Source organism: Hemiscyllium ocellatum, chromosome 10 (genome assembly GCF_020745735.1).
Source record: "Hemiscyllium ocellatum isolate sHemOce1 chromosome 10, sHemOce1.pat.X.cur, whole genome shotgun sequence".
Taxonomy (NCBI): domain Eukaryota; kingdom Metazoa; phylum Chordata; class Chondrichthyes; order Orectolobiformes; family Hemiscylliidae; genus Hemiscyllium; species Hemiscyllium ocellatum.
In genome coordinates this window covers 47325076-47613433 of record NC_083410.1, presented here as the reverse complement: position 1 = coordinate 47613433, position 288358 = coordinate 47325076, and the positions used below count along the sequence as shown (strand labels likewise).

At 39.7% G+C, this 288358-nt stretch overlaps 1 protein-coding gene across 1 annotated transcript; it reads left to right on the top strand.

Annotated features, from left to right (window-relative positions):
* The first annotated feature begins 151690 nt into the window (after positions 1-151690).
* prox1a (prospero homeobox 1a) lies at positions 151691-286130 on the top strand. The gene is given in 5 exon segments (XM_060830894.1): positions 151691-151812; positions 156802-158597; positions 171532-171647; positions 181181-181375; positions 284882-286130. Coding segments are annotated over 4 exon segments (2226 nt in total). The 5' UTR covers positions 151691-151812; positions 156802-156868; the 3' UTR covers positions 285068-286130.
* Positions 286131-288358: the final 2228 nt, after the last annotated feature.

The following is a 288358-nucleotide window of genomic DNA, read 5'->3' as shown; positions in this document are numbered from 1 at the left end:
TCATGTACTCAATACTCTGACCAATAAAGGGAAGCATACCAAACACCTTCTTTACTATCCTATCCACCTGTGACTCCACTTTCAAGGAGCTATGAACCTGCACTCCAAGGTCTCTTTGTTCAGCAACACTCCCTAGGACCTTATCAACAAGTGTATAAGTCCTGCTAAAATTTGCTTTCCCAAAATGCAGCACCTCGCATTTATCCGAATTAAACTCCATCTGCACTTCTCAGCCCATTGGCCCATCTGGTCCAGATCCTGTTGTAATCTGAGGTAACCCTCCAATTTTGGTGTCATCTGCAAACTTACTAACTGTACCTCTTATGCTCGCATCCAAATCATTTATGTAAATGACAAAACGTAGAGGTCCCAGCACTGATCCTAGTGGCACTCCACTGGTCACAGGCCTCCAGTCTGAAAAACAACCCTCCACCACCACCCTCTGTCATCTACCTTTGAGCCAGTTCTGTATCCCAATTGTTAGTTCTCCCTGTATTTCATGAGATCTAACTTTGCTAATCAGTCTCCCATGGGAACCTTGTCGAACCCCTACTGTAATCCATATAAATCACACCTACTGCTTTGCCCTCATCAATCTTCTTTGTTACTTCTTCAAAAAACTCAATCAAGTTTGTGAGACATGATTTCCCACGTACAAAGCCATGTTGACTATCCCTAATCAATCCTTGCCTTTCCAAATACATGTACATTCTGTCCCTCAGGATTCCCTCCAACGACTTGCCCACCACTGAGGTCAGGCTCACTGGTCTATAATTCCCTGGCTTGTCTTTACCGCCCTTCTTAAACAGTGCCACCATGTTTGACAACCTCCAGTCTTCCGGCACTTCACCTGTCACTATCGATGATACAAATATCTCAGCAAGAGGCCTAGCAATCACTTCTCTAACTTCCCACAGTGTTCTCGGGTACACTTGATCAGGTCCTGGGGATTTATCCACCTTTAACCGTTTCAAAACATCCAGCACTTCCTCCTCTGTAATCTGGACATTTTGCAAGATATCACCATCTATTTCCCTACAGTCTATGTCTTCCATATCCTTTTCCACAGTAAATACTGATGCAAAATATTTATTTAGTATCTCCCCCATTTTCTGTGGCTCCACACAAAGGCTGCCTTGCTGAATTTTGAGGGGCTCTATTTTCTCTCCATAATTACCCTTTTGTCCTTAATATATTTGTAAAAACCCTTTGGATTCTCCTTAATTCTATTTGCCAAAGCTATCTCATGTCCCCTTTTTGCTCTCTGATTTCCCTCTTAAGTATACTCCTACTTCCTTTATACTCTTCTTAGGATTCACATGATCTATCCTGTCTATACCTGACATTTGCTTCTTTCTTTTTCTTAACCAAACCCTCAATTTCTTTAGTCATCCAGCAGTCCCTATACCTACCAGCCTACCCTTTCACCCTGACAGGAATACACTTTCTCTGCATTCTTGTTATCTCATTTCCGAAGGTTTCTCATTTTCCAGCCATCCCTTTACCTGTGAACATCTGCCTCCAATCAGTTTTTGAAAATTCTTGACTAATACCATCAAAATTGTCCTTTCTCCAATTTAGAACTTCAACTTTTAGATCTGGTCTATCCTTTCCCATCACTATTTTAAAACGAATAGAATTATGGTCACTGGCCCCAAAGTGCTCCCCCACTGACACCTCAGTCACCTACCCTGCCTTATTTCCCAAGAGTAAGTCAAGTTTTGCACTTTCTCTCTTAGGTGCATCCACATACTGAATCAGAAAATTGTCTTGTACATACTTAAGAAATTCCTCTCCATCTAAACTTTTTACACTTTGGCAGTCCCAGTCGATGTTTGGAAAGTTAAAATCCCCTACCATAACTACCCCATTATTCTTACAGGTAGTTGAGATCTCCTTACAAGTTTGTTTCTCAATTTCCCTCTGACTATTGGGGGGTCTATAAAACAATCACAATAAGGTGATCATCCCTTTCTTATTTCTCAGTTCCACCCAAATAACTTGCCTGGATGTATTTCTGGGAATATCCTCCCTTAGCACAGGTGTAATGCTATCCCTTATCAAAAAGACCACTCCCCCTCCTCTCTTGCCTCCCTTTCTATCCCTCCTGTAACATTTGTATCCTGGAACATTAAGCTGCCAGTCCTGCCCATCCCTGGGCCATGTTTCTGTAATTGCTATGATATCCCAGTCCCATGTTCCTAACTATGCCCTGAGTTCATCTGCCTTCCCTGTTCCGCCCCTTGCATTGAAATAAATGCAGTTTAATTTATTAGCCCTACCTTGTCCCTGTCTGTCCTGACTGTTTGATTCACTTCTGTTCTGAAGTGTACCAGTCTCAGATTGATCTGTTTCCTCACTATCTCCCTGGGTCCAACCCCCTACACCCCACCTAACTAGTTTAAATCTTCCCAAGCAGTTGTAGCAAATTTCCCTGCCAGTATATTAGGCCCCTTCCAATTTAGGTGCAATCCGCCCTTCTTGTACAGGTCACTTCTACCCCAAAAGAGTTTCCAATGATCCAAAAATGTGAATCCTTCCCCCATACACCATCTCCTCAGCCATGCATTCATCTGCTCTATCTTCCTATTCCTGCCCTCACTAGCTCGTAGCACTGGGAGAAATCCAGATACTACTACCCTTGAGGACCTCCTTTTTAAATTCCTGCCTAACTCTCTGTAATCTCCCTTCAGAATCTCAACCTTTTCCCTTCCTATGACGTTGGTTCCAATGTGGACAATGGCCTCTTGCTGACCTCTCTCCCCCGTGAGAACATTCTGTACCCTCTCTGCAACATCCCTGATCCTGGCACCAGGGAAACAACACACCATTCTGTTTTTTCTCTGCTGGCCACCGAAATGTCTGTTTGTACCTCAGACTACAGAATCCCCTAACACAATTGATCTCTTGGAAGCCGACATACCCCTCGTTGCATTAGAGCCAGTCTCAATGCCAGAAACTTGGCTGTTCGAGCTACGTTCCCCTGAGAATCCATCACCCCCTACATTTTCCAAAACAGCATACCTGTTTGAAATGGGTATATCTACAAAAGATTCCTGCTCTAGGTGCTGACCTCTCTCACCCTTCCTGGAGTTAACCCATCTATGTGACTGTATCTGAGACTTTCATCCCTTCCTATAACTGCCATCCATCACATACTGTTGCTGTTGCAAATTCCTCATTGCATCTATCTGTCTCTCCAACCTATCCTAAGATTCGCACCCAACAGCGGTAAGGATAAATTATACAAGAGGGACGGGTTGCACCTTAATAGGTGGGGGACCAGCATTCTGGCAGGTAGATTTGCCATTGCAACACTGCTGCATTTAAACTAAATAGCGGGGGAGAGGGGATAAATTGGAAATTTAAGAAGGAAGTTAAAAGGAAAGTTAGAATAAGAGAAGTCAAGAAAGACAACAGTATCAATGGAGCAGAAAACTCAAAAAAGGATTATGCCGTAAGGTCAAGTGAAATAGGGATTGATAGGAAGAGTGAGGGCAATAACAAATTAAAAATATGATATATATGAATGCACGAAGCATTAGAAATAAAGTGGATGAGCTTGAGGCTCATTTGGAAATTGGCAGTTACGATGTTGTGGGGATAATGGAGACGTGGCTTCAAGTGGACAGGGCCTGGGAAATGAATATTCAAGGCTATACGTGATATTGTAAGGACAGACTGATGGGCAGAGGGGGTGGGGTGGCCCTGTTGGTAAGGAATGATATTCAGTCCCTTGCACGGGAGGACCTAGAATCAGGGAATGTAGAGACAGTATGGATAAGCTGAGAAATTCTAAGGGTAGAAAGATCCTCTTGGGAATTATCTACAGGCCGCCAAACAGTAGTCTGGATGTAGGGTGTAAGTTGAATAAGGAGCTGAAATTGGCCTGTCACAAAGATATTACAACAGTTGTTATGGGGGATTTCAACATACAGGTAGACTGGGAGAATCAGGATAGTACTGGACCCCATGAAAGGGAGTTTGTGGAGTGCCTCTGAGATGGATTCTTAGAATAGCTGATTCTTAGAATAGCTGACCTCGAAGTGAAGGAGCCATTAGGAGGTAGTGACCACAATACAATAAGCTTTAATCTGCAATTTGAAAGGGAGAACGTACAATCGGAAGTGACAATATTTCAGTTAAATAAAGGGAACTATGGAGCTATGAGGGAGGAGCTGGCCAAAGTTCAATTGTGCAATACCTTAGCATGGATGACAGTGGAACAACAATGGCAGGTATTTCTGGGTATAATTCTGACGATGCAGGATCGGTTCATTCCAAAAAGGAAGAAAGATCCTAAGGGGAGGCAGGGGTGGCCGTGGCTGACGAGGGAAGTTAAGAAACATATAAAGTCAAAAGAAAAAAAGTATAACATAGCAAAGATGAGTGGGAAAACGGAGGACTGGAAAGCTTTTAAAGAACAACAGAGGATAACTAAGAAGGAAATACACAGAGAAAAAATGAGGTAGGAAGGCAAACTGACCAAAAATATAAAGGAGGATAGTAAAAGCTTTTTTAGGTATGTGAAAAGAAAAAAAATGTTTAAGACTAAAATTGGGTCCTTGAAGTCAGAAATGGGTGAATATATTACGGGGAACAAAGAAATGGCAGAAGAGTTGAATTGGTACTTCAGATCTATGTTCACTGGGGAAGACACAAGCAATCTCCCAGAGGTAATAATGGCTGAAGGACCTGAACTGATGGGAATTTATATTTGCCAGGAAATGGTGTTGGAGAGACTGTTAGGTCTGAAGGCTGATAAGTCCCCGGGGCCTGATGGTCTACATCCCAGGGTACTGAAGGAGGTGGCTCTAGAAATCGTGGGTGTGTTGGTGATCATTTTCCAATGTTCCATAGATTCAGGGTCAGTTCCTGTGGGTTGGAGGGTGGCTAATGTTGTCCCACTTTTTAAGAAAGGAGGGAGAAAGAAAGCAGGGAATTATAGACCAGTTAGTTTGAACTCAGTGGTGGGAAAGATGCTGGAGTCAATTGTAAAAAATGAAATTACAACGCATCTGGATAGCAGTAACAGGATAGGTCAGAGTCAGCATGGATTTATGAAGGGGAAATCATGCTCGACTAATCTTCTGGAATTTTTTGAGGATGTAACTCTGAAGATGGATGAGGGAGATCCAGTGGATGTAGTGTACCTGGACTTTCAGAAAGCCTTTGATAAAGTCCCACATAGGAGGTTAGTGAACAAAATTAGGGCACATGGTATTGGGGGCAAAATATTGACATGGATTGAAAATTGGTTGGCTGACAGGAAACAAAGAGTAGTGATAAACGGCTCCCTTTTAGAATGGCAGGCGGTGACCAGTGGGGTCCTGCAGGGTTCAGTGCTGGGAGCGCAGCTTTTTACAATGTATATTAATGATATAGATGGTGGTATTAAAAGTAATATTAGCAAATTTGCTGATGATACAAAACTGGGTGGCAGGGTGAAATACGAGGAGGATGTTAGGAGATTACAGGGTGACCTGCCCACCAGTGTTTTCTTTTATTAGATTACTTACAGTGTGGAAACAGGCCCTTCGGCCCAACAAGTCCACACCGACCCGCCGAAGCGCAACCCACCCGTTCCCCTACATTTACCCCCTACCTAACACTACGGGCAATTTAGCATGGCCAATTCACCTGACCCGCACATCTTTGGACTGTGGGAGGAAACCAGAGCACCCGGAGGAAACCCACGCAGACACGGGGAGAATGTGCAAACTCCACACAGTCAGTCGCCTGAGGCGGGAATTGAACCCAGGTCTCTGGCGCTCCCCTCTTTGCTGTTCCAATTGCTATCTTGAGCTCCCATTGCACTCTTTATACGTCACCAGAGCCTCCGTTGTTTTGTTCTTTTTGTACCTATTGTATGACTCTCTTTACCTTTTTCTCCTGTCCTGACAGTTTGATCTCCTGGGATTTGCATATCATTGGGGGGTTATTCAGGAAAACAATGAGATGGGGGAGAAAAGGCTTTTAGCTGAGATTTTAATTAAATGAAAATTGACGTAAGGTGAGATGTTCAATGGAGGAGAAGTTGCCAGCAGAGAAAGGGGAGAGATGAAGATATGATTTAGAGATAAATCCAACATCTGTACTCTGAAAGTTTCAGCAAGTGATGGAAGGTGGGATAATATGTCACCAATGTCTCCTCTAAACTTGTAGCTGTCAAAATATGCAGGCTGTACACACTCCTGAAGAAGGGCTTATGCCCGAAACGTCGATTCTCCTGCTCCGTGGATGCTGCCTGATCTGCTGTGCTTTTCCAGCAACACATTTTTCAGGCTGTACACAAGTCAGTCTTTTCAAACTTGTGGACAGAACATGCAGAAAAGAAGTTTGTGCACTTACATGGATTAACCACACATAACAGGAAACAGACCTCTCGATTGGCCTTCACCGTATAGACATTTCTCTTTCAATAAAGTCATCCATGATACGAAAAGGCTTTATTAACAAATGAATGTACATTTTGGATGAAAATGTGGAGGGAAACATTGATAACCAGTCAGCAGACAGAGATCAGGGAGATCCAGTGGACATAGTATACCTGGACTTTCAGAAAGCCTTTGATAAAGTCCCACATAGGAGGTTAGTGAGCAAAATTAGGGCACATGGTATTAGGGGCAAAATACTGACATGGATTGAAAATTGGTTGGCTGACAGGCAACAAAGAGTAGTGATAAACGGCTCCCTTTCGGAATGGCAGGCAGTGACAAATGGTGTGCCGCAGGGATCAGTGCTGGGAGCGCAGCCTTTTACAATGTACATTAATGATACAGATGAAGGTATTAAAAGTAATATTAGCAAATTTGCTGATGACACAAAGCTGGGTGGTAGGGTGAAATGTGAGGAGGATGTTAGGAGAATACAGGGTGACCTGGACAGGCTAGGTGAGTGAACAGACGTGTGGCAGATGCAATTTAATGTGAATAAATGTGTGGTTATCCACTTTGGTGGCAAGAACAGGAAGGCAGATTACTACCTAAATGGAGTCAGGTTAGGTAAAGGGGCAGTACAACGAGATCTAGGAGTTCTTGTACATCAGTCAATGAAAGCAAGCGTGCACGTACAGCAGGCAGTGAAGAAAGCTAATAGCATCCTGGCCTTCATAACAAGAGGAATTGAGTATAGAAGCAAAGAGGTCCTTCTGCAGCTGTACAGGGCCCTGGTGAGACCGCACCTGGACTACTATGCACAGTTTTGGTTTCCAAATTTGAGGAAAGACATTCTGGTTATTGAGGGAGTGAAGCGTAGGTTCACGATGTCAATTCCCGGAATGGCGGGACCATCTTACGTTGAAAGATTGGAGCAACTGGGCTTGTATACACTTGAGTTTAGAAGGCTGAGAGGAATTTGATTGAGACATATAAGATTATGAAAGGTTTGGACACTCTGGAGGCAGGAAGCATGTTTCTGCTGATGGGTGAGTCCCGAACCAGAGGACACAGTTTAAAAATAAGAGGTAGGCCATTTAGAACAAAGTTGAGGAGAAACTTCTTCACCCAGAGAGTGGTGGGTGTATGGAATGCTCTGCCCCAGAAGGCTGTGGAAGCCAAGTCTCTGGATACTTTCAAGAACGAGTTGGATAGATCTCTTAAGGATAGTGGAATCAAGGGTTATGGGGATAAGGCAGGAACAGGATACTGATTGAGGATGATCAGCCAGGATCATAATGAATGGTGGTGTTGGCTCGAAAGGCAGAATGGCCTACTCCTGCACCTATTGTCTATTGTCTATTTATGGCAGATATAACCCGTAGTAACCTTTAAACTCTCTTTAAACTCCTACATCTGACAAGAAGTACATATCACTGCAAAGGCCATTTTTGCTCCTTCACATTATACAGACCCAGAAAATAACACCGTTTTATTCCTCTACAAAACACTGCACCAGGTTAAATTAATAGCTATGGCTTATATTTTAAGTTTAATCTCCAAAAACATATAATCAAATTGTTAATAAAACTCATCTGTTCCACTAATGTCCTGAAAGGACACCAGCTGGGCTTACCTAGTTTGGCCTACATGTAACTTCTGGCCACAGTAATGTGGTTACTTCTTAATTGTTTTCTGAAATAGCCTCGTAAGCCAATCAGTTCAAGGGCATTTAGGGATAGACAGCAAATGGCTGACTGATGCTAGCAGTATGGTGGCTGAGTTGTTTGCACTGCTGCCTCACAGCATGAGGTATGTGGGCTTGATTCCAACTTAGGGTGACTACCTGTGTGGAGCTTGCATGCTCTCCCAGTTTCTGCTGGGTACTCTGGTTTCCTCCCACAGTCAAAAGACGTGTAAGTTGGGTGGGTTGTCTGTAGTCTCCAGGGATGTGTAGGCTAGGTGGATTAACCATGATAATGCAGGGATAAGGCTGGGGGTTGGGTTTGGGGAGGATGCTCTTCTAATGGTCAGTGCCGACTCAATATGCCAAATGGCCTCTTTCTGCACAGTTGGGATTTTCTTCAGTAATGTTCACATCTCATGAAAGAATAAAGAAAACATTTCAACATACCAATAATTACAAAACATTACAAAATGTAGTTCTTAACTTACAGAATAATAATGACATATCTACCCTATATTCTGGTTAAAGTCCTGTTGTCGGATTGAGTTGCTGAAATTGTCACTTATTTACATACATTTTTTGAGTTTAAGGGACTGGTTTTCTCATAGTTTATTTATTCTGTATGTCATTTGCAGAGATATCTTTTTTTCTTAATTCTATCATATGTTTGCTTTTGTGTGGTTACACAAGGAGATAAGGGAAATTTATGCTACAATTCAAAAGTTTTCTAGGAAAATCCAGACACTTTTCAGCTAGAAAATGCGAATATAATTGCTTGATTGCATCAAAGTAGCTTTGGTAAGTATTGCCTTGGGTTACTTGCAGTGCGCATTTCTGAACTTTTGTGAGCTTGTTCGCATGCACTTTGTTAAGCCCAGTGTTCCAACTGGCACAGAATAGTCAATAATGCACCTTACATAATTATTAAACACAATGTGATGCTTGAGAAGATGTAGCACGTGAAATTTTCCATTTTCTCTCTTAAGTATTTCACACACTTGATAACCCCACTTGAGATCACTTCGGATGTAAATTCCAAATAGTTTAATGCACATTTGTTGTGCAGTCTCAGCATCTTCTATGTTGATGAGAGGGGTATCAGAATGTTGTGCATGAAACACCGTTCCATAGTATTCCATCTTTGTGAGTTAAGTCACTTGAGATTCACTGTTACCAATTCACTCAATGAAGTGGTTGCCCCTTGCACATGAGATGCATCACCATGCTTACAACACTCCAAGAGGGTCAAGTCATATCCATATTTACAGCAATTTACAATGTGTTGATCCCAGTAGAGGCATTGATTATAGTAGCTAAAAATATAATAGGGAACGATTCTTTTTGATCCTTGTGGGATCCCAGGAAATAGCATTATTCAACTGGATATGCTTGATTCATGTCAAACATATTGATGTCAATTGAGAAAATCCAAGATCCAGTGTACATGTGAGAGACTTAATTAAAGGAGATAGATGATTGCAGTGTGATCTGCATGGTCAAATGCTTTGCTCAAATTAGTCAGCACTATTGTCAATGATGTTTTCTGTTGTCAGCGTTAAGATACAGCTGATTAAGGAGATTCTCAAAACAATGGACTGTGGATAATGCTTTAATATTAACAAACTGCTGATGGCCAAAATGTTTTGTCATATTGCTCAGCGCACACTTCACAATGAAGCTTTCAGCTAATGTTGTAAAATGTTCAGTGAATGAGATTGAATACTAATTCTCAACAGTAGCTGGAGTTGACTTTGGTTCAGGGGTAATGTTTGCTTATTTCCACCAACAGAGGACCTTAAAATTCAGTCTTAAGTAGTGACAATAAGTAGAAATAACGGAAATGGCTTAATCTGTACTTTGTAAGCCATAACGACCTCTGGTGAGTCTCTCAATTACAAGCCCATTTCGTTGATAAAAAGAATTGTAGCAAATTCTCAGACAGCTCAGAGCTTCTCTGATGTGAAAATGTGAAAATATGTCATTATTACTATCCCTGACACCCCAAGTGGTTAACTTTGTGATTATAGGAGCAATGAAAAACCTCCTTTGAAATTAAGAGTTTCCTGGTTGCCAGAAAAAAAAACAATGATGTTCCTTTAAGTTCTGTCAAATCAATCATTTCAAAAAGTCTACAAGCAGAAACTCTGGAAGTCATTATGTCAAATTTGTTCCACTGTCTCTATGAGGTATAGCTAAATTGGTGCAAAATTGATCCTGACTGACCATGGAAATTTGTACTTTCATTCTAACGGTGGCAGGTGCAGGTGCATCTGAATAGCCCTCTCTGCAGGGGTGGCCATATTTAATTGTCTTAGTAAAGCTGTGCCCCTCTGATTCTGACAGGCTGTGAGTTAAACTTTTCAGGAATTGGAAAACCTTTAACCTGAAAGGGAAATGAGAGCGACCAGGTCCCCTTTTCCAGCAACATTTGTCATCTCACTGGAGCAGGAGTTCTTTCCCTGATTCCTCAAACAAAATATTCTGCTCTGAACATCCAGTACCTCAAGACTCTGCCCTCAGCACTCCCTCCATGATTCTCAATCTTGTCATTGGCAGACATCAGCCCTGACGGTGCTCAGCTGATGTCTACAGGCTTTTTCTTTTAGCTTTGGAAGACAAGTAGGCTTTCTCTTTGACTGATTGCTGGGTAGAAAACAAAGTTAAAATATTCTAATGAGATCCTGTGGTTAAGTTCGCAGTATCTCTGTAATCCTGGCACTTCTGGCTCTTCCAATCACTGGCATCCTCCACAATCACCAATTCCCAACATTGCCCCACATCACCCCACCCCCAAAGTATCACGGCAACTGAACTTTTCCTGAGCATCACTGAGCAGATTATTGCTGAGCACATGTTGTTTGATAACACAGTTGATGACATCTCCCATCACTCTACTGATGATTAAGAGTAGACCGATGAGGTGGTAATTAGCTGGATTGGATTTTTCCTGCTTTTTGTGGGCATGATATAGCTGCACAATTTTCCACAGTGGTGGGTTGATGCCAGTGTTGTAGCTGTACTGAAATAGCTTGGTTAGTGGCGTGGCCAGTTCTGGAGCACAAGTCTTCAGAACAAGTGCCAGAATGTTGTCAGGGCCCAAAGCTTTTGCAGTATCCAGTACATCCAACTGATACTTGATATCATGTGGAGCAAATTGAATTGGCTGAAGAATGACATCTGTGATGCTGAGGATTTTGAAGGAGATGGAGTTGCATCACCCACTCAGTACTTCTGACTGAAGATTGTTGTGAATGCTTCAGTCTTACCTTTTGCACTAATGTGCTGGGCTCCTCCAACATTCAGATTGGAACTATTTATGGAGCCTCCAGCTCCAGTGAGTTGTTTAACTGCCCACCAGCACTCACAATGGGATCTGACAGGAATGTAAAGCTTAGATCTGATCTGTTGGTTGTGGGATTGTTTAGCTCTGTCTACCACATGCTGCTGTTTGGCACTCAGGTCCAATTAACTTACACTCATTTATCAAAAAAGAATCAGAAGTTGACACCAACAGTGCTATTAAGTGACACTTACTCATCAGTGTTCTATATGGATTATATTGGGACGATTTGGTTCCAGAGTTCATCATAGTCTGGGTTCAAACTGAGGCCAAAAAGCTAAATTCCAGAAGTGATGTGAGAGTGGTATCAGAGGAGCACTCTTCTGACTCTGGCAACAGGAGGCTCTAATAAAATAGAAGTCATTTGGAATCAAAGCAAAAACACTCCATTGGTTAGAGTCATACCAGTTTTGTAAATGGGAAATCGTGTCCCACTAACTTGACTGAGTTTCTTCAAGAGGTGAAAAAGATTGGTGAATTCCAGAGTTGTAAATGTTGCTCATATGGACTTTGACAAGACATTCGACAAGGTTCAGCATGGTAGATTGGTTAGCTAGGTTAGGTCACATGGTAATCAGGGGAGCCAGCCAATTGGATACAAAAGAGGCTTGAAGATAGGAAACAGAGAGTGGTGATGGAGGGTTGATTTTCAGACCGGAGGCCTGTGAAGAGCAGTGTGCCCTATGGATCATTGCTGGATGCACTGCTTTTCGTCATTTATATAAATGATTTAGATGTGACTATAGGAGATATAGTTAGTAAGTTTGCAGATGACACCAAAATTGATTATGTAGTGGACAGTGAAGAAGATAATCTCAGAGCACAATGGTACCTTGATTAGATGGGCCAATCTGCCAAGGTGTGGCAGATAGAGTTTAAGTGAGGTATGGCAAACCAGGACAGGGCATACAGTTAATGATAGGGCCCCAGGGAGTGTTAGGTAAAAACAATGATTGCAGATGCTGGAAACCAGAGTCTAGATTAGAGTGGTGCTGGAAAAGCACAGCAGTTCAGGCAGCATCCGAGGAGCAGTAAAATCGACGTTTCGGGCAAAGATACCTAGAGGTGCAAGTGTCTATCTCCTTGAAAATGAGTCACAGGTGGACAGGGTGGTGGAGAAGACATTTGGCCTGCTTGCTTTCTTTGGTCAGTGCATTGAGTGTAGGAGTGTAGGAGTTAGGATGTCATGTAGAGGCTGCACAGGACACTGGTGATGCCACTTTTAGGATACTACATTCAGTTGTAGTCTCCCTGCTATAGGATATATGATGTTAAATGTAAAAGGGTTCAGAAAAGATTTACATGGATATTGTGGGGATTGGAGGGTTTGAGCTATAGGGATAGGCTGAATAGGCAAGGACATTTTTCCCTGGAGCTGTGACCTTATAGAGGTTTATAAAATCATGAGGGGCATGATAGGATGAATAACCAAGGTCTTGCTCCCAGGGTAGGGAGAGCAAACCTAAAAGGCATAGGTTTAAAGTGAGAAGGAAAAGATTTAAAAGGGACCTAAAGTGCAATCTTTTCACGCAGAGGGTGGTGCGTGTATGGAATGAAGTGCCAGTGGAGGTGGGCACAATTACAACATTTAAAAGGCATCTGGATGAATATATGAATAGGAATAGTTTAGAGGGATATGGGTCATGTGCTGGCAAATGGGATTAGATCAGTTTAGGATACCTGGTTGGCACAAACGAGTTGGACCGAAGGGGCTTTTCCATGCTGTATAACTCAAGACTCGATGTCACAAATGAAGATGGTTGTGACCATTGGGGGCCAATCAACTCAGCCCCAATCAGAATTTGTCAGGGAATTAGGCCTAACTGTCTTCAGTTGCCTCTTCTCCCTCTTAAGGTTTGCTGGTGATTGCAGTGTTCAGTTCTATTTGTAACTCTTCAGATAATGAAGCAGACCATGTTTGCCTATAAACTAAGATTTGGACAGCAATTATGTCACTTATGTTTTACAGTTTCCAGAAATTCAAAATGATTACCTTTATGCAGGAATTCTCAATGAATCAGTGTTTGATCTGCAGAATGATGCTCTGTCACTTTGTGACATTGGGTGCAGAGCAAGGTGATTCATGTAGCATTGCGAATGCAATTCTATAGAGATGTAAAACAATATAGTTCTAAAATAGATTAGAATGAAATTCTACAAAATCCTTCCTCTAAATAACAATATGCTTGTTTCAAACATTATTTGGACAATATTTAAAACATCAATGGTAAATTATCTGTTTATAATTGGACCAACCCATATTTTTGACTTTGCACGTTATCTCTCTCAATAGTGGAATTTGCCCTGTCCATAAACTGTGTAACCTTGGCAATCACTTACTTTTCTTTCAACTCTTGGAGCTTCCTTTGAAGTCTTTCCTTTATGTCTATTTGATACTTTATGTAGCTGGAGTGGGGAATATTAGTTTCCATTTTGGGCCAATGATAATGCAATTCTCAAAATCTTCAAAACATCCAACCATCTCATTAAAAGACTCTGATATATTTTAAGCACTTCTAATTTCTGATTGAAGGGTGCTTTTCAATGGATTATTACTTTCAACCTTCACTAACAATTCCTTCCGTTCATGGTTTACCAAGATCAGCTGCATTTCTTCATGACTGTTCAACTCCAGGATAGCAGGAGCATCTGTGTTAGTGATTGTAGAGTATTTCATTTATGTGCCTCTCTCATCTGAGTTGCTCCTTGCTCAGGTCCACCTTTTGCCATTAGCATAGCATTGTTTTATTTCAAAGTACACTGCTTTCACTAACCATTCCTTTTCAAATATTTACATAAGATCTTCTGGTATAGAACAAATGCGATGATGTTATTGTGCTCAGGCTTTAGTTTTAGTTTTATAGTTGTAGACATATTCCTCACATTTTTGTTGATTTGATTGACTACGTGAAATCCTTTTCACTAGGAACTGCCACATTCAGCTATTTCAGGTAGTTTTATGGTTCCTGTGTCTATTATGTCCTCAAACTTGTTGAGCTGAGTTTTATGGAGCACCATGTTTCCTGTTCAATTGAATATGACATTGGCCAGAACCCTGCCCATACAAGTCCCACTGTCATATAGCCATTTTGCACTTGGCTTGGGGAATGGCACATCTGAGGAGGAGATCTAACCTTGGACAGCTTCCAAACTCTCCACTATGCTGCTAATTCTGAATTCCCAGCCGCAGTGCATCTGAACATTGACCACTGCTGGGAATAAAACCAGTCCTCGAAGAGGAAGTGGAGGGGTTTAGGCTGATAGTATGTCTGAGGTATCAGCAGAGCCTGGCTGGCAGGCCCCAGCTGCACGGGTGAGGGGACTGGCTTTGAGAGGTTGGACCATGCGGAGTTGGTCGGGTTGGTGCGAAATAGTATTACCTGAGGATACTTCCAAAGAGAACAAGCAACCCTGAAAGGAGATCAGCCCCATTACCCAACACCACTTTGCTCATCAAAAGTTGCTGGGTCACCATCCGGTACTGGATTTCCCCTTGAAATATGTAAAATAATGTTGTGGTGAAAGAGTGAGGCATTTAAAGAGCCATTTAATCTGTCACTTAATGGAGTCACTAAGTGGGGAGTTGATCTGATGCCTCTATCACCCTAACAGAATGGGAAACAGGTCATAGGTAGATATGAAAGTGCAGTGAGCCATGCTTTCAGCTTTACAAGGTGTGCTCTGAAAGCATAAAAAGGCTGCAGGATTGTGAGTTTGTCCTTTCCAATAAGATCTCTCTGTGCATTGGGTGTGCAGAACCCCAAGTCAGCCAATCCAGCAGCACTTTATGTGCTTCCTGGAATTTAAACTGACCATCATTTCTCAATCTCGTGAAGAAACTGCCAATGGGTTCTCCTGGTTCCTGCTTGAAGCTGTGACGTTCATATTGGTGAATACAATTATTTGGCTTGGGCTGGAAATTTCTCAAAATGCTTCACCATTGTCATTCAATCCTGAGCTACTGAAACAGTTCATGTATTTTTTTCCCCAAACCACAAAAAGATGTTGCTGAGCTTCTTTTTGCTGGTGCCTTTTAGAAAGCTATTAAATATCAAGCCACACTATTGATTAAATTCCTTGGCTTAAATCGAGACAGGATCAGCTTCCTAATTCACTGTGGGCTAAAGTTGGGCATTCATTGTTGTGGCAGTGGCACTAATTTAGATAGAATTTTCTCAACATAATTCAGCATATATTTTAGTTATAAGGCTTGGCACTTACACATAAGCATCTAATACCATTGTCTCACATTTGGTTGTCTCCAGAAGTTTGAAATAATCCCATTTTTAGACATAGATTTTGAAGGTTTCATCAAAGATAATTCTCACAAACCTGGATGTGCTGTATAACAATACATGATTGCTTTGGTAAATGGACTGTATGTAATATAAGAGTGTGTGATATGCCATTTTATGTACACGTGTCCGTATGCATGACATCAATTCCTAAATCATATTGGAATAGTATATACAAATAGTAATATTTGTGCCACGCAAGTGCAAGGAAACTGCAACACCATTGACATTTCATAGTTTAGTCTTCTAAACTTGGAAGAATTTAACCTCATTGTATTTTATCCTTCTCATTCTAGGAATCAATCGCCTTTGGGTTTGGAAATTAACTGCAGACAGTGCAATTTTTCAATTGTTTTGCGATCGCATACCAATCCTGAGAAAACAGATGCTTTGTTTTAAGACTGGCGTATTTAATAAAATGGTCTTTTTGACAAGTATTCACATTTCACTTCTTTCTGTGAATGTGCAACTAACCAGCTGTTCAGGTTCTGTTCATTCTGCTTTTTTAAACATTGGCATTCTACAGTGGAAGTATTCATCATTTCTATGAGACCATTAATCCGATTTACAAAAGTTTTATATCTTTTAAAATCTGTACTATTTTTATGCATGCGATTTTAAAAACACTACTTGCACAGAGTGTGAAACAATTGCTTTGACTGTGAACAGACTAGAATAAAAGAAAACAATAATGTTTTTCTGGTATAAATACATTGCTTTAATCATTGTTAGCAAGCATTTCTATAAAATATAATAGTTATATTTCAGGCATTACCTTGCCCAGTTTCCAAAACTTCTAACATGTGACATTCAAGCATCAAACTTATTTCATTTATAGATATTGTAACTTTAAAAGTTGGACATTTAACCTCAAAGAATTAAGCCATATTTAAAATATAGCTAAATATAGCAAAATCTTTCCTTTTTTTAGAGCAGGAACTACTATCTTTCATAACTTTGGCAAAATATTTATCAAAATGTTAAGTTTAATGTTGCTTTAAGGTAAGGTCAAGTCACCATAGTCCCAGCAGACCATAGAGTTGCTCGCTCACTTAAGGAGGTGGTTTAACCTGAAGGTCACTATGCCTCAGGCGAGGAGAGAGGTTGAGCAGGAGTGTCCTTCAGTGTAACCTCAGTTGGTGTGGGAATTGAACCGCTGCTGTTAGTAGCACTGTTTAATGCCATAAAGCAATCATTAAAAAAGTTAGCTTTTTTTTTGAGAGACCAAAAGAGTTGAGTATTATCTCAATGAAATAATCAGTTGTCTGTAAGCTACTGCAAAATCAGATGCAAAGCTCTTTTACAACTCCTGAACAGTATTTTTACAGTGGGTAGGATGCTTTTGCCCTCCAATTACACCAAACAGCTCAGTGTAATATCCATTGCATGTAACAGCTGATTTGGTCAGATGCTTCATTGACTGCACTAATGGAAACATTATCACAAAAATTACTGAAAATAGCAGTTTTGTTTAATTGTGCAAATAATTAGCCATTTAAAATGTGTTGGGGCATTCTTGGTATGTGTTTTAAAACCCGCACTTTTCACCTTTATCTTTTTAAAATCCATGTTGTTGAATGCAAAATAGGAACCTAGCAACAGTACAGACAAGGGAATGACACAAAGTATTCAGAATAATAGCACAGAATGAAGAAATAAGTAAAATGAATACATATGATGGAACTTGAAGAGCATGAAAACAAAGGATCCATTCCTTGAGAAAGGAGAGATGTAATGCAAGTGGGAATGGAACCAATGAAAACATAGCTTTTTGTATAAAGTAACAGACATTTCTAGGGAAACGCAGCAGATCTGGCAGCATCGGTAGAGACAAAGCAGAGTTGATATTTTGGATGTAGTGCCCCTTCTTCAGAACTAGTAGTAGCTAGTATATATGGTGTATATATATATGCTGAAGACAGGTGGGGGAGGGGTGGGGTGGTAATAGTAAAGGAGTACTTGAAAGGTGGAGATGGGGCCAGAGAGAGAGAGAAAAAGAGACAGTTAAGCAGACAAGGGGATGAATAATGGTACCACGAGGAGAAAGAGGAGCTGCTAATGGGGATCATAGTAGTAGAAAATGGTTTGGCTCTGCTAAAAGCAGTCCACATGTCACAAAACTAGTCCCTTTTTTTGCTAAATGCTGTTCCTTGGCTCAAGGAGACTCTGTCCTTGAATTTTTTTCAGAGAGGCAATAAACCGGGCCGGGCTCCTATCAGTCTGGTTTGGTACAGAGACTAAAATGATTTTGGAGAGGCCTTTTGTTTATATGGAAACAGATGAGACTTCGGGCCAAAGTGGTCATGTTTTAGAAGTGACCTATATAATGAAAAGGGAGTGGTCAGCTCTCTAGCTGAGCTGAGCAGTTTTTAGTTCAGTCTTGAATTGGCAAGTTCAGCAGGGAACTGTGTGGAAACTCACTCTCTCTTTCTACCCTTCAATTTCAACCTGTAAGCATGTGTTCCATCTATACTGGTTTTAAAGGGAGTTTGCTTATTGGGACTGTTGTGTATATTTGAAACAGCATAATTAAGTCTAGTTGGATAGGTTGAGTTCTGTAGGGGTTCTTTATTTTGTTTCATTGTGTAATTTTGTAAATAAATTTTTGTCTGTTTTAAAATCTAGTAGTCAAACCTAGCTAACTTAATCTGAGTAATTTTCACTATAAACTTACCAAAACAAATTGCAAAGTTATGGTCTGGGGCTGCCTGCTTAAAAATGTTTTGAGTGATCTGGCTTAGTCCATAGCACATTTGATGAGAGGGTCTCAGGTATGCAGCGGGAAAGGACATGGAAGAAAGTGTTCAGGCCTTAAAATTATTGAACTCGACATTGAGCCCTGAAGGCTACACGATTCGCAAACGGAAAAGGAAATGCTGTTCTTGTAATTTGCGCTGGGTGACACTGCAGCAGGCATTTTTGCCGGGAACATAGTGGTGTGTTGAAGTGGCCGTCAGCCAGAAGCTCACAGTCACTTTTGAGAATAGGAAATTTGTGTTCCACAAGATGTTTTGTCTTCCCAATGTAGAGGGGACCACATTGTGAGCAGCAAATACAGTAGATTAGATTGAGGGAAGTGCAGGTAAATCACTGCTTCACCTGGAAGACATGTCTGGGGCTTTGGATAGTGAGAAGGGAGGAAGTAAACTGGCAGTGTCTGTGAGTGTATGGGAGGGCGCTGGGGGTGTGTAGGCATGTTTGGAAGTGGAGGTGGACTGCACTAAAGTATCCTGGATGTCCTGGTCCCTGCAGAAGGCTGACAAAGGAGTGGCGGGGAACATGCGTCTGATGGTGGAAACTGTGACTTATGATTCATTGAATGTGGATACTGGTGGGATAGTAGGTGAGGACCAGGGAGACCCTATCAATGAGAAGGGGTGAGGGCAGAAGTGCATGAGATGGATCAGAAATGACTGAGGGCCCTGTCAGCCATGGTGGTAGGGAATCCTCGATTGAGGAACAAGGTGCACATTTCTGAGGCCCCTTGTAGAAGGAGTTATTGTCGGAACAGAGACACAGAAGCTAGGACAATGGAATGGAGTCCTTACAGGAGGCAGGGTGTGAAGGTTATAGTCTGGGAGTTTGTGGGTTATATAGGATATCAATGGCCAACCTATCCTCAGAAATAAAAGCAAAGATGTCAAGGAAGGGAAGGGAGAGGTTAGAGATGGGCTAGGTAAAGGTGAGAGTTGGGCAGAAATTGGAAGTGAAATTGATAAATTTTCCCAATTCTGGACAAGAGGGGGAAGTAATCAATATACCACAGCGAGAGTTGTGGGAAGGATCTGAGTAGGACTGGAACAAGGAATGTTTCCACATTTCCCATAAAGCAACAGACATTACTGGGGCCCATGTGGGTGCCTATGGCCACACCTAGATTTGAAGAAAGTGACAGGAGTTAAAGGAGAATTTGTTCAAAGTGAGAATGAGTTTGGTCTGGCAGGGAGGATGGTGTTGGACGGGGACAGTTCAGACCTTTTACCCAGGAAGAAATGAGACCTCCCGGATGGGGGACGGACCTGTGAGATCGCACATCCATGATGAAGAGGTGGTGGCCAGTACCACAAACTGGAAATTCAGTCAGAAGAAGCATCTTATCACAGTGAACCCATTGCTTTAATTTAAGATCAGAGGAATACTTATGTGTGTCAGATCAAGGCAGACATATAAAGTCAACCTTGTGAACTTAATAAAGTTGTCATTATAAATCACTCAGCATAAACTGAAATTAGATTGCTGCCTTTTTCAAATCAATTTTTTGAGTTCAAAATAAAGGACAATTGATATTACTTTTGTTTTGGCAATTCTGTGGGAGTTCAGACTTGGTGGAAAGTGATGTAAAATTAAATGCAAGAGATTTAAGATAGAGAGCAAAAGAAATGATTTACAAAGAGGCAGTGGAATGTTTTTGTTGAAATTCCTAATTGGAAGAAATATCATTAAAAAACTGAGAGCTGATAAAGGATAAGGGATTGATGCAAGTACATAGCATGAGGATTACTGATCATCTGGAGGATCAACACCAACACTAGATGGTTGGGTTGAACAGTCTGTTTCAATGTCATAGAAATTAAAACGATACCTTGACTCTCCAGACAGTTTGTGACAACTGTTGGAGTTTCAAAAGAAGAAATTAACACAAAGAAATCAAGGCATAAGGTCCCTCAAGCTTGCTTTGCCATTGAATAAGCTTGTTGCAAAATTTCCATTTCAGCAGATCCATTCTTGGTTATTTGTAATATGGAAATCTTACTCTATACAATATATATATTATTTTGAAGATGACCAGGACTTCCAAATACATCAAAGTCACAAATCTTAAACTTATCATAACTCTTTAATATAGATTCAACCATTCAAGGAGTAAACCGGTGTAGTTCAATGCAACATAACTCTACAATCTGCATGAAGATAAGGAAATGATTTCCTTTCCCACTGGTCTAGGTCAACAATATGAGAGAATGGGCTTACTTGCATCACGTAACATTATTACTAGCAATCACATGGCTCAAAAGCCACAGCATACAGAAGATATGCCTTCATGGACTACAAGGACTATGATTTTATCAATGTTCACATTATCTAGCATCCTGTACATCTATCCCCAATTGCCAGGCAGTAGTCATTCTGTCTTCATAATCGAGAAATCCTGGTCCAAGCAGAAACTGAACCATCAAACCAATCCTCATCTCTAAGCCTCTTCCTCATAGCCATCTCCCCTTCAGTAACACTATCTATTCTGAGTTATGGGGTGCAGATGATGCTAGCAAGCACCTCTTGAACTGTCCCTTGTTTAATTCACCACTTTCAGTTATCTAAGAGGTTAAAACTGGCCAAGCAGAGAAGGAAAACGAAGAAAAGAATGATGATCAAGTACTATCTTGTATACTTGTAGCCATCAGCTTACTGGCACCAAAATCATCTTAAAGTATAGATTAGTGACACAATCTGCAAACTTTGGAAGAATTAATTGTAACCTTTTGGAGTGAGTTGCAAGGCAGTGGTCTGTAAAGTTAATCATGATTCTGAAGAAGATTTCTATTTGATTTGAAAATTAATGCTGATTCTTTCTCTGCAGATGCTGTCAGATCTACTGGTTTTTTTTTCAGAATGGATCTTGACCAGATGGGCCAATGGGCTGAGAAGTGGCAGATGGAGTTTAATTCAGATAGATGTGAGGTGCTGCATTTTGGGAAAGCAAATCTTAGCAGGACTTATACACTTAATAGTAAGGTTCTAGGGAGTGTTGCTGAACAAAGAGATCTTGGAATGCAGATTCATAGCTCCTTGAAAGTGGAGTTGCAAGTACATAGGATAGTGAAGAAGGCATTTGGTATGCTTTCCTTTATTGGTCAGAGTATTGAGTACATGAGTAAGGAGGTCATGTTGCGGCTATACATGAAATTGGTTAGGCCACCGTTGGAATATTGCATGCAATTCTGGTCTCCGTCCTATTGGAAAGATGTTATTAAACCTGAAAGGGTTCAGAAAAGATTTACAAGGATGTTGCCAGGGTTGGAGGTTTTGAGCTATAGGGAGAGGTTGAATAGGCTAGGACTGTTTTCCCTGGAGCATCAAAGGCTGAGGGGTGACCCTACAGAGGTTTATAAAATCATGAGGGACATGGATAGGATAAATAGACAAAGTCTTTTCCCTGTGGTGGGGGAGTCCAGAACTAGAGGGCATAGGTTTAGGGTGAGAGGGGAAAGATATAAAAGAGACCTACGGGGCAACTGTTTCACGCAGAGGGTGGTACATGTATGGAATGAGCTGCCAGAGGAAGTGGTGGAGGCTGTTCCAATTGCAACATTTAAAAGACTTTTGGGTGGATATATGAATAGGAAGGGTTTAGAGGGATATGGGCCAGGTGCTGACAGGTGGGACTAGATTGGGTTGGGATATCTGATCAGCATGGACAGGTTGGACCGAAGGATCTGTTTCTATGCTGTACATCTCTATGACTGTATGTTCTGCTTTATGTTCGGCAATTGTGCATCGCAAAATCAGTGCAAGATTAAATAATAGAGTGTTGGCTTTAGCACCTGTTCACATAACTATCACAAATCAGAAAATATTAACCAAAAATGCATGACCAAAGAAACACAGAAAAAAAAATCACCTCTCGTATGTATTTGAATAAAAATGAGCACTTCTAATAAAGAAGTGTAGCTTCAACATGATCAGATATATTTGACATTGGTCTGATGTGCTAGTGTAGTTCAGCAAATTTGCAGTACAGAATTATTGAAAATTTGCCAAAAAAAATCAAAACATAGCAGCCTGTAAACAATTATAATATTGGTTACATAAAACAAATGCTCCAATGTTTGACTGAATTAACAGCAACATCAATTAAGTACTCCAGAAACAGATAGACATGAATTGTGAGTAATTTGTCTTTTATAATATATATGCAGAGAATGGCATTTCTTTTTAACATGTAGTAAAATTAAAACCAATATCGCTGCAGTTTCAATCAGGTGCAGCAATCACACTTTGTTTTATATTATGTGAATCGTTTGCAGAAGCTGGCTGTTCACTGGTAAACAAAACATTCACTGCCTTTAACATAATTTAACAAAACAGAACAAGCCGACTTCATACAACTTCTGTTTTGTTTACCAGTGAACAGCCAGCTTCTGCTTTCAAACATACTGAACACAACTGGTTTGAGATGCAGTGAATCTATCTCTAAGTTTTGCTGTTGGTACATTAGTTTTCTTCAATTTTACAGCTTTTAAGAAAGTAACTATGCTGATTACATGTGGTTTAAAAGTACTTGTATTGGTTTAGTTTTGTCTACCTCTTCATATCTTACTCGATGAGTTCTTAATTGTTAAATATGTTCATATTTCATATAGTTCATATTCCTTGTGTAAGAAAGAATAATGCATAGCATTTTAGAGGGACAATGTGGACACCTCTTGACAGCATGAAAGACACAAGGAAAGGTGCTCCAGCAGACGTACATAATCATGCAAAGACCAGTTGCAAATGTAGAATGGAGATAGAAGAGGAGATACAATAATCAGGAGTCAGAGAAATAAGGGATGTGAGTTGGGTTGTGTGGTTGAATGCTGAGATAGAGTGGTGAGATGGTATAGAAGAATTTGCAAACAAGCATCAAGATCTGACAGTTGTCATAGCTGTGATATAGGAGTCAGTGAATTTGGGAGAAGACTGCCGTAGTGATTCTGCATGCCTTTGCATGGGTTTTACACACACATTGTGATGGATAGGTCTGATGTGTGGAGGAGGTTGTGGTGAGGGGGAGGGGAGCAGTGAGAAGAGACTTTATGAAACTGGTTTTTGAATTGATGAGGGTGGAAGGAAAGAAGTCGATAAGGAGAGAGGTAGGGGCGTGAGTGGCCAATGTTGTGGAGGTTAAAACTGGGGGTGGGGAGGCCACATGTATTTTCAGACCTCTTGTAACTGAAGAACAGTTTGGAAATGATAAATGATTGTTAAGTGAACAAGAGTTAGCTGAAGCGTGAAAATATAGGAGTAGATTGACATTATATTGTGACATACTGAGCACTGTGTTGAATACTAAGAACACAAAAGTATTTAATAAGAATGCATATTTGAACAATCAAACCCACTCCTTGTCATTTACAGTTTGAACTTACCAAATTTTTTCTTCAGTTTATTTATATCTCCATTATACTTCATATTTGGAGGCAGTTTACCAATTCTCATGACTCATGCATTTAAGCAAGTCCACCTTCTCTTGTATTGTGAACAAAGCTAGTTTCATATGTGCGCATTGTACTGACAGGAAACACTTACAAGCAGAAAAGAAATCACAAGGTATTACAAGTGCTACAATATTGCAGCAGAGCAATGACAATAAAAGGTAATGAGAAAAAGCCTAAATATCTTTCATCGATATTAGACTCACGATACTCTTACTACAGTAATCATCTGCATAACTGAAGAAACCAGTATTTGCAAACTCTTTGTACAAATATAAACAAAAATAAATATTAAAAATGCATGAACGTACCTATACATGAGCATGCAGCAGAGAAAATGCAGTCAATACTACATTACTAATTACATGTAATAATCAAAAATGAGAGATAATATAAGGAGGAGAAAGAAAGGGAAGAAATACAGACAAAACATTTGAATGTGATATATATACAACAAAAACAGTGTTGTATTCAAAGCTGTATTTTTACATTATGAGAGACAGGGAACCATGCACAGTACTTCAACATATACAAGACTTCCCCAATGACAAGGTTAATTTGTAACAAACACAAATAGTTTGGATGTTAATTATTTTTAGTGGAGAAATATGAACTGTTGTAGAGTGAGCCACCAGAGTTTGTTTAACTTTAAAATATTCTTGTTGAGACTTTGTACAAATTTCAGAGCTAATGACTACACTTCCCAATGAAAATTCTCCTTGACAATTATGATTTAGTATGACTTCCCACAGATACTAAGAGCCATTGTATTATCAACAACTAAACAATATAGATGCCTGGTGAAAGCATTGTGATCTACAATAAAAAAGCAATTTTAGATTAAAACCTGGAAACTTGCTCCATAATAAAAAAAATGCAAAAGATGCAGCTCAAAATGTTTAATAACAGGTCAGGCTTTGGTTTGAAGTGATGCCTTAAAAATGGGCTAACTCACTGAAAATCTGACACACAGAATTTACCCAATGCATTGTGTGTGTATCATGCCTGTAAGTGAAGTCACCATTAAAGACTTAACATGTTGAGTGTATTCAATATTGTAATTCTTTCAGGCAGTTAGCCTGCTGTGGGTTATCAAACTGCATGCACAGAAGCCAGTTAGTTTGCTCTAGTAAAACAGAAAATGCTGGAGAAACTCTGGCAGCATCTGCGGAGAAAGAAACAGTTAATATTTCAAGTTGAACAGATTGAAAAGCATACCATTAAATGCTGTGAAATCCTTGAAGGTATGTTTGCAGCCTCAAACAATAAAAATGTAGAAAGTTAAAGGGGACGTTTACATATAGAAGGTGCCATAGAAGGGAGAGCGAGGAAGTTGTAAGGAGTGATAGCAAAGTGGACTGGATGTCATGGACGGAACAGTCCTTGCAGAAGGATGATTTGGAGGGGAGGGTAAGACATTTTTGGTGGTGGCATCTTGTTAGAGTTTTTGGGAATGGCAGAGGATGATCTTTTGAAAGTGGAGACTGGTGAAATCGAAAGCAAGGACAAAAGGGAGGGGAAGGAGTGAGAACAGAAATGAGGGGAATGGATCAGACATGTCTGAAGGTTTTGTCGAATATATTGGGGTAGGAGGATTGAGGAAAAAGGGGAACATGATCTCTGTGCAGTTCCCCCACTGACTTACCTTGACTCACCAGTCTGGTTGCAGAGGACACCTTGGGCTGACCATGGCCTACTTCCTGGTCTGCAGAAGTTTGGACTTTCTGACCATGACATTTCCAAATGGTTGACTGACAGTCCCCAAGTCTCTAAACTGACATTGGAAGCAGTGCTTGAATTATTGTGGGGCCTCTTGATTGAAATTTCTGAACTGAATGAGTGACCTGGCTGATGACTATTCTCCTTAGTCTATGGGACATGGTCTTTTGGTTTGATGCACGTGCAGTGTGTTTACCATCTAAGCTGCTGACACATGGTGCAGGTATGAAATGAACATAGCACAGTGACACACAGCAATATGTCCAACCTCTTACCTGATGACTGCTGAACAACCAAGACACGCTGTGTAATTTTGTTCCTGAACTAAATAGCAAGGTATGACAGAGAGCATTCAAGATCTGACTGAGGGAGAAAAGCACGAACAGACAAGTCAGGGCAATACAGAAACACTATTAGCATCAGAGTAGCTGAAAAGTGAGTGAGCACTAAGAGAGCAAGCAAGGAACCCTGAGATGTAGCCTCATCCAGTCCATGAGTTGGGTGCTCGTTGTTACAATAACCTTTGACTGTGAGGTGACACTGTGCTCCAAAGTGCAGCATTGAAATGCAGAACCATATTGGTAGTAGTTAAGAGATGTGCCATGATGATGTTGTGAGGCTGGTAGATGTCTGATGCTAATGTCCATGGATATTGAGTCACTGCTTATGGAGCATGCCCTAAGATGGTGGTGACTGGTGTCAAGGTGGAAGATCAGAGGAGCAAGCGGTGAGCTGGAGTCACCAGGTCTGACTTTCATGTTGCAAATTGTTGATGCCTAATTTCTATCTGGCAGGTGGAGGATTAGGAAATTTCATATAAATGTGGTTGGATTAACTAATAATGAGCTGCTATTGCATGCTAATAGGGCATTAATGATCACTACTAATCTCACCCTACTTTTCTGAATTATTTTTGTCAAGATTCACAACATTTGGTAGCCCATAATAATTTCAAGGGCCAAAAATACAAGGTGAATGAAAGGGGTTTTGTGGCGCATTGGTAGTGCCCTTCCCTCCAGGTCAGGAGGCTCCAGTTCAAATCCAACATGCTCCAAAGCTTTGGCAAAATATCTCTGAACAGGTTCATTAAGAAATATTACAAGATGGAAGAACACATTATATGACTCTTGGCTTAGTCATTAAGATCAGCTAAGGAGCTGTCTCAGTAAAGACATCATTTACTCACTTACTGCCCACATCTCCAATATGAGGTCTCATGGTTTCAATGTTTCCTTGTGGTACTGTATTTCAGAGCAGCTAATGATTTGAGTTGTGATAATACAATATTTCCTGCCATCAACAAGGTCACTCTATTGTTTTTTGATGGGTATAACAGACTTATTGCACACAAACTGGCGATGATACCCAATCACGTTCAACAGTAGATAGACTCTCCCAAATGTGGCAGTTCAGAAACAGGGCTAATGGCATCACTGATGAATCATCCACTATTGACATTGTGGACTATTGACCAAAAACTAAAATGACTAGCTGCTTAAATAATGTAGCTACAATGGTGGTTCATAGACTGAGCATTTTGCCATGAGCAACTTTCACCCCATTTTTCCAAAGTCTTTCCAATACCTCAAAGGTAATGATTGGAACTTTGATGAAATACTATCTCCTTTCCTGGATGGGTGCCACTCCACAATTGCTCCAGAAGCCTGATTCCATCTGAGACAAAGTAATCTGTCTCAGTGGCCCTTCATCATCAATGCTAAGAATTCAGTCACCACTGTAATAATTTAACAAGAATATTTAGGCACCATCTTCCAAATTTGCAACATCTATCACCTGGAAGGAAATGGGCAATGGGCATTTGGAACACCATCATTTTCTAGGTCCCACCTGAGTCACGCATCGTTCTAGCTTGGACATTTATCATTCTTTCATAATTGCTGGATCAAAACACAGGAACTCCCTGTCTCACAATACATTGGAGGTTGGTTCACCACCACATTTGGAAAGCATCCAGGACTGGACAATAACTGCTGCAGAGCTTAAAATGTAGCCTTGTCCAGAAAATGAATAACCATAGGAAAAATAGGAAGATAGAATTGTGAATCTGTTCTCAACTCCAAACCCCTAGTCCATATCCACACTACACTATATAATATTTTAAGTAAATTACTTAAAACCTACAGAAATAATTCTCAAGCTCATGTCACTCAGCTATTAACACTACAACCCCAGCCATTGGTTTGTTGCATATACAGTTGGCATATTTGAAATTGAATTACAGCTATCTAATAAGTTCAGTTCTGCAGAAGAGTCACTAGACCTGGAATGTTAATTCTGATTTTTCTCCACAAATACTACCAGGCTGAGAAGGTTTTCCAGCAATTTCTGTTTTTGTTTCTAAGTTACAGCATCCATGGTTCTTATTTTTTTTTTAGCCATATAATGATGTTGCGTACAATAATATAGTGTTAATAAGATGTCATTAGAAATAACTATACTGTATGGCAAACACCAGAAATGTTATATGTCTGAATGGGCATTTAACTGGTTATTTGAACTAGCCCTTCTGATGACGGCCTCATGACTGAAACGTCGATTCTCCTGCTCCGCGGATGTTGCCTGACCTGCTGTGCTTTTCCAACACCACACTCTTGACTCTGATCTCCAGCATCTGCAGTACTCACTTTCTCTTATATGAAGTAGGAGTATTCAGTGGAGTATTCCAGTGGTCAATTTTGGCCCAATTACTGATTCTAATGTTTAGAAATTATCCTGATATGAATGAAGGGTGCAGAATTATGTTTGCTGATACATGAAACTTGACAATAATTTATAGAATGGTACAGTTGCTGATAAACTTCAAGATGGCAGTCACAAAATGTTAAAATGGGTAGAAGCATGGCAGATGGAACTAGATATGGAAAGCCTGAAATGGCCAGAGGACATGAAGAAAAAGCACCAAGAAAATTACATACAGTTCTATATTTCTATGTTTGATCTCTCTCTCTTTTAAAAATGATAACCTTTCTGGACTCATAAAATGGCCAATGCTGATCACACAATGCCATTTCCAGCAGTTTCTATTACACAGACATTATGTAGACAGAACAGCTAATACTGACACAGTGTGGTTGGAGTCAAGCAGTCTGCCTCCAGCCAGCTCGGGACAACAGAAAACATCAGAACCCTTTTTTGCTAAAATGGACATAAACACTTTTATAGTTACTTCATCCCTGCATAATGAAAATTCTGATGGGGCAGTTAAAGCCACATTACGAGCTTAATAACCTCCCAATCTGCCCACTGAGAGAGGCCCTCAGCTCCTGCAATGCTTGTCTTGTTGTATGACTAAAATCTGGGCTTGGTGAACTGTTTAATTACACAATTCCACAATTCTAGAGCAGTTGCTGTTAGAACGTCAGAGGGAAAGCAGGACTCCAGGTTGAGTTAGAATCCTGCTTCTGATTTCCATCTCTGCCTTCAAGTTGCTGATGGAAAGAAATCTGCATTTGCCTTCAAGAAAGAAAACAACTCAGCTTAGCTCACTGAGGAAACTATTATTGGATCCTATTCTCTAGGAAGTTGTAACTTACGTGGACTAATTTTTAATTACTCTAAATATATCAAAAGTTGTAATTTATAATCTATCTCTTCTGCTGTCCTGTTTTCCTTAGTTAGCTGAATGCTTGTGTATTTGGCTAGAGTGGCAAAGCAATTCCCCCATGTCTTGATTGTTTTTTGAATAAACCAAGTTTTTAATTTCATCTCAAACATTTTGCTGTGGGTTTATTTCTCAATTTGGAAATCCATAATTCAGGATTTGCAGAACATATTTCAGCAGTTAGAGACGGGAATAAAAGGTCAATCAAATAATATTTCACTGTCTTGAGCTTAAAAGGGGAAGACATCACAATTTATATTAATCCCCAATCCCCCTTTCTGTGTGAGAATGCATTTTGAAGGATGGTATGATTTTGAAAGACTCAGATGACCAGGGAGACCTTAGTGTCTATGTACACAAATCATGAAAAATATAGTACAAGTTGATAAGGTGGTTAGAAAAACATATGGGCTGTTTGGGTTTATAAATAAAATGTAAAAACAAAGAGATTTTGAAAAAAAAGATCCATCCTCCAGTCGGAAGAACAAGGTTCAACTCATTGCTTATCCGTGTGATCGTAACAGTGGGGGACCTATAGGTTCATAGTTTGAGTTCAAGTGATTCTAAAGAGATTGGTTGTATTTGTTGACGGTATATGATCACAAATGTTTGCTTTATGAAGGGCTGAGTACTGGAATAAATATTTGTTTGTACAAGGATAAATACTTGAAGGGATTTAAAATGCTATCAATAAGTGCTTTATTACAATAAACCCCGTACAGTACAACCTTGATTATCGGAACATCAATTATCCGAATTTCAGATTATCCAAACAAGATCTCAAGGTCTCATGAAAACGGCACTAGGCAACTCAGCATTCACTGATCAGTTAAACGGCACTATGGCATGTATTACCGGACAACTGAGGCATGTTCGGATAACTGGCACTCATGAATTACCATTTGTTTATGATCATATCAGTTATCTCTACAATCAGTTTTCTGAACAAAATACTCCCCACCTGTCTCGTTCAGATAATCAAGGTTGTTCCATAGTGGATACTTGGAAATTTAATTTATTTCACCCTGGATCTAGAGGGCTGTTGATGAATGGTGAGTTGGCATAGAGAGCGTTAGCAAAAATGCTTCTGTGTTGGGGTATAGCTTAGCATGTGTTTGCATTCAGTTGGCATATGAGGTATAATGGACCATGGGGATAAGAAGTGGGGGTTCATGGGTTTGCATGAGTTGGAAAAAAGTTAGCTAAAAAAACCCACGGGTGTGGGGTAGATAGGCATGAAGTTAAGATACATGAGAGGTGATGGAGCCATGGTAATATGATTTTGGCACAGTAGGGGTATGGTGAATGGATAGGGGTGAGGAAATGTGGTGGATGAGTAGCTGGAAAGTGGGGGCTACTGATTTTTGTTTAATTCTTTTTATTGTAACTGGAGCATTGAGCAAATCTTTTAAAATATCTGTCACAACCCCTGTGTTATGGTCCAGACCAAACCCACTCAAAATATATTCTGGATTAGACTGGTGCTGGAAAAGCACAGCAGTTCAGGCAGCATCCGAGGAGCAGGAAAATTGACGTTTTGGGCAAAAGCCATTCATCAGGAATAGAGGCGCTATTCCTGAAGAAGGGCTTTCGCCCGAAACGTCAATTTTCCTGCTCCTCGGATGCTGCCTGAACTGCTGTGCTTTTCCAGCACCAGTCTAATCCAGAATCTGGTTTCCAGCAACTGCAGTCATTGTTTTTACCCACTCAAATTATATTAAAAAAGCATTCCAGACCCTAATTTTTTTCTTATTTTAAAGTGTAAGGTGTTGCATTCCAGATGCAATTCAATTGGTAAAACTATCAAATTTAAGCAAAACATGTTATTTTTACACTACAATTAAAATACAAAATAAACAATAACGAATCAACTGAACTGCAACTCTAATAAAATGCTTAACAGAATAATTTAGAGATTAACTACTAATAATTAACTGTTCCAATATAGTAACAACTCATAAACACACTCTTGGCAAAGGCAAACTCAGTAAAATAAATTGTTGTACATGTGATAGATATATTCACTTAGCTGCACAAAGAAAACCCCAAACTGTTTCTATTGTTCCAACTTTTAAAAAAATCCCAAGGCCTCTCAAGCTGTTTACTTTATTGGCTTTGAGCACTTTGTCTCAATCTTTCTTTGTAAAGAAAAAGACAAAATACACCTCTTAAAGCCATAGAATTGTCACACCTAGCCCCTTAAAAACAAGAACCCTCAATAAACAAAATGGCTTCATTTTTAAAAACATTTAGTCTTACACTTGTACAATACAATACACAAACATCACATTGATTCGAAGTGTGCTACCTTGTCAGTCCATTTTTTTCCTACCACCAAAAGCCACCACCTTCCTTCATCAAAGTTGCGACAATGTGTCGGCAATTATGTTCTCTCGTCCAGTCATGTGTATAATAAACAGGAGGCTTCAACCCACAACCCCCCCCCCCCACACCCCCGTCAGCACTGATCCCTCACTCTGGAAGGAAAATCCAATAGCTCAGGATACTTCCTCCTGAGTAAGGTTTGCTACAGCTAAAATCCTGCCCGTTGTCTCCATTCAAAATGTTATTCAATGTTATATGTGATCCTAGCCAATCATCTGGTAAAGTCATCAGCTCTACTCCCTTAAGTCAAACAGGCACAGACTTGAAAGAATTATGGTGGGGGACAATGGGTTTCACCATTTATTGTTAGATCTTATCTATCATCATTACTGCTCTTCTCAAAAGAACTGATCTTTCATCCCACATATCCTACAATTGCATCTACAACCATTATTTCCTCGCCATGGTCTTTGGATGCGTTCTCATCTCTCAAATCTATTCTCAACTTCCCTGGTACTCCATTTGAATCTTTACAATTTGGGATCTGCCCTGACACAGTGCAGAAAATAATTCTTATCAAAGTCATGAATGACATTCTATGGAACTTTAAGAAAGGCAATCTCTCCTTCCTTATTCTTCTTTACCGGTTTTGACTTTGACATGGTTGACCACAACGTACTCCTCCAGTGCCTCTCCACTCATATCAAGCTGAGGACATCTGTTCTCACCTGACTCCATTCATTTTTAATATTCTTATCTATCTACTGCCAGCCAGAGAATCAATTGCAATAGCTGCTCATTCTCTTCCTGCAACTTTACTTCTAGTGTCCCTGAAGGATTTTTCCTTGGACCCCCTCTATATCTCATGTACACCTGCTCTTTGGCAACATCATCTGAAGACATAGTGTTGGTTTCCAAATGTACATTAATGACATCCAGTTCCAACCAACCATGACTTCTTTCAAATCCTCCACTTTTACTAAATTATCGGACTGCTTGACAGACTTCCAATACTTGATGAGTAGTAATTTCATCCATTTAAATATTGGGAATACTGAAGCAATCCTTTCTGTTCCCAGTCCAAAATTTTCCCCAGCTAATAACTCTATCCCTTTCCATGACAACTGTCTAAAATTAAGTCAACCTTGCTATTATATCTGATTCAAGTTGATTTCTCAAACTCATATGTGCCAGCACTAAGAACACCTATTTCTGAAACTAAAATGCCATGGACATTGCTCTTCTCTCAGCTTATTTGCTACTGAAGCCCTCATTCATGCCTTCATTAGGTGTTGACGACTTGCATTCTTGGCTATTCTCCCACATTCTATCCTCGTTAAACTTAAGTTCACCAAGGCCTCTGCTTGTTTCCTTTTCATACTATATTCACTGATACACAGTGCAAGCAAGGCTTTGATTTTAAAATTGTCATTTGTTTCCAAATTTCTCCATGACCTCACCCCTCCCTTTCTAAAAAAAATCACACAACATCAGGTTATAGTCCAACAGGTTTAATTGGAAGCACTAGCTTTCGGAGCGCCGCTCCTTCATCAGGTGGTTGTGGAGGACAGGATTGTAAGACACAAAATTTATAGCAAAAGTTTACAGTGTGATGTAACTGAAATTATACATTGAAAAATACCTTGATTGTTTGTTAAGTCTCTCATCTGTTAGAATGACCATCAGATATTGAAGCAGTCAATGTTCATATGCAACAAGATCTGGACAAGATCCAGGCTTGGGTAGACAGGTAGTAATTAACATTCACACCACACAAACAGCTATGACTATCACCAATAAGAGATAATCTAACTACTGCCCCTTGACATTCAATTGTGTTACCATCAGTGAACCCCTCCCACCAACATCCTCGGGTTTACCATTAACCAGAAACTCAGCTGGACTTGCCACATAAACACAGTGGCTAGAAGAGCAGGTCTAAGACTAGGAATACTGTGATGAGTAACTCACTTCCTGAATCCCCAAAGTCTGTCAATCATCTACAAGGGACAAGTCAGCAGTGTGATAGGATATTCCCCACTTACCTGGATGGGTGCAGCTCTAGCAACGCTCAAGAAACTTGACACTGTTCAGGACAAAGCAAATCATTTGTTTGGTACTTCATCCAAAAACATCCATTCCCTCCATCACCAATGCTCAGTACACATTAATGCTATTATCTACAAGATGCACTGCAGCGATTCACCAAAGATTCTCAGAGAATCCAACGACTCTCTGAGAATCTTCAAACTCACAATGACTTCCATCCAGAAGGACAAGAGCAGCAGACAGATGGGACCACCTCCATCTGCATGTTCCCCTGTAAGTTACTCAGCATCTTCACTTGGAAATATATCACTGTTCTTTCATGATTGTTGGGTCAAAACTCTGGAATTCCCTTCCTAAGGGCATTGTGGGACAACCTTCAGCATGTGGACTGCAGCAGTTAAAGAAGACAACTCACCACCACCTTCTTAAGGGCAACTAGGGACAAGCAGTAAATGTTGGCCACCATGTCCCATGAATGAACCTTAAAAACCTGATTGTCAGAATTAAGTGAGGCCCTGATGTTAAGATGCTATGGATTTTACAGTTACCTTGTTCTTGCCCACCCAATAATTGCCCTGGGTTAAACGAACTTTCTGCTCTTTGGCCCCTGTTTCTTCTCACTCCAGTTGCCTGCTGTTTTCTAGCTCCTGACTGGAAATAAAGCTGTGCTACAGGTCATAAGTATGTACTATATCACAAATTAATGACGAACAATGCCATGACAGCTCTGCTATTACATTACAAAGTATGTATTAATCATGCCCTTAATGATAATAAAAACCCATTTGCAACATTTTTAAAAGGCAGGCTATGAAGTGAAAGCCAAAGATAGCCAAATGTTCCTTTGACATTCCTATCCCAGTGTCCAGACTGGCAGCTGGAAACAGCTGTTATCATTAGTACATATGCTTATTTCCAAATGGCTTAAATAAAAGCGTTGACAGTGGTTAGGGTTGTAGTTCCAACAATTTGTTGCAAGTGTGTTTCAGTATCATTAACACTCTATGTATATATGAAACATATTCATCAAGTCATGTTGCGGCTGTACAGGACATTGGTTCGGCCATTGTTGGAATATTGCGTGCCGTTCTGGTCTCCTTCCTATCAGAAAGATGTGTGAAACTTGAAAGGGTTCAGAAGAGATTTACAAGGATGTTGCCAGGGTTGGAGGATTAGATTAGATTAGATTAGATTAGATTAGATTACTTACAGTGAGGAAACAGGCCCTTCGGCCCAACAAGTCCACACCGATCCGCCGAAGCGCAACCCACCCATACCCCTACATTTACCCCTTACCTAACACTACGGGCAATTTAGCATGGCCAATTCACCTGACCCGCACATCTTTGGACTGTGGGAGGAAACCGGAGCACCCGGAGGAAACCCACGCAGACACGGGGAGAACGTGCATACTCCACACAGTCAGTCGCCTGAGTCAGGAATTGAACCCAGGTCTCAGGCGCTGTGAGGCAGCAGTGCTAACCACTGTGCCACCGTGCCGCCCACACGGTGATCTGAGCCAAAGGGAGAGACTGAACAGGCTGGGGCTGTTTTCCCTAGAGCATCAGAGGCTAAGGGGTGACCGTTAGAAGTTTACAAAATTGTGAGGGGCATAGATAGGATAAATAGACAAAGTCTTTTTCCTGGGGTTGGGGAAGAACAGAACTAGAGGGCATAGATTTATGGTGAAAGGGGAAAGATACAAAAGAGACTTAAGGGGCAAATTTTTCACACAGGGGATGGTACGTGTATGGAATGAGCTGCCAGAGGAAGTGGTGGAGGCTGGTACAATTGCAACATTTAAAAGGCATTTGGATGGAGATATGAATAGGAAGGGTTTGGAGGGATATGGGCCAGATGCTGGCAGGTGGGACTAGATTGGGTTGGGATATCTAGTCGGCATGGAAGGATTGGACCAAAGGGTCTGTTTCCATGCTGTACATCTCTGTGACTCTATGACTCCAAGTGTGTAGTTGGGAGATAGAAGGAACCATATGGTAATTATTTCAGAGAAGCACATATGTATTTATTTTTCAGCCATTGAAAACTTAAATTCTCTTCTCCCATCACTCTGTAAGTGATATTGCTGCTATTAGACAAACTCCTGTCCTCTTAGTGCTTGCTGATGGAAAAGATCCTTGCTTCAGCCATTTGGTCAAGACCATACAAACATAGGAATATTTCTCCTACATTTTTAATTAAAAAATTCAGACAGGGTGAATGAAACAGAAAGTCCTTCAACTACTTTCATCGACCAATTGGAAGGAAGCATGGAGAAGCAACAGCGAAAAAAAGATGCATTTCAAAAATGGGATACAGGAACATAAAAACCTGGAAGTATATTGCACAAATAGTTAAAGGTAGGAGACTAGGGTGAAAGAGCATTTGAAAAAGCAAATGGTATCATGTGTGTTATAAACAGGGCCTCAAGAGTACAAAAGTGAAGAAGCTAAGATAAACCTACATAAAAGATTGTATTCAGCCTCAACTTGAGTATTGCATCCTCTTCTGGACACCACATATTAGGAAGGATGTGAAGACATTGGTGAGAGTGCAGAAGATATGCATGAGAATAGTTCCAGCACTGAGGAACTTTGGGTAGGTCATTACTTTGGTGAAGCTGGGGCTGTTCACCTTAGCAATTGGATGTTTGAAAGGAGATTGACTTATTTTTCCTAACCAGCCTGTTCAGAGTTGTTATTACCACCTCTAGAGCAGGAGGGCCTTGAAACCAGGCCTCCCAATCCAGGAGTAGTGATGCTACCACTGCAGTACAAGAGCCCTCTGTAAGGAGATTAGGTAGAGGTATTCAAATCATGAGAATTCAAAGACACCAGTTTAAGGTGATTGGCAAAACCAGCAATGGCGATGGACTAAAAATATTTTATTAAGATCTGGAAAACACTGCCTACAGCTTGGAAGATTCAGTCTTATAGAAGATAATTGGATCATTATTTGAAGGAAAAGAATATGCATTGCTATGGAGTAAAGGAATATGAATTGTAGAATAATGAACAGGATGGCCTTTTTCTGTGCTGTAACTATTCTTTGATCCCATGATTAAACACAAAGTATCATTGACCTTTATTAGTTACAAAACAATTGCTGGATTCAATTGTATGATGTTTCTGATTTATTAATAAATTTATCCTTATAAGGTGTCCCTGCCTGAAGCAAATGGACATTGAACACATCTGATCTCTGGGATGGAGTGTGAACCCAATGAGTTGTGTGAGGGCCATATGTATTGTCAACTCATTATAAAATGTGGTATCTTAAATGTGCATTATTTATTTGGAAGTTCTCTTCGACATTCGACAGTCATGTGGGAAAATGGAGGGATTTCTGCTCTTAGGGTGACGGCACCTTTATAACATCAACTGAGTTCCAGGTAGGTAGCTGGCCAATTGGGAACATATGAATCACAGAAGGCCATTTGCAGCCACTTAATCATTCAAGAGTGGTTAGTGAATTGTTAAAGTAGAATGTACAATGTTGTTCTCCAGGGCTTCATGTTTTCTGCAGTACACCCATGGATATGAACGAAGGAACAAATGAAATCGTCTCTTTTGAACAGCAGTGGACAACCCATCAAATTAAATTGACCATTGTAACTAGTGCTGTTCCAAGAATCTTGATGTGCTAAAAAAGAAATTTAACAATCTAACCTTGACAACCAAGATTAAAGTTCCCATCATAATCCTTTTATTCTAGATGGCCTGTATGACTCTTTATTAACTCCAGAACTATAGAACCTTTCTTTCTCTATTTCCCTTAATTGTTTTCCCGTCAGAATGGGAAAAAAAAACTTCACAATGTTTCTTACTTGGTGTTGAAACTACTAAGGGAACATCTTGAGGGATTTATAAAAGTAGACAAGAAAGCGTTGACAATGGACACAATGAATTCATTGATAAAGAGGATTAGAAAATCCTAAGCAGAAGGGGACTATTCAGTTGACATGCCTATATTGGCTGTTTGAAAACGCAGTTTTGCTTTATGGCACCATTCATTTTTTTTTGTCTAATCTGTCAGTTTCTCAACCACAAGTACCTACTCAACTCCCTTTTTAATGTTATTTATAAAAGCAACTTTCACTATTTTTTCAGGTGGAGCATTCCAGATGACAACAGCTCTCTGAGTGAAAAGATTTCTCCTCATCTCCCCTTCAGAGGTTATGCCAATTATTTTATATCTATGACCTCTTGTTATTGACACAATGTTTCATGGAAAGGTTATCCTGCATCCTCTCTTTTAAGATTGAAAACCTTTATTAGGTCACCACTTAACCATGTGCAATTCAAAAAAAAACAACCTATTTTTATAACTCATTTTATGAAATAAATGTCCCAATACATTTCACAGGAGCAATATGAAACAAAGGATGGCACTGAGCCACATCAGTAGATATTAGTTCAGATGACCAAACGTTTGATCAATTGCAAAGGTTTTCGGGCGTATTCTTTAAGTGAGTAGAGGGGAGGGAGAGCTTTTGGAAGAGTTATCTTCTAGTGTTTGGGCTTATGCAACGGTGACAAGGCCACCAATGGCTGAATAATTAAAATTGAAGTGCAGAAGCAGCTAGCTTTAGAGAAGTGCTGATATCTTGGAGGGTTATGGGTGGGAAAAGATTATAAAGAAAGGGTTTGGAGATGCTGGTGTTGGACCTGGGGTGTACAAAGTTAAAAATCACACAACACCAGGTTATAGTCTACAGGTTTAATTTTGCAATCATCAGCGAACATTCTGGCCTTATGATGGAGGGGAGGTCATCGAGGAAGCAGCGAAAGATAGTTGGGTCTAGGTCACTACCCTGTGGAACTCTTGCAGAGATGCCTTGGAGATCAGATGTCAGACTTGCAGCAACCGCAATCATCTTCCTATGTGCCACGTATGACCCCAACCAGCAAAGAGTATGCCTCATTATACTCACTGAAACCAGTTTTTTCTAGGGCTGCTTGATGCCACATCTGCTGCAAATGTGTTGCTGGTCAAAGCACAGCAGGTTAGGCAGCATCTCAGGAATAGAGAATTCGACGTTTCGAGCATAAGCCCTTCATCAGGAATAAGAGAGAGAGAGCCAAGCCGGCTGAGATAAAAGGTAGGGAGGAGGGACTAGGGGGAGGGGCGATGGAGGTGGGATAGGTGGAAGGAGGTCAAGGTGAGGGTGATAGGCCGGAGTGGGGTGGGGGCGGAGAGGTCAGGAAGAGGATTGCAGGTTAGGAGGGCGGTGCTGAGTTGAGGGAACCGACTGAGACAAGGTGGGGGGAGGGGAAATGAGGAAGCTGGAGAAATCTGAATTCATACCTTGTGGTTGGAGGGTTCCCAGGCGGAAGATGAGGCGCTCCTCCTCCAGCCGTCGTGTAGTTGTGTTCTGCCGGTGGAGGAGTCCAAGGACCTGCATGTCCTCGGTGGAGTGGGAGGGGGAGTTAAAGTGTTGAGCCACGGGGTGATTGGGTTGGTTGGTTCGGGCGGCCCAGAGGTGTTCTCTGAAGCGTTCCGCAAGTAAGCGGCCTGTCTCACCAATATAGAGGAGGCCACATCGGGTGCAGCGGATGCAATAGATGATGTGTGTGGAGGTACAGGTGAACTTGTGGCGGATATGGGGGTCTGATATCAAAGGCTGTCACCGTCACCTCACCTCTGGAATTCAGCTGTTTTGTCCATGTTTGAACAAAGGCTGTAATGAGGTCAGGAGCTGAGTGACCCTGGCAGAACCCAAACTGGGTATCATTGAGCAGGTTATTGCTGAGCAGATATTGCTTGATAGCACCATTGATGACACCTTTCATGACTTTCCTGATGATCAAGCATAGATTGATGGGGCAGTAATTGACCAGGTTAGATTTGTCCTGCTTTTTATGTACAGGACATACCTGGGCAATTTTCCACATTGTCTGGTAGATGCCAGTCTTGTAACTGTACTGGAACAGTTTGACGAGGAAAGCGAAAAGTTGTTGAGCACAAACCTTCAGGACTATAGCTGGCTATTGCTGGAATCATATCAGCCCCCATTGCCTTTGCAGTATCCAGTGCCTCCAGCTATTTCTTGAAATCATGTGGAGTTAATTGAATTGGCTGAAGACTGGCATTTGTGATGGGGGACCATGGATGGAGGCTGAAGTGGATTATTCATTTGTCACTTTTGGCTGAAGATTGCTGCGAGCACTTCATTCACATTTTTGTCCTGATGTGTTAGGATCTTCCATCACTGAGGAATTGAGCAGCCTCCATCTCCTATGTGTTGTTTAATTGTTCACCACCATTCACAATTGGTTGCAGCAGGAATGCAAAACTAAGATCTGAACAATTGACTGGGGAATCACTTAGCGCTACCCATCACTTGATGCCTATGCTGTTTGGCATGCTTGTAGTCCTGTTTGGTACCTCACCAGGTTTACATCCTCATTTTTATATATGCCTGTTACTACTCCTAGCATGACCCCCCTGTTGATCCCCTGGCTTGATGGTAATAATTGAGTGTGGGATATGCCAGGCCATGAAGTTCCAGATTGTGCTGGAGAACAATTCTGCAATCAATGATGGTCCACAGCACTTCATGGATGCCCAGTCTTGAGTTGTTAGATCTACTCAAAGCCTGATGCATTTAACACAGTGATAGCACCACAAACACATTGAAGGGTATTCTCAATGGGAAGGCAGAACTTCATCTCCACAAGAATTGTGAGGAGGTCACTCTTTCTGATATTGTCATGGATAAATGAATCCTCTCCTGGCAGACTGGTAAGGATGAGGGCTTGGTAGGGATGCAGTCTTGGCACTCTTACTATTCTCAGTGCTTCCTCCAAATGTTCTTCTGCCTGCAGGAGTACTAATTCATCAGTCGACCAAGGATAGGACATTGTAATTGCCCATGTGTAAACTGAATCTATGAAACTTCATGGGGTCCGGAATCAAAGTCAAGAACTCCCAGGACAAGTCCCTCTTGACGGTACACCACTGTGCTACCACCTCAATTTTAGGTCAGTCCCGCTTGTGGGACTTGATGTGTCTGGAGGATGGGGATGGTGTCTGGAATAATCATACCCATGGAGCCATACCTTAATGAAAATGGCAGGCTGTTGCTTGACTAGTCTGTGAGACAGCTCTCCCAATTTTGGCACTAGCCCCAGACATTAGTAAGTAGCACTTTGCAGGGTCAGCAGGATTGCTTCTGCCATTGTCCTTTCTGGTGCCTAGGTCAATGTCAGGTTGTCCATCCAATTTCATTTTTTTGTTGAGACTTCATAATATTGATACAACTTAATGACTTGTTAAGCCATTTCAGAGGGCAATCAAAAGTCAACCACATGTAAGCCAAACAGGGTGAGGATTGCAGATTTTCTTCCCTAAAAAGATAGTGAGCCAGATGGATTTTTTTTACACTTGACCATGGTTTCATGGTCATTAATAGATTCTTAACACAGCTTTCGGGACGCTTGACCCTAACCACAGAGAACAGTGTCTATTCCCCCTAACTATAATATCCCCAATTAAAACTACATTTCTCTTTTCTTCCCACTCTTGAATGGCTCCCTGTACCACAATGCTATGGTCAATTTGCTCATTCTCGCTACAGTCGTCCTAACAGAAAGCAAGAATTTCAAACCTATTAGAAAAGCTTAAGGGCTTAAGTTCCTTTCGCACTATCTCCTGGATCCCTCTACCTGTCTCACTTGTAGTCACACCTTCCCGTTCCTGACCGCTGGCTGAATTGGAGGCAGTTAATCTGAGGGATATGACTGCCACCTGAAAAACAACGTGCAGGTAACTGTCCCCCTCCCTCATATGTCTCAGTGTCAAAGATGAGACTCCAGCTCATCAACTCTGAGCCAGAGTTCCTTAAGTAACCAACACTTGTTACAAATGTGATCACTGTGAACCACAATAGAGCCCACCAGCTCCAACATTTGATTTGATTTGATTTATTTATCATCTTGTGTATTTTGTTACAAAATACAGTGAAAAGTGTTGTATGGTGCCGCCATTCTCCGGTGCCATCTTAAAACACAGAAAAATAAACCAAAACATGGAATATAAAGGCAGGAAAATGAATCAATAAAGAGAAAGTGTTCAACTTTACATTCCGTCTTGTTAAGTGCTCCGTTGTGGTCACCAGGCACTTCATCACAACACCGCCGCTAAATGAAAGTCACCACTCTTCAGCACCATCTCAGCTCCCCTGAGGCCCTTGCATTATGAGTCCTCAATGGTCCTTACCAATGCAGGTGTCACTAATTCTGCTGGCAGCCCAATCTCAACTCTGCCATGCATGAATCTGGCACAGGCCCAAAACACCAATGCAGCTGCTGCTGATGTCACCAGTTCTTGTACTGGGCCCAAGGTTGCCTCTGCCCTGCCTCCATTAATCTGCACTGGACACACAGGGTGTAGGGAACCCAAACATGCCTCCACTGCAGCAGCCGTGAGTGCTGGGATCAACTCATCAATGCAGAAACAGCCAGGAACCCAAACTCACCTTCAATGTCACCGCCATGAGTCTGGGCTCAACATCATTCAGTTACAACACATTCACTGGCCCAGCATCCCTACTTTAATTGCTCAGTTTCATACTGGTCAAAATTTCACCTATTTGCCTTCAGTTTTAAAGTAATTTAATAGATAGTCAAATTAATAAATCTCACCAACCAATGACCTTACAGTTTTCCTGTGATGTTACTCTGTTGTGCTGGGCCTCGATCCTGGACTTCAATTTATCCTGTTTTTAAAAAAGTCTTACAAACTATGAGCCAAAAAAAGCAAGCAATACACTCTGCACAGACTTCCCATGCTGCATCCAAATTCCCCAAAACTATATACATACTCAGGTTGTGTCTCATTCATATGGGATCACTCCTTCCTGATCTAACATCCTAGTGGCCTTCAAAGTCACAGATGCCTTGAATTTTTATGCAAGTGAGTTGTCTTCACGAGAGACTGGGAACTGTGTGAAATCTCCCAATCCTCAATCCACACATGTATATCATTTTCTCAAGATAACACCAGTTTGTATGCTTCCCATTGCGGACAGGCAAACAATCCAGGCAGTGGAATTCCCCCACCATCACCGGTTTACCCAGGTGCAGGCCACTTGCGACTTCGCTGACAATGTTTTGAGAATGGCTTCTTACCAAAAGACAGACACCATCAAGCAAAAAGGCCTCCACTCTATCAAATGTTCAACTTATTTGTGGCTATCAATGCCAGATTTTGGAGGTCTCTAGCAGATCTCCTTGAAGCTTTCATGACTCTTACATATTAAAGAACTCACAGGTTTCTGTCATCTCTCAAGGTCATCTGGCTAAACAGGGATGGCTGTTCCATCCAAACATGACTGACATCATCATCTACTACACAGAGCAAGTGAAAAAGCACAATCCCTACAGTGTGGAAACGGGCCATTCAGCCCAATGAACCCACACTACTGCTCTGAAGAACATCCCACCTTGACCTAAACCTCTACCCTATCCCTGCATTTTCCGTGGCTGATCCACTTCATCTACCCATCCCTGTACACTATGGGCAATGTGCTCTGACTAATCCACCTAACCTGAAAATGGACCAGTGGAGGAAACCGGAACACCTGGAGAGAACTCACGCAAACGCAGGGAGAATGTGCAAAATCCACACAGATTGTTTCCTGAGGCTGGAATTGAACATGGTCCCTAGTGTTGTGAGACAACAGTGCTAACCACTGACCCACCATGTGGCAATGCTCTAATTAAAAAAGAATCACCTGAAAATGTGCACAAAGTCACAATATTGTACTGAGTGCTCTGAAAGATATTCCAGGGGGTGAACTAGCATTGGCAGCATAAATTCCTTCAGAGAAGCTTTTTGACAACAATTGAAACTATGCAAATTGCGAAATCCAAGATTAACAAACTAAAGATTCAGTCCCTATTTGAATATCTTAATCAGAATTTTGAAGCTAAGATGGTGCTGGCTGTTCTGGACAGAAAGGTTGACACCGCTGCAATCCTTGAATTTATGTGAGAGTGTGAAAAGCAGATTTGCAGAAGAAAAATGAATGCACTGGCATGTATTTGATCAGGCTACAATCGCCAAGATAACTGAATATGAACTTGGATGAATATTCCACTCTGTGGCCACAAGATATATGAACAACATTCTGATTTCAAATTTGTAGTCATGGGAAAATCAAGATGTGTTATAGAGTTATAGAGATGTACAGCACGGAAACAGAAACTTCCGTCCAACCCGTCCATGCCGACCAGCTATCCCAACCCAATCTAGTCCCACCTGCCAGCACCCGGCCCATATCCCTCCAAACCCTTCCTATTCATATACTGATCCAAATGTCTCTTAAATGTTGCAATTTTACCAGCCTCTACCACTTCCTCAGGTAGCTCATTCCATACACATACCACGCTCTGCATGAAAAAGTTGTCCCGTAGGTCTCTTTATATCTTTCCCCTCTCACCCTAAAGCTATGCCCTCTGGTTCTGGACTCCTCCACCCCAGGGAAAAGACTTTGTCTATTTATCCTATCCATGTCCCTCATAATTTTGTAAACCTCTATAAGGTCACCCCTCAGCTTCTGACGCTCCAGGGAAAACAGCCCCAGCCTGTTCAACCTCTCCCTATAGCTCAAATCCTCCAACCCTGGCAACATCCTTGTAAATCTTTTCTGAACCCTTTCAAGTTTCACAACATCTCTCCGATAGGAAGGAGACCAGAACTGCACGCAATATTCCAATAGTGGCTGAGCCAATGTCCTGTACAGCCGCAACATGACCTCCCAACTCCTGTACTCAATACTATGACCAATAAAAGAAAGCATGCCAAATGCCTTGTTCACTATCCCAACTACCTGCAACTCCACTTTCAAGAAGCTATGAACCTGCACTCCAAGGTCTCTTTGTTCAGCAACACTCCCTAGGACCTTACCATTAAGTGTATAAGTCCTACTAAGATTTGCTTTCCCAAAATGCAGCACCTCACATATAATCTCCATCTTCCACTCATTAGCCCATTGACCCATCTGATCAAGATCCCGTTGTAATCTGAGATAACCTTCTTTGTTGTCCAGTACACCTCCAATTTTGGTGTCATCTGCAAACTTACTAAATATTCTCTGATGCTCACATCCAAATCATTTATGTAAATGATAAAAAGTAGAGGACCCAACACCAATACTTGTGGTACTCCACTTGTCCGGGCCTCCGCCCTGAAAAACAACCCTCCACCATCACCCTTTGTCTTCTACCTTTGAGCCAGTTCTGTATCCAAATGGCTAGTTCTCCCTGTATTCTATGAAATCTAGCCTTGCTAACCAATCTCCCATGGGGAACCTTGTCAAATGCCTCACTGAAGTCCATATTGATAAAGTCCACTGTTCTGCCCTCATCAATCCTCTTTGTTACTTCTTCAAAAAACTCAATCAAGTTTGTGAGACATGAATTCCCACGCACAAAGCCATTTGTCTATCCCTCATCAGTCCTTGCCTTTCCAAATACAAGTACATCCTGTCTCTCAGGATTCCCTCCAATAACTTGACCATCACTGACGTCAAGTTCACTGGTCTATAGTTCCCTGGTTTGTCTTACCACCCTTCTTAAACAGGGGTACCATGTTAGCCAACTCCAGTCTTCCGGCACCTCACCTGTGACTACCAATGATACAAATATCTCAGTAAGAAGTCCAGCAATCACTTTCCTAGCTTCCCACAGAGTTCTAGGGTACACCTGATCAGGTCCTGGGGATTTATCCACTTTTATGCATTTCAAGACACCCAGCACTTCTTCCTCTGTAATATGGACATTTCTCAAGATGTCACCATCTATTTCCCCACATATCATATCTTCCACGTCCTTCTCCACAGTAAATACTGATGCAAAATACCTGTTTAGTATCTCCCCAATCTCCTGCCGCTCCACACAAAGGCCACCTTGCTGATCTTTAAGAGGTCCTATTCTCTCCCTAGTTACACTTTTGTCCTTAATGTATTTGTAACAACCCTTTGGATTCTCCTTATCTCTATTTGCCAAAGCTAACTCATGTCCCCTTTTTGCCCTCCTGATTTCCCTCTTAAGTATACTCCTACTGCTTTTATACTCTTCTAATAATTCACTCGATCTATCCTGTCTATACCTGACATATGCTTCCTTCTTTTTCTTAACCAAACCCTCAATTTCTTTAGTCATCCAGCATTCCCTATACCTACCAGCCTTCCCTTTCACCCTAACAGGAATATACTTTCTCTGGACTCTCGTTACCTCATTTCTGAAGGCTTCCTATTTTCCAGCCGTCCCTTTACCTGTGAATATCTGCGCCCAATCAGCTTTTGAAAGTTCTTGCCTAATGCCATTAAAATTGGCCTTTCTCCAATTTAGAACTTCGACTTTTAGATCTGGTCTATTCTTTTCCATCATTATTTAAAAACTAACAGAACTATGGTCGCTGGCCCCAAAGTGCTCCCCCACTGACACCTCAGTCACCTGTCCTGCCTTATTTCCCAAGAGTAAGTCAAGATTGGCACCTTCTCTGGGAGGTACATCCACATACTGAATCAGAAAACGTTCTTGTACACACTTAACACCAGCAATCACTCACCTAGCTTCCCACAGAGTTCTAGTGTGCACCTGATCAAGTCCAGGGATTTATCCACTTTTATGCATTTTAAAACATCCAGCACTTCCTCCTCTGTAAACCCTGAAGACTGTGGCAGTCCCAGTCAATGTTTGGAAAGTTAAAATCCCCGACCATAACCACCCTATTATTCTTGCAGATGACTGAGATCTCCGTACAAATTTGTTTCTCAATTTCCCTCTGACTATTGGGGGGTCCATAATACAATCCCAATAATGTGTCATCCCTCTCTTATTTCTCAGTTCCACCAAATAACTTCCCTGGATGTATTTCCAGGAATATCCTCCCTCAGTACAGCTGTGTGTTCCATTTGAACATTCAGTGATTTAGTGGACCATGCGGCAAAGACAATTGGTTCAATTTGATCTTTGTGTGACATTTCAGGCATCAAGTGTTGACTATGAGTGTGGGATTAGCCTCACTGGCCATGTAATTAAATCTAAATCTGGAAAAAACACTACAGACAGATCACTTCGACAATTAAATGTAAATTATGTTATACAACTCAGCTGGACAAAATATCAACGCAGAAGTATACACTGTCACAGGACAGCAAATGAAGACTGGTGCAAAAACCTAACAATAAAGAAGTGAAGAAATTACCAGCATCAGCTTTTTGTCATGTATTATACTTGGTATTCACACCACTTCGCAATGGGTCCCCAGACTTCCGAGCACAGAGGAAGTGAGGACTGCAGATGTTGAAAAGTCGGTCAAAAAGTGAGGCATTGGACAAACACAGCAGGTCAGGCAGCATCCAAGGAACAGGAGATTGCATTGGAAGAGGGACTTGCTAAGATCCATGTAGAGGGGGGAGGAGATGGTAGTGGGACAGGGACTCGCTAAGATCCTTGTGGAGGGGGGAGGAGATTGCAATGGGAGAGGGACTTGCTAAGATCCTGGTGGAGGGAGGAGGAAATTGCAATGGGAGAGGGACCCGCTACGATCCTTGTGGATGGTGTGAGGAGATTGCATTGAGAGAGGGACTCATTAAGACTCTGGTGGAAGGGGAACGAGTTTGCAATGGGAGAGAGACTCGTTAAGATCCTTGTGGAGGGCGGAGAAGATTGCAATGGGAGAGGGATGTGGTCAGATCCTTGTGGAGGTGGAGAGGAGATTGCAGTGAGGGAGGGACTTGCTAAGATCATTGTGGAGGGAGGGGCAAATTGCAATGGGACAGGGACTCGCTGAGATCCTTATAGAGGGAGAAGGACATTGCAATGGGAGAGGGACTCGCTAAGATCTTTGTGGAGGGGGGAGGAAATTGCAATGGGAGAGGGATGCACTAAGATCGTTGTGAAGGGGGGAAGGAGATTGCAGTGAGAGAGGGACTCGCTAAGATCCTAATGGAGGAAGACGGAGTTTGCAGTGGGAGAGGGACTCGCTGAGATCCTTATGGAGGGAGGTGGAGATTGGAATGGCAGAGGGACTCACTAAAATCCTTGTGGAGGGGGGAGAAGTATACAGTGAAAGAGGGACTTGCTAAGATCCTTGTGGGGGAGGAGGAGATTGCAATGGGAGTGGAACTCACTAAGATCCTTATGGAGGAAGATGGAGTTTGCAGTGGGAGAGGGACTCACTAAGATCCTTGTGGGGGGGGGGGGGGGTGGAGGTCGCAGTGAGAGAGGGACCTGCTCAGATCCTTGTGGCGCGAGGTGGAGATTGCAATGGGAGAGGGACCCGCTAAGATCCTTGTGGAGGTGGGGTGGAGATCACAGTGAGAGAGGGGCTCGCTACGTTACTTGTGGAGGGAGGAGCAATTTGTAATGGGACAGGGGCCCGTTGAGATCCTTGTGGAAGGAGGAGGAGATTGCAATGGGAGAGGAACATGCTAAGATTCTTGTGGAGGGGCAGGAGATTACAATGGGAGAGGGAATCACTAAGATCCTTGTGGAGAGGGGTGGAGATTGCAGTGAGAGAGCAGCTCACTAAGATCCTTGTGGAGGGGGGGTGGAGATCACAGTGAGAGAGGGACTTGCAAAGATTCTTGTGGAGGAGGAGGAGAGTACAATGGGAGAGAGACGTGCTAATATCCTTGTGGGGGGGGGGTGGAGATTGCAATGGGAGAGGGACTCGCTAAGATCCTTGTGGAGGGGGGAGGAGATTGCAGTGAGAGAGGGACTCGCTAAGTTACTTGTGGAGGGAGAAGCAAATTGCAATGCGAGAGTGGCCCGCTAAGATCCTTGTGGAGGGAGGAGGAAATTACAATGGGAGAGGGACTTGTTAAGATCCTTGTGGAGGGTGGGAGGAGATTGCAGTGAGAGAGGGGCTCATTAAGACTCTTGTGGAAGAGGGAGGAGTTTGCAATGGGAGAGAGACACGCTAAGATCCTTGTAGACGGGGGAGGAGATTGCAGTGAGACAGGGACTTGCTAAGATCCTGGTGGAGGGAGGAGGACATTGCAATGGGAGAGGGGCCTGCTGAGATCCTTGTGGAGGGAGGAGGACATTGCAAGGGGAGAGGGACTTGCTAAGATCCTTGTGGAGGGGAAGGAGATTGCAGTGAGAGAGGGACTTGCTAAGATCCTGGTGGAGGGAGGAGGAAATTGCAATGGGAGAGGGACCCGCTCCGACCTTTGTGAAGGGTGGGAGGAGATTGCAGTGAGAGAGGAGCTCATTAAGACTCTTGTGGAAGGGGGAGGGGTTTGCAATGGGAGAGAGACTCGCTAAGATCCTTGTGGAGGGGGGAGGAGATTGCAGTCAGACAGGGACTTGCTAAGATCCTTGTGGAGGGAGGAGGACATTGCAATGGGAGAGGGACTCGCTAAGATCCTTGTGGAGGGAGAAGCAAATTGCAAAGAGAGAGGGGCCCACTGAGATCCTTGTGGCGGGAGGTGGAGATTGCAATGGGAGAGGGACCCGCTAAGATCCTTGTGGAGGGTGGAGGAGATTGCAGTGAAAGAGGGACTCACGAAGTTACTTGTGGAGGGAGGAGCAAATTGCAATGTGAGAGGGGCCCGATGAGATCCTGGTGGCGTGAGGTGGAGATTGCAATGGGAGAGGGACCCACTAAGATCATTGTGGAGGGGGGAGGAGATTGCAGTGAGAGAGGGACTCACGAAGATCCATGTGGAGGGGGGAGGAGTATGCAGTGAGAGAGGGTCTCGCTAAAATCCTTGTGGAGGGGGAGAGGAGATTGCAATGGGAGAGGGACTTGCTGAAGTCCTTGTGGAAGGGGGTAGGAGATTGCAGTTAGAGAAGGACTCGCTAAGATCCTTGTGGATGGGGGAGGAGTTTGCAACGGGAGAGAGACTCGCTAACATCCTTGAGGAAGGGGAGAGGAGATTGCAATGGGAGAGAGACACGCTAAGATGCTTGTGGAGGGGGGAGGTATTTGCAGTGAAAGAGGCACTCGCTAAGATCCTTGTTGGGGGTGAGGAGCTTGCAGTGAGAGAGGGACTGGCTAAGATCCTTGTGGAGGGGGGAGGAGATTGCAGTGAGAGAGGACTCGAAAAGATCCTTGTGGAGGGGGGTGGAGATTGCAGTGAAAGAAGGACTCGCTAAGTTACTTGTGAAGGGAGGGGCAAATTGCAATGGGAGAGGGGCCCGCTGAGATCCTTGTGGACAGAGGAGGAGATTGCAATGGGAGAGGAACTCGCGAGGATTCTTGTGGAGGGGGGAGGAGATTACAATGGGAGAGGGAATTTACAATATCCTTGTGGAGGGGGGAGGAGATTGCAGTGAGAGAGGGGGTCACTAACATTCTTGTGGAGTGGAGGAGGAGATTGCAGTGAGAGAGCCGCTCATTAAGACTCTTGTGGAAAGGGGAGGAGTTTTCAATGGGAGGGAGACTTGCTAAGATCCTTGTGGAGGGGGGAGGAGATTGCAGTGAGACAGGGACTTGCTAAGATCCTTTGGAGGGAGGAGCAAATTGCAATGGGAGAGGGACCTGCTGGGATCCTTGTGGAGGGAGGAGGACATTGCGATGGGAGGGGGACTCGCTAAGATCCTTGTGGAGGGAGGTGGAGATTGCAAAGGAGAGGGACTCGCTAAGATCCTTATGGAAGGGGGAGGAGATTGCAATGGGAGAGGGACTCACTAAGATCCTTGTGGAGGGTGGGGAGAAGATTGCAGTGAGAGAGGGGCCCGCTGAGATCTTTGTGGAGGGAGGAGAAGATTGCAATGGGAGAGCAACTCGCTAGGATGCTTGTGGAGGGGGGAGGAGATTGCAATGGGTGAGGGACGTGCTAAGATCCTTGTGGATGGGGGTGGAGATTGCAATGACAGAGGGACTTGCTAAGATCCTTGAGGAGGGGGGAGGAAATTGCAATGGGAGAGGGACTTGATCAGATCATTGTGGAGGGGTGGGGTAGAGATTGTTGTAAGAGAGGGACACATTAAGATCCTTGTGAAAGGGGGAGGAGATTGCAATGGGAGAGTAACTCGCTAGGATGCTTGTGGAGGGCGGAGGAGATTGCAATGGGAGAGGGACGTGCTAAGATCCTTGTGGATGGCGGTGGAGATTGCAATGACTGAGGGACTTGCTAAGATCCTTGAGGAGGGGGGAGCAAATTGCAATGGGACAGGGACCCGCTAAGATCCTTGTGAAGGGTGGTAGAGATTGCAATTGGAGAGGGACACGCTAAGATCCATGTGGAGGGGGAGGAGATTGCAGTGTGAGAGGGACTCGCTAAAATCCTTGAGGAGGGGGGAGGTGATTGCACTGGGAGAAGGACTCGCTAAGAACCTTGTGGAGGAGGGAGGAGATTGCATTCGCTGAGGGGCTCGCTAAGATTCTTGTGTGGTCGGGAGGAGATTGCAATGGGAGAGGGGCTCACTCAGATCCTTGTGGAGGAGGGAGGAGATTGCAGTGTGAAGGACCTTAACCAGAGATGTTGATTCTCCTAGTCCTGGGATGCTGCTTGCCCTGCTGTTCTTTTCCAGCACCACACTTTTCGATTCTGAGCACAGAGTACAATTTTTTTTTGTTTTCGCAGGTAGAATTGTCATTGTCCGCAATTATTCATTAATGAGTATGATTGCCCACCTAGGGAATAATGTTTCACTGATGTCGGTTCTCTCAGTCCTTGTGTGGCGGCTGGGCCTCATCTGGAGTCACATCTCCAACCATACAATTGGCAAGTGGTTTCAGGAGGAGGAATTGGCCCTTGGCTTTGAAATGACTGGTGTTCCTTTCTCCACTTCCTTTTCCATGTTTTTTCTTGCCAATGGGTGTCCTCAAAGAGTTGTGTCCCTTCACAGAGAAAGTTCCTTCCAGTTGGTGCCTTCTGATTTATGGTCTCCAACACATTGCCACCTAACTTGTATTTTTTGAGGGCAGCTTTCAGGGAATCATTGAACTACGTCCTTTGACCTTCCTCCCATTTCACTGCTTTCCTTCAGCTGGCTGAAGAGGATTTGCTTTGGCAGCCGGAAGTCAGGCATCCTATGCATGCAGTCAGCCCAGCAGAGTTGATTTCTGTTAATCGTGGCCTTGATGCTGGTGCTATTAGTTGTTTCAAGGATGCCAATGTCTGTCCTTTGAATTGGCGCAGTGAATCTACCTCAAACTGCTTTGATGGCACTTCCTTTGAAGAGGCGTTGATACGTAGTCTATGTTTTGGAGCCATATAGAAAAGTCAGAAGAATGACTGCATTATACGCAAGGATCTTGATATCAGCACATACCTCATGGTGGTCGATGACTCTTCTCCTCGAGTATCCAAAGGCAACTTTTGCAGACTGAACAAAGAACAAAGAGAGTAAAGAAAATTACAGCACAGGAACAGGCTCTTCAGCCCTCCAAGACTACACCAATCCAGATCCTCTATCTAAACCTGTCACCTATTTGCTAAGGATCTGTACTCCTCTGCTCCTTGCCCATTCATGCATTTGTCTAGGTATCATCGTGCTCACCTCTACGACCTCTGCTGGCAACATGTTCCAGGCATCCACCACCCTCTTCATAAAGAACTTTTCGTGTATATCTCGCTTAAACTTTTCCCCTCTCACCTTGAACTCGTGATCCTTAGTAATTGAGTCCCCACTCTGGGAAAAAGCTTCTTGCTATCCACCCAATCTACATCTCTCACAATTTTGACCTCAATCAGGATGCAATGTTGAATATCTGCATCAATGTCAGCCTTCGATGACAGGTAGCTTCCAAAGTAATGGAAATGTTCCACATTTTGGAGAATTTTAAGGAGGGATGTATCGGAATTTGACCTGGGACAAGTTGGTTAAGGATTTGAGTCTTCTTGAGTCTGTGGCTGAGACCAGTTTCTAGGTATGCAGGTAAAATATTTGTAACTGTCATATAATTTAGATGTACACTTTTAATAATTAGTAAATGCATTGCAACGAAATTGTCAGATTGCCAAATGTTGCAATTGAAATGTTGTCCGTAATGGATGCTTTGTTTTAAATATAACGCTCAGACCACTGAGAGTTCCTCAAAAATTGAACATTGGTCCAAGGTATATATGGATCCAATTACTTTTGCAGTCCTAGAACCTTTCTTTTGCTGAATAAATGTTCCTATCCATGTTATTGTATGTGTGCTTTCTTCAGTTATCTCACTTTCAAGAATCTATTTTACAGGTCCTTCTGACTGTTAACGTGAAAGCAGTAGACAGTGAGACAGGGCATTAACGTGGCATGGTGTTAACATTAGGTGGTTCTTAAGGCTTCAGTCAGCATGTTATATATGGGTGTTGTGCAATGAAGTCTCTCTTGACAGCCACTAGGTTGAGAGGAATCCTGATAAATCTCCTTTTCACCCTTCCATCATTAGTAGCCCTGCAATGCTTCAGAATTGGTGTAGGCTGCTCAACTGCCCTGAAGTCCTTGAGCATCCCTGTGGGACAGTGTTTAACCTGAGAGAGACAACACTTTGTGCAGCTGCACTCAGCAGGCAATATGAGGATCTGAACTACTTGCTGCACACCTCCAAGTCTTGAATGGCAGCACACTCCAAAGTTGATAAATTGAATGAAACTTTGCCTCCAGAATGTGTGGAATTGTCACTGAGTCCATGCTTTCATTCAGAGTAAGGGTGTCATGTTTTTAGATAGATTAGATTAGATTACTTGCAGTGTGGAAACAGGCCCTTCGGCCCAACAAGTCCACACCGACCCGCCGAAGCGCAACACACCCATACCCCTACATTTATCCCATACCTAACACTACGGGCAATTTAGCATGGCCAATTCACCTGACCCACACATCTTTGGACTGTGGGAGGAAACCGGAGCACCCGGAGGAAACCCACGCAGACACGGGGAGAACGTGCAAACTCCACACAGTCAGTCACCTGTGTCGGGAATTGAACCCGGGCCTCAGGCGCTGTGAGGCAGCAGTGCTAACCACTGTGCCACCGTGCCACCCATGTGGATAATTTGTGCAGGGCTGGATGTACCAGTGAGCTTGACATTGCTTGCAGCCTCAGTATTGTCCACATTAAGTGCAATGCCTTGCTTGTAGTTATCAATATCATAATTCATGGGTCTCTGATGTCCAACACAAGCTGCAGTCAAGGGTTGGTGCTTCAGATAGATAAGTAATGCTGGGCCATTACAACTTACTTAGTCCTTGGGATATTAAAAGTGGTTGTTTATCTCCCACACAGGTGCAACTTCACCAAATCCACCAGAGGAAAAGACACTAGAGCAAACGTGTTAAGACTGTATGTGAGCATATATTAACAAAAATGCAACAAACTTTATAATGACGTGTCACCCATACCACCTGTGTGCCCTCAATAAGTTTTTCTCTTCCTTTCCTTCCCAGTTAGTCTAAGTGCAGTCCTGACTTCCACAGCTGGGATGGAGGAATCCGTTCTATAATTTGCAATGTTGACCTGGAAGACTTGGGCAGTCATGCACAGGGATATTTGGGTCTAGAGGACCCAGGCCTACTGAGTATGTCTTGCCCAAATATGGGCTCATTCTCTTCAGACTGAACTTCTGCAGGTTTTGACATGACAGACAGAGGGCATGTGAAAGGACTGGGCATATCTGGTGTCCTGAGAGGAAGCTTCTGAAGGGGAGCTTTGGTGGTTCCTCCTCCATATGGGCATCTGCTGGCACCACCCTGTCTCCCTAAGGAGAAGAGGCACCTGGACGGCACTCAAAGTCCCTTGTCCCCTCAAATTTGTGTCTTATCATTGATGACCTGGCACTTAAGGTTGGAGTGATGGAGTGCAGGTCCGATAGGCACTGAGTCTGCTGAACCTGGACTTCCATGGCAGTATTCAAGTTGTCTACGGAGACAGCTGAATGCAAATATGCCAGAGCTAACATGGTGCTAATAACATTTTGGACTCTCTATCTTCAATTGAGTTTATCGAATGCGTCTCATGGATGTGCCTGATATTTCTTTGTCTGTCTAAGCATTTTGGTGGAGTCATTAATGGATAAGACCATGAGATTGTCTTCTGCCTGGGGCTGAGAAGGTGCCTTCTGTCTGATAGTCCACTAACTGCTCGAGTCTTAACTGTTTTTCCTTCCATCAGCTGCATGGACTTGTCAGTGACATTATCATTAGTCTAAGTCTAATCCAGATCGAGAACTTGACAAGGTGAAAATCTCTAAGTTGGTGGAATGTGCAGGCAGAATTGGTACTGGTATCCCCTGCATCCTCTGAGTGCTAAGGACATTTACTTCAGAGGTGGAGATGGAGCCAAGGGTCTTCAATGCTAGTTTCTTCCTGGCAGAAGTTTGCTGGCTACTGTTAGAGTCTGAAGGGAGAACTAATAAGAACTAATCATGTAACAGGGATAAAAGCTTCTCCTGATTGAAAGCCTTCCGAACATCTAAATATACCATATCCACTAGTTCTGCTTTATGTATTATAAGATCCACTTCGTCAGAAAACTCTCCAACAAGTTTCTCAAACCTGATTTGCTTTTCATAAATCCATGTTGTCTCTGCCAAATCCGATCATAACTTTCTAAGTATTTAGTTATCATATTCTTTATAACGGATTCTAGCATATTCCTGCTATGATATCAGACTAACGGATCTGAAATAGTAAGGTTCCATTTAGTACCCTCAAATCTGCAACAACAGTTACAGAATCTACAGATCTTTAAAGTTGACCTCTAATGCATTCACCATCTCTACTGACCTGTCTCTGAACAATTGGGGATGTAGATGATCATGTGCAGAGGATTTATCAACATTCTGTCCCATTATTTTTTCCACTACTAATGATTGAGCAAACTTAACTTTTTTTAGCTTCTCATTCTCATTGGTACTTTGGTACTCTAATTTTTCAGGGAGTAATTTGTGTCTTCCTCCATGAAGACAGACATAAAGGCTGGTATTCTCCCAGCCCTTGAATGTCATGGGCAATGAGGAGTCAGCTGGAGAAAGAACAAAGACGAAAATAGGAAGAATTGAAAAATTAGATTCTTGACATTGAAAAACATTATCTACCAAGATTTCAATACCAAGACAAGGACCTTGTTACTGAGCACAAGACTCCTGGTTTATTGAATTCTAATATGCTCCCAATCTTCAGGCTCACAATGTTGTTGGCAACTTTATAATCTTCTTCTTTGGAGCTATAACAATCTTTGATATCTTCAAGTTGACAATAGTTTGATCACCTTTCCTGTTGTGTTTTTGTGCATTTACATTCTATGTCTACTATCATTGCAATTTCAAATCTCTTTTTAAAAGTTATCAGTCTCTATGTCGACTGCAACAATGATAATGATATTTGGTTTTAAATATTTAAAAGATAAATTAAAATGTCTTAACCCAAAGCCTATCCACCATCTACAAAGCACAGACATTTGACAGAATGAGTGCAGCTTCAACAATACTCAAGGAGGTTGACACCATCCCGGACAAAACAACCCACTTGATTGGCACCACGTCCACCAACTTCAACATTCACTCCTTTCTCACTAACCCACAGTGAAAGCAGTGTGTACCATCCACAAGAAGCACTGCAGTAAATTACCAAACTCAACATCACCTTGCAAACCCATGATCTCTCCACCTAGAGTGAAAAAGGCAGCAGATACGTGCAAACATCACCACCTGAAAGTTCTCCTCCAAGTGATGAACCATCCTAACCTGTGACTAAATCATGATTCTTCACTGTCACTGTGTCAAAATTCTGTAAATCCATTCCTAACATTATTTGGAGTGTCAGTACAACCCACTGGATTACACCAATTCAAGATGATGGCTCATCACCAGTTTCTTCAGGGCAATTAGGGATGGGCATTAAATGCTGGCCTAGCCAAAAAACTAAATACCTTGTTAGCCTTTTAATTTTACATTCCATAAGTTTTGGTGAAATATTGTGATGGAAGGTGGTTAGATGGGTAAGGTTGACAAGTGGATAGAGTGGGTAAATTGGATGGAATACGTGGGAAAGATGAGTGGGTGGTAAGGTGGGTAAATATGTAGATGAGTAGAAGGATAGATGGGTGAATGGTTAGATTGGCTGGTCTGTAATCAGGTGGTCAAGGAGGTAGTCAAACCAGGTTGGGAGAGGTAGATAGGTCATTACAGTAGTCAGCAGATTCAGGCGCCAGACAGGACTGCTGGCAAAGCTAGTGGGGTCTTGTCGGTGTAGTTGATTTGGGGTGTAATCAGATGCTTGCCAGAGGGTCATGGTGTCATGAAGGTAGATGGGTGGTCTGAAGGGTAAATGGACATATGAATGGGGGTCAATTCTGGAATTACCAGGAGTTGGAATAGGTTTTAATCTGTTTGACTACTTTTGATAACAATCCAGCTAAGTACATCAGGACTGTCCTAAGTTTCTGACTCTAGTTCAGAATCAGAGACGTTTGTGGAAGATCCTGGGGTATTCCTCATTGGAAGTTGAAATTAGGAAGGTTAAAACATAGGGCAGCACATAAGGACTTCTAGTGTGTCCTGAAGTTCAATCATTTGTTCAATTTTTAATGAGCAATAGATTGAAAGATATTGTATTATCTTACAATGTTCCACAACAGTAGAAATCAAAAATGGCATTAAATTCTCCCCATACAAAACAGTTACAGATCTTTATTGAAAATAATGCAAGGTTTTAAAACATCAGTAGACGTATTGAGTGAAAGACATATGGTTATTGCATTTTGCCAATATTGTAATCAGCAAAACTCTGTCAGTATCCTACAGCTGTCCATCTGGACAGGGATTATGACCAAGAGAGCTTCTACGACTTTGAAACTGCAGCGTGCTGCAAATACACTTTAACTCATCTGCTAGAAGAACCCATCTTGAAGGGCTCCAACATCATTAGTCATTCTTACATGATACAAAAGAAAAAAAAATTGCCCATATCCTGACCTAGTTCATGCAGTCAGTGTATTAATCATACTTCAGTTTGATGATATATTGACAATAGTCAAGATATCCAGTTTGGTACACAATTCTGCCTGGTTTGTCAAAGATTATCCGTATAAAAACAAAATGTGGAAAAACTATGAAAGCAAATAAAGACAGTGATGAGGATAGGAAAGATGCAGGGAGATTAATACTGAATTGGTACAAACAAATGGTGCTTTACCAATCCTTTGGCTGCAGTGAAACATAAATAATGGGAATGACACATCATTTATTCAAAATAATGAGTTGATCCAAAGTAGTGGCTGAGGACAAGAGATTAAAGATTAAACATCCATCTCCTGATGAATATCAATAGCAAACTTTAACCTTTACTTTCCTTCTAAAAAGTGCTCTTCTTAGACTAATTGTATCAGCAAATAAACATGAGCCAAAATGACCTAAATGGAATGTCTTCCAATTATTCTTGGGAAATCATGCTGAATAAAAAAGCATGGATCTGTTGGGCTATTGATTAATACCATGGACAAAGAGACCCTTAAGTAAACTTCACAAAGACAATAATAAATCAATGCTAATGTTTCATTATTCATTTTCCAATAAAATTCAGCAAAATGTTTCCATTAAAATTGATGGAAAAAGTTATAAAACCTGTCATCTGAGGACAAAACATTAGCCATTTAATCTTTAGACTTTTAAAATAATGGAATTTAAAATGAACTTTAGTTTGCAGAAGGAAATCATAATGCCTGCTACATTTAATCAATTTGCCCTTTTGGTAATTTCCTAAAAAAAATACAAAGATGTTTCATGTACTTTGTAAGTCTTCTAAACATGTTGCAGTTCAGACTATTTTAAAGATGAATCATACTGTTAATCTGTTTGCATTTCTGAAATTGGTGGACATTTATCTTTTAAATATAATTTTAATGATTCTTATAGTCCTTGTAACAAAAATTGGGACTCATTATAACAACCTTCTTCTGATTCCATTTCTTTACCACAATGTTGATGAAATATCCAGTATATGGTTGCCTTTATTTCTTAAGAGCTCAGTGGAATAGGCACCGATTCAGTGTGACTCATGATAAACTGTGAACAGCAGACTATCTATCAAGCTATTAAGCTGTACAAGGGACTCCAGGACATCAGGGTCTTGGCATAAGCAATCGTTCCTCCCTTTTGCCTTTGACTTGTGTCAGCATGTCACATCAGGAGAAATCTTTTAGCTGTCAATAATTTTATTGACACTGTACCTCAAGTAAATTGTCTGTAATGGAATCTGCTTAACCTCTGACAAGTTTATAATATCAAAACTGCTTTGCAAACCAATCTTATAAATGGCTTTAAGATTCAAAAACAAGTAAATGGTTGCATCTCAAATAAACCACAATGCCAATGTGCAACTATTGAGCAGTTAGAAGCCAGGTAACCATCGTTTCACCCGTTGGTTGAAAGGGCAGTGTGAGCCCTTGTCATGTCCCCTTGAGGAGAAGCCAATGTACTTATTGCTCCTCAGTCAGTTCTACGGCCAGTGAAGGGCTTTTCCTGAAATCAAGGACCCTAGAGGTGGAAATCCCATGCCTGACAGCCGCTGAACAATTAAAGCGTGGTAGTTGTCAATTACAGATGACATTGGCAGTTATGCATGGTTCAGGGGTGGATCTCAGTAGGACAACACACTGCCTTGACAATGATTGGTTCCTAGATCAGGCACTAAACTCACCAGCAAGAACAGTAGCCCAGAAGGAAAGCCAGTAGAACTTGGGTTCCTGCCATGAGCAGATTATTAGGAGCTGAGGAAGTGCTGACTGATAAAGCTGATTGATTCTCAGTTGGCTGAGTGGGTTGGAACTGGAAATGAGTTACACAGAGAAGGGTGTGTGGCTGCTCTCCTCCGCAGAAGTTGCCTGTTCTCTGCAGCAAACAATAACTCAGATAAATTTAAAGAAAATTAGTTACCTTCCTCTACAGCAATTGTTGTGAGCTGTCACTTTTGAACTGAGAAGTGAGAGGTAATTTCCAAGTGAGTTAGTCACTTTGTACTTCTTAGAAACTAGTAGAAGCTCCAGAGAAAGATAACTGAATACCATGCATCTGGATAGCAATGGGCAATCATCTCTATATCAGAATTGGGAAGCAAAGACAATTGACCTGACTTTCCAGTTTTTTCTAGCTCTGCCAATAATCTGTTTTCCCTATTTGCATGTTTGTGCCTATAAAGGGGGAATTTATACATGGATGAGAGTTTTTGTTATAGTGTCATATTTCAATGGTTTATATCTGTTTACGTATAGCTATTGTCTGATTATCAATTTTCCTCTGAATGATTGTGGTACTGCACATTGCTTAAAGAAACTAACATTTCATAGAATCGTACGGCTCAGAAAAGTCTCTTCAGCCCATCAAGTCTGCACTGTCAAAAACTACTCTAAATCTACACCAGTTCCACTCTCCAGCACCTGGCCCATAGCCTTGAATATTATGACATTTCAAGTGTTCTTCCAAGTACTTTTTAAAGGTTGTGAGGATTCCCACTTCAACTATCCTCCAAGGCAGTGTAATTCAGATTCCCACTATCCTCGGGATGAAGAGATTTTTCCTCAAATCCCCTCTAAATCTCATGCCATTCAACTTGAAAGTATGCCCCCTTGTTACTGACTCTTTATCTGTAGGGAACAGCTGATTTCTATCCACCCTGTCCACGCCCCTCATAATCTTATAACCCCAATCAGGTCCCCTCTTAGCCTTTTCTGCTCTAATAAAAGCAACTCGAGCTTATCCGACCTCTTCATAGATAAATTGCTCCATCCCAAGCCGTATCTTGGTGAGTCTCCATTTCCAATGCAACCATATCCTTCTCCTAATGCACTGACCAGAACCATACTGTGTTCCAGCTATAGCCTAACCAATATTTGATACATTTATTATGACCAGCAGTTTTTGATTTATGGTGTATTACCCCAGAGGGCTGTAACAGCATCCAAATTAAACAACTGAAAGAATGCATGTTAGGTATTTAATTTTGATGCAGACAGAATTTCCAGGGTTCATGCCCATTTTTGTGGTCAATTTCCAACACCTCTCTAAAGCATTTCTACGGTAGTTCCTGTCCTGGCTCCTATAAGTGATGCTCCTGAAAACTGTCTTTAGAACGTCTCATGGAGTAATTAGGCTCACTGGGGTCTGAGTGGCATTCAAGCATTTCAAGGAGCAGAGTTAGAATTCAGGACTGGTGTTAGTAAGGAGCGAACTGGGAACCCTCTTTCAAGGGGAAGTGGAAACATAATCTGCCTGAATGAGCACAAACTACTGGGAAGAAGAAGTAGCTGAATAAATTAGGAGAGAAAAATGACAAGAAATCCAGTGAGAACTTGGGATTAAGTTGCTGAAGGAGGCATTTGCTATCGTGAGCAGGAAGCAGGGAGAGGGAGCACTAATTTGAACTAAGTACTACAGGGGAAGGCAAAGTACAAGCTTGAACCTGGACCAAGGGATGATGAGAAGAGTACTAATATGAACTGAGATTGAAGTCAAACAACATCGTTTAAACTAGTGAAATTAGGGATACCTGACATAAATGGGGAACAAAGAATGCCTGATTGAATTGGGGTAAACAATTTGAGAATATCAACAATAGTTCATGTGGCTGGAAGGGAAGAAGTGCTAGTTTCAACTGGAAGGAGAAGTAAGCAATTGTTGTTCTTAACTATAGGAGAGTAGGAAAAGAAAGAAGATTAAATAGGTGAGGAAGACATTAGGCCAGTTGAATTGAGGGGCATAGGAAACACAGTACCAATAAAATCAGGAAAATTGGTGTAGCGTTGTGATCCTATATTAATTGCAATTGGAGAACTTATAGTTCTCCAATAAGTAGAGATATTGTCTCTACTTTCTGCGCAGGCTGAGGAAAGCCCACCTCCCAACCCATTCCCCCAACCTCACCACATTCTACAGGAGGTTCATTGAGAGTACCCTGAGCAGCTGCATTACTGCCTGCTTCAGGAATTGCACCGTCTCAGAACGTAGGATCCTAGAACAGATAGTGAGGACAGCTGAGAAGATCATCGGGGTCTCTCTTCCCTCCATTACAGACATTTACACCACACGCTGCATCCGAAAGGCTAAGAGCAGTGTGGAAGACCCCGTACACGCCTCACTCAAACTCTTCTCACTCCAGCCATTTGGCAGAAGATATCAGAGCATTCAGTCTCTTATTGCCAGACTGTGCAACAGTTTCTTCCTCCAAGCCATTAGGCTCCTTAACACAGTATGATCAGACTCTTTCCTATCTGAAATTCTTTGCATGACTTTGAATTGCTGTTAGAAAAAGTCTATTGTTTCTCATTCTTCTATTACACTGTAACTTGCATGTTTAGCACTTCATGCACTTTATGCTGTGTATGATTGTGTAGTTTGTGCTGTCTATGTAGCACCCTCGGTACGTGAAGAACGCTGTCTCGTTTTTACTCTATCAGTGCTATATGGCAGAAATGACAAATAAAAGCTGCTCCACTCTCTACTCTACTCTAAGTTTCCCTGTGAATAGCATTTGAAGGAGATAAGTTACTTCCTTAAAGATGTGTTGCTGGTCAAAGCACAGCAGGCCAGGCAGCATCTCAGGAATAGAGAATTCGACGTTTCGAGCATAAGCCCTTCATTCCTGTTGAAGGGCTTATGCTCGAAACGTCAAATTCTCTATTCCTGAGATGCTGCCTGGCCTGCTGTGCTTTGACCAGCAACACATTTTCAGCTGTGATCTCCAGCATCTGCAGACCTCATTTTTTACTTCCTTAAAGAGTTAAGTTACTGATGGTTTAGCTTTTGGGAATGTGATGAAACTCAGTGTGTGCTGGTTATCTAGTAGGTTAAGGTGAAAATACAAGGGACTGGAATTTGTGGTATTTGTATTTGCCCCAACTGAATATTGGAGATACTCTGCAATATCTGGACACAAAAAAACTAAAGAACTGTGGGTGCTGGAAATCAGAAACAGAAACAGAAATTGCTGAGAAAACTCAGCAGGTCTAGAAGCATTTGTGGGGAGAGAAAGCAGAGTTTACTTTAGAATAGTTCTAAAGCAGCTACATCTACAGGTATGACCAGATCTGCTCAGTTTTCCCAGCAATTTCTGTTGTTTCTGCAACATTTTGAACTGTGCATGAACTTTAACAGATTAATTTGAAAATTGTGGTGGGCAACCAGGCATAATGGACCTTCTCAGAATTCTCAGACTTAGAATTTAAAATGGATTGATTCTTTAACAAGAAACATTTCAGGTAATTCTCTGGCTATTATTGGAGTGTGGTGCTGGAAAAGCATAGCAGGTCAGGTAGCATCCCAGGAACAGGAAATTCGACATTTTGGACAAAAGCCCTTCATCAGGGATGAGGCTGGGAGCCTTGGGGGATGGTGGAGAGATAAATGGGAGGGGTGTGGGGCTGGGTGGAATGTAGCTGAGAATGCGATAGATGATGGAGGTTGGGGTGAAGGTGATACGTTGGAGGGGTGCGTGAAGCCAATAGGTGGAAAGGAAGATGGGCAGGTAGATAGGTCATGAGGGCAGTGCTGAGCTGGAAGGTTGGAACTGAGATAAGGTGGGGAGGGGAGGAGGCTGGAAGGTTGGAACTGGGAAATCGTCCATCATCCTTCCCACCTATCCACTCCGCCCTCCCCTCCAACCTATCACCATTACCCCTAAATCCATCCACCTATCGCAATCTCAGCTACCTCCCCCACCCCCCAACCCCACACTCCTCCCATTTATCTCTCCACCTCTGAAGCGCCCAGTCCTATTCCTGATGATGGTCTTTTGCCCAAAACGTCAATGTTCTTGCTGCTTGGATGCTGCCTGACCTGCTGTGCTTTTCCAGCACCACACTTTCAACTCTGATCTCCAGCATCTGCAGTCCTCACTTTCATTAGTTGATTCTCTGGCTATGTCTCAATAGATATGAATGAAACCAGGCAAGGTCAATCCTATTCAACTTGACAACATAAGAAAGGTATTGGAGGATGAAAAGGCTGAGCACAAATTGAGAAGTATAAGGAGGCCTCATTCACAATAGTGACAATCATGTTATTTGTGACTTTTATATGGTCCACTTCATGTTGTGGTTTGAGTGGAAGCCTGATTGGAGGTGCTCAGACTTGCATCACAGGAGGTGGACATTGATTTGTGGGAAGCAACACATTGATGAGGAAAGGAGGACTGGAGATGAGGTGGAAATTTACAAGAACAGGGAAGTCAAAAGCAGGAATTCAATGAAGGTGTGATGACCAGAGACTTGAAAGCAAACTTGAAACTATACCTGAGGAGAGGGAATCATTAAAAATTAACTAACATGCGAGTGAGAAAGAGCTATTAGGTGGTTATTTGTTTGGTGGAAATAGGATCTAGAAGTAGCAGCTCAGCCTCATGAACAAGATGAGGCCAGGCAGGAAGAAAACTGGAGAATGTGGCAAGATCAGCATTCAACTGACGCAAAAAAATAAGCAATTAGAGAGTGAAAAACACAAATTTAATCAATGATGAAGAAGAAAGTTGTCGAGCTCAAAGGTTGAATGTGAACAATTGACATTGTTATTAAGATGCAGCAAACATTTTGAAAACTCTAAGCATTGCTTTCAATTCACAAATTGGAGATTCCTCAGCGCTAGGTTAATCTAATGATTGAGATTAAGTGCAGCCAATCACCCTGTGGACATCATAGGAAGCATAAGCAACCAGTACCATAGTTTTTCAGGTTGCCTACTCTGGTCTGTCTCCTAGACCCATATTTAGTTGTGGCTTTAGTTGCTTGCAGAGGACTCAATTGATGGTGTCTTTCTATGGGTGACATCATGGTGGGACCTAGCAAGGAAGAAACCTAACAAATGAGTCTCCGTTACAGGCAAAAACATATATTTACATGAATTTTCCTGCATTCACCTTCTCAGTTCTTCCATCCTCTTCTACTTCCTGAAGCCCAGTGAAGTTTGGTACTCTGGACATCAATCAATTTCTATTACTTACAATGTCTCAGTTGTAGCTCAGTTGGTAGTACTCTTATCTCTGATCACAGGATTCTGGATTCAAATTTCACCTAGGGCTTGAGTCCAAAAATCAAAACTGACACACCACTGCAGCACTGAGATGTTATCTTTTGGATTGGATATTATATTGAGGCATCTGCTTGTTCAGGTGGAATAAAATATCATAAGACACTATTTCAAAACCAAGCCTATAGTCCTAGTATGTAACAAAAAACAGAAATTACTGGAAAAACTCAGCAGTTCTGACAGCATCAATGGAGAGAAAGCAGAGTTTGTTTTACATCTACTGACCCTTCTTCAGAAGGGTCTTCCTCAATTCTGAAGAACAGTCACTAGACCCACTGGACCCACTGGACGCAACATGGTGGCTCAGTGGTTAGCAATGTTGCCTCACAGTGCCAGGGATCCAGGTTCAATTCTTGCTTTGGGCAACTGACTGTAGGGCATTTGCACATTCTCCCTGTGCTTGTGTAGGTTTGCTCTAGTTTCCTCCCACAATCCAAAGATATGCAGGTCAGGTTGATTGGCCATGCTAAATTGCCAAAACTGTTAGGTGCATTAGTCATGTAGGGTACGTGTCTGGGTGGGTTATTCTTCAGAGGGTTGGTGTGGGCTTGTTGATCCAAAGGGCCTTTGTCCATACTGTAGAGAATCTACTCTTAAAAACAAACTTTGCTTCCTCTCTACAGATGCTACCAGATCAGCTGTGTTTTTCCAGCAAATTCTGCTTTTGTTTCTGATTTCCAACATCTGCAGCTTTTGTGTTTTTCTTTGTTTAGCGGTCCTAGTCAATAGTTATTCTTCATCACAATAAAACAGATTAGTTAATAACTTTACATAGCTGTTTGTGGGAGCTTGGTATCTTCAAATTGACTGCCACATTTCCTACTTTACTACAATGACGGCCCTTCAGAAGTTCTAATTAACTGTAAAACACTTTAAGATGCTCTGTAATCATGAAAGGTGTGATAAATACATTCTTTTTCTACATCATCCAAGGAATCAATCTTCATGAATGAATCTAAACAATAAATGATTATCAGCTATTCTGACTTCAACTGATGTTCATAATGAAATCTTCCATCAGAGCTTACTGAGCGACCAACAAAAATGGGAAACTGAGTCAGCTTTCCCCTTCCTCAACCAGGGCATATAAAGTATCCCTATGAATTCCCAGCTGATATCAACTAATATCACTGGGTGCAAACATGGAATTGTTTTAACTAGCTGAATGAATTGACAAGAGCTCAATAGTTCAATAAATTTGATTCTTTATCCCTGTATCAAGTGGGGAGAGAGTACTTAGAGCAAAATTGCCAGTTGTAATAACAACCTTTTTTTAGATTTAATTAAGCATGCTAATTACAGAACAGAATGTTTGTGAAGTTCACTCTAAAATGCTTGTATAGGTCTTAAATGCAACCATTCAGTATTGAGTAGCTTAGCAGTGGGGATTCATGCTGGGTAGAAAACATGGGTACGTTGACTCCATTAAACAAGATTTAGCGCATTTAAACTAAATTAATTGCTTGTAATTACAAAATTAATTAAAAGGAGAATATTGTCTGTAAGTTACACAGCATGCATTCTGATACTTCACAAGCACTGGTATCATCACTGCACACTATGGATGCCTCTAGGGGCCTGTGATAGATCTGAAAATTAGGGCATTTGGGTATGGAAGCAGGTGAGGCTATATAAAATAAATGGATAATTTATAATGGCTTGTAATTTTATGAATCATAAAATAGAAACAGTTGTTTTTGATTTACGAGTGAATGTCTATTGTATTTAAGCTTTGAGATGAACATCCATTTGTGGTGTGATTTTTCTAATAATTAAATACAGTGATATGAACAAATATGGGAAGGCTAATTCTGTTTCGTGTCTCTAATGAAACACTCAAAAAGAATGCTCTTCAGATTTTGCTACAGTTAGAGACCAGAGAAAATGCGAGTCCATTTCTTTCTGATGCTGTTACCGATAGCAATCAATGAAAATCAAAATTAATATTAATGATCACAAAAACAAGTATAATTCTAGATTTCAGTATCAATGTTTTCTGCCATGATATAAAACGTTTGTTAAGGAATAAGAAATAAAATACTGAAGGAGACAATAGCTTAAATGGACTAATCAGAAATGCCAAATTTTCAGTCAGGAAGTCCAGCAGACTGGAAACTGGGCAAAGATCTAATACACTGGATCTCTGCCCATTTGCCTCTATTTCAATTCTCTGATCTGGATTTAAATTGGTGCAGAAAGTATCCATCAGCTTGTGGACAGATGGATGCAAGCTAGTGCATAAAAATACGACGTCATTTCTGTCTATTGCACTCTGTTTCCGTTACTTAGCCTCATAACAGGGGAAATCCAGGTTATTAGACATAGTGCTTCATGCAAACATCATTTTAAAATAGATCAGAAGTGAGATTATAACATTACCAACTATTACTCAATTGCTTCTCCTTATCCTCTATCCTTTTTCTTGCAAAGTGTTGAAAAGACTATGTGCTATGGTATGGAGCATTTTTTCTAATGGATCAAAATTCTGCAACAGAAAAATAGCACTTTAAAGTGCTGACTGTGTTGAAGTACAATGAGAGATGCAAGGTAGGTCAGGCTGCAATTAACATGACTATCTCCAAGCATCATACAAGAATACACAAATAACAACTCAATTTCTCTGAGAAATAATGCTATAAAGACCTTGACTCTAACTGAATGAGGAAATGAGAAGAGTGGAGATGAGCCTGATAGTGAACAAAGAGTCCACTAACGCTGTAAATGTGGATGTGTGAAACAAGTTTGAAAAGCATTACTTGCTTGAGCATCAGCATTTGCCTTTGATTCCTATGGCAGGAAAAAACAGTACAATATTACAGAGTGGCAGAAGGTCATTAATTATCCCAAAATGATCTCATGCACCCTAATTCTGTTCTACAAGCCAAATGGATGGCAAAGAATTTCAATTTCTTAACTTCCAACGTGTTTATGGCTATTAGCTAGAATATAAGGAAACATTCATTTTCCTTGCCACTGTCCTTCATTTTAAGCTACCAATATTTGACATTTAGTAGCAAGCCCTACAGTAAGGTCTGGGTTTTAAGGGCCAACTTCTGCAGCCATGGTTTATGGCACTACTGAACTTTCTCAAAGATGAGCTAATTACAGATATTATGAATTACACACCTGAGTTATTATACACACCATTTGTATCTTTTAGTAGTACTTCAGGTACCTAGATTAATCTGGGAGCATCCTGGAAGACACCATATTGATAGTGTCTAAGGTATTTGCTTTTTACTGCACATTGGAGAACATTACTATTCAATCAGACATATGCTGATGCCATCAAGATCCCAGATTTCCCAGAAGGAACCAGAGCAACATGATGAGCTGGCCAGTAACAAGGAAATAGCTTACAGCTCTCTGCTTCTATCTTTCAAATGTTCCTCATGGATCAGCAATCATGGCTTCAATTCTCCTCATTTCCTTTACACACATATCTTCAGCTACAAATACCTTCATATGATATGTAATTCTGTGAATACCTGTTCCCAAATCTAATCAATAATATTCAGCTCAAACACCAACTGTGGCACAATCATATTTTTAATTCCCATAGATTACACTTGCAAATATTGTTTCCTACTGCTAAGTTTCCACTTGGTGTCAACATCTGAAATATGCCCTCCTGACCCAAATCCAGTGCCTAATCTAGATTGTGCCCCAGTGCAAGAGGGAATGCTGTCACAATGCTGCTGTATATAAATAGGAGTCTCATAGGATTGAGGTGGCTCTCACTTCATGCAGACAAATCCTGATAGTGAAATACTGCAGGCTGCAGCATTTGCACTGCTGAAAGTGAGCCCTCTTTGTCTTTCATCATTTGTATTGCACAGGATGATGTTGGCAGGGACGTCTACTCTAATGGATGACAAAATCATTTGTTGTCATTCCAGCCAGGCCCCCTGCTGCTGGAAACTGCCTTACCAATGCTACTGACCAGAACGTCTAATGTTCCAATGAGACAGTAAAACTATACTCCAACATTCTGTCCACCATGGCTATTGAAACCAGAAGAGAAAGCCTGGTCCACACTTACTATCTAATTGTCTTTAAGGCTGCTGGCATATAGGGGCATCTCATTTGATGGACTAAATTAATGTGACATCTACATTCATGAGTGAATTGCAACATGGTTTACTCAACATTACTATTTACAAGGGATCCAGACTCCAGTTCCATGTGACGCAAGATCGCTATGACATGCTTCCTTATACATGCCTTTACTCCATATCTCCCCTCAAATTTTTCCATGGTCGTCCATTTTATGATTTAACTCTTTTGTCCGCTTCTCCTTCACCACCATAAGTCTCTTTTATTTGAAGCATTATTTGCCAACAGTGTTTACTGTTCTCTCGGAAGACATGGATGGATATATAGATTAGATTAGATTAGATTAGATTACTTACAGTGTGGAAACAGGCCCTTCAGCCCAAGCGCAACCCACCCATACCGTACATTTACCCCTTACCTAACACTACGAGCAATTTAGATATATGTTCTCTTACCATTCCCCTTATCATTTTCTCTTACATTGAATGTAAGCTTCCGATAATGACAGTTTCTTGGGCTATGATACTTGCAAGGCCTTGAAAATAGCAGCAATGAAGACCAGCCAAAACTGATTCAAAGGAGAACACACTCGGACTTGAATGATCAAAGCCTCTTGAAAAGAAAGATGATAAACTAAAATTCTCACTCTTATTTTCTTCTGCTTTGCTCTCAGATCAGAATTTAGTAGATGAAAAGAAGAATAGAAGGCATTCTGAAGACAACTCTAGAAGCTAAAAAAATGAAAACCTTCACTATTTCCAAGGAAGAATTTTTCCTCTCTACAGGTAGTTAGATCATGAAGCTGCTGAAGTGCAGTCCAAGACATCTAGTGAGAAAGCAGGACCATCACTATCACCTGAGTAAATATCCACACCAGGATCAATAGCAAATTCCTGAAAGGTCAACCTCATTCTTTAGATGACCTCATTTGTTAATAAGATTTCAACTAATTTTGTTCAATCTTTCCAGCTTTTCTTTTTGGAAGACAAAGTCTTCACTCATTATGGATGTTGCTTCAGCTAGTCATTCACTATGATCTTGGAGTTATGAACTTGGCTTCAAGAGAGAGACTCATTCCATCAATATATCTTCCTGTTGTGTCAATAGCACTGGAATAGTGGGCCTCCTGAACCTCCTCTATATCCTGCAGAAACCTTCTGCTGCACCTTCCACATGTGAAGGTTCTTCAACAGCTTTTCGAGATTGTTGCTGGTTCTTGGCATGCTGAAAGCTTTAAACCCACTCAATTTCTCTACGCCTTCATAGTACAGTGATGATAACACCCCTTGTAGCTGGATCCATTGCTAATGGTTCCAATGATCCTCTGTGGGGACCATCAACGACAAAACAGCTCCTTAGTAATGTGAGCAGTGAGCAGTCACAGTACATACGAATAAGAGTTTACAATAAGAGTCCTTGATACAAGAGGTCTTGCAGTCCTCTGACAAAGAGAGCTCTGAGATGCTTCCACATGGATATAGACCATAAGACCATGAAGCATAGGAGCAGAAATTAGGCCATTCAGCCCATCGAGTCTGCTCCACCATACAATCATGGCTGATAAGTTTCTCAGAGGAGAAAGTGAGGACTGCAGATGCTGGAGATCAGAGCTGAAAATGTGTTGCTGGAAAAGCGCAGCAGGTCAGGCAGCATCCAAGGAGCAGGAGAATCGACGTTTCAGGCATAGCCCTTCTTCAGGAATGAGGAAAGTGTGTCCAGCAGGCTAAGATGAAAGGTAGGGAGGAGGGACTTGGGGGAGGGGCATTGGAGATACGATAGGTGGAAGGAGGTCAAGGTGAGGGTGATAGGCTGGAGTGGGGTGGGGGCGGAGAGGTCAGGAAGAGGATTGCAGGTTAGGAAGGCGGTGCTGAGTTCGAGGGATTTGACTGAAACAAGGTGGAGGGAGGTTAGGTATGCGTCGCTACCTACATTCCCCGCAATTAGACCTACCCCAGCTCAGGACAACACTCTCACAGACTTGCAAAGAACCTCTACTGTTCTTCATCCACAGAAGAATCCATACACTAAACAAACAGTTCTTCCCAGCCATATCGGAAATTAAAGACAGTACCCTCCAACCACAAGGGATGAACTCAGATTTTTCCAGTTTCCTCATTTCCCCTTCCCCTGACCTGCTGTGCTTTTCCAGCAACACATTTTCAGCTCTGATAAGTTTCTCAACCCCAATCTCCAACTTTCTCCCCGAAAACCTTGATCACCATGACATACAAGAACCTATTTATCTCCATCTTAAATATATTCAATGACCTGGCCTTCTGCGGCAGTGAAGTCCATAGATTTATCATTCTCTGGCTGAAGAAGTTTTTCCTTATCTCCATTCTAAAAGGTCTTTCTCTTTATTCTAAGGCTATGCCCTCTGGTCCTTGTCTCTTCTAACAATGAAAACAACTTCACAACATCTACTCTGTCCAGGCCATTCAGTATTCTGTAAGTTTCAATTAGATCACCCCTCATCCTTCTAAACTCCATCGTGTATAGTCCCAGGGTCCTCAAAGGTTCCTCATATGTTAAACTTTTCATTCCTGGGACCATTCTCGTGAACTTCCTCTGAACTTGTTCCAGGAGGAATACATCCTTCCTGAGATGTGGTGGTCGAAGAGTGTGGTGCTGGAAAAGCACAGTGGCTCAGGTAGATTCTGAGGAGCAGGAGAGTTGATGATTCAGGCATAAGCCTTTCTATGCACAATACTCTAAATGTGGTCTGACCAGAGCTTTATAAAGCCTCAGAAGTACATCCCTGCTTTTATATTCAAGTCCTCGCAAAATAAATGCGAACATTGCATTTGCTTTCCTAACTATTGACTCAACCTGTAAGATTACCTTGAGAGAATCCTCGACTAGAACTCCCAAGTCTCTTTGCACTTCAGACTTCTGAATGTTCTCCCCCTTTAGAAAATAGTCCATGCTTCTATTCTTATTAAAGTGCATAACCTCACACTTTCCCACATTGTACTCCACCAGCCACTTCTTTGCACACTCTCCTCACCTCGAAATCCTTCTGCAGTCTCCCCACCTCCTGGCAAATCAGACCTTATTCAGATATATGCAGCATAAGCCAGGTTGTGCAAATACAGTAGGAAATTATAGATGCAACAGGATAACTGTCATCTTGTCCTCCCACCCTCACCCTCCATGTCACCCAAGAAAGGCAGCATTGATTATAAAAGCACATTCCTACATACTACAGTTCAATGTGAGAGGAAAGCAGATCCTCATCATTGACAGGCCTACGAGACCTTGGCAATATATTTTGGAAACTGTTGACCATAGCTGACATTTTAAAAGTTACTTCTGATCATTTCTGCTTCGTCGAGATTAAGATTAATTTGTAATGATCAATGAAATGGTTATGATTACTTGTGACTAGAATTTATAGTCTACATAGTTGATCAGTTAAGGTATACATGCAGAATTTTGTGATTGTAAATGCCTTTATTCTCAAATGTATAAGTGCCTGATGATTACAATTGCCCGTCATATGGCCTCTTACAGCACATTAATACAGCCCTCTCTCACAGATAAAACAAAACAAGTTTACTCCATCAGCCCTGAGTGTACTGGCAGCCATTTTTCATGTTCAGTGTGCAGTTGAGAATTGGATGAAGCTGGCAGGTTTGTACATCACACTGAAGAGAGGGAATTTTAGGTTTTAACTGTCAGCCTAGGTAATCCCACACAACCTCATGTTCCTTTCTGCATTGCAATCTCTGTTCATCACATCAGATTAGAGCCTCCCCATGTTCCTGCCCAACAATTTTTATAACTGTTCATCACCAAGCTCATCCCCCGAGCCTCAGGCCTATTGTATAGCAATGTCCAATCTTGTAATACACTTCCCCCTTTTCAAGGCAGGGTGTTGTTAACTATCGCTGATTCCCTCCTGAAGCACCCCTTCCACATTATTTCATCACTCATCTGCCTCTTCACAGAGACTGCCCCTTCTACATCTAAGTGTGCTGGTTCCAATCACTACACTTGACTTTCCTAATGTCCCCAACACAGCATTGCTCCTTTGATGTGTAGTGCATAAACCCAGGATTGACTGTGGCTCAGTTCCTGGATCAATTTTGGAGGACAGCTCCGAGTGTTGACAGATCGGACTAATTTCTGTGCAGCTCCCTCACTGACTTAGCAGTAACCCCTGGATGACTTGTGCTCGATATACAGGATTGACTGTGGTCTAATATATCAGGTCTGTAAGGATTTAGGTCCTGCTTCCTTGTCGCAACAAGCAGCCAATTAACCATGACCCCCATCCCCAACCGTGAGAGCGAATGATGTCCTCACCATACATGAAAGTACCCCCTGAATGCACACAATCTCCCTTAACTGGACTCGGGACTACGCTGCTTAAATTTTCAGACATGGCCATTTAGTTGAAGCACATGAAGACATAAGTAGCTGTCACATGCTTAAATGTGACATTGGCATAGCACAGTGCCATATAGCAACATACAGTCATAGAGGTCTACAGTGTGGAAACAGGTTCCTCAGCCCAACTTCCACATGCTGCCAAATTTTCATAATTTAAACTAGACCCATTTGCCTCCCTTTGCTTCATATCCCTCCATACCTATCCCATCCATGTAAGTGTCTAAATATTTCTTAAATGACAAAACTGTATTCGCTTCTACCACTACTTCTGGCAGCCCATTCCAGACACTCGCCACTCTCTGTGGGAAAACACATATCCAATCCCTTAAATCTTCACTGCTAGCAAACATGGCGAGCTTTCTGGCTTCCTATCTGTGCTTAAAGGCAAGGCAAGATAGAACAACTGTAAGCCTGTAAGCTCTGAAGAAACAGTGATATGCTAAACTATGAAGCAATGCAAAGAGGTCATGAGCATCCAAGTATATGCAAGGTGAATGAGCATTAAGGAAACATGCTGAGAGCCCTGTTCTGATGCATGCATGAGCTGGGTGTGTGGCCCTGCACACAAAGCAGCTTGGCAGCAGCTGTGCAATATCACATGTCAATGAGCTCCAAAGTACTTTAGTGAAGTGTTGAACTTTGGTATGTACGCAGTAGGTACTCGTGACTCGGTCAACATTGTCTATCTCATATGCTGCAGGCAAGGTTGCCCTGAGGATTGGTACATTAGCGAGACCAAGCAGAAGCTACCACAATAGATGAATGGACACTGCACAACAATCACCAAACAGGGATGTTCCCTCCCGGTCAGGGAACACTTCAGCAGTCAGGGACATTTAGTCTCAGATTTTCGGGTGACCATCCTCCAAGGTGGACTTTAGGACAGGTAACAACGTAAACTGGCCGAGTAGAGGCTGATAGCCAAGTTCAGCAACTATAAGGATGGCCTCAACTGGGACCTTGGGTTCATGTCACACTACACTATACACTCTTGCGCATACACACACAAACCCATATACACACACACTCTTACATACTCACATTCACATAGACCCTCTCTCATACACAAGCTCTCTCTCATACATACACACAAACATACACTCCCCACAATCAAACCCACACATCACCCTCTCACAGGCTTAGACTCCAGCACATTAACACATACTTTACCAAACTTGCACTCATGCAAACACACACTCTCATGTGAACTCACACTCACATGCACACACTCACACGCATACTCTCTCTCTCTCTCTCTCTCTCCCTCTCCCCTGCACAAGCACATGCACATTAGTCTATGGGGTGAATTTGTATGTGCAGAATTATATTTGCAGATACATTCTTTAAAAATGTACAACCTGTAGGCAGTCAATGCAGACAGTCAATCCATACAATATTTTGCAAATTTTGGAAATAGAACCAGTCTGACTTAAGATTGGGATACAGACTCTGACTCACATTTTTAATGCATTGTCTGAGCTGAGATGTCACTTTTTTTTATAAGTTATCTTGAGAATGTAAAAGAAGTCCTGGAATTAATATATTAATGAACCGAAACCTATAACTCATTCTAAAAGATGAAAGACATAACAACAACCTTTGTTGTTAATGATATATTTAACAAACAGCAAGGTTTGTTAAATATATCATTTTGTTTCCATGACACTGTAATCTTTTGCAAAACATTCTGTGTCCTATGGTCCTGCTTCACCACCACTTGAAGAAGGAGTGCTTCAAAAGGTAGTGCTTCCAAATAAACCTGTTGGACTGTAATCTGGTGTTGTATGATTTTTAACTTTGCTGAAAATGTTTTGCTGGAAAAGCGCAGCAGGTCAGGCAGCATCCAAGGAACAGGAAATTCGACGTTTCGGGCATAAGCCCTTCATCAGGAATGCTTGAAACGTCGAATTTCCTGTTCCGTGGATGCTGCCTGACCTGCTGCGCTTTTCCAGCAAAACATTTTCAGCTCTGATCTCCAGCATCTGCAGACCTCACTTTCTCCTCGATGATTTTTAACTTTGTCCATCCAAGTCCAACACCAACTCCTCCACATCACAACTCTGTGATGTTAGTCCAGACTGTACCATACTGATGTGGTGAGGTTGGTACTTCTGCTGAAGCATGCTGCCCATAGAATGTGCCCTGAGGTGCTGGGGAATGCCAACCAATGTGGAGGCCTGGAGAAGATGCAGTGAACTGCAGCCGCCAAGTAACCACACTGATCTACAAATCAAGAATTGGTTCCATTTAATTTCTCACAGGTACCTGGATGCATAGAGAAGAAGTAAGATTACATAGTAAGACGTTACTGCATGGAAATGGCACCCTTGCCACTTACTACTGAGATTCTCACCTTGCTGTTGAAAACTTAAGGGGAGAATCAGACTTTTATTTCTGGGCATCAAGAAAGTTATTTTTCATTCTTACTTGATTTTCCCACTTTCTCGCCATTGTTGACATCATTCAAAATCTGGAAACATTCTGCTCACCTTCTCTGGAGCCCTACAGATCCAAGCTACATTTCTAGTTCCATCGCTATTGCAAATGCTCAGTTGATACCCTAAGATGGAGGGTATATTGCCCTTTAATCTACAGGGCTGGGGAGCATTGAAAACCTATTAATTTGTCAGTGATGAACATCCAGGTAATGAATTCCTCTTACTGAGCTACCTCTCTACACAACATAGTATAGTTGCTAATGTCTGCACCAAGTTTATTTGCTGCTCAGAAAAAAACATTTTAAAAGCAGACACTGAGATCTCCAGTGCCAACCTATACTCCTCTTCCCTGCAAAAGGAAATGTCTTGAATCCACTTCCATATGATGGTCAACCAAGACAAGGCAGAAGATAGCCTTCAGGACAGCAAATCCTCTAGATCAACCATCACTAGTTGCTTCTGCTGACTAAGTCCACACCCTTGATATGGCTTTTGGAACTATTTGCCATTTAACTTTGAAAGTCTATAAACCTCCAACACACAATGTATTAGGCTGCTTATGTTTGCCTTGAGAAACAGAACAAAAACTGAGGAACAATTGTTGTTATCAATGAAATACATTAATATTCAACATGTGACACATGTTGGATATATTGATAATTACATACCTATAGCAAGATTCCATGGGAGGTTTCCAGTAAACTAAATACACGTCGGAAAGTAAGTGGAATAACACTTCCAAATGAAATTTGTTTCATGGGAATTCATGTTAAGCCTTCAAAGTACAGTAGAGAATGTGAGAGCTGATAGTTGTAGTGGATGAGTTTTACACACAATATTATTGGAAGAGTCATTTTATCTTAGCTTGTGTGAGCTGGTAAGTTTTTTAAAAATCTATTCATGGGATTAGTGTTCATTTTAAATGCCCTTGAGAAGCTGGTGGCGAGCTACCTCTTGATCATTGAACCACTTTCTAAACTGTCTCTCAATTCTATTCCTCACCATTGGAAGCCAGGCCTTCATCCAGATAGACCCTGAGGGCTGAAACTCCCTCTCTCAATCTGCTTGTCTCTCCACCTCTTTTCTCCTCTCAGACACTTTTGAAAATGCTTCCCTATGATAAAGCTTCCGGTCACCCATCCTAATGCTTCCTTTACATAATTCAGTGTCAAATATGTTCCACAAAACTCCTGTGAAGGATCTTGAATAAGTTATTAAGCTAAAAATGTTGTGTGAAAGCAAGGTGTGTTGGATAGCAGTCTGCATTACTTTGGTTAATTGCACAAAAGTTCATGTATGATCTATTTATTATTGCTATACTTTTCCTATGGTTAACAAAACTAAATTGTAGAACTAGCCTTTTTCACTCGAATGAATAATGGAAGTTAGAAATAGCAATGGCATGAGTCCATGTTTTTATGCATTTTCAATAAAATTACTTTGCTTATGTCAATTCTACCTGATAACACATTATTCTGTACAGAATCGCTGCCAAAATAGTCAAAACAAAATTATGAGCAAGTACAGTTATATGACGCTGGAACGAGGTTGAATGGTTCAAGCAGATGAATGGCATATCCAGCCCATTCATCTGCTAATTTCCTATTCCTCTGCCCTTTCCACATTAGCAGGGAGTAGTCAGAATGGAAAACGTTATCCTTAAAGACCTCATTTATCAAAAGTCTGAAGTTGCTACTTGTTACAAACAAAAACTTGGAAGCAAGGCACACTTGTAATTTGGCCACCATTTGGAACTACTTATTCATCTTACCAACATTACTATGAACAGGATGTTATGATTTATTTAACAGTCAAAGCGGGTGGGAAGACAAGGTGGATGGTGCCCTAATGGTGGTCCTCCCCTGATTTATTACGGCAATGCTTTAATTTTTCCCTAGGGATATGTGTTGAAATTCCTGCAATACTAATGTATAGTATAAAAAAAACTAGGAAGTAGACAGCAACATTATTTAAACTCCAAAGATATTTCTAAAATATTCCTGTCTCATTGAAAAGTTAAATTTGTTCTGTTGTGATAAACTAATGCAACAAAATAAATCTATTTTGTTCTTTGTTCATATTCTTTAATCACAGTCTTATGGCTGAATTCATATTTAATCTATTGTTGATGAAGCATTTTGTTTTCATCAATGAACTAGAGGCCTAAGAGTTTTTTTTTCATTTGCCTGATGTTGAGGAAAATCAGGATCTATGAGGTACTACTTCCCACTAAACAGTGTAAACAGCAAGTGACAGACATACCAAGTGATTCCACAACTCATGGATCAGATCTAAGTTCTGCAATCATATCATATCCAACTGTGAATGCTGATGAATAATTAAACAATTCATTAGAGGAGAAGGCTCCACAAATATCCCCATTCTCAATAATGAGGAAGCCCAGCACATCAGTGAAAAAAAGACTGAAGCACTTGCAACAATCTTCAGCCAGAAGTGCCAAGTTAAAGATACTTGATGACACAAGCTTATGCAGTTCACCATACATCCAAAAACAAAAGGTGCCAAGCTGTCAGAGTAGTAGCTATTGCCATGTTTACTCAGGTCCAAGAAACTATCAAATGCACATCTATGGAGCTCATAACTCCCTGACATTATCCAGTCAGATTCCTAAACCGGAAAGGATTCTTCTTATTCAATGTTCACTTTGTGACAATGCTGTAGGTGCTCTTCCACGATGGAGAGAGCTGTAATGAGTTTATATTCTGAACAACTTCCTAATGCTGAAAATGTTTGCCCCGAGCTGCCAATCTCCACTCAATAACATCATTTCTAGCATTGGTTCCTGAGTGACAAGGATAGCCCCGAAAGGCATAGGTAATGACCCTTGTGTATATCCCTGGATTTGTGTGAAATAACATTACAATGCTGCCCATGCATCCACCTGGGCAATAATAGAACTGACAATTTGTTGACTGAAGATGAGCTTCACTGTCTGAACTGCTCAGGAGGAACACTGCAATACTTACTGTATCATATCGCTTGGATAATGATTGTTTGTTGCACTCTGCAGAACTTAATTCAACAATGGGATGATAACTTTGCAGAGGGGGAGATGGAACAGCCACATGTCTCACCTGATGAGGAAGAAAAGAGTCTGATAGAAATTCTGTGGGAGACGAAGCTGGTGATGATGCCGCTGAACAAATTGGGGCTGCTATGAGATGTGGCAGACAGGCCCAAGAAATTCAAATAGCAGCAAGATTTGTGATTGATTATCTTTTCACTAGCATTGTGAACATTCAGAGCTAGGAGTCAACTGTTGTTGAGCAATATTTCTGACTTGAAGGGAATGTTCCATTTGTAGCATTTAAATATTATGCTTCTTTGTTTGGCATTTCATAAAAGTTACTTAGTTATCTTTATTCCAATGATCTCCTACTACGTTACCTCCACAGATAGCTACTGATAGAGATGTCAATCCCCAGGAGTTGTAACTGTCCATGTGATTTACTGTAAGAAGAATTTGATATGAGGGAAATTAGGAATGAAAAGGTTTTGATTATAATGTGGTTTAATGCCTTCAAGTTGCTAGAGTTGATGAAAATCAACAAAGCATTATATGTTGTATGTGACTGAGGCGGCCAGACCAAAGTCACCTTTACTAGCTTGTCCCATGCAAGACTTGAGTGAAAACCGACCAGATGTGCACTTTCTCCAAGTTGAGATGAAAGGTCAGGGACCTGATAGTGTCTGAGCTGACTGATTGTTGTCACTCTTTTAATGTTTTAACTCTAACCCCTGTCACATGACAGCCTGTGCCACAGTGGTGCACGCAGTGCAACATTATGGCTCTAATTACTTGAAACACATTTAGTGCATACTTGTGCATGGGATGGAGATGCCTGGTACACCAGATTGTTTGTGACAGTCCTTTACAGTGGCAAACTTACAACATGCCTCTATGCATTTGAGTTAACATGAGTAAACAGTGGCACATACCCTGCCGGAGCACATCAGGTTATTTAACATTTAGTGACACCGGAGCCAGGTTCTCTTCAACCACTCATGAGCACTGACCTCGATAGCAACCTCAGTCCAGGCTGCCTTTGTCAGTTGGGATGGTTTTCTGTTGCCATCCCTCACAAACAGTGCCCACATTCTCTCCCAAACAGTGTGCATGACAACCTAGAAAAAACAAGATTTGACCCACATTACTGACTTCTGTTCAACATTAAACCTACTTCCTAAATTACTGAATTTACCCTATCTGTGGGTGGAGTCCTGTTTATCTGAGCTTACAGCTGAGAGTATCTTCACTCAGTGCAGGGCAGGTTTTTTGGTGTGATTAAGTTTGTCCTAGCTCATTACATCTTCATGTGCAGGTAAATTACTAAGTTTTATTGGTGGTTGAGAAGGTCTGCCCCTGCTCTCTATCAGGACCTTCCAGGTTCCAATATCCCACTGCAATAAAAGGCACTCAGATGGCATTTCTTTCTTTGCAAACAAGGGGCATCACTCATCCTCATTCATTGCCCCTACCCAGCCCTAGAGAAGTCAGAGACCTAGTAAAAAGCATCAACATGGTTTAGCGACTCCTGAAAAGTGGCTCTCCTACAGGCTGTCCAGGGGAATGTGGACATGCTTTTCCCCACGGATGGCAACAGAAGTCCCTCCCATTTGTTATATGCAGTCTCGGCCAAAGTAGAGATAAAGGTCAGTGGTCTTGGATAGCTCAAGCGAACTTGGCTTCAGTGGCACAAAAGAACACATGATCTTCTGCACTCCAGCGTGGGATTTATCACTCTTAACTCAATGCTTCATGCACAAAAGAGTGTTTTAGCATTGTAAATTCACACTGCATAGGACGGTCACATCCAAGACTGGATATCAAGCAACTCTATCAGATGCCTTTAGCGATCAATGTTTGTCATTAAATATAGCACCAGACTGCTACTGCCCCTCACTCATCTACCAGGCCCAACTTAAAACAGAAAAGGAATTATAACAACTCACACACCACCAGGTCGCTAAGCTTTCTTCACAACTAGTATAACATATACAGCTGATAGTTTTTCTCCAAGGCTTGCATGGGTCAAGGACAAAACCACAAACATTGTTTTGGAATTAACATTTACAGGTATCTCAAGCAATAATATCATACAATACTTTAGTAGTTTGCATCAAATCTAGCTCTTTGAAAATACTGATCCACCTTACAATCCTTTAACTCCTAACATCCCCTATACCACAATATTCTTATTGGTAATGCACATGGACAATCACAGTTCTGTGGATTGACATATCCATTTGTATCTATTAATGCAGGAAAGGCATTTGTATCCATAATAATGTCTTCTAGGAAGAAGAAAATTCACTATAAACGCAAACATAACCAGATAGAGGTGGTAGTTGGTGGGGATAGGGTTGAGATGCCCAGCCTAGAAGTCCTCACCACCTTTCAGGAGCAGACTACTGTGCTAACAGGAAAGTTAGGGATTGTGGCTATACTAAAGGAGAGGTTGGTTATCTACAGCCATCTTGTGAGAAAACTTCCAAGCAACTAGTTCCGTATGCACAAGAAGCAGCAATGTTTTAACAGAATATTGGGTAAATTTTGCAACTTGTAGCTTGTAACACTATGACTTTTTTTTGTGCAGACTTCAGAATCCATTCCCCCAAGTCAGGACCCAAAGAGAAAAACCACAGACCCTATGCCCATCTCTACCAGCACCTTACAGCATGCCCCTGAGGAAGACCAGTCATGTGCCTCAAAAGATGCATGAACAACGACTTCCTCCTCACCCTCCGCCAGCACAGAGACATTCACTCAGTGCACAATATATCTTGAGGACACTCAGAGTCACAGTCAGGTGAACACTGATGCAGATCTGAGGCGAGAAAATGAAGAAAAGCTCAAGGATCTTTCAGTGCCCCCCACAACAACTTTCAAGTTCCATTTTCATGCATGCCTTTCCATCCAGCTCACCATTTTATGCATATTTCTGTTGAGTCCCCTTTTCATTGATAAGCCCTTCTTCAAGGGCTTATGCCCGAAACGTCGAATCTCCTGTTCCTTGGATGCTGCCTGACCTGCTGCGCTTTTCCAGCAACACATTTTCAGCTCTGATCTCCAGGATCTGCAGACCTCACTTTCTCCCCTTTTCATTGAGCCAATATTATGTTTGAGATTTGTTTTCATTTCAGACCCTATTTCAGTCCCAATCAGGTTTGCTGGCTTCAGTTAGTGTAGTTGCCTTTCTTTGGCAGAATATGTCCAGTCAAATTTCACCCCTTGCACTGTAGAGTTTAAAAAATATAAACTAGACCATTTATGACTGAAACAAAAACAGAAATTGCTGGCAAAACTCAGCAGGTCTGGCAGCATCTGTGGGAAGAAAGCAGAGTTAACATTTCATGTCTGGTGACATTTCAGCAGAACCAGATGCTGCCAGACCTCCTGAGTTTCGCCAGCAATATCTATTCTTGTTTCAGATCTCCAGCATCTGCAGTTCTTTATTTTGTTCACATTCAACTGGGACTCCTCATGCATTGGTTGACCTTGTAAGGATTTATCCCATACACTTTAAGCAATTAAAAACAACAAGTAAGAATGTGTATGACTGAAGTTTCTCATAGGCATAGAGAGATTTCACCTTTCACATTGTAAGCGTTTGCAAAATAAAATACTTGTACAGGTATATGAAAGGGCCAAGAAATGGAAAAAATTTGTATTCACCAAAGCTTGAAGGAAGAAGGCTGTTCGGTCAGGTTTATGCCTCACATATATAACTGGGTTCTCAAAAACACACTTCACATATTTGCTAAAAAAAATTGTACCTATGAATATACCTCCAATAGGTTGGAGTGTTAATGAGTATTCAAGTATTCAAGGCATGCTAATGAATCCAAAAGAAGTCCCCAAGATTGAGAAAGCTGAAACGTTTTGAGAATTTAAACCCTTAACCTACCATCAGGATGCCTCCCACACAATTATGTTCTTGTGCCAACTCTTCTAAAAAGACCAGGCCTGCCCTGTAGTTCTCACTGGCTTTTCCTCTTCAATCTTAAAACTTTGTTTTTCTGTTTGTGGTGATCCTTTCTATTTGTTTTATTAATGTGGCTTCCCTTAGGTATGTGTGCCATACCATTGGAGGTGCTCTGGATAATCACGAAAGGAATAAAATAACTATTTTGAAGTTCAACATCAGACCCAACCTAGTAAGACCAGAGTGGTGCTTCAAACGTTAAGAAAAATATTTCATTCAAGTTAAAAATGTTACTTAAGACACAACAAAATAGTAAGATAACATTTCATTTGACGTAACTTCAGAAGAAGAAATGGGAAATGATTGCCAAAAACATTAGCAATGAATTTTTATGTTTAAATATTAAAATTTATTTCATATTAAGTTCAAAAGTAAATAAGGTTGATCTTTCCAGTGCTAAATTACTTCTGAATAGCAAGTTTAAAATTCTGTTGTGTTAAATTATCAACCCAGAGAAATAAAGGGGCAGAGGTTTTTTCCGAACAATTGTATATGAATAAGCCACCACTCTTCTCAATGCAAGCACCACTCTAACTGGATTTGCCTCCTTGCCGTATAATGAATCTTAAGTGCATTTCTGTGGTGCAAGTATACAACATGTTCATCACTTTACTATTTTGTTAACAATGTCAAAAAAAAGAATTGTACAGATTTAGATTCTGCTATTGCTGATGTCTAATTTGAAGTAAACCTATGTAAAAAACACACTGTTCTCACACATTCCATGAGAGCCAGGTTTCACAAGATGCAACTTATTTAGCTTTCCACCAAAACCCATTTTGAGTGCAGACTGAACCTAAAATCTGCCAGGATAAAAGAAAGGCCCATAGCCTTTGACCTAATTCTGTAGCGTTACAGAGGGAATTATGTGCCAAATGCTGTTGCAGCCACAAACCTTCTGTTCATGGCAGAATTTGTACAAGCCCAAAACATTTATGATCCAGGAGTACACCACTGAGGACAATCTGAACTGATAGCTATAGATGTGTTAAATTTCCAAATAATGCTGTACGACAAATACTGGGAATTTTAAATTTAACAAACGTTACTCTATTTAAAAATACTAATGCAAAACATGTACATTTGTTGACTTAACAATGTATTGTCACTAATAACTATCTAAATTAACTGTCTCATTTTTATCGTTGCAATTGAGAAATGCTCTTCTTTTAACATGTACCAAATACACTAAAGCCCATGATAACATGTATTGTGTAAAGAATACCTAAATATAGCTGTGGATCATCGTGGGTGTGAATGGAAAAGAAAAGGAGTTATGAGCTGAGCTCCTGCTGCTGCGTCATTTTATTACCCATAATTATGTTATTATGTGTACTGCCCACTTAAGCTATATCTGGAAATCCCTCAAAAAGACAGTAGATGATTAATGGCATGTCATTTTTAATTTGCACAAAAATATAAAAACAAGCAGCTTTCTTGTAAGCACCATCAGAATGTAAACAGTGTAAATCTTCTACAAAAAAATGTAAGAAATCATTAAGAAATAGAGGACATAAGAAACTACTGAATTCAGAGATCATAATACTTAGCCACATAGAATAAATTGTAAAACTGAACTTGTCCCGTTTCAGTGTAGTGAAAAATGAAGGTCTAAATATTTCCATGAACTGAAATCTCAGAAGTCCAGATGTCATGTTGTCACGCGGGATTAACAGTTAACTTTCATAATGACATGAGAAACTTTCTGAGCTCTTTCCATTTCTGGAATATACTAAAGATAATCCGATCTTCTACAGTAGTCAGATAGAAAATTCAACAAAACTAAAAATATGTAGTAAATTATTTATGATAGTAGGCTAGAGACCTTTACTTGAAAGACAATATCAATTGACGGGATGAAAGTGTCTTCTTTATGCCATCAGGGATCATAAATGAAGTGAGTCCAAGTGAATTTAATTGAGTTTGACAGTAGTGCAATTAAGCATAATCAAGTTCTACTGTCTTGTTCACACCACAGAAAAGAGTCTACATGGGCCGACAAAAAAGTGCAGGCAGAGAGCATGTGCATTCAAATATTTATTTTATTTTTGATGTTACCTAAGAGTAACTTCCAACACCTCTTTACTAAAGACGTTTACACTCAGCGTCTCTAATGAATCGCAGAATAGTGACATCAATACACCAGCTCCTGTGTTTACATTGTGAAAGCTGGTTCCCTATTTTAGTGGCAGAACTGAAGATCAGCAGTTTCATCAGTCTACAGTTACGCAGTCAGTTTAAGGGGACCAGATTTATGAATGTGGATTTAAGCAGCTGTCTCATAGATATTGTTCTTCTTAAAGTAAACCAGCATAAACATGAAAAAACTTACTAAGATAAAATTCTGATTGACATGCTTTAAGAATGGGCCCCTAACACTTCTAACTTTGACAAAGCAGCTTGCATTCAGACAGTCATGCAAACTGGTCAAAGTCAAAGATGATACTCCATTCACTGGTAGTCAAATCTAAAGAACCTCCAAAGATCTTCAAAATGTAGTAGACAGAATATGTAAATGAGCAAATAAAAATGTAAAATGCACCAGAATAAAGCTTTAAATGTGCAAAGAAGCAAATAGGGTTAGTTTTTTAATCTTTTAGCAGCCAATTACCTACCCATTTCATGAGCAACTATAGAATGGAGTCAATCTGAAGCCCAGGCCTAATGTAACAAGAACTGAAGAGCTGCTCATTTCAACTCCAATATGGTATCACAACTTACTGGAAAAGGGATGATGAATTTTAGGCTTAACATCCTGCAACAAGGAAAGGTCTGAGGGGCAAGATGGAGAGGATTGTAATATTTTAAGGGTGAAAGCCCTGGGTATCAACTGATATATTTTGCTGCATCCGGATGGAGTATGGAGATCAGTTTAGTGTCATATGTTTAACATACCAATATCGATATGTTGAATTAGTCAGCAAAAGATCTTCAGAGAGTTACAAGAGCTTTATGGGAAATTGATAGTTTAGCACAAACACCGGTTTCTATCATTCCTTTCTGGACCCTTTGCCTGTCCAAAAACCTATATTACGCTGAGAAAGAACTCAGGTTTTTTACGTATATAAATCTACCACCAAATTAACAAATCATCCAATGAAACAGTTACAAACTGATTATTTTATAAGTAAACCCACAATCAAATTAACTCAATCTAATTGATCAGTTACATATGATACAAACAAACTTTGAAATCAAAGTGGTGTTGGTGGGGAGCTAATGAACCCTAGCCCTCATGGTGCTCACCTATCTCCAAATGTTTCAAGGCAAGAACCCATAATTCCTTATAAAATAAACCTACCACCTACTTTACAAATTATCCAGTTAGCAAACACTGTCAATCAAGGGCAGAAGAACCAGCTTTTTTCCTGAAATCCACCTGTTCAGATGCAATATGAAATACTTCTGGATCTGGTGGGACTTTACCCAGGCCTTTGACTCAGATTTAGGAACATTACCACTGTAATACAAGAACCGTGTCTCGTTATTTCCAATCAACTACTGCAGACATGTCATGACACACATAGACTCATAGAGTCATTGAGATGTACAGCACAGAAACAAGCCCTTTGGTCCAATCCATTCTTGCAGACCAGAAAGCCTAAACTAATCTAGTCCCATTTGCCAACACTTGACCCGTATCCCTCTAAGCCCCTGCTATTCATATACCCATCCAGATGCCTTTTAAATGTTGCAATTGCACCAACCTCCACCAGTTCGTCTGGCAGCTCATTACATTTACATTTACATTACATTTACCCATCACTCTCTGCAGGAAAAGGTTGTCCCTTAGGTCCCTTTTAAATGTTTTGCCTCTCACCCTAAACCTATGCCCTCTAGTTTTGGACTCCCGTAACCTGGGGAAAAGACCTTGTCTATTTACCCTATCCATGCCACCTCATGATTTTATAAACCTCTATAAGGTGACCCCTCAGGTGACCCCTCAGCCTCCGACACTCCAGGGTAAATAGCCCCATCCTCTCCCTATATCACAAACCCTCCAACACTGACAACATCCTTGTAAATCTTTCTGAATGCTTTCAAGTTTCACAGCATCCTTCTGATAGGAAGGAGACCAGAATTGCACATAGTATTCTAAAAGTAACCTCACCAAAGTCCTGTAAAGCTGAAACATGACCTCCCAGCTCCAATACTCAATGCTTTGACCATAAAGGAAAGCGCCTCAACTGCCTTCTTCACTCTCTACCTGTGATTCCACTGTCAAGAAGCTATGAATCTGCACTCCAATGTCTCTTTGTTCAGCAACACTCCCCAGAACCTTACCATTCGGTGTATAAAATCTGCCCTGATTTGCCTTTCCAAAATGCAGTATCTCACATTCATTTAAATTAAAATCTACCTGCTTTCCTTGGCCCATTGGCCCATCTCATCATGATCCCATTATATTCTGAGGTCCATTCTTCGCTGTCCATTACACCTCCAATTTTGGTGTTATCCACAAACTTACTAACCATACTTCCTATTTCACATTCAAATCATTTATATAAATGGCAAAAAGCATCCAAAGCAGGTTGCACTTGAATACTCCTTTTCTGGAGGTGGGGACACTACCACGGTGCCTCAAGAGCCCCTTCAGAGCCCATTTGTATTTTCCTCAATATTTTCAAATCAAACTGGTCAGATATGTTAATACACACCTTTGGCATAGGTGGGACATGAAATTAGGCTTCCTTGATCAGAGATAGGGCAGTACCATTGCACCACAAGAGCTGTTTAAGAGCTAAGCAAGGTGAGACATCATTACCACAACAGAGACTTTCAGTCAACCTGTTCAGATATGTTATGACACATCTCTAGAAGAGGTGGCACTTGAACCTGGGACCCCAGGCTCAGAGGTAGGACACTACCTCTTCATTTTCTCTATCCAGAGATGTCATTATACCCTTCAAACATTTTTTACCACAAACAAATCCACCATATCTCTAATTAAATAACCAGTTTACAAGCACAATCCATTGGGTCAGTGCAACAAAAGGTAAGGAGAGAGGAAGGGCAAAATTCTAATAGAGTACCCACCTCTCTTTAAAGGCATCAAAAGTGTTGGTGGACACATCGAGGTCCCTCTCGCAGTATAATGGCACAAACATAGTCACAGAAGAGGGGCAGGCAGTTGGGAATCATGAACTATGAACTATGAACCTCTGCATGGCCAGCTGCCTGGACTAAATAGAAAGCTCTCAATCAACTCTGAGGCTGTTTTGTTTGACCTTTTGGATTCTTTTGGTACAATGATAGTATCCCTACATCTGAACCTCGGAGTTGGGTTTCAAGACGCACCTGTTCCAGAGTTGTTTCATAATATCTCTGAACCAGTTGATTAATAAATAGAGGAATCTTGATTATCTGAAGGACACAGGCGGGAAGTATTTTGTTTGGTTAATCAGATGTCGGATAATCAAACGCTGGATAATATAGTTTAGCCAAGCATTGGCACCTTGTATCTCGCCGGATAATCTGAAATTTGGACAGTCGATTGCCGGATAATCGAGGTTCCTGATGAAGGGCTTATGCTCGAAACGTCGAATTCTCTATTCCTGAGATGCTGCCTGGCCTACTGTGCTTTGACCAGCAACACATTTGCAGCAGGATAATCGAGGTTGCTCTGTAAATATAAGTTCTCCATAAATGTGCATTGTTGTTGTTATAGATATCATATAGTGATAAGTGAAAAAGGAGGAAAATATCTGAAAAGGGGTTATATTGGACTTGAAATGGTAACTCTATTTCTGATTGCCCCTTGAAGTAACCTGGAGAAAGTGAGGATTGCAGATGCTGGATATCTGAGTCTCAAAGTGTGGCACTAGAAAAACACAGTAGGTCAGGCAGCATTCGAGGAGAAGGAGAATCAACATTTTGGGTATAGTCCTTCATCAGGAATGTTGTCTGAATGTAGTCTAGAGTCCATGTGGGATAAGTTGGTTGCATATGCAGGTGCTGAGGAAGGGGACATGGCTGTAGTAGCAGGTCTGCTTCAGGATGTGGTTGAAGAGGTTCAGGGCAGAGGAGATGACCTGGAAAGGGAGTGGTGCAGTGAGAGAAAGACTCACTGAGATCCTTGTAGAGAGAGGAGGAGAGCTTCTTCAAAGTGGGCTTTGCAGTAAGGTTACAGAAACTAGTAAAAGGTGAGGACTGCAGATGCTGGAGATCAGATTTGAAAAGTGTGGCACGGGAAAAGCACAGCAGGCCCGGCAGCATCCGAGAAGCAGGATAGCTGACATCTTGGGCATAAACCCTTCATCAGGAATGACACACTGCTCGACTCTGATGTCCAGCATCTGCAGTCCTCACTTTCTCCTAGTTGCTGTAACTTTACTGCAAAGCCTCTTCCATGGACAGCCACCCTGAAGTTCTCCTCCTTCCTCCACAAGGATCTCAGTGAGTCTCTCTCTCACTGCACCGCTCCCCTGTCCCCACTCCCCCAGGTCATCTCCTCTGCCCTGAAACTCTTCAACCATGTTCAGAAGCAGACCTGCTACTACAACCACATCTCCTTCTCAGACCTGCCCAAACAATCAACTTATCACACATGGACCACTTGAAATAACCTGAATTTCTAACACTGATATCAGACAAGGTCAAATCTCACTTTGATGTCAAAACCAATTGCTCTTACCTCATTCTTAAGGTTCAACTCTGACTCGTTCATAGTTGAACCAAGGCAGTGATCAGGATTGGAACTAGGTATTCTTGTTAAAACTCAAGCTTCACTACAGTTCATAGGTTAATATTACCTTTTTTCCTAAGAAACAAATTAAGGTGGCTGGGGAGAAATTATGATTACTTATGGAAACAAGACTTTCTTCAACAGGTTTACTGGGTCCATTGGCAGATGAATGTTGTCCATTGATCTTTTAGGATGTGCCCAGGTATGGCCTTCTTTCGACTGCTGTTGAGTAACCTTTTGACCCAGGTTCTTTGTCAGGGTGTCCTTTTTCAGAGTCCAGAGGGTCTTGTGCTGGATTTGAGAGTTTTGACTACTGAACCTAGGTGCAGGCATTAGACAGAGGTCTTTCAATTTTGTGTATAATGTGGAGGTGCTGATGTTGGACTAGGGTGGACAAAGTCAGAAGTCACATGACACCAGGTTTTAGTCCACCAGATTTACTTGAAATCACAAACTTTCAGATCTACCAACCAGGTCTTAACCTCTATTTGTTTTGCCTATGCTTACCTCACCATTCTGCTCGTCTCCCCACCCAAAACTCTCCACACCCCCCCCCCTCCCCTCCTTTATCTGGACTCCCCTTATACCCATCCCCAGTTCTGAATAAGGGTTACACCTGAAATATTGACTTCTCAACCTCCTGATGCTGCCTGGCTTGCTGTATTCTTCCAGCCTCCTGCTTGTCGATGTTGAGTAACGAATTCCTTATTCAAAAACATTTTCTAGCTTTAGTCATTGCTGCCTTTATCCTTTGACTATTCCATAATAAGGCTTCCTTTCATTGCAAATCTGATCACAGATTAATTGTGCATTGAATAAGCAATGTCGTTATCTAATCATGAATAATATCAGGCATTTGAGGAATATAGACATGCAACATAATTTTGAGACTCTTTCTATTGCTTATTATTGGAAATAGATGAATTGACTTGCCTGTCAAATAAGCCATTTGTACTTTTATGATAAACTCAGCTTTGCAGGTTGGGAAATTTGGCAGAACACCCGTTGCTGTTTCATACTGGGACAGGGTGGTGTAAAGGGTAGTTACTTCCATGATTACCGACAGAGTTATTTCAGTTTTGAAAATAGTCTCCAGGTCTGATTTCTAGTGTGTGCATTTTCTGTGATGGCCTCCCACTGATATTATAATGTCTATTATGTAGGTTTCTCAAGTCATATTCAGGTACGCTTGTCTGGTTCCTAAAATGCACTTTTGATTTCTTCCTCCTGATGAATCCCAAACAAAGGGATCATCAGTGACATACTCATAATTTCCAAATAAACAACACAATTTAATTTTGTTGGATTATTAAAAACAAGAAAAATACTTCAAACTTATGTCACATAAAATTATTCCAACTTCAGATAAATATGAGCAATATTAATCCATAAGAACTAGAAACTTCATTGACCATTTTGATTCAGAATATCTGTTGCTTTATATGTAAATGTACTTTACACGGAATTATGTCTTTTGCATGGAAATATATTGTAAATGCTATTTTTAAAATACATTTACAATGTCACTGCACATAATAACCAGAGTAATTCTTTTCCCAGAGTGTCAGGTTTGGTGGAATCTTCATAGATGCATCTCATTTATTACTGCAATTTTACACAAAAGGTCATAACTGTGACAATTGTACTGAGAGGTCGAGAAATACATCAGATTTATGGTAATAATCAGCAAAGTGAAAGTATTTCCAATCACATAATCACACTGCAATAAAAACTAGATATCACATGGTCACATTTATCTGCTTTATCTCAAAAATTAGATTTTAGATGAGTACATTTAGTCCATTTAATCTGGGTTATTTAATTATATGAAGTAAAATGCAATCACATCTCTTCATTCTTATTTCAAACACTGTTTCTGCTTTAAAAGCCAATGACTCAGTGGAGTCAGTCCTGACTGTTCGACACATTATATCGGGAAATGTGTGTATGAATACATTAAAAATAATTTAAGCATATCTCTTGTTTTCAAAAATGTAGTTAATTGTAATTCAATTTAATTAAGCTGATTTAAGTACATTATCTAAACAAATTAGATCTGTTTTGTACTTCCATTAAACAGCGATTGCACAGTTGATAATGTGGGATAACAGAGGAATGCACTTCACCGATATTAGTCAAACTCACTCATTTTTATTCTTTTAATGCATAATCTAGAGTGATGTTTGGAAATCAATAAGAAGTAGCAAAATTTGGTCATGCCTATATTTCAGTGTTACAAGTACTGTTCAAGGTTGAAAATGGTGTATGCACTAAGGAGTGTTCTGATGAAAGTCACTACAACCCCGTGGTTTTCAATGCAGAAGGGAGTGTATGCCAGTAATATGTAGAGGACTTATGTTACAATGATAGTCAGCACAGATTTACCTGTAGCAGTCAAGTTTATTGTGGCCATGAGCAATTTTGAATCTGGGCTGCTTTCAAGTTGAAGCAAACAAATCTCCAGCACTTCCCAATTCACTGTCCACTGTTGTATAATGAAGGTCACTGACACTATCAATGCTCCAAATAAATGGGGAGGGCCAGTGGATCTGGCACGCTTCCAAAGTCTCAATCACCTGTGAAATTTGGACTTAGGGGCAATCAGTCAGACAAAGGTACCCTCATAAATAGATTGGATGGAAATGTTGAGAAGCTATTTTTCCCAATCACAGGCTGGTTATCTCCTACACTTGCTGCTAATGGTCTCACAAGTGAGGGGGTGGGGTTAGGGCATTGCGATTTGGTGCTAGGGCCAGGAGCAAAAATCTGAGAAACAAGGGCTGGGGTCATGGACTGGGTGGGGGCGAGGTCCAGAAGTAGGCTGGCCAAGAGCCAGGTGTTGGAGTAAGCTGGCAAGAGATCCAAGATCTTTTGTCAGGGTGCCTTTTTTCAGAGTCCAGAGATCTTCTGCTGGATTTGGGAGTTCTGACTGTTGGACCCTAGGAGCAGGTATCAGACAGAGGTCTTTCAATTTTGTGTATAATGTGGAGGTGCTGGTTTTGGACTAGGATGGACAAAGTCAGAAATCACATGACACCAGGTTTTAGTCCAACAGGTTTATTTGAAATCACAAGCTTTCGGGGTGCTGTTCCTTCGTCAGGTGAAGTGGCTTAAAATCTGGTGTTGTGTAACTTACCAATTTTGTGTATGTACAATGAAAACTCATTAACTATGACTTCATGAATCTGTGGAAGTGCATTTGGGATGATGGATTTTTGTATGGAGAAGTATGTCCCCATTACTTTAAAAAATCTTTTGTTAATTTATGCCTACTATTTTATATTTTATAATATGGTGGTTATAGAATTAATGATGAGTTGATTCCTGAAGAAGGGCTTATGCCCGAAATGTCGATTCTCCTGCTCCTTGGATGCTGCCTGACCTGCTGCGCTTTTCCAGCAACACATTTTTCAGTTATAGAATTAATGTTTGCCTTATGCAAAGTTGCTTTAGGTTTGATGGAGAGCTGCTTATTATTGAGGTTTTGATTAATTATTTGAATTCTACTTGTGTGTATGTCCATATATACTACATCTTAAGAGAAATAGAGGTGTTGTTGCTGTGACAACACCATTTAATAAGTGGTGATCACAATGGAAAGGCATGTGGCTGGTTCCTGTTGATCATGTCCTGAACTGCAGTTTGATCAAATGTAACATGGTGGACATTCAGAAAAAGGGGTGAGCTAAATCTGTCTTGTACCCACTCTGGTTTTCATACTGAATTTACTTGATAGCTAACTTGTTTAGCAAGTTCAATGATACAGACAGTTGACTATTAATCAGGCAAATTGAGCCATCAACAGGTTTTCAACAAGCAATAACCTCTCTTAATTAGCATATGGCCACTGTCTAGCAAGAATTTCAATGGTTCCTAACAAGAAACTTTCCACACCACTTGTGAAAGGTGTAAAAAACAAAACAAGATGCTCTCAAGGTCTAGAACAGCCTCGCTGGATTTCTTGTTCAATTTTGCCACACATCTTGTGATAACCCATGTTGCTCAGGCCCCTTTAAGATTCTACCCTATATTTATTTCCAACCCTGGACTCTACTGTCAGCCCTGTTGTGTCACTTTTCCCTGCGCAAATTGACTTTTACAATGGCTTCCATTAAGCTCAAGTAGCTCTTGTCAGCATGCAAATAAGAGCTGGAGACTATCTTTAAGTAATGCACACTAGTCTGAACTTATGTTAGCCTTTCAAGACTTTTGTCTCCTTTGCTAAGATGTGTCTCCACTCAGCAGTCCACTTAGTCCTGGTTCCATGCCACAGTTACGCAAGTTCATGCAAACTCACATCATGTTAGAGCCGAAATAAACAGTAGGGAGTGCAGGAGGAAGAAAGTGGACCATTGAGTGAATTATGAGTGAAAAGAACAGGAATAGGGTAGGGCAAAATGCTTCCAACAAGTGACAGCATATACCTCTGAAAAGAAGAGCAAGAAAGAACTCCTTTCTGAATGTAGAAAAGAGATAAATATTTCCACGGAGGAAAACATTCATATAGATGTGATTAGCACTATTTTGAAGTCTTAATAAGAAAGGAATTTGAGTAGGAGATCCAAATGAATTAAGTTTAACAAAGTATACAGGCAAGTAAAGTAAAGTGTTATAGCATATTCATAGAGCTTTGAAAAAATTAGAAAGGAAAAGCTAATAAGAGCAACAACATTAGTTATACTAACAGTTAAAAAGATTGTGGTGGATAAGTTTTCTTTTGCCCTGTTCAACAATGTAAAAGATGCCAATAAATCCTCTCACATAGGGAAACAGTGTTTAAGTCTTGGTTGAACTTGGACAATATAGGAAGTTAAGAATCACTTAGAAGAAGTGTTTGGCACAAAATTAGGAAACCCTACTGATTAGAGGCAGTGCCTGTTTTAGAGGTGTTAAGAGTTTCATTTATGACTTGAAAAATGATGACAACAGAACATTAATATTTAAAAATGACTAAAATTGATAAATCATATGTTGTATTGCTTTTATTAAAAGAAATTGTTCAACCTGGCTACTTAATACATAAACTTCTCAATATTATGGCAAACAACACATGCATTTTGTATAATTCATTCACAACTATTAGTGTCACAAGGAAAACCAGGAGATATTACTCATTCCAGATTACCCTTCAGATATTGGTGGTGCGCCCTTTCTTGTGAATCACTCCAGTGCATATGGAACCCATCAAACATAGCCCAAACCTAAACAGGGAACTGCCACTCTATCTAGGAAACATAGCTTTCAGGTATTGTTCATGAACATTGCCAATTACAACACGTATTTACGATGATGGAGGTGACATCATAGTTTAAGATTTTACCACAACCAGTCATAGATATTCTAAAAATTATTCATCCAATGGTCTCTTTCAGGTATTGTATGCACTGTGGATTAGTATGCAATAAAGGCATCATGACTGCTATGAGAATTGGTGAGTCAGGAGTGTATTTCTCATAACAGAATTTCTAGTTACTGAACTGCTTTTCTAACTACAGAATTTCTATTTCTGATCCACTTCAATTCTGGCCAAAAGTAATCCCCAGTTTATTGATAATAGGATATTTTGTGATGGCGATACTGTAAAGAGGATATGGTTAGATTCTCCTTTGATGTCTGATGTTTACATGGCATGAATGTTACTTGTCACTTATCATTCCAAGCTGGAAAATGATCCAGGTCTTGCTACACATGGATACAGCTATTTCAGTTTCTGAAGAGTCATGATTGGTGCTGAACATTGAGTACCATCTCAAGGTGGTTAGGCTAATGGCACCATCCTGAGGAGCTTGTACGGTGATGTCCTGGAAGACAGATGAATGACCAATGATCACAACCTTTTATTTTATATTTTGCATGACTCTGAACAATGGAGATTATTCCCAGATTCCTAATTATTTCAGTTTTGCTACAGCACCTTGCTGCCATGTCATCAAATGATGTTTTGACCTCAAGGGCCGCCACTTCTACCTGACCTCTGGAACTCAGCTCTTTTGTATATATTTGAACCAAGTCTGTAATTAAGACAGGAGCTGAGTGGCCCTGGTGAAACTCAAACTGAGTGCTAGTCAGCAGATTATTGCTCAGCAATTGCCATGTGATAACACCACCAATTTCCTCTGCTACCACTTGGCTGATTACTGAGAGTAGACTGATGGATAAGTAATTAACCATTTGGATTTGTCATGTTTTCCATGGACAGGAGAAAACTGGCCAGTCTTTCACATTGTCAGGTGGATGCCAGTGTTGTAACTGTACTGGAACAGCTAGGTGAGGAGAACAACATCTAGAGTAGATAGAATGTAAACCGGTTCTTTGGCTCAGAGATGGGAACACTACCACTGCACCACAACAGCCCAATTGTGTTCTGTGGGAAATTACTGAGGGTTACAAGGGCAACAAATGCACTTTGTCTAAGGGACAACATTCATCAACAAGAGAGTGACTCAATAGCACAACTATTTCTGAGCCAAAAACCCGGTTTACATTCTGGAGCACCAGTCCTCAGGAAGATTGTTGAAATGTTGCATCCAGTGCCTTTAGCAGTTCCTTGTTATTACATAGAGTGAATTGAATTGACTGATCTGTGCTGCTGAGGATATAAGAAGGAGGGCAAGATGGATCATCTCCTTAGCAATTTTGGCTAATGAAGATTGAAAATACTTCACTCATGACTTTAGTGGTGTTGCACTTGGCTCACCACCATTTAAGATGAGATTTTCTGAAGCCTTCTGCTTCAATCGTAGTTTAATGGTCCACCACCATTCATGATTGAAAGTGCCAGAACTACAGGCCTTATGTTTGATCTATTGGTTGTGGAAATGCTGCTTCCACTATTTGATATGCAAGTGTTATATTTTTACCAGGTTGACACCTAATTTTCATGCGTGTCCTGAGCTGTTCAAAGTGTGGTCTCCTGCACTTTTTATCCAATCAAGGTTGATCGCTTCGCTTGAAGGCATAGGTAGACTGGGAGATATGCCCCAAGGTTGAAACTATGGTTGAATGAAATTCTATTACAGATGGCCCACAGTGCCTCGAGGATGTTCAGTTTTCAGTTGTTGGATGCGTTCAGAAGCTAGCGTCCTGTGCGTGTGTGGTATTGCTGGACAACATGTTGTGAAATGTCCTCAATGTGAAGCTAGAGCTTTGTCACCATAGGATCAGTGTGGTGGTTAATCCTATCAAAACTATTATGGACAGGTTTATCTCTGTCAGGTAGGTTGGTGATGATGAGGTCATGTGGCCTCTTCTCTCTTTAGCTTCCTCACTACCTGATTCAGATCCAATTTGGTAGCCATGTGCTTTAGTAGCTTGGTCTATAGTTGTGCTATTGAGTCACCCTCTTGCTGATGAATGTTGTCCCCTATACAAAGTGCATTTGTTGCCCTTGTCACCCCCAGTAATTTCCCACATAACACAATCGGACTGTTGTGGTGCAGTGGCAGTGTTCCTATTTCTGAGCCAAAGAATAGTTAAACCTAAATGTCCTGGACTCAATTTTTAAATTTGCAGATGACTCAAAATCAGAAATGCTTGAACTCTGAGGATACTGATAGAATTCAAGAGGACAAAGGCAGGTTAGTGCAATTATTAAATATAGAACAGGTGAAATTTAATGCAGCAAAGAATGAAGTTTCCCTTTGGTGGGAAAAAACAAAGAAAGGCAACATAAAATAATGGATACAATTCTAAAACAAGTGGAAGGACTGAGGGACCTGGGGTTGTGAGTACATATTGAGTGTGACAGAGTAGGTTGAGAAAATGGCTCATGAGGCATTTGAGATCCAAATAATTCATAAATAGATGTGTGGAATACAAATGTAAGGAGGGAGGGGTCATATAATGCAGTGGTGATACCCCTACTTGTAGGCTAGGAGTGCTGATTTCAAGACCCACCTGCTCTGACAGTATATCATAACATGTCCAAGCAGGTTGTTTTAAAAACTACAAAAGCTACGAGGATATGGTGGGTTGTTTCAAAAACTGTTAAGCCTTGCCTGGAGTATTATGCCTACTCGGGGCACTACATTTTTAGATGGACGCAGAAACAATTTATGAGAATGGGTCTGTGGATTTGAGACAGTAGTTACATGGTAGGACTGGCAAAGCTGGTGCAGTTCTCATTAGGAAAGAGAGGTTGAGAGGACATTTATTAGAAGTTTCCAAAATTACAAGGGAGTTTAGATACAGAAGTTAGAGACAAACTGCTCCCATTGACGGAAGGGTCATGAACTGGATGAGTCTAATTTAAGGTGATTGGTGAAAGAACCAGAATGATATGAAGAAAAACTTTTTATTCACTGAATATTTAGGATCTGAAAGGCAATGTCTGAGCTTGTGCAAGTGGCAAATTCAATTGTGGCTTTCAAAAGGGTATTGAACAATTATCTGAAAAGAAAACATTTTCCAGAATAGGGAAAAGAAGGGAAGTGGGACTAGCTGAGTTGCTCTTCCCAAGACCTAGCATGGAGACAATGTGCTAAATGACTTCTTTATGAGCTGTAACCATTTTATGATACTATAATTTTATGAAACATTATTTTGTACTACATCAATCATGACCAGTGATATTTCTTTATACAGAACCAATTACTTTTACACTGTAAGAGACTTAAAGAAGCCTATGCCTTACAAAGAAAATTGTATTTGTATTTGCATATCACCTTTTATAGCTACTACGTACTTAAAAGAACTTAACAGCTAATGAAGTACTTTAGAATTGTAGTTATCATTGCAAGGTAAGTAAAAATTGCAGCAGCCAATTTGGCATAGCCACCTCTTGCAGGGAACAATCTGATAATGAAATCAGATTAACTGTTATGTGATATTGCTTGACAGATAAATGTTGGCCAGGCCACTGGGGCAACTCCCCAGTTGTTCTTCAAAATACAGTCATGCAGATATTTTCTGAGATAAGCCAAAAGTCAGTTTACTATCTCATCTGATAGGCTGAACCTCCAACATTCCCTTAGTGTCAGCCTAAAGTTTTGAATTTATGTTCTAGAGGGTAGGACTGAACCACAATTTTGTTACTTAGAGACAAGAGTATACCCAACTGAGCCACAGCTGATACAGGTCTATGTATAATTATAAAGAAAGGCTGGATAGCTGGGACTTCTTTCACTGCAGCATAGGAGGTTGAAGGGTGACCTTATAAAAACATATAAAATCAGAAGGGGTATAGATAGAGTTGATGATAGGTGTCTTTTCCCTAGGAAGGTGGATTTCAAGACTAGAGGGCACATTTTTAAGGTGGGAGAAGAGAGATTAAAAAATAGAAATAAGGGGCATATTTTTTACAGAGGGTAGTTCATATGTGGAATGAACTTCCTGAAGAAGTGGTGGATGTGGGCACAATTACAACATTTAAACAATATTTGGAAACATACTTGAATAGGAAAGATATGGGCCAGCAGCAGGCAGGTGGGACTAGTTTAGTTCAAGATTATGATTAGCACAGACTATTTGGACTGAAGGGTCTGTTTTCATGCTATATGACTCTATAGGCATGTCACCAAAGGACAGGGGGTCTTGTGGTGCAGTGATAGTGTCCTTACCTCCGAGGACCAAGAGACCCAGGTACAAATCTAACCTCCTCCAGAGATATGTAATAACAACCTTGAACAGGTTGATTAGAAAATATCTGCACAAAAGGTACAAAGACTCTTATCATATACGGCAATGCCCCTATTGCCAGATCAGGAGGTGCAGATTCAAGTCTGACCTACTCCAGAGGTGTGTCATCATATGTTCAAATAGGTTAATTTGAAAATATCTGTGCCAGTGACATTATCTGCTTCATTTAGTTTGTAAGTGAAACTATGTTCCCTGGTGTTTTGTTTTGATTTGGTTTAGTTACCTTCTCCATTAAAATGTGGAAATACTGGAATCACTACAATAAAATACTTGGCTATTTCCAATACTGCAATCAAATGTGGTTTGATCTTAATTTATTTCCACACCCATATAGGAACTCACTCACATGATTACAAATTTTGTGATTATATCCTGCACAGGTCAAAGATCCTTTGTTATCAGCAAAAGGAAGTCTGCACAAACACATTAACAAAAAATCCATTTTTTCTTTGCTTCTCTCCAAGACTGAAGTCATTGAAATTGTTTTGTTCATGCTTAGAGCCATATGCTGTAATAATCACTTCCTATAGTAATCAGGACAATTGACGCCACCATGCAGAGAGCCAATTTACTATGTACATAGAAAAGATTTAAAATTATTGCTAATTCCCTTTCCTCTGCATGTATCTCCTTTCATAATATATGATGTAAATGTTTTGTATTGTGCAGATTCAAATTCATCTTTTGCAAATACATGTTTTTGATACTTCATTTTGAAAATTACAATAAAGTGCAAATAAAACACAGTGCCATATAAATATGAACAGAATCTTATTAAATGGTAGTAGGTTTGTTACTGTTAAATCACTGAATTATTACATCTGCAGAAACGTATGTCATAGCTTTGAAAGAGTAAAAAGTGAGGTCTGCAGATGCTGGAGATCAGAGCTGAAAATGTGTTGCTGGTTAAAGCACAGCAGGTTAGGCAGCATCCAAGGAACAGGAAATTCGACGTTTCGGGCCAGAGCCCTTCATCAGAAAACGTCGAATTTCCTGTTCCTTGGATGCTGCCTAACCTGCTGTGCTTTAACCAGCAACACATTTATAGCTTTGAAAGAGTCATAGATATACTGATCAACAGATGTATCTACAATTATCACAAAGCAGTCATATTACACATTAAAAACACTGGAATCTTATATATATATGTTATGAATGCAGAAGTATTTACATAATATTGATTGTATTGTAGATTTTATTGTTGTTTGAGGATTTGAGACATCATAAATAGATCAGTTCACTGATCTGAATATGTTATCTGCACACCCGTCAAAATTATATTAACAAAAAACCAACAAACAAAATTCTTTGTTTGATATGGCCATAATTTATTCTTCAAACAAATCATTTATAATTTATCTCACAAATACAAAATTAAAATCCGATCAATTGATTTTAAATACTAGGTGACTTTAAAGTCGTTGAACTGTGATTTGACATTACATATAAATGAATTCTCAAAAAATGAATATATCGCTTACTGCATAAAAAGAATCATAATGATTAATAGTTAAGGTTTGGGTTTGCTTTACATTTCAGACACACTAGGGAGAATTTAGTTGTCCCAGCACAGATCTCAATGACAGACTCGGAGGTGGGGGGTCACTTTTGTTCATAGTGAAGAAGGCCACTTGATTATGATTACACAGTGACTGACCAATGAATGTGGTGGAGAAGTGGGCTCCAGGTCAATTATGCGTTGGGGTGAGAAGTCCACTTACCAGCAGACAGTTGAGGAGGTTGGAAGTGTGGGCACAGTTTTTAAAGTGGTGTCTTTTTTAAAATTTACTCATGAGAAGTGAGTATTGCTGACTGGCCAGCACTTTTTGCCTGTCCATCGTTGCCTTTGAGAAGGTGGTAGCGAGCTATCTTCTTGAACTGTGGCAGTCCACATGCTATAGGTTGACCACCATGCCCTTACCGAGGGAATTCCAGCATTCTGTCACAGTGAAAGTGAAGGAATGGCGATATATTTTCAAGACAGAAAGGTGAGTTGCTTGGAGGGGAACTTATAGGTGGTGATGTTTCCACGTTTCTGCTTGTCCTTTTAGATAAAAATGGTCATGGGTTTGGGAGGTGTATTTATTTATTTACTGTTAGTGATGAAGGGAGTGAATGTTAGTGCATGCGGTGTCAATCAAACTAGCTGTGGGTCCAGGATCGTGTCAAGCTTCTTGAGTGTTCTTGGAGCTCTACCCATCCAAACAAGTAGATATATTCCATCTCACTCCTGACTTATGATTTGTAAATGATGGACAGGCTTTGGGGAGTCAGGAGGTGAATCATTCATCACAGTATTCCTAGCCTCTGACCTGCTCCTGTAGCTACTATGGTGATTCCAATTGATTTTCAACCCAAGGATATTTACAGTGTGGGATTCAGTGATGGCAACGCCATTTGTGGGCAGCACGGTGGCACAGTGGTTAGCACTGCTGTCTCACAGCGCCTGAGACCCGGGTTCAATTCCCGACTCAGGTGACTGACTGTGTGGAGTTTGCACATTCTCCCCGTGTCTGCGTGGGTTTCCTCCGGGTGCTCCGGTTTCCTCCCACAATCCAAAGATGTGCGGGTCAGGTGAATTGGCCATGCTAAATTGCCCATAGTGTTAGGTAAGGGGTAATTGTAGGGGTATGGGTGGGTTGCGCTTCGGCAGGTCGGTGTGGACTTGTTGGGCCGAAGGGCCTGTTTCCACACTGTAAGTAATCTAATCTAATTGTATGTCAAGGAATGATGGTTTAATTGCTTCTTATTGGAGATGGTCATTGCCTGGTATTGACATGGCGCGAATGTTACTTACCACTTGTCAGCCCAAGCCTGGATGTCGTCCAGATTTTGTTCCATTTTAGCACTGACAGCTTCAGTATTTGAATCATAAATGATACTGAACATTGTTTGCCAATGATTGCACATCGCTAGGTCTGACTTTATGGTGGAGGAAAGGTCATTGATGAAGCAGCTGAAGATAGTTGAAACCACCCTGAAGAACTCCTGCAGAGATGTCCCAGAGCTGAGATGACTGAACTCCAACAACCACATCTGTTTTCCTATGTGCCAGGTGTGACTCCATCCAGTGATGAATTTGTCCCCGATACCCATTGATTCCAGTTTTGCAAGAGTTCCTCAATGCCACACTCCGTTGAGTGCACGAGTTGTCACTCTCACCCCACCTCTGGAATTCAGCTCCTTTGTCTACGTTTGAACGAAGCCTTTAGTAAGTTCAGAAGCTGAGTGACCCTAGTGGAACTCAAACCGGAAATCACTGAGCATGTTATTGCTGAGCAGGTGCTACTTGATAGCACTGTTGATGGCACCTTCCATCACTTTAGTGATGATCAAGAATAGATTAATGGATGGTAATAGGTAGGTTGGATTTGGCCTGCTTTTTGTACCCAGGACATACTTGGCCAAATTTCCACATTGTAGGATAGATGTCAGTGTTGCAAGTCTACTGGAACAGTTTGGCTAGGGGAATGACAAGTTCTAGAGCACAAGTACTATTTCCAGACACTGTCAGGGCTTAGAGGAGACAAAGGGTGATGTCGATGAATCAGCAATACTTCTCTGCAGTTCTACTTCAAGTTGCCCAAGAACAATGGAAGAGACTTTTTTCAACCAATCGCATCAAGAGATCCACCTGCCTGATCAAAGACGCCTGGATGGAAATTGCAGTAAAGGTTAACAGTCATGGATCTTGGAACACACCTGGTGCAACGTAAAATAGACAGTCAGTAATGACCTCCATATTATCAAGTTAGCTTTGTTTGAACAATGTGCCTCCCATGAGGGCAACAAACGGTATGTCCCAGTGAAAGGATGGAAGGAATTCAGACCTGAAGGATGAAGAGATTTGATTTGGCAATGTACAGTATTTTTTTATGAGATAAATCACTCAGAAGAGTAACTTTATAAAAAAAAGGTTACATTTTAAATAAAATAAGACCCAAAGAGCAAGTACAGACATAGATCGAGTGAATCCTTAGAAGAGTATAAAGGCAGTAGGAGTATACTTAAGAGAGAAATCAGGAGGACAAAAGGGGAGATGAGATAGCTTTGGCAAGTAGAGTTAAGGAGAATTAAAGGGTTTCTACAAACACATTAAGGACAAAAGGGTAACTAGGGAGAGAATAGGGCCCCTCAAAGATTAGCAAGGCAGCCTTTGTGTGGAGCTGCAGAAGATGGTGGAGATACTAAACAAATATTTTGTATCAGTGTTTAATGTGGAAAAGGACATGGAAGATATAGACTGTAGGGAAATAGATGGTGACATCTTGAAAAATGTCTATATTACAGAGGAGGAAGTACTGAATACATTGAAACGCATAAAATTGGATAAATCCCCAGGACCTGATCAGATGTACCCAAGAACTCTGTGGGAAGCTAGGGATGTGATTGCTGGGCCCTTTGCTGAGATATTAATATTATTGACAGTCACAGGTGAGGTGCCGGAAGGCTGGAGGTTAGCTAATGTGGTGCCAGTGTTGAAGAAAGATGGTAAGGACAAGCCAGGGAACTATAGACCAGTGAACCTGATGTCGGTGGTGGGCAACTTGTTGGAGGGAATCCTGAGGGACCGGATGGACATGTATTTGGAAAGGCAAGGATTGATTCGGGATAGTTAACATGGCTTTGTGCATGGGAAATCATGTCTCACAAACTTGATTAAGTGTTTTGAAGAAGTAACAAAGAGGATTGATGAGAGCAGAATGGTAGGTGAGATCTATATGGACTTAAGTAAGGCATTCAACAAGGACCCTCATGGGAGACTGGTTAGCAATGTTAGATCTCATGGAATACAGGGAGAACTTGGCATTTGGATACAGAACTGGCTGAAAGGTAGAAGACAGAGAATGGTGGTGGTGGGTTGTTTTCAGACTGGACGCCTATGGCCAGTGGAGTGCCACAAGGATCGGTGGTGGGTTCTCTACTTTTTATCAGTTATATAAATGATTTGGATGTGAGCATAAGAGGTATAGTTAGTAAGTTTGCAGATAACACCAAAATTGGAGGTGTAGTGGACAGCAAAGAAGTTTACTTCAGATCACAATGGGATTTTGATCAGATGGGCCAATGGGCGGAGAAGTAGCAGATGGAGTTTAATTCAGATAAATGTGAGGTGCTGCATTTTGGGAAAGCGTATCTTAACAGAACTTATACACTTAATGCTAAGGTCCTCGGGAGTGTTGCTGAATAAAGAGACCTTGGAGTGCAGGTTCATAGCTCCTTGAAAGTAGAGTCACAGGTAGCTAGGATAGTGAAGAAGGCGTTTGGTATGCTTGCCTTTATTGGACAGAGTATTGGGAGGTCATGTTGCAGTGGTACAGGACATTGGTTAGGCCACTGTTGGAATATTGAGTACAATCCTGGTCTCCTTCTTATTGGAAAGATGTTGTGAACTTGAAAGGTTTCAGAAAAGATTTACAAGGATGTCTCCAGGATGGAGGATTTGAGCTATAGGGAGAGGTTGAATAGGCTGGGGTGTTTTTCCTAGAGCTTCAGAGACTGGGTAACCTTATGGAGATTTACAAAATCATGAGGGGCATGGATAGGATAGATGGACCATGTCTTTTCCCTGGGTTGGGGGGGGCACAGGTTTAGGGTGAAAGGGGAAAGATATAAAAGAGACCTAAGGGACAAGGTTTTCACGTGGAAGGTGGCACATGTATGGAATGAGCTGCCAGAGGAAGTGGTGGAATCTAGTACAATTGCAACATTTAAGAGACATCTGGATGGGTATATGAATAGGAAGGATTTGGAGGGATATGGGCCGGGTGCTGGCAGGTGGAACTAGATTGGTCAGCATGATTGAGTTGGACCGAAGGGTCTGTTTCTGTGCTGTACATCTCTATGACTCTATGACTCTTTGACCCAATAAAGACTTTTTGGGTGAAAATCTAATTCAATTTAACTACAAATCCATACCATGCACTATCATTGAATGGACCAACATAACTGGTGCTGGCAACATCTTTAAAAGGCCACTGTGCACCAGGACAAGCAGCATTAGTCTGGATATACCACGCCTGATTCCTAATATTTGCCCTGGACATGGCGAAGAAGGGATAATTGATGCCACATTGTGGCAAGCACCTGAAAGTCCTGCTGAATGAGGTGGTCCAGCAACAGGATGTCCTCTTCATCCAGAACTGGCAGTCGAGTTCCTAACATCAGACCAAGTTTCCATGTTAGATTAGATTAGATTCCCCACAGTGTAGAAACAGGCCCTTCAGCCCAACAAGTCCACATCGACCCTCCAAAGAGCAGTCCACCCACACCCACCCTCCCCTGATTAATGCACCTAACACTAAGGGCAATTTAGCATTGCCAATTCACCAGATCTGCACATCTTTGGGCTGTGGGAGGAAACTACACCATCCGGAGGAAACCCACACAGATGCAAGGAGAATGTACAGACTTCACACAGTCAGCTGCCTGAGGCTGGAATCACCTGGGTTCCTGGTGCTATGAGGCAACAATGTGAACCACTGAGCCACCGCGCTGCCCCAGTGCACTCTTTCCCAGCTAAGAATGCACAGCACTATAGAAAGAAAGACTTCACTCCACCAATTCTCTCCAATACCTCACATTCTACCTCAGTTGCTACTTCTGTCTTCATCTCCCACCAAAGCAAATTTTCTCCATTTTGCTACAACATCTTCCCCATCTGTTTTCATCAGCCTTATACATAACACCACTAAGTCAGTTCTCTTTCTGACTTAACCATTTTCATATCCTTTAATACTTGTCTCACTCTCATACTCAGAAAAAAGCAGCCCACAATAGGAAAGAGAGAGTTAAGATGGAAGATGGGCTACCTGGCATTCAGCTCCTTACCCCTTATGTGTAGGAGATCCTGACTCTGACATCTCAAGAGCTGACTGAACATACACAAGCCCTTGGTCTGTTATCAAAGGCTACCCTTGACTTACCGTTCCAAAAAAACCCCAACTGAAGGCTGTGTACCCTGAATTAGCTGAGGATTGCTGAAAACCATGACAAGCTTCCTGGCTGTCTGTGGTAAGCGGTGATACAACAGTGGTTAGCACTGCTGCCTCACAGCGCCAGGGACCTGGGTTCAATTCCCGCCTCAGGCGACTGACTGTGTGGAGTTTGCACATTCTCCCCGTGTCTGCGTGGGTTTCCTCCGGGTGCTCCGGTTTCCTCCCACAGTCCAAAGATGTGCGGGTCAGGTGAATTGGCCATGCTAAATTGCCCATAGTGTTAGGTAAGGGGTATACGTGGGGGAATGGATGGGTTGCGCTTCGGCGGGTCGGTGTGGACTTGTTGGGCCGAAGGGCCTGTTTCCACACTGTAAGTAATCTAAGTAATCTAAAAAAAAAAGTACTTTGATTCTGTTATCTCTGGCTGAGTGGCAAGGCTCAGAAAGACAAGACAATGCAAGACAAGGATGCTGTGAGCATCCAAATATGTTCAAAGTACATGACACCAAGAAAACTGCAGTCTGGTCTTGTCCATGAGCTAGTTGCACATCCCTGTGTAAAAAGTGCCCTTGCTGCAGCACGACAATGAGTGCTGCTGCTGCACTCCAAAATGCAGCATTGAAGTCCAGAAGCATCCTGTAACTGGATCAGTCATATGTCATGAGGGTTCTTTTAGGCTGGCACATGTCAGCTGCTAATATCTGTGGAAGTGGGGTCAATATGGCTGGTGCTCATGGTTGGAGGCTCTTTGTGGCAAGCTGAAGTTGCCAGGTAGTCACTCTGATTTACATGTCAAGAATTATCACCATCCAGCTTGTTCATGGTGGGTGATACAATAGAAAGCTGCATATTAATGAATTCATAAGGTTGTTAGCAAGCTACAGTTAATAAGGTTATTAGCAAGCTAAAGTTAATAAGGCTTTTAGCAAGCAATACTCCCCCTTATTAGGTGACTTGCTACTGCCCAATGGGAATCTCACCTTGACGCCCAGAAAATAGTTATACGATTTGCTGAATCATTCCTGACATTGAGATAAGCCTTGCTGAACTTCTCAAGAAACTCTGCCACAGTTCTTGTTATAGCCCATGTCATTCGGGCCCCTATAAGACTCTGCCCCTGAAAACGGACACCTTCTGATGTAGCAGAATTTCATTATAAAGCTGAAGTTAAAAAAAAATTCTTGAAATAATTGTAACATGAACCTTCACATTAGTAACTTTTTTTTCCATTTCATAATCTTCTGAAATACATATTTAGAGTTAATATAAATCATTAAGACAAAGCATGTGCCCAAGTGAATTATTCAAATTTATTTGCAAACAAAAGTTGTTAGCTACTCCTTTCTTAGTTCAGCAAAGTTCCTGATCTGATGAAAAACCCCTTCATAAATCTCTGGAAATATTTCATTATTCAGTTGATTGCTCTTATTCAGAATTACAAACAAATCTCTCACTGACATATATAGAATCATACAGTCATACAGCATGGTCCTACACTTTGGTCCTACCAATCCATGCTGACCATGATCCCAAACTAAACCAATCCCTTTTAAACATTCTAATTGTATCCACATCCAACCACATGTAAGTATGGAATTACCCCTTCCATGTGCTAAACTATTGCAATACCTGAAATTATTGCACAACTCTTTTTTTCCTGTGTTCTTAGCAGTTCCCATTTCTGATTATCAATTCATTTTATTTAATGCTGTTTGTGGGACATTACTGTGTACAAATTAGCTATTCTGTTTGTTGTATAAGACAGTTTGCTTGAAAAGGTTATCTCAGAAACTTTAGAATAAGTCTGCCCACTGATATATGAAAGACTGTTTCTGGAAGGAGTTAGTCAGTTCAAATTTGCTGTTAGTTTTTTGTCAACCACAGCCATATAGCATGGATCTAATTACTTTCGCTTAGCAGATAACAATGTCTCTAACCTTGTGTTAGGGCAGTTAAGTGATCTTAAACTAATTTAATCTGTTAACTTACTACCTTGCAATAAACTCAAGTAGGTGGAGCAGGCTCAAAGGGCTGAATGGCCTATTCCTGCTCCTATTTTTTAATTTTCTGCAGAAGACTTTGAAGTGGTTAATCCTTCACCATTTCATACTAGCAAGCCCCACAGAACAGTATTGCAAGAAGGGCTGGTGGCTATGAATCTATCCAAAGAAGATTCAGACTGAACCAGGTGCCAGCTGATGGCATCTTTCACAGCATGGTGCACAGCCATGCAGATTCCTGTCTTCAAGTGTAAATAAAGCATCATAAGTACAAGAATCCACAGTCATCCAAAAAGAAGAAAGAAGAAACACCTCACAATCAAAGAAGTAAGTTACCTCTTTAAGAGTGTCAGTTTTAAAATACATATTGCAAACCAATCTGCTCCTATAGCAACTCAAACAGCATTCAAGGCTGAAAGAGCTGTAACAGCACAGCAACCTTTCTATTAAGACATTTCTGGAGAAACCCAGCGGGTCTGGCAGTATCCATGGAAAGAAAGTGGAGTTAACATTCCAAGTTTACTGACCCTTCATCAGAACTTTCAGAGATGCTGCCAAACTTGTTTTATTTTAACCCTTCTTTTATACCTTCAATCAGAACAGGGAAATAAATTCAGATTAGCTCGTGGGAAATAGAATAAGTCTGACTTGAGCACTCAAGGAGAAATTTGATTTATAATCCAGTATTGAAGCATTGGACTCCAAATGTAAGTAAGGTCCTTCAGGGAAAAGGATGAACTAACTTATCTTACATCACAGTTCTGGGCTTTGAAGCTGGAATAAAGTAAAAATAATTTGTCTTCTCGTTTTCCTTACAATAATGAGCATCTCTTTCATCATGGAAATCATTATTATAAGCCGAGAAAAATTCTTCAAAAATAGGGTCATTCTTTAAAAAATTCTCCAGACAACATAATTTCAGAAATTAGAACCTAAAGTTAAAGGCAGAAGATTTTATTGAAATTATTCATTTGGAAGCTATAATAAATTTTGATTGTGCCAATGAAATTATTTAAAGGTGCAAACAGTGCAGGACACCATTTGCTTTGGTTATAAAAGACACAAAGTAGTTGAGAAAAAAATGAAGAAATGGTACAAATTCTCCAGCATGCCAATAAATGTGTGAAACCAGTCAAAAAATGACAAGATAGCACATCACCAAATTTTAACCAAAATCTTAACATTTTATATAGCAAACATAAAGTTTCATTTAGTAGAAGATTTACAACACCTCCAACACTTTGAAATTTATCTAAATCTTTATTGAAGAAATATTTTATGATACAGTGATTAAAAAAGATTTTAAAATTTAAAGTACAGAAAAATCATTTTGAATAAAATTTGAAGAAGCTTTTAAACAGTATAAAATAACAAACAAGTAGAGTTTAAAACTTTATTTTTAGATCTTAACTTGGTTCATCAGCATTTAAAATATAATTGTAATCTTTTAAAGTTTCTTAACACTGGAACCTTTCACAGCAATTAAGTTGAAACCACAATTCAAACTTAAACATGAAAAGCAAAGAGTATGGCAGAATTTAAATTATGTTTATAAGCTACCAGGATGTAACACGAGCAATTTAATATCATTAAAGAAATGAAGAAATTTCCTATATATCCATGTAGATTCAAAGTTACTGATATTTTAGGAAGAGAATTAAATTGGTTGGCACAGAACTGTTTCAGATTTACACACCAAATCACAAGCAAAATAAGTTATCACATTGCTTTATTTATGGGACCATTTGTGGATCATGATATTAACAGACAAAAGTTAAATACTGATACCTTGAATGCTGTCTTCAAAGAATTTGACAACTATTATACTTTAAGACCAAGTTTATTAGAAAAACCACAATTCTATAAAAGCATAGTTTCCAGGATAATCTGTAAACAGCTTTATCAATCCTCTTTTTAAAATGCCTGAATCTTGAGAATATGGAGCATTACAACCAGAACTAGTAAGAAACATAATTGTCATTGAAAGTTTGGATTCGTCTTTTCCACATCATTTAATATTGAACAAAGGAGGGTGACTGTTAATCCAGAGACCCAGCTAATGTTCTGGAAACCCAGGTTCAAATCCTGCCATGGCAAATAGTGGAATTTGAATTCAATAATTATCTGGCATTAAGAGTCTAATAATGACAATGAATCCATTGTCAATTGTCAAGAAAAATCCATCGAGATCACTAATGTCCTTTAGGGAAGGAAACTGCCATTCTTAACTGGGCTGGCCAACATGTGACCCCTAATATAGTTGACTCTTAACTGCCTCTGGGCAATAAGGAATGGGCAGTAAATGCTAGCCAAGCCAACAAAACCTTCATTCTACGAATGAATTTTTAAAAAACACTGGAAAAAGCTTCCTAGGTTGTAATAGAAGCCATGATTCATAAAGATTGTAGAAAAATCTAGGGAATAGAAGGACAAATTTACTCCAGAAAATTATCAAAACTTATCAATTTCATACTCCAAACATTCAGATGACAAATCAATGCAAAGAATTTTCACTGAAAGAACGGCTGTTACTGTAATTCAGAAATGAAAACAGAAATTGCTGAAAAAGTTCAGCAGGTCTGGCTGCATCTGTGAAAAGGAATAAGAGTTAACATTTCAGGCTTAGTGAAAGATCTGAAGAAGGGTCACTTGGCCTGAAACATCAACTCTGATTTTTCTCCATAGATGCTGCCAGACATGCTGAGTTTTTCCAGCAATTTCTGTTTTTCTTTGTGACAAAGAAGCTTCAAATTCTAAGATGCAAGGAGTTATTGTCCAAGATGTGCAGTAAAAAAGCAACACACAAATGAAACCAATGTCCAATTCTGTCATAAGAATGTTACTTTTGCAAGAAAATAGGATGTTTTCAAAAATCTTGCATCCACAAAGAAGATTATATTTTATATCAAACAACATTCGAAAAGATACCTCAATCCCAAGACAGACATACTTTGATTTGAACATCTCCTTTAATGATGACATATTAAAAAAAGTATCACAGCCATACCAGGTAAAATAGGTGACCAAATGATTCAGACATAACAGAGCTCATCCCTGTCAATAGACATCTAATTCAATTCAAGACTGATACAGGAGAAAGTGTCACTGTATTGTGAGGAAAACCTCCTTGTTTGAAAAACAGAAAATTGTAATCCATTGATTTGATGTCAAATGGAACAGGTAGAATGATCTTTTGATTAAAAGAATGATAAAACTTCAAGGCATAAAGGTAATCAGTTAGCAGAATATACTTCTGCTATCTACAACCAGAAGACTTGACATTTGAGCAGGAAGATATGTTTTGTCGTGAGAATCTTGAAGTTTTAGAAAGGATACCAACCATTCAAGACATTCACTATCACCCAATTTGACTTATATCAGCAAAACAAATATTTTACAGGTCTCAAACAGGCTGAACCCAGAAAAAAACCCACCAATTTGTTGCATTGGTATTTGGGTCCAGCAGCAGAATTTTACACAACATAATTTGAAACCTTATGTATAGCCATAACCCACCAAGCTATAATTGCCAACAAACCAGGATCAACCCTGCTTCCAAAAAAATTGCAGGAAATCCCAACCTAGGACCCTATACATGCATACTTCAAAAAAGATAAAACTACAACACCAGACACACAGGACAACTGTGAACCGATCATGAGCAGCAAGTGAAAGTCAGGGCTAAACGGTTCCACAAAGAATCAGATCAAGATATGTAGTCCTGCCAAAACCTATTATGAATGGTGGGGTGGATGAATAACCAAGTCATTAGAACAGAAAGCTGCAAAAATATTCCCCTTCTCAGTGATGAAGTATCCAACACATCAGTATAAAACATAAGACTGAAGCATCCGCAATAATCTTCAAGCAAAATTGCTGAGTGCATGATCCAGCTGGGGCTCCTCTTGCATCACAGATGCCAGTCTTCAGCCAATTTGGTTTACTCCACATGGTATCAAGAAATGGCCAAATGCACTGGACACAACAAAGATTATGGGCACTGGCAATATTACGTCAGTTTTTTCAGCTCCAGGATATCACTGCAGGGCTTCCTCAGTATAATGTTTTAGACCTAACCATCATCAGCTCCTTTATCAATAACCTTCCTTTCATCATAAAGTCAGAAGTGGGCACGTTCATTGGTGATTTTACAATGTTCAGCATCATTCACTACTGTTCAGTTACGGAAGTAGTCCATGCCCAAATGCAAATATAATCCCTCTGTTCAAGAAGGGAGGGAGGCTGAAAGCAGGAAATATAGGCAACGTAGCTAGATGTCTGTCATGACAAAGTTGTTAGATTTGATTATTGAATAGTTTATAGCTGTGCACTTAGAAAAGCTCAAGGTAATTGGGAAAAAAGTCAGCATGGTTTCATCAAAAGGACATCATATATAACCAATTTATTAGAGCTTTCTGAAGGACTAACATGATCTTTGGATAAAGGGGAGCCTGTAGGCTTGGACTTTCAGAAGACATTTGATAAGGTACTACATCAAAGGCTATTGAAGAAAATAAAAGCTCGCGGTGTAGCAGGTAACATATTAGCTTGGATAGAAGCTTGGCTAACTGGCAAAAAACTAAAGTGTGCAAAAATGTATCTTTGTCTTGTTGGCAGGATGTGACAAGTGGAGTCCCATGGGGATCTGTGCCGAGGCCTCAATGTTTTACAATTTACATCAATGACTTAGATTAGCAGAGCAAAAGCATTGTAAATGGGCAACAATCTGGTAGATGGAATATAATGTGAGAAAATGTGCAGTTGTCACTTTGGCAGGAAGAATAAAAAGAGTATCACTGCAGGGTTACAAGTGTAGGGTGGAGGAGTTGGGTCTGGGTGGGATGTTGTTCAGAGGGTCAGTGTGGACTTGATGGGTTGAATGGATTGCTTGCACACTGGGGATTCTATGATTTTATGATCACTTAAACACAGAATGACTGAGACATTCCAAGATAAAGAAGGATTTAAGTGTTCGTGTTGGTATGCAAGTGCACCACATCATTCAGAAGGCTAATGGGATGATAATCTTTATTACTGGAGGAACTGAACATTAAAGTCAGGATGCTATGCTTCGGTTATACAGGGCATTGATGAGACCCTATCTCAAATACTGTGTGCAGTTTTGGTCCCTTATTTAAAGAAGGGTTAAAATGCATTAAAGATAGTACAGCAGAGGCTTATTAGATTGTTACCTGGAATGAATGTTTGTCATATGAGGATAGGCTAGCCTTATTTCCACTGCGTTTTGAAGGGATGAATTGACTGAACTGTGCAAAATCCTGAATGGATTTTACAAGTGGACATGGAAAGGATGTTTCCTGCTGTGGCCAGTCCAGAGCTAGACGCCACTGATTTAAAATTAGAGTTGCCGTTTCAAGACAGAGATGAGGAGACTTTTTTTCCTCACAGGTTTGTAAAGCTTTGGAAATGTGTGCCTTAGAAAACAATGAAGGAGGAGATTAGTAGATTCTTGTTAGCCAGAGGAAATTATGTGTTTTTAGAGATAGATAAGAATGTGGAATTTGAAATAGAAAACAGATTAGCCATGACCTTATTGAATAGTGGAGCAAGCTCAAGGTGGTCAAAGGGTCTACATCTGCTCCTATTGCTCCTAATTCACAAGCTCATGTGTAAGTTGAAATCTTTCAGCGAGTAATTACTTCCTGGCTCCTCAAAACCTGTCCACTATCTACATGCCATAAGTCAGGAGTGTGATGAAATACTCCCCACTTGCCTGAATAGGTGCAGCTACAACAATACTCAAGAAGCATTACGTCATCCTGGACAAAACAGTCTGATTGACTGTCACCACATCCACAAACATTCATTCCCTCCACCACTAACACACAATAGCTGAGGAGCGGCAGAGATGGAATTTAATTCAGATAAATGCTGCATTTTGGGAAAGCAAATCTTAGTAGAACTTATACACTTAATAGTAAGCTCCGAGGGAGTGTTGCTGAACAAAGAGACCTTGGAGTGCAGGTTCATACTTCTTGAAAGTGGAGTTGCAAGTAGATATGATAATGAAGATGGCATTTGGTATGCTTTCCTTCATTGGTGAGAATATTGAGTATAGGAGTTGGGAGGTCATGTTGCAACTGTACAGGACATTGGTTAGGCCACTGTTAGAATGTTGTGTGCAATTCTGGTCTGCTTCCTATTTGAAAGGGTTCAGAAAAGATTTACAAGGATGTTGCCAAGTTTGGAGAATTTGTGCTACAGGGAGAGGCTGAACAAGCTGGGACTGTTTTCCTTGAAGCATCGGAGGCTGAGGGGTGACCTTATAGAGGTTTACAAAATCATGAGGGGTGTGGAAAAGACCAAATCTTTTCCCTGGGGTGGGGGCATCCAGAACTATAGGGCATAGTTTTTAGTGAGACGGGAAAGATATAAAAGAGACCTAAAGGGCAACTTTTTCACACAGAGCGTGTATGGAATGAGCTGCCAGAGGAAATGGTGGAGGTTAGTACAATTGCAACATTTAACAAGCATCTGGATGGTTATATGAATTGGGAGGGTTTGGAGGGATATAGGCTGGGTGCTGGCAGGTGGGACTAGATGGGGTTGGGATATCTGGTTGGCATGGGCAGGTTGGACCAAAGGGTCTGTTTGCATGCTGTATATCTCTATGACTCTATGACTCTAATAGCAGCAGTGTATACTATCTGCAAGATGCACTGCAGAAATTTCTTTGGATAGCCCCTTCCAAATTCATGATCATTATCATCAAGAAGGAAAAGGGCAGTCAATACAAAGGAATACCAGCATCTGAAAGATCCCAGGAGAAAGTGAGGACTGGAGGTGCTGGAGATCAGAGCTTAAAAATGTGTTGCTGGAAAAGCACAGCAGGTCAGGCAGCATCAAAGGAACAGGAGAATTTTTTGGGGGCATAAGCCCTTCTTCAGCAATGAGGAGGGTGTGCCAAGTAGGCTAAGATAAAAGGTAGGGAGGAGGGACTGATCCCATCCAAGCCACTCACCAGTCTTACTTGGAAATATATTCATTTATTTATTGTTTCTGAGTCAATATCTTGGAATTTCCTCCCCATCAGCATTGTAAATGCACCAACGCCAAGTGGACTGCAGTGGTTCAAGAAGACAGCTCACTACCACTTTCTCAAGGACAACCAGGGCTGGCCAATAAATTCTCACCCGCCATCAAAGCTGATATCCTATCAATGAATAGGAAAAAAAAAGTTCACATTACAAACACAGTAAAAACGACCAATTTCAAGGGCTGAAAGAATTGTTTATATTTTCTTAGGCTATGAAAAAATCTTCAGAACTTAACTTACAGCAAATTTTAGCAGAAACATCATCTGAAACTATCAGTGAACTCTTAATACAATTGGTCCAAAGAACACTCCACTTTAGAAATAATGTTGCGAATACTTGGCCCGCATCATTGACAATGATGAAACCAAATAAAATAAAAGCATTAGTTAAGAAAGTGTAAGTGAAATATCTTCACCTGTGTCCACCTCATGACAAAGTTATAAGAAGAAGATCCCTTCTTTCAACAACTCAATTGCATTCCAACACTTTAGACTTTCAGATGTGACCATTTGGTTGAAACTCATGCAATATGCTTTCCACAGAAGTGGCTGGCACATGCTGAAGTATGATATTGACATAACATGTTTTTGTATAGCAATGTGAATACCCCCTTGACTGTTCAGTCTTGGCAACCAACATAAGCTAGGCGAAAGTGAATACTGCAGATGGTGGAGATTAGAGTCAAGATTCCTGATGAAGGGAGTTTGCCTGAAACATCGATTTTCCTGCTCCTCAGATGCTGCCTGACCTGCTGTGCTTTTCCAGCACCATACTATTAACCAACACAAGTTGCCTGATTTTCTATCTACACCAAGGCAAGAAGACTTGCTATGAGGCTGTATGTTCTGAATGAAGTGGCATTGCACTAAAATGCAAGACAAGATATAGATGATTGTCAAATAAGTCCAAGATGAGTGAGTATTAAGAAAGCAAGCTGACAGGCCTAGATTCATCCTCTGCAAATGTATGAGAAGATGCATGCATGTCCTTGTGTGCGCAATGAGCAGTGCTCAAGTGTCTTCTGAATTAGTCCAATATCAGCCATAATAATGTGGTGAAGTTGCTGTTTTGCCAATACCAATTTCAGTGAACAAAGGATGGAGGTGGTTGCTGCTCCTGGGGCATCCTGTGAGATATTGGTAAATGAGGGTGAATTTGAAGGCCTGGAGAAGCAACAGGTGAGCTTCATTCACCAGGTAACATCTCTGACCTTCAAGTTGGGAATTGGCACTGTCTATTTCTCGCCAGTGATTGGGAGATTCACGAATTGCATGAAAATGAGGTGACATTAGTTAATAAAGAGATGCAAATGCATATAAATAAGGAGATCACCACCTACTACTGAGATTCATATCTACCCATTGAAACATTAAGGGGAGCATTGGACTTTAGTTTCTCACCATTAAGAATCTAATTTTTTCATGCCCACCATATTTTCCCAAATCCTTTCCCATTGTCCATGCTGCTCAAAAGATGGAAAAATTCCACCACATATCTTCCTATGAAATAATTTTCAGATAGATTCAAGCAGGGATCAAATGAGAAGTGGAGGCATTTTCTGGTCAGTAAGTTGGAGAGGGCTGGCTGCGACGAAGGCAAATGAGGAAATAGACATATGTTAGGTCTGAGGTTGGATTTATAACGCATTCTTTGAGACCAGACGCATATGAAGCAGACTGCTGAAGGAGGTCTCCCTGCCATTTAATGCAACTGATAGGCAGAATATTGTATTTATTTTGTCTTGCAATTAACCTAAACATGTTACACTGATGTGCAAGACAGACATGATTCAAAATTGCTGAAGGATGAAAAATAAAGTTAATGAGAAAAATAAAATGAATTTTAAAACAAAATGTACAGTGACAAAAAGCTCAAATCTTTGAAAATGATTTGGCAAACCATATTGCAGAACAATTGACACAAAATTAGTTTTTCTTAAAACTATTGTCAGAACTCCACCTTTCGTTTTCTTTCTTCCCCTTGACTCGACTGGAATCTTACACCTTACACAAACAAACTAGCACATAACATCCTTACAAGTTCTACACCTTTGATGTTCTGAAAATAGTCTTTAGATGATGATTTCTGACTTTGTCTCTTTTTCTCCCACAGTTAGTATAATGAGAAAAATTGAAGGTTCAGTTGATTACTGTATGAGATTCCTACATTATATGAGTTATCAGTCTTCTCAAGGATGTCCTTATATTTAACCAAAGCCACTGAATTATTGTTTTGAATAGCAATGTTACATCTCAGAAATCTTTATTTACTTCAAAACCCAGCAAATGATGTCTGCAACAATTTGCATGGAACTGACTCCCACATTATGTTGACACCTGGAATTCTGCTTATGAACATAAATTCAAATATAAATTTATGCCCAATTAAATGGAACAGAGTAGCATATATTGGACAATGGAAATCTTTTGCCTCATTGATATCCTAATATGCCAATCTTTGTCTCCAGTTCCACTCCATTATTTTATCTCACACACATGCATCTTCTGTAGCAGCAAAATAAAAATGAGGAATTCAGTGTGTGAGGCACATAAAGGCTTGAACATTTCATGGATCAGTACAGAGATTTTACCAAATTTCACCACCACACTGCAAAAGGTTTGGTATTTTGTTTCAATCTTAGGTCCAAGATTATAGTAAAATGAACACTAACTGCTGTTTTTGGTCTATGAAGCTACCTTATGGAATTTCGTTACAGAAATGGCCTTGGGAGTGCTTTAATGCCCTTGTTGTTTGGTTTTCAGAAATATAATGCATTGTAGCACCTCTTGTTCAAATGTTTACCACAGTGGGCTTCAAGTAATCAATGCTTGATCACTGAGGAGGCAAATTCAAAATTCATACTGATGCCTTCAAATCACAGCTTTAATAGGGCTGAATGATAGATTCAATTTATGAAGAAAAACTACAGTTAGTATTTATTACTTCTGAATAATGTAGATGAAACAGCATTAGTGTTTAAAACAGATTAGTCTAGATAACAAAAAATCCAGTATTGTTTGGAGTAGACAGCACAATTTCAATAGATGAGCTACCCCATTACTCCAGCCAAGTATTTATCTATTGCACTTTCAAGGTGCCAAAAAAAATCAACCCACTGCTTTAGATTATCAGGAATTGTCATGATATGCTGTAAGAAATTGGCCCTTTCCTCCAAACGATTACCAATGATGCTTTAAAAAGCACATTTTTTAATAATAGGATAAGCTTTTCACTATCTACTCTATGCCTACGTAGAGACATTAACAGGATTCATGGAGACGTAAAGAATTGTCTTATATTTTGTAGCATTTTTACAACTTCCAAACATCTCAAAGTGGAACACAATCAATTATTTATTTTGGCAGCAGCCAATTTGTGCACAAAGTCCTACAAATATAAATGTGATAACTGATCTGTTAATCTGCACTGATGGTAATAGTTGAATCGACATGTCATAGAGTTATGGAGTCACTGAGTCATACGCCACAGAAACAGCACCTTTGTCCAACCGTCCATGCTGAACATAATCCCAAACTAAACTAGTCCCACCTGCATGTTCCTGGCCCATATCCCTCCAAACATTTCCTGTTCATGTACTTATCCACATGTCTTTTAATCATTGTGATTGCACCTGCATCCATCATTTTCTCATATGTGGTTCATTCCACATATGAACCACCCTCTGTGTAAAAAAAAACTGCCTCTTATGTCTTTTTTAAATCTCACTCCACTCAGCTTAAAAATGTGTCCCCTACTCTTGAAATCCCCCATCCTAGGGAAAAGATGACCACCATTTACTCTATCTATACCTCTCATTATTTTATAAACTTCTATCAGTTCGTTTCTCAATCTCCTACCTCTAGTGAAAAAAGTTCCAGTCTGTCCTGCCTTTCTTTATAACTCAAACCTTCCACACCCGCAACATCCTGGTAATCTCTTCTGAATCTTCTCCAGCTTGATTATATCCTTCCTATAACTAGGTGACCAGAACTGGTCATAGCATTGCAAAAGAGGCCTCACAAATGTCCTGTACAACCTCAACAAGACTTCCCAACTTCTACACTCAAAGAACTGAACAATGAAGACAAGCATACCAAATGCCTTTTTAACCACTATATGTGATGAAAACTCCAAAGAATTATGTACCTGCATCCCGGGTCCCTCTGTTCTAAAACACTGCCTAATGCCCTACCATTAAATGTATAAGCCCTGCCCCTGTTTGTTGTACCAAAATGCAATACCTCACATTTATCCAGATTGAACTCAATTTGCCATTTCTCAGCCCATTGACTCATTTGATCAAGATCCCTTTGTAATCTTAGAAAACTTTCTTCTCTGTCTACACTGCCACCAAACTTACTATTCATGCCTACTATATTCTCATCCAAATCATTTATATAAATGAAAAACAATTTCTTGTTCCTTTTTAAAGATATCATTGGTCCTTTTATGCTCACTAGAATCTAGCTGATTTCAGCCTGGTTTAACATTAGATCGAAAAATGGGATGCTCTGTGGAGGGTCAGTATGGACCCATACTGTAAGGATTCTGTGATTCTATGAGTACTTCAGTGAAGCAATCTTGAAACAACATTCTCAGCTATTTCATGAAAAACTATCATGAGGTCTAGAATGGAGCTGCTCATCCATAATTCCATAATTATCATTCACAATTTTTCCAGCAAAGGAGCAGCTCATGGCAATTTACAAAAGAATCTGTATAAATCTTAGGTATGGATTGATAGATGACAAAAACAGTCATGCTAATTTGTGTCAAATACTCATCAAGAGGAAAGTATGGCATTTTCCAATGCGAATAAGTCCCCCAAAAGCACCATTCTAGAAATCAATACCGAACCAACCAGAAGTTTAACTTCACCTGCAGCAATTATAAAGAGGGAATATTCTTCCACACTCCTGAAGCCTATTGAGTTACTTTGATGGGTGCAATTGTAGCAAACCTCAAAAATCAGTCCAAAGCACTCTATTTGATTAGCCCAATTGCCATTGAATAAAAAGTGAGGTCTGCAGATGCTGGAGATCAGAGCTGAAAATGTGTTGCTGGTTAAAGCACAGCAGGTTAGGCAGCATCCAAGGAACAGGAAATTCGACGTTTCGGGCCAGAGCCCTTCATCCTGACGAAGGGCTCTGGCCCGAAACGTCGAATTTCCTGTTCCTTAGATGCTGCCTAACCTGCTGTGCTTTAACCAGCAACACATTTTCAGCAATTGCCATTGAACTCAATATTTACCTTTTAAACCCAAGCATATTGTGGCTGCAGCATGTACAATCAGCAGGATGCATGCAGAAACTCGCCAAGATTATTTCAAAAGCAGGCTAATGCAACTTCTACCACAGGGAAGGTAAAGAACAATAGATACATCATATACTGTACACCATCCTGACTTGTGTATACATGGTTTCTTCATCACTTGGTAAATATACTAGAAATTCCTCTTTAAAATTGTCATGGAGGTATCAGCTCATCCTAATATTCTCAGGACAACTATGCAGGAAGTAAATGTGGCTACACCACAAATAATAATCTCCTACATTCTTTTGATTCATTGGAAATAATACTCACTTTGTAAAACTGAAACTTCATCGTAAATTGATATAAAATAATTAATATATGCTTCCAAAACTGCCTGTGCCAGCCAGGAGAAAAATGTAATAATCAGATCTGGAGATAACAAAAGCATGGATGATAATTTCCAACAGCAGATGGACTGAGGCAGGAGCAGTGATGGATGATATTATGAAGCTGAAAGTAGGTACTCTTTGTGATGGAAACAATATGAGGCTACATAAGTTCAAACTCGCCTTCATCTCACTTTTTGTGTTATCTATTCCATTTCAATTTTAGGGGTTTTTTTCTTGGAAACATAAAATACCATGAAAGACATGCATCGAGTGGTGCATAGTTGTAAAATTCAGGTTGCTTTTTATTTTCCCTAGTTTCTTGTCCCAGTCACTTTTTAAAATTTCTTGAAAAGCTTTATCTGCCTGCTAAACAATTAGCAAAAGCTGGACAATTCATTTTAAACCTTTGTAAATCAAAGTTCACCCACTGCCCACCTTCATAATAACATCCTCCTTCACACATGTCTGAGCCCATCTGATGCTGTGAATGTTGTTATACATTTCTTCTTGCCTTCATTTAATAACGGTGATCACTCTTACGTAGGTGAGGATGCTGCAGCCTAGAATTCTTCCTCTTAACCAACTGCACCCACCCTCAACCTGCATCTCCCCCAATCCCTTTTCATCTGCCTTAATCAATTTTAAGTCCATCCTTAAAACCAACCTTCGAATAAGCATTTGGTCACATATCCTATACAGTACCGCCTCAACATACGAACGACCCCATTCACGAACAAATCGGTTTATGAACAGGATTGTACGTAAAAGTTTGCTTCAATGTATGTACGAAATTCAAGGTACCAACGAAGGTACGAACGCAAAAAGCCCATGTGCGACCACGTGGTTTCATTGTTCTGCTTTGCTGCGCGCTTGTTGAACGCTAAAGCTCTCGGGCCCCGTGTGATCTCATTCAGTTCGTCTTTGGCGCGTGCACTGTGAACAGTGTTCATTGCTTCGTCCAAGCTTTCTTACGCTATCCGAACAATGGGAAAAATTAATTCAGTTCGCGAACTTTTCTGTTCGCGAACCGGGTCCCAGAACAGATTAAGTTCATAAGTCGAGGCGCTACTGTATTTTCCTTTAGGTCTAATTTTTATCTTGTTCATCTTTAAGGTGTTTTGAGGCCTTTTTTCTTCATTAAAGGCAGTACCATTTAAATGTAAGTTGTTGTTCTGATTTAGTCATCCACCTGAACCCAAGAATTCTTCAAAGCGGGTCTTCAGAGGGCAACATGTAGCTTTGAAGAAGTTTGAGCAGAATTTGACTGGTCCTTGTACAGCAGTATCAGAGGAGGGGTCCAATAAAGTAATAGAGAACAACATCAGAACAAGTCCGCAATAAAGTCCTGTTACTGGATACATTTCCCATTGGTGGACTGCAAGTTCAAACAGCTGCTGCTCCAATGAAGAGGACAGTAAATTTACATAATTAAAGGTCAAATTAAGGGCCAATTTAAGTGTCTGTCAGCATTTTGCTGATGGCAGTGCAGGCTCGTCATCACAAGAGGTTGCCAGTCACTTTCCAGGCATAGTCTGTCTGAGATACTGGAGTCTGAAGTTTCATGCCCCAGAAAGGGAGCTCTGGGAAGGGAAAGGCAGTTCCTGAAGCCTCATCCCCTGGAGGGGTGTGCCCTCTGGTCTGTGACGTCTATCATCCTTGGCTCTGAATTATTTTTTCTATTCTCCTGCCTGAAGGCATTTGCATTTTGCAGCATCCTGAGGTCTCTAAGTTGTCTCAGCAGTGCCTGTACTTCCCAATGGTGTGAATGACATTGAGCCAGGATTATCAGGAGCCCACATGAATAGCAGGACGAGAGATAGCTATTTTGAGGGCTACCTGAAATTAAATTGCCAAGCAGGTTTCACTGTCTGCGGGTTGGAGATCCACTTTTCAGCCTCAGTACTCAGAGTCCTGAAGCTCATGGTGTATGCCGTGATTTGTGATGAGGTCAGCCAGGTGGACCTCAGAGAATTCGAGTTTCTTGATTGGGGCTGCTAACCTAGTCCAATCAGACAGCCCAGAGTGACAGATATAAACAAGAGTGTCAGAGGTTCTACTCACCCTGAGAAAACTGGATCAGTGTCAAAGCCTCTCCATGTGTAAATAAATGGTGACTTTGTGACAGGACACTGGCCTCTGTGAAGTTATTTCATTGGCAACAAGAGAAGTGCTCGTTCCTGAAGAACAGTCATTTTTAAGTTGGAGCAAACATTTCTGGCACCATGCCATGATTTAGAAAGCTCGACCTGTTTAAACCTGCTGTTGAAGACTGGGCCAAGTATGTGGAAATAATGCACTATTTTTTTCAGGGCAAATTACATTGGGGCAGATGGAAAGCAATGAGTAATTCTCCTGAAAGTTTGTGGACCCACAGCTTTTTCAGTTATTAGGAGCTTAATTTTCCGAGGCACCAGATACCAAACAGTCCCACTTCCTATTTGATTATAGAACCACCCCTTACACAACTTCAGGGGTATCTCCAACAGAGTTGCTAATGGGGAGAAGACTCCACACCAGGTTAAATCTAAACTTCCCAGACCTAGGGTGGAGATTGAAATGGCATCATGAATGCCACTTCTGAACACAATGCTCCGCTAAGTGACAAAGACAGTTAGTTAAGGGGTTGAAGTTTGGTGTAGAAATCAAGAGAATGGCCTTGCATGGATAAGAGGCACGGTGGATGCAAGATCAGGTACAGTGATGTATAAACTTCAGGTAGATGCGACTGCTCTGTACAAGCACGAAGACCATATGAAGGCTGCAAACCGCAAATGGTGTGGGAGCAAAACATGTCCAGCTCCTTGACTGCCTTTCCGATTATACTGAAACCATGTGTTCTCCCTCTCCATCAAGCATTGAAGATGCCTCGGAATCTAGAGATGGACATGGTGGACGTATCTGCCTCAATGCCTCTACCGCCTGAAGAGGAGAATGAATTTCTTCCGAGATGCTCCAGGTAAAAAATGCAAGCTACTGTGCATTACATGTTGCCTGTAACAGAGGCAGAGGTGGAGGAACCTGACCCGGAGCTAAAATGCTACAGAAAAAGGAACCGGCCTATGTCCTCAGACTCAGCGGGGAAGGGATGTAGTGATTGTAATGAGGTCAGCCAGGTGGACCTTGTAGAGTGAGTTCCCTGATTGGGGCTGTTAATCTGGTCCAATCAGGGAGCCATTGCTGACAGATATAAATAGGAGTGTCAGAGAGCTGATTCTGAGAGAACTAGACCAATGTCAAGGACTTTCCATGTGTAAATAAAGGGTGATTTGGAGACAGGACACTTTGTGGAGTTATTTCAATAAACATCAGCTTTTCAACTTTCCAGTTCACATTGACATTTAACGCCATTGTTAGAACCTTTCACCATCTGAGTTGGAATAGTTAGATACATAATTCCTATAATTATTGTAAAGCTACAATACCTCATTAGTATTGTTCACTATTTTTGGTCAATAATTTGGTTTGATGGCTAATGGCTGAGCCAAATTTTATTCCATCACTTTTTTTTAAGGCCAGGAAAAGCATTTTAGGATACAGGGTGCTGCAGTCAAACCAAAACGATGGTCTGCTTACTACAAAAATTAGTAATGTAGAAAATGAATTTCAGTCTTGATATGATGCCAGACATGTACGCTGTATAAACACACAACAGGTAGATCATATCAAGCAGCCTGTTCTTTTAATTTTTGTTACAGGCTGGATACTAATCATACTCAACCAGCCCATGCTTGCAAGATCCAGACATTGGGGCCAACACTGGGTATGATTCCATATTTCAGTAGCACTTACTGAACAGTCCCACTTGTGCCAAAAAATTGCACTAGCAGCCAATTTAAGATCATCAGTCAGGCTTGCAGTTTGGCTCACTTACAGTTCTCGGGAGTTTTATCTATTCATCCACAGGGTCCAACCTTATACCAGTGAAAATATATTGTATAGGCATTGCACCTGTTCACTTAAACAAAAATCTAAAGATATTGATTCCCTTGTATATTTCCCATGGCATGTTTCAACTAATGAGGGTTGACTTGCCTTTCTTGCGTTGCAACTAAGACTTCTTCCTAACTATTTCTTGTTGCTTTCTCCATGACAATGCCCCAACCAATCAGAATCCACTTGTCAACCCCAAACAATACACTATTTCTCATGCTATATAAATTGGTGAGGTGCTGAATGACTGGAAAGTGGCGAATGTTGTGCCTTTGTTTAAGAAGAATGTAAGGAGAAGCCTGTGACTCTGACATCGGTGGTGGGTAAGTTGTTGGAACTAATTGTGAAAGATAGGATTTCTTAGCATTTGGAGAGGCAAGGAATAATTAGGTGATCAGCATGGTTTTGTGCAAGGGAAATCATGTCTCACAAACTTGACTCAATTTTTTGAGGAAGTAAATATAAAGAATGTGCAAAACGGTAGACAGTATTTACTTGGACCTTAGTGAAGCCTTTGACAAGATTCCACGGAGTAGACTAATTAGTAAAGTGAGACCATGTAGGATTCAGGGTGAACTTGCCAATTGGATACAAAATTGACTTTATGATAGGAGACGGAAGGTGATGGTGGAGGGTTGTTTTTTGGATTGGAGGCCTGTGACTAGTGGTGTTTCAAAGAGATATGTGCTGAGTCCACTTTTGATTGTCGTTTAAGTAAATGATTAAGATGTGAATATAAAAAGTATGGTTTGTAATTTTGCAGATGACAATACGATTAGCGATATAGTGGATTGTGCAGAAGGTTACCTAAGATTACAAAGACATCTTGATCAATTGGGTCAATGGGCTGAAGAGTGGTTGATAGAGTTTAAACTGGATAAATGCAAGGTATTGCATTTAGTAAAACAAACAAAGGCAAGATTTATACAATTATAAGTAGAACCTTGAGTAGTATTGTATAACAGAGTGAACTGGGGTTCAGGCATATAATTCTTTGAAGTCTGCATCACATATAGATAAGATGGTCAAGAAGGCATTTAGCATGCTTGCCTTCGTTGCTCAGGTTTTTGAGTATAGGAGTTGAGGTTGTACAGGGCATTGGTGAGACGTCTTCTGGAGTATTGTGTCCAGTTCTGCTCGCTCTGTTCTAGGAAGGATATTATTCAGCTGCAGAGGGTTAGAGGAAATTTACCAGGTTGTGGCAGGGAAAGCAGGATTTGAGTAATGAGGATAGGCTGGGAAGTCTTTCACTGGAGCATAGGAGGTTAAGAGGTGACCTTATAGAGCTTTATAAAATTATGAAGGGTATCAATGAAGTAAATGACAAGCATCTTTTCCCTGGGGTGAGGGATTTCAATAGTAGAGTGCATATTTTTAAGGTGAGTGGAGAAAGCTTTAAAAAAGACATGAGGAACAAACTTATTACACTGCAAGTGGTTTGTGTGAAAAATGAACTTCCCAAGGAAGTGGTGGATGTGGGTACAGTTACAATGTTTAAAAGGCATTTGGATAAGAACATGAATAAGAAATGTTTGGAGGGATATGGGCTAAGCATAGGCTGATGGAACTAGTTTAGTTTGGGATTATGGTCGGCATGGATTGGTTGGACCAAAGGGTCTGTTTCAATGCTGTGTGACTCTATGACCTTATTTGAAATCTGGAATTCCTGTGTATGTCCTGATGAGTGCAAAACAAAAAGCTTCAACAACATATCTTTTTACAGCAATACTAAAATTGTGAGTTCAAGCCCCACTCTGAAACATGAACACAAAAATTAAGATTTGACAGTACAGTACTGGGGTAGGTCTACATATTTGAAGATGCATATTTCAAATGAGATGGAGAAGTACTGTTGGTGCCGGCAAGGAATATAAAATATTCCCACTTTTAAGAGCAGAGATGTTATTGAGGCCAATATTTGTCTTACATCAGCATTTAAAAAACAAATTTATCTTGTGATCATTATTACATTCCTGAAGGCTGTATATAAACTAGCTGCCCTGCCATATACGTCAAAAAGTACTTATTGGTTTCCATGAAAAGTAGCATCTCAATGCAAGTCTTTTCTTCAGGACTGCAATAGAGATTGGACTGAAGTAACATCAAGGAACAGTAGCGCTTCAAAATAACATTAGTTCTGATGAAAGGTTATTATCGACTTGAAACATTAGCCTTCCACAGATGCTGCCTAATCTGCTGATTATTTCCAACATTTTCTGCTTTTATTTCAGATTTCTAGCATCAGCAGTATTTTGCTTTTGCAGGGTAATTAACACTTAAAAAGGTGAGTTGTAAAGGTTGTTAATGGTCAAGTACTGAATAAGTACTGCATCAACCCCTTCCATTAAGGATATTTTATAGATTGCAATAAAATATAATTCGATTAAATGCTAAATTAATTAATAATACATGCCAATTAACGTCGTCATATTGGGCAAGACGTTTAAAGTACATTTTTAAAAATCTTTTACAAAGCCTTCAAACATTTCAGAAAAAAAATTATGAACTCTGGAATATCAATGTGGGGGAAATAAAACCTGCAGCTGCATTCAAGTAGGGCACAGAATTCATGAATAAATAATTAGTGGCTTTCACATATGCTGAAATCGCAAACTGCGGAAGAAAGATTAATTGACCGTTTAAGAAAAAAATACGTACACATTTTATCCCGATTCGCGCTTCGGCTCAAAAGGTCGCCTGATCTTGAAGCTGCAGAACGTCAGAATCCTGAATGTTTTGATAACGAACTCCTGCCAAAAGCAGCACGTGTTTCCCTACTCCCTATGGAGTTTCAAATAAAGTAGCGTTCCCTGTCAGATTACAGTGCGGGCAAACAACAAACGTAATCTGTAACCTCAGAATGGTGTTGTTAGTAATCTGAAATCCACATGAACGGGTGGCACTGCACAATATTGTTACAAAAATATGAATTATTGTACGGGCGATCCATCTGGAACGTCCTGTGTGCAGTCGGTGATAAGGGGTGTCCAATGTTAATAAACAGGTTTCCTCTACACCTCATCAGAGCTTTCCTTTTCTAAGCAATTGTTCCTTTAATGTTTTGGTGTGTTTTTCCATTTACTCAGAATTGCGCCTCTGGGGTTGATGCAAGACTACTCGCCGCGTTTCAAAAATAAGTGCCAAGAATGGAGACACCTGTTTTGGAAAGAGTCTAGCGCTAAAAATGAATAGAAAATAATCACTACAGTCCGGAGTGACCACAGGGAGAATTGTTATTTACTTCCATCTTGGAAACTGTTGCAATCGCCTTCTAATCAACATTGTATTTATTTTGGCAATTAATAACCGAATAGGAAAATTCATGTCGGAAAGTTAGAAACAAGAAAACATGGCCAGAACGGAGCAATCAGAAAGACCTTGCAAATTAAAGGGTTTTTTTTTTAATTTTAAAGTAGTTATAAATAGGACAATAAGAGTTTGAAGAATGAAGCTGGATTAAATGGAAATGAATCTGGCAAAGGAGAAAATGAATAACCCCTTACTCTAATAATCGAATTAGTGAGACAAATGAAAGTTTAACTTATCTTTTCTATTTCTATTTGTGCGTGCTGATACCGAACCAGTATGTGGTAACTGGATTCGATTCCCGCATTTGTCTGCTCCACAACACTTGGTACTCTGCCACAATAACCAAAATTTAACATCGAAACCCTCAAAGTTAGTCTTTCGCAATCTACCAACTCAAAATATACTACTTGACTTGGATGAAAAGAAGAATCCACTTGAGCATTTTATTTCTATTACCCTCTCGATCACATTCAATTTCGAAAGGTCACATTCTCCTCTGTCGATAAAAAAAATTGATGGTGATGTACAACATTAAGAACTGAGCTTGCACCTTCCAAGCAAGAGTTTGGAATTGCTTAAGTTTACATAATTAAGATATTGAACAGCCTTGCCCATTATTTCAAGGTGGATTAATAAAGCAACTGTGCTAATGCCAACCATATTTCATTAGGTATTCCAACCAACTGCAATAATGGCTAAAAGAAAATCAAGTGATTGCATCCTTCAAGTCAAATTAATTTCATTACTTGTGTGATTCAACACTTATTTACATTTACATTGAATTGATTGAAAGCAATTCTTTTTAAAATCTAATTATTGAGGCACAGGTCTGGGTTAGTGGCTCATGCCAGAGTATAAGTACAAAAATCAAGATTTGGAAGTGCCGGTGTTGGACTGCGGTAGATAAACTTAGAAATCACACAACACCGGGATATAGTCCAACAGGTTTATTTGGAAGCACTAGCTTTCGCAGCACTGCTCCTTCATCGGGTGGTTGTGGAGTATAAGAACGTAAGACACAGAATTATAGCAAAAGTTTACAGTGTGATGTAACTGAAATTTTGTATTGAAAAAGGCCTAGATTGTTTGTTACATTCTTAAATGTTAAAGTTCACTTGAGAATGTAACTTTAAGAAAATTCTGGGATTTACATATGAAAGAACTGAAACCAACATGCCCATTCTAAAAGATGAGAAACTTCACAAACAATCCAGGTCTTTTTCAATGTATAATTTCAATTATGTCATACTGTAAACTTTTGCTATAATTCTGTGTCTTACGTTCTTATACTCCACAACCACCCAATGAAGGAGCAGCGCTCCATAAGCTAGTGATTCCAAATAAACCTATTGGACTATAACCTGGTGTTGTGTGATTTTTAACTTTGTACACAAAATTCAAGGCTGATTCTTATATGAAGAACTGAGGATGTGTTGTGCTGTCTTTCAGATGAAGTGTTTAACCAAGATCCTATGTTGGAAAAAAAATTGCTTGGCCCTCTTTTGAAGAAGATTCATCAAGTTTTCTGTCAATTTCAAACCAATGTTAATTGCTCAATCAAAATCACAGATAAACAGATTATCTGGCCATTATCACATTGCTGTTTGTAGAAGTTTTCAGTGTACAAATTGGTTTCCATATTTTCTACATTATAGTAATGACTACACTTCAAATGTATTTGATTGCTGTAAAGTATTTCAAGATGTCTGATCATCATGAAAAATGCTACATAAACCCATTTTTAAATAAAGTTTTTCAGAAATGTGGTGGTGTTCAAAAAGTTTAATTAGAATTCCACTCAGTGAATACATTCCTTAAAAACAATTCTATTAAAACTCATGAGGAATTGTTGGGCCGAAGGGCCTGTTTCCACACTGTAAGTAATCTAATCTAATCATGTGTGTTTGTAATCAGCAAATTAGTAACAACAAAATGATAAAGTATTATCTAACAGGACTTTAATCCTACATTGAAGCCAGTTAAAATATGAACATTTTCACAAATTATGTATTTGCTTTATGGATCCTTCATATAGACGCAAAATTTATTTTGTCATCAAGGCATTTAAGATGATTGAGGAATTTGATTGAAAAGGAAAAAAAAGTCAAAAAATTGTTTTATGTTCCATTTTTCACAATGAACATATACACTGCAAAGTCCCATGAAAAGCAATATGATAATGACCAGATAATTTTGTGATATTGATTGAGGAATTAACAATGGCCAAGACACTATGGAAAACTTGACTGATCTTCTTCAAAAGAGGACCAAGAGATCTTTTACATCGTATCTTGGTTTAACACTTCATCTGAAAGACAGCACAGCAACTTAACATCAGCCTTGATTTTTGAGTTTAGATAATGAAGTGAGCCTCAAACCCAGAATCTAGAAATGAGAGTACCACCACTTGAGCTACAGGTGTAGAAGAAGCTCTAAGAAGATGATATAATCAGATCTAGACCACTGGAGGTTATATTGGGAAGTTCTTTTTCATGCAAAAGCTATTGAAAATCTGGAACTCTCTCAATCAAAGTGCTGTCAAGTTAGGTCAATTAAAAATTTCAAAACTGAGGAAACAGTTACCAGATACACTAGGACTGCAGAACCAAGCCAGAAAAATGGAATTAAGAAAGTGACCGGCCATAATTTAATTGATGAGTGAAGCAGGCTCAAAGGGGGGAATATACTGTTCTTGTTCCTGTTGCCTGTGATCACAGTCACATTTGCCAGATCTTAAACATGCAAAGTCAAGGTTTGACCTAACCACAGAGAGATGTGCTGTGAGAATCTCTGGAGGGAAGATCTCAGGCGTTACATTGGTTTGAGGCCATATGGCATGTAAATCAGTGCCTTACAAATCTGCTTTACAACATAATCAGATGGTCTATTGTATGATATGAATACATTTTAGACCAACTAGTTTATTTAAAAAGAAGAAGGATTGTCTGTAACAAACACAGAAAATGTTGGAGAAATTCAGGAGGTCTGACAGCATCCGTTGACAGAGAAATAAAGTTGATGTTTCAAGTCAGGTATGACCCTTCACCAGAACTGAAGAATCATAACAAAAATAATTAACTATTCTTCATTTATCTGTTTCTTTCTCTTCAGATGTTGTCTGATCTTGTGAATTTTCCCAGCAGTTTTTCAGAATCCAAAATATTTTGCTGTTATTTGAAGGATTATCTGTAATCTTTAAACACTTAAATATTGATCTCTAGATGAAGAGCTACACCCATGCTGGCTAGATACTGTGAAGAGCTAGAAGGCATGGAGTTCCTGTGAGGCAGCACAAAGCAAATAGGACTTAGAGTAAGCTTGATCACAGAACAGCACAATAAAGAAGGAAGATATTCAGTCCTTTGGGTTTGAAATAACTCTTTGAAAGAGCAATTTAACTCATATTAGGCCACAGTTCTTATCTTGCATTGAAATTGTCCTTCAAATAATTGTCCAATTCTCAAAATCTAATTTTGAATCTATATCCACCAACCTATCAGACTTAGTATTCCAAATCCTAACCTAACATTTGTCACACAAGAAGGTTTTTCTTCATGCCATCTCTAGTCCTTTTTTGCTCACCAACTTAGACCTATGTCCTCTCACTATCAGCCCTTCAGCCATTGGGAAAAAATTATGTTTATTTACTCTGCCTAAATCCCTGGTGATTTTAAATATCTCCTTCACATCTTCCCTAACCTTGATGAGTTAGAAATCCCTAAGACAACACGAGCACAACTAAAATGGGAATGCAGCAAGTGCAAAAAAGAAGAACATAGGAACAGGAGTAAATTAGATGATTAGATAATGGCTGATCTATTACAACTCTATTATTCCTACTTGGGCTCCCAATCCTTTGATCCCAGACAAAGACTTCTTAATCTTAATCCTAAAAGGGGCAGTTATCACAATATTTGCAACCTTTAGTGCAGAGTATCAAGAGACATACCATCCATTGTGTGAAAGGGTGCTTTCTGATCTCACTGTTGAATAGCATAACCCTAATTTTAGTTGAATACCCCTTTGTTCTTGATATCCCATTAAAGGAAATATTATATTTATTCAATGGCTTTATCATTTTAAACACCTTGAACAGAACTTCCCTCAGCCTCCTATACTCAAGGTAATACAAAAACATTATGAATTTAAGTAGTATTTTTCACAACAAGCACTTGGATGTCCCAAGCACTTCACAGACAGGAAACATGTTCTCTAGTAAAAGACCAAAATTTGTGTAAATCAAGATCTCACAACAGAACAAGAACACACGTACTAGGAACAGGAATGGGGAATTCAGCCCCCAGAATTTCTTCCGTCATTTCGCAATTTGATGGTTGACTTGACTGTGGCCTCAATTGTATTTTCTTGCCTGCGCCCCATTACCCTTGACTTGATTGTTGATCAAAAACTCAGTATTGAATAGAATCAATCATCCAGCTTTCACTGATATCTGATTAAGAGTATTTCACAAACTAACAAACCTCTGAGGGTGAAAATTTCTTCTTACCTCCATCTAGTCTAAGTCTATGGGTTATGTCATTTAGGACTGAAATGAAGAGGAACTTCTTTACCCAAGAGTGGTGAGCCTGTGGAATTCGCTGTCACAGAAAGTGGTTTGGGCAGCATGGTGGCACAATGGTTGGCATTGCTGCCTCAAAGCGCCAGAAGTCTGGGTTCAATTCCCGCCTCAGGCTGTGTGGAGTTTGCACATTCTCCCCGTGTCTGCGTGGGTTTCCTCCAGGTGCTCTGGTTTCATCCCACAGTCCAAAAATATGTGCAGGTTAGATGAATTGACCATGCTAAATTGCCCGTATGTTAGGCGAAGGGGTAAATGTAGGGGAATGGGTCTGAGTGTGTTGCGCTTCGGAGGGTCGGTGTGGACTTGTTGGGCTGAAGGGCCTGTTTCCACATTGTAAGTAATCTAATCTAAAACATTATATGTTTTCATAAAGGAATTAGATATAGTTCTTAGGGCTAAAGAGATCTAAGTGCATGGCGAGGAAGTAGGAATAGGATATTGATTTGAATGATCAGTCATGATCATATTAAATGGTGGAGCAGGCTCAAAGGGCTAAATTGCCTGTTCCTGCTGTTATTTTCTATATTTCTATATTCTTTCTAAAATGGGAAACCCCTAATTTTTGAATTGTGTTACATGATCTAGAATCCCCCACAAGGAGAAATAACCTCCCACCACAAATTTTATCAAGCCCCCACAGCACGTTATTGATGAGTACAGGCTTAAAAATTCTACCACTCCCCAGAAGATAACCCTGTCATTCCAGGAGTCATTTGAATGAATATTCCCTGAACAGTTTCTCATGCAATTTGTGCAATCCTTTCTTATTGAGGTCAAAAAGGTACACAGTATCCATATATAGTCCACCAAAAAACCTGTACACCTGTCTCTACAATTCTTTACTTTTATACTTGATATCCTTTGTAGTATACACCAGTACATTGTTTGTCTCCCTAGCTGATCACTTGCTGTACCTGCGTACTAATTTCATGCAATCCAAAGACTCAGATCCCTCTGCACTGCAGAGTTCTACAGTCTATCTCTATTTAAATAATTTATTGCATTTCTATTCTTCCTGCCAAAGTGCAGAAGTTCACACTTTCCCACATTCTACTCCATCAGCCACTCATATTCCATATTTGTAAGTCTTCATGGATTTTTTATGTCCTCTTAACAACTTACTTTTCTATTTATCTTTATGTCATCAGCAAGTTTAGCTAACATAGATTGGAAACCTTTCATCCAAGTCATTTATATACATTATAAGTAGTTGATTCCCCGGCACCCACACACACCATGAGCTATTATCTTGTGTTATTTTTGAAATACTACTTTTTCAAATGTCTTTTGTAGGTACATGCACACAATATCTACAGCTTCACCTTTATCAATATTGCTTGTTACTCACTCAAAAAAATTCTAATACATTTGTCAAACATGATTTCTCTTTAAAATAATCATGTTGACCTTGTGTGACATAATGACCAAATCATCCCTTGCAGTGGTATTGGTTGAGAAATAAACATTGCCCAGGGCACCAAGCAAAGTTATCTGGCACTTCTTTAAAATGATGTCATAATACAAGAAAGGCTTGCATTAATATCAGCCGGTTATGTGTGAAATTCAGAAGTGACAGCAAAGAAGGTAAAAGAAGCAGCAAGAGAGAAGGAGTCCCAGAAGCACAAAGACTGGCAGCAGAACTGCTTCACAAAATTAGTCTGGATGACAATATGTGCAGGAGTTGATTCCAGCCAAAGCAGTTCAAACTTAGGGTCTTTGAGCATGAGCAACTCGAGGCACTATCGTGCATTCATGCGGCTAAACGTTTTGTGCACAGTAAATTTCAGGATGTGGCCAGCCCACAGCTTAAGGAAGTGTGGGCAGAGATGGATTGGGTGACTGCCAGACAGAATAAGAGGACCAGACAGTGCATATTACTCACAAGCCATTTCTTAGCCTTGGAAAACAATAAGAGTCAAGGCTCCTCTATGAGTTTGGGCAGAGCCAAGACTATTGTGAGTAGTCAAGTTGATAAGAGGGAGATTGATGAAGTACAGAAGGGCAATAGTGGAAATCATTACTGAGGGAAGTGGACAGATACTTCTGTGGCTGAAGATGTCACTCCAGGATGATATTTTGCCTCTGGATGTCACAAAATGTTACATTTTGTGGATAAGCACACCAAGTTCCCTCTGATCCTCAGTACTTTCCAAAGTTTTCCCACTGATAGTGTAATCCCTTGTCTTGTGCACTCTTGAAATGTATTACCTCATATTTTTCTTGACTAAATTCCATTTGCCACTGCTCTACCCACAGAAAGAGGTGTATAAGATTACGTGGAACATAGATTGGATAGGAAGGCTTTTGTTTTCATTTGTAGAGAGGTAATTAGTCAGGGAGCATAGATTTAAGATAAGAGATAGAAGACTAACAGGAGAGTTAAAGAGAAACCTGTCCCGAAAGGGAAGAGACAACAGCCAAAGGTTGTGGTCTATGTTAGGACTAATGACATAGGAAGAAAGAGAAATGGTGTTCTATGAGCAGAATTTAGAGAGTTAGGTCGGAAATTGAAACACAGGATTTGAAAGTACTAACCTCTAGTACCATGCAATAGTGAGTATAGGAAATCAAGTGTATAGCATGCATGCATTCAAGATGATGGTGCAGGACAGAGAGCTTGAGAGTTCTGAGGAACTGAATCCATTTCTGGAGAAGAGACCTGTACAATTTAGACTGATTACACCTGAACAATAATTGGAAACAATATCCTTGTGAGAGGTTTGCTAATGCTGTAGGTGTGAATTTAAGTTAACATCCTGACAAACAGTTCAAAAGGGAGAGAAGTTGAGATGAAAGATATCTTGGATGGATCATCAAATAAGGCCACATAGATTGAAGTAAAAAACACAAAAGGGGCAAATGCATTGTTGAGTGCACTATCAGCCCCCAAGGAGCCAGGAAGAGGCAAGGGATCAAACGTATAATCAACTATTCAGAAATGTCAGCATAGTAAGGCACTAGTAGTTGAGGATTTTAACTAACCAAATATTAGCTGGGATAGTTTTAGTGTGCAATGTAGGGAGTGAGGAAAATTCTTAAATTGATCCAGGAGAACTTTTTTAACCAGTACGTAGAAAGCCAATAAGGCAGCTTTGGACCTAATAAACTCATGTAGGTAAAGATGTATCAATAGGAAGATATTTTGGAAATATTGACCATAACGCAGCTAGATTTGGGATAGTTATCAAATGGATACGATTGTGCCAAGAATAAAAGTTCTACACTGGGGAAGGACTAAACCTACTAAGATAAGTGGATCAGAAGCACGTACTTGCAGATACATCTGTGTCAGAGTAGTGGGAGGTATTCAAGGAGGAAATAGCCAGATGTCAGGACAAATATGTTCCTGTAAACACATCAGGTGGGACCAAGACTGGAGGACTCTGGATGTCAAGCGACACAAAGATTAGGATTAAGGGGGAAAATGGCAGATACAGAAGGTTCAATATTGTACAGTGCTCAAAGAAGTGTAAAAAAGTATGAGGAGACCTTAAAAAATAAATTAGGAAAGCAAAGCAAGAATTATACAATAAAGGAAACACATTTTTTTTTCCAAATATACGAAGAGCAGGAGAATAACTAAAGAGGAATCTAGGCCCATCACAGACAATAAAAATAATGAGCAAATAAAGGAAGAAAATAAACTTTGATGATATACTTAGAAGTAATAGAGCTTCTTTAAATAGATAAAAAGCAAGAGAGAAACTAAAGTAAGCATAGGCTTGTTGAAGAATGAGGCTGAGGAAGTAATTATGGGTAACCAGGAAATGCCAGAGGAGTTGAATAAATGCTTTGCATCAATCTTTACTGTAGAAGACACTAATAGCATCCCAAAATTACTAAATATTCAATGGGCAAAAGGAGAAGAGAAAATATACAACAAACTATCACTGGAGAAAAGTTTAGGATATCTGGTCGGCATGGATGATTTCGACTGAAGGGTTTGTTCCTGTGTTGTATGTCTCTTTGACTCTAAAACCACAAGTGAAACTTATGGGGCTAAAGGCCAGTATATCCACTGGATCTGATTGGATGCACCCAAGGATAGTAAAAGAAGTAGACAGTGGGTACACTAGTAGTAATCTTCCAGGGTCCTTTAGATTCTGGAAAAGCCCCAGAGGATTAGAAAACTGTCAATGTAACACCTTTATTTAAATAGTAAAGGAAATAGAAACCAGGTAACTATAGACATTTAGCTTAATATCTGTTATTGGGATAATGTTAGAGTCTATCATAAAGGATGCAGTAACAAAGCATTTAGAAATGCATAATATGATCAAGCAGAGTCAGCATAACTTTATGAAGGCAAAACCATGTCTTGCAAATTTACTAGAAGTCTTTAAGGAGGAACAAGAAGGTTAGATAAAGGGATGTAATATATTTCGATTTTCAGAAGGCATTTGATAAGGTACCACACATTAGGCTACTTAATAATGTAATAGCTTAGGATGATGGACACAGTGTGGATAGAGGAATATCTGGATGGATATGGATAGAGGAATGGCTAACTAACAGTTGGGATAAGAGGGGCATGATGATGGCAACGTATAACTAGGAGTATGCTACAGGGATCAGTGCTGGGACTGCAATTAAAACAATATATATTAATGACTTGGATGTTCAACATGAATGCACTACAGCCAGGTTTATGGATGACACAAAAAATAGTGAGAAAGCAAACAGTGAGGATGACACAAAGGGTCTACAGAGGAGTGTGGACAGATTAAGTGAGTAGGCAAAGAATTGGCAGACGAAATATATTGTGAGGTTATGCAGTTTGGCCAAAAGAATAGAGGTACTGAATATTATTTAAATAGTGAAAGCCTGCAGAAAGCTACAGAATACGGATTTGGGGATCCTCATCCATGAATCTCAAAAAGCTAACATCCAAGTTCAGCAGTTAATAGGGAAAGCAAATACGATGTTGCAATTTACTTCAAAGGGAATGGAATATAAAAGTAGGGATTTTTGCTAAACTGTACAAGGTACTAGTCAGATCTTTGTTGGAATATTGTGAACAGTTTCATATTCCTTATCTAAGGTAAAATATACTGCATGGGAGGCAGCCCAGAGAAAGTTCATTTAACTGATATCAGATATGGATGGACTGTCTTATGAGGAGAGATTGATTAAGTTGGACCTGTACTCATTGGGTTATGGAAGAAGGAGAGGTGACCTTATTGAAACATGCAAGATTCTTAGAGGATATAACAGAATAAATGTGCAGAGACTGCCTCCCCTTTTGGGAGAGTCATTGAGTCATAGAGGTATACAACATGGAAACCGATTCTTTGGTCCAACTCGTCCTTGCCGACCAGATATCCCAACCTAATCTAGTCCCATTTGACAACACTTGGCCAATATCCATCCAAACCCTTCCTATTCATATACACATCCAGATGCCTTTTAAATGCTATACTTGTACCAACCTCCACCACTTCCTCTGACAGCTCATTCCATATACGCACAATCCTCTGCATGAAAAGGTTGCCCCTTAGGTCTCTTTTAAACCTTTCCCCTCTCACTCTAAACCTATGCCCTCTAATTCTGGACTCCCTCACCACAGGGAAAAGACTTTGTCTATTTATCCTATCCATGCCCCTCATGATTTTATAAACCTCTACAAGGTCACCCCTCAGTCTTCAGTGCTCCAGAGAAAACAGTCCCAGCCTAGACAGCCTCTCCCTCTAGCTCAAATCCTCCAACCCTGGCAACATCCTTGTAAATATTTTCTGAACCCTTTCAAGTTTCACAACATCCTTCCGATAGGAAGAAGACCAGAATTGCACGTAATATTCCAAAAATGACCTAACCAATGTCCAGTACTACTACAACATGACCTCCCAACTCCTATACTCAATGCTCTGACCAATAAATGAAATTAAATGCCTTCTTCATTATCCTATCTACTTATGACTCTACTTTCAAGGAGCTATGAACCTGCACTCCAAGGTCTCTTTGTTCAGCAACACACCCTAAGACCTTACCATTAAGCATATAAGTCCTGCTAAGATTTGCTTTCCCAAAATGCAGCACCTCGCATTTATCTGAATTAAACGCCAGAGCTACTCATCTGATCAAGATCCTGTTGTAATCTGAAGTAACCTTCTTTACTATGCACTATGCTTCCAGTTTTGATGTCATCTGCAAACTTACTAAATATATCTCCAATGTTCATATCCAAATCATTTATATAAATGACGAAAATTAGTGGACCCCACCACCGATCCTTGTGGCACTCCACTGGTCACAGGACTCCAGCCTGAAAAACAATTGTCCACCACCACCCTCTGTCTTCTGCCTTTCAGCCAGTTCTCCTTGTATTCCATGAGATCTAACCTTGCTATCCAGTCTTCCATGGGGAACCTTGTCGAACACTTTACTGATGTCCATCTAGATCATGTCCATCGTTCTGCCTTCATCAATCCTCTTTGTTACTTCTTCAAAAAAACTCAATCAAGTTTGTGAGACATAATTTCCTGTACACAAAGCCATGCTGACTATCCCTAATCAGTCCTTGCCTTTTCAAATACGTGTAAATCCTGTCCCTCAGGATTCCCTCCAACAACTTTCCTACCCCCAACGTCAGGCTCACGGGTCAATCGTTCCCTGGCTTGTCTTTACCATCTTTCTTAAATAATGTTAGCTAACTTCCAGTCTTCTGGCACCTCACCTGTGACTATTGACGACATAAGTATCTCAGATAGGGGCCCAGCAATCATTTCCCTAGCTTCCCACAGAGTTCTAGGGTAGACCTAATCAGGTCCTGGGGATTTATCTTACTTTATGCATTTCAAGACATCCAGCACTTTTTTCTCTGTAATATGGACATTTTTCAAGATGTCACCATCTATTTCCCCACATTCCAAATCATCAAATTTCTTCTCCACAGTAAACACTGATGCAAAATACTTGTTTAGTATCATCTCCATCTCCTGTGGCTCCACACAAAGACTGTCTTGCTGATCATTGAGGGGCCCTATTCACTCCCTAGTTACCCTCTTTTATCCTTAATGTATTTGTAAAAACCACTTGGATTCTCCTTAACCCTATTTGCCAAAGCTATCTCATGTCCCCTTTTTGCCCACCTGATTTCCGTTTTAAGTATAGTCCTACTGCCTTTGTACTCTCCAGACATACTTCCTTCTTTTTCTTAACTAAACCCTCAATTTTTCTAGTCATGCAGCATTCCCTACACCTACCAGCCTTTCCTTTCACCCTAACAAGAATATATGGTCTCTGGGCTCTCGTTTTCTCATTTCTGAATGCTTCCCATTTTCCAGCTGTCCCTTAACCTGCAAACATCTAGCCCCAATCAATTTCTGAAAGTTCTTGTCTAATACCATCAAAATTAGCCTTCCTCCAATTTAGAACTTCAACTGTTAGGTCTGGTCTATCCTTTTCCATCACTATTTTAAAACTAATAGAATTATGGTCGCTGGCCCCACTGACACATCAGTCACCAGCCCTGCCTTATTTCCGAAAAGTAGGTCAAGTTTTGTACCTTCTTTAGTCAGTACATCCACATACTGACTCAGAAAATTTTCTTGTACACTCTTAACAAATTCCTCTCCATCTAAACCCTTAACGCTACAGCAGTCCAGTCTATGTTTGGAAAGTTAAATTCCCTACCATAACCACCCTATTATTCTAACAGATAATGAGATATCCGTACACATTTGTTTCTCACAAAGTACAGCTGTAATGCTATCCCTTATCAAAAACATCACTCCCCCTCTTCTCTTGCCTCCCTTTCTATCTTTCCAAGAGCATTTGTATCCTGGAACATTAAGCTGCCCATCCTGTTCATCTCTAAGCCATGGTTCTGTAATTGCTATGATATCACAGTTCCATGTTCCTAACCATGCCCTGAGTTCAGCTGCCTTCTCTGTTAGGCCTCTTGCATTGAAATAAATGCAGTTTAATTTAATCAGTCCCACCTTGATCTTTACTTTGTCCCTGCCTGCCCTGACAGTTTGATTCATTTATTTTCTCAACTGTACCAGTCTCAGATTGATCTCTTTCCTCACTATCTCCCTGGATCCCACTCCAACCTCCCTTACTAGTTTAAATCCCCCCAAGCAGCTCTAGTAAATCTCCCTGCCAGTAGATTAGATTCCCTACAGTATGGAAACAGGCCATTTGGCCCAACGAGTCCACACCGATCCTCTGAATAGTAACCAACCAGATCCATTCCCCATCCCTATATTTACCCCTGAGTAATGCACCTAACAGCATGGCCAATTCACCTGAGCTGCGCATCTTTGGACTGTGGGAGGAAACCGGAGCACCCGGAGAAAACCAACACAGACACAGGGAGAATGTGCAAACTCCACACAGATAGTTGCCCAGGGTTGTAAACCCAGGTCCCTGGCGCTGTGCTAACCACTGAGCCACCAGGCTGCCCCTTCCAATTCAGGTGTAATCCATGTTTCTTGGACATATCACTTCTACCCTAGAAGAGATTCCAATGATCCAAAAATGTGAATCCTTCTCCCATACACCAGTTCCTCAGCCACACATTAATTTGCTCTATCCTCTTATTCTTACCCTGATTAGCTCGTAGCACCGAAACTAATCCAGATATTACTACTCTCGAGGACCTCCTTTTTAAATCCCTGCCTAACTTTCTATATTCTCCATCAGAATCTCAACCTTTCCCTTCCTATGTCATTGGTACCCATGTATACAATGACCTCCTGCTGGTCCCTCTTCCCTTTGAGAATATTCTGCACCCTCTCTGAGATATCCTTGATCCTGGCACTAGGGAGGCAACACACCATTCTGATTTTTCCCTGCTGACCGCAGAAACGTCTGTCTGTGCCTCTGACTAGAGAGTCCACTATCACAAACAATCGCTTGGAACCTGGCGTACCCCTCATTACATTACAGCCTGTCTTGATACCAGAAACTTGGCTGTTTGTGCTACATTCCCCTGAAAGTCCATCACCCCATACATTTTCCAAAACTGCATACTTGTTTGAAATGGGAGTGTAGGACCAGAAGGTATAGTTCGAAATAAGAGATTGTGCACTTAAGCCAGAAGTGAGGAGGATTTCCTTGTATCACGTTGTCATTAATTTGTGGAATTCTTTACCAGAGTGTTGTTGAGGATGGGTAATTGGGTATATTCAAGACTGAGATAGACAGATTTTTAATCAGTAAGAGAATCAAGGAGTATGGGAAAAGGCAGGAAAGTGGATATGACGATTATCAGATCAGCCATAATCTAATGAAATGGCAGAGCAGACTTGATGGGCTGAATGGCTTTCTCCTATTCTTCTGTCTTATGACCTTAATGTGTGTGTGGACTGGGATGATGTCGGTAAATGTGAACAAAACTGCAGACACAGATTAAATTTACCCCAACCTGTTGGGGATGGCAAGGAAGGACATATCAAGGACCCTCGCAGTAATTTTCAAATTATCCACTGGTAAGGCTCCTAAACAGTGCTGATGTTGTTTTACTACTTTAAAAAGGGAACAAATGATAGATTAAGAAATTACTGGCCAGTAAGTCTAACCTTGATATTAGAGAAGATATTAGAAAGAATTCTGAGGGACAGAATACATTTGCACTTGGAGATTTGTGGGTGAATCAGGTGTAGTCAGCATGGGTTTGTTAAGGAAAGGTCAAGATTGCTTGAGTTTTTTGAGGAGTTTAGCCAGGAGTATTAATGCATCTTAATATGTTTGATCTGGTTTCCACAGATTTTAGCATGGCCTTTGTTAAAGTTGTTTATGCCAGACTGATCAAGGAAGTAAAAAAAGTCCATGGGATCTAAGTCAAAGTGATCCAAAATTGGCTGAGAGTCAGGAGGTAGACTGTAATAGTAGAGAAATGTTTCTGTGTCTGGAAGCCCATTTCCAATGGGGCTCCACAGGGCTTGGTGTTGGGACCCATTGCTGCTTATGGTGTCCATCAATGCTTTGGACTTAAATGTAGGGGTCATGATAAAGAGGTTTGTAGAGTACCTTGGTTAAGTAGGAGGAGAGCTGTAAACATCTGGATAATACCAACTGGCCAGATAGACAAAGCGCGACAAATGGAATTTAGCACAGAAACTTTGATGTAATACACTTGGAGAGGACACAAGACAAGGGATTACACTACAAATGGTAGGACCTTGGAAAGTACTGAAGATCAGAGGGATCTTGGTGTCCACAGATTTCTGTGGGTAACAGGGCAGTTACATAAAGTCATCTGAAACATCTGTGGGATACTTGCCTCTATTAGCTGAAGCATAGAATACAAGAGCAGGAAGGTTTTCATGAAACCGTATAAAATGCTAGTTTTGCCACAACTGCAGTACTGTTTGCAGTTCTGGTCACCACATTATCAAAATGATGTGATTGCACTCCAGAAGGTGCAAAGTAAATTTACCAGGATGCTGCCTGGGCTAGTGCTTTGGTGATATGAGAAAAGGTTATATATTTTCCTTAGAGCAGCAATGATTAAGAGGAATCTTGATAGAGTTGGATAAAATTGGTGGGCATAGATAGGCTAGATAAGAAGACATGTTTTTCCATTAGTACAGTGATCAATAGATGTAAGGCAACAGGTGGAAGGCTAAAAGTAAAGTTGAAGAGAAGTATATTCCCCCAGGTGAAAAAAGCAATGTGAAACCAGTGAGACAGTGTAACTAATTGTACAAGTTTCAATCCATTAACATGCAATATAATCTTTGATGCATTCTTAAAGTGGGTGAACCAGAATGTAGTTCAGAACTCACTGCTGGAAAGCAGTTGGCTGGGTTTGAAACTCTTGTAACATTTAAGCAGTATTGCACTATTCACTTGAGTTGGGCAAATGTATTCGGGTAGTCAGACCTTTTAGATCAGCATGGACATGGGCTGAATGGCCTCCTCTGTGCTGGATATGTCTGTAAGTCTTTATAAGGTCTAAAATGGATAATAGATACCTCAAAGCGCTTTTCAGACAATAAAGTACTTTTGAAGTATAGGCACAGATATAATTTTGGAAATATGAAAGGCAATTTGGGTATAGCAAGTTCCCACAAACAGTATTATGTTCGTGATCAGATAATCCATATTTATTGCATTGATTGGGGAGAAATATTTGGAACGTACAGAAATAGGGCTTTTTTGTGTCCATTGTAGAGTGCCTTGATTTAATACCTGGTCAGGAAAACACCATCTCCAATTTTACAGAATTCTGCAATACTGTGTAGGAGTGTCTCACTTTATCTTCTGCTCATATTTCAAATTAATGCGACATGTTCTTCATAATTTAGATTGTGAAATCCTGGTAATATTTGGTGAGTTGGTGCTTCACTCTGTCAAGAATCAATGTATTATTTCTGAGATGTTCTGCCCAAAATTGAATACAGAAAAAAATTGTGGATAATTTAATGACTTTTAGACATTTAATAAATAAGTGAAATAGAAATATAGTTATAGCTGGAAAAAACACAATTACTGTGTAACTACAAAAGTGAAATTGGCAGCTGTTGTCAAGCATTGGTAGTGCCCCTACCTCTGAGCCAGAAGTTAAAAATCACACAATACCAGGTTATAGTCTAACAGGTTTAATTGGAAGCTCTAGGTTTCAGAGCATTGCTCCTTCATCAGGTGGTTATGGAGACTTGATGAAGGAGCAGTGCTCTGAGAGCTCGTGCTTCCACAACCATCTGATGAAGGAGCAGCGCTCTGAAAGCTAGTGCTTCCAATTAAACCTGTTGGACTATAACCTGGTGTTGTGTGATTTTTAACTTTGTCCATCCCAATCCAACACCGGCATCTCCAAATCTGAGCCAGAAGGTTTAGGTTCAAGTTCTAGCTGCTCCAAAACAGTGCAATTATACACCTGAACATTTTGATCATAAATATTTTCAAATGAAGTTAGTGATAAGCTCTAAGTGCAGATGTGAAAAATACATTTTCAATATTATGAAAAAGATTGGAAATTTTCTATGTTATATTTTTACCAACATAAAAACAATAAGCTGCACAGTAAAACATCTAGTGAAAAGATTTTCACAATGACACAAGAAAATAAATAAAAATCACACAACACTCGGTTATAGTCCAACAGGTTTATTTGGAAACATTAGCTTTCGAAGCGGTGCTTCTTCATTAAGTGGTTCTGAAGAAGGATAATAACACAGAATTTATAGCAAAAGATTACAGTGATACAGTGATGCATTGAACAAACCTAGATTGTAAAGTCTTTCATCTTTTAGAATGGGTTTGATGGTTTTGGTTCTTTAATATCTAAATCCCAGAACTTTTTTTAGTCACATTCTCAAGATAACTTAAGGTTTTATAACAAAAGGTGACATCTCAGCTCAGATAATGCCTTAAAGGTGTGACGTTAGAGTCTGGATTCATGTATGCGGCACATACTCGTGATTCATCCTACATTTTCTAACTCATATGCTGCAAGCAAGGACTCTCCGAGGCGTAGTACATTGATGAGGCCAAGCAGATGCTACGACAATGGATGAATGGATGCCACACAATAAAATCTAGGCAGGGATGTTCCTTCCCAGTCAGGGAACACTTCAGCGGTCAGGGAAGTGTTGGACGTCGGACCTTCAAGTGACCATCCTCCAAGGTAGACTTCGGGACAGGTAACAATGCAAAGTGGCCGAGCAGAGGCTGTTAGCCAAGTTTGGTATGCATGGGGATGGCCTCAACTGGGACCTTGGGTTCATGTAACACTACAGGTGACCCCACTGCACTATGCACTCTCTCTGTCTCTCTCAGTCACATACACACACATTCTTACATATTTGCACACTCACGCAGACCCTCTCTCAGACACAACTTCTCTCTCGTATGCACACACATACATCACCCACATTCACACCAATGCACGCACCCTCTCACAGGCTTATATCCCATCACATCTACACACACACTTTACCAAGCTTACACACACTCTCTCATATGCACTTACATACGCACTCACTCTGTCTCTCCTGCACACACACAAACATAAGTTTATGGGGTGAATTTGTATGTGCAGAATTATAGAATCATAGAGTCATAGAGATATACAGAACGGAAACAGACCCTTCAGTCCAACTCGTCCATGCCAACCAGATATCCCAACCCAGTCTAGTCCCACCTGCCAGCACCCAGCCCATATCCCTCCAAACCCTTCCTATCCATATACCCATCAGATGTCTTTTAAATGTTGCAATTGTACTAGCCTCCACCCTTCCTCTGGCAGCTCATACCATACACGTACCACCCTCTGCATGAAAATGTTGCTCCTTAGGTCTTTTTTATATCTTTCCTCTTTCACCCTAAATCTATGCCCTCTAGTTATGGACTCCAACACTCCAGGGAAAATATTTTGTCTATTTATCCTATCCCTGCCCCTCATGATTTTATAAACTTCTATAAGGTCACCCCTTAGCCTCTGACATTCCAGGGAAAACAGCCCTAGCCTATTCAACCTCTCCCTATAGCTCAAATCCTCCAACCAGGGCAACATCCTTGTAAATCTTTCCTGAACTCTTTCAAGTATATTTGCAGGTACATTCTATTTTGCTCAAAAAATGCAGAATCTGCAATCAGTCAATGTAGGCAGTCAATCCATGCAATGTTTTGTAAATTCCACTTTGGAATTAGAACCAGTCCCTCTCAAGATGGGGATACAGACAGAATCTAAACTCACATCTTTAAGGCATTGTCAGAGCTGAGATGTCACCTCTTGTTATAAAACCTTAAGTTATCTTGAGAATGTGACTAAAAGAAGATCTGGGATTTAGATATTAAAGAACCGAAACCACCAAACCCATTCCAAAAGACGAAAGACTTAACAGTCTAGGTTTGTTCAATGAGTCATTGTATCACTGTAATCTTTTGCTATAAATTCTGTGTCTTATGGTCCTGCTTCACAACCACCTGATGAAGAAGCACCGCTTTGAAAGCTAGTGCCTCCAAATAAACCTATTGGACGATAAATGGATGTTGTGTGATTTTTAACTTTGTCCATCCCAGTCCAACACTGGCTTCTCCAAAACAAGAAAATAAAGATGTTGAGGCTGAACTTAAAGAGAAAAAAAAAATATATTTGGGCATACTGTTCAGAAATCATATTGAACATTCTGCCTTAAGATCAGAGATATGCAGTAAACATCATTCTTTGACAGTCAATACCTTAAATTCAAGCAAGCATCATCAAAGTAACCACCCACTACTGTATATTGCAGCATGTTTGTAGCAGTATCCCAGAATGGAGGATGTGTAATAAAAATTCAGAATTGATAGTAGACTCTATATATCCATATACTGCCACAGGGATGCTGGTAAGAAACTCAATGCATAGAACAAATGAGAACCAAGACCTTTTTTTATTTAAACAGCGTTGAAAATGTCCCTTCAGCCCATCATGTCCACACAGGTTATCCAGCATCCATGGATTCTAATCCAACTTTTCAACACTTGGCATTGTAGCCTGAATGCGATGCATTTCAAGTGCTCATCTAAGTTCTTTTTATATGTCTTGAGGGTTCCTGCCTCTGTAACCCTTTTATGCAACAACTGCTTTGTGAAAAAGGTTCTTCTTTAAATCCTATCTAAATCTCCTGTTCCTTTCTTTAAAACTGTGTCTGAGTTGATAGGTGTGGTGCTAGAAAATCATAGCAGGTCAGGCAGAATCCGTGCAGCAGGAGAATTGACAGTTCGGGCATAGGCCCTTCATCAGAATGCCTGTGCCCACTGATTTGTGGCCCTTTAACTGTAGGGAAAACTTTCTCCCTATTTACCTTATCTTCTCCTAACTTTGTACACCTTAGTCAGGTCTCCCCTCAGCCTTCTCTGCTTTAAGCAAAACAACCCCAAACTATCTCTTCATAGCTGAAACACTCCATCACAGACAATATCCTGGCAAATCTCAAATTCACCCTCTTTGGTGCAAGCACATATTTCCTGTAGTGTCTCAATCATAATTACACAAATATTATACACAATTCCATCATAAAACTCATTTATCACGAATGGAGTCCTACATAAATAAAAGCTGCCTAGATATTGAGTCTATTTTCTGCCAAAAAATTTGATTTGGTATTTTATAAAGAATTATATTCTTGTTCACCCACTTTAAAAATGCATCAAAGATTTTATTGCATGTTAATGGATTGAAACTTGTAAAATTAGCTTCACTGTCTCACTGGTTTCACTTTTTTTTTCACTTTTCCAAACTCTTTTGTGTTTTCATTCTTGCCCATTCTCTGTATGGATAGAAATATGAGAGCTGTGTGTTCAAATAAGAATGAACAGTTTTAATGTGAAAGTGAGGGGTTTTTTTGCATATTAATTTTAAAATATAATTACCAAGGAACGTGAAGTGCTTCTACTTTATCCAATTGTTGTCAAAAGGAAGTTTGGTAGTATAGGTTAATGATTTGGGGAATTTTACCAATTTCAGAAGATAACTTTCTGCTTAATGATGACGCTTAGTGTATCAGTCATTTATCGCAATAAGAATTACATTCAAAAAGTGCACGTGTTGCTCTTGAATAAGAGGTGTATCTGTAGGTGAGATACAAGGGGAAAATATTTACAAATTAAAATGTTAATATATTTTATGTAGATCCATAAGGTCACGCCATCTCAAACTTGCAGCAATCTAGAATCCAAACATTCCATACATTGGACCTCAAAATCGAAATGGGTACCTTTCGGATTTATAAAGTTGTTGCTTCGGAGAACTCCATTGGAAGTCGTGTGATAGTCAGATAATCCTCATCTGAAAACAGTTCGAATTCGATCTGGGACCGGAAAAGACAATTTGTGGTCATTGCACTGGGCCATGATGCAGGATCAGAAGGCCTACAAAGCAAGACCATGAAAACTATGATTCTAATTGTTTCCCAATTCACGTTCCGTACACCCGTCTGCTAGATGCTTTTTACAAGTTTTCTGTGAAAGTGAAAAATATTTTGTCAGTATGCAATGTAACCTTCAACGTGATGGGCGAAAATTCATTAAATACAGACCATAAGGTATTTTCAAGGGCCAGAGTTCAAATAGCCATTTCATAACCGATCACCCACTGAAGTATATTACAGCAATACAAGGAAAGTCGCTCTGCGGAGGTGTTTTGCTTTTATTTTAAATCAGACACCAGGAAGAAATACAACGTATGTGAAGAAAATGAAATCCATGGCTATTAGTGGCATTGTGCGACTTTAAAAGCACCTGTAGAGTATTATAAAGCCCAACTGAATAAGTAAGCCGGAGTCTCTAACATCGATTTTCATAGGTAAAGTCAATGAATATTGCTCTGATTTTAAACGCATGAACACTGAATTCCTATAACGCCAGCCTAGCAGTGGCTGACTATGCATGGGGAAGAGACGTAACTTTAATTACGAGAAGTCTTTACGCTCGTTAAATGATTTCGCAATTAACCATCCGCAATACTTTTTTTCTCCAAAATCTTGTAGCCAAACATTTCGGAATAAATAGCTGAGTATATTGTTATAACGTCCAGCTCAACGTTGAACAGTCTCGTGATAGTAGGTTAGCAATCTACACATAATGTTTTAGCGATACTTCTATCGCAATAAACCCAGGTACAAACTATAGTACGACCGCTCCCCTAGTAAGGCTGCTGACTTCCATATCTTCCGCTTGGAAATAACTAAGGACAACATGGAGTTCATGCTTACGAATTTAAAATTTCAATGTTATTTTTGATTTATGTAATAATTATCATCAGCACATCTAGACACACTTCTCCTTTTGTTTTACCCAGTTACATTTGTGTCACTATAACCAGAATTGTAAAACTACAATTAAAGTTAAAAGCTACTCCATTAAAATTTTGAACAATAACCAGTGTCAAATTAATCCTGAGATACATTAATTGTCAATATTGTTACCGGTTAGACATAGTTGATGAGGGATGATATATATAGGCATCTGACATTACAAAAGACGAAATGTTTAACCGAATGTGATGAGATGTTCCACGTACTAAAGAAAAGTCCTTTTAACAAGTCGACGATTTAAACAATTAGAATTACAATATTCTTAATGTATCTAAAAATGTATTGACAATGGCAATAATTTAATGTAAATAAACGTTATTTAATTAGATGATATTTATTTCACATTATTGCTTTCTTGATTACTTCAAATTGGTAAATCATTATTCGATCAGTTGAATGAGAAGACATGACACAATAGACGGAGCCAACGGGATTTGAGGATCCATCATTTTTGCGGTATGCAAAGATCGGAGTTGACATCAGTAATTGTCACTTTGCTTTCTTAGGTTGAAGTCCAGTTATAGTGCTCCCGAAGGTGCAAGATAACCGGAGGACAGCTACAATCATCAGAGGCATCAGGTAAAATGACTTTTCATCACTTTCTATGTTGGTAGTCATCAAAAAGAATGTTAAACTTTATTAAATTTGAATTCATTGGTCCGTATGCCAGCATTTCGTAGACAAAAGAAAATCAACTTTTCCTGGACGGAAAAATCTACCACAAACGATTGCCAGGCATGGCTTCATCATTAAAAGAAGAATTCCGATTTACACTTCCACCAGTTTGCATCAATAGAACCGGCACGCATCGAAAACCTGTTTAAAAACATGGAGGTGTTTTCCTTTTAATAGCGCCATATGTTAAAATAGAATACATAAATCTCGCACCTAGTGATCGATACTTAACAGGTCTAGAATAAGGAGTGGCATAATTATCGTATCCCACTTGTGCTTATAAAGTCTGTGATTGAAAATATTTCTCAGTCTAAGGCCCGGGTTCAAGTCCCTCCTGCCCCAGAACTATATCATAACGCATCTGAACAGTTTGATTAAAAATCAGAAGCGTGGCACTCAGCAATATCAGAAAACAATCCGGATTGCTTTTAAAATTAGTGAGGCTTTAAGTACAGGAAAACTGTTGTGATAAGATTTTTAGTCATTTTGGCAAAGTATTATTGCTATTAAACACTTAATACGCAAATGGTTACTCCAACTTCGAATAACATGACATTTCTTCCCGAGTACTCAACTTGGCATTTGCGATATATATTTTTTCCATGTTGCCACTACGCTATTGTATCCATGGGCCAAATACGTACCCATCTGGTAGAAATTCTGGAAAGTCTTTTATTTGTTGTCAGAAGATACGTCGCAGATTAGAGTCACGACAGTGAATGCTATCAAATTACACTGCAAATAACACATTCGTGGGTTTGATCGTGGCAATGACTAATATACAAGCGAGGCACAAAGTAAGATGTGGTTAACTGTAGTCGTCAGCCAGCACCATAAAAGGACCAATATTGCAGGCTCACGACCGGATAAGTGCATCGCTCGCTGCCAAGTAACTAATATATGAACATTTTTGTGTGTTTGGTGAGATCTTGACTTTTAATTCGGAAAATGAACAACCGGGACTAAGACAATGATTTAACAGGATTGTATCACTTTCAATCAGAACTATAGTGGTTTATATCTGTACAGATTTCAGAACGCAAAAAGTTACTCAACCTTTCTGTTATTTTCACTGGTCAAACTGCATACCTCCAAGTTTCGGTGTTACCGTCCCACAAAACCCATTAAGCGCCAAATTTAAGAGTTCAGTTTGGAAACAGTGACACATCCTGTATTGGGTGTTAACCCCTTGCAGCACTTTGCTTATCTTCACTTCCCACTTTCCCTGTCACAGATTAGAGTTCCCGAAGTCCGGAAGCTGCCCGAGTATTGATTGCGCATCCTTTTCCAACGCCACTTTGGCTTTTCCGTCAATAGTCCCCTCTAACGTCTATTGTCGACACACCATTTGGTTTTGTTCTGCTGTCAATTTCTCTTTTCCAAGCCTACAGTACATTTTGGCGGGGGTGGTATTGGTGGGGAAGGGAGTTTATAGGTGAATGTAGTTTTCTTATGTTTTTCAACTGAAGTTGACAATGATGCGAATCGAACGCGGGGAAACATATGTGACAGTCGAAAAGCCTTTTTTTTGTGGTTGCGATAAATGGGAAAGAGATCAGTTTATGTTGCAATGAGCGATTCAGCATCTCCAACTCAAAGTTGCTGAAGGAGAGGAGCGCGCGCGCGCGGTGTTGGAGGGGGCGCGCGTGGCGATGGGGGGTGGGAGGGAGCAGAGAGGACACGCGCGCTATTGAGGAGGGAGCGAGCGCCGAGCGGTAAGTGGCTGCGGGGAGGTTGTGGTTGCGCGAGGGGAGGGGGTAGGGAAGAGCAGTGAAGGACCGAGAGCCCAATTCCCTGGAGCACGTGACTCCCCCCTTCCAGACCCCGCGCCGATTGGCTGCCAGGGAATATTTTTGAAGGCGACCGCCAAGTCCCTTCTCATTGGACGGAAGCGATGGCGGCGGCGATTGGTTCGGCGGGGTGACGTCACAAAGACGGTGACGCGCGTTCTTCCTGTTTCCTTCCTCGCGTCTTGAAGTGTATCTTCAGCGGCTCGCGCAGAATTAACAATCAGAGAGAAGAGAGCGGCGCGAAGCCCTGCCTCCTGGAGGTCTCCAGTATCCTCACCAACCCTCCACTCTCTCTCCCTACCTACTGCAAGCAGAAAGCTTTCTTCCTCGCTGACCAATACTACAACACAGTAAGTAACCTTGTCCCTTACTTACCTTTCTCCACGTCCTTCATAAACTTTAAACGGCTTGCCGGCAGCTAGTTGCTGCACCTTTCGGACGGGATTTCTTTTTGTGCTGTGTGTTAAAACCATATGGATTTTTGGCTGGAGAACAGGAGGAGCGGAGAAATAAGTGTTTCTAACCCCCTTTTACCCCCCCCCCCCCCGTTTTGTACACAATGAGCTGCTTGTTTTCCAAATATTGCATTGTACTCTTTTGTCCCATCATCTGCTGCCTCTTTGTCTTTTGTCAAGTGTTGTATCCTAGGTATTTCGTGTCTCGTCGCGCAACTGATTTGCTTTTGATTTGCATGGATACTTCGTTTTTTTTTCCCCCGGACCTGGTGCAGATGTGTTAGTTTCGGTTTGCTTTCTTTTGGGATACAATTTATTTTGCAAATGAGCTATTGTGTCGTTGGATTCGCCGTGCATGGTGTTTACGCCTGGGTTTTATTAAAACTTTGGGGCTGTGATTAAATTAAGGCGTTTTAAAGTGCGCAGTGGGTCACACATTTTCCGATCTTTGCCTCCCCCCGCCCCCGGCTGCATTGATGGTCAGATGTGGACAAAGAAGTTGTCGTCACAAGGTGTCCTTTGTCAACATCCCCCACCCCCTCTCATACCCATTTTCAATTCTGCTGTTAATATTCACCGAATCTCAATATGGTAGTTTCGTTCGGTGTGCGATCACAATAACGAAGAAACTCCGACACTGCTCTCAATGTGTTAAGTGTGGAGGTGTGCTGTCAGATCGTTTTGCTTTGACAAGGAGCGATTAACAGAAAGCAACATTGTAATTGCTGCGTTAGAACTGTTGGAGCACTAGTACTTGTAGGGAAGACTCATTTTGATTTAGTACAAGGCTGTTGTATGTACTTCGAGACGCGTTAGGGGAAAGAAGTGCCTCTGCCGAGAAAGTGTAACCAACTTTAAGAAGGTGGATTGTGCAGCATCACGAATCTTGGCGATGCAATTTTGTGGCTTGATTAAATGAAGCCTCCCTCTAAACAGTTCTTGTTAATTCTGTATGTAAATGTAGGCCAAAAGAAACTCTTGATACTTCTCACTACTTCATATTTGCGTATTGCCGTTTTTTGGGGGCAGTTGGAAAGAGACTTGGGGCTTTTATCCCACTCGGCTCTGACCTCTGTAGAATTGTCTTTTAATCGTTTACAGTCAGGTCAAAGTGGCTGGCATCCCTGCTAGTCCTGTATATTGTCCCCGATATTGATGTTTATCCAGCCAGCTGCTGGATGCCCCGTAACCCAGACAAACCAACGGAAGGATTGCCTTGGTATTGTTTACCGAAAGGCTGCCCGCCCCAGCTCCGGCTGAAAGTGAGCTGGTAAGCACTTAAAGACAGATTGTTTATTTGTTTTTTAAGAGGCAAGCAAGGTGTTGAATGGTGTTGGTGTTAGGCAGAAACTGCGCATGGGCACTGTCAGACAGGTGCGCGGTGTCAAAACGGCAGGTGCAATTTCGAGTTAGGAGGGAGCAGCAACACTGAGTCTGTGCTTTTTCACAAGCAAATATTTCAGTCTGCAACCAAATCTGAATTAAAATCACTAGAGATCAAGTTAAGATCCACGCTACTCCGAGTAAATTTAAGGCATTATCGTCCTTTGGTTAAACGTCTGTTTTCATTTTTTAAAAAAAAGCTGCAAGATGAAACACTATGCAGGCTTCTTCCTATATTTGGCGAAGTACCGTTTGAATGTATTAATATGACAATTGTGCTGTACACACAGGATAAAGAAACCACAAGTCTGCAGAATCAGATTTTACTGCTTTTCAGCTGTTCAACAAAAAAGACCCACAAAGAACTTCAGGAAAAATTGTTAGATGGAAATATTTAAAGTACACTGGTTCTCTTGAAATGATTCAAAGTAGCAGCTGTGTCAAACAATAGAGTTCGAGGTAGCAGAATCATTTTCATATCTATCAACCTCTATAAAGCGTAACTTTAATTTGCTTAAATATTCCGTTGTATCAATTAGACTTTTGAAAATGCTTCCAAGTGAGTGGCATTTATTTGATCCTTCTCATATTTATAGCACCGATATATTATCAGGAAAAGTAGAACTGGCTTTTTTATTGGCTTTAGATGAAGAATCTACATTTATAGTGGCTGTAAAGTTTTAAAAGATAATGCTGTAAAACATCTGTGATTATTTAAGTTATTTTTCTCAAGTGCGGCATTCTATGCACAGAATTGTGTACCCTTGATTACATACCTTGCTACTAATGTCACATGGCAGGTGTGTAGAATATTGTGTACTTAGTTCAACTTTCCAGAGAGACTAAAAGGCCAACACTCCCTTGTCCCAAAATTTGTTTCAGTAAATTTTTGATTTAGGATATTTGTGTCAAACGCTGCTGCTAATTAGTCAAAACTTAAAATGTGCCAGTAATTACAATTTTCATAGTATAAATTATTAGATAGGACTCAAAAATTAAGAATGTTTTCACGCATTCCTAACACTTCTTTTTTTAAAAGTTCCAATGACCTTTTATGTATGTTGAGACCTTACTTATAAAAATATACTTCTTTAATAATACTGTCATTCTTATTTTTTCTAAGCACAAACAGTTCAAAGCCTGAATCTACTTGAAGTTGTTTGTTCATTCTTCCCCTCCTAGAAATTAAAAAAAACTGCTATGCCTTTTACAACAGAAGCTTAATAAACACTTTGCTGATTTAGTACTGAATGATACCCTTCATTTTCCATTCAGAAAATCGAGGTATATGCTGAAATTTTGTGCTTACTTCACCTAACCACTTTATTCCCAAGGAGTAGAATTATTACAGATGTTCCTTCTTCCAGGTTTTAACGAGCTAAAGACTACGCATTGATTTTTTAAAAAAAATATATGTCTACCGAGAGAGTAATTAAAAGCCAATCATGTTTAAATGCATACAACACATCAGCTCGGAGTCTCCTGCCAGACCTCCCTGCCTTATCCTGCTCTCCACATGTAGCACTGACATTTTTTTTTTAAAAATAGGGTTGCTTGTATAGTGTAGTACTTTGGCGAACAAGTTAAATGCCATGGATATTGGCCCCCCTGCAATATTTGAGGTTCTAGGTGTATTCTGCATCTTTGACGACTCAAATTGTTTCTCTAAGACGGTAATGGCATCAGAAAACCCTGTCTTCTATGGATTTTCCCATTGAGGTCTTCAAAATTTAAATTTTAAAGTCCGCTAGAAGGCAGTGCATATAAACTGTGAAGAATGCTACTATTTGTATTATTATAATTCTGGAAATATGCTTAGCTGGTTGAATGTTTACACTTTCAGTGGTCAGCAACTTTTACCAAATGCAAATTAACCAGCAGTGGTAAGTTTTTTTTTGATGGCTATTTTCTATTAATTATAAATAATGCATTAAGGATGCCGAAATCTAATTTTTTTTTTTCTCTCCGCCACCCCCATCCCCACCCCCATCCCCATCCCCCAGCCACACACACTCCGAGGTAGTGGTCTGATTTAAAACCTATCATGAGATAAGCCTATTACAAATGTATTTCATACTGAAAGCAAACAGTTGCTTAGGTAGATTGTGTTTCTCTAAGGATTATCACAGTTATGGTCTTGAGGAACATTTGATATTTTTACAGGTAAATTGAAAGGGATGGGAGCTGTTCCAAAAAATGTCTGCATGCTGTCTTTGGCAACTGTTCAGCTGATATAAAAGTTTCACATAGGATAAATCTAGCATGAAAAATGTATTTTGATTTGTTGTTTCATATAGGTTATAAACCTAAACCCTATGTTCAATTGAATCAGCACTTGAAACCTGGATGGGTTTAGTTCTATGCTTGTTAACCAGGAATCTAGATTTGCCTTTATATGAGAAATACTGCAAACATTTAGCAGTGTTTCTGTTCTTGGGAAATCAAGATCTGACCTAAAAGAAATGCATTCCCTTCCTTTCCCACGCTTTTGTCTGATGTTTTCTTGCTCTGTCACTGAACATTTTTATATTTTTTTTCTGAAGAGACAGAGGATGTGCAGGAATTCTTACATACTTGGCATCCAAACATCATTTTTTTTTAATTAAATGAGAAGCAAACAAATCTATAACCAGTTCTTTATAATGTTTCTTTTATAAAGCTAATCTTTTGATAAATATTACTGTACAATTTGATGTACATGTTTAGTCATGCCATTGTCACTTTTTTTGTTTGTAGGGTATGAAACAGGAAGCTATATCCTAGTACCAGAGCAAAAGATAACCTTTTACTGGCAGTTACCTATATATAGGTTTTAAAAAAGAATGAATGGTTGCTGTCAACCTATATTTAGGTTTGTTCTGTGATCTTTCATTTTGTGCAATCAGTAATGTCATATCATCTTGGCATTCTCGGAATGATGTGTGGAACAAATAGATGTACTTTAGCAGATTCGTTAGTTAGGGGTCCATATGAATTAAATTTACAAAAGTAATATTTGAACAGAACAAACTTTTTAATTTTATATAGTTCATTTTTTCCATGACTCTGTATTTTCCAGTGAAAGATCAAAAAGAAAAGGCTGTTAATGGAACATTTGAAAGCACAGAGATTTATCAAGTTTTTAAATAATTTAGTTATCAGTTTGATTTGAATTTTTTCAGACTTTAAAGTCTGTTTCACCAAAATATACACATCTACCGATTTATTCTGTTCCATTAAGATAAACCGTAATAGTTTAGGCTTTCATACAGGTGATTTAAAGTGCTTAAGCAGATTTTTTTTTTGTTTTGTTTTTTAAAAAATCTGAATCCATTTTGAGATATTGGAGTAGAAATTTTTTAAAATGTTTGATTTGAAATAGAATTTGTGGTGAATTGTAATAAATGTATCATGTCATATATACCGCTACCGGCACATTTCTGCTCTGTACAGAATTGAGGTCAGGAAATTTGGACAAAATTAAAGAAAATGATTCATCAGTCCTTTTGTTCTATTGGCCAGGGTCCCAGGATTCTTGAGCTGTGCCCAGCTGACAAGCTTTTGAAGATGGCACAATAACAGTCCAGTGATGCCTGACCATGACAGCATAGCCCTCTTAACTAGACATACGAAAAGACGCCGGGTCGACATTGGAGTGAAGAGAACTGTAGGGACATCTACAGTGTTTACTAAAGCGAAAGTGAAGCTATTCAGTGCCATGAATCCCCACGGTTCAGATCAGGACATTGACTGCTCAGTGGTTCAACATACAGATGGGGACAAATCAAATGTGCTCCGCAAGCTGTTGAAGAGGGCAAACTCGTATGAAGATGCTATGATGCCTTTTCCTGGAGCTACCATAATTTCCCAGCTGTTGAAAAATAATGCAACTAAGAATGGAAGCTCAGAGCACAATTTGCAAGCCAGTGGTCTGTCCAGCACTGGCTCAGAAGCAAATCAGGAGGATGCCTGTAGTAATTCTTCAAGGGAAAGTGCCCAAGAATGTGTTTCACCGTTTAGCAGACCTAGCATGAGCCAGTTTGACGTGGATCGTCTTTGTGATGAACATCTGCGAGCTAAACGTGCCCGGGTTGAGAATATAATTCGAGGCATGAGTCATTCACCAAATGTGGCATTGAGGGGTGGAGAGAATGAGCGAGATGGGGTGCAGCAGCCTGTGAGTCCCCGAGAAAGCTATAGGGAAAACAAACGCAAGCAGAAGCTTCCCCAGCAGCAGCAACAGAGCTTTCAACAATTGGTTACAGCCCGGAAAGAGCAAAAGAGAGAAGAACGTCGACAATTAAAACAACAGCTGGAAGATATGCAGAAGCAACTGCGACAGCTCCAGGAAAAATTCTACCAAATATATGACAGTACAGATTCTGAGAATGATGAGGATGGCAACATGTCTGAAGACAGCATGCAATCTGAGACTGCTGATACTAGGGCACACGACAGGTCTGACAATGAGATGTCAGACCTAGATCCAGGACATTTTCTTGATCGTGCTCGTGCTCTTATTAGAGAACAGGAAATGGCAGCAGAAAATGAAAAGTTGAAGAGAGATGGCCACTCCAGAAAAGGTCAAGGCTCAACCAACTTGCATGCTGAAGGGAAACAGCTAGCTGAGACTCTTAAACAGGAGCTTAATTCAACTATGTCACAAGTAGTAGACTCTGTTGTTAAAATGTTCTCTAAATCCTCCCACCAGCTTCCTCAGGTCTTCCCACCAATCCAGATTCCACAGGCAAGATTTGCTGTGAATGGAGAGAACCACAACTTCCATACTACTAATCAACGGCTCCAGTGCTTTGGTGATGTCATCATTTCCAATCCATTGAACACCTTTGCCAACATGCATGTGTCTAATTCTTCAGACCAGACAGAAGCACTGCCTCTTGTCGTACGCAAAAACTCATCTGAGCAATCTGCCTCCACTCCTTCTATGGGTGGCCATCACAGCTCTCTTCATCAGTCTCCACTTTCAGCTGCAGCGGGATTTTCATCTCCTGCCTTCCGCCATCCATTGCCTCTTCCTCTTATGGCATATTCCTTTCAGAGCTCTATGGGTAATGCATCCAGCACAGTTTCTGGGAAAGACAGGTCATCTCCTGAGTCCTTGGACTTGACCAGGGAAACTGCCTGTCTGCGGACCAAAGTGTCATCACATCACATGAACCATCGTCCGTGCTCACCAATGCATCCATCCAGCACAGCTGAAGGTCTCTCTTTGTCTCTCATTAAATCTGAGTGTGGTGACTTGCAGGATATGGCAGATATTTCACCATATTCTGGAAATACAATATCCTTTTTCTGATGTCTTAGTGTATCATCTAGGTGTATGCAGTTAGAGTACAAATGTCATTCAATTAGTGTATGTGGTATCCTGATAGAACAATAAGTTGAACTTTTGGAAAAAAAAACTCCACATTTCTGGGGCATGCATTTTATGTACCATCATTACCTGTTTTTGCATAACCCAAATACGTTGAAGATGCAACAAGTGCATCACCCCCACCCTCCAATGTTCTACAAGTTCAGTGCAGCTGCCTGATATGCATGATTAACCTCTGTTCAGCTGTACACAGAAATCTTTTGTTCTTGTATATACAAAGCAAATGATTTTAAAAGCTTGTGAGCACAATCAGTGGGATCAGCTAAACTGAACTTCTTTCACAAGATTTACTTGTTTTTTTCCCTCTATTTTAGGTAAATGAGTATGCTATATCTTTTCAGCAGCATTTTGTTTCTGATGTTAAAATTGTGCTGGATTATCTGGTGCAAATCTCCTTCTGTCAAAGTGCCAGTCCTCTGTATAGGTTTTCATTTTTCCTTTATCATATCACTTAGTCAAAGTAATAGAGCTTCTATTTTTGTTCTTACAAAGGTTTGTTGACAGATGTCAGTTACGTGCCACACCATTTTGCTTTTGCTTAGCGACACCCTGATAATTTGATTTAGTAGCCAATTCCATATTTCACAGGTAACAGTATAGAGTATTCAAGATAAACTACATATTATGAATTTTCAGTGCGATTTATTGTATTTTTTTTAAATTGCCCTTTCTCATCAGTATATTAAACTTAACAACACTTGTAGGAGTTTGAAGGTGATTGGTCTATTTAGGTAATTTGGAGGATGCACAGCCACATTTCTCTCCATGATAATTATACTTGCCCCTTGTGTAACAAGCAAATATTGGCAGAATCTGAGAAAAGTTACATACTGCTGGTGCTGGAAATATATACAAAAAAAAATATACTCACATCAGGCAGCACCTGTGGAGATGTATAACAGTTGCTGTTTCAGGTGAATGACCTTTTCAGTTATTGACCTGAAATCTTAACTCACTTTTTTTCTCAAGATTCTGCCTGACCTGAGTATTTCTAGCATTTTTAATAATCACAACTCCTTTGCTAAGAATACAGCTGAACTTTTTGAGGAAAGGATGTGAACCCAGAACACAAATGTACTTCATAAGTTACATCAAAAACTTTATCCCAGTCTAAATTGTAGTTTTATTTTGAATTTATTCAAAGGGTTGTGAATACAACTATTTATGAGACACCAGATGTATTCCAGTGATAAAGAAAACAGTTGACCTGTTCTCAAAATTCCAGACATGATCTTATGTCTTAGACTCTCTTTGCATCTTAAGAAAATAGCCTTGCAGAATTTAAAATTTGCATACATTGGAATAGAGCAACATTATGCAAGGCTAAGATAGATGAACCCTTGATCTTTGTGGTTCTACTATAAAGTAAAATGTCATTTAGAGATAGAAACTTAAGCTATGGCAAATAATGAAAGAGGAAGGGCATAAAAAATAAATTTGAAATCTGCTTCTACAATTGTTTAATAATTGCTGCCAATTAATTTAATTGAGAACAGTGTACTAACAAAGATTAAATTGCATGTAACCTTAAATGACAAAAAGTGGCAATTAAAATAGAATTGGATCTAGAAATTATATCTCCAATGTTGTAATTATATTTTTGATCATAAATTTGGTTATGCTAATTCTTAGGTAGCCAGAATTGTAATAAAATTTTAGTAACATTTGTAAAGTGTTTACAGGTTTTAATTACAACAAACTTTATTACCCAAGTAAAGTGTGATTTCAAAGTTTCTTTAATTTTCTATGCTGAATTGAAAATTATACTTGGAATTCTAGTTGCACTGCTGCAGTCTTAGATACAGAACTGCACAGTTAGATCAATGTTTTGTGCCACTAACATAACAACTCATCTGCCTCTCAGGTAATACTACATATTTGCCTTGTAAAACTCTGTATGCAGACTACACATAAAGTCATGTGGTGTTTGAACACTACTTTAGGTTCAGCTGCACCACAGTATTTCTCTGATCTTTTATTTTCCTGAGCAGATGTCTTTCATTAATTTATGGATTTATCATCTTTTCTTTTTTTTACACCTGGCAGCTGGCTCAAGTTTCAGCAGTTATTGTCTATTTTGCATGACATGTAGAATTGAATGTCATCTGTCTTAACAAAGCTGAAGCTAAAAGAATGAGGTGAGCCACATGAGCTGCTGGGACAGAGCTGTACGTTTTCTTACCTCCTTAATATTTATTTGTGCTCACTACTTCTGGCCTTGAATGGACTGTGCTTGCATTTTGTGCAGCTGTATGTTTACCAAATCTATTCCAACATGAGTCATTGTGCGTGTGTAAGTATCCTAGAAACAGCTAGTGCTTTCTTGGGAGAACAGTTGCTTTCAACGTAAGCGTAAAAGGAAAATTAGCCAATTGGTCAGTTTTGCTGCACAATATTTTGAGAAGCAGTGGCATCTAATTGCTGTTCATTGAATTTAGGATGCTTTTTACAGTCCCTGTTATCAGTTGCATGAAGATATGTTACCTAACATCTTTTTGAATGATGTTCTTGTTTCTCACTGTGTGTTAATGATAGGGGTTTTAGTAGCTTCTAGAAAAGGTGCTATGACAGAAATTTCTTTAGAAATACAGTTAGCTACATATGATTTGGACTGCTGTTAGCTTAATATTATGACAAATTTCCAAAATAACTGAAAGCCACAGTCTATATAAACCAAATCATTTTATTTTGGATCTTGTAAGCATATTTACATTGCTCTAAAAATGAGTTAGGATAATGCATAGAAGCAACATTTCTCATGTTCACTGTCAGTACTTAAACTATTTTTCTTGATTTCAACTTTCATTCCAAAATGTAATGATTACAGCTGAAGTACAGTTCTGTGGACACTTGATCACCATTCAGTATATTACTTAGCCAGTAACCTATGGCAGATTGTATGACAATCAAGAAAAAAATTTAATTGCACAGAATGAGAGTAGGCCAATCACCCTGTTAAACCTGCCCAATTATTCAATAGGACCATGACTCCTACCTTAACAATCCTTTTGTGGATTGGTTAGCTGAACTGGCTGGATGGTTAGTTTGCAATCCAGGGATGCTGATAGCAAGGGTTCAATTCCTACATCAGTTGGGGTCATCAAGAATGGCTTTCTTCCTTAACCTCACCACTCGCCTGAGGCGATATGACCCTCAGGTTAAACTCTTCACCAGTTATCTTTCTAATGAGCAAGCAGTCCTACGATCTCTCTGGAAGTATAGTGACTTTGCCTTTATTTCAAAATCCTGAATACCACTGGTAAGCAGAAATCCATCAGTCTTTCCCTTAAACATACTGGAAGACTGAGCTTCTACATACCTCTATGGTAGAGATTTCAAAAGACTTATAATCTCAGTAAAAATATTTCTCCTCATCTGAGACTTAAGTGCCCCCCCTCCCCCAAATTGTTTCCAAAGTGTGTCCCTTGCTTCTAATCTGATGGCAGCATGGTGGCTCAGTGGTTAGCACTGTTGTCTCACAGCACTATGGACCCGGGTTCAATTCCAGACTTGGGCAACTGTCTGTGTGGAGTATGCACCATTCTCCCAGTGTTTGCGTGGGTTTCCTCCCACAGTGCAAAGATGTGCAGGTTAGGTGAATTGGCTTTGCTAAATTGACCGTAGTGTTCAAGGATGTATAGGTTAGGTGCATTTGTCAGGAGTAAATGTTAGGGAATGTGTCTAGGTGGATACATTTAGGTCGGTGTACACTTGTTGGGCCAAATGACCTGTTTGTACACAGTAGAGATTCTAATTCTAATTCTTAAAATTACAACTATGGGTAACAACTTGTCAGCATCTACCCTTTAAACATTTTGTAAATTTCAATGAGGGAAACTCTCATTCTTCGCAACTGTAAAGGATACAAACTTCCAAATCTGTCTTCATAGAACAGTTCTGTGATCCTGGGAGCAAGTCTGTTGAACCTCTGTATTCCCTCTATGGCAATAAATAGACTTGAGACTAAAACTGCACACAGTACTTCAGGTGTGATTTAATGAAACTCCCATACAATTAAAGTAAGACTCAGTACTCCTGAATGTTTGTCATTTAATCATTATGTATACACTTTCTAGCAATATCCGTTTTATGGTAAGCAACTGTATAAGACCCACCTGAATTGTTTTTACTCTTTTCCAAAATGGGTGTTCTAATCCCGTGCACTGTCGCAAGCTTAAATTTTGGGTTTGCAAGCTCATTGTTGAAATGGCTGCTGTGGAACTCTGAGTTCCAATAAGTGTCCTCTGCTATAAAAGAAAGACCTCACTTTCACAGGCCCACTGTCTCTGCACACCCTCTCGAGTATCCCGGAGGGAGTCATGAGAATTTCAAGTTTTGATATAATGTTTAGCAAACATTAGCCTACAGTACAATTAGAAAGAAAGACTCTTCTTTATGTAGCATGCCATGGCCACCAAATGTCGCAAAGTAGTATACTACAAGTTAACTACTTTCAAAATGTAATCACTGCTGTGCTTATGGGAAATGCAGCGTTAACTTGTTCACAGAATACTTCCACAAACAGTAATGTGGTAACAATTAGAAAATGGTTGTGACACTGGGAATAATTTCCCTGTTTTACTGCAAGATATTGCTGTGAAATTTCTTGCATCCACCTAAATGAGTAAATGGGGGCTTTGGTGTAATACCTAATCCTAAATTCAAACCGTCATTATAACTATGACAAATTAATTATCAAGACAATGGGGATTAAATTAGGTTTACTCTCAACATGCCACATTGACATGCACGCACATACACAAACCTCTTTCCCCTCTTTCCCCCCCCCCCCCCCCCCCCCACCACCACCACCAAAAAGCTGTGCAGTACCATAGCAGATTCAGGTGCATTTCCTGACTCCGTCATTGAGAACTCTTTATTTTTGACATCCCTGGTTTAGTCTTTGTATTCTTGCAGTAAGATATCTAAGTTTACCTCACTGATTTATTTAATCTAATGTATCAAGTTAGTGTTGGCTTTAATATAGAATTAGGTCATGTTTAATGTCTAGAATGATTTTATTTAGTTTTTTCCTCCAATATTTTTAAATATGTATCTATTATGATGCACCTAGTTTACTTGTAGAATAAGCTCCAGGTAGGCGTAGAATGAAGAGCTCCTCTATAGTGCAGTTAATAATTGAACACATTTTCCCTACCCCAGATTTAATTGTCCAATGAAAATATTTCAAAACCATTTGTGCGAAGTTAATTCTAAATATTGCACCACTCATAATTTACAATTTTAGCTATTGGAATTAATTATTACTAGGGCAGACTGATTTGCTTCAGTTTTTTTGGCTCTATCCGTTTAAAATGCAATACTTCTAAGTTTTAAACGGCTGTGCTAGGAAGTGGGTGCATACACCTGACTAGGAAGTAGTTGTTCTTGAAATGCAGGTGCTGATATCACATTGTATCCTCGATTCTTCAAATGCACTTGCAGCCAACACAACTGTGTATTTACAATGAATGTTTGCAGAATCACCTTTTTAAGGTACTTGATGCAAATACCAATTGACCACAAATCTTCAATAAGAATTGGCAAGCACAGTACGTTTTAATATTTAGTGTTCTAATGATACACCTTTTTTTTCTGAATATAAGAAGGAAGTGCAGTGGTAATATAATTGGTGGCAGAATATCTCACTCGGACTTATTTTTGCAAGAGGATACTTGAATGTGGCAAGTGAGCATATCTTCATTGAAAGAACTTGCAAAGTAGTTTACATTATATCTGATCATAAAAACAAAGTAACCTTATTCCTAGAAAATAATTTGTTGTGTATCCCTAATCTCCACCAAGTAGTTATGGTGTATGAGGAACACATTCATAAGAAACAGAAGCAGAAGTTGGCTATTTGGCCCTTTGACCCTGCTTTGCTATTCAGGAGAATCATGACTGATCCATTATTCCTCACATCCACTTTTCCACCTTGTTTCCTTTAATCCTTGGCTCTCCCACTTATCAAAACCTGTTCTCTCTTAATCTTAAATTTGTCCAAGGACTCTGCCCCCACAGGTCTCTGTGGTAAGGCTTTACAAAGAAACACAGCTGTCTGAGAGAAGAAATTCCTATTCTCAGTCTTAAATTGACTCTCCTTTATTCTGACACTCTGCTCCTGGATTTGTCACACGAAATATCCTCAGCATTTACCCTGTAAAGCCTAAATCTTCCATTTAAGAATAAGAGTACGTATTGTGAGAGGCAATAGTTTCCAGAGGGTAGCAAATGGTAATACTGACATTATCCGTTTTGAAGGAGGGCCAAGAAATATATAACTTAGGAAATATTCAACGTAAGATTAAACTTATGTTATTGAATATCCCTGCGCAATAACTGTTTTAGTAGATTATGCTTGAAGAAAGATATTTAAATTTATGACCTTTTATTTAGAAGTGTCCTTCAGAGTGGAATAATAGCGGTATTTTAATTCAACTGTTATCCTCTCGGAAGTTCAAATACGATAAATGTAGCTGTTCTAATGTCTTTATATTTGAGATTATGATTTATTTATTCATAATTACAAAGTTTTCAGAGCACAGATTTGACTTGTTAACGTCTGCTAATATAACAACATTTGTTAAATGGCATAACAATCCAGTTTGTATGAAAGTAATCTGTAAGTATGAAATGAAAGTATGAAAGAGCACTTCAGAATTTATTCTATGATTTTTATGCTGTAATGCAATTTATTTCATGCAATTGCTGTCTAAGAAGGAGTCTTTACATTAGTAGTCAAAACGGCAGGTAAAGCAGGATGGGTCAGTGACCACAAACAAGCAAATCCGTGAATGTCACTCCACATGTTACTAGCTGTTCATCATGTAAAACAAAAATCTGGTAGTTGCAAACCGAGAAATGTGCAGGTCATCTGTAACCTTCATTTGTTTTTGTTTGCTAAGAACAATAGCATTTAGAAACCCTGTTTACTTCAACCGTATGTTTTTCTTTTAAGATGTGCATATATTTGACTTTTGTTATATATCTTAAAAATCATGTTGCTGTTGCGATAACTAAATTTAGTCTCATTCTTGGAATCTTATTATGCCAACATCTGGGTGTGTGGTATGAAGGAAGCCCAACAGGAATAGTTTTTGGACACCAAGATTTGGAGACATAGCAAAAATTGTGATATCGAGTGATGGCAGCCAGAGGTTCCAAAGGAATGGGGACAAAGTTGCTCAAGGCTACAATCGAACCCGGGTCTCTGACACTGTGAGGCAGCAGTGCTAAACACTGAGTGCCTCCCCAGCCTAAAACTAGGATTGGACAATGATTGCCGGGAAAGTGTACTCCATCTTTGCTTGCAGGTGTTCCATAGGTAAATGATCTTCTTAAATTGCTCAGATTATTTTGATCATGCAATGTCCCTTGCTGTTGTTTTGTCAAGATTGACCCTCTTCAAATCTTCCCAGTTCAGAATTTATAATGCAGTTGTGACAGCCATAATTTCATTGGGATATGGTTTTCCAATGAAAAGCAAGATCTCGCTCTCCTTTGCCTGAATTAATATGACTGTTGTTGTGGTTCTGTTTGAGCTGGGAGTTTTTGTTGCAAACGTTTCATCCCCTTTCTAGGTGACATCCTCAGTGCTTGGGAGCCTCCTGTGAAGCGCTTCACAGGAGGCTCCCAAGCACTGAGGATGTCACCTAGAAAGGGGACGAAACGTTTGCAACAAAAACTCCCAGCTGGGTGAACAGAACCACAACAACGAGCACCCGAGCTACAAATCTTCTCCCAAACTTTTATATAACTGTGCTAGCCACCTTGTCTATTTAATTCACTCCAGAGTGAGCGAAGTGTAGAAATTAAGTTGTTTATCCGCATCATATGCCCTGATTTTTGCAAAGATGTAGACCTTCTGTGCTGTAGTAATATGCTGAAAGAATTTGGAAATCACAAGTCTTCCCCCCCGAACCCAAAATCTCTCCTTTTGTTGAGGGAGCAAGATTGTGAAAAGACATATTTCTGTGTATAAATACATTAACTCAGTGAAATTGCAAAAGGCATCAAAGAACTTTCCAAACAAATATGGATTTTAAAAAAAGGGATAAGTATTTCACAGTGCCTGTCAACTTAAGCCATCATAGGATTTGTGCTGCATAACTGATTTCCCAAAATATCACTTACACAATGGTCTGCCTATATCAAATGAGCATTTCGGTGGAAGCTCCACCTGCTTATACAGTTGAAATGTTTGCTTACAAAAAAGACTAAACACTTGAAATGCAATAGTTATTTTTCATAAGGGGTCCAAGATAAAAAACTTAAATAAAATAAGAGTAAGATAAATAAACATGAGCGTGTGAAGGGCCACAGGATTGGTAGAGAGAGGCTCTGATGGGGCATGCAGATTGAGGGGGAGTGAGGTGAGAAGGATCTTTCGATTTTTGTCTTTATTTTTAAACATTGACCACAGCATTGGAGCCATGAAGCAGGCTTCCCAGACCACTCCTGCATTGAGCCTGATTACCAATCTATCCTCCAAACTGATAATTGGAGGAGTTGAAATTTTTACTGTTTTGTGTTTGCAAAACCAGGAATTCTCTTGCCTGTGTGCTTCTGGACCATTGTTTCTTATCAAAGTGAGAAACCATCAAGAGAGCGAAATGCCTTTCTAAACTATTTAGAGTGACTCATTTGGTTATACATGTGGCTCCATCTCTTGGTGCCACTTTGAGCAGTGTTGTTTTGTCACTTCTGACAAAGTGCTGGATACTTTTCTTGTATGCTATTTATAGACTGATTATAATAGGAACTTTTTATATGAAATACTGGAGATCCCTAATTTGTTGACACTTTTGGTTCTCGTCAACAAATATCTCGGAAGATTAAATTGATTAACCAGATTCAATATAAATCAGGGTTTTCCCATTTTCAGACTTAAGGAAAAAAAAGGTTCCTGGAGATGAACCCTGGACCTACCATGGTCAGAAAGTTTGCTGGATCTTCTGGCAATCAGGCAGCTGATTGGCTGCAATTGGCCATTTTATTAGAATTACAGCCTGAAAGCTGGAAGTCCCAGCCATTTGGATTTGCTGGACAATCAAGGTAATATCAAGCAATGCCATGATCCAGTTCATGGCTGCAGCCAAGACTACAGCCACTCCCCCTGCCCCCAAATAGATGGAGGATCACCACCAATCTATCTTAGTGTTGTTTATGGAGTGGTTTATGTTGGGAATCGTTGGACTGAGATTAGAAATGAGAACAGTGGTTCTTTTCCTTGGCTTCCAAAACTGACCATCTACCTGCACTGGTTTTTCAGTTGGTTTGACCAACATGGATCTGAAATAATTGTCTTCCAGGTGGCTCTTAAGTGGTCATTAAAGGCCTTCATTGATGGATCAGGAAAGTCAAGTCTGGGCCTTCTTACCTAGATTGTTGGAAGGAGGAGGATGTCAAGCTGTTAGCTTATCTGTCCTTCTTGCTGTGTTCAGGTTCTGCAGACCAGAGATTGCACCCATACTTTTCACAAACTTTAGAGTGGAAGTCAATTGAGTCTTTGCAGAGCAACTTTTATTTGGTATTGCTCTATTTAAATGAGTATGTTATGACGCCTCAAATTACATCTTATAATTTGAGATACAGCTATAATAAAAGTTGCTGATTTACAATTTGCCAATTTTATCTTGTACCAAATTAGTTAACAAATATCCTTCATATTTTCTAATCATAATATTGAGATATTTATTCACAGGCAAATTATTTGTCATGGGTAACTATACCAAAATGATGCAAATTATTTGCATGAATTTTCTATTTTTAAGTAAAGCAAATTTACTCACCTCAATATTTGACATAGTTTATATTTAAGCTATCTCCTCTAAGTGAAATGGGAACAGGCAATAAAAACTGGCTTTGCCAGTGTTTTATTTTTAATGTCCCAAGAACAGTAGGTGTGCAGCAGGGAGGAACTGAAGTAATATTTTGTTTATATACAAAAGCAAAAAATCGAGTCTGAACTTAAAAATACTAGTTTTCTTGCAACAAAATTTCAAAATGAACATCTTCAAATTTCATTCTTTAAACATGATATTGTGAATTCTTTTCTTTGAAAACTTCTATATTAATAGAGTTGCATTAAAAAATGAACCATAATATATGAAGTGTGTCATCTTATGTCAATAAACAGTGGTTTACTTGATGGGCGCCAGTGTATTTATTGAAATATCCTGCATGATTTACAGATGCTCGCTACTTGTGCATTTTAATTTTACTATGTTGTAAGTAAGAATATTCCATTTGAATATATTCAGGCTTTTTTTAGTTGATTCTGAATATTATAAAATGTCTGGCACTTTATTTTGTGGTCCATTTACTGAAATTTGCAATTTTATTTAGATTAAAAAGTGTTTTGTTGAACATAGTCTAACAATTTCTCTATTTGCATCTTTTGAGAGGTTTTCAATATGATAAATACAGTTATAATCTTGTTTGCCAAAGTGCTTCTGGCAAAACACATGCAAGCCTGTAAGATTGTTTTATTGAACTCGTGATCTTATGGGACTTTTACTACTTTGGCAAATCTGAAATAATAATTTGAGTGTTAATTATCGTGAAGTTACTTTCCAACAGTAGAGGCTTTTAGAGCTTCTGCTTGACCAGTTACTGATCTTTGTTTTTCATTTGCACTATTTGATTACTTTTTAAAAACAAAACAAGTGACTTACGTAACCTGATACCAACGTTAGATATTGGATTCACAACCAGAAGATCAGAGATTGTGCCCTAAAAGCGCTGGATTAGCAGAATATGGCAAGTTTACCAGTTTTGAACGAATTGTAGAAGGACTTTAATTCTGATTTTTGTGCAGCCTGTTGAGTTGACCAAGTATAGGTGGAAATCCTTGACTGTACATTTCACATCCTTCCAAGGCAAAAGGTTAAAGTAAAAGAATGACTAAAGTAAAAGTGATTCTTGCTGCTTTTGCAACTGAGACTGTGTTTGTTTGTTTGTAAGCAATTCATTTATTTCTGTATTCTAAATGTCTGTTTAAAAATATGATCATGGTCTGTTAAAAGTTAAAATGTTCCATAATGGTTATGGCCTGAATCTTCTATTTGAATGAACCCAGTATGTTGGGATCAACCTTCCACTGGATCTCCAAGCAAAAGGCAAAATTTAAAAATAGTGTTTAGCATTTCTACATTTACAAACTAATACTGTCAATTCAGTTGTACTTTAATCACATTTCTTTCTGGTAACACGTAGAAACCACAAGTTGATTTTTGAATTTGTGAAATTGAGCTGGAATTGACAAACATATTTTTAAGATAATACATTTCTGAATCTAATTTAAAGTCATAACTTGGCTCAAAATCTCCAAGGTGAAATCTAATCAGGTCAACAGTTTTCCACATGTAAATTTCTGCTTTGTGACACTTGGATTACACATCTTTAAACCTGTTGAGGGACTTGTTTGTTTCTAGTCTTTCCGTTATATCCAACAATGCAAGCAGATATTGATTGCTTTAATATCCTGCACTTTGTGGACCAGTGCAGGACAGCTTGCTGCATTTCCTTTTCATTTTACTATCATTATTTCACTTATGCATTATGACAGATGGCAGTGGGGAGAGTAATGCTCTTTTAGTCTTCACTCTCTGTCCAATGGAGGTGACGGAAGGTTTTTGAACTCTTTTCCTCTTGGTACAAGAAACATGTCAATCATGAGTTGTCAACCCCCACCATCATTAAGTTTTGGAAACAAAAGGACCAGCTTGATCGAGTTGTTAAAGAGTTTGTTCACTTTGATAAGATCTTCTTCTTTTACAATGGTTTCACCTTTTGAAATAAGTTTTTAGATCTTTTCTTAATAACTTGTGTAGCTTTGGAAGTTAACAGCATTTTTGTCCTTAAACGCAGTCTTTTTTAAACAAATAGTGCTTTTGTAAAAACTTCTGGAAAGGACCCTTTAATTGACTATCTGGGATCCAGATAGATTTTTTTTATATACATGCATTTTCATTTCTAATGAAAGCTATTAATTTTTGAAGGAGATGGTCAGCGATTTGCAGCACAGTTGTGCCAAAACCATACTGATGTACAAAACAGAGTGTCAAGGAAGCTGAATGAAAATCAGAATTTCTAGATTGTTACGCTTAGCCTCTCATTAAACTTTCTCTTGGGAACTATTTTAGGCAGCTTTTGTCTACTGAGCTGAAGGGTAATAATATTTGCAGATAAATAGGATTCTTTATCATTGTACGAAAGAATTTATTGATCAGTTGTCCCCTGGGGACTTTTTGACTGTCAGAAAATGAGCCCTTGATACATCTTGGTTCACTACCCTTATGCAGGTCAGATATCTCCAGATCTACCCGGTGACCTCTCTGTCTAAGGGTTCTAGGCATACAATGTTCTCTGCTATGAGTCAAGATGTTTAATTTTTAACTTTATAATAATACTCTTTTTGTTTTGTGAATTTCTTTTGCATCTTAATCCTACTTGTTAAATTTTAATGCAGATTGTGAATTATTCTGCTGCAACACAATAGTGGTTACAGTTTTCATTTCTTGTTGAAGCTGATGAATAGCTGTATTAGTGGAGTAATCATTTACTGCTTTTGATTAAAATGTTCTTATAATCATCATTATAATAAGACTGTTCTGCTTAATGATGAAGAAATGCATTTCAAAAAATATTTTTCTTTTTTAAAAAACGAGCATCTTTTGTTGGATTAACCTCAAATTGAACAAGTGCATATTGTTTGACCATTGAATATCGGCAGCTGATGTTCTTTTCGGTTTGTTCACTCACTTGCCTAGTCACTAAGGAGTTGCTCTGCAGCTCGGTCCTCTCCAAACAGCCTTGTTTCCATAATTGCTTTGTATATTTTCCTTGACAAACAGCATCTCACATACAGGAAGGACTGTCACCTAATCACCTGAAAAAGGCCAAGCTGATGTTCTTCTACACCCGGTACCCTAGCTCCAACATGCTGAAGATGTTCTTCTCTGATGTGAAGGTAAGCAATAGAAGCAGGATTATACCCTCCTCCTTGCCACAGCCATTGCAACAAGAAAAACAATGGTGGTTATTGTTTTCTATTTACTACTTTAATTTGTTTTTGATGTGGCATAGACTGAGCATAAGGAGAATGAGTAAACTGACAGATTCAGGCCACGTTATTCAAATGAGAATGTGAAGGCTGTCCAGTCACAGCTGCACCCTCCCTGCTGGTTTATTTAACCCTAATTTGTGTTTTTTTTCCCTTCACATTGTAAATTGTTTGCCTCCCCCTCCTCATCCACAAAGGCCTTAAAGATTGTTGCAAAAACTTAATATTTTTATTGGCCATGAATAATTTTCATAATTTTATCAATAACATTCTATTGCTTTTGGTAATTTAACAAAACCGTTGTTATTTGGTCATCATTTCACTTGTGTGTGGTAGAATTTACTTTGTTACTTTTCAATTCAAGAAAACAGCCAGATCCTATACAGTACCTTCTTACTGAAGAAATATCAGCAAAATGATCATTACATTCCTCCTTAAGTATGCTGATGATATTAAGAATGTGATTTTGTTTTCCCCTATCTGTGGTAAAACTTAACTTTTTTTCTTTCTAATTTTAAAATGCAGCACTAACAAAGAGATAGTATTGTATTGAATTGAATCAATTCCTGGACATTTCCTGTGTCTCAACCTTCTGTTGCTGACAGTGTTTTCCAATCTTTTAATATATTGTAAGATGTTAATAGAGTTGTGTTAACACTCCTATGTATGCAAGTTTTAAAATAAAGAAAAAGCAAACTCCAGCTTGGTTAGGAAAACAAACTTAATTGTGTTGAGTGATATCCTCATTTTGGAAGTACTGCACTGTATTGAGTGTAACATTAATATGAAATGTTTGGTTGAAATACAGTAATTATGTTTTAAAACTAGTAAATGGTTAATAATACTTGCCTTAAGTGAGGGACTTAAGAATTAAGTTTTGATTTTTTTTTGTATTTTTACAGACATTGCATATTTTGAAATTTCCCAAATTGTTATCAAATTATTAATATCACTTCAATAAAAACTGAAATTGGGAGATGATGATATTTGTTTTCAGTATTTCGTATGAATGGAATGTTTTATGACAGACTAACTGAGCTTTTAATATCATAAGTTTTCATGATCTGAATTGTCCAAAAGAAAATATAAAATTTATAATCATCAATTTCTTCAAGATACCCGTTTAATATAATGTGTGTATATTGCCCTTCTCTGAATGATTAACCCCCAATTGATCCAAAGGCTGCCTCTTTTCTTTTGACTGTTTACCCATAAGGCATCATTGAGTAGTGACATAAAGGGAATAGGTTAGGTTAAACAATGCTCACACATCAGATAAACATTACACATGCACTCCAGAAAACAGGATTACGTGGAGATTAACTGCAAAGAAAATATTTACATTCATATAGTGCCTTTCACATCCTCATGACATCCCAAAGCACTTTATAGCCAATTAACGACCTATGAAGTGACATCTCCAACAGTTCAGCTCTTTCAGTGTATTGAAGTGTCAGTCTAGATTATACGTTCACATTCTGGGAGAGGGCTTGAAACCACAACATGCTGACTTTCTAAGGTAATGCTGCGACCACTGAGTTGAGCTGACTTTTCACAAATATGCACTGTCCTTTCCCTCTAATTTTACGTGTGTGTATGTGTGTGTGTGTGTATATAATGTACCTTGTTTGTTTGTATTCCTTTTAATTTCTTCACTCTCAATGGTTTGACTCACTGAATAGTGCCTGAGAGATGATTTTCATGAATGTATCAATACAATTGGAATGGACTACTAACCCGCGTGGATGGACGTGAGTAATTCTGACCGTGGAATTGCTGGTCTTCATCTTTTCAACAATAATTCTCACTTAGTTACACACTTGGAATTATAGTTCTAATGAAGGAATTCTCTGGTTGCCATTGACCATTTTACTTTTCAGACAAAATTCTTCTACTTCATGTGTCGTTTTTGCATTTGATTCTTTACATTCCTCTTTTTTATGATTTCATCTCTGTCTGAATATGAGCAATAAAAAAAATTACTGAAGTTATAGACTTGCTAAGCAGCAGTGATTAACTTTGCATTTGAGTTGTGAGATCAAACTTCAAGAACTCCACTTATCCACTTATAGGCTATTATTTTGACTTCAGTTTGTCACTAAGTGGAACAGTTTGTTGCTTTCAATTTCGTATTGAAAATGCAAATGGCATCTGCCTTTGAATTCATGCCATGCGGGTGAAATGGTAACTGGGAATATAATCTATGGCCTTCACTGGATGAACGTTTTCCACTCTCTATACACTAGCAAAATGGTTTCACCATTGACCTCCCTATTCTTCCCTAGAATTTGAGAATGTTATAGCTGTAAAAGAACCGTGGGTCTAATCTGCACTTTCAAAGATAGATGGATTGGAATCATGTTAGAGATTTTAAAAATCTGGAACAGCAACTGAACACTCCCATTTCTGGCTTTGATGAAGATGGAATGTGGTTTGGATGGCCAGCCATGATTGTGGTAAACTCATTGGTCAGTTTAAAGTATTAGATTCTATGGATTCATTTTAAAATCCTTTTTTTTTAATTTCACAACTCTGTGAAGCAGGTTTCCGGGTTAAAAGGCCACCACTCTTGTCATTCGAGTCATCTGTGGATGGAAACTCAGCTTAAAAAATTCTGTCATGAATTGGGGAAATCATTCATCGATGTTTTCCAATTACTCAACAGTCTGTCTGAACAATACTTGCCTTTAGACTAAAGTACAGGACCGAAACTTTAAATATTCCAGTATATTTGTTTTCTTTGTTTCCCCCATTGGAAAGCCCTACTCATACATTTGGTGGCAAGAAACGAAGCATTCAGCACACAATCCTGGTGTGGTGATGAACTCTGGGCCAGGAGCCTAGAGATATTGGCAGGATCCTGGAAATGATTTTTGAAATAGTTGGCCAATTTAATGGCAGCACCTGCCCATTGAAGACATTAGGTTGAATCCTGAACAGTCCATGTTCCGTAATTACACTGGCACCACTCCCCACCTCTTCCTCTGCTACATTGATGACTGCATTGGTGCCACCTCGTGCTCCCGTGAGGAGATTGAGCAATTCATCAGGTTCACCAACACATTCAGCCCTGACCTTAAATTTACCTGGACCATCTCTGACACCTCCCTCCCCTTCCTGGACCTCTCCATCTCCATTAATGACGACCGATTTGACACCGACATTTTTTTACAAACCCACCAACTCCCACAGCTACCTGGATTACACCTCTATCTCCTGCAAAATTGCCATCCCGTATTCCCAATTCCTCCGCCTCTGCCGTATCTACTCCCAAGTGGAACTGGTCCTCCACATAACACACCAGATGGCTTCCTTCTTTAGAGACTGCAATTTCCCTTCCCACATGGTTAAAGATGCCCTCCAATGCATCTCGTCCACATCTCCATCTAAGGCCCTAAAGGAGCCTTCCACATCCATCAAAGTTTTACCTGCACATCCACCAATATCATTTTATTGTATCCATTGCTCCCGATGCGGTCTCCTCTACATTGGGGAGACTGGACGCCTCCTAGAGAGCGCTTTAGGAAACAACTCTGGGACATTCACACCAATCAATCCCACCGCCCTGTGGCCCAACACTTCAACTCCCTCTCCCACTCAGCTGAGGACACGGAGGTCCTGGGCTTCCTTCACTGCCACTCCCTCACTACCCGATGCCTGGAGGAAGAACGCCTCATCTTCCGCCTCGGAACACTTCAACCCCAGGGCATCAATGTGGACTTCGACAGTTTCCTCATTTCCCCTTCCCCCACCTCACCCCAGTTCCAAACTTTCAGCTCAGCACTGTCCCCATGACTTGTCCTACCTGCCTATCTTCCTTTCCACCCTTCCACTCCACCCTCCTCTCTGACCTATCACCTTCATTCCACCCCCGTGTACCCATTGTACTCTGTTACTTTCTCCCCACCCTCCTCTTTATTTATCTCTCTGCCTGTATTCCTGGTAAAGGGCTTTTGCCCGAAACATCGATTTTCCAGCTCCTTGGATGCTGCCTGAACTGCTGTGCTTTTCCAGCACCACTCTAATCCAGAATCTGGTTTCCAGAATCTGCAGTCATTTGTTTTTACCATCCTGAAATTTGTTGCACAGTAGGATGCCCTCCAGAACTATTAGATTGGAATCCCATGTCAAATGACATTTGCTGCTGATGTTGGGAAAAAGAGTTCTGAAGATCTTCTACAAACTTAAAAATATAAAGTGGTCATCACTGCCAGGCAAATGACAAGCATCCCAGCTGTCGCCCTTTGACCTATTATGACAGGGGAGGTCAGTATCAGGGAGTAGACAAAAAATTCTGTTGCAGAGTTGGTCTCTCCGATGACACTGGGAAGATGCCTCCACCCCCTGTTTGTGTTTCAACCTTGGGGAGCCTGCATGCTAACTCAAATTCTAATCTTTATCTTCAGAGCAGCCATCACACACCCAGTCCAGCTTTTGCTAAGCTAGCTTACAGACCAAAACATGTCATGAACTAGTACACTGCTTGGTGATGTGAAATTGCGGCCTCATCTGCCTCCAATTCTGTTGCTATAGCTAACTGAAAATGCAGCCATGTGTTAAAGCACTGGTTTTAACAGGACTGTGAAATCATTTACTTTTAGCAGTTGTTATGTCCTTTTTTTTAGAAAACGGGCTATAAATACTATTGTTGCAGAGTGGTGCCCCTTTCTTCTGTTCTGCACTGTGCCCTGGATGTTTTCTGTACTTTTGACAGGCAGTCTTGAGACCTATGGAAGTATGAAGTTCACTTCATTTATATTCTAGTGCACTATTGGTGGTGGTGGGCACAAGGGATTGTCAGCAATAGCACATTATTACTATAGAAGTGCTTCTTGATTGCATGGTTTAACGTCCATTAAATGTGCCTGAGGTCATTTTTTTTTATTGAAAACAACTTTTATCCGTTATAAATGCAACTAAGGCCTATTTCTGGAAGCTTTTGATGGTGTTTTGTCCTTTTTATCATCTGGTGGAAAATGTGTCCCAAGATTCAGAGAAAACTTAATATTCATGAACTCCATATTCTGTACTGTGTTCCTGTCATTGACCATTTACTAACCCAGAATACTCCCAGTAATTGTAAAAGTAAGATTTATGCTAACAACTAAATCAGAACAAAGACTTTAGGCATTAAATCTTTCTTTTCAGTAGTTGCATTAAAATACATTTTGCAGTAATTGAATTTTGATATGATGTTCCTAAGTTATTTTGGAAACAAAGTTAATCTATTGAATCTTTGAAACTTGGAAATGAATTCTGAGAGGAATATATCATGCAGCAAAATAACTGGTATTGTGCAATTGACAGCATTATAAATTTTCTGAAATGCCATTTAGTTTTATTTTTCATTTGGACCATGTACAATCCTCTACCCTCTTTCGCCCTCATAAATGTGACTCAGACTGCTTTCAACTTTGGTGATAGTAGCATGCAAAAAAATGGATGAGGTGACAGTTTACATTTGGTGCCCTTCACGTATTTATTCATCACTTAATTTGCTTGATAAGACTATCATATTGTGTAATATAATTACATAGGAATTTGAGTAACCACACCATTTTTAATACACTTGGATCCCAACAGTTTTGAGGTTCAAAGGTCTTGTGTTTTTAGTAATGACATTTTATCATTACTCCTGTTTGATGTAATGCCGAAAATTAATTTGAGTAGTGTTAATGTAATGAGTTTGCTGAGGGAATTTCAAAGTAGTCCATATATTGTCTGACTCTATTAAAACTTATATACAACTTTTACATTTAATATGACTTCCAATACACTCGTACTGCCTGAAGGTTACCTGAAATAGCAATAAAATCCTGAACTTCAATAGCTCGCTTCTAATATTGAATCACTCTGTTCTCTAAGCGCGGGTGCATTTATTGTGACTGCACTTTGCTAATAACTGGCAATATGTCACTGTGTGCAAAATTACTTTTTAAAGACTAATTTGAGAGGAAAAACAATATGGTTTAATATAATGCTTTTAAGAGCAACTGATATCTTCAGGACGTTTCATCTGTCTAAAGAAAAATATCCAACTTTTCTGTTCCATCCAATTGCTCCCCCCAATCAGTCCAACCCTAGTTGATCATTGCCGAGCTGGATCTAATTGATTTGGTTCATACATCTTTTGACTGTGTGCTCATTGAAGAAATTTCCTAAATATTCAACAAACATTGGGATTGTCCCATGTCCCGTGGGAAGCATTAATCCATCGCAGGGCCAACTAGCCTGCAGAAAGAAGAGGCCTTCTCTTGTGGCATTCACATGTTTGTGATGCACCAGTGAGGACCTTTTTTACAGATCAAGATTATGATGTTTGTTTGTTTTTTAAAAAAAACTGTAATTCAGGAACAGTTGATGTTTGATAACCAGAAAGCGACAGAAGTCTTAAATGCTGAGCTCTCATGTTTGAGTGGCTCTGCTGTGGCCAGTACATCTCTGGTATTTCAATTCTATAACAATAGATTTTAAATCTCCCTTTATACCCTTCTGCCAAACACTGTCATGTGGACTTACTTTTTTTTGTAGTCCCATTAGGTCATCTACAGGCCATTCTAGAAAAAAATACCCTTTTCTTTTTCTCTATTCTTGTATGTAGGGGACAATGTCTTGTAACAATACTGAAGCTTAATCTCCATGTCAAAGCAATTTTCATTCCCGGGTGCGCAGGCTGCTATCGTTTTGTTATGTTTTGTTTCTTATACTAAAAGAATTAAAAAGAAACAGTAGTTGTCATGGGGCCTGTAGTTCTTATCTCAGTGTCTGGAAATTTGGACAGTGTATTTTGCTGCAGAGATAACATGGAAAGAACTCTGAGTTCAGCAAATAGTAATGGGTTTAAGTTCTATTGAAATCAGCAGCAAATCAGATAACGGGGTCCTTCAGTTGTCTTTTTAATCAGGTCCCCGCAAGGCTGAATGGAGACAGAGCAGACACACAGTGAAAATATAATTCTTGGATAGGTTAAGTACATGTTTGAACTCTTGCAGTCAGAGTGATTTGATGATGACTTAATCATTTTCTGGTCAATTATCTGTGAGGACCCTTGCAACTGGAAGGCAATTATAATGCAAGCTGGCCTTTGGGAGCTGCAACAGTCTCCACTTCTGTTTCCCTGTTACTTAGCCTTCATTGCCATGAATTTTCATTCACTTCATTATCTTAAATTCACTGGAATAGAAACAACTTTCTGCATTGTAATTACACACCCATTAGCTGTCAGCTTGATAGAAGCAGGCAGCCCTCTTCATGGTCGGAGCAAATGCTTGATAAGTGCTCAGTGATTTTTGATTAATGCACACCCCTTGCTGTAAAAAGAAAAATGATAGATGTCTATGATGAGAAAAGGCAGTGGATCATGCTTTCTTATATATAGCCAGTTTAAATGTATTGGTTTTAACTTGACTAATAAAGATTTATCTGACCTTGTGCACATATGACCCTGTTGCAGATGAGGACAATATTTGTTGTTGTCAAATAAGTCTCCATGAAAGTTCAGGGTCACCAAGCTACAAAGTCTGAAGCCAGCTACCACACACAATCAAACTTCCACATAGTCTTCAAGAGGTATCTACTATCAACCTCGCGATGACCTAACAGCTTTTATGAAAGGAGAGGGAATAGAAGAGATACTCTAAAATCATTCTGTTTGGCCACTTCAATTCCCAGTCAGGGATACTGCAAACTAATTTTGAAATCTTGAACGATGTCTTTTCACTAGTTCTGGATGTATTGGTAGGAAGAGGGTAGACCGAGTTTTAAATTATCAGTTAACTTATTTGCCAAATCGCTTTTTGTAAAAAATACTTCATTTTTAAAATTAACGATTTTCTATCATATTAAATTTTTTAGTTTTGTACATCAAGGAGGCTGTAAAATGGTCAGATTCTAAATTTATATTGGCACTTCACCAAACATTTTAACTGGATTGAGCCATCCAGCACAAGAGTATCAACACAGATCCAGCAAGTTATCATCTCTGTGGGTGCATTTTGGTTGCCTGCTGGGATGAAACATTGAGGATGATGGAAAGGTCCCTCAGAAAGATAAATTATTTTTATGCGACTATTTTCTTCCATGAAGTTTCTGATTTTCAGGCAAAAAAAGGAACAAATTCTGCAGAGACCCAGACATAATTGAGCTTCCTTCTGCTTGTCTGGAAGCAAGCTTCACTTACAATTCATTGAATGTATTGCCTCCTACCTTGTTGAGTCTAACTGAGGACAGCAAGCCAGAGGCTTTCAGCCTACAGAGTCTTCTGGCATAGACCACCATGTTTAAGGAGTTGAAGGTTTTACCCAATTCCAAGAACTCCATCAAAGTTTGAGCCATATCATTTTGGGGCTGGGGTCTATTGAACTCCTGCTGAAGTTAAAAGCCAAACTCTATTATTGTGCTGTAATGATGGTATAGCTTGAACAAGCATTAGTGTCAGGCCATAATATTTAACCAAAAGGTATAGGCCATGCAACGTATTTTGTATAAATACAGAACTACGGAATTGAAAGTTTGTAATTGGAATATTTGCTGTTTAAAGTAAACTTCTGAAAGTGTGTGCTTAATTACATTTGGCCAACTCTTCATCTGTAATTATTCTGTCATCATGACTATTCAGGATGCTATTGAATTTTGATGTCATTAGATTCCTTTTTGTAGTACAATATATGCTCCTTAAACAACATCCTCTTTCATGAACTGATCAAATGATGAAATGGCAGACCAGTTCCAGGCCTTTACTCATGTAGGTCAGGTGGAGGCAGTACATGAAAGTAGCCCTGGGTGAGAGAATGCCCCATGAATGTTCCATTTTCTGGGGATCCACCTGGTCCCTTACACGTAGCTTTTTAATCTGAACAAACATTTGGGAGGGGACAGTAAAGTATATAAACGTAGAATTTTATCATCAACTTAAACTCTTTCCTAGATCAGAAATTGTGCTAAACACAAGTGGTGAAATTTGTTAGAGCTGCTTCAACCAATCTTGAAATAAGCAGTAGTCAGCTCTTGTGGTGTTTGTTGGGTGGCATGCAGGCAAATATGTGTGAATAAATATGCCTGTACCAAATTTACACTAATGATGGATTCAGTTCATAGGCTAAATAGGATTCCAATTGAACTTAGCATCAAATCAATCAAATGAACTCAAATTTTTTAATGTTTTTAGTTGTGTGTTTGCAATGACCTATTTATTGAACTAACCATGTGTACAGGTAGCCATTGACGTAAAACTGTTTCATTAGGAATTCTGAGCAGAGCACTGTATTGTACAATGTATTTCAAATGGATATAATGCAAGCATTTTTCTGTAGTTTTATTTGAAATATTCTTAAAGATTTTCAAATATATCACTTGATTTCACTTAGAATTTCAGTGACTGAAATATATTGTGGCAAATTGAAAAATAAGCTGTTCATTCTGTTGTACTTTCCTATTGACAGTTTAATAGGTGCATCACCTCACAGCTTATCAAGTGGTTCAGCAATTTCCGAGAGTTTTACTACATCCAGATGGAGAAGTTCGCTCGTCAGTCTATTAATGATGGAGTAACAAGCACTGAGGAGTTAACTGTCTGCCGTGACTCTGAGCTCTTCAGAGCCTTGAATATGCACTACAACAAAGCAAATGATTTTGAGGTACAGGTTAATTTGTTTCATTTTTCAAGTGGCTCAAGAGTGGTAAATGTATTTGTGAAGATATCTCTGTTTTATACCACCAATTTTATTTATTTTGCTTAAAATAGGACCATGTGCCAGGACTTTGTTTTAATGCTTGAAGATTGACAACTGCTGTAAATATGTGTTCATGAAAACTTAATTATAATGATACTGAACAAAAATGCAATACATCCTGATAATTTATGCCTGCTAAAATTATTTTGAGTTTGCCAAGCAAAAGGATTTAAAATTGTAGCTTGAGGTTCTATTGTTGAAATTTTACAGATCTCTTTGTTGCCTGTTAATTCTGTGTTTTGACCTTGGGTGTTCTCAGCAGTTAGTCTTTGATGTCGCTGAAATTTAAATTCCACTGTGTCACAAAACTCTTGGTATGATGCAATCTGCTTTTATAGAGGTCACCCAGATGAAGCTACCACAAAACATTTAACCTTGGGTATTGACCGTGGCCACAAGGAAAAAAAGGAAGTAAATTGCAACATGTTGACCAATATTTTACAATAGATTATATCTTCTTGCTGTTTGCATGTATTTTCTAAGTCATTCCATGGACTATAACGGTTGGTGTAAGATTAGATAATGAAATAGGTTTAAACATACTCATTTTACTTTCATATTTGGTTTTCAAAAGAAATATATGTTAGGAAGGTAGTAACAGAGTATGTTGCCAATAAAGGATGAGAATGAATCTCACATAGCTGGGCTAAAATGTTTAAAGGAAATGCAGAAAGTTATGGAAGAGAAAATTAAACTCTAGTAGACCTAGCTTAATGGGGATAGAAATCTGGCAAACAAGTGGTAAATAAGGTAAACATTTAGTAATAACATTAACAATCGATGGGCATATTGGCTAATTTAAACAAATAAAGACTGCATAGGAAAAGAAGAGTGAGAGTTTTGGTAATTACAGCAACTATCCATCCAGTCCCTTCTTCATAATCATTGATATAAGTTGAAAGTAATTGAGGCCTTAACATTAATCCCTGCAGTTACTGAACTCAAATTTACAATTTTTCATATTGGTCTTTGAACTCCAAGTTGCTAGTGCAATACTGTAATTGCTAACATGTTTTTCACAGCAATTATTATAAGAGCAAGGTGGTGGGCAGCATCAGGAAATGAGGAGAATTTTGGAATTTCTACCTTTTTTAAAACCTATCATGACATGTGTTCTGCTGGATGTTTGATTACCTATCCATTTTTTTTTGGATGCTCACAATGACTGAGGTAAGGATCTTAAATACCACAAATTCCATTTGCTGGTTCATTTGCATTTCCATCAATACAAAATGAGCATCTAGATTTGCTGATCACCAGAGAAGAAAATTGTATAGTCTATATTTACCAGTGAGAGATGCAGGTAAAAGTCATTTTCTTTTTTTAAATTGTTGCCAACTAAATTTCATCTGCTTTTTGCGTTTATACTTGGTTATTTTTCTCCTCTTTACGTCCCAACCCTCATTTCTGTATGAAGGGATAAGTGAAGATGAAACAGAAGGAGGCCAGGTTAGTGTGGTTGTACTGGAAGGAAATGCTGCACATACTGTTTATACTCTCTGCACCAAAAGTACTTACACCACCAATATATCAGTGTTACCTTCTATTCCCTTTTCTATTGCTATGTACCCTTTTATTTCCCCTCACCCTCACTTCTGCCATCATGTATTCATTATACTTCAACCCTTCCCTCTTTCTCTCTCAACTTTATTTTACTTGGCAATTTTTGCGAAGATTCCTTCTGCTGAACTTGCAACAATTTTCTCGTGAACAATCTCCTATAGAAATTTATCATTATGCCTTCTTTAATTTGGATGTCCTGAACCAGTTGAACCCACCTTCTGCCCAAACCATATCAGAAATGCCTTATTTTAATGCATGCTTGTACATACTCCAGCTTCAAAGCTGATGTTGGAGAAGCACTCTGATATTTAGTTTTTTTTTAAATATTGCAATTAGGAGATTCTTTGCATTCCATTTCCAAACATTGTTGGTAAAAATGCAGGAGAGAAGAATATTGCATTATTTTCAGATATTCTCCCTGTGGCAGTTTTATTGCTGATAAAGTATAGCAGTGTGCAGCACAAAAAAGCAGCAGAGTCAAATGAAAATGTTTCATTGATTTCTACATACAATGATCAGTGCATAATTATTGTCTGTGAAATACAAGAATAGCTATAGCTTTAAAAAACAAACTAAATGCTCTTCCCCTTTTAGAAGACAATGAGCCTAATTGAATTGAAATAAATTGCTTGTATGGATGACATTTGGTGCGAACATTTTTGAATATTCAGTCTGTGGAATCTTACAGGCAAATAAATGTTCCAAAATTTTGAAAATATGCGATGTTAACAGACTTGTGTCTTTGACTGTAGAGTAATGCAGTAATTTGGAGCAAGTGTCATGCATGGAGATTTGGGATGCAGGTCAGTGCAAGTAAATATCAAGCAGCAGTCTCTCTACTCGCCATAGGAAGTAGGGAAAAGTTTGAGTGAATTAATCCATGGGTCAAATCTATTTTGTACATATATGAGAACAGTTAACTGAATTTCCCCTTTTCATATACGAGATGGTTGGGAAGGGAGGTGTGTGTGTGTGTGAGAGAGAGAGTGATGGACACAATTAAGGAGTTACTATTCTCCAGTAAAACCTCACGATTATGAAAACCATATAAACCTCCATGAGATTCAGCCCTGCTCCTATGTGCGTGCTGTTTTAGGAGATTGTGTGAATTCCACTTATTTAGGATCAGAATCCCAGTAGTTTAACCTGTCTAATGTTCTCGAACTGGACCTTTAAGTTGCAGAGGCACTGGTCATAACTTTCCAAGTTGCCTTGGAAATGGGTTGATGCTAGTGGGTTGGAGGATTGCAAAAATTACATCTTGGTTCACTAAAAGGATAAAGTGAGCAAATACACAGTCAGTTTAACATCTGGTAGAAAATATTTCAAAAATTGTCAATTTTGTCCCAAATGACCATCATAGACAAGGAAAGAGAACTTTTTAAAAGGCAGATCATGCTTGACTATTAATTTTTTTGATGTAAAAGTTTGAGATGAATGTGGGTTTGTGGTGGTGAATGGATTTCCTATAGGCGTTTGATAAACTGCCCCAGAATAGGCTCGCCAGCAGAATTGAAACCCATTGACTAAAAGGAGGGTAGCAGCTGCATGAATGTGAAGTTTGCTGGGGAAGAACAATTCGTGACAAATAGTTTTTCCAATAGTAGAATGGATACAACAGTGTTGTGGGGTTGGGGTGTTATTGCGACAGCATAGTTTTTGGTCCACTTTAGTAACTGGTTTAGGGTGAACAGGGCTTAATTTCAGAACACAAGACTTGGAAGTGTTATGGATTGCAAAATATTTCAAGGGAAATGGGTAAGTGGACAGTTTGGCAGATGGAATTTATACAGTGTAGTATGAAGTAATTTATTTTGGTAGAAAGAATGCCAATGGCAATATAAATTAGCGTGGTATTCCAGAGTAATCTCTGGGTGCATGTGCACAAATTATTGAAGGTGGGCAAGGCACTTTTGACAAATTTGTCAACAAGGATGTGGAACCCTGACTTATAAATAAGGCATAGAGTAATTTGTGGAAACTTGAACTAGTGGGTCACCTCACAGGTGGAGTATTATGTTTTCAAAAGGTGTGAAAGCTTTAGGGAAGGTATAGAATCCAGTTATGTAAATCCTTCCAGGAATGAGGAACTTCAGTAAAATGGATAGATTGGATAAGTTGGGGTTGCTTTTTCATAGTGAGTAGTTGCAATCAGGAATGCACTGCCTAAGAATGTAAAGGAGGCAGATTCAATCAAGACCTCAATTGAATAATTGCCTTAAGAAAAGATTTTCAGGGTTATGAGAAGATGTTGAGAAGTGGAACTAACTACATTGCTCTTGTGGAGACACCATGTAGTAGATGAGTCGACATCTTCAAACATTTTGATTCTAATTTAAAATAAGTTGCTCACCAGAAGATCAGTAGGAATGTGGCAATGTTCTTAGTTCCTAAATTAAGAGAAATACCAAATCTCCCCATTATTAGTAGAAAGACAGCATCCAGTGTTAACTATAACTTGGATTATCCAATTAGCTGTTTTTTCTGGTATTTTCTTATTTCATCCATTGCTAGTTCTGGTGATGAACAGTGATTTTAAAAAGTAAGGAGGCCATGTGTTAAGAGTAATTCCAACTAAATCATGCCCCTTTTTTTTAATGTCATGAACTGAAGACACTTGCCTAAAGGTTTGTCATAACTTTTGACTTGCATGGTTTTAAATGGAGTTATTAGCCCCAATATTGCGTAGCCCCCTTCCTCTTCTCCCCACTGATTCTCACCCTTTGATTGTTCTGGCCTTCATATCACCACTCCCATTCCTAAAAGTGTTCAAATTTTTCACTCCTTGAAAATTGTCAACATTGCCCTTGAATGGGGCTCAACCTTCCTTTGCCCTGCACTCCCTGATGATGCATTGTCTTTGTACATCGACTGGACATGAGTCAGGGATTCCGAAAGTAATCAGGTGGATGAAGATGGAGCAGCTAAGGAGGTGAACTTTGAAAAGACAAATGCAAACAGAGTTTGTTGGTGGGAGAGAGTCATAGTGAACATTGTTTTAGCCTCTGTGCTTTGACACTCTGGTGAATTTACTCCGAGTAATGTTGTTCAGCAGTCTTTCTACCTACTACAAAAAAGCTTTAAGTAAATACTTTGTAAAAACCAGAGAAAGTACATGACAAACAGTCCAAGTCTGTATGGTTGTGGCCGTCTCATTCCACTATTGCAGTTGACATGTCGTGATCAAAGCAGGATAAAGCTAACACTTTTTGAAGTCATAAATGTCCTGCATAAGTGCTTTGCATGTGCATGTATCAGTACTTGCTAATGGTAGAAAGGTGCATCGGCAACTTAAGTTGACACATTCACCGCTCCTCATACTCATAAGTTTCAGCACACTGATTTTAAACCAATTTCATAAAGTTACACTAGGATTTGAATTTATGCACTAAAGTTTAGAACTGTTGTCCTCAACTGACAGTGTAATAACTGTATGTTCATATATGTAGAACTCTTCCAGCTAATTTAGTCAAATTGCTTTCTGAATATGTAATTTAGTAAGTTGTACGTATGAAATTAAAATTTATAATAGGCTGGTTACAAATAGTTGCTTAGTATGAAATATAAAGTAAAGGATTTCACTGTTAGCTGAGTGATTACTATTGGAGAAATAGGGTTGAATTTTCAGTTCCCACCTATTGCAGGGTGAAAATATCAGCGCAAAATTGTATTTTGGTTCCTTAACTCTCTTCCTGACATTAAAAAGTTTTATATTTGGCAGAGGGAGGTGGTGTCAAGAATCTGCCAGATCCAGTAAGAATACCAGTTAACATGTCTAAAGAATAAAAGCAAAGTACTGTGGGCACTGGAAATTTGAAATTAAAATAAAGTGCTGGAAATACTCCATAGGTTGAACAGCACTTGCGCAGAGAGAAATAGAGCTAATGTTTCATGCAAGCAGTTCTGTAATTTTCAGATTGATGCAAAAATTGAGCTGTCCAGAATTGTAAGCATGTAGGCTGCGTCCTCCGTCTGGGGTCAGGCCTGGTTCTGGAGGTGGACACATAGCCAGAAGTTGGTACAGAGCTCAGCCACCTTCTGAGAGAGCAAAACGACTAATGACATGGAGGTGCCAAAGGGTCAGTGCAAGTGGCAGTGAAAGTGATCAGTCAGCAATTGGTTATGGCAGGCAGGGGGCTTTTCCCTTGCCCAACTGGAATGCCATCGAGCAGGGAGTCTGTCAAGTAGAATTTGGTCTTTTAGTGGGGGGGTGGGGGTGTTGTTGGTGGATGCAGAGAATCTGACTACAAAGAAGATAGTTTGGCCTCTACCAGCCTTGGATGGAGTGATCATGCAGGAGGCACATTGAGTGGCAATGATGAAGATGATCCCTATGGAAGCTGGGTGAATGGCATCTGTACAAAGGCAGGACTGAGTTCCTTCTCAGGTGTTTTGCTTGTGCTTTTTGGGAGAGTTTGATCTAACTCAGCAGGGATGTGAGAAATAGAAAAGAATATTAGAAAATAATATCAGAGGTTCATAAAATGATGGAAGAGTTCGAGAGCACTAAGAGAATAGTAAGTTAACAGGTAGAATTGGATTAAGGGAGACATTAATGAAGTTGAAATCAGGGTTATACAGCATGCATGTGAGATATGGAATCAAGTTATTAAGATTGAGGAGTTCTAAGCATAGATTGTCATGTAGGATTGTGAAGATATTGTGTTAATAGTGGTGACCTGACTCAAGGAAGTGCAGATCTGGATGTTAAATGTTTCTAGTTACAAGGTGTTCAGAAAAGATAGGAAAGGGAAGAAAGGAAAGATGACATTTGAGTTCAGGAAAACATTGAAGTGTTTGAGAGCTCACAGACTGAATTAATTTGGTTAAAGCTAAGGAATAAGAAGTGTGTATTTACTTTACTCTAATCTGTAGACCACCAGTTCGAAGGAAGGATGCAGAGTTACGTATTTACAAGGAAATTACAGTGAAGTGTAAGCATCCCGGAGTAGTTAAATAGATGACTTTAATTATTAGTATTTCGCTATTTCAATCAATCCTTTGTGATGCCTCTGGAGCAGGTGGGACTTGAATCCAGACCTTATGGCCCAGATGTAAGAAAAGTATCACGCCACAAGAAGGTGATAATTGCTGCTATATAGACTGGGATAGTGTTAGTGTAAAAGGCAGTGAGGGAAGTCCCTACATGTCAAAGAATAGAAATTAAGCTTGTATTTTCTTCTTTAACTTATGGCAGGTATCACATAATAAATACAATTGCGAACCAAACTGAATACAGAAGATTCAGAGGAACATTTTTTTTAAAAATGAGATTGAAGAGCAGTTATGAATAAAGGCTGGCAGTTAACATAAAGGGAAATTTAAAAGTCTTCTATAAGCACATCAGCAGTAAGAAGAATAGAAAGGGGGAATCTACACATGGAGGCAAGACTCCAGGCTGAGGTATTAAATGAATACATTGCATCTGTCTGTACAAATCTGTCTAGAACATGGTGTTAGAGGAGGAAACATTAGGAGTATTTTAAAATTGATGAGAAAGAGACATTAGGTAAGCTGTTGGTCCTTAAATTTGACAACACACCAGCACTGGATGAGATGCCTCCAAGGATGTTGAAAGAAATTGGTTCAGAAATTGCAGAGGCACTGGCAATAATCTTTCAATTTTCCTGGAATCTGGGGTAGTGCTGGAGGACTCAAAAATTGCAAACATTACACCCTCATTCAAAAGGGGATTGTAAAGATTGGTCTGTAATTGCTGGCTTTATCAGTTTAATTTCATTAGTGGGGAAACATCAAGAAACAATTATTTGGGATGGAATTCATAGTCAAGTGGGAAGATATGAATTTATTTGAAAAGCCACCATAAGTTTTAGAGTCATAGAGATGTACAGGATGGAAACAGACCCTTTGGTCTAACCCGTCCATGCCGACCAGATATCCCAACCCAAACTAGTCCCACCTGCCAGCACCTGGCCCATATCCCTCCAAACCCTTCCTATTCATATACCCATCCAAATGCCTCTTAAATGTTCCAATTGTTCCAGCCTCCACCACATCCTCTGGCAGCTCATTCCATACATGTACCACCCTCTGCGTAAAAAAAAAATTACCCCTTCGGTCTCTCTTATATCTTCCCCTCTCACCCTAAACTTATGCCCTCTAGTTCTGGACTGCCCGACCCCAGGGAAAAGACTTTGTCTATTTATCCTAACCATGCCCCTCATAATTTTGTAAACCTCTATAAGGTCATCCCTCAGCCTCCGCTCCACTCCAGGGAAAACAGCCTCAGCCTGTTCAGCCTCTCCCTGTAGCTCAGATCCTCCAATCCTGGCAACATCCTTGTAAATCTTTTCTGAACCCTTTCAAGTTTCACAACATCCTTCCGATAGGAAGGAGACCAGAATTGCATGCAATATTCCAACAGTGGCCTAACCAATGTCATGTACAGCTGCAACATGACCTCCCAACTCCTGTAGGAGAAAGTGAGGTCTGCAGATGCTGGAGATCAGAGCTGAAAATGTGTTGCTGGAAAAGCGCAGCAGGCCAGGCAGCATCCAAGAAGAGGAAACTCAACATTTCGGGCATAAGAAGGGCTTATGCCCGAAACGTCGAGTTTCCTGTTCCTTGGATGCTGCTTGGCCTGCTGCGCTTTTCCAGCAACACATTTTCAGCTCCCAACTCCTCTACTCAATACTCTGACCAATAAAGGAAAGCATACCAAATGCTGCCTTCACTATCCTATCTACCTGCGACTCCACTTTCAAGGAGCTATGAACCTTCACTCCAAGGTCTTTGTTCAGCAACATTCCCTAGGACCTTACTATTAAATATGTAAGTCCTGTTAAGATTTGCTTTCCCAAAATGCAGCACCTCGCATTTATCTGAATTAAACTCCTTCTGCCACTTCTCAGCCCATTGGCCCATCTGGTCCAGTTTCTGTTGTAATCTAAGGTTACCCTCTTCGCTGTCCACTACACCTCCAATTTTGGTGTCATCTGCAAACTTACTAACTGTACCTCTTATGCTCGCATCCAAATAATTTATGTAAATGACAAAAAGTATAGGGCCCAGCACTGATCCTTGTGGCACTCCACTGGTCACAGGCCTCCAGTCTGAAAAACAGCCCTCCACCACCACCCTCTGTCTTCTACCTTTGAGCCAGTTCTGTATCCAAATGGCTAGTTCTCCCTGTATTCAGTGAGATCTAACCTTGCTAATCAGTCTCTCTTGACGAACGCCTTACTGAAGTCCATATAGATCACATCTACTGCTCTGCCCTCCTCAATCTTCTTTGTTACTTCTTCAAAAAAACTCAATCAAGTTTGTGAGACATGATTTCCCATGCACAAAGCCATGTTGACTATCCTGAATCAGTCTTTGCCTTTCCAAATACATCCTGTCCCTCAGGATTCCCTCCAACAACTTGCCCACCACTGAGGTCAGGCTCAGTGGTCTATAGTTCCCTGGCTTGTCTTTACTGCCCTTCTTAAACAATGGCACCACATTTGCCAACCTCCAGTCTTCCAGCACCTCACCTGTGACTATCGATGATACAAATATCTCCGCAAGAGGCCTAGCAATCCCTTCTCTAGCTTCCCACAGAGTTCTCGGGTACACCTGATCAGGTCCTGGGGATTTATCCACCTTTTAACCGTTTCAAGACATCCAGCACTTCCTCCTCTGTAATCTGGACATTTTGCAAAATGTCACCATTTATTTCCCTACAATCTATATCTTCCATATCCTTTTCCACAGTAAATACTGATGCAAAATATTCATTTAGTATCTCCCCCATTTTCTGTGGCTCCACACAAAGGCTGCCTTGCTGACCTTTGAAGGGCCATATTCTCTCCCTAGTTATCCTTTTGCCCTTAATATATTTGTAAAGACCCTTTGGATTCTCCTTAATTCTATTTGCCAAAGCTATATCATGTCCCTGTTTTGCCCTCCTGATTTCCCTCTTAAGTACACTCCTACTTTCTTTATAGTCTTCCTAGGATTCACTCAATCTATCCTGTCTAAATCTGACATTTGCTTCCTTCTTTTTCTTAACCAAACCCTCAATTTCTTTAGTCATCCAGCATTCCCTATACCTACCAGCCTTCCCTTTCACCTTGACAGAAATATACTTCCTCTGGATTCTTGTTGTCTCATTTCTGAAGGCTTCCAATTTTCCAGCCAACCCTTTACCCGCGATCATCTGCCTCCAATCAGCTTTCGAAAGTTCTTGCCTAATACTGTCAAAATTGGCCTTTCTCCAATTTAGAACGTCAACTTTTAGATCTGGTCTATCCTTTTCCATCACTATTTTAAAATGAATAGAATTATGGTTGCTGGCCCCAAAGTGCTCCCCCACTGACACCTCAGTCACCTGCCCTGCCTTATTTCCCACGAGTCGGTCAAGTTTTGCACCTTCACTAGTAGGTACATCCACATACTGAATCAGAAAATTGTTTTGTACACACTTCAGAAATTCCTCTCCATCTAAACCTTTAACACTATGGCAGTCCCAGTCAATGTTTGGAAAGTTAAAATCCCCTACCATAATTACCCTATTATTCTTACAGATAGCTGAGATCTCCTTACAAGTTTGTTTCTCAATTTCACTCTGACTATTGGGGGGTCTATAATACAATCCCAATAAGGTGATCGTCCCTTTCTTATTTCTCAGTTCCACCCAAATAACTTCCCTGGATGTATTTCCGGGAATATCCTCCCTTAGCATAGCTGTAATGCTATCCCTTATCAAAAATGCCACTCCCCCTCCATTCTTGCCTCCCTTTCTATCCTTCCTGTAGCCCTTGTATCCTGAAACATTAAGCTGCCAGTCCTTCCCATCCCTGAGCCATGTTTCCGTAATTGCTATGGCATACCAGCCCCATGTTCCTAACCATGCCCTGAGTTCATCTGTCTTCCCTGTTAGGTCCCTTGCATTGAAAGAAGTGCAGTTTAATTTATTAGCCCTACCTTGTCCCTGCCTGTTTGACTCACTTCTGTACTCCGCTGTACCCATCTCAGATCGATCTCTTTCCTCGCTATCTCCCGGGGCCCCCCCCCCCCCCCCCCTTCACCAGTTTAAATGCTCTCAAGCAGTTCTAGCAACTTTTCCTCTCAGTATATCAGTCCCCTTTCAATTTAGGTGCAATCCATCCTTCTTGTACAGGTCACTTCTACCCCCAATGATCCAAAAATGTGAATCCTTCTCCCATACACCAGCTCCTCAGCCATGCATTCATCTGCTCTATCCTCCTATTCCTGCCCTCACTAGCTCGTAGCACTGGGAGTAATCCAGATATTACTAACCTTGAGGACCTCCTTTTTAAATTTCTGCCTAACTCTCTGTAATCTCCCTTCAAAATCTCAACCTTTTCTGTTCCTATGTTGTTTGTTCCATTGTGGACAATGACCTCCTGCTGGCCCCTCCCCCATGAGAACATTCTGCATCCTCTGAGACATCCTTGATCCTGGCACCAGGGAAGCAACACACCATTCTGCTTTTTCGCTGCTGGCCACAGAAATGTCTGTCTGTACCTTGGACTACAGAATTCCCTAACACAGTTGATCTCTTGGAAGCCGATGTTTTCTAAGCGAAAACTGTCTAATTAAATGCCTGGAGTTTTTAGAGGTAATGGAGAGGGTTGAGGAGAGCAAGGTTACTAAGGTGGTGCGCATGGATTCCACAGATGTTCAATACAGTGCCACAGAATAGGTTTGAGGAATGTTGTGCTGTGGTATTCTATTATGTTAATTAACTTATACCAATAACCTATAGTTATACAGCATCTTTTAGTGTAGAAAGCGTTCCAAAAAGCATCAAACATGTAGTCACAAATGAAATGTGAGGCCAAAGAAGTAGGTATTCGGTGGGTTCACTATAAGCTTGAACAAAACATGATTTTTATTAGGGAAGCCTTAAAATAGATGGAGCTAGAGATTATGGAGGGAATTCTTGAGCAAAGTGGCTGAAGTCGCCATCATTAATGATGGAATGATATGGGATAATGTACAAGAGACCAAGTGAGATTTGAGAAGATTTGTAGCTCAGGTTGAGGTTCTGGAAGTAGGTTTGCTCGCTGAGCTGGAAGGTTCATTTCTAGACGTTCCAGACATCACACTAGGTGTCACAGCAGAGCGAACAACCAGTGGGCAACTTCAAGCCCACTGAAGTTGGTCTACAGAAAAAAAACACATACGGACCAAGTATTGAACTACAGAAGCAATCATCCCAACATCCACAAACCAAGCTGCATCAGAACATGATTTTGATGAACCAACACACACTACAGCACAGAGGAACTTCACAGAGGAGAGGAAAATCACCTATACCGTGTATTCAAAAAGAAAGGGTACCCAATGAACACAGTCCGTTGATTTCTTAGCAACAAACTCAAACAAGCTGACAAAACATGTCAAGAAACCCTAGCCACTCTCCCCTACATCAAAGACACCTTGGAAATGACTGCCAGACTACTCGGACCCCATTGGCATCATGGTAGCCCACAAACCCACCAACACACTAAAACAGCAGCTAATGAACTTGAAAGACCCTATACAGCCAACAAGCAAGACTAATATCATTTGCAAAATACCATGCAACAACTGTAACAAACATTATATTGGACAAACAGGCAGAAAACTAGCCACAAAATGACATGACCCTCTCTCACTAGTATCCTTACATACAGATAAGGAAGGACACCACTTCGACTGAGACAACACATCCATCCTAGGACAAGCCAAACCGAGACATGCATGAGGATTCTTAGAAGCATGGCATTCCAACCAGAACTCTATCAACAAACGCATCGAGTTAGACCCAATCTACCACCATGTGAGAAAAAGAATCAGAAATGTCATCACCAACCCAAAGAAACCCAAGCATTTAAATGGAAAGCAGGAGCAGTGCTTCATTCGGTGGCCTACTAAAGGGTGACGAAATGTCTGGAAACGAACCTTTCAGCTCAGTGCGCAAACCTGCATCCACAAGAGACCAAAGATACAGGAATGAAGAATTCCAGGGCCCTTATGGGGTGGAAGGAAATTAGAGAGCCACAAGGTATGTATGAAAAGCTATAAACAACTGAATTTTTTAAAATTTTGAATCCTTGGAGACCAATTTCAGTCAGCAAACAGATATTTTGATGAGTAAATAGGAGTTGCTGTAGCAAAGGATACAGACAGCAGAAGTTTGAATAAGCTGCAGTTGTAGGATAGGTGATCTGTCAACAAAGCATTGAAATAGTTAGTGGTAATGGCATCAATGAATTTCCTTGGCAGATAGGTTAAGGAATGCAATATTACATGGTCAATATTAGTATCACAGTAATCAGGAATCTTAATCATCGCTAATAGCAGGGAGTTGTGAATGAGGTGGTACGAATGAGGAAGCAATAGCATATCAGAGACTTTGGAGAGCAAAAGAAGGTTGAAAATGTGGCAGTAGTTTGCAAGAACAAAAAACATTAAGCATGGTTATTTTATTGAGTAGAAGGTAAAGGTTTCTAGTTCTTGAACTAGTTGTAACTATTTGCATACTGGCCAAGGTGGGAAAGTTAGCAGTTTATCAGCAGTAGGATTAGCAAAGTAGCAGAAAGATCTTCTGGACAAGATAAGCTTGAAGATGGCATGAGCAAAATAGGAATTAAGCTACAGTGTTGTAGGTTCAGTATGATAGTGAGGGAATCTGATGAGCAGTTCAACTCAAATTATAGAATATGGAGGAAATAGTGAATTCAAGTGCTGAGAGTGCCATTACAATGGAGATCAAGAAGTCTGAGAGCGAGGACTTAATGTTGCTTTCAAAGATTCACATTTTATATAATTAATAAAATGGCACTTTTTCTCAAAAGATAGCAAAGTTAGCTTGTATACTTGTTATAAAGTTACAATGCAGATGTGAAATTCTTATATATACATACATACACACACATACATACATACATACAATGGAAACTGAAAACTCTGTGACTGCCCCCATTCCTATTAATTCATTCATTCATTTTCTATATAATTTAAGTTTTTTGTTCTGTATGTTCACATTGCATTATGAAAAACAAGTTTCATTAGAAAAATTGGACCAACCTTGATTTTCCAAGCAAGAACACCAAACTTTGTCCGTTGCAATGCCCACCAGTCTACCAGATTCCTAAATTGGACAATTAAAGTGCTTAAGAGTCATACAGGGACAAAATCCCAGGAAATAGTACAATATTGTCATGCAAACTCCTAAATAGTTCAGTTTATTTTGTTTCTAGAGTTTTCTCATTGTAGAATGAAATATTAGTGATTCAAGTCAGTATTAGCATGATGTTGCCAATTTTTATTTGAAACATAAAGGGCTAGGCAAGAGTTACCAAACCAGCTGATTCAGTGTGCTGTGTGAATATTCTATTTGTTAAGTAGTGGAAGAAATTCCCTTGCATTTATATATCAGGGTAGATTCCAATGTGTGGTAGACATGGGTCGGTTGTGATTCACAAAATTAGAATGCCTGCCCACTAGCACTGGCCAGCCTTGTTTAAGATTCCAATATTTAGGTCTGGAAGCTAAAGAATAGCTATGAATAGCTTGCTGATGGTGAGGGGAAACTGGACATTTCACGGTTTGTCCATGAATCGAAATCATTATTTTATCATTTTAAAGAGAGAGAAAGGAAGCATACCGTGACCAAGCTTTCAAGGATCTGGTATCTACCCACTGCTAATGGAAAGTCAGAGTCCTAACATGGTATAATGAGGTCCTTGCCTGTTTCACTGAAACTTTTCCTGCCTATTAGCTTCCAGTGTGAGTGGAGTGTTAATTTTTCAGCTCTGGTTTTAAGTGTACTGTCATCCCGTTTCTTGTTAAAATTGGGAATCAAAGTCAGAGCCAGGCTCTCATTGTAGAAAAGTAATGTAATGATACAGTTTCAGAGTCATACAGCATGGAAACAGACCCTTCAGTCCAACTCCTCCATCCAGCCAGATACCCTAAATTAGTATAGTTCCATTTGCCAGCATTTAGTCCTATTCCTCTTAATCCTTCCTATTGGTATTCCCATCCAGATGTCTTTTAAATGTTATTGTACCAGCCTTCTCCATTCTGCGTGAAAAGTTGCCCTTTTGGTCACTTTTAAATCTTTTCCCCCTCACCTTAAACCTGTGCCTTTTAGTTTTTGAGCAGTCTTATTCTCTCCCTAGTTATCCTCTTTTGTCCTTTAATGTATTTGTAGAATCCTCTTGGATTCTCCTTAATCCCATTTGCCAAAGCTAACTATGCCCCCGTTTTGCCCTTCTAATTTCCCTCTTAAGTATGCTCCTACTGCCTTTATACTCGTCTCAAGATTCACTCAATCTCTGCTGTTTATGCCTGACATATGCTAGCTGCTTTTTCTTCACCAAATCCTCAATTTCTCTCGTCTTCCAGCATTTCCTGCACCTTCCAGCCTTGCCCTACACCTTAACAGAAACATACTGTCTCTGGACACTCATTATCTCATTTTTGAAGGCTTCCCATTTTTCAACTGTCCTTTACCTATGAACATTCACCCCCAATACCGGCAAAATTAGCCTTCTTACAATTTAGAACTTTAACTTGTAGATCCAGTCTATTCTTTTCCATCACAGTTTTAAAAGTGATAGAATTATGGTCGCTAGCCCCAAAGTGCTCTCCCACTGACCCCTCAGTCAACTGCCCTTCCTTATTTCCTAAGAATAGGTCAAATTTTGCACCTTCTCTAGTAGGTGCATCCACATACTAAATCAGAATTTTCTTGTATACACTTTACAAATTCCTGTCCAAGTCCATAACACTATGGCTGCCTTGGTGTAAGTTTTTGGAAAGTTAAAAATCCCTTACCATAACCAACTTATTATTCTTACGTATAACTGAGATCTCCTCCAAATTTGTTCTGTAAATTTCCTGCTGACTATTGGGGTCTATAGTACAATCGCAATGAGGTGATAATCCTTTTCTTTTTTTCTCATTGCTACCCAAATAACTTCCCTGGATGTATTCCCAGGAATATCCTCCCTAAGTACAGCATCTATGTTATGCCTGATCAAAAACACCATTCCCCCTCCTCTCTTGCTCCCTTTTTCTATCCTTCCTATAGCATCTTTATCCTGAAACATTTTAAGCTGCCACTCCTGTCCATCCTGAGCCACGTCTCTAATTGCTTTGATATCCCAGCCCCATGTTCCCAACTATGCCCTGAATTCATCTGCCTTGCTGTTAGGCCTCTTGCATTGAAATAAATGCAGTTTAATTTCAGTCTAATCTTATTTTTCTGTTTCTGTTTGTGCATGTCCCGACTGTTTGTTTGACTTGCTCCTTTTCCCAACCGAATCAGTCTCACTCAGACTGATCTCGTTCCTTACTATCTCCCTGGGTCCCACCACCACAACCCTTCCGTTTTAATCCCCCTGAGCAGCTGTAGCAAATCTCTCTGCCAATATATTAGTTCCTTTCCAATTCAGGTGCAATCTGTCCTTAAACAGGTCACTTCTACCCTAGAAGCAATTCCAGTGATCCACAAATGTGAATCCTTCTCCCTGCACCAGTTCCTTAGCCACACATTCATCTGCTCTATCCTCCTATTTGTATCTTCACTAGCTTGTAGCAGTGGGAGTAATCCAAATTTTACTACTGTCGAGGACCTCCCTTTTAATTTCCTGCCTAACTTTATATATTCTCTCCTCTGAGATATCCTTGATCCTGGCACCAGAGAGGAAGCACACCATTCTGATGGCTCGCTGTCGGCTCCAGTAATGCCTGTCTGTGTTTCTGACTAGAGTCCCCTATCTCAATTGATTACGTAGAATCTAGCAAACCCCTCGTTATATTAAAGCCAATCTTGGTCCCAGAAACCTGGCTGTCAGTACTACTTCCCCCTGAGAGTCCGTCACTCCATATGTTTTCCAAAACAGCATACTTTTTTGATTAGTCTGAAATGAAAGTTTAAAAAAAATTGAAATTTCCTTTGTCGATTAGATAATAAATTTGTGTATTTTGTGGTGTAAATAAATTTAGTATTTTTAGTTTTTACTAGGCATCTTTTGATATATTTAACGTGAGTAAATTATCTATCTCCATTGAGCTTATTGAGTGATAATTAATACTGAGCAGGACGATATAATGTTTGTATGTACAGTATGACCACTTTTTCATCACAAGCTAGTAACCCTGTTCTAAAGGTGTTTACTTGCCATTTTTAAGAATAAATTATATCAGAGCTGTGTTGCGGACCGTAACTTCCATTAGGTTATACCATTTCTTACTTGAAGCTGCTAGGATGTCTAAATGAAATGAAATTTTATTCATCTGCTGACAACAGATCTAGAAACATATCATGCTAAATAAGTCAATGACCTATGTATTCTAGGAAAGGGTTTAAGAAGGAGAAAACAGATTTGTTTTTAAACTTTCCAAGCTTTTTTCATCCTGTATGTTTAAAGGCAGAGAAGCCTACATGGAATTTATGGGAAATTTTTTCATAAAGATGCCCTGCACAAAATTCTGTTCACCTGTTTACATTTGTGACATTTTAGCCAGCTACACCATCGATACCTTTTTATCATTGATTTTGTCTCTCAGGTTCCACTTTTTTTCTATTTTTAACCATCTCTCTTCCACATATGCATTTGATCAGCCATTATATTTATTTTTCCTGCGTGGAATTTCAATATTTTAATTTTACTTTCCTGCTTTTTCTTTGTTACATTCTGCTTGTTTCTGGAAAGAAACACCAAATAATTAGTGAGGGAAAAGTTAGATCAGAGACAAATCTGACCAAAAGTAAAATACCAGATTCTATGAATATTTTTTAAAAAGAAAAGTTAGAGTGAGGGTTGATTGCAGAAAACATTGTAGAATTAATAATGGCAAATAAGGAGGTGGAAGGTGAATTGAACCTCTAGTTTGCATCAGCCTTCAGTATACAAGTAACATCCCAAGTTCAGCAATAATCAGGGAACTGGAAGAACCCAGGGAAAATCACAATCACCAGCCAAGTGGCTGGCCAGGGTCCAGGAGTTGATGGACTGCAACTTATGGTCTTTAAAACATGGGGCTGGTGAGATAATTGTGTCAGTTTTAATCTTTCAGGGATTACATTGTCATGAACAAATAAAACTTCTTTATTCAATAGGAGAGAGGGAGTGGAAACAGAAAGCAGGAAACCATAGACCAGTTAACTTAATTCCTCATGGAAAATGTTCCAAGCCATTATTGAAGATTTTCCAGTAGCACTCCGATAAATTCAGGGTAGTCAGGCGAAGTCGACATGGTCTTGTGAAAGGGAAATCATATTTGAAAAATCTATTTAATTTTTTGAGGAGGTAACAAATGTGGTTAATAAAGGGGTACTGGTGGATGTACTGTACTTGGATTTCCACAAGGCATTTGATAAAGTGCCACATTAAAGGTCATTATGGAAAACAAAAGTTCGTGGTGTAGGAGGTGACATGTTGGTATGATTAGGATATTGGCTGGCAAATAAGCATTAATTTTCAGGTTGGCAAGCTGCAATTAGTGATGTGCCACAAAGATCGGTTCTGGAGCGTCAACTATTTATAATTTATAAAAATGATATGTATTAAGGGATGCACGATATAGTTGCCATTTTTACAGATGTCACAAAGTTAGATGGAAATGCAAATTGCAACGAGGACATAATGAGTCTCCAGCAAGATAAAAGTGAGCAGGCAAAGATCTGAAATGTAACATAATGTGGGGAAAATGTTAACGTCTATTTTGGTGGGAAGAATAAAGGATCATATTATCAAAAATGAGGAATTGCAGTAATTAGGAAAACAGCATATTATAGTTTATCATGAGGGGAATGAACACAAAAGTAGTGAGTTATAGTTCAGTTATACAGGACAGTAGTGAGACCGTATTGAGAGTATTGTTTGGCAGAATCTGTCACCGTTTTTCCAAAGAAGGATGTAAACATGCTAGTGGCAATTCAGTGCAAGTTTATCAGACTAATCAATTGGAATGAGAGGGTTATTTTATGAGGAAATATTAGTATGAATTGGAGTTGATTAAAAGGTAACTTGATTGAAACATATACGGTCCTGAGGGGTCTTGACAGGGTGACATGTTTGACAAGATGATCTGTCCTCTTATATGAAAATCTAGAACTAAGGATTACTCTTTATTAATCATGGATTGCTCATTTATTACAGAGATTAGGCATTCGTTTTTCTGAGGGTTGAGAGTCTTTGGTACTATTTTCCTGAAAGGTTGGTATTAACAAAGTTCTTGAATATTTTGAAGGCAGAACTAATAGAGCCTAGTTAAGCAAGAGGGTGAAAGGTTATCATGGGTAGGTGGAATGCTGATTTGAGGCTGCAATCAGATCAGCTATGATGTTCTTTAAATCGTGAAGAAAGCTTGAGGGGCTGAATGGGCTACTATTTGTTCATACGCTCATCTGTAATATTTTTCCAGTTCTGAAAAATGTCAACTTTGGTTTCTTTGCAGAAGTTGCCTCATCTGAATATCTGCAGCATTTTCTGTTTGTTAGATTTCAAGCATTTACAGTATTTTTGATCAAAGCAGTTCTAGATTGCACCCTAGATTTATGGTTCAAAAAACATCCCCTAAGTCAAATTGTTACTTCATTGTAAAGGGCTTGTTCTTGCCAAAGTCAATTAGGATAGTTGTTTTAAAAGAGTACACACTTGTGGTGATGCAAAAGAACTCTGACTCCTCCATTTTGAGTGCTTTTATTTTTGCTAACGATATTGCTGAAATAGTTGGAATCACCTCTGTATTTGTGCCTAGAAAAACCTGTAATCTTGACATAACCACAATTTTTGAACTTTGCATATTAATGAGTTATATTTTAAACTACAATGCAAGTCATTTGTTTTTTAAGTATACATTTACCACTCTAACCAGCCGTTCCAAAGGGTCTCCATTATTAAAACCACAATTTCACCTCCCAAATACGATTATCATCAGTGCACTATTTGAGTTGAGGGACATATCTCAGCACAATATGTCCAATTTTTCAGGGACATAAGGAAATATCTTTTCTGCTTCTAATTGTTGTTGTTGAGAATGTTATTTTTTTTATTCCTCTGTACACTTGACCAGAATTCAGGTATGCTTTGTATTTTCTGTTGAAAAACAGAAATTGCTGGAAAATCTCAGCATGTCTGGCAGCAACTGTAGAAATAGTTTGGACTTAACCTTTTGGGTCCAGTGGCCCTTTTTCAGAACTCTGTATTCTAAAGAGGGGCTACTGGCCCAAAACATTTGCTGAGTTCTCTCCACAGGTACGGTCAGACCTGTTGATATTTTTCAGCAATCTCTGTTTTTATTTCTGGTTTCCAGCATCCACGGTTCTTTCATTTCTTTTTATTTTATATTTTCTGTTTCTATTTCTATGGCATAAGTATGTTACATTAAAATCCAGGTTTCCCTGATTGTATGTTTTTATGTATGCTGACTTTAAAACTAAGTGTTATGATTTATTTGGTCTTGCTTGGTGGCAATTCCTGTTGATTTATGTTCATTAACTTTCATTTTATGTTTGGACATATTATGGCGAGATTAGGAAGATTACTGACTGCAGCTTTGGGTGCATTTTTGGGTTTAACTTGCAAATTGTACTCAAGGAGGATAAAAGATGACAATATCTTAGTTGCTAAACTTCCAGATTCAGCAGTATTAAGTGCATTGATAGTTGAGATGCTGGCATGAACAACTGCTGCCAGCAGAAAATAGAATAAAGCTCCACTTAAAATTAAAACTGTATATATTTTAAAAAGTGATTACAGGGCTGTAATCTAATCTAGCAATTCAGATGCCTGTTATAAACCACTCTGGCTTTGTTCTCACAGTTTATGATGCCATGTCAAGCCTTCGATCAAATTACTGAGTTGTAATCATTGCCAGGTATCCATTATTCTTCATTTTAAAAAAAAGACTGTTGTGGAGTTGTCTGGTTTATGCAGTCTATTTGTACAGTAATATTCAGTTCATCCATTGGAGAGGGAAAATACTTCATAAACAAGTCAAGAATAAGAGAAGTTTTCTGATATTGTCATTATTTACATCATATAGCTTACATAATTTTGAGGTTACAAGTACTGTTGAAGCTTGTGTGCTAATGACCGAATTAAATAATTGTACAAGTGAAATGTAAAGGCTTATGATAATAAAAGGTTAGAGCCCTACAGAAAGACATAAGTTCTTTAAAATTTTGAGAAGTCCCAAAAAGCATCAAAATCCAATAGCAACCTTTACCAATGCTGCAGGGGAACAAAACTAAGAATGATAAGCGCACATGAAGGAAAGAGAAATATAAGCTGAACCCTTGACCCTTTATTTAGTAACGGGTCAATAGCAATAGTCCTACATGAAATAGTTGTAAGTAGGGTGGCATCCTGCTACTCCACGGCATTGTTCCCAGTTGTCAACATTTGAAGCTCACCTACTTGTGTTAGCCCAGTGCTGTGTGAAAGGCACCGATATCCAAGTAACTGATTTTTCGGCTGAGCACCTGCCCTTCCCTTGCCTGCTGGATGAGTAAAGACCTGCAAAATGGCTGGCATCATGGTGACTGTGGTGAGTCAGGCTAAATAGGGTTTTGATTACACTGGCATACTTCTAGCAGCAGTAGGTAGAAGAAATTATCAGGTGCTATGATTCAGGTGCTTCTGAGGAGACATTCAGCATTGTAATTTATTACTTTGGTTTCCAAAAATTGCAGCAAGCATCCTTTTGTTCTAGGTGTGACACCAGCCAGTAGAGAGATATCCATTATTTCAGTCCTAGGATACCACTCCTATAGTTCTTCATGTCAGCATCCTGGGACTAATGGTCTTTAGCCACATAATCAATGAGTTTCCCTCCAGAACTGAGACAATTTGTTGATTGGAATCTACAATTTAAGTTCCATTTACAACTCCTCAGATAATCAAGAAGAGCATTCCTGCAAATAGGCTTGGATTAAGTGAGAAGTAGCATTCATGTTATACAAGTGACAAGTAATGACTATCTCTATAAAGATAACTTCTATTTCCTCATAAAATTCAGTTGTATTAATATTGTTTCTAGTCAATAGTAATGCCAGTAAATTGATGGCAGGGGATCTGACACTTAGCTGGATAGCCATTGTGGCTACAAAAGCAGGTCAGAAAGTGTGTATTCTGTGGTAAGTGATTCAATGCTTTATCACCAGTCTTTCCACAGTCTGTATTTGACAAGTCAGGAATGTGATGGAATACTCTCCGTGTGTCTGGGTGAGTACACCTTGAAATGCACTGAAGAAGCTTGACACAATCCAAGACAAAGCTGTCTCTTTAACTGGGGTTTCAACAACAATGTAAACTATTCATTCCTTCCACCATCCCTCACCTGTGGGATATATACAAGATGCACTGATCTCTGCTTCTTCAAATCTCCATAGGAGGTACAGAAGACAAAATTGTTTGCAGAAGACAAAATTGGCTGTGTAGTGGACAGCGAAGCAGGCTACCTCAGAGTACAATGCAATCTTGTTCAGATGGGCCGATTGGGCCAAGGAGTGGCAGGTGAAACGTAATTTAGATAAATGTGAGGCGCTGCAATTTGGAAAGGTAAATCAGGTAAAACCTCTAAATCCACTGCAATCACTGAGAAAGACCAGGAGAACAGGCACGTGGTAACACCACAATATGCAACCCCTCAAAATTGCACACTTTTCTGAATTGAAACTGCATTGCTGTCGAATAATTGTAGGAATAAAATCCTGAAATTCTGTCTATAGAAAGACTATAGTTGTCCCTTTATTGGATTGTTGCAATTAGAGTCATAGAGGTCTACAGCATGGAAACAGGCTCTTTGGTTCAGCTCATCCATGCTGACTAGATATTAGAGATAAATCAAGCCCCGTTTGCCAGCCGTCCCAAATCCCTCTTAATCCTTCCTATTCATATACCTATCCAGATGCTTTTTGTAATTGTATCAGCCTCCACCAATTCCTCTACCAACTTATTCCATGCATACATCATCCCTTGCCCCTTAGGTCCCTTTCAAATTTTTCTCCTCTCACCTTAAACCCCAGCCCTCTAGTTTTGTATTCTCCCACCCCAGGGAAAAGACCTTGTCTATTTACCCTATCCAAGCCCCTCATGATTTTTTTTAACTTCTGTAAGGTCACACTTCAGCCTCTGATACTCCAGGGAAAATAGCCTCAACTTTTTTAGCATCTCTGTAAATCTCAAATCCTCCAATCCTGGCAATATCGTTGTAAATCTTTTCTGAACCCTTTTATGTTTTACAACCTCCTTTGTATAGCAGGGAAACAAGAATTATACACAGTACTCCAAAAGTGACCCCACCAATGTCCTGTACAACCGCAACATGACCTCCTAACTCCGATATTCAATGTTCTGACCAATAAAAAACAAGCATATCAAATGCTGCCTTCACTATCCTATCTACCTGTGACTCTACTTTCAAGGAACTATGTACTTGCACTCCAAGGTCTCTTTGATCAGCAACACTCCCCTGGATCTTACTATTAAGTGTACAAGTCCTGCCCTGATTTGCCTTTCCAAAATGCAGCACCTCACATTTATCTAAATTAAGTTCCATCTGCCACTCCTTGGCCCATCGCCCCAACTGATTTGAGATTCCATTGTAGTCTGAGGTAGCCATCTTCACTGTCCACTAAACCTTGTATTTTGGCACCATCTGAAAACTTTCTAACCATATCTCCTGTGTTCACATCCAAATCATTTATACAAGTGATGAAAAGCAGTGGATCCAACACCAACTAATGAAGACAATTTATCATCTTTTCTCAAAGACAGTTAGTGATCTTTATCAGCAATACCACATCCTTGTAGCACGAGAAATATTTGCAGCCAAGTAAACGTAGGTTTGAATGCATGCTGGATGTGAATACCATAAAGATGACCTTGGCAAAGAGCCATAGCATCATACAGATTTCACCTGAGTGGATTTGAAAGTAAGTGGAAAATATTGGCATTGGACCATCCTGAACATCACTGAATAATGCTTCTTGGTTGTGCCCTGCTTCAGCCACTGCCTGGATAGCATCTAATAAGTCAGACATCCGATACCATTCCTGCTCCTTTTTTTGTTACTACTTTCACTAGTAGTCACTACAAAACAAGAAATAATTTCTAGACAATCATTTTGCCTGAATTGCTGTTCAATCAATATCATTTGCACTTCTTGCTGTCCGCTTCCACTTTAGCAATATAAGACATAGCCAAATAAGCCAATGAGGAAAAACAATGATGTTAGCAGTAACAACACCAAATACCTTCTCTTTAGCCACATGTCATTTCACAGGACAAAGAAGATAGACACAAAGGGAGCAAGGCAAAAAGTGGGTAATTATAGGCCAAATAACTTAGCATTTCTTGTTTGGAAAGAAGTAGGAATTAATTTTTAAGATAGTAATAGCAGCACATTTGGGAAATTATAATCTAATCAAGCAGAGTCAGCATGACTTCTTGAAAGGGAAATCCTATCTGACCAATTTTATTTGGAGTTTTATGAGAAAGCCTCAACCAGAGTGGATTGAAGGGAACCAGTAGATGTTTTGTATTTGGGTTTCCAAAAGGCATTCAACAAGGTGTCTCGCAGAACATTAAATCATAAAAGCCCAAGGTGCTAGAGGTAGTATATTAGCATGGATAAAGATTTGTCTAATGGCAGGAAGCAGCATGTGAGGTAAAAGCTTTTTTTTTCAAATTAAAACCGAAAGAACTGCGGATGCTGGAAAAAATCAAAAACAAAAACAGAAATTGCTAAGAAAGCTCAGCAGGTCTGGCAGCATCTGTGGGGGAAAAAATCAGTTGACATTTTGGATCCGGTGACCCTTCCTCAAACCTGGCTTTTTTTTCAGGTTGGCAATCTGTAACCAGTGGGGTTCCACAGGGATCAGTGCAGGGACAGTAACTATTTACAGTATATTTCAATGACTTGGAGGAAGGAAGCAAATGTACTTTGGCCAAATTTGCAGACAACACAAAACTAAGTGACCAGGCAAGTTGCAAGGGAATCCAAACAGTTTAGAGAGATATTGATATGTTAAGTGGGGGGAAAAGTTGGCAAGTGGAACATATGTGTAAAAGTGAGAAGTTCTTCTTTTGGAAGGAAGAAAGAAAGAACAATATTATTTAAATTGAGGAAATCTGCAACACGAAAGGACTTGGATACCTGTGTACTAAATACAAAGCTAGGATGCACTGCACCAGGTAATCAGGAAGGCTAATGGAATGTTTGCCCTTATTTCAAGGAGGTTCAAGAATATGCGTAGGGAAGTCAACATAATAAATACATAATAATAGCCAGGAGCAGGAATAGGCCATCTGGTCCTTTTGGGCCCGCTCCGCCATTCAATAAGATAATATCTGATCTTTTCGTGGACTTAGCTCCACTTACTCACCCTCTCACCATAGCCGTTAATTCATTTACTGTTCAAGAAATTATTTAGCTTAGCTGTAAAAACATCTAAGGAGGAAGTCTCAAGTACTTTTCTGGGCAGGGAATTCCATAGATTCACAATCCTTTGGGTGAAGAAGTTCTTCCTTTAATTCAGTTCTAAATTTACTCTTCATAATTTTCAGACTATGCCCTCTTGTTCTAGTTTCACATGCCAGTGGAAACCACCTTCCTGCTTCTATCTTATCTATTCCCTTCATAATCTTATGTTTCTACAACATCCCCCTTTCATTCTTCTAAATTCCAATGAATATAATCCCAATCTGCTCAGTCTGTCCTCATAAGTCACCCCTCTCAACTCCAGAATCAACCTAGTGAATCTCCCGTGCACCCCCTCCAGTGCTTATACATCCTTTTTCTCAAATAAGGAGACCAAAACTGCATGCAGTACTCCAGATGTGACCTCATCAGCTCCATATAAAGGTGCAATGTAACCTCCTTGCTTTTAGACTCAATCCCTCTAGCAGTGAAGGTCAAAATTCCGTTTGCCTTCTTGATTACCTGTTGTACCTACAAACCAACTTTCTGTGATTCATGCAGAAGGACACCCAAGTCCCTTTGCACAGCAGCATGCTGCAATTTTTTACTGTTTAAAAATATTCCTTTTAACTGTTATTCCTACCAAAAATGGATGACTTCTCATTTATGAACATTGTGCTCCATCTGCCAGACCTTTGCCCACTCACTTAAAGTTTGCAGAGGGATATAGATAATTTGAGTCCTCTGCACACTTTGCTCTTGCACTTATCTTCGTGTCATCCACGAACTTTGACGTAACACACGTGGTCCCCAACTGCAAATCATTAATGTAAATCACAAACAATTGTGGTCCCAACACTGACCCCTGATTCACACTATTAGTACTGATCGCCAACCAGAAAAGCGTTCATTTATCCCTCAATCTTTGCTTCCTGTTAGTTAACCAATCCTCTGTCTACACTAATACATTGCTCGTAACACCATGCAACTTTATCTTATGCAGCAACCTTCTGTGTGGTACCTTGTCAAATGCCTTTTGGAAATCCAGATATACCATATCTACTGGGTCCCACTGTGCTCATAATGTTTTCGTAGAATTCAGTAAATTCTTTAAGCATGACCAGCCTTTCATGAACCCATGCTGTGTCTGCCCAATGAGACAATTTCTATCCTTGCTATTTCTTCTTTTGTTGATAGATTCAAGTATTTTCCCCACTATAAAAGTTAAGCTAACAGACCTATAATTCCCCATCTTTTGTCTACCTCCTTTTTATTTTATACAATGGAATCACATTTGCTGTTTTCCAATCCGCTGGAACTGCCCCAGAGTCCAGCAAATTTTGGAAACCTACAATAAGAGTAGTTGCTATTTCTCCCGTCTGTTTTAGCACCTTGGGATGCATTCCATCAGGGCCAGGAAACTTGTCTACTTTTAGCTCCATTAGCTTGTGCAACACTACCTCTTTTCTGATAATAATCGTTTCTAAGTTCTCACCTTTAGTCTCCTTGTCATCAGTTACTGGCGTGCTATTCGTGGTCACCACATGAAGACCGACACACAATACCTGTTCAATTCCTTGGCTATTTCATCACTTCCCACTATTAAATCCCACTTCTCGCCTTCTAAAGGACCGATGTTTACCCTAGCCACTCTTTTTTCATTTTATATATTACTTGTCTGTCTTTATATTCTGAGCTAGTTTACTCTCATAATCAATCTTCCTTTTCTTTATAGCTTTTCTTGTGGCTTTCTGTTGATCTTTAAAGTTTCCTAGGCTTCTAGTTTCTCATTGGTCTTTACCACGTTTGTATGCCTTTTCTTTCAGTTTGATAGCCTCCCTTATTTGTTAGACATCCATGGTTGATTAAACATTTTCCTACAGTTCTTCCTTATCACAGGTATTTACTTTTGCTGAGCACTTAGAAAAATTGCTTTGAAAATCCTCCATTGTTCCTCAACTGTCCCACTATGACATCTTTGCTTCCAGTCTACTAAAGCTAACGTCTCCCTCATCCTATTATAGACTCCTTTTTGTTTAAGTACAGGACCCATCTGTATTCTAAATTCAACCGTACTGTGATTGTTCCTTCCAAGAGGATCCCTAACTATATGATCATTAATTATTCCTGTCTTATTACACAGGACCAGATCTAGGAGAGCTTGCTCTCTCATTAGTTCCATTACATACTGTTCAAGAAAACTATCACTGATGCATTCAATGAACTCCTCCTCAAAGCTGCCTTGATTGACCTGGTTCGATCAATCGACATGTAGATTAAAATCCCCTATGATAATAACTATACCATTTTTACAGGCATTAGTTATCTCTTTATTACCCATCCCAATGAGATGTTATTATTTGGTGTCCTGTAGACTACGTTTGTGACTTTCTTCTTAGAATTCCTAATTTCCATCCAAATGGATTCAACCTTTATTCTCCACAGAACCTACTGCCGTTCTGATGTCATTCTTAAATATCAGAGCTACATTCCCTCCCTTACCTTGCTGTCTGTCCTTCTGGATAGTCTGATATTGGATATATCATTTGAATATTTAATTCCTATCATGACCATCCTGTACCCAGGTCTCCATAATGGCTGCTAAATCTTACTCATTCACAAAGACTTTTGCTGTTAGCTCGTCGAATGCTAAAAGCACTCAGGCAAAGTGCGTTTATGTTAGTTTTTATCCTTTATTTTTGAATTCTAACATCTCCATTATTAATATCCTCTGAGCTTTCCTTCATTTTAACTTCTTTCATAGTCTTTGATGTAGTTAAACCCTACTGCACATGTTAATCTGCTGCTTTCTTTTCTATTTACCATTATACTTGCTGTCATTTTCCCCTTCTCCCCACCCCCAATTCATTTAAGATCCTAATGACCACCCTATTTATCCTTTTCGCTAGAACACTGGATCCAGATTGGTTCAGGTGGAGACCATCCCAATGGTACAGATCCCTTCTGTTACAAAACTGATGCAATTGCTTCCTTTAGCTACATGTTAACTTCTCTAATTTTCTTATCCTGTCTTACTGCAACTGTACAAGGTGCTGGTAAGACCACATTTGCAGTACTGTGAGCAGTTTTGGTCCCCTTATTTAAGGGAACATATTGTTTCATTGGAGACAGTTCAGAGGAGGATGATCCCTGGTATGGAGGGATTGGCTAATGAATAAAGGCTCAACAGGTTGGGACTCTACTTGCTGGAGTTTAGAAGAAAGAAGGATGATCCCATTGAAACATACAGGATCCTTAAGGGGCTTGACAAACTAAATGGTGAGATATTGTTTCCCCTAATGGGAACAGTTTAGGACCAAGATCCACAGTCTCTGAATAAAGGGGTGCCAATTTAAGACAGAGATAAGGAGGAAATACTTCTGAGGGTTGGAAGTTTTGGAACTCCTTGCCACAGAGAGCTGTGGGGGATATAGGCCTTGTGTATATTTAAGGCTCTGTGAGAGAGAGAGAGATCCTTTATCAGCAAGGGAATCAAGGGTTACAGGGAAAAAGATTTGAGCAATATTGGATCAGCAATGATCCTATTGAATAGGAGAGCAGGCTCAAGGAGTCAAATAGCCATCTCCTGTTCCTATTTCTTGTGGTCTTAGAACAGCCTCTTTGGAAGCTGTTCTAAGAGGTGGCCCTAAACATAGGATCAGCAAGCAGTGTATCAGTTGTCTGTGTGTTTGAGGAACGCTTATGGAGTTCAGGTTTCACAGGTCATTGCTGACATCTGTAGCCTCTGGGAATAGGACTCCCTTCCCAGTGCACCAGATAGAATAACATTTCCAATCTCTGTTGTGATGCTAGTCACTTCCTCCCATTCTTGAAGAAGGATGTCTCACTGCATTCCTTCACATATCTGAGCAGGAATCTAGGGAAAAGTGCAATATCCAACAACCTGCTTTCCCGGATCTTTCCTCCAATTCTGCCATTGCCACCTCAGTTCCAGGAGTAGGTAAGCCATTCTGACCCTGCTGCAGCCCCTTTTAATTAGGACTTCCTCCTTTCACAGATCCGGTCCAAGATTTCACCTGTCTTCTCTGTTCAAAAGAATGATAGTAATGCCTGCACTCAGTTAGGAACCATAGCAAAGTCTGCTAGAAATGCTGGTGAGTTTACGATCCACTGATGGTCCAATGTTTCTGCCAAAACAATGTTGTGAAATTTCAGTGCAGTTTGTGATTTGAAAAGCAGAGGAGGGCAAAGGACCCATGATATGACTCTAGTATTTCTTGGAGTATTTATAATGTTTTCCTTTTTTCCTCTTATTCAAATATTGGAAGATAGAATTCTTCAAAGTGAAAATTCATCTAGACTTTCTTTTATCTTGTGCTCAGAACAAAATAAAACTCTATAATTAAATGGATAAAATTGTCATTTTTTAAGGGACCATGTCCAATAGCTACCAAGCACAACTTACATTTGTCAGAAAGTAAAAATCTAAATTACTTGCTTATTTCTTGCACATAAATGCAATTGCTTATCATTGAACAGATGATAGAGCAGTCACTACTCTGTTCAAAAGCCTTATGAAAATCTCATGAAGTGATGTAACCTGGGGAGGATGTTCCAACATTTTTATTTTGTGCCCTGGAGATTTCTTAACTTCAAGAACCCAGTCCTTGTTTCCAACAACATAATAAAGACCAAATGAATAATTGTGATGAGCAATCAGTACAGACTTAGACGACTACACAGAGACCATAAATGCTGAGTTCCATCAATTCTTCTGTCTTTTAGTGAGGTCATTGATGATATAATTCCAATGCCACTTTCCTGCCTTTTTTCCCATAACTCTTCATTCCATTGCTGATTAAGTGTCTGGTTACCTAAGCTTTGCATATTCTTAATGATCCAGCTTCTACAGCCCTTTCTGATAAAGAATTCCACAGATTGACTACTCCGAGATTAAATTCCTCCTCATCGACCTTACATGGCTGTCTTCTTTCTCTGTAATTACACCTTCTGAATTCAACTTTCCCACATCTACACAATCCCCATAAGAATCTCAAATGTTTCAATAAGTTCGCACTTCATTCTTCTAAACTCCAGGCCCAACCTATTCAACCTTTCCTCATAAGACCGTCCCTCCAAACACAGGATCAACTGAGAGGCCCTATCTGAACAGCTGCCAATGACAAGATACCTAAGGAAAGATAAGAGGACCAAAACTGTTCACACTAGACAACTGGTATAGTTTTAGCAAGACTTTCCTATTTTTACACTCCTTTCCTTTTTTGAAGTAAAGGTTAGCAATCCATTTGCCTTTCCAATTAGTCATTGAATTTGGATGCTAGCTTTTTTGTGATTCCTGCATGAGGACCCCAAATTGTTTTGTGCTGTAGCTTTCTGCATTCTTTCTCTATTTAATTAATCTCTTCCTCTTTCTACCAAATGCATACCCTCACAGTTTCCCACATTGTATTCCATGAGCCAAGTTCTTTCCTACTTATGTCACCTGTTTATATTCTTCGTAAATTCTGTCATCCTCGCCATTTGCTTTCTCGCTTGGTTTTGTTATTCACAAACCTGTGATGGTGATTTCACTTCTGTTACCCAAGTCATTAATATATAATATATCCCCAGCACTGATCCCTGTAGCATTCCACTGATTACTGATTCACATCCTGAAAATATCCTCCTTTATCAGAACTCTCTAGCGTCTATTTCTTGGCCCATCCTTTTATCTATGCTAATATAACCCCGAAACCATAGACTCTTATTAAGTAGTTTTATTTGTGATACCTTATTGTGTACCATTTGGATTTCCAAATATATTACAACTACTGGTTTCCTTTGATCCAGTTTGTTACTTACTAAAAGAATTTCAGGCGTGACAAGCAATGATTTAAGATTTGGCAAAGTTCTGCCCTGGCGGTAATTTGGTAATGCAACCAGGCATCTTGAAGAAAGTACTGTTTTTTAATTTTCTGAAACCAGAGCCTTCCTGATGACCATTGACAATATTTGAAAAGAGCACCACTTTCCCTGTGTCAATACGTATGCCCGGTATCAGAAAAAAATACATGAACTAACCTCACTAAGTTGTTCAAACCTACCTTCTACACCATGACCTCCTTTTTATAATTATGATGTGTCTTCTAATTATGTACTTGCCCAGTTGGCAATGTGACCTGACGTAGACTTCAGAGGATCTGGTCATTCTACATGTAACCAATCCTAATACACTCACCTGAGGACAGCAACTCCGTAGCTATAGTTTTTATTGCCCCAGTATTTTCAGAGCTGATGCCTACTGTCTTTTGTACATATAGTAATTAGAACAAGATGGATCTTGTTGACTATGAATAGCAGTGAATACAAGAATCTGTGCTAGGTCTACTGTTTTCCATCAGTTACATAAATGATTTGGATGTGAACATAGGAGGTATGGTTAGTAAGTTTGAAGGTGATGCCAAAATAAGAGGTGTAGTGAATGGGCAGTGAAGAAGGCTATCTCTGCGCACAAAGGGATCTTGATCAGATGTGATAATGGGTCAAGGATTGGCAAATGGAGTTTAATTTAGATGGAATTTAATGCTGCACTTTGGAAAGGCAAATCAGGGATGGACTTGTACTCTTAATGGTGAAATCCAGGAGATTGTTGCTGAACAAAGGGATCTTGAGGTGTATGTTCATAGTTCCTTGAAAGTGGAGTCACAGATAGGACAGTGAAGAAGGTGTTTGGTATGCTTGCCTTTATTGGTTAGTCCATTGAGTATAGAAGTTGGGAGGTTATGTTGTGGCAGTACAGAAAATTGGTTAGGCTAATTTTGGAATACTGTATGCGATTCTGGCCTCCCTGCTATAGGAAGGATATTGTGAAACTTGAAAGGGTTCAGAAGAAATATACAAGGATGTTGCCAGTATTGGAGAGTTTGAATAGTCTGGGCTTACTTCCCCTAGAGAGTCCGAGGCTGACGGGTGACCTTTTTAGAGGTTTATAACATGATGAGGGGCATGGATGGGGTATTTTTCCCAGGGTGAAGGAGTCCAAAACTAGAGGCATAGGTTTCAGGTGAGAGGGAGAAGATTTGAAAGAGTCCTAAGGGGCAACGTTTTCACGCAGATGTTGGTTCATGTATGGAACCAGCTGAAAAAGGAAGTAGTGGATACTGATTCAATTACAACATTGAGGCATCTGGATGGAAATGTGAATAGAAAAGGTTTAGTGGGATATGGGTCAACTGTTGGCAGATTTATTAAGGATAATTGGTCAGCATGGACACATTGGATCAAATAATCTGTTTCCATGCTGTACAACTCTTTATGACTACAAGATCCTTGATAGGGGTTATTAATCTGGGCCAATCAGGAAGCCCTAGCTGACTGATATAAATAGGGCATTGCTGGGGAAAAAAATAAGCGCTACCGCAGTTAGGCGGTAGTGCGGGGGTTTAAAAAAAGGGAAACAAAAAAAATAATAATCTGGCGAAGGGTTTGGGGCCTGGCTTTGCTGCTCCTCTCCCTTGTAAAATTGCTGTCTCTTGTATGCACCTGTAAATGTAACTGTTTGTTGTAAACTGATTTTGTAATTTGTTTAATAAAATTTTTAAAAAACAGGAAAAAATATAATCAAAAAAAATATAAACAGGGCATTTAGAGTCTTCTCAGCCCAGGGGACTGACTTTGAGCTGGCTGCCGACAGTTAATGTACTGTGTACAACTAAGTAAAGGATGATTTGGTGACGGGATACCAGCCTCTCTGCAGTTATTTCAGTACAGTTATGTAATGGCAGTGAGCAACTGTTAACATGAGTTCCAGTGGATTGCTGCTGGGCTTCTGTATGCAAGAGGTCAAGGGCATGTCCTTACATTGCCTATTAATCTGTTTCAACATTGGAAATTGGTCTTCTGTAATCCTTCATAAACCTTCTGTTTATCTGACTCTGGTTATACTATGGTTAAGCATTCTCGAGCCAATTGAAACTATTTATGCTTTCACAGTAGAAATGTGAGCACAAATCCTCTTTATTACCATCGGGCAGGTTTCTTTTGTGTGTGAAATTCTGGTCTTTATGACCCAATTCTCAATTGCAGATGCTGCCAGATACTCAGTGGAGATACAAAAAGACATTGCTTTTTGATATCCTGTTGCAAAAGCTGGCAGTATGTAACTGGGTATTTGGTTCTTTCCAATGATCCAACCATTTTCTAATGCAGGCTGTAAGGAAACAATTGCTTCCTTCATACGATGTGATTACTTTAGCAGAAGATCCATTAGGATCTCAGTATATTACTACTAGAAGATAACATACTGGGATTTCTTCCTACTGCATCCCCTACCACCACTACATCTATCACTCATTATAGCTTTATTTTCTAATTGCTGGTGCCTTCCTCCGCATTTCTGTGTTCACATCCGCCTTGATCCTGCTGAATGATGGAGCAAGTTCAAGCAGTCAAGTGACCTACTTCTGTTCCTAATCTATATATACAGTCAGTTCTATTCTCATGCAATTCCGTATTATAAGAAAATCATGTAACAGCAGCACCATTTAAATAAATTGGGCTGGAATCTCATTATAACCAGTACACACTTTGAACATTTGCACTATTGAAACAGCGTCCCCAATTCATCAATTGCGTTATAGCGAATTCGTGTTAACAAGGCATGCGTTACAGCAGAGCGGCCTGAACATCATTCTCAACATCTTTTGCACATGTATGCATATGCCGAAGTGCGCTTTCCTTCTGTATATAGCATTGCCACTTTGTTATGTACCTGTTGTGAGTGGTATTGCAGTCTCTGTCAAACGAATCCACCATTGCCTCATGTAATTGGAATACATCAGATGTGCAAATCCAGCTGACACTTATTTACTGCTGCCCTATTACATGAGAGTTTTGCATGTCAAGATAAGATTGGTAAGATTTGAAATTGCAGTTGTGTTCTCATGGATGTTCCTTCCCGCAGTACATTTTTCTGGAAACCGTATGTGAAAATGTAGAGGTTCGTTACTTTTGAGTCAGAATTTGCTATAACCACACTAATGCTTTTTTTTCTGTATTTTGGTAATACTTTCTATGGATGTATCTTGATATAAGCTTCTCTTGTACATACGTTTCTCTGTTGCAGTGCATAATGTTTATGTTTTATCTCTTTACTGCTCTTTAGACATGTTTATTTTTTTCTTAACTCGCAGCCAGTAGAGAGGAGTTTGTTATCCCTGCCAGAGATGTGCTTCTGTATTTATTATTTTCCTGAATATTATATGTAGTAAAGCACCTTAAATTCCATCCTGATCCTAATGTGTTTTACCTCCATGTACACCATGCCCAAATTCTTGCTGAAACAGGTTTTATGCTATTTTTGTTTTTTTTTGTGTGTGAACCATTATTTTGCTTTAGAAAGTCAAAGGTTCAGACTTGCTGAATTAAAAAGGGATCAAATATCTCATTAGCCACTTCAGAAGCATGAAAAGCCCCTTATTACCAGTGCAGTGGTTGGTTGTTACTACTTCATTACTAGTTATGACTTTACTTCACACACTGGACATTTTAGGAAACAGTAATTTTGTTTGCAGTCAAAAAATTGAGTACATCAAATATTTTCTGTTTTTAATAAATTGAGGAATGCCTCTGTTATTAATCAGTTTGAACCATTTTGAATTTTAATGGGGAAAGAAACGCAAAAGGCAATTTACAGGTTTCAGTTGCCACTGCCAGGAATAAGCCACAGTAGTTGTAATGACCTGGTAATAAAAGATTGTGCACATCCTCCAAGGATGTTAATGAATTCTGAAAGTGGAAACAATCCAAATTGAAGCTGGTTCCACATCAGTATAGTTTAATTTATAAATTTAATATTCACACACCATTTCCTATTGGCATGACTCAGCTGAGATTGGACTATATAGTCCCCTGTTTTCAGGTGTTAAGCAGGCTCTCGCAAAATGAAAAACCACAAGTGCGCGCGCGTGCACACAAGTTTGTTGCCCTGCCTTTATTGGGTAAACTGAACAAGTGAAATAGTTTACCAATCCTTAACACCTGCTTGAGGGTCCTATTGCAGGACAGTTTCGTGCCTGAGGGATCTCGGCAAAATAGTAGGTCCCACTCAGAAATAACTGCAACAATCAAAGTAAGTTATTTATCTCTAGATATTGAGGTAAGAGATTCTTGATTGCAAATTACAATGCCACCTGTCCTCCCTAGCCCTAAGAGTTCCACACTTACCCTCAGCCAGCCGAAGATTTCCCCACATCCAGTTTTCAATTTCATTGGTTGCTGCTGCACCCTGTCCACTCATGCTGTCAGTTATCCCAATCAATGACAATTCATCCTTCCTGCCAACCCTGTGAACCACTGTCTCCATTCCCAGAGTCTTTTTCAAATTTACTCATTTGAGTGGATGTGGGCATTGCTGGCTGAACCAGCATTTATCTCTGATCCCAAATGGACCTTAATGTAGTGGCTGTCTGCATTCTTGAACCTCTGCCATACATTTCATGCAGGTTAATCTATATGCTTTTAGAGTGGGAGTTGCAGGATTTTGACCCATGTCCAAGTCAGAATGGTCAGTGGGTTAGCGAGGAGTTTGCAGGTGATTGTGTTCCCATGTACCTTTTGTCCTTGTGCTTCTAGATGCTAATGGTCATGGATTTGGAAGTTGCTACCTTAGAAGCCTTGGTGAATTACTGCAGTGCGTCTTGTAGGTGGTGTCACTGTCTACCACCCATGCACAGAGTGAATGTTTGAAGTAGCAGTCAAGTGGGCTACTTTATCCTGGATGGTGTCGAGCTTCTTAACTGTTGTTGGAGCTGCAGTCATCCAAGAAATGAGACATCACGTGCCTAATGTGCTTTGGTTCAGTGAAAACAGAAGGTGAATTACTCTTGTAGATACTGCATCTATACAAAGATACCAGAACCAAGAGTAGGAGTGGCCTCAGCTTCACTTTCCTGCTGCTCCCCATAAGCCTTCAGTCTGTTACTTTTAAAAATCCATCTATCTCCTCCTCAAACTTACTCAACCACCATGCTCTTGGGTAGTGAATTCCACAGGTTCACAACCTTTTTGGGAGAAATAATTTCTCTTCAGCTCTGTTTTAAATTTGCTATCCCTTATTGTAAAAGTATGACCTCACTTTCTAGATTGTTTCCTGTTGTGGGGCATTCTCTGTGTGTGCCTACTTTATTAATCATTTTGCATCATGTATACATCCGTCACATCTCCTTTCATTCTTCTCCACTCTTTTTAAAAAAAAGTATAAGATCATAAGATTTAGAAACTGATTTAGGCCATTTGGCTCCTTGGGTGTACTCCACCACTTGATTGTGGCTGATCTGTTTCTCAACCCTACTGTCCTGCCTTCTCCCCTTTTGATCCCTTTGCAAATCAAGAACCTATCTATCTCAAATACACTCAAGGACTTGGTCTCCACAGCCTTCTGTGGCAGCAAGTTATGCAGATTCGCCATACTTTTGGATGAAGAAATTCCTCCTTATCTCCATTCTAAAAGGTTGTTCCTTCCTTCTGAGGATGTACACACTAGGGTTCTAGTCTGTCCTACTAGTGGACATGCATCTTCTCCATGTCCACTCTATCCGGGTCTCTCCGTGCTCTGAGAGTTTCAATGGGATTCCCTCCTCATCCTTCTAAACTCTTAAGAAATGAAGTTTTCTCTCTGATTCCTGTTTTACTAGAGCTCCTTGCTCCCACACAGTCAAATTTAACCTTGCTTTCAAGGGCAGTCACTGTAGTAAAAGATTTTTGTCCATATTTAAGCCAAGGCTGTAATAAGGTCAGGAGCGGAGTGGCCCAGGCTAAACCTAAACGGAGTATCATTGAGCAGGTTGTTGCTAAGCAAGTGCTGTTTGAGAGCTGTGTAGATGACACCTTCCATCACTTTTTTTTCTGATGATCAAGAGTAGACTTATGGGAAGTAACTTGTCAGGTTAGAAATCCTTTTGTTTTTGTGGACAGGACATAACTGGGTGATTTTCCAGAAGCAAGGTGATTGCCAGTCTTGTAACTGTATTGGAACACCCTGGTTTAGAGCATAGGTCTTCAATAATATAGTCATTTGTTGATTCCTGTTGTTTAGCACACAAGTACTTCTGTGTTTTGGATTCATCAGGTTGACTTTTCATTTTTAGACATGTCTGGTCCTGCTCCTGATATACTATCCTGCACTCTTTTTTTAATTTTGTTTAAAATTGATGTTTAGCCAGGATTGATTCTCTCACTTGATGGTAATGGTAGAATGGGGATATGCCAGGCCAGGCCGTTAGGTTGCTGATTGTGTTGAAATACAATTCTGCTATTTCTGATGGCTCACAGGACCTCCTGATGCCTTAAGTTTCTAGATTTGGTTGAAGTCTATCGCATTTGGCACAGTGGTCCTGCCATGCAACACAATAGAAGATGTCAGTGTGAAGCCACAAGAGCGATCACTGCGCACAGTCCTTATCAATATTGTCTTGGACAGTTGCATCTGTAGCAGGTGTTTGTGAAGGCAAGGTAAAGTCTGGTTTTTCCCTCGTTTTGATGCCTTCACCACCTGGTGCAGACCAGTATAGTCTTAGGAGTTAACAGCTCAGTGAGTAGAGCTGTTGCTTTTGAGCCACTCTGTGATGGGACACTGAAACACAAAACCTGGAACACATTCTTCACTCTGTGCTTCCTGCAGCATAGTGGCATACTGATCCTAGCTGAGGAAAGATGGTGCATGAGTATCCAAAGCAAGTTTCCTTGTCCAAGTTTGACTTGATGCAATGAGGCCTCTTAGCATCCAGAGTTAATTTTAAGGACTTCCAAGATATCACCTCATTGTATGCAAATATGTCGCTGCATCTTTTATCTGTCCTGTCGGTGAGACAGGACATACCAAAGGATTGTCATACCTTTGGAATCATACCTTAAAAGATAATGTCAGTCTTTGCAATTTTGGCACTACTCCTTGGATGTTAACGCAGAGAACCTAGGTGATGCAAAATTCTGAGATTTTTTAGGACATCACTTTGGTGTCTACGCCAGACAACATGGGTTGATACAACAATGGTTTATTTTAATGCCAGGGGTTTGTTTTGGAATTTAGATTTCACTATTTATGGGATTTGAGATCAGGTCCTAGAGCATTACCTAATCACTGGGTACTGCCACACCATTGCTTCTGCTTACATTCTTTTCTCTAAGTACATCAATTAAGTGTAGCTGCAATGCTAACTGTGATCCAGTCTTTTTTTTTAAGCTAACCTTCTAGTACCCCTACTCAAATAAGTCAAAGGCCTGATAGCTGAAGCTGCTTGGTCCTCTTCATTCAAACATGAACTCTCTAAAATTTGTTAATGTAACATTACGCAGTTTATCAACCTTTTTCTGTTAGAAATGGTGAACCGTCAATTTACAAGAGGCTTTGTATATGTGAATGCTGTCCCCATGTCTTTAGTATCACTATTTGAAAGTGAATAATGTTTTTTAAAAAAAGCTATTATGGAAGTATGAGATACAATAGAACTGGTAAAGGCATGGGTAAGGTGATACAATGGTTTGTTTTAATTCACAGAAATAGAAACACCAGTGTTATCAAACATCTTTCACTCTATCAAATGCCTCTAGTTTTGCCACACTGCAACTGCAGTGTACCTTTTTTTGTTTCCACAATGAAATGAAAAATGAATATAGGAATCAGAATTTGGTTATGATGGATCATGGACTTTGAGAGGCCTGCCCCTGGCCAGTTGCTTAGGGTATATCTCTGGAGGACAGGACGTCTATCCTCCCATCTACATTTCGGCCCCAGTGATGTTTGAATATTGGAGGCCTTTTCTCTGGATTTTGCAAGAGGGTAGAATTCTCACATAATAGACCTTGAATGTTTTCAGGCAATCATGTTGATTCCAGTCTTGGGTCCACAGTTCATGGCAGCACTCCTGAATCCTTGCACAAGCTGTGGCTGCCACCAAATTGTTTAATTTCCCTTTCGCCAATCTTTTTTTGTGCCAATTGCCTACTTGAACAGAGACAGTGGTGAGAGCCATGAATGGTGGCTAAGCGTGTCACTTACATAAAGTATATATAGACTTACATCAATATATTCTCCAACATTGAGATTAGCCCCTGGTAAAAGAAGTGGGGTAGAACCAGAGTATACTCCTACCTGAACAGCTTCTGCCTGAAGGGAGGGTTAATCTAGTAGCAATTAAAGTAAGATGCAAGACAAACAGCAGCAACATGCACTGAGAATACAGTGGCCAACATACATGACTTACTTCCAACAGTGCTTTTTTTTAATGCTGGACTATAAGACTGGAATTCCTGAGGCAAACTTCCGCTAGAAGTGGAGAAATAAGATCCTGCGAGTGCTTGGTGCTAAGAACCATTGGCACCATTACCTCATTTATTCTTATTTCTCACTGACCAGTCTTTTTTTTCCAGAGGTGAAGGCTTTAGATAGGTGGCCTCAGCAGTTCCTTTTTCCAAATTGTCTGTCTCTGCAACCAGCTGTAAGCAATAGGAAAAAGAACAATAAGAAAGCAGAAGTGAAAAATTAAAAGTGCTGGGAGAAAAATTTTAAGTAAAGGCAACTAGTGAGTTGAAAAGAATGAAGGACTTGGAAACTGCATGACGCATAGAAACAAAAAATGCAGAAGTTTTGAAGTGGGTATTTAATGGTATTAATCATGATTCTTGGGGGAAGAAAAAATGTGGTCCATTCAGTAATTGATATACATCACACTTGGTCTGCTGCTTCAAAGGTTAGACTGCTATCTTCTATTTAGCAAAGTTTAAAAGGGACATTTGGAGTATTGGCAGGATTACTTACATTTAAAATTGATGTCCATTTGACATAATTGGCAAATTGAGAAAGCCTTTTTTATTTCTGATATAGGGATAATAATGAGGTCACCATGTATCAGAATTTGGTTGTGGCATTTGGGTTTTATATGAATGTAGATTTTCTTAACTTTGAACTTCCTAGAGATAGAATCAACAAGAAATAATAGCACAAGTCAAGCTACTCTCTACTCGGTGACACCAAATATAATGAAATGTGTCATTCACTTATTGCATTACTGACCATGGGGAAAGACTAAATACCATATGATTTGTTAAAGCATTTTCAAGAGAGTGATTTGTTGCATGTTGCTCCATATGCTAGACTCTCAGTCTCACAACTTGGGCCAGAATTTTATGTGCCCCTCCAAGGGAGTTGAATTAAAGGCAGAGGGAGCATAAAATTGTAACAGTAGTGCTCACCTGTCCCCATTGTAATTTTACCAGCAGTGGGGAATGTCCTGGTGACAAAACAGAAGAGAACCAATTTGGGATCAAACTCACACTCTACTTCAACTCCTTCGACTTCAGGAATATTGGTGGAATTGAACAGAGACACATAGAAACCAAAGGTTAGCTTCTGTTTTGTGTACATCATTAGGGGAAATTTTGATTCATTCAAGATTCAGTGTTGGATATGTTATTTGGTAATCCAAGTCCAGAAGTGACACATATACCTCTACATTTTGAGAACCTGAATGAAGGATAGAGAAAAAGGTGAGCTATTCTTCTGTAAACTGAGCAAAGACAGATGAAAGGCTGGTGAAATCAGTTGGCATTTTCATAAAAGTGGTGTCTAACCTAGAAGTAAGAAGGGAAAAGAAGATGGGAAATGGAGCAGTTCTGTGCGATGACTCCTTCAGTGTTATCATTTGCCATGGCAATATCTCTTCCTCCTGTCTAATGACCAATGAAAAGGCTGGTCTAATTATATTTAATCAACCTGATCAGACGTGTCATCGTACATCTTTTGGGGCAGGTGGGACTTGAAGCCGGACCTTCAGGGCCTGAGATAGGGATGCTATCATTCAACCACAAGACCCTCCTAACAAATAGTAAGGGTGGTTTGAACTCTGGATCTCCAATTATTTATTTACTGTACTCATTAAGAATCAGAACAAAAAATATGTGACCTATCTAGGGGGAAAATGGGACTTTAAGCCAGATCTTTTCTCCTGTGATAGGACAGTACCATCACATCAAGAATCCTTTAAAAGCATGATTTATTCTGATAGCCTTGCTGAAATTATCTTAATGAGGCTCTAGCAAGAATGTAACATCCTACCTGGGACAACATGCAAGGGTGTATGCAGCATTTGCCCAGCCTCCTGGCTGCCCACATGTGAGGGCAATTGAATTTTGGGTCATAATGTCTGTTATATTGCCTAGAAAATGACATCTTAACCCATGATGCCATTTGCACGAGCTGCAGAATAGTTTACTCAAAGCTGACCATCTGTTTTTATTGTGAAGGGGTTAAACTACGGATTGACTCCAGCTAGATTCTAATTGCAATTTAGTGGTTTTAGGTTGGTGTATCTCATTCACTTTCAGGGGCTGTGCCAGCCTAAGGCAGCTGAGCACTGAGCATAATTGAGCTCCAGGACATCAGTTTTATTTAAAGTGGCAATACAAAAAAGCTTTAATTAGGAAAAACATACAATCAGCAGCAGGTTTGATGCTCTCTTTAATTGTGAAGAAAGTGCACAAGTGTAATAAAACAAAATGTAAAGACAACCTCGGGATACTTTTTGAATGGTTTTCCTGACGGTGATAACTATTGTTGCCTTTTTTTAGATTTTTATGCAATATTTCAAATCTATAGGTCATGGAAATTATATGCCACCACCTTGCATAGGAACAAAAACCCACTTAATCATTAGTTCAGTTCAGTTTTGAGACAACTTTGCAGTCTACTTGTGTTTTCTATGTACTCTCTCTTCATATTTCATTGTGGATGTATACCAATAAGTGAGAAGTGAATGCACTGCAGAGAAACCAACTGAAGGATATTGTGGCTTTGCTGTGGGCAATATTGCATGCATTATTACTGATGAGCATTTTTCTTATACATACTTAACTGTTTATCTGCATCTCTGTAAACTGATGAATCACATATTGTAAGATGTTGGTAATCCAGTAAAGATAAATTATTTTGTTACTGTAACGAAGTGTGCCAGATTGCATCAACTCGTGCAACTATCAGTGGTTGACTTGTTTTAAGCCAGTATTTACTTATTATATTTAGCAGACAGTTGAGCCACTTCAGAATCTTACTGTATAGCTGTCAATTGAAATAAATGAAACTTGGCAGAAAAGTTCTCCTGCGAGTTGGATCTGTGGAATTTAGAGTTGGTGGAAATTACAGACACACAGTTTCTGGCATGGAACATGTAGTGTGCCATGTAGTTCAGGGCACTACTGTGGTCTGGACACTTTCACACTGGGCAGATTATGATGCTAACAGATTAATTTGAAACACATTCTTCTAGTTTGTAGTACATAAGACAGTTAACGTCATGTCCTGACCATTTTCTGCTGAACATGTGTTCAGGATCCTTTAGTTAGTGTTAAAGGTCCAGTCATCCACCTTGCTGGTTAGGTGATTTTGACTTGTATTTACTTCAGAAAATTTGTGGAAGTACTGTGATATACTCTTAGAGAAGTTTTGGTCAGATCTGTTAGATTCTGAAGGAAGTGTTGCTACATCCTGACAGTGAGGTCAGAACAGTTTTATGCCCTGTGCAGAAAGCCTGCTGGAGTTATGGTTGCAGTTTCGTCTGGCCTACAACACAGCAAATACCTGGAACACAGGCTGCATAGAGGGGAAGCTGTGTACAGCGGGAGATGGGGGAGGGCTCTCTGGAGATGGCCTTGCCCACAAACATTCTAATCTCAACCAGGAGCAATGTTAGAGGTACCTATGATTCAACAAGGAAATAGTCATTGAACTATGCCGCCTCTAATAGAATGTAGCACTGTATAACAGGGCAAGAATCTAACAGTCAGAATGAAGAACACCTTTGTGCTGAGCTTGTATAGAAGCAGATCTTTGCAGGTGGAAACAGGTGATGGGCCAGCTTTTTAAGGTTTGCTGTTCAGTGCTACACAGAAAAGGACAGAAGCTCTGCATGGTAGAGGAGCAATCAACCAGAAGGAAGCAAGAAGAGTGGACATGTGGTTTAGCAAGGGTAGCAAGATATCAATAATGCAGACAGCCATCTGCTGGCCCCATATGTAAATGAGAAGAGTTACTAGAAGTACAAGGGCTACCATACCATCAACATGCAGTTGATGTGTGACCATATCGCTGTCTGCTATCCTGTCCTCAGTTATAATGCCTTCAGCCGTTTCTGGGATCTTTGGGCCGCCAAGATAATCCAGAGGTGAGTGTTTGGGGACTAGGGATATCTCTGTGCACATGACTTAAGATTCTGCCATGCAACTGCAGTGGTGACGCAACAATTCTGGTAATCTGCTGGAGGACAACATGCTGGCCTATAGGAGAATGTGTATACATTTTTGAGCATTGAGATCCACAGTTAACAGAGCAGCATTGTTTTTGAGGTGGTACAGCAGCAAACTAGATCTCATTTTTTTATTGGAGCACTGAGATGTTGGGTGCTTTTTTGCCTGTGCTGTTCTGGAAACTGAAATTAGTCACCGTTAGACACATTCCATCACGGCTAGATCCTTTGGTAGTTGAGCACCATTTTTATTTTGGAAAGGATGGAGTCAAAGCTGCATGTGAAGCCTTGTACAAAGTTAGAATTCGATCATTCCATGCTCCTTGATAGAGACAGGACTATTAACAGGCCTGCCAAACACCAAGTTTCTAAACTGACAACATGTCATTGAATCCTCTCCTTTATGCCACTCCTTCAAAGTCCTCAACTATCCCCTTAACAGAATTCATCTGTAGCACAATCCTTTGACACATGCTGTATCATTTTTCCCAGCCTCACTCATGCCTGATGGGTTACCCTGTACAGATCCTGACCCTGATTCTGCCACGCTATAAGATGAGAGTTGGGTCAGTGGGGAGGTGATGGCCCAATGGTATTATCACTAGTCTATTAATCCAGGAACTCTGCTAATGTTCTGGGGATCTGTGTTCCAATCCCACCACAGCAGGTGATGAAATTTTAATTCAGTGAAATAAATCTGGCATCCTATCCTACTAATGACCATGAAACCATTGTTGATTTGTCAGATGCATTTGGCTTGCTACCATCCTTCAGGGAAGGAAATCTGTTATCTTCACCTGTCTGGCCTACATGTGATTCCAAACCAGCATTCTTAACTGCCCTGTAAAATGGCCAAACAAACCACTCAGTTTATCAATTGCTATGAAGTCAGTTCGAAGAAATGAAACCAGACAGACAATCTGCTGTTGACCATCAGAAAAGACAACAGCAGAAAAAGCCCTGTCACCCCTGCAAAGTACTCCTTACTAACATCTGGGAGCTAGTGCCAAAATTAGGAGGGCTGACTCACATTAATCAATCAACAACCTGGTATTATCTTTAAAGTAGAACAGTTCAACACCACCACCATCGTCCCTGGATGCGTCATGTCCCAACAGCAGGACAGACCCAAAAAAGGTGGCAGCACAGTTGCATGCAGGAAGGAGTTGTGCTGGGCATCCTCAACATAGACTCCAGACCCTACAAAGTCTCATTGGCAGATTTCCTTGCCCATGCTTAAACTGAAGCAATTACCAAGTACCATCCTCCCTCAGCTGATGAATCAATGTGCCTCCATGTTGAACAACACTCTGAGGACGGCACAGCAGAAACTGTACTCTGGGTTGGGGGAGGATTTCACTGTCTACTGATCAAGATGGTTGGGTCGTAAAGGACAGCTGCTAGACTGGATCTGTGGTGAGGGAACTAACAAGAGGAAAAACATACTTGACCTCATTCTTACCAGTCTGTTGGTTGCAGGTGCATCTGTCCATGACCAGATCAGTAAGAGTGACCACCACATAGTCCTTAATGTGAATGCTGGACTTCATTACCACTAAGAATCTCATCCATTGTGTATTGTGGCATTGTTACCATGCTCAATGGATCCATGAGGTGCTGTGAGCGATCATCAGCAGCAGAATTTCACTCCAGCACAATCTTCAACCTCAGTCTGGCATACCTGCCACTCAACCATTGCATTAAGCTAGGGGATCAACCTTGCTTTAATGGTTCGTGCAGGATGGCATGATGGGAGCAGCATTGGACAACAAATGGCTGGAGGCATTGGATACTGCAAACTCCTGAACCCCCCCCCCCCCCAAGGGCGTTGAGTCCACCTACAGCATGTTGACTACAGAAGAGGATACTTCTTTATGGCATCTCCAGATGCCCATGTTCCAGAAATGAATTTAAAAAAATGTAATTGAGCTGGTGGCTGTAATTGGTCTATCAAGCAAGTATGTCTTCCTGAGAAGTCTGTATCAGCTCTCACACTTTCTCCTGTATCAACAGTAGGTGTCTAGGTGCAGTTCTCTGATATCTCAAATAATAAATGCTATAGGACTGTGAATTGGGATGAGTTGGAAGGCATAATGTCATGATGACACCATATCCAACTTCCATCACTTCGAGCCAGATTGCAGGTGAAAGTGGAACAGGATCGGAAAGGAAGGAGTTAGACAGGAACACATCATCTTAAATGTTCTTGGATGCTGAGCTCTTCCACAGCCATCCAAGTAATGCAAAGCACTGTTCAGGCGATGCAAGCATCCTCCTCTGGTTCCTCTACTCTCTCTGGTTTTTGAGCTTCCTTACCCTGAAGGGGAGAGGGAAGAATGTGTAGGATTATTTGGATGAAATGCTTGCCATGGCTGAATTGCTGGAAGTACAGAACAATCTTGATTATCTGAACAAGGTGGGCAGGAAGTATTTTGTTCAGATAACTGATTGTTCGGTTGACTGATAACGTTTTTATGGGAGCTTGAGTTCCTGTTGGATAATCTGAAATTTGGATTATTGATGTTTGGATAACTGATGTTTGTATTTGGAAGTGGTGAGAGATGGATGAAAGCTGGTTATATTGAAAGGTGTGTGTGTGTGTGTGTGTGTGTGTGTGTAGTAGAATATCTGAATGTTAGCCTTGAGTCCAGACTGCCAGAGGATTTTTGACTGGACATTGAAGAAATGTGGTAGAGTGAGTAGTGTGCGAAGTTAAAGCTTTTGTAGGTATGAATTGTACTTTGAAGAGGCATTTACTGATCTTGATCGCCCATGTGAAGTCATTAAACTTCTTATGGTATAATCTGGCTCTCCGGCACAACTCCAGGAATTGAATTATCTGGCCAACTACTCCTGTTCCCTTTCAGGGTTTGCTGTCAGTGCCATCAGAACTCCTGTGAAAACATTTTTCTGTCACCTCCATTTGATATCCTCTAATAATGCCCCCAACACCATATTGGAAATGTCAGGAGATCAGTGTATTCTCTGATTTAATTTGGGGTGCTTTTCCTTTCAACCAATTCCTGCCCAGGCAACAGAAATATCCTTATAATAAATGCAGCTCCTCATTTTAAAGAGGTATATTTTAATTGCAGCATATGTCCGTCACATACACAGCTTAGCTCACGATGAACATTCAATCAGCCAGCAGTATCCATTGTGTTTGCTGAACTCTTTAATCATTCAAATGAGGAGGCACCATGATATTTGTATATTACCTGCCTAGATGTGACTCAACATGGGCTAACCACAAATGAATACACCAGAAACCAATTACAGGATCTATTGGCTTAACAGTCCACTACCCATCTTAAGTGGCAGACAAGACGATGGCTAGCATCATCAGGTGAACACCACCTAACTCCGGTTTGTGGAAAAGAGTCAGTCCTAAACTTTTACACTTCCTTTGTGATAGTAAACCATTACCACTATTTTGTGAATAATACCTCTGAAAGTCAGATTACTTATATCTCTCAATCACCAGCACTAAATTGCATGTGCTATCAGTCTTCCCATTTAATGTCTTTATCTATATTCTACTATCCTCCTTATTATTACTTTCAACTTTTATACCTTCTGAAAACTTCTAAATTATTCACTCTGTCCTCCAAATGAAGTATTTTTATATTTAACAAGAAAATCAGTAGTCTTTGTTTTGATCACTGGGGAATCTCACTGCATACTTATGTTAGAAAACTTTGTTCAACTTTGTCCTTCAGTTTATTTTCAAAATGTAGAGGTGCTGGTATTGGACTGGAGTGGACAAAGTTTAAAATCTCACAACACCAGGTTGTAGTCCAAGCACAGTACTAGCTCTCGGAGTGCTGCTTCTTCTTCGAATAACTAGTGGGGCTGGTTTCTTATGATCCTGTCCCACCAGTTACCGGATGAAGGAGCAATGCTCCGAAGGCTAATATACCAAATAAACTGTTGGACTACAACCTGGTGTTGTATGACTTTTAATTATTTTCAAAATGTAATTGTGGTTCTAGCAACCATATTAACCAGAAATGAGATCCACTTCGAATTATACAAACACATCATGGAGCAAACTTTAGTTTCATATTTATGATTAATACTTACGTTTTGACAATTTAATGCATTCACAATTATGATTGTTCCAGTACTGAAATCCATTGGCACAGCTCTAAACTGGATTTTAAAATGTTGATAAATCCTAGAACTCTGGTAACTCAATACCCACACATTAAAGGAAAGATTGTTCATAATTATTACTTAGTCATCTCTGTTATTCACTTTTAGTGATAGATAAGATGGGGTTGATAAGAAAGAGATGGAGTCAAAATTTAGAAGCTAATACAATATATTCCTATGTGAAAAGTGAGACTAGTTGCAGATATAAGTTTCTTTTGCCTTTTTTGTAAAGACATTAAGTATTGGCCTTGGATTTATGTTTTTGGGATCCTTCCCTAGACTTGTACTTTTTTCAGTCTGACAAAATTTTGTTTAATTATTATTAAAACATGTTTAGAAAAGCATTTTCCTGAAATCGGTTTCAATATTTGAATATGTAATGCAATGTTCTGAGTCTTTATTTGAATAGTCAACTCAAGTAAAGTTGGCAAATAATCATCATAGTTATTTAACCTTTTCAGTGCTATATTTAAGGTATTGGTTACTGTGGTAGTGTAAAGCAACTGTTCTGCCTTATAAATCATAGGGTTTATCAGGTTAGCATGTTTGAATCTTAGGAAGTGCTCTATTTAGGAGAGGATAAGTACAACACCAAGCTGCTGTGGCTGTTCTTTTTAGACAACTGCAAAGAAATGTGGGGGATAGAGGAACTCATTGTCCCAGGTCATAAGATTGACTTTGAGTTGTTAGCTGTTGAGAAGCTTTTGCTCTTTTAAGTTGGCTTGAATGTTAGTATTTTGCTAACAATTCCAGGGTCCATCTAGGACTTAAACCTATGTTGTGATTCATTATTTGTGAGCTCTGTATGAAGTTTTTGACAGGTTGTTTAACTGTTGTATTTTTTTCTCACCTGACACCTTGTTATTGAGTAATCAATCCTCCAATCTGAAAGAGGACAATGGCAGAGTTTTTAAATGAGGAAAACATTTATTTTTGCACCAAACAAGAGATGCTAAGGATGTAGCAATCCACCTTCACTCAACCACCATCCTTAAACCTTTTCCTTTTCAAACATGTCTTCAAATCCTTGGATATGTCATCAGCTCCACATCAATTTCTCCTGCAACTCCTTTGTTTGAATCACTTTGATCTGGATACTTTAATTTGTAGATATTTGTAATTATGGCGACCCTCCAAATGGAGTCACTTTTCCATGTAGTCTAATGACTGCCTCATCACTGATCTTTCGAATTCCTCCTCTGCCTCTGATTTATCTGATGCCAGCCTGATAGCCATTCTCTACTGAGCCTTATTTCTTATAGGCAAGATTTGGAAGAGTGTTGTTTTTAGCTGTGACTTCAAACTTCATGTCACACCATCAATTTCATTCTTTGCCCTAATACCCAGGCCAAAATCTTTAACAATGAGATTGTTGGTGGCAGAACTAGAAGTACCTGGCACTTCACCCATAAGCAGGATTAAATGGCTGGCCACAGGTTATCAGTTCATGGTTGTGAAGCACAGTAGGTCGTGCAGCAGGGGATGTAGGAAGTCAATGAGCCCGCCACTACCTCATATGATTGAAAGCTCCAGCTGCTCCACTTCAGGAAGTGGCGTGGAGGGCATACCCCATCTGCGTCACTGGTGCTGAGGTGGAGATGGTTAAGAGCACCAAGTCCTGGAAGTGATGATCACCAACAATCTGTCCTGGTCTACCCACATTGATGTGGCATGTCCACAAGGACTCTTTATCAATTTTTATAGATGTATCACAGAAAGCATCCTATCTCGTTGTATCATAGCATGATATGGCAGCTACTCTTCAAGACTGCAAGAAACTATGGAGCCATGAACACATCCCAGTACATCACATAAACCAGCCTTCCACTAACTTGATCAATACTACCTGTTGCCTCCAGGAAGCAATCTATAAAATCAAAGGCACCTCCCACCCTGGTTAAACTCTCTGCCACCCTCTTCTGTTGGGCAGAGGATTTTGAATACAAGTTGAATGTAAGTTTGAATAGAGGTATGAACAGCTTTTTCCCCCGCTGTTATCGGATTTGAATGGACCTCTCAAATGTTAATGTTGATCTCTCTTCTCTGCATCTTTTCAATGGCTGTAACAGAGTATTCTGCACTCTGTTCTGCTACCCTGCTACACTTTGTATCATGCAATCTGCCTGTACTGCACTCAAAACAACACTTGCCATGTGTACTGAGACAGATTGACTTACTGTTTTCACTGTATCAGTTATATTTAAAAGGCACTTAGACAGGCACATTCCCTGTAAGCCTTTAGTGTCAGTTTTGCTTTCTGAGGAATTCTTGGGAACTGCAATGGCCATCCTCCTCTCTGCCTACCATTGGGTTCCCTGGAACTGCTCCCACCACCTCTCCACCTGAGATCTGCATTCCTGGAACTTTAAGCCATCATGCAACTTCCTTGATCAATCACCTTTCTGACTTTTCCTTCTTCACTTTTGACCCATGCTCCATCACCTTAACCTGCTTTATGTTCTGTCACCCATTACCCTCTACTCTCAACCTACCATCCTGTATCATCCCTGTCCATAGAAACCTTGATCTCTCCGCAATCATGTTTGGCCTAGCATCTTTTGATGTTGACCTTCCCTACATAGTGCAGCTTCCTCTATCTAACCATGGTGAGAAGTCTTCAAATTGTTGCCTCTTTCCCATGCTGTGTCTCTCCCTCAGTAAGCCATGCCCCATTTCCTTTTGACTGCCAGAACCTGATTTCACTTATCAGTGCTTCCTGTCCAATAGATTAAAAAAAAACTCCTGTAACAAGAAACTACCAGCAGGTAGACAGCAGCATCTGCGTGCTATGTTTAAGCAGAAATTTCCTGTTTGCTGATGATACAATTGAAAAAGTACTCTGAATTCTGGGGAGGTTAAAATCTTGTAGTGCATTGGCAGTGTCCCTACCTCTGAGCCAGAAAGTCCTGGTTTTAAGCCCCACCTGCCCCAGAGCATATCCTGGCATGTCTGAATATTTTTTTTTTAAATATAAAAAAAATTCAGGCAAAGTTGTCATTTCATGAATAATATGCAAATATATTAAAAATATCTTCAGCAGAAGCACAAGCAATTTCACCCTGCTGTTAGGAAAGCAGACTATTGGTCTCTTGCACAATTAAGTGCCCCACCTGTCTTGCCTCTTGTTCTTGAAAATTTCTCAAGATTCTGTCGTCACAGTCTGCACCAAATAGTACACATGCTGTTTGGCACCAAGTTTAGTTTCCATGAAAAATCACTTTCATTACGAGGACAATTTGCTGCAGCTCTGCCCAAGTCAATCTGGTATTGAGACCCTCCTTCATGTTCTTGGCCTTTCTAGATATGATCGTTTCCTCTGCTGTGTTCAAATCTCCATGCTATGTAGATCAACTAAAGCTAAATCTGCTGATAGCACATTTCAATTTTCCTCAATGCCTCAAATTAAATATTTGTTCCTTGACCACTTCTCGGAATGTTTTCCCTGGCACCACATCTCTTGATCCTTGTCTGTCTAAAGAGTGTTCGATTTGTTTTTTTTTTTGCATTGTGTTTTATGAATACAGGATTTGGGTGATGTGTTGATTGTTGTGCAATATTCCTTGGTAGTTTGAAAATATCCACCCTAGTATTTTGAATAACAAAATTTGTTTCTTCTAAGCATCATATAACTGCCACACCACCTGTACCATTACCTGTACAATGATACAATCAACAGACAAACTTGCTTATTATTATAATCAGAAGCTGCTCTGCTCTATATCCATTTCAAAACTGCTTTTCAGATCAAAATGGGCTAGCAATGTTTATAGGGCACATTGCTGTGTTGCAGAGAATGATGGAATAAAGCCCTTTAATGTTTTAGCAGTATGTAGATGGTTTTATTTCCTTCACCCTAACCTCGATGTTATTTATTGACACTTCTGAAGAAGTCCCTTTTTGGTAAATGGACTTCTGGGATGTTTGTTGGGGAAGTAATGATTTGTGCGTCGACTGACACTGATTAATTGCATCCTCTTCTTTTCAAATAATTACGATGAGTGGATGATGTATTAATTTAAATTGGCTATTTGGAATGCCTCTTTTTAGTGATTTTGACATTAGAATTTAAAGAAAGTGCTGATCTTGTTGAAATGAATGCAAGTCAAACAAAATATGTTTTTCTGATTGACAAGTATTAGTCACAGAAAGAACATATGAAAAATTAAACGTAGCAGATTCAGCAAATTGTACAATTGCCAAATTTAGAAACATCAAAGATATATTTCACCTTGTACTATACTCTGGGAATGAATAAGATTTCTCTTAAGATCTTCCGATGTTGATTTGTTCTGTCAGTGCTTTCGTAATCTTTTCACATTCACTGATGTGCACCCTCTCACTCCACTCCTACCACAATCTCTCCTCCCCCTTCTTACCACACACACTTTTCTCCTCACTCTTCCACCCCCCTCCAACTCCCCACCACACTTTTCTTTCCACCCAAGTCGCACTACACTCACTCCTTTTCTCCTCATTCTTCCCTTCAGAGTCCTTTCTATCCTCCCCACACTTCCGCCCTCTCCCATCTTGCCCCACTCTTCCCTGCTCTTGGTCTTCCCTCTCTTCCTAACCTCCTCTGTGTGACCGCTGTCTCCTCTCTGCATCTTCATCCTGCGCTCTCTTGCCCTTGCTCTGTCTCGTTCTCCCTCCATTCCTCTCAGCTATGGCAAGACGACATTTGATCAGCATTCCTGCTTTTGTCCCAGTTTACATCCAGTATAAGAGTGATCTTTGGCCTTCCCCATCCTACTCTAATTGAGGCCCTTAGATATTCAACTAATAACTCATTCAAAGATCTCTGCCATCAGTGGAAGGATTTAACACAGCAGTGACCGGGGTAGAGATGTGTTCCCCTGTCATAGGAATTTGATTCCTGCCCTGGGAAGTGGGAGGCCTGCTGACAGCCATTGCTGTGAACCACGCTGCCCACGACCCACAACCATCTTCCCACTATTGCATCTGACCTGAGATCTAGTGACAGTCCTAGCCTTTGGGTGGGTGTCGTTCTGATTGCAGCCACAGCCGTAGCATCTGTGGTAGAGCTGCTGGCCTCTAACTGGCCAGGCCTTCCGGCAAAGAGGTGACATCGAGCTCTTGCTAGCTGTCCAACTGGATGCTGAGACTCCAATCCCCTTTGCAAAATTCCATCCACAGACTTAATTTCGAAGCCTTACTGAACCAAAGCAGAACATAATTTATAATTGTGGTTTTTCTTTCTACATAATTTACTGCTCATTTCTTCTGGTTTTTTTTGCTCTTCTTTTTGTGGGATTTGAAAACTTGCAGGTGCTAACTAGATCCAGTAATTCATTTGTGGGCAAAGACATCAAGTAAGATGTTTCCCTCTTCTTAGGATACTGTTTTTGTTGAGATGAATATGACTTCACTGCTGAAGTATAGCGCATAATTGTTCTTGCTCTCAATAGCCGTGTCTTCAAATGTATCAGAGTTCACAGGAACCTCTGGGAAATAAGTTTTTTTTTGTTGGCTGGGAAAGTCTCATCTTTCTCCCAGAATAGTTGAAGGCTGTTCTGTCATGCTTTACTACTTACAACATTTTTTCTCTTACTTTTATAAAGTTTGAGTGGCTTGTGTGGAATGCTATGATCTTTTGTGCTTTGAAAGATTCTCCTTGCGTGGTGTAGCATGGATGTGTCTTTTGAATTGAAAGTTTTGGATTTGTCTTAGGGTATCATGTGTCTGACCTTATCAGTTACTCCATTTAATGTTTGAGAAAAAGTCTCAAGTCTTTGTGTTTGTCTGTTTTGCTTCCCTCAATTGCTGCAGTGAAAAGAGTGTCCCTTTTAATACACTGCTGAGAGGCCATCTCCACTCTGACCTACCCTGTGGCTCTTCTGAAAATTGTTCTTGGGTGAGTGGACGAGTTCACAGTGAGAATGGAATTACACAGGGGCAGTCACATACAGTATCAAAAACATTCTTTCACTTCCTTTAAATGATGTATCGGTTATTTTGGTTGCTGCTGCTGTTGCTGTCTCCCGAAAGGCACAGCCATTTAACAAACATGAATACCAGCAGGAGAGCTCAACCAGCAATAGCTTCTCCCTTGCTTTGACCTACCCCAAAGGCCTTCATAATTAATCGTCCTTCAGAGATGGGAGAAGTTCAAAGACTGAATGTGGTATATCTATTGTCTGACATTCAGTTCTCCTTACCCACAGCTCTGTCAGCTCAGTTCTTTCTTCATTCCGGAGAGGATTATCAATTGGAGCAAAGACTTGGTTCTTCAAACAGCTGCTGGGGGTCACAGCCTACAGTGAAGCATGTATTTCTGCTAACAATAAAGTTAAAATGCAGGTGCCCATAGTTCAAAAGCAAAGGTGTAAGGGATTTCAGTGAGCAAACTGTGTTTAAAAAAAAAGACAGTGCACTGACAAAGCACAAATTATTCTCTGAATAACCTTTTTGCGTTTTATGCCTGCTTACATTGTAATAGCCCTTTCAAATTGTACATAACATTGATTATTTGAATGACATTTAGAAAGCAATAGTCTATCAAAGAGAATTCATAAGGCATTTCCAATATTCTTTTAAATGTTTTGCGTAAAGTTACCAACTGCAGTGATTGATCTGTGACTTCTGTTAGTCAGCTGCAGTGCTCAGTCAGCAGACCTTTCGTTGTGTCGAACTTAATGCAGTGTGACCAGGATCAAGATGTAGCAATAGAATTGCAGTCTGCAAGGTGTAGACTCTGTATTTTTGTCACTAACATTCAAAGTTGGGAAAGTGCATCAGGATTGGCCGCTAGTTTTGAGCACTACTAGGCTATAGAAGGGAGGTCAGTTAGCTCAGTTAGCTGGATGACTGGTTTGCAATGCAGAGTGATGTCAACTGTGCCGGTTTAATCCTAACACTGGCTGAGGTAACCATGAATGTCCCTCCTTGTTAACTTTGCCATCTCCTCAAGCATGGTGACCCTTGGGTTAAACCACCACCAATAGTCTGTCTCTAATAAGAGAGGAACCTGTGGTTCAGTAGGACTATTGTAACTTAACCCTTGAGGCTATTAAGGCTTATGGATTGAATACTTGAACAGGTAAAATGCAGGGCTGTGGGGAAGACGCAACAGAATAGGATTAGTTGGAAATGTCTTGAAAGTGAAATTGCAGGCCGACAGGGTAGTGAAAGAGGTGTTTGGCATGCTTTTCTTTATTGGTCAATGCATTGAATGTCATGTTGCAGCTGTACAGGACATTGGTTAAGTCACTCTTGGAGTACTGTGTGCAATTCTGGTCTCCCTCCTATAGGAAAGATATAATTAAACTGGAAAAGGTTTTGAAAAGATTTAAAAGGATGTTGATCAGAGTTGGAAGATTTGAACTATAGGGAGAGGCTGAATAGGTTGGGGCTGTTTTTCCTGGAGCGTGGAGGCTGAGGGATGACCTTTATAGAGGTTTATAAAATCATGAGGGGCATGGATGAGATGAATAGCCAAGATATTTGTTTCCAGGGTAGGGAAGTCCAAAACTAGAGGGCATAGGTTTAAGGTGAGAGGGGAAAGATTTAAAAGAGACCTAGGGGGCAACTTTTTCATGCAGATGGTGCATGTAAGGAATGGGCTGCCAGAGGAGATGGTGGGGACAGGTACAATCATGACATTTAAAAAGCAGCTTTAATAGGTATATGAATAAGAAAGAATTACAGGGATATGTGCCAAATGCTGGCAAAAGAGACCAGATCAGTTTAGAATATCTGGTCAGCATAGATGAGTTGGAGCAAAGGGTCTGTTTCCATGTTGTTTCCAAGAGACAGACAGTTGCTGTACAACTGTTTCTGTGCTGTACATCTCTATGATTCCATGACTCTAACATGAGTACGTTGGGATGAATAACCTCCTTCAGTGTTTTATGATTCTCCAGTGCTGCTGCTACTAATTCTACAAAAACAGAATCTGAGTATCTAAGCTCTAAGAAATATCACTTAACCAGAATTGTATCAACTGTAGACGCACAGCAATGTGGTTGACTCTTAGGAATGGGCAATGAATGCTGGCCTAGCCAATGATACCCTGTGAATTAATAAAAAGAAACCATTCATGCTTTAAAACCCTGTGCAGTAATCAGCTTTTTAATTCCTCCAGTAACTCATTTTGACTCTGCTCATAACTGAGTTTTTTCTATTTACAGAATGGACCTTTTTTTTAATGTTTAATACCAACTTGTAATGAATTTTAGAAACATAGGTAAGGAGCAGAAAACAACAGGAAATTCAGCAGCTAGCGAGAACAGGTCCAGTAGAAGTCTGTCACATTGGCGGTAACATGCTGTAGACAGGAATTAAAAGGGAATGAGACTTCTGCCCTCAGTGGATGACAGCCAGTGTGATTGATTTGAGAGCTCCAAACATTCAAGCAGCACCAGACTAATGGATACTGCTAGGATTGCAGCCAGTCCCAGGATTGAGACTAGTGGATCCCTCGACCCAAACAGGTAAGACGCAGTGGGCGGGAGGCTTCTGAAGAAGCATCAGTGGACCTGAAATGTTGACTCTGCTTTCTCCAGAAATGTGGCCAGATCTGCTGAGTTTCTCCATCTATTTCTATTTTCTTTCAGATTTCCAGCATTCACAGTTCTTTGTGATGGGGCAGGGAACATTTGGTTACCTTGAGAAATGGGTTGAAGGCATGGGTTGGAACTCCCAGTGGGGAGGAAGGGAGACTACTACCTTCTACAAAAATGCAGAGGACACTCTCCAAAATGTAGTACCTCCCTCCATTGTACACTTTTAAAACTTAGTAATGGGCACCCTGTTTATCATTACAGACTCTGTGCCCACACAATTCCCACCTGTCATGCCAACCATGTTATGGTGTGGGCAGGGTAATATTGGCATTACTGGAACTCTTAATGAGCTCACTAGGCCCTTATTTATTTAAATATGGTGGGCAAGATGCCAGTTTTGGGGTGGATGAGAAGCTGGCCACCTGCCCTATTTTTCATTCCCAAAAATTCATCCAGCTGAGGCATATTATATTCAGCCCAACATTTCTGATTTTGCCTTGTGTCTCTACAAAGCAAGTTGGAACAATTTTTTTTCTCTATGATAAAGATGCCATGTAAAAGAAGGCTGTTATTGTTGATTTCACCCATCTTATAAAATCCCAAATCTTTGTGGCTCTGTGTGAGCCATTTTGAAAGTGCAGCTTAGTGTTGGGTGAGAAATGAATTGCAGCCAATATAAATTCCCAGCAGTCTGAAATAGCTTCTTGAACGTGTCTTCGCTGTATGGTTGTACTGTCTGGGTATCAGATTTGGACTTCACACCTGCATTAGGTTGCCATCTTTCACAATGATGCGCATTCAAAACCATTTTGTACTTGCACATAAAGGGAAGAACAAATACAAATGCAGCAATTTAGGAATTATTTTAAAGTATATTGAGAGACCACAAAGTTGAAGTAATTTATACATAGCTATAGTTTAGTACAATTTGAGATAAGTACTAAATATAAGTACTCAAAAGACAGACTGGGAAATTACAAGAGGGCAAACATGATGCTGAAGCTGATATCCAAGGATTCTTGGCTTCAAGTATAAAATACTGAATGGTGTTGAAAAGTGTAACACTTCTGGTTCTTTATTTAGTTAAATAAATTTTTGTTTATTTTAAATGAGATTCTTAATTCTGTATTTTTGAAGTGCAATGCATTTCTAAACTACTTAACAATTGCATGTCAAAATTATGCATCAGCTGAATTTCTTTTTGGAATTACCTATGACAAGTAATCCAACGATGGGATTCTTATTTTCTAAAAGTGAAATCAAGGCAGGAACTTGGGAGCACCACAAGTCTCAAATGGAATCTAAACATGTTGCAACAATGTATTGTGCAAAAAAATTTATTGAATCGTTAACTTAAAATAAAAATGGCAAAAGTATTGATTTAAAATAATGTACCAGAGACATTCAAATTCATTTATGCTTCCAGGAGGCTACAATAAAATAAATAAACAAATGAGTTACTCTGGCTTATCATGACATAGTGAAAGGCTAGAGAACAAATCACTTCACTGTTTGTATGATGATTTGTGCGTGGCATCGTTGGCCAGAATCTTATGTGGGCAACAAGGGTCTCAATCGCTGCTACGAGTCCCAGCAATTCATCTACATTGCCTGATAAACTCGTACGACTGGAAGGCCACCTGGAAACATCTAGTTGACACGCCGGTAGCAGGCCTTTCATTTGAATTAGGTACCTCCTCTGCCCTTGCGGTTCCATCAGGAATTACCTGTAATCCAGATTTGTACAGCTCTCCCAAATGGACGGTGCTACTGGGAGGGTAATGCTTGCTGATGGAACAACAGTCACACAAGACCTGGGCCATGGCTGAGTGATGTTAGGAATATGTTTTTGGGGAATGGCATGTAGGGGATTGGGCACCATGGATAGAAGGTGACTTTCAGTCAGCGCCTCCCTTTCCAGTCCTGGATTCCTCAATCAGGCACTTTAAAGGAGGGATCATCCACCCATCCTAGCATCCTACCTGCTGCTAGGTTAATAACGGTTACAGTGGGATGAGGCATGTTAACTGTTCATTGAGGGTTTTATTTGATGGTGAGCCACAGGCCATTTCACCATGGACTTAATCAAGACCGTGGCAAGTAGGTAGCAGGGCTCCTACCCACCACAATCTTACCTAAGGAAATTCTCCCCCACCACCAAACTTACCATGAAAGGGTACATGATTCCATCCAAATGTGTTGTTTGTTTTTATTGTTATTGGAGAAAACTTGTGTTACTTAGTTTGCTGCGGTGGGCACAATGAATGTATTTGCATTTTAAAGTTACTACAAGGTAAATCTGCAAGACAATCAAAATGAACTAGAAAATTCAGTGAAGGAATAAAACATCACTTGACCGTGGGTGTTACACTTTTCAACACCATTCAGGATTTTATATTTGAGACAAAAAAAAATCTTTGGATATCAGCTTCATCGTCATGTTTGTCCTCTTGGAATTTCCTCGTCTTTTGAGTACTTATATTTTGGCACATAATCTCAAATTGTACTAAACTATAGCTATGTATAAACTACTTCAACTTTGTGGTCTCTCAATATACTTTAAATTAATTCCTAAACTGCTCTTGAAGTAATTTCAAAAAGATTTTGATGTGGTAGTTATTTTTGATCTTTGTATACTTCGATTTTACTGATATCTGATGGGTTAAGTATGATATTTAAATTTAGTACTAGTCACTGAAAAGTTGCTTTAGGATTATTTCCTTAATTAGATGCACAATCCTAATAAATGATCTGTAGCAATTTTCTACCTGATATACATCAGTTAGTGCAATACTGTTTTGTGATTATAGAAACTTTATTGTTCTCTCTTTAATAATGAAGCCACAGCTGGTAAATGCAATATTTCATTTGGCCAATAATAAAAAAAGCATTTGTGTTCTATTTCCTAGGCAGTCTCATAAAATAAAGTTATCAATCAAGTGGCATATTTTTCTTTTTGGGTTAATTGTTAGACTTGTATATTGTATACAACTCTAAATTTGTATATTTCATACATACATACAAAACTTAAAGTGAAATTAGAAGTAGATGCTGTTGATATGGTAATGCAAAAGGACTCATAAAAAATTGAAACCGTTCTTATGAATCTTTAATTAGAAGCAATGAAAGGGGCACTACTGGAGCCAAATGCTTTGTTGCAATCTTTTCTCGTTGGTTACTTGCCACTATTCTTCCACCTTCACAAGCATTCACTTAAAGCTGACAAGTCACTTGAAGCCCAGACAGCTGTAGTCACACAAGCACCATCATACTGAAAGCCTGTTCATACTTTATTAGTGCCACTTTTTTAAAAAAAAAACCTTTAATTTTTGTTCGTGTGTAGTCCACAGGCTATCACTTCATGAAATTTCACCTTAATTTCTTTTGTATTTAAGTACGTTTGGTATCTCTAATGGGGAGAGAATAAAGATGTGAAGGCTTGAATCAATCTTGCAGTATGTATTCAGAGCCTCTGAAGGATTCACTTTCATTTTTTTTGTCTCCCATGTCACCTTGTGTGCAGTCTGGTCTGTGACACTGATGGTGATTATGTCATTATTTTGCTCTAGGGGGCTTTGACACATCTGCAAAGCTGATGCACATCTCCTTCCAGTGCTGGCGTACGGCCCACATCCCCAATGCTTCATTAGTCACCACTGCCTGGCCATCGCCAGACAAAACGCCCAGCTTTGAGCTGCTTCCCCACTGCATTGTCCATGCTGTGCTCCTTGTCAGTGTCTGTGATTGGTTTATTCAAGCACCTCCCTTTCTTGTTCTAACTCCATGCTCCAGATGTCCTGATTTCTGCCTATATAAGCAGAAGCTACACAATAAAAACAAGGTGACTTTTTAACCCCTTCAGTCTTCTGTAATCAAATAAGACACTTTCTGAACAAGAACTTTAACATATTCCAAATTCAGTGACTATCTGTTTTATACACAAATTTGCCTAGTTATGGAGGTCAGTAAGCCTCTTTTACATTCTTGTCAGTAAAATCTTGTATGTTTATGAAATACTTACGTGTGTGTGTGTGTGTGTGTGTTAAAGTGATTTTGTATGTACACATTTGTGTGCTTGCATGAGGTTGTATATTTGTAATTCTTTATGTACATTTCAGTAGTTGCTGTAGTTGTACTTCTGCGAGTGTGAAGCATTTGGTTTTAGGTTGACTGCCTGTTTGAATTTTTTGTTTTTAAAGCTCTTAAGTATAATGGAACACTTGCAATTGAATTGTTACTTCCAAGCACCAAAGTAGAGTTTCCCTGCTGCCTAAGCCTCCTATGTGCACAACTCCTTTAGACATTGACAAAATATGCATGCATGGTCGTGCAGTAATTCAGAGAATGTGTTCATGAAGTGTTATGGGGAAATGTTGCTGTCTATTTAAGTTTTATATACAATAAATTCAATCACTGTAGTTTCATGTATGCTTTCAAAGTTTGTCTAAACCAAAAGCTTTGTGCTGTATTTGAAAATTATTCCATTCGACTTGCCTCACTAGAAGTGTTTCTTCAATATGCTCTCATCATCCAGGTGTAAAAAGGTTACTCATTAGAGATATTTTGATGTAAGATAAATGTTCACTTTACTATTGGCTTACAGATACCAAGTGCATCAAATTCTGAGCTGGGTGTATTGCTATGATGGTCAACTTGTACAAACAAAACCTTTCAATACCTGATGTGTAGATTTTTTTTATTTTTGGGTTTGCTGTTAATGTATTGTAATGCAAAATTCTGTATTTCTTTACACAAGCAATCCAAACACAAATAGGATTGATTTACATTTGGGAATGCAAATCAAAGGTCCAGTAGGTATTTTGAGTGGTCTTCAATGTTGCAGTACTTTCAAATAAGCTTACCATCCTAAAATTAACTTACAATTATAACATTTCAGAATTTTTTGCTTTTTGATATGTAAAATTTGTAAATGTACTTAATGAATGGAAAATAGTTATTCTGAGCTAAGTATGAATGCAGTTCTCTGGATTTGGGAACACTGATACTGCCTTGGATTTAGGATAAAGGTTGATGGCAGATACAAAATAATACAGGAATCTAAATTGAGGAAAAATTGTAATTTTTTTTCTGTGGGAGATTGGTAAAGAAAAGGCTTTTTGTTTAACAAATTGAATTTTTCAAAATTATGAAGATACTGATAAACTTTATCTGCCCATGAATATGGTTATAATTTAGGATATAGCATTTTCTATGTTTTAATTTAACATGTTTAGGAATGAAGATGTATTTGATTGTTGTGAAGAACGTTCTCTTTCCTGGTTAACTTAAAGACCATTAGAACCATGCACTTAAGCAATACTGGTTGAGTTGTGTGTTGGCAAATTGATGGGTGATCTGCAATTACTATTGTGGCACCCATTGATAAATCTCCTATATTGTATTGATTTCTGGAATAAATAAAAGCTTGGAAGCTTTTCAGTAACGAAATATCTCCAATAGTTGTCTCATGTTGTGGAAAAATATTTATAAAACAGCAACTTGTCTAAAAAGGATTCCAGATCAAAGATATCAGAAAATGGCGATCTTCCCATGCAGCATATGGAAATATCTGGGTGGGAAAAGATTGTATGGAAAAGATCCGCTCCAGTTCTTTTTCAATGATTATTGCTGCCAAAAAAAAGTATTTGAAGATTTATATTTTAGTCAATACCTTATGGCAGAGCCTCATTAGTGGTATGCTTGGTAAAATCCAGGCATAAAAAAAATCACTTGACCATCCAGCAGCATTTAAATAAATGGTACATAACTTTGTAGAAATTTGGTACTTGGAATTAGATGAAAAATTTGTAAGTGTGAGAAGTGAATAACTGTCTTTCAGAAGAAAACAAAGGTCTAAAGAAGTGATAAATTAGTTGAATGGATTACCATAGGATTCCTCCACTCAGATTAAATTCAAGCAGTTATTCATATTAGAAAGTTAGATTAATTGGTATATATGTTAATAGTAAACATGTATTAGAAATATATTAAATGGAAGACTTTTGATCAATAATGGTACTAGTTGGAGGACTAAATTGTCCAAATCATGTGACGATTTGGGAATTACTTGTGAAGTAGGTTAATGTTTAGATATTAAATCACCTCAATAGACATTAAAATGAGGGCTAATTAATACAAATAAAACATGTTTTACCTATTCAGAAAAATTGATGTGTAATAATCATGACCTAATAATAGAAGAAGACCAGAAAGACATTGGTATAAATATCAAAATGGCTTAAAATCAATTCCCCCTCCATTGTAATATAAGAAATCAATTGAGGCTCAAGTGACATTTTAGTCAACTGTTGCATATAACTTGTTTTCATAATATAATTTTAATCAAAATCACATGGGATTCCATCTCCTGAAAGTACCTACATAATTGCACATCAGGAGCTCCAGAGACACCAATGCTATTAAACAGATTATGCAATTAAGCGGTCCCACATGATGATCCTTTAGTACAAACATCTCAAACAAGTTGTTTTGATGCTCAGTTGACTTTAATAATCTTTTGGCATATTGTTTATTGTCAGTGGTTTGGTTTTTATCAGTTGGGGTTTTTGTTTGTGTTGTTTAGACCAAGAAACAGTATTGAAAGGAAAAGACACCATTGATAGGGCAGATCTCCATATAATAGCTGAAATCACAGGCAAACGAATTTTTTTTTCACATTTATGTATTGAATTAAATTGAATATATTTTCATTGAAGGTAGTTGGAAAATCGTTTGGTACACAATACTGAATTGATTGAAACCATATGAAATTAAATGGAAGGGAATTTTACAAATGAAGAAAAAGCTTGAAAATGCTTTTCGATGTGCAGAATGTTTGCAAAAAGGCATTCTTATTTATGAGGTTCATATAATTTACAATAAAGCAATTCTGTATACTATGGCTGGAGAAAAGCTGTTTGTCAGGCAATGTAATGTTGTATTCTGCCAAGTTAATTTTCATGAGCGACTTTTAAAGGCCTTTCACATTGCAGTGGTAGAATTGCATCTGTGCAATAGGAAGGAAATGGCTTTCCTTGGCATGCAAGTTTAAAGGGTCTATTTCCTCCTTGGTCACAAAACAGTTGTTTTTAAGACCATTTTGGAATTCTCAACAACGTAAATGTGTGTAAGACCACTTTCACTCCACCTTTTTAATGTGACTATGTGTAGACCATTTGAATTGAAACAACCTGAAGAGAAAGAGGATTTGTGGTGCAGGAATACTATCCTTCACCCTTTTGAGCAAGATGCCAATTGTTCACCAGTACATATTAGAAATATGGGCTACCTAGCACACATTTGTATTTGTGTCACTGTCTTCAAATAAATAGTTTTAATATAGTTGTTTGGAAATATAGAACTTGAGTATTGCTGAATAAAGACAGTTTTTGTCAATGCTTTTTGACTTTACTCATAATCCGGACAATTCACAACAAATAACAATTTAAAATGAAAAATATATTTTATGCTGTATGAGAAGAGTACTGGTTGGTTACCAAGCGGACTGTGATTGATAGAGATCTTGCAGAGCAGAATGCAACAGATAGGTGATGACTGACAATTGTCAAGCTTTGTTTAAATTTTAACCCAAGCAGTTTACTCTGGTGAGTCATTACTCTGAGGCATGAGCCAGAAAATGGCTGTCACCCATTTTGTTGAGTTGAAATGGGCAAATTGTGTCTAAAAGCAAAATAAAGTGCTGGAAAATTTCACTTGGTCTGGCAGGATCTGCTGAGAGGAAAATAAAATGCATTTTACTAAAAATCAACGAAGTCTCCATTTCAGGGAGTTTTGTTAATAGTATTTCTTTGTGAGCTCCAGCGCATTACCTCATTTAAAAGCCCAGCTGTGCTACAGGTCAGGTACTGCCAACCAGTGGGTGGCACAGTGGTTAGCACTGTTGCCTCACAGCACCAGAGACCCGGTTCAATTCCCGCCTTGGGCGATGACTGTGTGGAGTTTGCATGTTCTCCCCGTGTCTGCGTGGGTTTCCTCCGGGTGTTCCGGTTTCCTCCCACAGTCCAAAGGTGTGTGGGTCAGGTGAATTGGCCATACTAAATTGCCCCTAGTGTTAGGTAAGGGGTAAATGTAGGGTTATGGATGGGTTGCGCTTCAGTGGGTCGAAGGGCCTGTTTCCACACTGTAAGTAATCTAAATCTAAACCAGTGAGTTGCCATTCAGTGCATACAATGGGAGGGGGCGCATGAAAGAAAACTCCGGAGGGTGAATAGGTGGCACGGCTGACACTTATTGCAGATACAAACTCAAATTTGTTAATGTATGATATGTTGCATAAGCAACTATTTGCTCCACTGTCCACGTGATGACAGCTATTAGAGTCAAGCATCATACTATGTTAGAGCCCTCTTTAAGGGAGTGCTACTACTTCTCATATGCCCAGCAAAGCATAACCTCTTCTCATTGTTCGGTGTAGGAGTATCACATGCTGGGAAGTCTTTAGATGATCAAAAGCATTAATTTCTTTTCAAGAATATCAAATAGAAAAAAAAATAATAGCTGCATTTGCTTCTGGAATAAAAAAGAGGGATATCCAGCCTTTCGAGCAACCTCAGCTTTGCCATCGATGAGGGATCATTGCACTCACGTCATATATATATTGGAAGCAGGTATCAATCGAGTCTTGTCTGACTTGTGCCCAATGCTGCACAATTCTATCATGCTGAAGGTGATGTTCCTTTTTCTCAATGTTTTCATGTTGCTCCATAGAGGACTGCTGTCACTCTGCCAGCTCCTCAGCATCCATTGTAGCCACTTTCGCACTGTCTCAGCTAAGAAATACTAATAAATTACACTACACTGAACCTGACGCGTGTGCCTGTCTGACCCTGGTCGACGAATGGGCTATGTTGCATCTGCACTCTGCCTCAGTCAAGTGGCTGCGTAAGAGTCATCAGACGTGTTTGCAGAAGGTAGCCCTTGTCTCCCAGTAACCACCCTTGTAAGGCATTCAGACCTTGAAATGAAATTGAGGGTTTGGAAAGATGTGTCATGGCACCTTCTAGGGTGCCTGGCATAGACTTCTCAGATATGGTGCAGATGATCACACATGACTTGAACCTTGGAGGGATTGAGCATTCTTGTTTGTAATGTCTGCTGTGTGATATTGGTCTCTCAAAGCAATATGTGTGCAGTCTGTATAATGTCCTGCACCTGGAGGAAGCTAGCGATGTTGGCAAACTTTACTGCCTGGTCTACAGCATTGACCTCATCACAGCGAAACCAGATCAAGTTGTGTGATCTGGCATATATTGCATTGGTATCACCTTTAACTCATTTGTGTGTTGAGAATTGAGAGATCCCACATATGTCCCTAGTGGATCATTGGATGCAATAAAAATAAAAATAAAAGTGTTGCATAAAAACAAAACTCTGCTGTCACCTTGACTGGCACCAGGATGGGATGGCAACCTACCCTTCAGGTCACAGGCCCCACTACAGCAGTTGGCACTGTCTGTGACAGTATCCCTGGATACCCTCTGTCTGTGATGATCCCTCTGCAAGAAACGACATCAAAGATGATAAACCCTGGCCCTCCATGTCTACTTCTGTGTCCAACTAGGCTCACTATGGAATGCCTTTACATGGACCTTATTCCTTTGTATGTGGCAGAAGCCATGCTGCACAAATTCCAGAGGAAATGGTTTAGTGTGGTAGAATTACTGAATCCTTGCGACTACCCACCCCCATCCAATCGCCATATCACCCAAGAAAAGCAACATTTAAATAAGAGCACATTGTCCTACTCCCCATACTGTAATCTGGAACTCCTGACCCCGATAACTCCAAGTGGCCTTCTGACTGTGTCCAAGCTTCTGCACGGAGATCAGATTCTTCCCTTGACTATCCTGCAGCAGGACCCCCGATTGACTGACTGACTGACAGTCTACTTGACTGAGACCTCACCTTTTGAGACGTGTCCATTTAAAATGAAGCAGCTGATGCGTGTTTGTTGTGTAAGCTGCTGGCACATGCTGTCATTATGACATTGATATAGCATGGTGCCTTACAGCAACATGTCCACTGCTTAATTGATCATTGCTACCAACTGTGACAAGATGACCCCTACCTTCCCACACCCCAAATTCCTCTGCGGTAAAACACAACACAATCCACTCAGGCTAAAAGATCTATGCACAAAATGGCCTGGCAGCAACAATAGGTCCAGGTTCACTTCAAATTATAGTACTTAAGAGGAAAACTGTATTCTAATTGAATGGGAAATGTGCCATAGGGGTGTGGTGAGGCTGATGCGTGTTTGATGCCAACCTCTGGAGTGGAACCTGAGATGTAGGGACTGCTACGCAGGATGGATACAAGGAGGAGCAGATATTAACCTGGAGCTACCTGGTACTTGTTCCTAAATGTCATGCTGAGAATTAGTCATCCAGCATGGAAATAGACCCTACGGACCAATTCATCCATGCTGACCAGACATCCCAATCTGGCCTAGTCCCATTTGCCAGCATTTGGCCCATATCCCTAATACACTTCTTATTCATAGATCCATCCAGGTGCCTTTTAAATGTTGTAATTGTGCCAGCCTCCACCAAATCCTTGTTCCATACACGCACCACCATCTGCTTGAAAAAGTTACCCCTTAGCTCCTTTATTAAATCATTCCTCTCTTGCCTTAAATATACAGATCGTTCTGGTGTAATGCATGTTTCATTAACACAAGTTGGCTATAATGCGATTGAATTGTAGACCCTGAATCATGCAAACTTCCAATGAATGGGTGTGGTAGTTTTCTATAGTGATTGTACAGCTCTATTTTCTGTAACATAGGGTTGCAGAGGAACGCAGCTGTCATGTTCTAGCAGATCGTCCTGTAGTTTTCGACCACCCCCCCCCCCCCCCCTCCCCTCCCCTCCCCACCGTGGGAAAAGAATCTTGCTATTTATCCTAGCTATGTCCCTCTTGATTTTATAAACTTCTATAAGGTCACCTCAACCTTCTACACTCCCGTGAAAATAGTTGCACCCTATCCAGCCTCTCTTTGTAATTCCAACCCTTCATTCTTGGCAACATTCTGGTAAATCTTTACTGAACCCCTTCCGGTTTAATAATATCCTTGCTATAACAGGGTGACCAAAACTGGACATAGTACTCAAGAAAGGGCTTCACCAATCTCCCCTGTACAATCTCAACATAATGTTCCAACTCCTATGCAGGGAGGAAAGGGTCGTGTGAGGGAGCCGTGGTTTAATAAGGAATTGGAATCCCTTGTTAAAGGGAAGAGGGCGGCCTATGTAAAGATGAAGCGTGAACGTTCAGTTGGGGCGATTGAGAGTTATAAGGTAGCCAGGAAGGATCTAAAGAGAGAGCTAAGAGCAGCAAGGAGGGGACATGAAAAGTCCTTGGTTGATAGGATTAGGGAAAACCCAAAGGCTTTCTGTAGGTATGTCAAGAATGAAAGGATGACTAGGTCCTGTCAAGGATAGTAGTGGGAAGTTGCGTGTGGAGGCTGAAGAAATTGGGGAGACACTGAATGAATACTTTTTGTCAGTATTCACTCAGGAACAGGACATTGTTGCCGATGTGAATATTGAGTCACAATTAATTAGAATGGATGGCTTTGAGATATGTAGGGAAGAGGTGTTGGAAATTCTGGAAATGGTGAATGTAGATAAGTCCCCTGGGCCTGATGACATTTATCCTAGGATTCTCCAGGAAGCAAGGGAGGAGACTGCAGAGCCATTGGCCTTGATTTTTATGTCCTCATTGTCTACGGGAATAGTGCCAGAAGACTGGAGGATAGCAAATGTGGTTCCCTTGTTCAAGAAGGGGAGTAGGGATAACCCTAGTAACTATAGGCCGGTGAGTCTTTCCTCTGTTGTGGGCAAAGTCTTAGAGAATTGTAAGGGATAGGATTTATGAACATCTGGATAGGAATAATGTAATCAAGGATAGTCAGCATGGTTTTGTGAAGGGCCGGTCGTGCCTCACAAACCTTATTGAATTCTTTGAGAAGGTGACTAAGGAGGTGAACGAGGGTAAAGCGGTTGATGTGGTGTATTTTAGTAAGGCGTTTGATAAGGTTCCCCATGGTGGGCTATTGCAAAAAATACGGAGGTATGGCATTGAGGGTGAGTTGGAGGTTTGGATTAGGAATTGGCTGGCTGGAAGAAGACAGAGGGTAGTAGTTGATGGTAAAGGTTCATCTTGGAGTGCAGTTACCAGCGGTGTTCCGCAAGGATCTGTTTTGGGACCATTGCTGTTTGTCATTTTTATAAATGACCTGGAGGAGGGGCTAGAAGGCTGGGTGAGCAAGTTTGTGGATGATACGAAAGTTGGTGGAGTTGTTGACAGTGAGGAAGGATGTGGCAGGTTACAGCGAGATATAGATAAGCTGCAGAGCTGGGCAGAAACATGGCAAATGGAGTTCAATGTCGCCAAGTGTGATGTGATTCACTTTGGTAAGAGTAACAAGAAGATGGAGTACTGGGCTAATGGTCGGATACTTGGTAGTGTGGATGAGCAGAGGGATCTTGGTGTCCATGTACACAGATCTCTGAAAGTTGCCACTCAGGTAAATAGTGCTGTGAAGAAGGCATATGGTGTCCTGGCTTTTATTGGTAGAGGAATTGAGTTCCGGAGTCCTGAGGTCATGTTGCAGTTGTATAAGACTCTGATACAGCTGCATCTGGAGTATTGTGGACAGTTTTGGTCGCCATACTATAGGAAGGATGTGGAGGCACTGGAACGGGTGCAGAGGAGGTTTACCAGGACATTGCCTGGTGGTAGGAAGATCGTATGAGGAAAGGCTGAGGCACTTGGGGCTGTTTTCATTGGAGAAAAGAAGGTTTAGGGGTGACTTGACAGGTGTACAAGATGATTTGGGGTTTAGATAGGGTTGACCATGAGAACCTTTTTCCACGTATGGAGTCAGATATTACGAGGGGGCATAGCTTAAAATTAAGGGGTGGTAGATATAGGACAGACGTTAGGGGTAGATTCTTTAGTCAGGGAGTAGTGAGTTCATGGAATGCCCTGCCAGTAGCAGTGGTGGACTCTCCCTCTTTATGGGCATTTAAACGGGCATTGGATAGGCATATGGAGGAAAGTGGGCTAGTGTAGGTTAGGTGGGTTTGGATCGGCGCAACATCGAGGGCCGAAGGGCCTGTACTGCACTGTATTTTTCTATGTTCAATGTTCTATACTCAAAGATCTGAGCTATGAAGGCAAACATGCTAACATCTTCTTTTCCCTAACTAGGTCATTTCTACGAATGTGTTCAATAATCTTTGACTTCTCACTCCCCTTTAACAATATACTTCAAACATTTTGAGATATCCTTAATCCTGGCACCAGGAAAGCAACGTACTACACTAGATTCACACTCACTGCCACAGAATCCCCTGTTTGTACCTTGATGGGATAGTACAATTATTTTTTTAAAGTTTGTCAAACATGGCTTAACATAAGATTCATTCTTAGTGCCCAAGATTTGACTGCCTATTCTATTTTTCTGGGACTATCCCTTTCAACAGTACCCAACCTGAGCATCTGTTTGAGAGAGGAATAGTCACAGGAAACTTCTGAACTACCTTCTTACCTTTCCTGACAGTCACCCATCTATCTGATCCTGTTGTGTAATAATATCTCTAAATTTAATAGCCATCTCACTGTATCTGTTTATGCCCTCCGTGATATTAAGTCTAAAAGCAAGGAATTTTGAATAGAGCCTTTACGTATAAAGTAAACTACCTTTTTTTTCCCCAAAGAATTAAGCATGCCAAAATAAGAAATAAAAAAAACAAACATATGAATCTTAAATAAAATCAACCACTTAGTTGACCAATTGAATTTAAAACCACTCGTCCTCAAGTGATTGAGTTTTTTGAAGAAGTGACAAAGAGGATTGAGGGCAGAGTGGGAGATGTGATCCATATAGACTTCAGTAAGGCATTTGACAAGGTTCCCCATGTGAGACTGGTTAACAAAGATAGATCTCATGGAATACAGGGAGAAGGAGCCATTTGGATACAGAACTGGCTCGAAGGTAGAAAACAGAGGGTATTGGTGGAGAGTTGGTTTTTCAGACTGGAGGCCTGTGACCAGTGCAGTGCCACAAGGATCGGTGCTGGGTCCACTACTTTTCATCATTTATATAAATGATTGTGAGCATAAGAAGTATAGTTAAGTTTGCAGATGACACCAAAATTGGAGGTGTAGTGGACAGCGAAGAAGGTCACCTCAAATTACAATGGGATCTTGATCAGATGGGTCAATAGGTTGAGGAGTGGCAGATAGAGTTTAATTTAGATCAATGCGAGGTACTTCATTTTGGGAAAACAAATTTTGCAGGACTTATACACTTAATGATAAAGTCCTAGGGAGTGTTGCTGAACAAAGAGACCTTGGGGTGCAGATTCATAGCTCCTTGAAAGTGGAGTCACAGGTAGATAGGATAGCGAAGGGAGTGTTTGGTATGACTTCCTTTATCGGTCAGAGCATTGAGTAAAGAAATTGGGAGGTCATGTTGTGGCCGTACAGGACATTGGTTAGGCCACTTTTGGAATATTGCATGCAATTCTGGTCTCCTTCCTAACAAAAGGATGTTGTAAAACTTGAAAAGGTTCAGAAAAGATTTACAAGGATGTTGCCAGGGTTGGAGGATTTGAGCTACAGGGAGAGGTTGAATTGGCTGGCGCTGTTTTCCCTGGAGCGTCTGAGGCTGAGGGGTGACCTTATACAGGTTTATAAAATCATGAAGGGCGTGGATAGGATAAATAGATCAAGTATTTTCCCTGGGGTGGGGGAGTTCAGAACTAGAGGACATAGGTTTAGATAGGGAAAAGATACAAAAGGGACCTAAGGGTCTACGTTTTCATGCAGAGGGTGGTACATGTCTGAAATGAGCTGCCAAAGGAAGTGGTGGGGGCTGGTACAATTGCAACATTTAAAAGGTATCTGGATGGGTATATGAGTAGGAAGAGTTTGGAGGGATCTGGGCTGGGTGCTGGTAAATGGGACTAGATTTGGTTGGGATATCTGGTCGATATGGACGAGTTGGATCGAAGGGTCTGTCCATCTCTATGACTCTTTGACTGTAACTCAGTTTGAAATTAAAATCATGTGCTTTTATTGCATCTTTGACTCCAAAAGAACCAAAAATGAATTCAAATAAATATCTTATATTGCTGAAATGAAATAACCGTGTAAGAAATCTAGAAGTCAGCCTGCAGTCTCATGAGTAGCTACAAGATCTATGCTGCTACTCAATCCATTATACCTTGTAAGTCTTTTCCGCACCCTTTCAAGTTTGCTCTCCAGGATGTGGGAATAAAGGAATACCGTACAAATTGGGAGTTTGAGTACTACTGACACATAAATGAAAGCAAATGGTCCTTTTTAATTGTTCATGATTGACCTTCTCGTATCTCCATTCAAAACCTGGTTACAGAATCAGATTTTATTTTTCTCGGTCACACTTACTTTATTCGGTAACAATTTCCTAACTAATTTGCCCGCGTCTTTGAAGAGCTAGGAAAGTTTAACGTGAAATTAACATTTGAGTTCAGTGTGACTCAGTGTGGTGCAGTTATATATACTGGAGGCTGCACACATTAATACACATGGTTCTGTTCTTTGCAAACGGAAAGTACATGTACACATACTGTGCCTGTTTCACTTGAACAATTTAGGTGACAGCCATTCTCTACTTTATCGGTTAGAATTGCTATGAGAATCCGAGTCAACCTGCTTGGTTTTAAAACTCAATAGCTAACACTAGTCATCTAACTGCTGCATTCTTCATGGCAACACCTCAACTCTCCTCTACTTCAGTATAAATATTGTTTTCTCTTTATACTTGTATTTCTTGCAAAATTCTTGAACACAACAAAACTCTTTGACAAAATGTAAGTTTTTTTTCTGCAAGAAATGACATCAGTTTTGAATTTGGACTTGCTTTGTATTTAAAATGATTTGTTACTACTCCTTCTCCCACCCTTATCTATTCCATTCCACAACACACATACAGTTTGTGAATTTGCATTAATGGAGCATTATCTGCCTATTGACTACTTATTGTCTGTCTTGTGATTGTATTTGGGTTGAAGCAATGTAATTAAGCCTAAATTAAATTATGCACGTTTGGAGAATTATGGTGTCAATTTTCACCAAAAGCTTTGGTCATTTAAGAGCTGGAGATGGCCAATTTGATGTCTTAAACTGAAATGTCCATTTAGCTTGTGTTTAGACCAAGTGCCTATTTGTGAAGTGATTGAAGCAAATCCTAAGAATGGCTAGTAGCTGATTGCTATGTAAAATGGCTGCTAGCACCTATCAAAGTTTGCATGGTATTTTGGCAGCGAGCACTTGTGTTCACACCCTGTCCTGACAGCAACTAGCCTGGTTGGGGTTAAACAGTGCAGTAATGCCAATTTCAAACACTATTTAAAGGGATGCTCACCATTTTGCGGTTATTATTGTTGAAGATGTGAAGAAGATATCTAAAATGTATCAGGAGATTTTGAGCTGTTTATCAAGTCTTTTTTAACAACACTCAAGTGACATTTATTCTGGAAATTCACTGAGGGCATTACTCAAAGAAGTAACTGCTTTGCTAACCATCTTAGTGAACAGCTCTGAGAAGAAATGGAAAGTGGAAGGGAATGCTTCTTCGTGGGTGTCTTGCTAGAGGTTCCCCTTTGTCTGAGTGCGGAGTGGGAGGGGAGCAGCACCAGCTGCTGCAGGTGACAGTTACAAAAAAGCAATGATGTTCTTCTCCCCTGCAGTTACAAGGTACCCCACGGGCCATGTGCCAACCAGAGGACTCTGCATGTTCAGTGGCATTCTCATCTACATCTCAGTGCTAAAGCTGCAGGGTGTCTTTTTAGAACACCTAGGGAAGTTTATATTGTAATTAGCTCTTAGAATTAAAATTGTGTGTTAAGACTACACTGTGTTAAAGTCTGGAATAACGGACATTGGGCCAATTTAGTGCCTATTTTTACTGATTAACAAAACATTTGGAGGTTTCATACAGTCTTGTCGCTCCTTTTTAGTATCTGATTGTTCCAGTAATTTATTTTGAATGCAACTATTCCTGCTTTACAGGTTCGAGAATTTGATAAGTTGGTCTCTGTAATGTACAAAATAAATTACCTTTTTTTTCCTCACCTGCAGGTGCACTAACCCAGGCTATCACCCTCAATAGAGTTAGTTCCAGCATGCTGTTAACAGAATACTTTCTTCATCTTTTTTCAATTCAGTAGCCAGATTATTATCTGATGTTCACAAGAACTTATAAGATTTGAGGTGAGGGACACTATTCAAACTTCTTTGCTAATTATTGAATTGTTTGTGAAGACCCTGTCTCTCAATTTATAGGGGAAGCTGTGGAGCCAATGGTACTTTCATTCAGGAAGAAAGTAATGACTTGCATTTACAGTTCCTTTCGCATCTTGAGGTCATTACAAATGCTGAACGGTCAATTAATAACTTTTGAAATGTACTTAATTGTCTTTTAGACTGACAGTTATCCATTTGCATAAGGAAGAGCTCCAACAAACAGCAAAGACAAAAATGAAAAGTTTGGTGGTTGAGTGATGAATGTTAGCTAGGACATTGAAGACATTCACTGTTCTTAGTCAGAATTCTCCACCGCTTCAGGAAGATGACATCAGAGATAATGCAACATTCCTTTAGCACTAGTTATGTCCTAGATAAGGGTTAACCTTATCACCTAGATCTAATATGAAACTGCTACCAGTGAAGAAAGGCTGATGTTTAATGTTGGAGTCTACACAGAATGACTAACTGACTGTGTATTTCACACTTGGCCAACTCGATCCGAAGAATTATGTGAAAAAGGACTGAGATCCCCTTTTTTTGGCATTAAAACTCAGCGACATAATGGGATTTCCATTTCATTTTGCAGGAGACCCTAGCAGGTTGCTCATTAGTATTTTATTGCTCAACCATTATTATTTTCCTTTATGAAATCACTTTTTCTCTTGTAGCCTCAGGCCTGAATATTTGATTTCACACAAGATCATGTAAGCAGCATCTTTTCTGATTTGTCTCACATCACACTTGTGACCCATGAACTATTAATACTATATTCATTTGCTACTAACTATATCTTGTTTAGCTCATCTACGTAGATCATGCCTTTGCTGCTCCCACAACCAGATTACTCTCAACCTTATCTTCCTATGCTGCCTACATTGGCTAATAGAAAAGCTGTATCATACAGTGTAGATAAAAATCAGAGTGTCAGGAGGTTGACTACTTTGTATTACATTGAATTAGGATTTATGAATGACTAGTGCAAGGGTAATAGCTCACTAGTTTACAGAAAGAGATTGACCCTCATCAGCCCTGAAACTATTTTACTAAGCAAAATATTGCAAAATATTTCAAATAGATGATCTTTCAAGACATTTGAGTAAACTTTACTGCAATATTTGCCTGTTAAGAACAGACAGTCCTGAAAAGGTGTCTTTGTGATGCTTGGAGTTGATGATCAATCCTCCTGAAGTGGTGTCACTTGAGGAAAGATCCAAAAGATATACAAAGAATTCCAAATTAGGTAAAGTAAATTATTTACTTTGAAGACAGAGAGCTATTGTAAGTATAAAGTAAGGTTTTTTTTGCAAATGCCATGCCTCCAATCGACCACCCTTGATTTGTGAGGATCTTCAGGAGAGTTGTAGAAACTGGTAATACCATTAAGCCTCTCAAACTACCTCCACCATTCTGTTAGCGTTCGGCTGATTTATATCACAAAAATATGGCAAACACACTGAAAATTTTAGTTTAAAATCAGTTTTGATTTCTCTTTGGGAGTGTTCCTGATCTTACTAACTTTTCGCAGTCTCAAATAGTTGGAACAATGGTTTTTCTAGATGTTGGAGTTTTCTAGATAACAGAAAAGGTTTGGAATGCTCAACCACAAATGAGATTTAAATCTGCATTTTGTCTTATTGAAACATGCTTAATTTGTATATTCCAGAGTGTAGCTCCATTATGTTTCCATGCTGAATACTCCACAGTACGTAAGCTCCCAAATAAATCTCCCAGTGTATTATCATGCAAGTGTATTGAAGCTAATTTAGTTGTTTGATTTAATTGTATTGAAATGAAAGGGTCATTACAGTGCAGCCAGTTGAGTATATTCCATTGAGCTTCTTAAACCTGTCTGTAGTCAGGTCATCCAGATGTGTGGTCTTTAAAAATACCTTTTTAGTTTATGAATGCCTTGGGTATGAAAACCAGATGATGGAAGTTGATTGTTCATATTTACTATTAGTGTGATAAAACACTGTTATTAGTCCCCTTTCACCACTTTTGGTCTAGATTACCAAAATCTGTGAAGCAGACTTGCAGACTAGGGATTAGAAGCCTTACAATAGCCAAACTGGAACAGAAACTGAAAGTATGAAATCTACTCTTACTTCTCACCTCAGTCATGTAACCTCCAAAATTTTCTAACATTCAGTCAGTCACTGAGTTGCACTCCTCTGACACACAAAAGATCTTTAACCCTCTTAGAAAACTTTCAGCAGTGAACTTCAAATTTAGTGAGTAGTTTGTCCCCAACATCCAACCCTCTTTTTTTGTGTGGGCATTGATTCAGTGCATCAGGGATCCAGGGACATCCCACTAGCGGCTTGGAGAGAAAAGTCCTCCGTCCATTTCCCAGTATTACCACAGATGAGGCATTTGGGGCTACAGGCCATGTGTTGCAAAATAGTTTAGATAATTGTTTTGACTGGTGCAGATATGATGGCCAAATGGCTTTTTTACATGTTGTAGACTCTGAAGCTGTATCTGCCATTTCTCAGCTGCAAGTACATTCCAGATAATTGGTGTTTCCTGATTCTAGATATCCAAACTGGAAAGGTTGCAGTGTACATTTTAACGAAAAAAAATTCTGCTTTCATTTGTGAATGACTGATCTGAAATATCTCCAATATTGCCAAAGTTATTCCATCTTTATGATTATCTGTTTGAGTTCATTATTCTAGGATGCCATGGGTTAGTGGAACCCCTCCCAGCATGAGTGTGTACCTTTTACCAAAGGAAAATTAATATAAGTGAAGTTTCACGTCTGAGCATAAGATTCCCTTACTTGAGGAAATATTTTCTTTCTATACACCCAATCAAATTGCTTCATTTTAAACACCTCCGTTAGATCACTTCTCAACCTGCTAACTGCTAGGGAATATGTAGCAAATTTATGCAACTGCTCTCGTAATTTAACACTTCAACCCTCTAATTATTTTAATTCAATTTAGTTCTGTACACCCTGTAAAGTTAATCTATCTTAACTGAGGCACATTGTCCAAAATTAAATGGAGTACCCCAGATGGGCCTGACCAATGAGCATTCCTCCTTCATCTTTAGAATTGCTACTCCTGTTCCATTCACCTCTTCAGATTTATTTCCTTATTTTCCCAAGCCTCTAACTGACCACACTGTCATGAAGATGCTTTCACTATAAGTATTTTTGAGGATTCCTGTTTAAGGGATAGTGAAAATTGGTTGATTTGAAACACTGAGGGTAATGCAAATTTGGTTTTGCTAAAAGGTCAACAAAAAGGTTTTTTGGCTTTTTAAAAAAAAAATGATGCTTATTAGACGTCACAAGTCCTAAGCAGACTTGCTGGAATTTGTTTATGGGGATCCCACTGATAGGGTTGATTTTTCTCCAGATGGTTCGAGTTGTATGCAAAAATCCATTTTCCCATCTCTGCCAAAATAGTTCCTTGAAATACAAGCTTATTTTGTGTATTCTATTAGTAAAAGCTTTTTTGTAGATTTACTAATTATAGTTGAGGTTCAGTTTCCAATTTGTAACAATTCATATAAATATGTAAGTCAAAATAGACAAGTGTTGCTTAATGGCTGATTGAGTTTACTATTTTCATTGCCTTTTGATAAAATGTTAATTTGGATTTAGACTGTCTATGATTATCTCTTGTTGGTTTCTTGACTGCACCAACCTGTAGTTGGCTGATCATCATGGCCGTTTAAAATCAGTGTTTTCCTTTTTGAAATCCATGAAATCGCAGATCTTAAAATTTGTTGATGAAATTTGAAAATCAGTAATCCATATTTATCACTGTCATAACAATATGCTTTTCATAGATTCAAAGTAGATGAATTCATACTTCACCACATTGAATCCCAGCTCCTATTGGCTAGTTTGCCCAGTTTATCTTTCGGTCCCTTTGTAACGCCACTTCCTACCTACACAGCTCATTATGCTTCTTAACTTTTTGTCATTTGAGAACTCTGACATATACCTTGCTTTTTTCTCTTTTGATTTTTGTAGAAAGCTGGATAGCTGAGGCTATTGTACAGATTATTGAGGAATTCCACTTTTCATATCGCATCAATCAGAATGTTCCCTAATTCCTCACTCTGTGTCCTACTTCTCACCCAATTACCAACCGATGTCACATTAATTTTTGTTAATCTTTTGAGTTAAACCTTATTGAGGGACCTCTGGAAGTCCTTATAGACAATGTACAATGCACTTTTCTATCCACCATGGTGTTGAGCTTCACAAAACCTGCCACGAGATTACATAGATTTGTGACGATAAGTGACACCTATGCCATGTCTCTCTGATCAGTGGATAAATGATCAATCATTCCTGTCCCTGATAGATTTCAAAAACTTTCCCTCAGGTGATGCTCAACTAATATCTATAATGTTGTTTGCCCTCTTGACTCCTTTTTTCAGTGGATACATACGGTCAGAGCTTTGGAAAATTATGACTAAGTCAATTCAAATGTTCCTACTTTTTTTTAATAGCCCAGCAATCTATTTTCTCAATCTGTGGTATAATTATCCATATTTTGTTTATCAAGAACCATTTTACACAAACTTGTTTCCCTCCCTAAGTAATTGTAATTGACTTTATTAATTCTAACCTGTTTGCCATCTGCTTGCCTACATAAAGATCACAAGGAAATATTCCTTTATGTTTGGAATTAAATAGATCATACCTTGATACTAATGTTCTTGAAGATTACAGTTGGTTACATGGTGGAGAGGGATTTTTAATTAGATGTTTACAAAAAGGTACAATCTCTCAATTTCAGCTATCAGTGTCTCTTAAAATAGATATACTTCTTCGTGATGTATCAATTGCTTATCTTACTGTATGTTATGGGGTCTAACTTCATTTAAAGTATCAGATGAAACCTCAAAATAATATACCTTGTATGAACAACTGTTGTAAACAAAAAAAGTAATAAAATGTGCTGAGAGAGAGGTGGTAACACTGAATACAAGAAAAAATTGTGATTTATTATATAATCAATGTTTTATTAGTCCATGTTCTCCTGTTTGTCAGTGTTGTAAATTAAAATTGTCTATGAAAGCTCAGTATTTCTTTAACTTATCTGTTGAGTGATTGACTTAGAAACCTATGAATCAAATTTTGTTTTAAAAGTGCTAGAAAGAGATCAATGCACTGGCTATCTTATCATTTTTAAGTATGTTTATCCAGCTTTGTGCTCGAAGACTGGTAACTGCTTCAAGGCCAAATAACATTTGAACCTTGGTTGCGACACGTCAACCCATTTTGAAACCATCTTTATCTAACTGAGAAACCTGAAATCTGTTTGACAAAGTGACACTAGAGCCAGCTTATCTTGGAACAGAGTTGTATTTCACATAGGTCATTGATTCTGGGAAATTAATGTTTACATGTTGGTCTGTTTTTGTAAGCAAGTTTTGCTTTGAGATTGTATATATCAGTTTTAGAAACATGGCCTAAGACTTAAAGGGACTGCCTTTTCATTTGTGGTTTTTGTCTTTTTTTTTAATCAAACCTATTTATATTGTTAAATTAAATGCTGTCTTTGTTTTATTGGCAAATCAAGTTGCCTATAAAAGTCTAAAATGTCTTACCAGTCGGAACAGACCATTTCTCCTCTTCTTTCTGTTGCAGAAAATAGCAAATCATATATCCAGACTCTAAGCCAATAACAAACCTCCTTGCAACGTTCCTCTTTTGGGTCCTTGCATATTTTCCTTGACATCACATACAGTCACAGAATAGGATTGTAGAATGGTTACAACACAGAAGGGGGCTATTTGCCCCATCAAGTCTATGTTGGCTGTATCCCACCCCTTCCCCATAGCTGTACAAAATCTTTTCACTTCATATGTCCAATTTCATTTTGAACACAGTGATTCAATTTGTTTCCACCACCCTCGTCGGCAAGGTATTTATATTATTGAGTCTTTGTTTACATTTTTACCATAGATACATTTTTGACCTTTTTATATCTGAAGATTGATCATGTAAGTGAGCCCTACGCTCTATAAAGTTGCATAATTTTAATGCCATGCTTATTAAACTTAATTTTAGGCTTGACTGTCTCATGAACCTGTTGGGCCAAAAGTGGTGCCAGCCAATAAATGGCATAACTGAAATACTTACACATTTTATGATCGATGTTAGATTATCATAATGTTTCAGCAAAGAAAATGAAAATTAAAAACAAAATACCCTGAATGTTGGTGATCTGAATTATAAAACAGAAGAGCTGGAGAAACTCTGCTGATCTGACAGCACCTGTGGAAAGAGAAACAGAGTTAACTCTGAGTTTAATGACTCTTCATCATTGATAGGGGCTAGAAAAGTGAGTTTTACGCTGTAGATAAAAAGGGGAGGAGGAGCAAGTGGAACAGTTGTGAATGGTTCCTCTGAGAAAAAGGCAAAGTGTGTACTAATGGTAGCAAAGAGATCTAGATAGAGCCAGGGTTTTACAGAGTGGTCACCTAGCCTACATTTAATCTCAACAATTTGGAGAAGCTTCTATTGTGAGCAGGGAATATGATAGACTAGATTGAAAACCGTGAAGTAAATCACCAGAATGTGTTTTGGGGCTCTGGCCAGTGTGGAGGGAGGATGTAAAGACACAAATGTTACACCTGCAGTTGTATGGGAAGATGTCACAACAGGTTGAAGTGGTTTTGGGAGTGACGGAGGAATGGAACAGGATATTGCAGAGAGAACAGTTCCTGCAGAATACTGAAAAGGAGAGAGAGTAAGAATTTTATGGTGACGTCCTGCTGGGGATGATCGTAATCATGGCAGAAGAAAGATTTAGTAAACCAATTTTATACTTTGTACTAATCCAAATTTTCATAAAGTCAGTTTTGTACAAACTTGCATTTTGTCTCTTGTTGTAAAGAGAAAGTTCTGAAGTGCTTCACAGAACATTAGAAACAACTAACTTGGAGCTCAAGGTGGAAATGTTTGGAGAGATATGGAAAGATTTGGTTGAATATATAATTCTTATCAAGGTCTTGAAGGAGAAGAGTTAAACATCCTAAAGAAATTATGGAGGGAGATCCAGGGCATAGAGCCCAGCCACCTGTAATTTTAGTTGCTGATGGTCAGACATAGAGATGAGGAGATAATCAAATTATCAGATGAAAGCCTGAATTTTCATTACCAAGATGGCAGCAGGAAACTTGAAAATTCCCAGTTTCAGGCACTTGCCTCCAGAGAATGTACCAGCAGTGATCAGATCTTTGTTGCTGGGGTTTTGTGCAGGCTGCAAAAAGAACCACTGTGGTACTATGGCACACATGCTCCCAGAAACATACTCATACACGCACACTCTATGCCACCTCAACCATACGTAATGAGGATTGACCGAGTGCCAAGAACTCCATTACTCTGTAAGAACACCTGGGTCCCAGTAAAAACCCTGCTTGATTATCAGCTGAGGCTCTCATCTTTGTCAATTGTCAAATGTTTATTTTATGCAGGGTTGAAATTTCAGATGCTTGTAGTTTCTGCCTTTTCATACTTTAAAGAGTCTGGATGATTGGCAGTTATTGTCTCGTAGTAAATTAACTTCACTCTCCAAAATCGTGGAAAGTAATGAAATAACGAAACTTTCTCTTAACCTTTTTCTTTAATATATACTAATGTCACCATGTGGCTCATTGGTTCTATAAAGTGGTTTCATACATTGTTGTGATCAGCCTGTCACCCTAAAAGCACTTCTGAAAATTGAAAAGCCAATGAATGAGCTCCCAAGTTATCTTCATTCAGCAAAAATCAAGGCCAATGAATTTGAATGTGGTTGTAGGGTTGGCGATGGTTATTAAGTGATCGGAAAGGTCAAGACCATTAAGGATTTAATGAGAGTATTAAATTGCTGTATTGGTGGGGTGAGATGACAAATGCTATAATTTAATAGTGAGACAGTGGGCTCAGCCAATGACTTAAAAGTCAGGTGTGAGCCTGTTGCCATCACCTTTGGAAGCCACAACTGAGTTTAATGTGGTTTAGGCATTTTGTAATCTGTAGTTGTGGCCTGTGTTCCTCTGGGCAGGTTTTTTGGCCTCCAAGAGCTGCCAGGGATCAGAGGGCCGGCAGTTCTTCACTACTGAAGTTAGTGGTTTGCAGGCCCTTTTCAGGCCCATTTGTGGAGGTGCAGATTTAAAGTGGGTTTGTCAGACCTAGACCATTAGGTAGGCCCTGTTGAAGGTAGTATGGGAAAAGCAGTCTGAGCCAGGGATAGCAGTGGTGGCTCTTTCTGCTTTTGTGATGGGGGTGGGTGCTTGTACAAGGTGCAGAAACAGGTGGCCAACCCCACCTTTTTTACTTGGAAGCTCCCTGTTTACCCCCGCCCCCAATCCCATGTGGTAAAATAGCACTGGTGTCAAAATAAAGTCCTCAAATAGCTGGTAATTAAATGGCACTGGAGGTGGGTAGGCATCTGGCATACTACGGCCCTCTGCTTTCTGACTCCATTTTACTCCATTCCCCAGACTTAATCAGAACAAATTCTCTTTTTCACACCACCACCCGACTACCTTGTCCACAGCATCCAATGGGAGGAAAGCAACTCTTATCTTTCATTAAAATACATTTGGAAAACTAATTTTCATTTAGGCATAAAAGTCAACTTTATACCAGTTAAAGTGAAAGTAATCGTTTCTGGCTAATGAAAGATGCACTTATTTTTAAAGAGGTACAGACCAAATGCTATGGGCTGGTTCAGAATTATTCTTTGTTATCTGATGGAATACTGGGCACGCTACACACTGAGTGACATTCTGAAGATGCTGACCTGAGGTGATTAGATGCAACATTACGCAAATAGATTTCTCCTAGGAGTCTGACAAATCCTCTGGTAACACAGAGGAAATGGAAGGGTCACAAGAAATGATGAAAATATAGTTCCTGTTACCAACAGTTGTTATCAGAATTTGTGTGGAACCTGAATCCATGTCATCAAGTTGTAGTACATAGATGAAAATCACGAATGGTCCTATGGGTAGTCCATTGTTGAAGAAATTTGGTTAGGATAAAAATGAAACATTCAGAGCAATTGGTGACCTGTCCTTACTCATGCTGCAACAGGTATAGGGCAGAAGTGGCAACATCTTTTGGGTCTGCATTTGGTCCATGCTAACCAAATATCCCAACACAATCTAGTCACACTTGCCAGCACCCGACCCATATCCCTCCAAACCCTTCCTATTCATATACCCATCCAAATGCCTCTTAAATGTTGCAATTGTACCAGCCTCTACCACATCCTCTGGCAGCTCATTTCATACACGCACCACCCTCTGCATGAAAACGTTGCCCCGTAGGTCTCTTTTAAATGTTTCCCCTCTCACCCTAAACCGGTGCCCTCTAGTTCTGGACTCCAAGACCCCAGGGAAAAGACTTTGTCTATTTATTCTATCCATGCCCCTCATAATTCTGTAAACCTCTATAATGTCACCCCTCAGCCTCCGACATTCCAGGGAAAACAACCCCAGGCTGTTCAGCCTCTCCCTATAGCTCAGATCCTCCAACCCTGGCAACATCCGTGTAAATCTTTTCTGAACCCTTTCAAGTTTCACAACATCCTTCCGATAGGAAGGAGACCAGAATTGCACACAACATTCCAACAGTGGCCTAACCAATGTCCTGTACAGCCGCAACTTGACTTTCCAACTCCTGTACTCAATACTCTGACCAATAAAGGAAAGCATGCCAAACTCCTCACTATCCTATCTACCTGCGACTCTACTTTCAAGGAGCTATGAACCTGCACTCCAAGGTCTCTTTGTTCAGCAACACTCCCTAGGACCTTACCATTAAGTGTATAAGTCCTGCTAAGATTTGCTTTCTGAATATGCAGCACCTCACATTTATCTGAATTAAACTCCTTCTGCCACTTCTCAGCCCATTGGCCCATCTGGTCCAGATCCTGTTGTAATCCCTCTTCGCTGTCCACTACACCTCCAATTTTGGTGTCATCTGCAAACTTACTAACTGTACCTCTTATGCTGTCATCCAAATCATTTACATAAATGACAAAAAAGTATAGGGCCCAACACCGATCCTTGTGGCACTCCACTGCTCTCAGACCTCCAGTCTGAGAAACAACCCTCCACCACCACCCTCTGTCTTCTACCTTTCAACCAGTTCTGTATCCAAATGGTTAGTTCTCCTTGTATTCCATGAAATCTAACCTTGCTAATCAGTTTCCTTGTGGAACCTTGTCAAACGCATTACTCAAGTCCGTATAAATCACATCTACTGCTCTGCCCTCATCAATCTTCTTTGTTATTTCTTCAAAAAACTCAATCAAGTTTGTGAGACATGATTTCCCATGCACAAAGCCATGTTTACTATCCTGAATCAGTTCTTGCCTTTCCAAATACATGTACATCCTATCCCTCAGGATTCCCTCCAAAAACTTGCCTACCACCAAGGTCAGGCTCACTGGTCGATAGTTGACTGGCTTGTCTTTACCACCCTTCTTAAACAATGGCACCACATTTGCCAACCTCCAGTCTTCCAGCACCTCACCTGTGACTATTGATGATACAAATATCTCAGCAAGAGGCCCAACAATCACTTCTCCAGCTTCCCACAGAGTTCTCAAGTACACCTGATCAGGTCCTGGGGATTTATCCACTTTTGATCATTTCAAGACATCCAGCACTTCCTCCCCTGTAATCTGGACATTTTGCAAGATGTCACCATCTATTTCCCTACAATCTATATCTTCCATATCCTTTTTCCACAGTAAATACTGATGCAGAATATTCATTTAGTATCTCCCCCATTTTCTGTGGCTCCACACAATGGCCGCCTTGCTGATCTTTGAGGGGCCGTATTCTCTCCCTAGTTATCCTTTTGCCCTTTGAATTCTTCTTAATTCTATTTGCCAAAGCTATCTCATGTCCCCATTTTGCCCTCCTGATTTCCCTCTTAAGTACACTCCTACTTTCTTTATAGTCTTCTTAGGACTCACTTGATCTATCCTGTCTATATCTGACATATGCTTCCTTCTTTTTCTTCACCAAAACCTCAATTTCTTTAGTTATCCAGCATTCCCTATACCTACCAGCCTTCTCTTTCACCCTGTCAGGAATATACTCTCTCTGGATTCTTGTTATCTCATTTCTGAAGGCTTCCCATTTTCCAGCCGACCCTTCACCTGTGAACATCTGCCTCCAATCAGCTTTCGAAAGTTCTTGCCTAATACCGTTAAAATTGGCCTTTCTCCAATTTAGAACTTCAATTTTTAGATCTGGTCTATCCTTTTCCATCACAATTTTAAAACGAATAGAATTATGGTCACTGGCCCCAAAGTGCTCTCCCACTGACACCTCAGTCACCTGCCCTGCCTTATTTCCCAAGAGTCAGTCAAGTTTTTCACCTTCTCTAGTAGGAACATCCACACACTGAATCAGAAAATTGTCTTGTACGTACTTAAGAAATTCCTCTCCATCTAAACCTTTAACACTATGGCAGTCCCAGTCGATGTTTGGGAAGTTAATATCCCCTACCATAACTACCCTATTATTCTTACAAATAGCTGAGATCTCCTTACAAGTTTGTTTCTCAATTTCCCTCTGATTGTTGGGGGGTCTATAATACAATCCCAATAAGGTGATCATCCCTTTCTTATTTCTCCGTTCCACCCAAATAACTTGCCTGGATGTATTTCTGGGAATATCCTCCCTCAGCACAGGTGTAATGCTATCCCTTATCAAAAATGCCACTTCCCCTCCTTTCTTGCCTCCCTTTCTATCCTTCCTGTACATTTGATTCCTGGAACATTCAGCTGCTAGTCCTACCCATCCCTGAGCCATGTTTCCATAATTGCTGTGATATCCCAGTCCATGTTCCTAACCATGCCCTGAGTTCATCTGCCTTCCCTGTTAGGCCCCTTGCATCGAAATAATTGCAGTTTAATTTATTAGCCCTACCTTGTCCCTGATTGTTTGACTCACTTCTGTTCTCAGCTGTACCCATCTCCGATCGATCTCTTTCCTCACTATCTGCCTGGGTCCCACTGCTCCCCCCACCTTACTAGTTTAAATCCTCCCAAGCAGTTCTAGCAAATTTCCCTGCCAATATATTAGTCCCCTTCCAATTTAGGTGCAATCCATCCTTCTTGTACAGGTCACTTCTACCCCAAAAGAGATTCCAATGATCAAAAATGTGAATCCTTCTCCCATACACCAGTTCCTCAGCCATGCATTCATCTGCTCTATCCTCCTATTCCTGCCCTCACTAGCTCGTAGCACTGGAAGTAATCCAGATATTGCTACCCTTGAGGGCCTCCTTTTTAAATTTCTGCCTAACTCTCTGTAATCTCCCTTCAGAATCTCAACCTTTTTCCCTTCCAATGTGGTTCCAATGTGGACAAAGACCTCCTGCTAGCCCCTCTCCCCCGTGAGAACATTCTGCACCCTCTCTGAGACATCCTTGATCCTGGCACCAGGGAAACAACACACCATTCTGCTTTTTCTTTGCTGGCCATAGAAACGTCTGTCTGTACCTCTGACTACAGAATCCCCTAACACAGTTAATCTCTTGGAAGCCGACATACCCCTCGTTGCATTATGCCAGTCTCGAAACCAGAAACTTGGCTGTTCGTGCTACGTTCCCCTGAGAATCCATCAACCCCTACATTTTCCAAAACAGCATACCTGTTTGAAATGCGTATATTCACAAAAGACTCCTGCCCTAGTTGCCGACCTCTCTCACCCTTCCTGGAGTTAAGCCATCTATGTGACTGTACCTGAGACTCCCCCCACCTCACCCCCTTCCAATAACTGCCATCCATCACATACTGTTGCTGTTGCAAATTCCTCATCACTTCTATCCGTCTCTCCAAACAATCCACTCTATCTGATAAGATTCACATCCAACAGCATTTATGGCAGATATAATCAGCAGTAACCCTTAAACTCTCTTTAAACTCCCACATCTGACAAGAAGTACATATCACTGCAAAGGCTATTTTTGCTCCTTCACAATCTACAGACCCAGAAAATAACACCGTCTTATTCCTTTCCAAACACTGTCCCAGGTTAAATTAATAGCTGTGGCTTATATTTACAGTTTAATCAAGAGACTTATCTCCAAAAATATATGATCAAGAAAGAATCCACTATACTCACTACTGCAGCCTTTCTCTTGGACAGACTTAAAACAACAATTAACTTGTCTGATTCTGTGCTGTGAACTTCACCAATAGTTCCTCCAAGATTAGTTGTTACTACTGTGATGGTGTGGAGGCTGCAGAGAATTAAGAGTAAGGGTAGGCTATTTAACCTCTCTGCCATTTAATACAGTGATGGTTGATCTCATCTCGGCTTGAGCTCCACTTTCCTGCCCATTCCTTGTGACCATTTAACCTGTTGCTAATTATAACTCTATCTCCTCCTTAAATTTATTTAGTATTGCAGTATCCACTGCACTCTGGGGTAGTGTGTTCCACAGATTCTCAACACTTTGAGAGAAGTCATTTCTCCTCCTCTCTCTTTTAAACCTGTCACCCTTTAGCCTAAACTATGACCTCTTGCTTTTTATATTGCCCCACAAAGAGAAACCTGTGCTCTGTGTCAATCCTGTAGAATCTTTTATGTGTACCTCAATTAGACCTCCACTCATTCTAAACTGTAGTGAGTGTAGTTCTAAACCGCTCAATCTCTCCTCATAAAACTGGCCTCTGAAATTAATCTAGTGAACCTTCTCTAAACTGCCTCCAATCCCCCTTTCTCAGGTACGGAGACCAGAACTGCACATAGTAGTCTAGATGCAGTCTCACTGATGCCTTCTACAGTTGCAACAACACTTCCTACTTTTGTACTCCATTCTTTAGCAATAAATGCCAAAATTCCATTTGTCCTCCTAATCACCTGCTGTACCTGCATATCAGCTTTCTGCTTTTCATGTACAAAGACACATTTTAAAGTTTCTCTCCATTTTGATCAATTGCCTCTTATTCTTTGGACCAAAATTGATAACCTCACACTTTGCCATGTGGGGAGTGTGGAGCCATCTTTGAAGAACTGTAGCAAATTACAGAGAGTAGTCACTGCAGCAATTTGTTAGGCAGGGGAACCTGTACTTCAGGCATTTTATTGCTCATGCCCAAGCTGTAAAGTGCTCCATTTGGGACATTTGTAGCAGTCTTTACCTCTCATCTAGTCTTTGATTGCTTGCCAGCTCAATGTGTTACCCCTGATCCCTACCCCTGCAAGCCACTTCTAGCTGAATGACTCACCATATGCCAATCCCAGTAAAATACTTAACCTCAAAGTGTGTCGCAGAGCCTGCTCGTTAGTGCCGTGCTGTTGTTCACTTTCCTTGACCTGGGTTTATAGTGGCTTGGAATGTGATGGTTCTTGGGTGTTTAAAAGTAGGGATTCAGAAGTTAGTGTGAGAAGGATTTGGGATGGAAAATGAGTAATATTATCAATACCTTAATCATCAGATAGCAAGATAAAGATGGGCTTCAAGCAGAGAAGGGCACATGGTAGGAACACTGAAGATGAAAATGCATTCTATTTCAAGTTAGACAGTATGGCCCCCACATTGCAAGTGGTTTCATATAGAAGAGATGGCTCTCCTAAATATGTTTCAGTCAATGCAGAAATTCTTTGTCTCGACTCAATCCACTCTCTACCAATTATTTTACCTTTTCCTTGCAAAGTAGTGTCACGAATTGTGTAGGGTTTGGGTGTACTGCCTTTGTTAAAAAAAGTGGAAGGATTAAGAGAGAAGTGAGATTTGCAACTTAGATATGAATGCTGAAGGCAAGAAAGTGCTCTTTCCTGAGGGTGGATGATGAGATTTTGTTACATTTTAAGCAGCATTTGAAACTAAGAATTCGACGTTTCGAGCATAAGCCCTTCATCAGGAATAAGAGAGAGAGAGCCAAGCAGGCTAAGATAAAAGGTAGGGAGGAGGGACTAGGGGGAGGGGCGATGGAGGTGGGATAGGTGGAAGGAGGTCAACTGAAATCCTTGTAGAGGGAGGAAGAGAGCTTCTTCAAGGAAGGCATCCTTGTAAGAGGATTCGCAGTAGGTTAAAATCTTCGAGTAAAAAATGAGGTCTGCAGATGCTGGAGATCACAGCTGCAAATGTGTTGCTGGTCAAAGCACAGCAGGTCAGGCAGCATCTCAGGAATAGAGAATTCGACGTTTCGAGCATAAGCCCTTCATCAGGAATAAGAGAGAGAGAGCCAAGCAGGCTAAGATAAAAGGTAGGGAGGAGGGACTAGGGGGAGGGGCGTTGGAGGTGGGATAGGTGGAAGGAGGTCATTTTCACTGAAATCCTTGTAGAGGGAGCCACCTCCATCGCCCCTCCCCCTAGTCCCTCCTCCCTACCTTTTATCTTAGCCTGCTTGGCTCTCTCTCTCTTATTCCTGATGAAGGGCTTATGCTCGAAACGTCGAATTCTCTATTCCTGAGATGCTGCCTGGCCTGCTGTGCTTTGACCAGCAACACATTTGCAGCTGTGATCTCCAGCATCTGCAGACCTCATTTTTTACTCGAAGATTTTAACCTACTGCGAATCCTCTTACAAGGATGCCTTCCTTGAAGAAGCTCTCTTCCTCCCTCTACAAGGATTTCAGTGAAAATGACCTCCTTCCACCTATCCCACCTCCATCGCCCCTCCCCCTAGTCCCTCCTCCCTACCTTTTATCTTAGCCTGCTTGGCTCTCTCTCTCTTATTCCTGATGAAGGGCTTATGCTCGAAACGTCGAATTCTCTATTCCTGAGATGCTGCCTGGCCTGCTGTGCTTTGACCAGCAACACATTTGCAGCTGTGATCTCCAGCATCTGCAGACCTCATTTTTTTATTTGAAACTAAGATGGGTAGGAGGTGTGAGGTGCATTTGCTGATGCTGAGCATCGACATTAGAGCTGTTGTGCTATATTGAGTGTTCAAGTACAGATTCTGAGTTGTTCTTCTGTTTAGCTTCTTCCCTTCAGAAGGAGGTTTTGAGAGCTCCTGATTCCTTGCAACTCTTTGAAATCTCTGTTCCTGCCAACGTCTGCCAGTAAAGTCTTGGTGCTGCATCAGTAGTTATGGATGCCTCTGTCTAATCTGATGTTTTCATTAATTTATGCTCAACACAACTTCTAACATTAGAATCTACTGCCTGGCAATCTTCAGATATTGCCTGGTAATGCACAATCTGAGGTTCAACTTCAGAATGTAACCAGCACCTCAATATGCTCATTAAGGTGCAACCTTTAAGACTAGCATGCTGATTGATTGTGCTGTGATCTGCATCGAATGTTGCTGGTCCCTCCTGTTGAACTTAGTGGTCACAGGCAGCTTGGAGGTGCAAACTAGGCAAGCAGGAGGCTGTATAGAACACCGCAAGCCAGGCAACATCAGGAGGTGGAGAAGTGAACATTTCAGGTGTAACCCTTCTCCTTTCACCCACCCCCAATCCTGAAGAACTGCAGATAAAGGGGGGTTCTGGGAGGGTTTTGGGTGTGGGAAGGGGGCGATAAGGTAGGGATAGGTGAACACAGGTAGAGGGTACGACCTGATTGGTCAATGGGAGGAATGATTCCGGTTGGTAACTGGAAGGAACGGTTGATCAGAGGAATGGGAGGGGGGGGGAGGGGCTGGGAAGGGAGTCAGGGAATGGGAAGGGATGTTATTTGAAAACTGAGCTCTCCAATTTAAGTCCTTTTGGGCTGTAGCTGCCCAGGCAGAAGGTAAGACATTGTTTTCCAAGGTAGTCAAGTATGAGGCTGGAAGAACACAGCGAGCTAGGCAGGATCAGGAGGTGGAGAAGTCAACATTTTGGATATACCCAGCATTGTGGGATCTGTCAACCATACACTACTATCATGGTATGAGTACTTCGCCTGAAACATGTTCAGTGTGTCAGATAGTAGGATGAGGATGTCCTGTAAGGTGAAAAGGGCAATTAGACAGGAACATACTGTCATCTGCAAAGACCCACAAAGCACCTAAAAAGAAAGGAAAAAAGGGCCATCTATTTTCAAATGTAATATTACTTCAAATTCAAATAAAAATATTTTGTACAGTGATACTATCATACATCTAGTTTCTTGATGTGAGCGCTTTGAGATTATAAGCAAGTAAAATCAGAGAGAAAGTTATCTCTTGCCTCTCTTGGCATGTCTGAAAAGATATTGGAAACCTGGTAGTTATTCTAATCTATCATCTGACTCTTGAATTCATAACTCTTCTAAAAATGATTATTATGCAATAGGAACCCAGTATTAATAAACTCAAACTAGATGTTATTTGTTGGGCTAACTGCATTACCAAGTCTATTCGTGAAAAGTTGAGCCGTTGATTCCTTTTATTTTGTAGATACATGCACATTTTGTTTATTATTGCTTAACTCATGACATGTACTTGGCTCAATTGCTTACTGGTATTCTGCCAGAGTGAATCATTACTTACAGTTCAAACTCCATGGTTCCATCTGAAGGTCTGAGTAAAGTTTTTCTTTGTGTAACTTGCAGGGGTAGCATGCCCTAGTTTGGCACTGATAGACTCCTCATCTTCAACAATATGAATATATTAGGGGTGCTGGTTATAATCTGCAGTTGACCCTCAAATCCTACATCATGAGATAAGATCTTGATGACAGCTAGACAGTAGATTCTGTGTCAGATATTGTTTTCGGCATGAACTCATGCAGAAAGATTTGACCAAAGTTTTATTTAGAGAATAGTATTCTAATAGGATTGTCTTTGAAGATATATAATCATGTAAAGAAATGAAAATCTCTGGTTTTGTTGAATATCAAAATAATCCTGTCATTTGCTTTGCAAATATAACTTTTTGGATAAATAAAGCATGGTAGTGGTTTTAATCCATTTTCTAATTATCTCTATTCTGGTTGTTTACAATTGTTTAAAATGTAGCTGCACTTAATACTTTAGGATTGTGGCTATTTAGAATATTCCTTGCTAAAAGCTTAATTATTGAACTCGACAAGATTTTAAACAAGGTGAAGTGGGGGAGAAAGCTGATTTATCCAATCACTGTGGAAAATAATTGTCTGACCAGGGTTCCTTACTAAATGACAAAAAGTTTGCAAGTGTTTTGTTATTTGAATGAAATGTAGTGCTTGTGGTTTCGGACTATGTTTTGATGAATATAATTCCACAATCCTTTATTTCATTTAAAATTCATGTTCGGGCGCAGACGGACATGTTTTGATCTGTACTAATCAGAAGCATTGCATCTTTTCCACTTACAGCTGTGTCCTTTCCAACACCAATGTTTTAAGTGAATAGAATTATAAAAAAACTATATTTTGAAAATTGCTCCCCATTTTATAGATCAATATACATATTTGTTCTGTGTTCATACCATTCTGATTATTAAAATGTAGCACTAAAGCTGAAATATGAGACTGTGCAACTCTTCCCAAACTCAGCAGGAGCACGACTCACTAAGAAGTGGTGTGTTTGCAGGGTATTAGTACTATCTGTGTTTATTTAACAGTAGGTGCTCATGCAGCATCTCAATCTATTTGTACAGTGTGTATTGATCATATATATAACTTGCACTAAAAAGTCTGATTCTGAGTGAACCTTTCACTAAGGAGTAGTTCGTATTTGTGTCAAACTGACATTACAAATTATGTTCCCTGCATCATGTAACTTGGACACCAATGTATGTGTAACAACTTAGATTGTGGTTGTGGGTCAAATAATTAGGAGCCTTTGTTAAGCTTAGGATCTTTTGATAATTCCCTTAAATCTGTATTTAAACAGCATTGCCATATATTTGAAGTGGTGAAAATTAAGGGTGTTATGCTAAAGTTTACAGGTTCATACCATGCAATAAATCTATTTAAGGATGTGAATGGGAAGATATTAAGGCCTGCAAGGGGAGTCTTTTTCTCTTGAATATGTTTATTCCACGAACAGCATTTTAACTGTTCTGAATTGCCTTTTTCCAAATTAATCATGTAATCTTGTAATATTAATCACTAATCACCAATTAGTCTAATGATCACTTTTATTGTTTAATAGTTTCTTTGGTCTCTTAACTCAACCATTATATTTTCCAATTGATGCTGTAAGGTCTTCTCCATTCCTTTGAAACAATTGACCAAACGAGAATGTTTCCACTCAGAACTACAATTAGCAATATGTATATGTTTAGTTCTTGCCTAATGGGATCACCCCTCCACCAAGAGGTATTAAGAATTGATTATCGTATGCAAAGTGGCCACGCCAAGCTGTTAGCCTACTCAAGGGGTCAAGACCTGCATTTCTAATTGACTGGCTAATGAGGGAGAATTTTTAAAACCTGGTATTAGTGTGCTCTGCTTCCCAATTCTACTTGAAAATATTGAAAATAAGAAAATTGTATATCATGTTTGCTCACTTCATTGAAAACCTCTTAAATGCAGTGGAACAGTTTCAGTCCTTCAAAATGAGTTGTTGCTTATCCACTTGATTGTGTTTTTCAGCACTTTCTCAAGGCTGCTGATAATTTTCTTAATATTTAAATTTCATTTTTCAGACAAATGCTGTTTAGTCGTAAACTTTTCAAGCATCAGAAGTATCTCGCATAATAATGTAGTTGCACTAACCGTCCACAATCAAACTGTGTAATATAGGTAAAATGTCCTCCGCTCTTTAGACGTGAATTGACTCTCTGCAGAGCAGAACAAGTCCCCAGCTTATGTCATTGCTATCAGGAGATGCAACTCTCCTTGATCAATATTTGCTTAACAAACAGCAGGGAACGGAGAGTTTGTTCAGAGAAGTCATGTGCATGCAAGGGTGAATGAATGTTCGGTGAAGTACTTTGACTATTTGCCTCCCGCTGTTTTTTTTGCCCCCTCTTGTGTTGTCCTTTGTTCCTAACCGGGGGGACATGCATCTACCAAATTCCCCAAACAAAATAACAATTGGAATGTCTGCAGAATAAAGTGCTGATGACAAATAAGCGTCATCCTGGTTCCTTTTATTAGAATCAGCAATTCCTAGAACATAACACACTCCACCTCCTTAGCATCAGGTGGCAGCAGTCAATCAAGTTGCCGTCTTGTCAGTACAAAAGAGCGCGTAGTTTGCACAATGTAAATGCGTTCACTTTGTGCCAAAGAATCACCTCATTTCTGAGTTGCTTTGCCTTCAGGGGTCATTTGTTTGATCTTCTGACTGTCCCCAGACTCGGCAGCACATAATAAAAGCCTGACATAGCAGCCTGCCTGCCTTCTGTGTCCTGCGGATACTCATCATAAGTGTCAGGACATACCAAGGTTAGCGGTCATTGAAACAGTGCTTGTTTGCCTGCCTTCACAAAACACTCGCGAGTGAACTGATGTCAGTAGTATCAGAGGGGAGAATTTTACAAAGGTGAAAGAGAAGAGAGCCAGGCTTTTGCTATTTCACAAAAAATACTGATTTGCAAAATCTTTCCAAAAGTCAAATTAAGCATACACAAAAGGTTTGTTAAGGCAATTGTTTAAAAAAAGTTCAATTCCTGTCATTTAATTCCTTAAATGCTTAGAACATGCTGCAGTGGTACCGTTTCATTTTTTGACTGTAAAAGGGCACTTACTATTATAAGAAGATAACAGTAGGGAGGGCAAGGAGAAAAGGGTTATTGGTATTTTGGATTCTCTTGACTCTTCGCCTTGGAGAGAGGGTTATTCTTGTCACTGCCTTTTGTCTACATCTGCTGACTGCTTGCCTGCAGCCAGCAGCATGCTTTAACTGCTCAGTCACCTCCTAACATCACATGCATCAGCTGTTGTTCTTTTGTTAGAGGTTTTGTGCGTCTAATCCACTGTGACCATACTGCTGCACAGTAAATCAAATGGAGATTGTTCCTGAGATGACTTCCTCATAAATATTTTAGACAACCTTTACTGCCTTTATTCTTAAAAATTGAAAAACAGATTAAACTTAAATGTTTGTCTGCTGAGTGTGTAGATGATCTCTGGATATTTCCTGCTGCTAATTGCAAATTAGAGTGTGCAAGGACATGATATTAACCCTTTGATGACTCAAATTCTTTTATGCAAATCTTAACATTTGCACCATTTAACCTTGACTTCTCAGGAATGAAATAAAGCTGTGAAACCTCTTTCAATATAATTTAAATTTGTGAAAGCTGTTTTAGCGCACAGACTCCTTCAGAATTCTTGCTTCTCATTTAATTCGAATAACTTAGATTTAAAATAATGTACATAGTAATTCTGAGTGCATTAATAACTTTAATAAATAACAGATTTTAAATTGAATTTGTAGCAACCTTGGACTAAAATTGAATCCTTGTGTGTTTAAACTGATATCACGTTGACATGTGGATCACCTACACAATTCCTGCAATATACTTAACCCAGTCCCTTGAAGGAAATTTGGAGTTTGATTACATTTCCATTACCGGTATAAGATCCAAAAGCAACAACTGGGCTAAAACCTTTATTAGATAGATGCGACTAATTAGTATTAGTACTGATTCTGCAAATTATATTAAGTCTCTGGAAAGCTGTTAAATAGACAGACAGTTAACAGGAGCACTGGTGAAAAGTGATAAACTCTGCAGTATCGAAGCCGATTTGTGTTCCTGCCTCTCTGTAGTGCTGTGACATGGGAGTTTTCTGCAACAAATTAGGATTCAAAAGTGGACTTCACACAACACTAAAGCATGCTGGTGCCACAAATTACACCTGTTGCACATCTGATTGGGTTAACAGAATGGGGTAAGGTGACATAATTTCTCCCTTTGTTTCTAAAACATTGACCTACATCTTCTGCTCAGCATCAGAACCCTGTCTTTCCAATGCTGGCCAAACAAAGAAGTTACCAATTTATCTGTTTCCAATTTTTCTGGCCAGTGCTCTAATGAAGGATTCTTCAAAACTCCTTCAATGTAAGAATCCTCAAAGTAAGCTGCAGAGAGGATCGGCATGGGAGCCATGCCACCTTTGGCATATTAGGGGAATGGTTTAAAAGTCCCAAACTTTGTCTGTCTGTGTGTCAGTGGATAAGGGGTTAGGAGGGCAGATAGAAAGGATGGAAAAGGGTGACAGGGAATAGATAGGTAGGGGATATATGGAAAGGGTGCTATCTGGGCATGGTGATGGGGGTAGGGTGGGGAGGTTTAGTCAAGTCAGGGATTTAGAGGCTCAAAAAGGTAAAGTGGGAGGTGAGTGGATTTATTTGGAGAGCTAAGATCTGATTGGTTGTGGTAGAGGGCGAGTGTTTTGGGTGATCAGTGTGGAGTCCAGAGAATCTAGGTCCTCACTGTGCATATAAAGGATATGTTTTATCACCAGAGTGAGTTCACCACATAATTAAGCTTGATATCTTGTAAACTGGACTTTAACCTTTTACTTGACTTATTTGTTGATGAGGAGTAGCCCATAGCTAGTTATCATGCATCCTGTTTGTCATGTATTGAGCTGTGAAAATAAATTGGATGTAATTTTAAGTGGGAAGTTGATCAGTGTACAGTTTGCGTAATTCTGCTGACATCACTGAGCTTTCTCCCCTACTGTACCATCTGTTATCATTTGTAATGGAATCTCTATGAGATCAAAATATTCTGTGAAGATGACATCGCCACATGTGGTATAACTTTTTGTTAGGCATGTTAAATATGATCATCATAAAAAATTCAGTAGTAGATTTTCTCTTCTGCTTATTGTGAAAGTAAATATGTTATTAGTTCTGCTTTGAATTTAATTCTAAGTGTTCGGAATTATTTTGACAGATTTCCATTTGATATTGCTAATGATATGGCGTGCATTGAGTTGACTTTAAAGTTAGGGACTATGTCGTTCTGAAGAAGATTCAGCTGACCAGAACTCTTAACTCTGCTTTCTGCTCACAGATGATGTCAGATCTGCTGAGCTTTTCCAGCAGTTTCTGATTTCCAGTATCTTCAGTTCTTTGTTTTTTTTTTAGGGAATACTTCATGCAGCTAAAATAGAAGTATCCTAAAATGGAACCAGCTCACTCAACCGCCTTTCTTTTCTCTATATTTTTAGCTCTGTCTCATTTGAAACACACCCTGCACAGGTTGATTGCATAAGCTCCTAATGTTGCCATTAGCAGTGTCTTTAGCTGATCCATCAACTTACCCTGTCACTTGATCTTTGACATCAACTTTCCTGATTGTAACAGCCCCAATGACAATGCTTAACTCCTGAATAACATGCTGATACTGTGCAGATTTTCTCTTCATGATCAATTTCTATAACTTGTCATGCTTGCTCTAGGGATACTCAGTCAATATTCTTCTTCTTAAACCAATTTTCAGTGCACGTTTTTGACATTTTCTTTGAGAGTTTCATTTCAATTTTTTGGCATCCTGAATAAATATTTCAAAACTCAAAATGCCAGCATCTTCCTAAAGTAAAAGAGATACTTCAAGAACTTTTTTTTAACTAGGACAATATTGCCTGGAATTCAGAAGAATGAGAGGTGGTTTCATTGGAACATGTAAAAGTTTTGAGGGTTTGATGGGTGGATGCTGGTAACATATTTCCACTGGTTGGGAATTTGAATCTCCGGATCACATTTGTCAGAATGAAAGGTGAGCAATTTAGGAAATTTTTTTGATGATGTACCTAGTAGGATTGATGAAGGCAATGCTCTGTTGGATGCGGTGTATTTATTTTTACTGAAACCTTTCAATAAGATCCTACGTAAGAGCTTGGTAAACAAAATTAGAGCAGATGGGATTGGTGGAAAATGCTGATGTGGATTAAGAACTGGTTAATGGACAGAAAGCAATTACTGGCAGACTATATAAATCAGTGTAACGATCAGTGCTACGGCCCCGGCTACTTGCAATCTATATCAATGATCTGGGTATTAGGATATAGATTTGATATTTCCAAGGGTGCATGTACTCAAAGCGTGGTGGGAAGTTGGAGTTATGAGGAGAATGCAGACACTCCAAGTAAGTTTGGAGAAACTAATTGAGAGTATAAAAACATGACCGACGTAATACAATGTGGAGAAATGTAAGGCTATCCACTTTGGTCAGAATAACTGAAATATTGAGTATTTCCTAAATGGTAAAACAGTGGGAAGCATTAAGCTGCAAAGAGACTCTGGTGTACTTGTTCATGAGTCACTGAAAGTTAACATGCACTTGCAACAAACAGTTAAAAAAGCAAATAGAATGTTGGGCTTTTATTACAAGAGGATTTGAATGTGGGAGCAAAGAAGCCTTTCTGAAATATTTACCGTCTTGACGACTGATGCTTAATGTCGTGAGCAGCTTTTGGTCATCTTATCCAAAGAAGGTACACTTGCCATAGAGGGAGTGCAATGAAAGTGTGCTGAACTAATTCCTGCGATGCAGGAATCATCTAATGAAAAGATATTTAAATAGGCTGGGCCTATATTCTCTTTTTTTTTAGAAGATCAAAAGTTGATCTTTTTAAAACCTCTAAAATTCCTCGGCAGAATAAATGCAGGAAGGATGTTTTGCTTTATTTTCAGTTGTGCACAGAAACAAGTCTGCTGTCCCTACCTTGTCATCTCAACTGTATTAGGTTTTCAACAGCATATTATCCCAGTCAGTAGATTTAGTAACCAACTGAATTGACCGTTAATTATCTGTTTGAAAATAGCAGGTAGACTGCTGATTTCAGTGCCCACCCACTTAACATGGTATAGACAATGGTTCAGCAGTACGTGGCAAGGTTGTGGGATGGAAATTCCTTATGTTTTTATGTGCCCTCACCTCCCAAGCTGAAAACATATCTGGCGGGAAGACCATAAAATCTATTTAGTTGAGTATGTTCAAGTTAATAGGGTTTTAAGAATTAAGGAATAAAGAGGTGCTGTGGAAAGATGGAGTTGAACAAGAAAGCCTGCTGAAATCTTGAATATTGAAGCAGGCTTGAAGAGTCAAGGAGCCTACTCCTGATGCTGTTTCCTGTGGTCTTAGGATATTTTATTAATCCTGGAAGCTTGTCTACAAAAGAGTTGTAATCTTGATCAGCTGTTCAAGAAATAAAAAGCTGCTTATGTTTTGTAAATAGCTATCAGGACCTAGTTAATGATAGTGACTTTACCATAATGAAATCTCCTGAGGGTCTTCATGTGGTCATTATCAAACAAGGTATGACACTGGGGCAGCACGGTGGCTCAGTGGTTAGCACTGCTGCCTCACGGCGAGAGAGGCCCCATATTATCATTTTAAGTCTGGTACAACTCTTCTTCAGAACTGAATTCTTTGTGCGCATTGGAATAGCCTGGTCTAATGATAACAGGCACAAATGATGTCTTAAGCAGCTGATCAGCTGAGACCAGGTAAAGTCAAGCAATGTTAATAAGGTGGAAACAGACCGGTTTTAGTAATGGCATGAATATGAGGTCAGATGCTCATCTCCAAATTGAATGTGAGACCAAGTTTGCAAACTGTTTTAATTTCAGACTGTTGATAGAGAGATAAATATATTTGTTAGCTAGGAAACACAGTATGGAGCAGGAGGTGCAAAGTGAATGGTTGCACCACTCCTAACATTTAGTTGGAGTTATTGTCTGCTCATTCAGATTCAGATGTCAGATAAGCATTCTGATAATTTAGGAATAGTGAAGAAGCAAAGAGTGGTAGTGGTGAGGCAGAACTGGGTGTTGTTGCATACCTATGAAAACCAACACTGTGCCTTAAGACCATGTCGCCAAGGGACAGCACGTAAACGAAATTTAGATAGGAACCAAGGATAACTAGAGTTAATGGTGCAGGAAGAGAAGCCATTGTAAACAATTCTTGGCTGTGATTAAATATGAGTGGAACAACATGAGACCAATCCCACCCAGTTCGATTACAGGACGGTGATTCAACCATATCAAAGTCAAGGAGGCAACATTTACTTTTGTAGGGTCTCATTTGTGGAAATCTTGCTTTTGTAAGAAGTTGTTCTTTGATCAAGTCACATAATTAGACATTGATATGTAAAGATTTGGAAGCAAGTAGAACCATGAAATGATGGACTTTATGATCAAGATTTTGGCTTTTGTGTTAACCAGCAAGAATAGCAATAACTTGTTTTTATTTAACATGTTTAATACAATATTGCATCCAAAGATGCTTTGCAGAGGCATTATAGAGTAAAATTTATTGCAAGCAAATAAGATATTAGGGCAGGTAGCCCAACAATTGCTCAAAAGGTCTAAGGAGGAAAGAGACCTTGAAACTTAGCTAAAGGAATGGCCCCAAAATCAGAGATGCACAGAAGTCTCATAAGATTGTAGGACTATAAGACATTGCCATGAAGGATTTGAAAGCAAAGATGAAGATTTTAAAATCAAAGTCTTGTTTAACCAAGAAACCAGGTGTGTAAATAAGGACAGGATGATGAGTGAAAGATATTTGGTGAAAGTTAGGCCACAGGCAGCAGGTGTAGAAAAGTATCAGCAGCAAAATAGCTGAAGCAGGAGCTGATTACAAAGGTTGAAATAATGATGGTGTGATTCTGTGATTTGATAGTTAATCTCAGTGACAACAAAGTGGTAATGTTCCCATTCTAAGGGTCCATGTCTGGCACTGACATGCTGATGCCATTTACAGCTTTGATTTCTGATTCCATAAGTCACTGCTGCATGTGGAGCTCTGAGATCCATGCAGAAAGACAAAAAAATTAGCAGGAACACCACTAGATGATAAATATCTAGCTTAGTCTCAGGTTGTTGTCAATGAGCAGGATCAGGTAATGAGTAAGCAGAGTTTGTAGCAGGAACTGAAGACAGTGACATCAGTCTTCCCAGATAATTGGAGGACATTTTTGTTAATCCAACATTGGAAATTGGCCAAAGCAATAGCGCAACATCGAGATCATGAAAGGGTCAAGTGAGTGTGGAGGCCACCAACATACATATAAAATTTATCATGTTATTAGATAATGTCACTGAGGGTCAGCATATAAATGAGAAATAAGATAGTTTCTGGAAGGGACACTAGAGATAACTATGCAAGAATGGGGGAGAAACCATTGATGGGAATTCTACTTAGAATTGATAGAGAAGCATGGAATCTAGCTGTCCCACCCACTGAACAACAGGTAGACGATTTAGACAACAGGGGAGGGTATTTGGACAAGGATCAGTCTACAATTTATCTACCACTAAAATAACGGGAAGAAATCTTGAGTCAAGTGTGCAAACAGAAAGCTCTGGCTTCTGTTCCATGTCTTAATACTATGGATCTGTAAGTAACTCTTTTATTCTGCCCATATTGGATGCACACTGCTGGCAATCTGAAGGAGTGGTGAAGCAATTTCTCTGTACCAATTATCTGCCTATGGTACAGGGTTACAATATCTCCGATGTACAAGGACCAGCTTTGGTGATTGTTACCAATGTTTCCCCATTCTATATTAGAAAATAACACTGTCATTCAACATTGCTTTGTAACTCAATAAGGATTGGAATTGTTCTCATTAAGAATTTGCTTCTGTGATGACTCATCCCACTCTATAGCATCACATTAGTAACCCAATTAATTGCACTCTATATGTATATAATAAATATTTGTAAACTTATTACTTTACCTTTATGTCAGGAATGAAAACAGGGATCTTGTGTGCATTTATATATCTATGCTTATGTGTGTATCAATCATAACATTCTGTTATTGTAGGTACGTTTTATTAATCAGATAATCCAAAGAATTGGGCGGCACAGTGGCTCAGTGGTTAGCACTGCTGCCTTACAGTGCCAGGGACCCATGTTTGATTCTAGCTTTGGGTGACTGTATGGAGTTTGCACATTCTCCTCTTGTCTGCATGGGTTTCCTCCAGGTGCTCCAGTTTCCTCCCACAATCTAAAGATGTGCAGTTTAGGTGAATTAGCCATGCTAAATTGCCCATATAATTCAAGGATATGTAGGTTAAGTGCATTAGTCAGGGAAAATGTAAAGTACTAGATAGAGGAATGGGTCTGGGTGGGATACTCTTCGGCAGGTTGGTAAATCTAAAAATCTATTGCTCCAAGCACTTGGAAAATTCCATCTATTCATTTCACAATGTAAGGACTAATTCAGTCTTGAGATAAGAAAAGCAGGATAACAGGTTTAGAACTTTTACAAATGAGGTAGAGAAGGCTTGGAGTAAAGCAAACCTTGTACCACCTTCACTCATTTGTGTCCTGGGATCAATTGTCAATCCTCTGGCTTTGTCCTACTGGCTTACCAGCAGAGCTACTGTCCCCAGTGATTCCGAATGCCCGTGGAGAACACTAGCCTCTGTGATTAGATTCCAGGGACAGGATATCCCCACAAACCCTAGTCATGTAGGAAATTGGAAGCTGATTAGTTAAATGACACGACTGTACATAGCATCCCCTTCTGCAGTGGTGTGGCATTCCCAATAGTTTTTGCAAACTTTGGGAGGCGTGGTGAGAGGGGGGTTGAAATCCATATCACTGAAAGAAAATTCAATTCATTGATTTTGAAAAAACTGATACTTTATTGTTGTTAATATTAACAAATCACTTTGCATTACTTGGAAATTTGGAGTGAATATTGCAACTGAAAGGCTTGAAGACTAACTCTGGTGAATGGCTGCAATATCCGAATAATATCATTATGGTCAGCAGTGATGAGATGGTATACGTAGCTGATCTTGATGAAAACTGAGCAAAAAGACCTAGCAATCTTTGTGGCTTTCTCTCCCAACATTAGTTTCAGTCTAGTGCCAGGCCAGGGGGACTGCCAAACACCCAGCAACATTGATGTAATCTAGTAGTGTAAGCAGCCAATCACAATGAAACATCCTCACAGACTGCAAAGCAGGAAACAAAACATGCTGCTTATCCTTCATTTTTAATATAGAGAGAACAAATACTCAATTGGAATAAACCGACAAGAAGCTAAAATTTTAGAATTTTATTTAGAAAAAATAAAAAATATGACATTAAGCCAATATAAAATTAGCTGTCCAGGGCTAGAGCAATTTTTCACCAGTTGCTTTGACAGATAAATGTTTGGCCACAAGATAAAGAATAGTGGGTAATGTTAAAGGAATGGATGGCGGCATTGCCTTTGTGTGCACTCATTTATCCAGAAGGCACTTGATTCTGTTCTCCTCAGTGGCTGAAATTGCTTGACACAGAACAAGGGTCTTTTTGGTTCTGTCTAATATTGTTTGCTCCCCATATGAGGATCCAGCTTGTACTTGAGGTTAGCTTTCAAGAAGGAAAAGATATTCTGAAAAATAGAAATTAATGGATCTTTAAAATGCAATTATATTTCAATAACAACGGATAACTTATTGGGGAAAATTTAACAGCAGTATTATAGCTCTAGTTTATCATTAGTGTTTCAGGTTTTCATTAGTTTACTGATTCTTAACTGATTACAGTCTGGGGAGATTTAAGCACTGGAGAAGACTGGAATTGCTGACAGCAAACTCTAGATTTTTTTTGTTTAACTCCAGTATGCAACCTCCAGCAGTTGCTATAGGTTTCAAAGGAGAATGGAAGGCAAACACTGGCAGTTTTGCCGCTATTGTTGCTACTGTCAAATCTGGCCAATATACTGCAAGTACCTTAAAGTGAAAATGTTAATATTTGTCATTAAATGTCACTTCATGTAAAGGTAAAATGATGTCTTGAGGCTTTATGATGAACTGATTTCAGTTTAACAAATTAAAGTAAATAGATTTCAGGTTTGCATTTCTTTTCAAAATAAGTACCCTTTGAAATGTCCACATTTTGCTTGTATACCACCATGAAATTAGAGACTTCCTTAACTTGATTCACAATTTATTCCAAAATATTACATGTTTAATATGTGGAAAATATTTTTAAAAATATTTGTAGAGTTGTGTACTGAATTAAATCAGCTTCTAAAGGTAATTGCCTTTACACACTTCCCTCGTTGCTAAATTGTCCAGCTAGATTATTGACCCCTTTGGCTGGAAATTGTGAAATAGCTTCTCCTGTGCATCAAAAATAAAATTATAGAAAATGTTGAAAGCTTGCACAATGCACTTGAGCCTTCGAGTGTGGAGGTAAATAAGTCTGATTGCTGGAATGAAGGAGGATAAAATGTAAAGATCATCTTTCTAGAAATAGCCTTCCTGGAATAAACTGGAAACTGTTAACTTTGCCATATAGAGAGGCTGTATGCACAGAGCTGCTCACAGACCTCGGGGAGGTTGATGAAAGCTCAACCTTCTTCCCCTCCCCTTTTTAATGAATCAGAGCCTTTGGGTTGAAATTGAAAACCCTACTAATGTCATTGTCTCCTTCTGTATCAGCAGGTTCCGGAGAGGTTCTTGGAAGTGGCTCAGATCACATTACGAGAGTTTTTCAATGCCATTGTTGCAGGCAAAGACGTTGATCCTTCCTGGAAGAAGGCCATCTACAAGGTCATTTGCAAGCTGGACAGCGAAGTCCCGGAGGTTTTCAAATCTCCAAACTGCCTACAAGAGCTACTACATGAGTAAAGATGCTGAGAGCCACCTGAATGTATCGGATGTAATATACCCCTTCTGTTCTGATGTCCAATCCTTGTATTCCTTTTCTCAGCTCTGATTTGTTAATTTTCCTTAATGTTTTACCCTTTTACATTTGACCTTGTAAGAAGATTATTCACCACAGCCTTGAACCCACTAAAACTGATACCTGAACCCTTCTGTTTCAAAGATTAGGTTTGATTGATTTATTGAAGGAAAAACTAAAGTGTGAGAGTGTACTTTTAATTTTTTTAATTTCAACATAGGGTATTACACCTAAAGTAATCTGCTCTGTCAGACAGAAGGATTTATTAATGATTACTTGTGGCAAATGGCAAATAACTATGACATCATTTGGACAATAAAGTAGCTGTCATGGGATACAACACTACACACTAGGAGGTTTCACCTAGCTATATCATTATAAGTGAAGACTAAGCCTGCTATTGTTTTGATCTCAGGCATGAAAGCAATTGATCTTTGCCCCAATATTAGAATGCTCCATATAGTCAGAGCTTACCTAGTGTCATTTTTAATTTACATAACCATCACCTTGCAAATGTTTGATTCTGCTGTCTCTAGCTGACATTGGTCATGTTTTACTGATCCCCATATTACAGTCAACTCTTGTCCCACTAAAATTATTCTTTACTGCCAAGATTCATTAATACTTCATCCAACAGTTGTGTTTTCCTGCAGTAACTGAGAATCAGGTATCTGTCCACTTCTGATGATTCCAACTTAATTTGCAATCATTCGTGGCCGGCCAGATCACCAGAAGTAGGTTCAGTTTTCCAGCTAGCATGAGGAAAATAAACATTTTTAGTTAGTTTTAACTGAATTCTGATAAAACATAATAGTTCTTATGCTTCTATTCAAAGCAAAGCTATCAAGTCAATCTGTTGTTTCATTAGCAGCAGTCTGCATTGAACCTAAAGCTGAGATTTGGAGTTGCTAATGTGTTCCATTAAGATCACTTTTATTGTTACTGAAGCAATGTACTGTATTCAGTTTTTCAGTATCCTGTAAGCTGACAAATTTTCAAATCAACTGATGTGCTGTGAACTTTATTGAAGACTTTTTTCTGGCTCTGCTGCTTAAAGTAATACTAATGTAACGGTTTGCATTGCATAGCATCACTAAAGAAAAAGAACTTGAACATTTAATTGAACTAATGAGAATGCGTCAGCTTATCACTTGAAACGATGAAAAGACATCAGATCGTTATTGTTTAAAATAGAGGGAATCCATTCAGGTACAAAAGAAAAAAATCTCAAATGCAAAAAAAATGCTTTAAAGTGCAAATCATTACAAGAGTACTGTTGAGTGCATTATTGTAATTAGAATACAGATTATTTGTGAAAATGATTGCTTGTACATAGTGTGCAACCATTCTGTTGACACTGAAAATCGCATGTGCGTAAACATGCCATACTGTTAGAATCAGTTTTAAACTAAATTGCTCACCACAGGGAATTTGAAGCTGTGACCAGATTTAATCTGATTTCTGTTAACTGCAACTATATAAAAGAAATTACATTCTGTTTTAAATTATTTGCAAGGACATCTATATTATTAAATCTGATGTGATGCCACTTCATAAACAGCAAGATTTCTCCCCCTCATCCTATTATCTTGTGTGGCATTTGGTTTTTATGTTGGAAATGACTGCTGTAAGCGTCTTGAGTCAGTAGATGAAGAGAACATGCTGAACTGTGTACAATCTTTAAAATTTATATAATATATATATAATATACATATTTACGCAGTCGTACTGCAAATGCCCTCATTAGCCTGATTTAATTGTTATCGGAGCGTGAACTTTAGTAGTAGTGTACTTATTTTATTTGCCAACGTAATTACTACTGAGAGCAAATTTCTATATATGACATTGTGATCTATACCTGTATCTGTGCCAGTTCATTTGACGTTAAACCAATCCATTTTGATCGCACACATTTTGAATCAGTCAGATCCACCAGCCAACATGTTCACGAGATATTTTAAAATGACTATAAATGAAATGTTAGAACTGGATTTGAATATAGCCACTCTGCCTTTTAATTGCAGTTTCTGACAAAATGATGAAGCATGCAAGTGTGCACTTTCCGAAAACGCAATTTATGATATCCTATTCTAAAAGGATTGGCATAATTATTGCACCTTTTTGAAATGTGTTAGATAGAATGATTTTTCAACTTGTCATCTCTCACAATCCAGTCATTTATATAGTACAATAATGCTGATCACTTGTTTATAATGTTAGATGCCCACAACTGCAGAGTAAAAATGGATTTGTTCCGGTACCTGCCTTAGTTAAAAGTGATTAATGTCATACTTTCTGTTTTATGGTCTGTTACAGAGCTTTTTTTTTGGTTTGATTGGGAAATTAATCTACACAACTAGGTGTTAAATGGATTGTGTCATCAGGAGTTTCTGGAGTGCAAGCTGGAAATTCCTGATTGTAAGCAGTGATTCACTCAACAATTTACAGGCTGCAGAAAAGCTGATACTGCATTGTAACTTAGTTCAATTATTAGTGTTATTGGAAAAGATTCCAGTAGGTTCCCAGTCCATGCATTGGACAATACCAAACTGAAGTACAGTTAGTTACAATGGCTTAGACTGTTCTAAGCTGTTTGTCACAATTGGTCACCACCTGACTCTTCTTTGCAAAATGACCTTGTCACTTTATGATACATCCATAATTGTTTTAATCCTTTCACTGGCATTGGTCTATATTTAGTATTATATTAAAACTACTGCAGGATAGGATAAAGCTAAATTTAGGATTCCTGTGTTATTTTTCCTTTGTTTTGCATAAAGCAAACATGAATTCAATGTGCAATCCAGTTTTTAATGTATGGATATGTTGATTAAATGACATCTACAGGACTGTATTTTCATGGCAAGCATCTGCAGTGTATTCCAGATTAAAATTGGACACATTTTCAGGCCAACAAAACTTAATTCCAGTAGAATCCAAATACATTAAGGCTGAGTTAAATATAACTGGGTACAAAAACTGTTCAGGCACTAGAACTTTGTGTTTGGATTTCAGCATTACCAACCTTAGAGGCTCTACAGAATGTTCAAACATTTCAACACTATACAGAACATGTCTGAAAACATAGTACAATTTCAACCTTTAAAGTGAAGTAATCCAATTTTTTGTAATTTTTAGTATTTCTTTTAGGTAAGGATTACATAGCTTTTGAAGCAATTTTCATTTGAGTAAATGAATAATAATGATTAAAATCTGATTTATGTCATAAAAGTTTA